Below are 266,917 nucleotides of genomic sequence, written 5' to 3'. Positions count from 1 at the left end.
CGTCTACACAGCAGGGGAACAGCTGGCATTACTGAACCCCACTAACACAGGAGCTAGTGTGTTTTTCTCTGTGAAGACGGCACTTCTGAACACCAACTGGCGTTGTTGGAGCCCAGGATAAGGCAGGGAGCAGGCTGAGGCCTGCTGTTTTTTGAATGTGGAGGCAGCAGGAGACATTGCCGTCCACACAGCAGGGGAACAGCTGACGTTACTGAACCCCACTAACACAGGAGCTAGTGTGTTTTTCTCTGTGAAGACGGCACTTCTGAACACCAACTGAGGTTGTTGGAGCCCAGGATGAGGCATGGAGCAGGCTGAGGCCTGATGGTGTTGGCATGTGGAGGCAGCAGGAGACTTTGCCGTCTACACAGCAGGGGAACAGCTGGCATTACTGAACCCCACTAACACAGGAGATAGTGTGTTTTTCTCTGTGAAGACGGCACTTCTGAACACCAACTGACGTTGTTGGAGCCCAGGATGAGGCATGGAGCTGGCTGAGGCCAACTTGCAGCACGTTTTATAGAGGTAGTAGACTACAACTGATTGTAACCGTGCTCCACTATGGCCTCCGGCTCCACTGTCTCTAGTATTTCCCCTGGCCTCCAACCCCGCCAGTGACAGCTCTGAAGTGGCGTCAGCACAATCCACACTTGTTCCTGTGTTACTTGGGCTCAGTCCCGTCAGTTGATCTCCTGATGTGTGTCCGGCAAGGTCTCCTGCTCTGTCCTCATTCACACTACTAGTAATGGGAATGTGGACAGAGCAGGAGACCTTGCCGGACACACATCAGGGGATCAACTGACGTGACTGAGGCCAAGTAACACTGGAACAAGTGTGGATTATGCAGACTCCACTTAAGAGCTGTCACTGGCAGGGTTGGAGGCCAGGGGAAATACTAGAGACAGTAGAGCCAGAGGCCTAAGTGGAGCAGGGTAAAAAATCAGTAGTAGTTTGAATGTGGATGGAGCAGGAGACTTTGCCGTCCACACAGCAGGGGAGCAGCTGGCGTTACTGAACCCCAGTAACACAGGAGCTAGTGTTTTTCTCTGTGCAGACGACACATTTGAGCAACAACTGGCTGTGTTGAAGCCCAGGGATTATAGTTCAGGTGGTAGAAACATGAACACAACAGGAGACCTGGATACAGTTGCCAACCAATTATTTAGTCGGGAAGAGGACTGGCAAATTCTGGGGAGATCCAGGCCTTGTTCATTTTCAGAAAAGTAAGCCGGTCGACGTTATCGGAAGAAAGTCGCGTGCGACGGTCTGTTAGTACACCACCTGCGGCACTAAAGACGCGTTCCGATAATACACTGGCAGCAGGGCAAGCCAGCACCTCCAATGCTTACTGGCTAAGCTCTGGCCATGTATCCAGCTTAGAGACCCAAAACTTGAAGGGGGAAGAGCCATATGGGAGTACACTCACAGGGCAAGACATGTAGTCTGTCACCATCTGACGGAAACGTTGCCTCCTGCTGACTGGAGCCGTCAGTGATGGTGTAGACAATTGTGGCGGACACACAAAACTTTGCCACATTTGGGCCATAGTGGTCTTGCCTTGTACTGAGGCGCTGCCTCTGCTCCCTCTTTGTGCCGAGTTTCCTCCACTGGGTCGACGCACAGAGGTGCTTTGTAAAGCACTAGCACCACTGCTGTCGGGTGGAATGGAAAACATGATGGACTGCACCACTGTGTCTTGGTACTCCCGCAGTTTACGCTCCCGGTTCAACGTTGGTATGAGGGTTTGCAAGTTGTCCCGGTAGCGAGGATCTAGGAGGGTGTACACCCAATAATCAGCCGTGTAGAGAATGTGGGCGATGCGGCGGTCGTTTCTCAGGCACTGCAGCATGAAGTCAACCATGTGCTGCAGACTCCCAACTGCCAAAGAACCGCTGTCCCTTGCTTGAGGCGTGATCTCTGCCTGCTCTGCATCACCCCACCCTCGCTGTACATACTGACTACAGCTTTGTGTACCTCCCTCCTGTGGAGAGATGTCTTCCTCCTCCATCGACTCCTCCTCATCCTCCTCACAAAGTGTCCCCTGCCTAGGCCTTTGTGAGGAAGCACGTAGCGCAGACTGTCCAGAAGCAGATGGCATTTGGGACTCCTCATCCTCCACCTCTTCCAAAACCTCATCCCTTAGTGCTTGCAGTGTTTTTTGAAGCATGCAGATAAGGGGGACAGTCATGCTGACTAGTGCATCATCTGCACTCGCATACCACGTGGAATCATCGAAGGCACGCAAAACGAAGCAGATGTCCTTCATAGAGGCCCACTCAGTGGTGCTGAAGTGTGACCGGCGCACATTGCGACTTGTTTGCGCCTGATGCAGCTGGTACTCCATGACTGCTGCCTGCTGCTCACACAACCGCTCCAACATATGTAGCGTTGAATTCCACCTGGTGGGTAGGTCACATATGATGCGATGTTCCGGAAGGCGTAATCGGCGCTGCAGAGCAGCAAGGCGCGATCTTGCCGTGCTGGAACGCCGCAAGTGAGCGCACTCTATGCGGACCTTGTGCAGCAGTGCATCAAGATCCGGATAGTCCCTCAGAAAGCTCTGCACGACCAAGTTGAGCACATGTGCCAGACATGGGATGTGAGTGAGGTTGCCAAGGCCAAGAGCTGCCACCAGATTTCGGCTATTGTCACACACTACCAAGCCCGGCTGGAGATTCGCTGGCAGAAACCACACGTCGCTCTCCTGCTTGATGGCATTCCAGAGCTCCTGCGCTGTGTGGCTTCGATTCCCCAATGAAATTAATTTCAGTACGGCCTGTTGACGTTTGGCCATGGCTGTGCTCATATCGTTCGTAACAGGCTCCTGCTGCGCTGTTTCAGAGGAACTGGAGTAGGAGGAGGAGTCAATGTGTACAGACTGGATTCCTGCAATCCGTGAAGTTGGCAGAACACGTAGAGCGCCACTCTCCAGATCTGTACCCGGCTCCACAACTTTGACCCAATGGGCAGTGAGGGAAAGGTATCGTCCCTGTCCATGGTTACTGGTCCACGCATCGGTGGTCAGGTGGACCTTGCTACTGACGGCGTTTAGTAGCGCATGTTTTATGTTTGCCTCCACATGTTTCTGCAGGGCAGGGACGGCTCGCCTGCTGAAATAAAAGCTGCTGGGCACAGTGTATTGTGGGACTGCCAATGCCATGAAGTCCCGGAAGGTGTTAGTCTCCACCAGCCTGAATGACAGCATTTCAAGGGCCAGTAGTTTGGCAATGCCAGCATTCAGAGCCTGTGCTCGGGGATGGTTTGCCGAGTATGGCCGCCTTTTCTCCCATGCCTGTGCTACCGATGGCTGCCGAGTGGCCTGGGAGTGTGAGGATGACTTGGAATGTGGTGCTGTGGGTGGAATGTCACAGGGTCTCCGGACAACAGTGCCAGAGGTTCTTCCTTGGCGATCCTGTGAGGAAGCCGAACCAGCTGTGTGTGAGCTGGAGGAAGAGGCCCCAACACGAGCTGAAGAGGTGGTAGGTGGTGCTGTACGTTGGCCTACGTCTTCAGTGTGTCTGTGTAACTCCAGCTCATGCTTGGTCCGCACATGTTTCCACATATGAGTGGTATTGAGGTTGCTGACATTTTTCCCTCTTTTGACTCTCTGATGACACAGCTTGCATTTGACAAAGCAAATGTCATCTGCAACTGTGTCAAAAAAGGACCACACACTGCAAGTCTTGGGAGCGCCCTTTTTGCCTTTTGAAAGTGGAATGCTCCTAACGTGTGCCGAAGTGGAGGCTACAGGCAACCAAGTCTGCCCCCTCCCTCTCCCTCCGGTTTTGGCCCTTCGGGGAATCTCTTCCTCAGAGCTGCTCCCACCACCTTCCTGTTCCTCACGCCATGATGGGTCAAGGACCTCATCATCTACACTCCCCTCTTCAAACACCTGCTTCTCCTGGGTTGTCTCGCCAGCACCGTACGCACCAGAAAGTGGTAACTGAGTCTCGCCATCATCTGATGCGTACTGAGGTGTGCTGACCATAGGCACTGGCCCACCCGCCTCTTCAGATTCAGAGGGACAAAGAAGTTGCGCATCACTGCATACTCCCTCTTCTTCACATTCTGGAATGCTGCTTGGCTGGCCCCCTCTTTCCAAACCAACAGATTCCGAGAACAGAAGTAGAGACTGTGATGGCTCCTGTCCAGGGGTCTCTGACTGCCTGGACGCTTTGGCAGGTGGTGAAGAGACAGATGGTTGCTCTTCGGTGCTCTGGCCCTGAGAGGATGTGGAAGCAATTGAAGTTGATGCGTTAGCTGCCATCAATCCGACAACGGCTTCAATTTGTTCCTCCCGCAGCAGTGGGGTACAGTGAGGTCCTACAAAGCTGCGCATAAAGGACTGTTGCCTGCTTAAACTGGGGGATGCTGACTCACTGGTGCCAACAGCTGGCACAGAATCCCCATGTCCTCTCCCTGCAGAATCCCCACGTCCTCTCCCTGCTGAAACTCCACGCCCACGGCCACGTGCCTTACTCCCTGCCTTTTTCATCTTGCTAGACTGAGAAAGATAGGCAGAAAAGTACAAAGGGGGGTCCTTAGTGTGCTTATTCCTGAACAGCTGGTTACAGGTATAAGAAACACTAATTTTATGAAGTGTGTGTGTCGACTACACTTTAATAGGAGATAATGTGGCCTACACAACTTTCAAATGTAGTGTTTGGTGAACTTCGTTGTTTTTTTGGGGGAAAAAAAACTAAAAGGATGTGACCAAAGAAAGTCAGAGTATCACCATCTTTCTGGAGCTATTACAATGCAGGCAGGTAACCTACAATGCAAAAGATGAGGCTCCAACAAAATTGGGTAATACTAATCTGGCTGCAGCTGAAGGGCACAAGCCAGAAAAAAGGCTCCTCTATCTACTCCTATATAGTGTTTGCAACCAACCAAGGTAGATGGATATGGATGGATGCACACTAATAGGAGAAGAAAAAATGAGCTGCAATAAAAGAAAAATGTGTGAGGCAGTGACACCCTGAGCGGCCTACAACCAGACGTAGCTGCAGGACACACTACTCAGCGAGAGCTGCACTCACACACAGTCAGAGACCTCTTAGACAGCCGTGAACAGTGCAGCTAATTGGGCACTAGCACTGACAGGCTGCAGAAAGGCTCCGCTGTCTACTACTAGTGTTTGCAACCAACGTATATGGATACGGATGGAAGCACAATAGATAGAATTTTTTTAAAATAAGCAGCTCAAAAAGAAAAATATGTATGAGGCAGCAGTGAGGCACGCTGGGCGGCCTACAACCAGACGTGGCTGCAGGACCCACTCCACAGCGTGAGCTGCACTCACACAGCCCTTGCAGACAGCTGTGAACACTGCTGCTAGGGAAAAGCAAGCTACAGTGGTGGTTTATGTAGCCTGGGTAGAGCAATAGATATGTTTGGTGGAATCGCTATTTCTAACTGTCCCTCACAGTCTTCTACAGCAGCCTGTCCCTAACTGAATTCACAGCAGAGTGACCAGAAATGGCGGCGGCAGCGGTTTTTATAGTGCATCATGACATCATTTCAGCAGCCAATCACAGCCATGCCAATAGTTAACATGCCTACATGCCTAACAGGATGTGCCCACACTTCTGAGGATCCCCATTGGCTGAATCAAAGCGAGCGGGCTGATAGCATTATGGGAACTTCCGATTCCGGTATCCGATATGAAAAAAGTATCGGAAGTCAGTATCGGAATTCCGATTCAGCTAATATCGGCCGATACCCGATACTTGCGGTATCGGAAAGCTCAACACTAGTTATAATTGAATAAGCCTTGGACCAGGAGCAGCTGCTCATTCTACATTTCTCCAACATTAAAGATCATGTTGTTTCCATGTTAATTTCTGTTCCCAGTGTGATTTGTAGACAGGCCTGTTCTTGCATTGTGCATTGATTGTCTGCAGAAGTCATAACCAAGGGCATGAGCAGCTAGAGGCATTTTCACATCCATCTATTCATGCTTAACATGATTATCTCACAGGAAATGAGCGTTAACATATACTGATGGAGAAAGAGTATTGTAGACTGACAGCAAATTAACTAATGATCTGCCAAAATATACACACGTGTCTGTTCCTCAGTTACGCTAGAATATTATCCACAGTTTGCTGCTGCCTTCTACATCTCAAAAGCTATACTGTACTATCTATTGTATCCGTTACATCAGGTCATGTTATATTTCTGAGGACATCTTTCTACAGTAAAAATATTTTACCTAATAATAATCCATCTCTCTATGTACCAGATGCTGGTGTCAAAATTGGAAACCCTAACTTATAGAAGTCTCAGGAAAAACAATTTCCCTAAAATATCCTAATTATGTATGTTAAATTCTGTTAAAATACTTACCAACAGCTGTCTTCCCCAATTTCCAGCGCCTCTACAGTAATCTTATGGGCTATGTGACAGGTCTTCAGCTCTGCCAGCTCACACTATGTGGGGCAGTCTTCTTTTCCAGAGTACATCTATGAAAAGCTAAATGTGGCTCCGTAGACTTACACTGAGAAAGTGACTTCTGATCCTCACATTAAGGATGCGCTCAAACTGGCGTCAATTCTCTCATGTGAGAGAATCGGGCCGAATATGCTAATGACACTTGGCTATAACTCTGCCATTGTTTGATCTGAGTATCATCTTAGTGTGATCCGATCATTTCGCATAATAGAATTGCAGCACAAGTGTGGAGAAGATGGATAACTTAATTTCTCCATATTCTCCATTGTCTCTGTCTGTGGTAATTGGACTGCACTCGGATGACATCCGAGTGCAGTCTGATGTTTCAAAAACGCACCCATAAACTTGTTTGGGTGTGCGTGATTTGAATATCGGAGCCACTCGAATGTTTTCTCATAAGAAATTGGCATGAGAAAATAGTTGCAGATGTGAACTACCCCATAGTAAATATTGGTCCAAGTGCTATTCAATAAAACCTTTGATATGAGCACTTGACCGTGTTATATGGCAGTGTGAGAGTACCCTGCTGTGTGATCCAGCTAGTCTCATCTCAGGTCATGTGGCCTATAAGAGGATCAGAGTATTGCTGAAAACTGGAGAAGATGGTGATCAGTGAGTATTTCATACATTTGCACTGCATCATATACATAATTATGAGGGTTTAAGGGAAAACAAATACTTCTTTTTTATAGAGGTTTCTCCAAAAATGTAATAAAATGGTCCCCATTAGAGTTGAGCGAAACGGGTCGAAAAAATTCAAAAGTCGCCGACTTTTGGCAAATTCGGGTTTCATGAAACGAAACCCGACCCTAGGATGAGGTCGGCCACGAGGTCGGCGACTTACGCGCCAAAGTCGTGTTTCAAAAGTTTGTTTTGCGCTCTTTTTCAGCCAATCAGGATCCACGGACACTGTGGCAACGTGATGACATAGGCACGGGTCACCACCATCTTTCAGAAGGGCATGCAAGTGATTGGCTTGCTTTGGTGGGCGTCACAGGGGGTATAAAAGGGCGTGCACGCCGACCGCCATCTTACTTCTGCCGATCTCAGTATAGGGAGAGGTTGCTGCTGATTCTGTAGGGAGAGCGTTAGGCAGGGAAGAAGACCAAAAAACTGCTTCTGCTGCTAGCGATTTGGCCTGCACAACACACCAGTCACTGTGTGTGCAGTGCAAGGGGAGGCTATATAGTGGTGTATCAGTGGTGTTGGTTGTTGGGCTGCCTTCTAAGGCTTCCTGACAGGCTGGCATTGCTGTTTACCCACTGCTCCGCAAACTGCTTTTTTAAAAGCAATCCAATCTCCCTTATCCTCTAGTCACTTTGGTCACAGCTGTGCCATCGAGCCTGTCACATAGCGATCAGATATTCATTGGGCCTCAAACTGCTTTTTTAAAAGCAATCCCAATTTTTTTTTTTTGTCCTGCTGAGAAGAAAAAAAAACTGCTTCTGCTGCTGATAGCAATTTGGCCTGCACAACACACCAGTCACTGTGTGTGCAGTGCAAGGGGAGGCTATATTGTGGTGTATCAGTGGTGTTGGTTGTTGGGCTGCCTTTTAAGGCTTCCTGACAGGCTGGCATTGCTGTTTACCCACTGCTCCGCAAACTGCTTTTTTAAAAGCAATCCAATCTCCCTTATCCTCTAGTCACTTAGGTCACAGCTGTGCCATCGAGCCTGTCACATAGCGCTCAGATATCAGTGGGCCTCACACAATCCAAAAGTGTCCAGTGTCCAAAAGTGTGTGCAGAGATTCAAAATCTCACTTATCCTCTAGTCACTTAGGTCACAGCTGTGCCATCGAGCCTGTCACATAGCTCTCAGATATTCATTGGGCCTCACACAATCCAAAAGTGTCCAGTGTCCAAAAGTGTGTGCAGAGATTCAAAATCTCACTTATCCTCTAGTCACTTAGGTCACAGTTGTGCCATCAAGCCTGTCACATAGCGCTCAGATATTCATTGGGCCTCAAACAATCCAAAAGTGTCCAGTGTCCAAAAGTGTGTGCAGAGATTCAAAATCTCACTTATCCTCTAGTCACTTAGGTCACAGCTGTGCCATCGAGCCTGTCACATAGCGCTCAGATATTCATTGGGCCTCACACAATCCAAAAGTGTCCATTGTCCAAAAGTGTGTGCAGAGATTCAAAATCTCAGTTATCCTCTAGTCACTTAGGTCACAGCAGTGCCATCGAGCCTGTCACATAGCGCTCAGATATCAGTGGGTCTCACACAATCCAAAAGTGTCCAGTGTCCAAAAGTGTGTGCAGAGATTCAAAATCTCACTTATCCTCTAGTCACTTAGGTCACAGCTGTGCCATCGAGCCTGTCACATAGCGCTCAGATATCAGTGGGCCTCACACAATCCAAAAGTGTCCAGTGTCCAAAAGTGTGTGCAGAGATTCAAAATCTCACTTATCCTCTAGTCACTTAGGTCACAGCTGTACCATCGAGCCTGTCACATAGCGCTCAGATATTCATTGGGCCTCACACAATCCAAAAGTGTCCAGTGTCCAAAAGTGTGTGCAGAAATTCAAAATCTCCCCTGTCCTATAGACACCTTGTACCTTGTTTTACATACTATATAGTTTGTTGGATTTTGTCTACATTTCTACCAAAAATGAGGAAGGCTGGTGGAAGAGGCCGTGGAATTGGGCGGGGGTTGGCAGCTGGTAATGATGGTGTTGGTGGTGGATCTGATGGTAGTGGCAAGAGCAAAATAGGACCGAATGCAGGAGGTGTTGAGCCTGCGTCATCGTCTGGCTACATAAGGCCTCGAACGTTTAGTTTTCTAGGAGTTGGCAAACCGCTTTTAAAGCCAGAGCATCAGGAAAAAGTTTTGTCTTACATTGCTTACTCAGCCTCCAGCTCTATCGCCTCCTCTTCTTCAGTTGTAAAAAGTAAAAGCACTGAGTCGTCATTGGAGGCTCATGTTCATGAACCACACCTTTCCTTGTGTCCTTCACCCGCTAACTCATGGCCTATGCAGTACCACGCTATGACCTACCCAGTTGCCACTTCTTCTCTCGCAAAGCCATCCCAGCCCTCCACCATCATGTGAAAGACCGCATTGTCCATGCACTCAAGCAGTCAGTGAGCGGAAAGGTGCACCTCACAACCGATGCATGGTCCAGTCGGCATGGCCAGGGCCGTTACGTGTCCATCACTGCGCACTGGGTTAATGTGGTGGATGCAGGGTCCACAGGGGACAGCGGTGGTGGGACAGTGCTGCCTAGCCCACGGTATAGGAAACAGTTGGCTGTAGGCGTTCCACCCTCCTCCTCCTCCTCCTCCTCCTCCTCCAGAAGCGAAAGCTCGTCCACAGAGCGCAGTCGTACGAGCACTCCATCTGCAGCTGCCACTGTTGCACACGATGTGTCCCCCTATCGAGCAGCTAGTGGAAAGCGTCAGCAGGCTGTGTTGCAGATGATGTGTTTGGGCGACAGACAAACCGCCGAGGTGCTGGCCGAGTACTTGAAGCGACAAACTGAGTCATGGCTGGGCAGTGTACATCTTGAGGCAGGCAAGGTAGTTAGTGATAACGGCCGTAATTTTGTGGCAGCCATAGCCCTTTCAAAACTCAGCCACATACCTTGCTTGGCTCACACCTTGAAACTGGTGGTGCAGTGCTTCCTCAAAAATTATCCGGAGTTAACAGCCCTGCTCCAGAAGGTGCGAAGACTGTGCGCGCACATCCGCCGGTCGCCTGTACACTCCGTTCGTATGCAGAAGCTGCAGCGATTGCTCCACCTTCCCAACCACCGCCTCATTATCGACATTGCAACAAGGTGGAACTCCACCCTGCACATGGTGGAGCGGCTGTGCGAGCAGAGGCAGGCCATAATGCATTTGTGGGAGGATACACGGCCAGGCACTTTGAGAGCAGACATGGAGTTGACAGGTGTGCAGTGGTCGAAGCTGAAAGACCTCTGTAAAGTCCTTCAGTGTTTTGAGGAATGCACACAGCTGGTAAGCGCAGACGACGCCATCCTAAGCATGAGCATCCCACTTATGCGTCTGCTCATGCAAACTTTGACGCACCTTAAGGAGCAGGCGTCTGCAGCCAATGTTGATGAGGAGGAAGAGGAGGAGGGAATCCTTGATGACATTCAGCCATTGTCTGCTCAGGGACCTCTCCTGGACGAGGTGGAGGAAGAAGAGGAGGAGGAGGATGATGATGGGGATGATTACTTAGGGGAGGAGGATGCATCTCGTGGGGCAAGTGAAAATGTTGGCGTGGCAAGGTCTGGTACAGGGTTTGTGCGTGACTGGAGGGATGTGGATTTGCCAGAAAGTGCTCCTCCAACGAGCACTCGCAGTGCATCATTGACACCGGGAACATTGGCCCACATGTCAGATTATGCCTTGCGGATCCTAAAAAGGGACCCCCGCATTGCCAAAATGATGAACGATGACGACTACTGGTTGGCCAGCATCCTGGATCCACGCTATAAAGGCAAATTACAAAACATCATGCCACAGGAGAACCTTGACCTAATATTGGCTAATAAACAAGCAACTCTGGTAAATCGGTTGCTTGAGGCATTCCCAGCACACAGCAGCGGTGATGGTTCTCACACGAGCCGTACGGGCCGGGGGCAGCTTGGCAGAGGTGTTCGTGGTGCACACAGCAGAAGTGGCGTTGGAGACAGGGGTTTCATGACAATGTTGTGGACTGATTTTTCAAATACCGCTCACACAACTGGTAATACTGCATCGATGGAAAGTGACAGGAGACAGCAGTTGTCAACCATGGTTACAAACTACTTTTCCTCCCATATCGATGTTCTCCCACACAGGTCATTCCCCTTTGACTATTGGGCCGCTAAACTGGACACCTGGCCTGAATTGGCACAATATGCCTTACAGGAGCTCGCTTGCCCAGCTGCAAGTGTGCTATCGGAAAGAGTCTTCAGTGCAGCTGGATCAATCCTGACAGAAAAAAGGACCCGTCTGTCAACCCAAAATGTGGATGATCTAACCTTCATTAAAATGAACCATGCATGGGTTTCCAAGGATTTTGTCCCACCTTCCCCTGATGACACATAGGGTGACAGAAAAATGGCTTGCTTTGGTCCACCTCTTCCTGGGACTTGACCTATTTCGCCTTTTGCATCAGCTGAATGTCCAACATCAACATATGCCACTTTCTAAAACTCCCTAACTGTGCTGCCTCCCCCCCCCATGGCCGGGGTCACCACCTAGCGCACGACACCGTGCGAGTGCCGTTGCTCTGGACAGGTGGGTAGGCCGACTCTTGGGCGCGGGCACTGGCACAGGGTCCCTCAGTGCAATCAAGTGTCTCTGACGGTGGTGGTGCACACCCGCCGTCAGACACACCGCTGTACTATGAGGGGCCCAGTGCCAGTACCGACGCCCACGAGTGGGCCCCCCTTGCTTGGGCAGGGCCCCAGCATTTGCAATCTTTACCTCTCCCTGCTCCTCCGCTGTGTAATCTGGGCCGTCAAATCCATACTGTGCCTGACACCGTCTGAGCCTGCCTCCTGAGACATATATTTTGAATGTGTACGCTATCCATACATGTTATCCGGGGATACGGTACCCTTTCTAACCTTTGTGCAATCACGTGCAATCCATACTGGGCCTAACACCGTCTGAGCCTGCCTCCTGAGACATATATTTTGAATGTGTACGCTATCCATACATGTTATCCGGGGATACGGTACCCTTTCTAACCTTTGTGCAATCACGTGCAATCCATACTGGGCCTAACACCGTCTGAGCCTGCCTCCTGAGACATATATTTTGAATGTGTACGCTATCCATACATGTTATCCGGGGATACGGTACCCTTTCTAACCTTTGTGCAATCACGTGCAATCCATACTGTGCCTGACACCGTCTGAGCCTGCCTCCTGAGACATATATTTTGAATGTGTACGCTATCCATACATGTTATCCGGGGATACGGTACCCTTTCTAACCTTTGTGCAATCACGTGCAATCCATACTGGGCCTAACACCGTCTGAGCCTGCCTCCTGAGACATATATTTTGAATGTGTACGCTATCCATACATGTTATCCGGGGATACGGTACCCTTTCTAACCTTTGTGCAATCACGTGCAATCCATACTGTGCCTGACACCGTCTGAGCCTGCCTCCTGAGACATATATTTTGAATGTGTACGCTATCCATACATGTTATCCGGGGATACGGTACCCTTTCTAACCTTTGTGCAATCACGTGCAATCCATACTGGGCCTAACACCGTCTGAGCCTGCCTCCTGAGACATATATTTTGAATGTGTACGCTATCCATACATGTTATCCGGGGATACGGTACCCTTTCTAACCTTTGTGCAATCACGTGCAATCCATACTGTGCCTGACACCGTCTGAGCCTGCCTCCTGAGACATATATTTTGAATGTGTACGCTATCCATACATGTTATCCGGGGATACGGTACCCTTTCTAACCTTTGTGCAATCACGTGCAATCCATACTGGGCCTAACACCGTCTGAGCCTGCCTCCTGAGACATATATTTTGAATGTGTACGCTATCCATACATGTTATCCGGGGATACGGTACCCTTTCTAACCTTTGTGCAATCACGTGCAATCCATACTGGGCCTAACACCGTCTGAGCCTGCCTCCTGAGACATATATTTTGAATGTGTACGCTATCCAAACATGTTATCCGGGGATACGGTACCCTTTCTAACCTTTGTGCAATCACGTGCAATCCATACTGGGCCTAACACCGTCTGAGTCTGCCTCCTGAGACATATATTTTGAATGTGTACGCGATCCATACATGTTATCTGGGGATACGGTACCCTTTCTAACCTTTGTGCAATCACGTGTAATCCATACTGAGCGTGAGAACTGCTGGCGAGCTGTTAAGCAAGCTACAGCACCTGTGGTTTGCACACGTAAGTTTTTCATTTTTTCAGGAATGACGGTTAGGCCTAATTCCGGAACTGCAGTTGACCTGCACTTACTGGGAAATCATTGTTCGCGGGTAATAATTGTAATCAGTGATCCCCATCACTAACGTTGTTCAGCGGGTTATCTGCACCTGTAAGCGACAAACGCTGGCCTTTTCAGTGTAGCGCACATGCAGCCACGGACATGTAAGGGCATGACACACCAGTTATTTGCCAATCTCATGTTCCAGAGCCTCACGTGTCCCTCTAGTAAGCCGGACTCGGACCGCGGGGCATGACGGAGTCTCGTTCGTTAACGGAATTAAGCTTGCAATGTGTGCATCTGTTCTGTAGCTGGCATGGTTGAGGTTTCCCAGGTGGAGTCGAATTTAACCGTAGGCTCCACTCCTGGTGGTGCCCTTCTGGACATTCCTTTTAAGGTTCAGCTTTGCAACCATACTGCCCACGTAAAACAAACACTTTGCCTTCATGAACGCTGTTTGGAGGGTCATGACTCGTGGGAATAACGCCGCCCAATCTGTTAACCTGCTAGAGAGATCCTTCGTTGCTCCCAAGCATGACATCACACTCCCTAGGAGGAAGGTAATGCCACTGTGGCGACCGTACTCCTGGGGGCGACACAAGTGCACTGATGCCCAGCCACTGCTCGATGAATCTGCTGGTACATTGACCCAGACCACTACATTCCCCTCGCACGCTACACGGCCTGAATCTGACCCTGATGAAACTCAGGTTACCCTTCCCATATACAGTTCCATCTTACACGGTGACAAAGAGGAAGCTGCAGATGAAAGTGCAGGTTCGGCCCACCCGCCATCAGACACACCACCGTACTATCAGGGGCCCTGTGCCAGTGCCGTCGCCAACGAGTGGGCCCCCCCTGCTTGCTCAGGATCACAGCACTTGCAAGGTTGAAATACTGTGCAGTGAGATGGAAGATGGGGACGACGAGGAGTCCAGACTAGTACAGGGATTCCCTAGCGAGGAGACTTATTTGATTGTTTTCAATGTTGGGACAGCAATTTTTGGGGAGCACGTTACTCTGGAGAATGATAGATGGGGCCCACCATACACTGGAACATTCCAAAGGTGGACATCAGACACTGGAGCAGCATTTACAGGGCCCATTATACACTAGAGCATTAGAAATGGGGCCCATTATGTTTGGAGCATTATTTGGACCCATAAGACAGTGGAGCTTCATCCATGGGGACCAACATATACTGTAGCATTATGTGGAGCTCATCATATACTGTTTCAAACATTATATGGGACCAATGATTCTGTATGGAGAAATAGATGGGCCTCGTCATGAGATGTAAAAAGTGAAGTATTTTTCATTGTACTATACCGCTATTTCTCTGCCGTATCGGAGCATGATGAGTTGTGGTATGTGTTAAAGGGGCGCTCTTTCGCCCAGGGCACATGAAAACCTGCAGCCAGCCCTCCCCCCCACAACTTTAGCCAAATAACCCCCATTTTTCAGTGCGTAACTTGTATTATGAAGTTAATTAAGGTTGACAAGCTTAAGTAAGAAGAACTGATGCTTTTGGCATTCAAATGGGCACTGTAGGTGTGTTTCCTGTCCTCCTCTCACTGCCGACTTTTATTCCCCATTGACTTACATTGGGTTTCGTGTTTCGGGACGACCCCGACTTTTCCCTATAATCGGACGATCTTGCTCGACCCGACTTTTGGAAAAGTCGGGTTTCACGAAACGAAACGCGACCCTAAAAAACCAAAAGTCGCTCAACTCTAGTCCCATTACATAATTCAAATGGCAACCCAGCCTAGTCACGTGTCAGAATGGACTGAAGTTTGAAGAAATACAGCTCCCGAGACCTACGTCTCAATTAACAGGAGTTGTATCATAGCACACATTCAGGAGTTGCTGAGGAAGAAGTGTGTGACAGTAATAAATATATCTGTCACACACTTCTCCGGGCAGCTACGCGTGACTATATTCCTGTCGTTTGAAACATAGGTCTTGGGAACTGGATTTCATCTGACTGCTGCCCCTTCTGATAGGTGACTAGAATGGGTTGGCTTTTGAATTATGTAATGGGGTTCATTTTATTACATACTTGTAGTACCACTTTAATTGTAAATATTAAAAGAACACTCCAGCCCTCCTTCCTAATTGACATATCAACCCAGGTGACAGTCTGCTACCCCATGCTGAGATCTCTTTCAAGCATTGTTTCTGCCTTGGGCAGAGCAGTTAGGTTGGTACTGGCCCACAGATGAATCATAGAATCATAGAATGTTAGAGTTGCAAGGGACCTCCAGCGTCATCCTATCCAACCACCTGCTCAATGCAGGATTCACTAAACCATCTCAGATAGATGTCTATACCATCTCTGTTTGAAGACTTCTATTGACATATCCCCCAAATCCTTTTTTATTGTTTTTGCTCTCCTTGCAAGCCTCACTTCATTACTGGCTTTAGCTCTTCTAACACTTGCTCTACATTCCCTGCAGACAGCCTTATAGTCTTCTTTAGATATGCCCCCCTCTTTCCGTTTGATGTATATTTCTTTTTTTCTTTTTAGCAAGTGTTTAAGATTTATGTTCTTCCATCCTGGTCTCTATAAATGCTTCCACTTCTTCCTTCTTTTCATAATTGCTACTGACTGTGCTGTGGGAATTTCATTAAGCAAAAGCTCCCATGCTTCTTGGTCATTTCTGTCCTTTACAACATCTAGCCATTGGACCTTACTTACCCTCTTTCTGAGTCCATTAAACTCTGCCTTTCCATAGTCCAACCTTAAAGTTTGAGTACTCACAGGTCTTCCTCCTCTTGTAAACCAAATATTGAGAATAGCATGATCGCTACCTCCTAAGTTCCCAACCACCTTTCCTTCCTCAACCATCTCCTCCATGTTGGTAAGAATTAGGTCCAAGATGGCAGAGGCTCTTGTTCTTGCTTCTACCTTATAAAACAATAGTTGTCAGTGAGAGAAGATAAGAATTTTTTGGAACCATTTCTTTTACCTGAGAGATTCCCAACAAATATCTAGATAGTTAAAATCTCCCATGATCACTATGTTGTACATTTTTGAGAACAAGGACATTTGATGTAAAAAGAGTTCATCCTTATCTTCAGTTTGTCCAGGTGGCCTTTAGTAAACACCTACAATAGTGTCCTTTCTGCTTTTCTATTCTAATCTTAACCAGTTTCTACAAAGCTACCATTTTCTGAAGCTTGGATCTCTGTGGACTTTTACGCTTTCCTGACATACAATGCGTCACCTCCTCCCCTCTTGTTAAGCCTGTTTTGTAGACTTCAAGGTTTGTATTCTAATCACGTGTATCATACCACCAAGTTTAAATGATACGTAGAAAGGCTCAAGGCAAATTGCACATACGACATCTGTGGTTATAAATAGAATCTAATAGAAATTACTGCCACAAACGTATGTGCATCCATGGATAGTCCAACGGACAAATCGGAAAATTAGAGTCATAAACGAAGAAGAAAAAGTGAAAAAATGTCCAGTAAATCAATATAAAAAACAAAATTTTATTAAAAATTATTCAAAAAATAAGGTGGGAGACAAGTCCAGAACTTTTTGGGGGGCATAACACAAGGGACCAGAATAATAACAAAATATATTAGAGCAGCAAGAAATAGGATACGAATATATCACAAATATAATGTACAATATGTTTGCCTGCTCTAAAATAGCAAATGGTATATGGTCAGCAAAAGTGACAAGTGCAAGGTAAAAGATGTAATGCCAATGGTAAAGTGCATATGCTTATAATTAAAGAGGAGGATAACAGGAACAATAGCTGAAAAAAACATTAATAAATAATGATAAGCTTAAGGCCTCCAAGGTGCAGAGTACAAGGTATAATACCAATAATAAAGTGCATGTGCTTCTAAATGCAGAGGAGTTTAGCCAGAGCAATAGCTGAAAAATCCAATGGTAATTGATTTATATATATATATACAGCAAGTTCAAAAGCCTCCAAATACCTTGATGCACTTTAGCAGCGTCCTTAATTTTCAATAACATTTTGGTTTTTATATTGATTTATATATATATATATATATCCCTAATCAAAGAAGCTGTTGTCGTGTTGCACTTTGTAGAATTACACTTTCTTCACCTTTCATCTGTCTATATTCAAGTAGCCCTCAATATTGTTCCAGACAGAATAAAAGGGTTGTCCAGTCAAAACAGATAAGTCTGCACACACTGTGAGCTGCGGGGATTCGCCACTTTCAGAACCGAAGGGTACGTATGAGTTATATATACCCCGGGCCAGTGGGCGCGGCCTCACTCCATACACTTGTATGGAGAACGGCCGCGCCCTCTAGTTGAACATGCCTACTGGTCGCCTGCGTCACTAGATGGGGTGCAGCCTCGGCTCTATACAAATGTTAGGAGTGAGGCCACGCCCATTGGCTGGGAGCATGTATAAGGCTAGTTTCACATTTGCGCTTTATAGCGCAGCGACGGCCTGCGCACGGCAGCCGCTAAGCCCCGCCCCTGCCGGCTCCCTGCCCGCCCCTTCCGGTCATCGCCGCCTTCTAGCGCACTTGGGCGCTTGCGATCTGCGCACCCTATCTTTAGTATAGGGTGCGCAGATCGTGCGCTGGCTGTGCGCTAGCAGGATTTTGCCGTGCGCTGCGCACTTTTGAAGGTGTGCCGTGCGCGCCGAAATGCAACATGCTGCGTTCGGCGCACACGGGTGCACCTTCAAAAGTGCGCAGCGCACGGCAAAATCCTGCTAGTGCACGCCCAGCGCACCATCTGCGCACCCTATGCTAAAGATAGGGTGCGCAGATCGCAAGCGCCCAAGTGCGCTAGAAGGCGGCGATGACCGGAAGGGGCGGGCAGGGAGCCAGCAGGGGGTGGGGCTTAGCGGTGGCCGTGCGCAGGCCGTCGCTGCACTATAAAGCGCAAATGTGAAACTAGCCTAAGACATATATACCCTTCGGTCCTGGGTGTGAAACCGACGAATTCCTGCAGCGCACAGTGCGTGCGCTGGGGGGGATTCATAAGTCTGCAGTGACATAGAGTGAATGCAGACTTATTAGTTTTGACCGGACAACCCCTTTTAGCATAGGCACAACAGTTGTGGAAGAATGGTCTCTGATTCCGAAGATCTTTCAATATATCTCCAATCTCTGTGGTGGGCCTAATGGTGACCATAGTCAACACCAAGTGTCCATTGTCCTGTTCCCTGTTTCAGGAGGACAAGAATCTTGCACTTGCACATACCACAGCTCCTCACAAAGGGAGGAAGCAAAAGAAAGCTGCTGCTTACAGTGACGTATATTTCCCTGCCTGATTAAAAACTTGATTTACCTCACAGAAAGAATCAGCTGTGATCCCGTGCTGTCTTGTCTGTATACTCTTTTCCTTCCTCCCCCGCCCAGGAGCTGTGGTATGATCAGACCATGTCCCTGTACGGTCAGACACAGCCATTACACAGTACATGGCAGGGACACATTTATAAGATTATCTCAGCACAGGAACATTTTATTTACACACATCCAATAGTGGAGATTATTTTTATCCCAAGATTTATGGATTAAAATATACTCTGTTTCTGAGAAAACCCTTTTAAGCCCTGTCTGTAGCATATCCCTATAGAAGAACCCCTGGCTGTAATGACAACCCATTGACATCCATCCATCATTGGAGATGATATGATAGCTCCCGCTAATGGCTTAAGGCCCCGTCACACATAGCGACTCACCAGCGATCCCGACAATGATATGACCTTGTCAGGATCGCTGGTGCATCGCTACATGATCGCTGGTGAGCTGCCAAACAGGCAGCTTCACCAGCGATCAGCACCAGCGAGGACTCTGGTCTCTAAGGTAAATATCGGCTTACTAAGCGGCGCGCGTCACTTAGTTACCCGATGTGTACCTTAGAAACCTGCGTGCTCGCGGCAGGAGCTTACCTTAGAAACCAGCTCCCAGCGCCTGCTTAGAGCGCTGGGAGCGTCGCTGATCGTTGGCTCCTGCTGCCACACGCAGCGGTGCGCGCTGGCCAGTGGGAGAGCAATGATGAAAAAATGGCCCAGGCCGATTGAGCACGATCAGCGATATCCGGTGGGGGGGGCCGGTCGCTGATCCCCGTCACACACAGCGTTCTCGCTGTGGCGTAACAAAATCAGCGATCTCGCTGTGTGTGACGGGGCCTTTAGAACCAGCACAGTCTCTAGTGTTCTCGGCAACTAAGAAGTTATACTAACACAAACAGAGCTTGGTTTGTTCATGGCAGTTACTGCCAACGGCTATGAATGGCATGGGCTCAGCTCCTGAGCCCGCTGCTTACATTATCGGCATATATTTGGTGTATATTTGGTCACATGTTGCTGATGGGTCACTCTCACTACTCCATCCCTTCAAGTTAACTGCCCATTTTCTGTTTTCCTGCCAAAAATGGGCACCTTTGTCCCTTATTACTGTCATTGGTATTGGATTTATATTATCTCCCTATTTTCGGATATTGTACAATAGACATATTTCATACTTTCAATGGTGCTTTTTGGGGTTCTTTGATTAAAAACAAGATATGACCTAGCCATCATATAGGGGGATAACTTATTGATCAATTCAACAGCCACAACACATGCATGGATAGCCTAAGGCTGCGTTCACATATCAGTTGTTTTACATCAGTCACAATATGGCAATTTTGGAAAAAAACGGATCTGGCAAAGGATGCCGCCGGATCCGTTTTTTTTTTCATAGACTTGTATTAGTGTCAGATGGCCTCACGTTTCATCCATCGTTTGCCGGATCCGTCGGAAATTTTGTGACAGGCGGCCAGAGACTACGGACAAATTAATGTTTCTTGTCTCCGTCGAAAAGTCAGACAGCGCCAGATTCTGTTTTTTTACTGAGCATGCTCCAATTATTACCAGGTAGGGCAGTCGGATCCAGTGAAAAAACGGATCCGTCGCATCAGTTTTTCACAATCTGCGACGGATCAGTTGAGCCGACGGATTGTGACTGACGCCAAAAAACTGATATGTGAAATGGGCCTAACAGACAATCCCTGCATGTGTTGTGGCTGTCGAATAGTCGCGGGGACTAGAACATAGTTCTCGAGCACGCCGAAGTCACATGGTTCGTACACGAGCATGCTCAGATAACACCTTACCCCAGCACATTCGCTCATCATTAATGACAAACTCTGACGCCTGTATTAGACCTAAGGATGTCATTTTTTGTTTGGTTTCTTCACTACATTCTTAGAGACACAACTTTATTCCCAAGGTATTTCGGATGATTTGTAGTTTTCTCCAAATTTTAGGGCATGCAGTATTTTATATCTGTTTCAGAAGAAGGGGAGAGTGTGAGCAACTCTTCTTTTAATGTTTTTTATATGGAATTCACCAAGTGGGATAAGTAATGCATTATTTATGTATTTATTATGGGTTGCTATAAACGTGGTGAATACATAGAATTTTGTTTTTACTTTTTTCCTAATAAAATATCTCAGTGCCATACTAATATGACATGATATGGGAATTTACCACTCCATATGCAATACTGTTATAGGACAATGCAGAAAGGAGTTAAAATAGTGATTAGACTTTAGTCTTTGGCTCATTGACTTGTATGATAAGCATAAGGACAAATGGGAGCACAGGTACAACTGGACCTGGGCATTTTTCAAGCTATAAAGTCAGCATTGCAGGCACAGATTATTGAACACCTGTATGTCTTGTCTGTATACTTATTATCTAAAAATATATGTATGTATTGGTGTTTAAATAATTTACAAAGACAGTGGCCAAACTCTACAGGTTAGACCTTCTTCTGCAAGTCTAGCTCTATATGAATTTGAACCTGCAGTGTCAGAGAGAATGGGCCTTATGTATAACATGCGATCTACTGCCACCTTGTGGACAAATCATAGCACTACAAGAACTAACAAAAAGGTTGTAGTGTCCTTAAGTTAATAGGACTTATGGCTTCTATGGGGCAGTGTAATCTCTGTTATTGTTCTAGGGGAGATGATCTCTGTAATACGGCATGTGTTTATTTTCTTAAGGAAACTAAAACTGTATATTAAATTGGAGTCACAACATAGGGACAGGTTACAGTATAGGCCCATAGTATTTTGAGGGTATTGAAGTACAGCTAAAAACGTAAGCTAAAAATCCATAATACTGAAATGTGCAGGAAATGGCTTATATGCTCAGGATTCTTGGAGAATTGTGGATGAACTAGCTGGTAGTGATTTATGCATAATTTTAATGCTTTAGATTCTGTATACACCAGCACATCTCTACACTCAGGTGGCACTGATTAGCGGTGAGCGAGCATGCTCGAGTGCTAATAGAGTATCGTCGGCGTGCTCGAATAGTATGTTCGAGCCCCCGTGGCCGCATGTCTCACAGCTGTTCAACAGCTGCAACACATGAAGGGATTCTCTGTTTTGTTAGGCTATCCCTGCATGTGTTCCGGCTAACAGCCATGAGACACGCAGCCGCGGCGACACAAAAATAATATTAGAGCAGGCCACTCTATTAGCACAGATTCTCATCAGTCTGGTCCAAGATTCATCAGTTTTTCTCTGATGGGGAAATAAAAGAAAGTTTCTCCGGCTTCTCCTTTCAAACAGTCAGTCAAAAGCAGCCAGCACATGGATGGAATTTGAATGCGGTTCGATTTTTTTTTTTTTATTGACCCACAGACGGGTGTTGCGATTTCGATCTGACGCTCGGATCTATATCAGATAATTCTCAGAGCTCTGGAGTAACTGAGGAAAAATTGGGACACGTGAACTACCCTATAGATTTTAATTATTACGAGTGTTATCGGTGAAAAGGAAGGAGAGAACTTGTATGTAAAAGCCAGACGTCTGAATGAGACGAATTCATACTGAATATCAATGATTTTTTTTTTCCATCATCGCAAAAAAAATGTAATGTTTTTCATCAGTGTGCTGGAACCTGTTTACAATGTTTTTGGTCCTTGAGTAAAGTTTTCTTTTTTTACTGTTTTCTCTTAGTAGCCAGTCAGTGAAAATCAGCCAGCACAATGATGGAACTTGGATGGCATCAGTGTACTGTTCTTTATTTTCACTAACTTGTTCACTTGGTTATGGTTAGGGGTAGACCAAAATAGGACTGACAGTCTATTTGTAGACCACTCAAAAAACCTTGCTGAAGCCTCAGCATCAAGAAGAGTTTTTTTGAATTGTTGGCTTGTTTGTAATGCCCACAATGGAATGGGACAAAGTATTAATATTGCTGCTCTAGCACTTTAGTCTGTCTGTATTGCATGGGATCTGCACCGTGTACTATTTATGAAGGTGTCTAGGATGGTACTATGTGACGCTGAAATTGAGGAAAACCTAAATATGAATGACAAAAGTAAAAAAACGGCATTAATCTAGTCCATATTCTTGTCTTGTTTCCCTAATAAGGCAGGGGATTTTTCTTAGGTCCCCAGGCAGATTCCCGGGGACAGTAGTTAAGATGTCCTTTGAGGGCTGAGTTAGCGTACTGGGCGCTACAGTCCTACCGACAAAGACAGCAGTGGCAACCCCAGCGTCTCCTGTGATGTGGATGCTGTAGTATCTCCTGTAATCCAAATGCTCCAGCCTCAGCATCTGCCATGTGATGTATTTGCTCCAGCCCCAGCATCTCCTGTGGGATGTATATGCTCCAGCATCTCCTATGTGAGGCATATGCTTCAGCCCCAGCGTTTCCTCATATATACAGCAGTCTCAGGATCCCTATGTGATGTATATGCTCCAGCCTCAGCGTCTGCCATGTGATGTATTTGCTCCAGCCCCAGCATCTCCTGTGATGCATCTCCCCCAGCATCTCCTGTGGGATGTATATGCTCCAGCATCTCTTATGTGAGGCAAATGCTTCAGCCCCAGCGTTTCCTCGTATATACAGCAGTCTCAGGATCCCTATGTGATGTATATGCTTCAGCCACCGTGTCTGCTATGTTATGTATATGCTCCAACCCGTGTCTCCTATGTAATCTATATATGACAAGCTGCGTCTTATGTGATGTATATAGAGCAGTCTCAATGTCTCCTATGTTATGTATACAGAGCAGTACTGGGGTTGCCTACGTGATGTATACAGCAGTCATCGCAAAGAGTCAACTGTGCTGCAGACCGACAAAATACACACAAACTGCTATTTGAGATTTATCATCACGATGACCTAACATGATACGTTACACCAAAGAGAAGCAGTTCCCACCATCACATTACAGGTGGATTATTTAATGTTTGACCAAATGTAGCAGAATAAATTCCAATTTGACAATTTTGTACAGTCCCTGAATGATGGTATAAATATCCGAATCGCCCCTGGCAGAAAAAAATGGCCCTTTCCCTGCTATAGGGGATACTTACAATTTTAAATGACTTTAAGGAAGCTACTCATCATCCATGCTCAAGAGCCTTGTGCAATCAGAGTCTGGTGGTGATTAAGCTCTAACTATAGAATCCAACAAAACATTACCTACATATAAAATCAGAGGCATATGGAGGTATAGAGAGGCCCTGCATTATAAGTTAAGTTGGAGGTTGCACAGAGCTGTAATATAGCCAAGCGCATAGCGTCTTAAAGGTATTCATTCACATTAGTTCTTGTATTTCTTTGGATAAGCCAGTTAGAGTCATACACAGCATTGTTGGTTAAAAAGTGGTTTTCCAAAAACATTTCTGTGAACTTGTCCTTACAATCGTGTGTTAATTGCTGCAAGAGGGATCAATCCCAGCCAAGAGAAAACCATGGAAGCTTCCTGGTCAGTTCTGAAGCTGTCCTCTAATCCTGCACAAAGTATGTGAAGGAAGTCTGGAGTCGGTGTTACGAACCTGGAATATGGCTTCCGCATGATGGACGTGATCTAAACATCATCACTTATAGGGAGTCTGTGGCCTCCAAAACGCTAACTAAACCATTTCTGCGGGTATGTAGGGTCTCGGTTCCTATAAAAGTCGTACCTGTAGTGTAGATTTTAGATGTTTACTTGGCATAAAAACATGACTTCTTTCTTAGGCAAATGAAGGATCCTCATTGCACCGCCACACCCCATTAAATTCCATACTAAGCGTATCCTGTGACCACCCTCACATAGCATCATTGATGGCTCCTGTTAGCAATACTGTACTCAGCGGTGGCCACAGAAAGGAGCCAGTAATGACTTTGTATGAAAGTGGCTGCAGTGTCCGTGTGGAGGTGCAGGGCTGCTGATTGTCCTTGCTAAACTCCAGACGGACACTTCAGCTGCGCTCACATGGTGTCATCGCCGGCTCCTGTCTGTGGCCACCTCACAATACCGTGCTATAGACAGGAGGCGGCGCTGACGCTACATGAGTGCGCTGTCAATCAATATATGGCAGTGCTTAGTGGGAAAAGTGAAGAGGCGTCACGGTGCCACGTGAAGAGCGCATCCTCATTGGCACATAGATTATGTTTTGATGCCAACTAAACCTACCTCTATACTACTCTGACTTTTATAGGGGCTGAGACACTGCATAAGTGGTTTAGGTAGTGGTTTAAGGGTGACAAATTCCCTTTCCATCTACTAGAGCCTTATTAACCCAATACAGGATTCTTGTAAGAATGAAATGTACAATATGTTAAAGAATAAGACACAGGTAATCAGGTGGGACCTCCATTTTATTGCAATTCTTGTATAAAAACAGAAAAGCTTGTTGACAGACAGAAGATCCAGAATTTTCCACAACTAATGAATTTACACAACATATGTCTGTGTTCAATGCCTCATAAAAAAAAAAAAACATCATAAAATAACCACAGAGAATGGAAACTTTCCAGACGCTCTCCGGACACTGCACCTCACTGGACTGCATGCACTGGTTGAAAATTAAGGCTATGCAATTATGGAGAAATAAAACGGCAACACTTTTAAAGCTAGGTAGCAAAAAGCAATTTTAAAACATAAGGCCTGAAGGTTATCAATTCTTCAGCTTGAACTTTGTTTCAATTTTAATTTATCTGTGAACTTCTCTCTTAAATACCAATTGTACCACTGGGTTGTTTCCCCACTCTCTTAATGGCTCTTGGTCGTTTAACTGAGAGATGTTATATTAGAGCGTCCACCAGGGGGAGCTACGATTCTCCTGCTGGCAGAGCGAACGCCGCTCTCATCTGCCTGGTTTCCTGCGGAGAGAAATAAAGTGAAATATTATATGTTTCATCAGATACAGATCAGTTTTTCTGCATCACGGATCAAACTTGCCCAAAAGAGTTTATGGATTTGTGCAAATCCCAGACAGCACATGAATGGCATCGGTGTACAGTCTGTGTGCGGCCGTGATTAACTCCATTGTCATTAATTCATTGCAATGTATAGGTGAAGCTATAATTTATTTCGCGATATGTGAAAAACACCGATGGCAGAAAACTGACGAAAAATCGGATGAAAAACAATGGTGACATTCAAACAGCTTTTTGCAAATGTAAAAATTCACTGACGTCTGAATGAGGCCGTAGAAGGGCCATCATGTTTATCTCATAGCTTCTAGCTTAGAAAGTCCTATTGACAGACATTTTTTCATACATACCTCCTAGACTAAATCCAGAGTGGTGCAAGTTTCGGACTGGTGCAGTCTGCCTGGTTGGGGACCCCTTAGCAGAGCCTGCAGGAGTACCAGCTTTAGGGGTTGATGATAAATCAAAGACTGGTCCGTCATACATACCCCGGGGCACAGCATGTAAATCTGCAATCTGCGGAGCAAACAATGAATGTATTTGGAATATCATGAATAAATAAGGTAGCATAGATGTAACATTAACGGCATTGCCCTTTCTACTCAGGTAGGTGCCAATATTAGCATCAATTACCGTATTTTTCAGACTATAAGACGCACATAGGTTTTAGAGGAGGAAATTAGGGGAAAAAAAATTGAAGCAAAAAATGTGGTCAATTCTGTACTTAATATCCCCTATCCTGGTATATATGGTCCCCCTCATCCCTATCCTTTTATGCATGGCCCCCCTCATCCCTATCCTGGTATGCATGGCCCCCCTCATCTCTATCCTGGTAGGAATGGTCGCCCTCATCCCTATCCAGGTATGCATGGCCCTCCTCATCCCTATCCTGGTAGGAATGGTCGCCCTCATCCCTATCCAGGTATGCATGGCCCTCCTCATCCCTATCCTGGTAGGAATGGTCGCCCTCATCCCTATCCTTCTATGCATGGCCCTCCTCATCCCTATCCTGGTAGGAATGGTCACCCTCATCCCTATCCAGGTATGCATGGCCCCCCTCATCCCTATCTTGGTAGGAATGGTCACCCTCATCCCTATCCAGGTATGCATGGCCCTCCTCATCCATATCCTGGTATATATGGCTCCCTCATCCCTATCCTTCTATGCATGGCCCCCCTCATCCCTATCCTGGTATGCATGGCCCCCCTCATCTCTATCCAGGTAGGAATGGTGCCCTTCATCCCTATCCAGGTATGCATGGCCCCCCTCATCCCTATCCTGGTAGGAATGGTCAAACTCATCCCTATCCAGGTATGCATGGCCCCCCTCATCCCTATCCTGGTATGCATGGCTCCTCATCCCATAAGGAAAAGTTGAGACCAATCATGCCAGGATGCCACTGAAGATAAATGAATATTCATTGCCCTCCACACCTATGGGTGTGGAATGCAGTGAATATTAATTTCTCTTTAGCAGTGGGCACAGGAGTTAGCCACCACAGCAGCCGGCTCCTGCCTCTGTAACCCGCTGCTCCATCAAAACCGCTCCCCCACCTCCCCACCATAGCCAGAGCCAGTACATCCGGACTATAAGACGCACCCCCCATTTTCCTCCACATTTTTGGAGGAAAAAAGTGCGTCTTATAGTCCGAAAAATACTGTACAACTGTAAACTAGTTCCACGTATGGGCATAGGTTCTTCCAACTAATCTCAGAACAGCACAATTTATGGGCAGAGACCCCGATTCCAGTGATGTGTCACTTACTTATCCGTTTGCAGTAGGTTTGATGAAATTATTGATTAAGCCGCAGGTAACCCCACCCCCACTGATGATTGACAGCTTTCTGTATACACTGTGTATAGTCAGAAAGTTGCCTATGAGTGGTGGGGGTGGGGTTACACAGAGCTCAGCATTCAGAGAACTGCTAGATCTGGAGCAGAGAAAACAGCGATTTGATCAAAACTACAGCAAGCAGCCCAGTAAGTGATACATCGCTGGAATCAGAGTCTCTGTCCCTAAATCATGCTGCTCGCTGATGGTGCAAGAAAAGCAGTTGATAGATTCTCTTTAAATCTCTCCAATAAAGGAAAATGTTTTTCATTTTCAATGTGCACCAAGTAGTGTTTATGAAACCGTTTTTCAGAAATAATAGGCTTTGCTTTGAGTTCCTTTTCTACATTATATTGTGCTACCTCTTTTATCTGCATTTAGTGCGACACACAGCATTTGGTATACTAATCTCACCTTAGTCCTGGCTTTGATTCGCTTGTATACAAAATCAGAGTAAGGACTGCAGGGGATGAAGTGCCCTGTTCCCTGGGTGACGTGTAAGGTGCCATCCTCCATCATGATCTTGCCTTGGCAGATAACCACCAGTGGTGCTCCTCGTAGCTCCATGCCTTCAAAGATATTATATTCTGCAGCCTAGAACACCAGAGAAAGCGGAAAGTTCATTATTAACCATCCTGTCCTCTCTTGGAAGACCCGATAATGTCCAGCACAAGGCTTAGCAAGCCATCACAATGCCATTTCACTATGCATTTTTTGCACCTAGATGCAGATGTGAATTGAGCCTGATATTTTCCTATACTGATCATCTTATTATGTATTTAATGGTCTTCAAGAACAGATCAGAAGACGCGTAAAAGTAGTTGTAGAATGATCTATAAGAACAACTGCAGGTGGAATTTATTTTAACCCATGCACAGGTTAACGGAAGAATTTTGTTACTGACGCAGCCCTGTGCGGGTTAATTCTTTTCTACCATTGGATAATGGGGAGCTGGCATATTCCTTTGTATTATCTGACTTAGTCATTGTTGGCCAACTCTCCCCGCCGCTGACACGTCACCATACAATTAGATCATTCTACGAAAAAGCTAATGTTTTAATGATGGAGTCAATCTCGGCTCATTAACCACTCTGTATTTTAGTAGATGACAATGCTGGAGTTTTACTGTCTCCGGCCTCCATGTTACTTACTGAGTGATGACTTTTGGCAGACACGATCTTCACTGCGTCTGGATCCCAGATGACCAAGTCACTGTCTGAGCCCACAGCTATTCTCCCTTTTCTGGGATACATGTTGAAGATCTTGGCAGCGTTGGTACTGGTTACAGCGACAAACTGGTTCTCATCCATTTTTCCTGTAGCCTATAAGTAGGAGGAAAGGTTATATAGATTAGTTCACTGTTGGCTCATTCATATTTATTCAGAAGGAATCTGCCACCAGCACAGACCTTTGCAGAAAGGTATCATGATGTAGCCTTTAAATCTGCTCAATCAGGCAATTAAAGGTATAGTATTCCCATCGCCATGATCCTATCCCATTATGTAGTAGGTGTAATAATAATATTAGCAAATACCTCCAATTAGAAATGTAGTATAGTTTTTCTGATTCACTATGTTACTTTCCTCATTTGCAGGACCTTAGGTATCCATGATTACGACCACTGACAACTAACTGTCACTATATCAGTGGCTGTAACCATGGATACCTAAGGTCCTGCAATGCCTGCACAGGAGGAAAGAGGCATAGCGAATCAGAAAAACTATACTACTTCTCTAATGGAAGGTATATGCTAATCTTTATGATTATTACACCGACTACATATTGGGATGGGATCTAGGAGATGGGAATATTTAAGCACAACCATTACTGGTGGCAAAAAAATGGGTACACCTGGTAAGATGGCAGAGATGGTTTATTGGCTGCCTTCCTGATCACTGTATACACAGCGCAGACCAAGAACTGTGTATCCAGCTTAGGAGGCAGTTCCTCCTGGAATCCGGGCGATCATGTGGTCACCAAGTAGGTGAGAAGCCGTTGCCTTCACGCAGCCAGATTAGCTCTGCAGTGTAGGCAGGAGACTGAATTTTCCCGGATAATGTGTTAGTTGCAACTAATTGAGAAATAAAAAAAAAAAGTATTTAAATGTTGAAATGTTCCCCCAAAGGTATTTTATAACCTTATGGGAGCACAATATGTGAAATAAATGAGACTATAAAGAATAAAAATCAAGAATTTTTAAATTTTTATTTTAAATGAGAACCACTGCCAGTCAAAACCGCTGTTTGTACTTTAGCCCTTGCCAAAATAAACCGTAATATGTCCAATATATGAAAATAATTGTAACACAAAGGGAAACACATTTTATAACGTATATTGTCAATCTCTTGTGGTCGTAAAAAAGAAAAAAAAAGTTCTGTCGCAAAAAAATATATATAAATATAAAAATAGCCTAAAAATTAGGCACCACTTATCACAACAAAAAGTGGCAAAAATCATTTGAATAACCGAACAAGAAAATCACAATTCTTAAAATCACATGTACAAATAAAGTAAGTGCCTGGTCTAGGACCGGGAAAAATGGTCTAGTCTTAAACTGCTTAAGAAATGAATGATGACTGAAATATGGAATTAGGTTTTACACAACAGAGATATCTATAAGCTTATTCAATCTATTAAGATGCACCTTCCCTACCAGACACGGGCATGGTGCCTTACCACTGCCTTGTCCCAGATGATAGACATTCTTTCTTCAATGCCATTTGTTCCCTCAGGAATAAGAGTAAAGTTGTCCTTCCCAATTGCCTTCTGTGCTGTGCCAAATGTAGTATGGGCACTGCCAGTCACCTGCAGATCACCGCTGAAGAAAGCACAGTTTGCTTGTTAGCCAAAATATTTCCACATAAGACCACTAGGAGGCAGTAAAGAGTCACTAATAAGACCATTAGATGAGCACAATCCTAAGAAATGATAAACCACACTCAATGTCTGAAAGAAAACACCACATCGTAGGGTGTTGTGCCTAGAGGAGTGGCTCGGATTAACTGTTTTTTCACAGCAAAATGCATTCAGTAAAAATGTCATTCATTTTGCTGCACACAGCTATGCAATTGTATGTACCCATACCCACTTGTCATTATATATGACAATGGTTACATGCGATACATATATACACACACACATATATAGAATATATTGCACTAAAATATATATATATATACACACACACACACACATACACACACATACATACATACACACACACACATTAGATAGTGTTCACTCAGCTTACATTTTGCCTGGTCACTCACCAGCAGCACACTCAGCTCTGCTCAATATCCAGCAAAATAACACACACAGTGAACACAGGCCATGGTTCTAGTAAAAAAAAAAAAAAAATAGGCAGGTGCATCTAATCAAATCATACAGAGCGAAGATTTAATATACAGTGGGGCAAAAAAGTATTTAGTCAGTCAGCAATAGTGCAAGTTCCACCACTTAAAAAGATGAGAGGCGTCAGTAATTTACATCATAGGTAGACCTCAACTATGGGAGACAAACTGAAAAAAAAAATCCAGAAAATCACATTGTCTGGTTTTTTTTCATTTTATTTGCATATTATGGTGGAAAATAAGTATTTGGTCAGAAACAAAATTTCATCTCAATACTTTGTGATATATCCTTTGTTGGCAATGACAGAGGTCAAACGTTTTCTGTAAGTCTTCACAAGGATGCCACACACTGTTGTTGGTATGTTGGCCCATTCCTCCATGCAGATCTCCTCTAGAGCAGTGATGTTTTTGGCATTTCGCTTGGCAACACGGACTTTCAACTCCCTCCAAAGGTTTTCTATAGGGTTGAGATCTGGAGACTGGCTAGGCCACTCCAGGACCTTGAAATGCTTCTTACGAAGCCACTCCTTCGTTGCCCTGGCGGTGTGCTTTGGATCATTGTCATGTTGAAAGACCCAGCCACGTTTCATCATCAATGCCCTTGCTGATGGAAGGAGGTTTGCACTCAAAATCTCACGATACATGGCCCCATTCATTCTTTCATGTACCCGGATCAGTCGTCCTGGCCCCTTTGCAGAGAAACAGCCCCAAAGCATGATGTTTCCACCACCATGCTTTACAGTAGGTATGGGGTTTGATGGATGCAACTCAGTATTCTTTTTCCTCCAAACACGACAAGTTGTGTTTCTACCAAACAGTTCCAGTTTGGTTTCATCAGACCATAGGACATTCTCCCAAAACTCCTCTGGATCATCCAAATGCTCTCTAGCAAACTTCAGACGAGCCCGGACATGTACAGGCTTAAGCAGTGGGACACGTCTGGCACTGCAGGATCTGAGTCCATGGTGGCGTAGTGTGTTACTTATGGTAGGCCTTGTTACATTGGTCCCAGCTCTCTGCAGTTCATTCACTAGGTCCCCCCGCGTGGTTCTGGGATTTTTGCTCACCGTTCTTGTGATCATTCTGACCCCACGGGGTGGGATTTTGCGTGGAGCACCAGATCGAGGGAGATTATCAGTGGTCTTGTATGTCTTCCATTTTCTAATTATTGCTCCCACAGTTGATTTCTTCACTCCAAGCTGGTTGGCTATTGCAGATTCAGTCTTCCCAGCCTGGTGCAGGGCTACAATTTTGTTTCTGGTGTCCTTTGACAGCTCTTTGGTCTTCACCATAGTGGAGTTTGGAGTCAGACTGTTTGAGGGTGTGCACAGGTGTCTTTTTATACTGATAACAAGTTTAAACAGGTGCCATTACTACAGGTAATGAGTGGAGGAAAGAGGAGACTCTTAAAGAAGAAGTTACAGGTCTGTGAGAGCCAGAAATCTTGATTGCTTGTTTCTGACCAAATACTTATTTTCCACCATAATCTGCAAATAAAATGAAAAAAAAACAGACAATGTGATTTTCTGGATTTTTTTTTCTCAGTTTGTCTCCCATAGTTGAGGTCTACCTATGATGTAAATTACAGACGCCTCTCATCTTTTTAAGTGGTGGAACTTGCACTATTGCTGACTGACTAAATACTTTTTTGCCCCACTGTATATGTGGATGCTGAGGACCAGTATATGGGCCCAGTTTTTTTAGGAATTAATAGTTCCTAGAGATGGGTGGAGCTAGTCATTCCCATCCTTCAATCCAGGAGGCGCAGCTGGTTTAAAAGGGCAGCCGAGTTGTTCATTCCTTGTCTGGGAGTGGAGGTCCGAACACCTCTGGTATTTGGTCTGTGGATGACCTGTGTATGTTGCTTAAACTCTGTAAGAGGATGATTATTGAACTTTGAATATTGAGCAGCTGAACCACTCTGTTTTCTCAGACCACTGTATGAACACTTTGTTCTTACTTTCTGCTAGAAGTTTATGTAGTTAGTAAACCTTGCTGTTTGAGATATTTTATACACAAATGACAACAGGGAAAATGTACAGAGCACATGAAGAAAGAGCCATAAAAAGTCATGACACAAACTGAAATCTCTCAGTAATTAGAAAGCAGAGTGGTCTCATTAGCAAGATGCCACATAAGAAACATCTCATGATGGGTAAAATGAGTGAGCTGTCTCAAGACCTTTTCAACCTTATTGTTGCAAGACACACTCATGTCATTGACAGAAAACGCCTAACCTACTGAAGGTTCCGGTGAGCACTATTGGGGCAATAATCCAGAAGTGGAAAGAACATCATATCACCATAAACTGTCCATAACCAAGTGCTCCCCGCAAGATTCCAGAAAGAGGAATGAAAATAATTATCAGAACAGTTGTCCAAGAGACAAGGACCACCTGTGGAGAGCTACAGAAAGACCTGGAATTAGCATGTACGATTGTTTCAAAGAAAACAATAAGTAATACACTCACCCTCCATGGTCTATATGCACACTCACCACGCAAGACTCCATTGCTGAATAAAAAGCATGTTGTAGCACATTTAAAGTTTGCTCAACATCATTTAGACAAGCCTGTGAAATACTGGGAGAATATAGTCAGATAAAGCTGTCCTCTCCAACAGAGGCTTTTGTACCAAGTACTAAATAAATTTCAGTAAGCATGTTTAATACTTTTTCCCTGTGTCATTTCTCGTTTTTACACAACTTAAATTTCTGGACATCTATGGTTGGATTTCTTTTCCTGTGTGGATGGTTGTTACTGACATCTGGTGAGAATTTCATGTAAATATCACCTTTAGAAACATACTTAGAAAATTGGTGAAGTGTTCAATACTCCTTTCACCCGCTGTACACACACACACACATTACTAATTCCTTGATGAATGGTTCACTTTAATACTGACAGGTCATTTCTCTCTTCTCTTGCCGTAGTAGACTCCTTATGATGCTGCTGGGGGAGCCGTCCTAACAATTTGTGCCTCCTAGTCCAATCATGCTCCCAGCCCAGATTAGCAGCTGTCACTACACAATGTACACAGAAAGCTGTGGTGTGGGCATATTATACACTGTTCAACAATTGAGCTCTGCTGCAGAGAAAACGGAATATCATAACTACTGCACCCAGTAAAGTAAGCGATACATTGCTGGAATCGGCATCTCTGGCAATACCTCATGCTGCTGTTGGATTACATAGCAAAAACCTGCTGACATATTCCCTTTAAGCACAGGAATGAGGGTCACTGACATGCCAGTGCATTTTAAAGCCTTCGATGACCGTACCAGAGTGTCAAGATCTTGGATTCAGAATTGTTAGGTAGCTGAGGGATCTCTCAGTATCTATGGTTCCCAGAATATACTTGCCTAACACTTTACCTGACTCTTATTGTGATTCTTATAGGCATGAGGTTTTTAATAAGGCTGTGGCCATTAAACAACAAAATATTGTGCATTTTATTTTATTTGGATCAAATAGTTACGGTAGATGGGTCATGTGCTAATGAATGTGGGTCCATCCCATACCGATGAATCCGGTTTCACTATCTGGTAATCTGATGGATGAGTTTCGGTGGATAACCAGAGAACGCGGCCTACAGAAGGCAAACTGGTTATTGTAAAATTTGATGGAGGAGGGATAATTGTTGCTTTCTACTATGTGACAGATGGGACAGTGTGGGAAAGGCCCTTACCTCTTCCTGCATGAGTGCCAGTGTACACAGAGCGAGGGTCATAAAGACATTGTATAACACCTGTGGAATGAACTAGATTATGGAGAACCAGCCAGACCTTGTCTTCTTGGATCTGCGCCTGACACCACCAAGACTTCAATTTTTGGCTAAACAGGCACAAATTTCCATGTTTCAGTATATCATGGAAAGCCTTCTCAGATGGGTGGAGGCTGTTATAACTGCAAAACGAAGCCCAACTTCCTCACCCATGGTTGTGAACTCGGATGTCTACAGAGCCAAGTAAGTGTGACGGTCAAGTGTCCACATACGGCACTTTTGGCTATGCAGTGCACCTGATTGCATTCTTCTCAATCATGGCATCATGTATAGATATAAGGAAGGGACAGCTAATAAACACGCTTCACAAGGTCTTTACTCACCTGGCCAAAAGAGAGTTGATGTAGTCAGGTGTGGTGGGGTCGGGACTCAAAGGTGGTGATGTAACAAAAGCTGCGGCTTTAGCCCAGTTCTTGCTCCAGTAGTGTGTACCATCAATACCCAGACTGGCTGAGATTGGTTCCCCAAATACAACGTTACCTGAAAATTGACAAATGGACATATTAACACTGCAGTAAAATCCAGAAGGATCAATATCTTTATCTGGGGTGTCTTAAAAAAAAAAAAAAAAAAAAAAGTTATAAATGTATCTGTATATATTCTTTGTGTAGAGCTCTGCTTTACACAAGTAATCACGACAATTGAGACATCACGGCTGGGGCAAGAATGCAACATATAGCAAACTACACAGAGGAGGTCCATGAGCAATTCTCTTCTGCCCCCCGCAGTCCCCTGGCACTAGTTCCTCGTTAGGAGGTCCGCTGACTGACACGATTGTTCACATTGGTCTTATGGGCATCAGGTCACTGTGCTGAAATTGTAACAGCGGGCTAAAAAGCAGATGACACAGCTACATAGAAACAGAACAAAGCAAAATCCAGCACAAAAAGTCACAACGAAAGACAAAAGCATTTACAATTTTCAATGCCTAATTTTATCAGCGTTATCAGAGTGAATGAAAGGGGAAAAAAAAAAATCACGGGATTACTGTAGACAAGTTAATATCAGGGCATGTGCTGCGGGGAACCCTTCTATCACCTGTCACTGTCAGACCAGACTTGTCTACAGCTTACAAGGATAAGAGGGACCAGAGTGGCTTGGTTGCCACATGTAGCTGGGGTCTACGTAGTGCAGTGAGGCAGTCCAAGCACAGGCTCATCCTGAGTAAATCTATATTGATGATAAAAGGAATCTGTCAGCAGGATTAACCCTCCAAAGTCTATATGGGCATGTAGGTCATAGGAAGATGAATATAGTGATACATGCGATCCGTTGTCTTATTCCAGAGAAATCCATGGTTTTTTTTATATGTAAATGAACTGTTAAGTTCTATGGGCCGGACACTGATCTGCTTGATCTGTCTCCAGAGCTTATTTTACCAAAAAAGGGGTGCTACCAGTGTGAGACATGTAGCAACTGACAGTCTATTTTCCTGATTTACACATCTCATGCTGGTAACGGCTGCTTTAGTTTAAAATAACATTTATATAGCAAATTTTCATAAAGATCTATGGGCAGAACACAGATCTGAACAGCTCATTCACATATAAGAAAAACGTGGAGTAAGACATCGGATCACAAATATCAAGGTATCATTTAATTCAACTTCCTGTGATCTACATGTCCATATAGACGGCTTAGGAGGGTTGACCCTACTGACCGATGCGCTTTAATACTATGCTAACACTATATTTTGCTATTCTTTTGTAGGCGATATGTGGCGCCAGAGGGGGCAGTCTGCAATGTTCTAGTATTTAGAATCACTTATAAGTATAATTTGGGTCTCTAAGTTGAGAACACTCGATTGTTTTAAAGCTACAAGAAGGGCAGAGCATTAGCTAGGTTCCTTGATGCCACTTGGCAATGGGGAAACATGCTCCAGTAGCCCCTTCCCAACTATGCCACCTGAACAGAGCCATTACCGCCAACTCTTCTATTTTCTAGAGCTATAAGGACAATATTTCTGCAGACTGCTTCTTGATGTAAGACGTCGGCCATATATGTGTTAGGGTGTCCATTAACATTAGATGAAGATTATCAGACCCTGACAATTTCAGCAATATCAGATGACCGGTTAAGGTGTAAGGTGGTCTCCCAACAGTTGTTGCTGGGGGAGATAAAGATCTGGCAGTTGGAACTCAATACGTTGATGCGCACTCCCTAAAGAAAACATGCGAATGCTTCTGAGTATTCATATGAATTTGGGAAAGATACCAGATAGCAGTTATCCAAGCTGTAAGGCCAGCTGTAGTTAAATGTTATCCATACAGTACATAGTATAGTATTACTCATCATAATTCTTGACTCATCAGGTTTCCAGCATTTATTCAGACACTAGATATCTCAAAGAGATTTTATTGGGCACACATTCCATTATTGACCATCCCTTTGTAGGCACTGGACTTAGTGGGATGTTCACAGCTCTCGTCATTCACCTTTTTTCCTGGCTTGGGAGATGAGGTCTACTGAGCTTTTGCTCATCACTTTGGTCACATATAGTGGACAGTTTGTTTGGCTTGCAATGGTTATGGCACGAAAAACAGCTTCTGCTTCCAGCTGAAAGAACAAAGAGACACGGGACGCTGAACACGAGAAGAGAGATCCACATCCACAAACATTATGGGATCCACAGATGCCACATGAGAACCTGCTAAACTCGAGACATATATCTTATAGTACCTAAAGTAGAAGAAATGGAAGCATTCACCTGAAGTCACAATTTATCATGTGGTTAGACACAATTAGGGTTGAACACATGTTTTGATATATTATAGATCTTGATTACAGATTTGTTTCCTAGACAGGACATAATAGTCTGATTGGTGGTGGCCCAAACACTGGGACTTAAACCATGCAAAGACTCGTAGTGCCCAGTCTCACAGAAAATATTGCAAAGTACTGCTGCGATATCAATAGGAGATACAGAAGCAACAATCTGGACATGCTGAGACCCAGTCAGAATACATAAAAAATATATTTAATATATAAAAATCAATTATGGGAAAACGAAATCTCTGGGATGAAGGTCAGCCCTTTTCCTACTCTTAGTCTGCCCCGCTTAAAACAATTACTTAATATCCCAATTCCATTATAAGGAACCCTAGGCAAAGAGCAAGAATACTGCCTAAGAAATAACAAGTCTCCCTTTAACCTCTTCCCAACTAGGCAATTTTAAGCTTTTGCACTTTCAGTTCCTTCCTAGACCTTAACTCTCTTATTCTTTGCCGATGTGGCCGCATGAGGACAAGTCTTTTGCGGGATGAGTTCTAGTATAACACCATTCGTGGTAAAATATAACATTGTTTTATGGGGGCTTTGCTTTTCTGGAGTTCAGTGTGAAATAAAAATGACCTGACAACTTGATTTTCCAAGTCAGAACGAATACAGAGATACCAAACTTGCGTTATTTTTACTTTACATGTGCCATTACGTCCTTCTTCAGGATAGTTAAAGCCAATAATTGATAGAATAAGAAAATCATAGAATTTCCACATGTCTGGTGTTTATCAATATCAATGTGCATGAATGGGTGCTCTCGGTTCTAGCTCCCATATTTTTATCTCATAAGACTAGTATTATAAATTATACAAGGTAGGTTAGGGTCCCGAGTGGGCTTTGCTCTGGGATCCAGATTTTTCACAAGTTACTCTTCTCTTTTGGTTTACAAAATGCTTTGGCTCGGTCGACGTATATTTGGAAACCTTTTTTGGGAATCTGCTCCCCATAAATATATAAAATGACAATACATTAGAAAGTTTATTAGAATATTAGGGTAACATAACAGGCTAATTCCACCATATAAGACAGGAGATAACAGACGTGAAGGAGTTCAGCAGGTGCCCTTCTCTAAGCCTGACCATGGGCTGTCTGCACAGAATCCGCCCCATTAAGTGCAGCCTTCTCTAAGTAGGATCATTTATGGACCGGTTTCCAATCCGTCCTCCACATTAGCTCTGCCGAACTGTGAGCATTTATGGCTGACGCCTGTGGACAGAGCGCATCTCTAATCCATGACATCACAGCTGGGATATGAGAATCCCAGGCGAGCGCTCCAGTAAGAGCTAGGCCCACTTCCTGCACTCGCAATACCCAGGGCGCTCGGCTGCGTGTGCACATCTTTTCCTCATTACATAGGACTTCCTCTCCCATTACTAAAATAATCATTACACTGTAGAATTGGCTCAGGCTCAAACATTGTCACAGGCAAGAAACATTCCCTAGTCTATCAGTGGAGTGCCGCTTTTATCTTGTTTGCCTGCATTGCTTGCTTTTGCTTACCTTTATGCCACTTGTATACATTATTTAACCTTTGTATACATTTCTTCTGCTTATTTACTCTGCCCTTTAGGGAAACGTGGCTGTTACTGTACAGTAAGGTTTAGGTTACGTAGTTTACGATGCCTTTGCAAAAGTAATCAATCCAAGGAAATGGCTCATCAGCACCAGATACAAACAGGATGAAGAGGCACAGAAATAGAACGTGTTTAGGCTTCACGACTATTAAACGCTGCCCGAAGTGACTATTTAGAGCCATTAATTCCATTAGAACTTGTAGGAGAATTACAGAATGTCTAACATATAAGTAAACAGCTCATAACTTCCTAGCCCTGGGAGGTAACCGGCAGTAATGTGCAGAAAAACATACATGGGTCATTGAGCAAAATTAGGAATTACTGGTACCACCGCAGATCCCACCATTCATTTTTCATGGGTCATTTTGAAAATTAAAGCCAACCAGTCCACATTAGATTTGCGCCAGTTTTGATAACTCTCAGTCTCCGATCTCTACATAGGTCAGCATTGTGATTTAGCAGAGTCACTTACCTCTTCTGGCCGACTCAAAACATGACCCTCCGGTCCAGTAATCCCCATTTCTAACATTCTCTGTTGTTCCTATAAAGAAATCAAGAATTATTAATATTCTATAGTTTTTAATTTACTATTCAGAATGTTATACAGTGGCAGGAAAATGAAACCTAATGCATATGGTGATGTACAATAGTACCGCAACACTGCTCTCTTTATGGCAATCCTTCACATTGAGACACAGACATAGATCAGTAGAAATATATATATATTTTTTAAGTATGTAACGTTAAGAAACAGGAGAGAATTACTGTACTTTTATTCTCTTTTAAAGCTAATTTATGACTTTTAAGTTATGTTAAAGAGAATTCGTCACCAAGTTTTTGCATAATGTAGGGGCATAGATGCCGATTCCAGTGATATCTCACTTAAGGGCCTGCTTGCTGTCATTTTGATAAAACCACTGTTTTAATCTGCTACAGATCTAGCACTTCTCTGAATGCTGAGCTCTGTATAACCCCGCCCACATCACCGATTGGCAGCTTTCTATATGCATGAGCAGAAAGCTGCCAATCAGTGGTGGGGACGAGGTTCTACAGCGCTCATGAATATGGAGGACTACCTAACATCAGATTTACTAGTCCTCTAATGATAATCTCATGCTGATAAAACAGTGAATTTATCAAAACTACAGCAAGCAGCCCAGTAAGTGATACATAGCTGGAATCAGGGTCTCTACATTATGCTGCTCTCAGGTTTAATTATATTTCTATTTGAGCAATAACTTTCTGGAAAACTATGATATCAATATGATTTATCTTCCAGCAATAATACATGATCAGAATCTAAAATGAGCGCACAGTTTACAATATAAAAATAACACCACAATCCATCGGCACCGTGCCGTAATAGGTATGCAGCCACATCCGTCTTCTTTGTGGGTCACGTATTATAGACCTATGTACAGTCTCCTCTTCTGCCCACTACGCTGGAGTCTGAAGCTCAGTTTCTAATCTCTGGAAATGTTCTTTCCTGTCTTCAGGGAGCAGATTTGGAGCTCAATGACTTCATCCTCTCCATTTTGCATTCCTGACCTCTTGCTAACATTTTGTATCAATTAAAAAGGGATCTGGGAATGAGAGCCAACAATTGCAGCTCAGAGTTTGGAAGGGATTCTGGTAACGCTTCTATTGACACAGCGGCCAAAACTGACTCCTTTCATCATAGCAATCCCATGTTCTGAAAGTGACAGTTATGAAATGGTCACCATCGATTCCCGAAATATATAGAGAGTCTGTTTATGGAAAAACTGAGCTTGGTAAACTTATGTCACTGATGTAAGGCAGCAGGATTAGTATGTTTTCCTTATTTAGGAGAGGAATTTAACATATTTTACTTCTTTTATAGCTTGAAATCCCCAAATATATGTTGATTGTATGGTTTTCTTTGATGTCTTTGATCTAGTTTTGCTGAGCATATATTTGTTTCTGCAGCTGCAAAATGTCAGTTGCCCTGATGGCACCGCTACCCCAGCCTATTAGCGGTATTGGACCAGTGCCAATATAGGATGATGGCTGTAAGGTAGAGATCTGCTTTTCAACATTAGTCCATTAGCAGCGCGAGTTGGGAAGATTCTCAGATGCTGGTGTAAGAGGGTGGCTACAGAGTCCTGTCCCCCTCAAAAAGACCTTGAGGAAAGTGTGCTGAAGGTTATTTTTGTGTGTGGTTATAATTCTGCTTATATATAAAGCAGAGTGTGTGTGTGTGTGTGTGTGTGTATCAAACCATGCCCACTCCACATAGCCACAGGGAAAGAGCCCCTGATCCAGGGACACGCGACAACAGTTGTGACACACAGCTTTGCCTCACATACACACATACATACATACATACATACATACACAGCTCTGCTGCAGGGACCCTCTGATCCCATGTATACGGCGTTGCTATACTTCCCCCAGTGATGTGATATAACACCCTGCTCTGTGACACGAGCTGACACTTCTACTCCAGCGCCAGCACAGCCCTGCGTCTGACTCCTCCTCCCCCAAGCACGTGACTGGTCACTTGGTCGTGACATCATCACAGGTCCTTTAGCTGCCCAGGATCTCGCATCTACCGAGAGTTCAGCCAGGGAAGAGAGAGGGACCCTCTCCGGAGATGCACTCTGTCTGCACTGCTTGCCGCCACCAACGTGCTGATTGGCACACAAAGCCCAGAAACTCTCTGGACCCAGGATTGGATCTGTGCACCAGCTGCTGGCCTGGCATTTAGGAGGAAAGCAGAAACCCACCACACACAAGCGGAGCCCACGCTGTCAGAATGCGCTAGAGAAGAGCAGCAACATGAACACCAACAGCAATCCGCACTCTGTACTGCCAACATGGCCACCGCCGCAAGGGTAGTCGGGAGTTGTAGTTTTTCCCTCGGAATTTGTTTCCCTGCGGTCACGTGTGCGCTGTGACATAATGATAGCAAAGTCCTGTGCAGCTGTGCAGGGGCTGCTGGGAGAATTCTGACAAGGCTGGGACCCCGGGAGTCACTCCTTACCATGCAAACAAACACCTCCAGAATACTGTACGCGCTGCAGCCGGGGTCCGGGAGGATAACTGGGAATATACCCAGGATCAGAGACAAGCCGGGAATATACGTGGGATCAGAGACAAGCCGGGAATATACGTGGGATCAGAGACAAGAGCCGGGAATATACCCGGGATCAGAGACGAGAGCGGGGAATATACCCGGGATCAGAGACGAGAGCCGAGAATATACCTAGGATCAGAGATGAGAGGGGGAACATACCCAGGATCAGAGACGAGAGTGGGGAATATATACCCGGGATACGAGACGAGAGCGGGGAATATACCCGGGATCAGAGACGAGAGTGGGGAATATACCCGGGATCAGAGACGAGAGTGGGGAATATACCCAGGATCAGAGACGAGAGCCGGGAATATACCTAGGATCAGAGATGAGAGGGGGAATATACCCGGGATACGAGACGAGAGCGGGGAATATACCCGGGATACGAGACGAGAGCGGGGAATATACCCGGGATCAGAGACGAGAGCCGGGAATATACCTAGGATCAGAGATGAGAGGGGGAACATACCCAGGATCAGAGACGAGAGTGGGGAACATACCCGGGATACGAGACGAGAGCGGGGAATATACCCGGGATCAGAGACGAGAGCCGGGAATATACCCGGGATCAGAGATCAGAGTGGGGAATATACCCGGGATCAGAGATCAGAGTGGGGAATATACCCGGGATCAGAGATCAGAGTGGGGAATATATACCCGGGATCAGAGATCAGAGTGGGGAATATATACCCGGGATCAGAGATCAGAGTGGGGAATATACCCGGGATCAGAGTGGGGAATATACCCGGGATCAGAGATCAGAGTGGGGAATATACCCGGGATACGAGACGAGAGCGGGGAATATACCCGGGATCAGAGACGAGAGTGGGGAATATACCCGGGATCAGAGATCAGAGTGGGGAATATACCCGGGATCAGAGATCAGAGTGGGGAATATACCCGGGATCAGAGATCAGAGTGGGGAATATACCCGGGATCAGAGACGAGAGCGGGGAATATACCCGAAATTATAATTTGTTATAACTAACCACAGTCAGTTACTATGCCCGGGCAACGCCAGTCACGCCACTAGCAAAGGAGAATACTCACAGTACAATGAGTGATTGCAGTCTTTAGTGAAAAGCATAGGCAACCCATTTAAACATCTATGCCAATTAGCTTTTCTTTTTTGAAGACAGGATGTGGATCAATGGATTTATTCAGATTTCCACAACTAGAGTTGGGGAGGATATTTCCCCCCCCCATTTATGAGACAAATGGTAACAGCCTCATAAGGGTTTTTGTCCTCTGGATCAATTCCGTGGAATTAAAGGGATTACTAGGTACACAATATTGATGACCTATCTTCAGGAAAGTTCATTAAAGGGAATCTGTCAGCAAGTTTTTGTATTGTAATCTAACAGCAGCATAATGTAAGAACAGAGACCCTGATTCCAGTGATGTATCACTTAGTTCACTGGGTGCAGCAGTGGTGATAGAATTACAGTTGTTGCAGATCTAGCAGTGCTCAGAATGCTAAGCCCTTTGTAGCTCCAATCACACCACTGATTAGCATCTTCTTGCATAGAATGTATATTAATAAAATGCTGCTTGTGTGGAGCTGGCCACTTACTATAGTCTATAGGAGGAATGGACAAAGAGAGCGGAGTCCACAGCTCTACGGGATGCAGACTTTTTCCAGCACAGAACACTGGTCATGTCGATATTCTTTTTAGTAGAGATTTACTTGCTGTGTTTTATTAGTGATCATCTTACTCGTTAGTTCAGCCTCAGCAATCAATGTTTCCATTCAGTGACAGCAAGCAGAGGAAGACTGCTAGATGGAACTTATGTATACATAAGGCTAGACAGGAGATTGCTAAAGGTAAATGTTAAAGCAATCATTCGATTAATCTCATCAGTATATCAGGGTCTCAAGCCATTGTGCTCCCAGCCTCTAGGCACATTGTGTGGATAGAGATAGTAGACCCAAGGGAGCCGTCACCACAGGGGGTTTCCCATGCAATCACAGGTGATGGGAAGCTGGAAAATTTTTCATTCTTTCAGCTAAAAGCAAAAGTTTAAAGAGGGAGGGTGTGTTGGCTGAGCCAATGGAGAGGGAAGAAGCCACATGTTTAGTTATTCAGTTGGGAGAGTGACTTCGAAGGGAGAGAATCGAGGATGACGTCCTGGAGCACATGGATTGATGGCCTATGGAGTTTGGCGATCGGTTGTTGACTGGAGGGGTATCCATGAGCTACGGTCATGATATACATTGTCTGGAGGAACATAGGCTGTGACTGCACTATACCGGCTGGCGATACCAAAAGCTGTGGGCCAACCAGAAGTTGGGAGACAGTGGATATTCACCTAGTATGGGGGGAGTGGAACTACTGATCCCAGCTTGGGAACTTGTGGACTGAGGACATTGTATTTTGGCTATCTACCTGGATTTGTTGCACAACCATGGATGTAAGGAATAAAAAAAATATTTGCATTGTTAACCTGCCTAGGTGATTATTACAACCCACAACCTCAGATCTTCACATTGCTAATCAGTACTGAGAGTGTGGTTGGACTAGGAGGCACAAGGTCAATAGTCCTGGAGTGATAATGTACTGCTGATAAAACACTAATTGTATTGAAAACAGCAAAACATAGCCTTGCAAATGTCACATCCCTGAAATCAAGGTATCTGTTCCTACGTAATGGCTAATGGCCACTAAGCAGTGAATGGAGCTGTGATGTTCTGCTCCATACACTGCTTACAGCTACTGATAACAGCAGATCATCAGGAGCGATGCTTATCGGACCCCCACCAATCTGATATTAATGACAAACCCTAAAGGGGGTTTTACACATAGCGATATCGCTATAACGTCACCGACCGGCTCCCCCGCTGCTCATCGCTGATCGCGCGAGAATGTCCGGCTCCATTTCTTGTCGGGCGCGTCCTGCTGGGCTTCCTGCTGGCGCCGACGAGCGACGCGTGGAGGCGGGCGGGAGGACGTCAGGATCGCTGTGTGTGAAAGGTGAGTATCGTGCGCTGCGTCGCTGCTGCATCGCTGTGAGATCTGCCTGTGTGGCAGCTCACTAGCAATTATTTAGCGATGCACCAGCGATCCTGACCAGGTCGGATCGCTGGTGCATCGCTAAATGTAAAGGGGCCTTAACCCCTTAGCGACAGAGCCAGTTTGCAGCTTAATGACCAGGCCAATTTTTACAATTCTGATCACTGTCCCTTTATGAGGTTATAACTCTGGAACACTTTAATGGATCCCGCTGATTCTAAGACTGTTTTTTCGTGACATATTGTACTTCATATTAGTGGTAAAATTTCTTCGATAAGTCTTGTGTTCATTTATGAAAAAAATGGAAATATGGCGAAAATTTTGAAAATTTTGCAATTTTAAAATGTTAAATTTTTATGCCCTCAAATCAGAGAGATGTGTCACACAAATTTCTTAATAAATAACATTTCCCACATGTCTACTTTACATCAGCACAATTTTGGAAGCAAAATTTTTTTTTGTTAGGAAGTTATAAGGGTTAAAAGTTGACCAGCGATTTCTCATTTTTACAACAAAATTTACAAAACCATTTTTTTAGGGACCACATCATATTTAAAGTCATTTTGAGGGGTGTACATGACAGAAAATACCCAAAAGTGGCACCATTCTAAACACTAGACCCCTCAAGGTGCTCAAAACCACATTCAAGAAGTTTATTAACCCTTTAAGTGCTTCACAGGAACTAAAGCAATGTGGAAGGAAAAAATTAATATTTAACTTTCTTTTGCAAAAAATTTACTTCAGAACCAATTTTTTTTATTTTCACAAGTGTTAAAAGAGAAAATCAACCACAAAATTTGTTGTACAATTTCTCCTGAATACGCCGATATCCTATATGTGGGGGTAAACCACTATTTCAGCACACGGCAGAGCTCGCAAGGGATGGAGCACCGTTTGACTTTTTCAACGCAGAATTGGCTGGAATTGAGATCGGATGCCATGTTGCGTTCGGAGAGCCCTTAATGTGCCTAAAACAGTGGAAACCTCCAACAAGTGACCCCATTTTGGAAACTAGACCCATTAAGGAACTTATCTAGATGTGTGGTGAGCACTTTGAACCCCCAAGCGCTTCACAAAAGTTTATAAACGCAGAGCCGTGAAAATAAAAAGTCTTTTTTTATTTCCACAAAAGTGATTTTTTAGACCCCAATTTTTAGACCCCCAAAGTTGGCAAATAGTGGAAACCCCTCAATTCTTGCTCCAACCCTAACCCCAACACACCCCTAACCCTAATCCCAACCCTAATCCCTAATCCTAATTCTAACCCTAATTCTAGTTCGCCCTAACCCTAATTCTAACCCTAGTCGTGACCCGAGCCCTAACCCTAGCCCTAGCACAACCCTAGCCCTAACCCTAGCCCAGCCCTAACCCTAGCCCAACCCTAACCCTAGCCCAACCCTAACCCTAGCCCAACCCTAACCCTAACCCTAGCCCAACCCTAACCCTAATGGAAAACTGAAAAAAAAAATATTTTCTTTATTTCATTATATTGGCCTATATAAGGGAGTGATAAACGGGGGGGTTATGTACTATTTTTTTTATTTTGATCACTATGATTGTTTATCATAGTGATCAAAATAATGAATGGAATCTGCCAGCCGGAGCCGGCAGATTCCCGGCGGGCGCCCGCCATTTTCAAGATGGCGGCGCCCATCGGAGGATGCCGGCGGGACGTGGGACCACCGGGAGGGGACGGAGGGCCACGGAGAGGTACCGGGGGGGGGATCGGGGACCCTATTTCTCTCTCCTCTGATGTGCGATCACATCAGAGGAGAGAGAAATTAAATGTAAAATCGCGGCTTTTTTTTTTTTTGCGGTCGCCGTTATAGGGTTAATAACGGCGATCGCAAAAGCGGGGGTCGGTAAAAACCGACCGATTCATGTTCTCTGGGGTCTCGGCTACCCCGGAGAAAATCCGACACTGGGGGGCGCTATTCACTTAAATCACAGCGCCGTGGATTAACGGCGCTGTGGTTTTAGTACCCTTAATTACCGCCGTTAAAAGGCGTATCGGCGGTCGTTAAGGGGTTAAGGATAAGTCTTTATTGTCCTATGTAACCAAGAACTGCTATTCCTATAAATCCATCTAATATCGTACACATTTTCTCCACTGCTGCTAATACATTGCATTTTGTCACTTACCTGGGCAATGATGTCTCCATTTTCAGCATGAACCTGAGCAATTGCCCCCATTCCTCCAAGGAAAGTGAAGATCTCATAAAGCTGGAATATACACAACCAGAATGTTAGCTTTGAAAACAGAAAAAAAAAGTTAATGTTTATCACAAAAGCAGAACTTTTGGCGATTGTATGAGAGCTGTGACGCCACTACATGAATAAACAATATGTAGGAGAGACAAGACAGGTCCCGTCATATTGGGTCAAACGTGTACACACATAGCAATTCTCCAGATCACAGCCTCGATCCCAACAGACAGAAACGAAGATAAGAAGAGCGCTCATATATCTGGAATACAGCCCGGAGAGGAAGGAAATCCAATAGAATTTACCTCGGTGTTGGACATCTGATACATATCTTTATAGGCCATGTAAACCATGAAAGAGTTAACACCTGGGAATAAAAAAAAAAGCAAAGATGGAAAGTCAGTGTCAGATTTTTCCTGTGTTACAGCTAGGGACATGTGATAATTATTACACTCCTGTGGAATGGAAGGAGCTGGCTGCAGAACTTCAACATGTAGAAAGGTCTTGTTTGGCATCGCTACCAAGTATCTAGGTAGGAGAGAGATCCCAGACGGAAGGGCCCTGCATCAAGACGCTAATAAAGCAAAAGTGCAACCTGAAAGTGTGCCTAAAATAACACATTTATGGCAGAACATATGTCACCATCGCCTCCTCCGATACAAGGCTTGGAAACAGGAAGCCTGGGCATGGCAACAAGGGAAAACACCGCTTCTTCCACTTGCGGCAGACTGGTACTGCAAGTGAGAATTTTATTTTGAAGGATTGGCACAAGCTTACATGAAGACAGACCCAACGACAGGGAATAAGTATCATAATATCAGTGGATTGATGTCTAGACCGCTAATCCAGAACCATTAGTCCCAGAACATAAATAGAAGTCACGCACGAAAAGACATATGAAAAGCCGAACACCGGTTGCTCTGACGCGCGTGATTGGCCAACTATTTAGACGCTCTACTAGTTGGAACAGGGGACAGACCCCATTAAAGTCAAGAGGGGCTATTTATGATGGAAATCAAAAGACAAAATGTGAAAAAAAGCCTTAGGCTATGTTCACAAGTTGCGTTTTTGCAGAGTTTGTTACAATGGGTAAGGAAAGTATTCAGACCCCTTTCAATTTTCATTTTTCACTCTTTTTCATTACAGCCATTTGTTAAAATCAGAAAAGTTCATTTTTTTCTCATTAATGTACACTCTGCACATCCTGACTGAAAAAAAAAACAAATGTAGAAATTTTTGCAAATTTATTAAAAAAGAAAAACTGAAATATCACATGGTCACAAGTATTCAGACCCTTTGCTCAGACACTCATATTTAAGTCACATGCTGTCCATTTCCTTGTGATCCTCCTTGAGATGGTTCTACTCCTTCATTGGTAACAGCTGGGTTTAATTAAACTGATAGGACTTGATTTGTAAAGGTGTAAGGAGGTGGCGGGGAACCTCATGTGCCTTCTCTCCCTTGGACGCTGTTCGCATGATTACTAGCAGCACCTCATTGTTCTTTAATGTGAAATGTAATGTTTATGTATTGTGTACATGTTTAGGATTAGGGATAGACGTTAGCATAGAATAATAGTGGGGTTAGAATAGAGTGGGGGCACATTAGAGAATAGGATAGAAAATAGTGTCAGTTTAGGCATAGGCAGCAAGGGCTTAAGCAAATGGGAGGGGGTCACAGAGCAGAGCAGCACAGAACAGGAAGATATAGGACAGGCACTTCCTGATTAGATTCAGAAGCCCGGACAGCCTGCCCAGGGCAGGTTATATGAGAAGTAGTGGAACAGACAGTGGCTGGCTGTGGGGATAAGTCTGCTACGGCAGTAAAAGGCCCCAAGCGGATAAGAGTGCAGTGGGCAGCAGCTCAACAGAACCATCCCCAAGAAGGATCCGGGGTCTAAGACGAGGGTGGGAGCAGCTGAGATGGCGTTCCCGGCACCTATTAGAACCGGATGAGGGGCTGACAGGGAGGTCGTGACATGGAAAGCACAGATGGGACAAGGACTGTCCAAAGAGATTGCCCGGATGGCAGGGAAAAGTAAGGTACGTACAGAAAAGAGTCTGACTAGAGGTACGGTTGTGAATGTTAGGAGAAAAGAAGGAGAGATTACAGAAGGAATAGAGTCTGCCGGGAAGGCAGGGAAAGTTCAGGATACGTGACTCTGTGTGAATTGTGCTGCCAAGTTGATGAGTGCTCTTTTGATAAGTAAAGTTGAACTGTTGAAAAAAGACTGTGACTCCAGAGTATTTTGTGGAACTGGGAAATCAGAAGCCGGAGTGACAGAACTGGAAGGAACCCTGACAGTAACCGTGAGTGTTCTGCTGCACATGCAGCGACAAGGACATTGTATTTCATCTGTGGGTGCGTCAGGGTGTGGGGACACTACAGCTCGTTGCCACGAATACTATCCTTGTTGCCTTACAAAGGCACACACCTGCCTATATAAGACCTCACAGCTCACAGTGCATGTCAGACCAAATGAGAATCATGAAGTCAAAGGAATTGGCCAAGGAGCTCAGACAGAACTGTGGCAAGGCACAGATCTGGCCAAGGTTATAAAAGAATTTCTGTAGTACTCTAGGTTCCTAGAAGCACAGTGGCCTTCATAATCCTTAAATGGAAGAAGTTTAGGACCACCAGAAGTCTTCCTAGACCGGGCCGTCCAGCCAACCTGAGCAATCATGGGAGAAGAGCCTTGGTGAGAAAGGTAAAGAAGAACCCCAGGATCACTGTGGATGAGCTCCACAGATGCAGTAGGGAGATGGGAGAGAGTTTCACAAAGTCAACTATCACTGAAGCCCTCCACCAGTTGGACCTTTATGGCAGAGTGGCCCGACGGAAACATCTCCTCAGTGAAAGACATATGAAAGCCCGCATAGAGTATGCTAAAAAAAACACATGAAGGACTCCCAGACTATGAGAAATAAGATTCTCTGGTCTGATGAGACGAAGATAGAACTTTTTGGTGATAATTCTATGCAGGATGTGTGGAGAAAACCAGGCAACCCCGGAAGAAGCTTTGGCGAAACGTCGTAGGGGTTGGGGAGTCATTACTGTCTTGGTTTTTGAAGATCCTGGCTCTGGTTTTCATACTGCTATAGTCCTAGGTTATGTATATTTCCTTCTTTGAATAGACTACACCTATTTTACTTTGGTCTGGGTAGCACTTTAGCTGTGTAGCATTGTGTTCACTTATATACATACAGGTCTATTAGTAAGCAAGGCTCATAGCATTAATATTGTGGGAACAATAATTATTGCATTGCAACAGGCTCTAAGCACTTTATTTATAGATGTAATAGCCTGGTACTAATAGCAGTATAGCCCCCATTTATGATTTAGGTCAATATAGGTTACATTGTAGTATATATGATCCAGTGATCCTCTGATCATCAATATGTGCCCCACCGGCTTTAGAGATTGTTGTGTCCCCACCCTGTTTTTTTAATGTTTTTTTATATTGTATGTACTATTCCAATAACTTGAATCACTTTTGTGTCTTCTGGCGACATTACCATTTCCATCAGTGACAGTGTCTTATTTAAATTGTATTTGAAGTGTTGACTATTCCCATTTTCTGGACATATGTGATTTAACATGTGAACATAGCCTAATATTTGCCCAGTATATACTACTGGTGTATCAATATATAATACTGGTGTGTTAGCATCAAGTATGCGCATTTTGCTGTGCATTTACTTGCAATTTTGATACGTTTTTTCCCCATGCATTGGAATTTGGAGAAAAACGTTGAAAAGAACATGTGAAATAATAAGCAATGTGCGCATGAGACTTTAGGAATCTCACTCACTTTGCTGGCCTTAGGAAATGCTTCTGTTTTTGTGGCAAAACTGCACAGAAAAATATGTGATAAAGAAAACGTGTGCACACACCCTTACACTGATCTTAACATTAATAACACAAGAGGTATATTACGTGGCATCACCTTTCTGCTTCACAAGTGACTCCACTTCTTGTCTCACACTGTCGTTCCAGTGGGTGATGTCTACGTGCAGGGAATAGTCGCAGCAGGCCTTCGCGTCAGCCCACTCTCTCCACTTCTCAAAGGCTTCAATGACACTGGATTCTGGCTCTGGGATGACATGATCCACTGAAAAAAACGAAAAGGCGTTAATGGCCGGCATACGTTCCTCTTTGCCACCAATTCTTAAAGCCATCCATAAAAGACATGGCTGTCAGCCAAGGGCTTGGCCATTCACTATTTCACCCAACTCCACCATTATCAAGCACAGTCACTTTGGCAGAGCGTACATGCTTATTTCATTGCCGAGAGGGGATGTCAGAAGCTTCTTTAAGATAACGATTCCTTTTTCTTCCAACAGGAGTATGATCCAGCCCACATCACAGATTGTGTGGACAGCTGAAAGAGAATTTGTCCGCCTGCCCTTTCTATCCTAACCATAGGGCATAACACAGTGACGGGTCCCCTGATTATACTAAACTTTAGGCCTCCACTAGTGATGAATGAACGTGCTGGGGTAAGTTGTTATCCGAACATCGCCATGCTCGAAAAACATGTTCGAGTCTCCGCGCCTTCATGTCTCGTGGCTGTTGGACAGCCGCAGCACAAGTATGGACAGCCTAATAAACAGGCAACCCCTGAATGTGTTGACGCTGTCGAACAGTCACGAGACATGCAGCTACGAGGACTCGAAGATATTTTTCGAGAATGGCGAAGTTACTCAGCACCCGAGCATGCTCGGATAACACCTTATCTGAGCACGGTCGCTCATCACTAGTCTCTACCTTACAGAAATAGGTAAAAACCTGTCAATGTGATGAGTGGGGAGGTGCTAAGTAGATGCATCTCCCTGAACTTGCCATTTACTAAAAACATGTTTTCAGTAAATTACTGCAGTGCTGTAAAGTAAAACACCTGTATGGCGCCTGTAGTTGGCGCAGTATGAACATGCTGACAGTTTTGCTTTCATGGTGGCAGTAGATAAAGTAAGTGTCCAGTGCAATTCCAATGGTGGAGATCTAGCATCTAGACTAAGAGTAAACTTAATTAACAGATATTTCAAAAATAAATAAAATCTCAAAAAATATGTTTTTAGTAATAGAAAAAAAACAAACAAACACTCACATATCATGGTGGTTCCCCCCGCAATAGCAGCTTTGGTCCCTTGGAAAAAATCATCTACTGTAGTCATCCCTCTGTAGGGCATCTGTAAGTGGGTGTGGACATCAATTCCGCCAGGTATCACCATCTTCCCATTTGCTTCAATGATTTTTACACCTCCTGGAACGATCAGGTTGTCTCCAATCTGCCTATGATGTAGAGAAGTAAAAAAGTGTTTTTTCCACAAAACCTGAATATACGGTATTTAGATACCTGCACTGCGGGAAAGCTTAGATACTTTCTCCTACATATGTCGGATGCAGGAGCCAACGTCTCCAGACCAAATGAGAGTTGACCAATTCCTCAGAGTATGGAGGCCGGATTCTGTTCGGTCAGTATACTGACCTAGCTGACTTACTATCCTCCAACTACGACTTCACCTTCTGGCGGCTTATTAGAATGGTCCCAATCATTTCCCCTACCCAATACTTTGTTTCTCTCTTCTTACCGCCCCTTACTTTTCGCAACTCTTAAGAAGGCTTTCCCTTGTTTTTAAAGTTATTGTCAATGTTCCCAGGGTGTGCAGATTTCCCCTCCAGATGTCCATGCCCGGAGATAGGCCGGAGACACACTTGTGAGTGTGCAGTAGCGCCACCGGTCTGGGAGGGGAGTATAGGATTATTTTTTACCACCACATCCTGAGCCTATTAACAATAATGTTTAAAGTCAGGAAAGCCCCTTTAAACTGTTTAGCGTCTCTTTTTTCTTACTGGTAGAGTTATGGTTTACACTGAGAGATGCAATGTGTTCATCATGTTCATTATATCACTCTCCCTGTATACCTACTCAATGACATTCACATTCTGGCCGTTTGTGACATTTTGCCATTGAAAATTAATGAACTGTATTCCTTCTAGAGGTCACCAAATATCAAATCAACAATGCGAGCAGAAGCAAAGTTGATGATTTTAAAAAAAATGTCAACTGCATACAAACATGCTCACTGAGGAAAAAGCTTTTTTTTTCCATTAAATGTAATAAAATTAAAAAAAACAGTGAAAATATTGCACTGTTTCGATATGTCAGGAATACATGACAAAGTTGCATTGGTAAAATCTGCTTTCAGACAACCAGTCTATATCCAGAAAAAATATATTGAGGTTTAAAGAGGGCCTGTCACTAGCTTAAAAAAATTGTGCTAAATACCCTGCAAAAAGTCCTTCTGATTCATCTCCTCTTTTCTACTTTGTGCTGCGTCAGTCGACTGCATAGATATTCACATTTATTGCCTAAGGTGGCCAATATGTGAAATCTCCGATTGCAGTCCAACTGGCCAATTTTTCAGAGTTTTCTCTGGTGGCATTGTGCTTTCATCCCTCCCTCCCAGATGCTGCCAAAGGCAACCTGAGACTGTTAGACCAGCTGCCGAGCTGTGAATGGCTGCATCTGGGAGGGAGGGGTTAAAGCACATGCCATCATAGAAGACTCTAAAGAAACACCCAGTTGGGCTCCAAAGCAGAGATTTCACATAGTGCCCTCCAAAAGCAACAAATGTAAATACCTCTGCAATGGAGTGACAGAGCACAAAACTGAAAAGAGTGGCAGAATCAGGGGAGCTCAGGGATTTTTACAAGGTATTTACCGCAATTAGTTTTTAGGAAGTGATAGATCCTCTTTAAACCCTTACTGACAAGCTGCTTCCATTAGTGTGGATTGTGATTCCGGTCATACACTTTAAACTAATCAATAAACTAACATTCAGCCAACAAAGGCTAAAAGAACGTTGTGCCTCCGGCAAGTGAGAATGTCGCTATACCACTTTTTTCTGCATAGAATAACATGTTTGAATCCAGTAAATAGATGTATAATTCAGTGTGAATACACTCTAGAAGAAACAGACAACATTCTAAGCAAAGTGCCATTGATCTAGACCAGGGGTGGGGAATCTTTTTTATGCCAAGGGCCATTTGGATATTTATACCATCCTTCGGGGGCCATATAAACTCCGCTCACAAAGTACATCCTGACACTGGTTTCATGACTTAATCTTTCACTTCATGCCCTTCAATGTTCAGTAGTGAAAACTGTGTGTGTGTGCTAACAGAGCAAGAAGAAATTAAGGAGCTTGTGGCAATCAAAATACTGCTCCCTGCCCAAGAATGCAGTCCCTGAGAATCTGCTCGGGGGCCGTAAATGGCCCTGGGGCCTGAGGTTCCCCACCCCTGATCTAGAAGAATGGGACTCATTAAACACAATGACAATAACCGCCCCTGACACTTGCCTAGACTGGATACATTGTAGTAAACTCAGCTGTGATAGATATGTCATTTGTACTGGGTATTTGTCTCAGCATCAGCACCATGTATTATTATATGTTCCTTGCTGTGGCAGCTGCACGAGAAGTCTACGGCTGACTGCAGCTTTCCTAAGCGGTGTGTGTGTGTCAACTATTTGTTTTTGGTTCACGCATGATACTGTAATTGTAAACATTAGGAAAATCAACCAGGATCTTGATCATTTAGTGAATAACCCTTTTATTTCCAGTCCACAGGATCCAACCACTGTCTCCCTAGAGATTCTGAGAACAGGGGTCTGCAGTCTTGTCCTGAATGGAGCAGAGTGTGCATGTTCAGCCTCTGCTCTCTATCTATAGAGCTGCTGAGCCCCCCTGAGATGCTGAGAACAGGGGTCTGCAGTCTTGTCCTGAATGGCGCAGAGTTGTGCATGTTCAGCCTCTGCTCTCTATCTATAGAGCTGCTGAGCCCCCCAGAGATTCTGCAAACAGGGGTCTACAGTCTTGTCCTGAATGGAGCAGAGTGTGCATGTTCAGCCTCTGCTCTCTATCTATAGAGCTGCTGAGCCCCCCTGAGATGCTGAGAACAGGGGTCTGCAGTCTTGTCCTGAATGGCGCAGAGTTGTGCATGTTCAGCCTCTGCTCTCTATCTATAGAGCTGCTGAGCCCCCCAGAGATTCTGCAAACAGGGGTCTACAGTCTTGTCCTGAATGGAGCAGAGTGTGCATGTTCAGCCTCTGCTCTCTATCTATAGAGCTGCTGAGCCCCCCTGAGATGCTGAGAACAGGGGTCTGCAGCCTTGTCCTGGATGGAGCAGAGTTGTGCACGCTCGGCCTCTGTTCTCTTCATTATCTATAGAGCTGCTGAGCTCTGTGTTCAGCCATTTCCATCCGTTCCATAGACAATAAATAGAGCAGAAGTAAAACATGCGCACCTCCAATCCATTCATACCTGAGCTGCAGAGTTCTGTTCTCAGGATTGCTGGGGGTCCCAGTGGTCAGTGCCCCAAAAGTCGGTAAGTTATCGCTTATCATCAGGATAACTTGATTTGGGGATTAACTCTTTTGCAGATACCAGATGGTATAGATAATAATCTTTATTTTTATATAGCGCTAACATACTCCACAGCGCTTTACTGTTTGCACACATTATCATCATTGTGAGCCCTTTAGATTGTGAGCCCTATCAGTATGTCTTTGGAGTGTGGGAGAGGAAACCGGAGTACCCGGAGGAAACCCACGCAAACACGGGGAGAACATACAAACTCCTTGCAGATGTTGTCCTTGGTGGGATTTGAACCCAGGACTCCAGCGCTGCAGTGCTATCCACTGAGCCACCGTGCTGCCCATAGATACCAGACATATAATTTAAAGGGAATCTGTCACCCCTTTTTTGAGATATCATATAATGATATCATTCAATTGTGTGTCACCTAAGGATTCTCTTAGTACTTTTGCTTCCCCCTGACCCTGCACCTTTCATGCATAAATACCTTTTTTTTATCGGTTCAGATGTATGTAAACTGCCGCTGTCCGGTCCAATGGGCGGGGCTTATTCACCTGCTCCCCCCTCCCTGTCTTGCTCTACACAAGAAGAAATGAATAGAGCAAGACAGGGAGGGGGTGACACACAACTGAATGATATCATTATATGATATCTCAAAAAAGGGGTGACAGATTCCCTTTAATCTATTATATAAAGCTCAATGTGTGTGTGTATGTCCGGGATTGGCATCCGCACCGTCGCAGCTACAGCCACAAAATTTGGCACAGTCACACGTCTGGACCCCGAGAGCGTCATAGGCCATGTTGTGAGGCAAAATTTTAACCCCGCGCGTTCCAATTCACCAAACAATTTTGCCCCTATCTACATAATGGGGAAAAGGTGAAAGAAAAAGTGTTGGGAGGCAAATTGACAGCTGCCAGATGTGAACAAGGGGGGACTTAAAGAATGAGAGCGATGGCGCCAAAGAGTATATACCGTACAGTTGCTAAGGTGGGGCCCTGACATGGGATACTCGCCACACACGGGGATATGAAAAAACACACAAAATGCGCCACACACTACCACGTGCTTCAACACATATACCACCCTCAGCACACATTTCACCACACATACACCAACCTCGCCACATAAAAGTCCAAACACAAAAGTCGCCACTCAAAACTCGCCACGCTGTCCCAGAGCTGTTTAAAAGATGAAAAATGAGCTGTGATTAGTTGCTATCAGCAACAGTTTTCTTTGTAGACAGTTGTGGTAACTGAGGCCTATTATTCTTATCATTTCTATGGTGTTATCGTCCTTCTGTAAAGCTGGAAATAACACAATTTATTACCGTGCCAACACAGACCACCCTCTGACACAGACTGCAGGGGGAGCCCAGTATCACACAGGATAGGATTAGATACACGGCTCAGCAGTCAGTATCACACAGGATAGGATTAGATACGCAGCTCAGGAGTCAGTATCACACAGGATAGGATTAGACACATGGCTCAGCAGATGGTATCACACAGGAGAGGATTAGACACAGTTCAGCAGTCAGTATCACACAGGATAGGATTAGATACGCAGCTCAGCACACAGTATCACACAGAATAGTATTAGATACACGGCTCAGCAGACACTATCACACAGAATAGGATTAGATACACGGCTCAGCAGTCAGTATCACACAGGATAGGATTAGATACGCAGCTCAGCAGTCAGTATCACACAGGATAGGATTAGATACACAGCTCAGCAGTCAGTATCACACAGGATAGGAATAGGTACACAGCTCAACAGACAGTATCACACAGGATAGGATTAGATACACAGCTCAACACATAGTATCACACAGGATAGGAATAGATACACGGCTCAGCGGACAGTATCACACAGGATAGGATTAGATACGCAGCTCAGCAGTCAGTATCACACAGGATAGGATTAGATACGCAGCTCAGCAGTCAGTATCACACAGGATAGGAATAGATACACGGCTCAGCAGACAGTATCACACAGAATAGGATTAGATACGCAGCTCAGCCCACAGTATCACACAGGATAGGATTAGATACACGACTGAGCAGTCAGTAACACACGATAGGATTAGGTACACGACTCAGCAGGCAGGGCGCTGATAATGAGGGCAATCTGGCCTGTTGCTCAGAGCCCGAGGCTCCGGGGGTCCCATGGCCAGATTGTCCTCATCATAAGCGGAATGAGGCATGCCGCTTCAGGGAGGGGGCCCCAGACATATTTCTTGCACAGGGGCCCCAAGCTGTCAGTGTCCGCATCCGATTCTATACATATCTATCTTGTGCTTCTCTGGTTTCTAGAAGGGTTCTAATATCTACTAAACACGTATTGTACATGTGGCTTGGCTTTGGCACTGTGGTTGAAGAACCTTGATGGGATTAAGGAAATTGACTTCTATTATACAGTTAGTATATAGATAATTTCTTCTTAATTGTTCTGGATGCATTTTAAAAGAAAAAAAAAAAGGAAGCAGAAACCTGAGACATTTCAGAAACAAAACAAAGCCCTGGGGCTTCTCTGCAGCGGATGTGAATTTCAGCTCCAGCTTCGGAAAGTAGAAAGATGTGCAGCTGTTGATCTGCTCTTGGCTGTAGGGACCTTTTGCTCCTACTCACATCCTACAGGTCTCATTACAAATGCAAGCTTTTTGTAATAGGGACTTGAAAGAGAAGCATTCCCCAAATTTTACTACAGACAGAACAATGGATGATCAGTTGTGAAGAAGCGATACATCAGATTATTCATTCCTGTTTAATCATCTTACTATCAAGCCAGCATGCCCATCCATGGGCAACCCTCCAATTTCCTTTGGCATTGTGATCAGTTCCCCATCCCATGCCCTTTCCAACAAAAAAAAGAAGTGTAGTCCATATCTTTTATTGGATACCACTCTGGTGAATCTTAATGCAGATCTGGCATCTACAGTGCAAAATGCATAAGTCAGGATGGTAGATTTACAAACTCATGTAATAACACGTGTATACGCTGGTAAAATTTCCCTGGTGACCATTTGATGACTCATTAAAATAAGCATTTTAGGAGTTCAGTATAATTTACGGACTATACAGGCATTCTTAAATAGATTTTCAAAGTAAGTACACCGGCTCCCAAGGTTTAAGAGATAAGGTATGTAGCATTGTATAAAAAGCTGCTCCAGCACCTCAATATGATAAAATTCCTTCTTTACCTAGATGAAAGAAAACATACTACAATGTCCTTGCTGGCTTTCTTACGTGTTTTGAGCATACACTGCTCTTAGCCACAGAATGTGAACAAACAATCATTAAGAGCAGTATATGCTCGAAACATGCAAGAAAGCCAGCAAGGACCAGTGTACTATGTTTTATTCCATCTCAGTTAGGAAGGAATTTTATCATATTGAGGTGCTGGAGCAGCTTTTTATACAATGCTACATTTACAAGCTCGAATTCAGCAAGTGTTCCTCTCAACACTCACTCACCAGCTCGAATTCAGCAAGTGTTCCTCTCAACACTCACTCACCAGCTCGAATTCAGCAAGCGTTCCTCTCAACACTCACTCACCAGCTCGAATTCAGCAAGTGTTCCTCTCAACACTCACTCACCAGCTCGAATTCAGCAAGTGTTCCTCTCAACACTCACTCACCAGCTCGAATTCAGCAAGTGTTCCTCTCAACACTCACTCACAAGCACGAGTTCAGCAAGTGTTCCTCTCAACACTCACTCACAAGCACGAGTTCAGCAAGTGTTCCTCTCAACACTCACTCACCAGCTCGAATTCAGCAAGCGTTCCTCTCAACACTCACTCACCAGCTCGAATTCAGCAAGTGTTCCTCTCAACACTCACTCACCAGCTGGACTTCAGCAAGTGTTCCTCTCAACACTCACTCACCAGCTCGAATTCAGCAAGTGTTCCTCTCAACACTCACTCACAAGCACGAGTTCAGCAAGTGTTCCTCTCAACACTCACTCACAAGCACGAGTTCAGCAAGTGTTCCTCTCAACACTCACCAGCTCGAATTCACCAAGTGTTCCTCTCAACACTCACTCACCAGCTCGAATTCACCAAGTGTTCCTCTCAACACTCACTCACCAGCTCGAATTCACCAAGTGTTCCTCTCAACACTCACTCACCAGCTCGAATTCACCAAGTGTTCCTCTCAACACTCTACTAATACAGAAGAAAGCAGCAGATTGAAACTACGATGAGAATTTGAAGAACCTGTAACTTCATCATGGGTGTGCACTCTGCCTACATTTGTGTGCCTTACAAGAATTGGTAACGCAAAATAAGGTTCATTAAAGGGATTGGGTGCAATGGTAATATATGCGGTAGTCGTGATGTCATCTCTGCAGCTTTTAAAAAACGACTGGGAGCTGCGACGGAGAGCTGACACTGGACCAGGGGGACGATAAGGAAAGTTCTATTTGTTATTAGAAACAAGAGCAAGTTAGAAGGTTTTAAAAAAAAAAAAAAAAAAAACCTTTAAAAAGGCATTGGTCATCAGGATTTTGCCACCTAATCAGACAGCATCATAATATATAGAGAGATTCCATGATTCCAGTGAGGTGCTGCTTGCTGCAACTTTGATAAAAATCACTGGTTTATCAGCTGGAGATCATTACCATCACTAGTTGGCCTCCTGCATTGTAATCCTTAATATTCATGGGCTTTATATAACCCCACCTCCAAAGTTGATGAGTATACTGCCTATGCACAGTGTACACAGAACGCTGCCAATACGTGGTGTGGGCGGGGTCACAAAGAGCTCAGCATTAAGAGAACTGCTAGATCTGCAGCAGATAAAATAGTGATTGTATCAAAACTGCAGCAAGAAGCCCAATAAGTTATACATAGCTGGAATCAGGGTCTCAGCCCCTACATCATACTGCTCTCAGAAGAAGGAGAAAAAAACTGGTAACAGATTGCCTTTAAACATTCCGACAGGTTACCTTTAAAATACATTCACATTTATGGCGTTGCATTAGGTATTCTGCTGGGAAGCAGCTGGAGTCCTCTCAAAGTACTGAATTCATTTTTCACTTTTAGATTTTCCAGAACACAGTCCAGGCACATAACGGTACAGCATACTGTCTATTTTACCATTATAAGCGAGGAATTAGTCAGCCTAGAACTGGTACAGAGTAGCAATAACTTACACATGGTAAAAGAAAAGTGATACTGTAGGAAATACAAGCAGAGGCCATCACATTTCCAAAAAGTACCCTTATACTGCAGACGGGGGAGACACAAAAAGAGCAAAGCATGGTTCCCGAACACTTACTTGATGAGGCCATCTTCCATGTAGATGTCTGCATAGAAAGACTGGTCATCATTCACTATCCGGCCTCCTTTGATCAGAAGACGATCACTCTGAAAAATAAAATGTATTTGGTTTTAGTTAGCTCTCATGTGAGACTAAAGTTGATATAATGAACAAGATATATATGGGATTCACTTTGAAAAAACATTAGCCATCAGACTGCACCTTAATGTCCACCCAGAGTAAGACGAATACAGTATCGGGTGCTCCAATAGTAAAGCTGCCCAATCCCTGGCAACAGTTAGCTCCCCAGACCTCAAAATGTCCATTTCAAAGGGTAGGACAAGTCAACGTCAGAAGTGTCAGGCCACACAACCAGTGTCGGACTGTGGTGCCAATGGCGCGCCAGTAACCAAACCAATTTTCACCTATATGCAGATGTGACATTATCCTCAATCACAAATTTATATAACAATGGACTGGGTAGATTGTCATATGAATAAGATGGTTAGTGATTCAAGTATATAGTGTCAAGTACTGGTCATATAAGAGGGTGGCGGCCCGCCGGAGGAGTCTCCTGTTCTCCTGTGGGCCAGTCCAAGCCTGCACACAACAAAGGGGCAACCATTCTGAAGCCTAAAAGCAATCCTTGTTCCCCTGGGATCTGCTTTTAGGATGGTAGAGTTGTAAGGCACCGATACACTTTATCTTGTCCTACAGAAATCCTCAACTAAAGTCAAAATCTCATGAGCAACAGAGGCAAAGATCCAGGACCTTCAGATTCACGTCTCGTTTTAATAAGCATTTTCTTGCAGGATCCTTTCCAAAATGTTAGAGCTGCTAACTGGCATGCTAACTCTTTATGGTACCAAACCGAGAACAGTAATAGATCTGTAAGCCCCGAGACCATTCAGTGCAATTCAATGAACGTTCAAGGAGAAGAATGCACTTGTGTTAGAAGACAACGAGCTCCGCATCCAGATTCAGTTCTTGTAAAAGGACTTATTCATTGGAGTGAGGGACATCAGTGCAGCTCCACTGCATGTATCTGGCCCTGTACTACACAAAGGAAGGCATGAGACCTATAAAGGATCTCATGGGACACATAAAGCAATCAGGGCCCGGGAATTACTTCTCAGCGCTGCCACCTAATCTAAAAGCAGTATAATGGAGAGGCAGAGATTCTGATTCTAGTGAAGTGTCACTTATTGAGCTGTTTGCTGGAATTTGTAGAAAATCACAGTTTTATCAGCAGGAGATTATCATTAGAGGACTAGTAAACCTGCTGCCGTGAATTCCTCCATAAGAGCTCTCTATAACAGTGCGTTCCAGACTGGGTGCCCTATTTCCATCTCAGCAACCACAAAGACAAATTCTATTTCTATAGAATATATTGCTAGATTAAAAGTAGTAACAGGAGTAGGAAGCTGCAGATTACTAACATACACAAAGGTTATCCAAATTCCAATCATTAAAAGGGTTTTATGCTAGATTTTCAAACTTAAAGAGAAGTTGTCACGTGAAAAAATGCCATTAACCTGCAGATATGGGGTTAATTTGCAATAAAAAAATCCTGTTTTTTTGGTTTTTGCATACAAACACTGATGCAAAAATACTGAGGTGTGACTAAGCCCACACTGACATATTTAGCACTGGGTTCTCTGGAGCGCTCACAAGTTGTGGTCACCATGGTTTAGTTCTCAACTAATGTATAGTTTTCTTATTTAAAAAAAAGGAAGAAATTTAAATCACAGCAACAAAAAAAAAAAAAACGCACCTCAGCTGCAACATGTGAACACAGCTTTAGGGAAGTCTATGAGACAGGCCTTTTTTTGGAGGCTGCCGACATTTTCCTGTGTAGATCTCTCCCACAGCGAGATCTCTGGGCACCGCTCTCCTGAGATCTGCCTTGAGGTCAGTGTGTAGAGCTGCTACATGTTGGATTTCTGGGTTGTACACGGACACACTCAATGTGCTAACACAAAGCGTACGCTCTCATTTTGTTGATGCCCGTTACATCACCATTTATACTGAGCACATCTGGTACACATCGTGTGCTTCTCAATTAATGCAGTATAGAGGGAGAACTACTCCGCAGTAAGGACCCATCTGCCTCATGACTCACAGCTTAGAGGAAAATAATCTGGATGTAGCCAGAGGATCACATCATTCCGGGAGGTCTGTGTTACACAAGCTGGTGTGTGTGCGTATATATTTTTTTATTTATGTGTATATGAGTATATATGTGTGTAAATGTGGGTGTGTCTATACATGCATGTGTGTATATATGTCTGTGTGTGTGTATGCATGCGTGTATATATTATATATGTATGTGTGTCTGTAAACATGCATGTGTGTGTATATGTATGTGTGTATGTATGTGTGTGTCTACAAATGTGTGTATGTATGTGTATAAATGTGTGTATGTATGTATGCGTGTATATATTATATGTGTGTGTGTGTGTGTGTGTGTGTGTGTGTGTGTGTGTGTGTGTGTGTGTGTGTGTGTGTGTGTGTGTGTGTGTGTGTGTGTGTGTGTACGTGTGAATTTTGTTGGATGAAAACGGAACTTTGGCTGAATGATGTGCACCAAAATGCCCCCTAATCTTAAGAGGCACCCCTATGGTTTTAATTTTAAATAAATACATGAGTAGTACACATGAAAATAAGCAACTTTGTAATATATTAGAGAAATACGCTTCTTTATTCTCCTGGACTGAAAATTTATGCTGATAATTCTAAATTCACAGTTCTTCAAGTGATAATAGATTTTTCCATTACTAAGATAGAAGATAGCAATTGGTGCTCTTAAAATTCTATGGAGAACAGTACCTATCATTTCAGGAGAATCTTTACCAGCCACCACCTTCCTTCTCCATAGAATTTTAGAAGCGCCAATTCTTTTTCCCTACCTCAGTAGTGCGAAAATCTGTCTTCACTAAATACCCAAGCCATCTACAAGGGCATGCAGGTCATAGGAAGCGATACCTTCATATGCAATATGGATGCCTTATCCCAGACAAATTCACGTTTTCTTAATATGTAAATGAGCTGTTAAGATCTCTGGGCGGGACACAGATCTCCCCGAAAATCTGCCTCCAGAGGTTATTTTATATGAAAGGGGGTGTTCCCCAGTGTGAGACATGTAATTCCGACAGTCTGCTCTACTGAGCAACATGTCTCACATTGGTAATGATAAAATCTGGAGGCAGATTTTCAGGGAGATCTGTGCCCTGTCCGTAGATCACAACAGTTCATTTACATCAAAGAGAAATGTGGAATACTCTGGAATAAAATATCAGATCACAGATAACAAGGTATCATTTTAATCTTCTTCCTATGACCTACCTGTCCATATATATGGCTGAGGAGGGTTGATCCTACTGGCAGATGCTCTTTAAATTAAAAATGTAAAGTCAAACAAAGAATGACTGTCCTGTTGAAAATTTAGGCAAAACTTGCACGTAACTATAGGGATGACTGATGTGCTTTCCATGTCAGCATGACAGTATGAATATATTATTTTACAACACTATGTGCCCTTAGCATGCATGGGAATACACTTAAAAAAGAAGTAAATGGAATAAAGAGTGTAGTACCAAGTACATATGTGAAAAATGTGCAGCGGAGGCCGAGCCTATATCAGAGATATGATGACATAGTCTGCAGTGGTATGTGCGACATGGAGACATTGCCCGTTATGTAAGTTACATTTTTCTTCGCTTGAATTTCTTCTTGATGACTTCCATTCCAAGCTATAGCATAAGAGCAAGAATTTGAGAGCTAGATACCCATGTGCAGACTACTCCACCTATTCATGGGAGAGGGCACAGAGACCTAAAGCAACACACATCCAGCCGCATTCCTTTCTTCTGGTCACACCATCCAAAGGCCTTCCGTAGACTTATAGGTTCTTTGATCACCTCATATCTTTAGCTTTACAACCACACCATGGCATGGAAAGGTCTAGTTCAGAACATGTGTGCTTTGACATCAGTCCGTGAGGATGGAGGCGAGAGATGGGTCTCTGATAAGTTTGTTAATAACACGCATTCCGTGTCCTTTATCTCCATAAACAAGGATGTCTTTGATTTCCCTCACATGTCCTGACACTATACAGAGCTGGTCATGCTGCAAAAAACTTGGAAAACATAGCTTGTTCCAAGCAACAGACCAATCCTTTGTGCTCCAAATCTACTGAATTTCTTATTTCAATTGGGCAGAGAGAAGCCATGGATTAGAAGAGATTAGAGGCAATGAAATATAGGACTTTCGGGAGATTAGTAATCCATATGAAAGACAGTTCTTTAGAGATTAGGTGCTTGACTTGGCTGACTTTACTAAGCGAAGAGACTCCTCCAGAACGTCTCCTGATGCAGAGTATTGGACCTGACCCATCATCAGAGACGCTTGGAATGAGAATATACTGCATTTTGCTATAAATAAGTGTCTTAGCGGGACAGCTCTACCATATCAGAATAGGTTTACAAAGAAAAATTGGACCACATTTATCACCGGACCACAAGAAATGTGTAACGTGCCAATGGAATCAAATACACCACTGGCTTCCATGCATGATACTTACTGAATAAAACAAGGGTATACAACCTTATTGCTTTGAGGTAGGGCACATTTTTTGGCAAGTGCAGGTTGATGTCCATGCTTGGTTGAACATGGTACCATATATGAACACAATACCCATTGTATTATATATCATGAAGCCAACCATGAAAACACAACAATCTTGGACTGCTGCTTGGTCTACCATGTGACCCTTCCTTCTGATGTCAGGACACAGATCATACAGCAATAGGGTCTACAAATATTAGTTTCATTTCTCTCCTGTAAATTTCACTTAATAAAAATAAACTACGGTACAAACACTTACGCTTTCGAGAGCACTCACTTTCCAGCATTTTGCTACAACTGCCTCAAACTTTAAGGCTGCACTGCACCCCAAATATGGTGAAATCCAGATAACCTACACTAACGGTCCATACACAATATACAGTACATGTGATAAATGAATCCCAGGACTGTCCCCAGAGGTGCACACACAATATACATGCGATAAATGAATCCCAGGACTGTCCCCAGAGGTGCACACACAATATACATGCGATAAATGAATCCCAGGACTGTCCCCAGAGGTCCATATTATAATTATATATATATATATATATATATATATATATCACATACTGTGAATAAAAACACATGGTAAATGAATTCAAAGTGACCTGCACTAGTGGTCCATATACACAGGACTCATCTCGTCTCTGGCAGTGGTCAAAGGCGTCTCTTAGAAGGGGGCATTTCGTAACCCTCCAAGAAAGGGATTAGACCTGTTCTCCGAAAGGATTGTGAAATAGTCAGCTGGCTCAGGTAACAGGTATAGCATTGTCTCCTCGCTTTCTTCATGCAACTGTATTTACATCTTTCAGACATGAATACAATTGAAAATTTTGATTGTCATTTGATGGTCGTGCCAGAAGTTCCAGGGTTGACACAACGTGCACCAATGTCGTGAGGTTACCTGATCACGCTGGTGACATCACTGCCGTGATGGAAAGTGTTCAGCAGTGGAGTCAAAGAAAAACAATTCTCATTGTAGCTGGGGGAGGAGGTGGTTGTGTGAGGGAAAAGTATGGTGGGCATATATAGCAGGGGAGAAGTATAGAAAGGGACATGTGGTATGGAGGTGACAGCTTGAAAATGCAGCAAAGTGTGGAAAGAGGCAGTGAACAGGGCGTTAGAGTGTGACGTGACAGTGTGAAAATCGGGCACAAAATGGAGAGGGGGCAACGTTGGGGAGATCATATGAAGAGGTGGCAACATTGGAGAGACAGGAACAATATAGAATGGGCGCTATATAGAGGAGACATTAAAGATGGATACATTGTGGGATGGTCAGCATGGGAGCCAAGAGTACAACTTAAACAGATAGTTTTATATAGGGGGCATTATAATGACACTAATTTTTAAGATCACTGTAGCGGGATGTGCTGCAGAAAGATAGAGAAGCGAGTAGTCTGCAAAGGCGAGCTGTGGGTGTGAAAATTTATCACAGCATCTGGACCAAATGAAGGGAAGAGAGATCAGAATGAGTAAGTTCAATCAGAGAAGATGTCACCTTTGATGTACCTGGGTGTAAATGTTTATTTGTGAAACTGGCTGCTTCAAATCAGTACTATGGCTTGTGCATGGTATACAGTCTGATCAATGGGAGAACAACTGCCAGCATTTTCTTACCATTTACTGCCACTGATCATTGTACCAAGCTTGGCGCTGTATTCATGTACTTATGATGGATCTGGTGCTGTATTCATACAGTGATGGTAGTTCTGGCAATGTATTCGTGTACTGCTAAAAAGTTATTATAATATATCCTTCGTAACACATAGATAAGGTGCTTAGCTGATGAACAGCTATAGACTAATGAACAAATTAAAAGCAAATTTACCTTGTATCTAGGTTTCTGGGGTAGGCAGCTTCTTTCCAGAAGCGATTATGGTATGCTTCGTTCAAGAGGTTCCCTTCTTATATAAGCTGCAGCCAAAGGCCACCGAAAGCAAAGCTCCCAGGAATCAAGTCCCAATTGATTTCACTCTCAGTTCTGTAATTCTTCATTTTCCTAGATTAAGCCATTGTGCTGTAGATCTCTCTATGACAGATGAAAGCTTAAGGGGTCTTCCAGCACAGGAAAAAAAAACTGCAAACAAAATCATCTATGAAACTGAATAATGGCTACCACTTTGCTGGTCATACAGTAGGTCACATAATATAAGGTCTTGTTTAAGTTACCCGCCTACCCTACAGAAATTAAGAACTTCTAAAGAGGATTTCCAAGTTCATTAAAAAGCTGCAGACGCAGCAATACAGTTAAAATAATTGACTTGTACTAATTTCTCTCTATTCCAGCACCACACCATTGATTCTTCCTCTGGTCATTTACCTTGAAAGCAACAATCACATTGCAGCCAATCACTGGCTTTGTTGTTGTACGGCAAAAGACCACTAAGGCTGGTTTCACATTTGCGTTTTTTAGCGCTGGAAAAAAACGCATATGTGCGCATGCGTTTTTTCCCCTATATTTAACATGGGTGCGCATACCTGCGCGCTTGTAAGCGCATGTATGCGATTTTCATGCGCTGCGTTTTTTTGGGGTGCGCGTTGGTATTTTCCAGACGCAGCATGTTGCATTTTTTGGCCCTGCAAAAAAGCGCATGCACACATATGCGCACGTTTTGCGCTAAAAATGGCCATTATAGCCTATGGATGCGCATATGTGCGCACTGGCATGCTCATGTATGCGTTTTTTTGCATATGCGTTTTTTTTTTTAACCATGGAATTTAGGGGTTTGGGTTAGAGTTAGGGTTAGTTAAGGGGGTTTAGGGTTAGGGTTAGGGTCAGGGTTAGAGTTAGGGTTAGTTAAGGGGGTTTAGGGTTAGGGTTAGGGTCAGGGTTAGGGTTGGGGTTTGGGTCAGGGTTAGGGTTAAGTATGGTTTGGTTAAGGGTTAGGGTCAGGGTTAGGGTCAGGATTAGGGTTAAGTATGGTTTGGTTAAGGGTTAGGGTCAGGGTTAGGGTTAGGGTCAGGGTTAGGGTTAAGTATGGTTTTGTTAAGGGTTAGGGTCAGGGTTAGGGTCAGGATTAGGGTTAAGTATGGTTTGGTTAAGGGTTAGGGTCAGGGTTAGGGTTAGGGTCAGGGTTAAGAATGGTTTTGATAAGGGTCAGGGTCAGGGTCAGGATTAGGGTTAAGTATGGTTTGGTTAAGGGTTAGGGTCAGGGTTAGGGTCAGGGTTATGGTCAGGGTTAGGGTTAAGTATGGTTTTGTTAAGGGTTAGGGTCAGGGTTAGGGTTAGGGTCAGGGTTAGGGTTAGGGTCAGGGTTAGGGTCAGGGTTAGTTAGGGTTTAGGGTTTGGGTTAAGTATGATTTGGTTAAGGGTTAGGGTCAGGGTTAGGGTTAGGGTCAGGGTCAGGGTTAGGGTTAGTAAAGTCATGGTTTGGGTTAGTGTGAGGGGCCACCTAATGTTGGAAAAAAACGCAAACGTGGTAAAAACGCACTAAAAACGCATACAAACGCATAAAAACGCTGCGTTTTTTTCATGCATGCTCATAAAAATGCTTGAAAAAAACGCAGCAGTTGTATGCTTTTGTATGCGTTTTTTCAATGCGTTTTTTTTGCGGGAAAAACGCGCTGCAAAAAAAAGCAAGTGTGAAACTAGCCTTAGACCAGTGACTGGCTGCAGGGGTCAAGAGCCAAGGGGAGGATCAGGAGCGTGTCCCCATAGGCTTCCTGATGTTATGATGCCTTTGGGTTTTATTTAAAATCAATCACTGAACAAAATTTTCTTTGTTTCGCACGTCCAACATTCTGCACTCTCTGATTGTCTGTACAGTGGCTTCTGATACCGAGATGTAAACCCATCACTAGTAGATGCTCATACGCCTATAAATTATACTCTTTTTTACCTGGCAGCCATATAGAGAAAGAAGGGAGCAGTTCGGATGTCCGGCAGTGCCACTTTGTAACGGGGATAATAATTACCCAATGTGCCGATCGCTCGGTGCAGGGCCAGCAGTGAGACAACAACCGATCAGTACGTTACCATCTAGCCCGTGGATAGGTGATAATCAGACAGCCCCTTTATATCGATGTCAATACAGTGGATTGGGAAAGCTGTACCAGAAAAGTAAGCTCTGACTGCTATAAAGACAATATTTTGTAATTTGGCACTTTTTTCAGAATATTTCCTAAGCATTCCTTCCTATACTATGTAGTTGCACAGCATTTTTTTGCTCTCTCCAAGCTATTGATATTGCTTTTACCTGATGAACTGGTTTTACGTTCCCATATAATATTGGATTACACTTGTTCTAGATGAAAATTGTCAGCAGTAATTCTCATTTTATCTTTCATCTTAATTCCCTTACAAAAGATACAGGAATTTAGGGCCCATTGTTTGTCTTTGCTCACATTTATTGTCTTCTTTTATCTCTTCCGGACAGCTTGAGGAAGGGGATTTGGTGACTGAAATGCTGTCCTCCATGACTATATGCAAACATTAATGTTTATGCACTGGGTTCACCTATTGATGGGCTATACTTCGGATGGGGCTCCAATCTTCTGGCTCCTGTCATTCAGCACAATTAGATGAAATCAGGTCAAATGTGGCCAGTTTTTTACTCTTATTTTATTCCCTCTGTTCCCCAGAGTATTCCATGGTTTTTCTTTTTTAAAAAAAAAAAAAATCCCACATGCAGTTCTAGTGATATTGGCCTTCTTATTTAGCGGTAATTTTAATAGTCTTTACAAAGAGGATCCTCTGGGGCGTGTCTTTAGGCTGCTCTGCATTATTACCATGTGAGCCACGCCCCCTGGATAAAGAGCAAAAAAAAAATCAGCATTAAATAAAACATGTTCATATCTCTGGAACCATATGGTGGATAATAAAAAAAAAAACACATGTTAACAGATGAATACTCATGGGAGCAGCGGGAATAAAATAAGAGCAAAAAATGACCACTTTTGACAGGTGCTCTTTAGGTGACTGCAGCATAGTTTACCGGGCATCGGTTGCATTACGTTGGATGACTGGGTCTGGTACTGCAGCTTGTCTCATTCAACATTCATTTGAAAACGATGAGGTGTTGGCCCCTACAATTTGTGTGTCTTTGAGGTCGGATTTCCACCAAACACTTATGGCTTATATTAGGGATAGGCCATCAGTTTTTAAGTCTCAGAGATCCTCTAACGGATTATCTTTCTTATTTTCTCATACAAGTATTTTCCCATAAACAGTTAGGCTAGTTATAAAAATTGGAAAGAAAAACAAATATTAGGATGTGAACTGAGAAATGAAGGCTTAAAGGGAACCTGTCACCAGGGTTGCCCGATATATGATACGGCCACCGCCTTTCAAGGCTTATCTACAGCATTCTATAATGCTGTAGATAAGCCCCCAGTCCGGCCTGAAAGATAAGAAAAAATAACTTATTATACTCAAGGGGGGCATCCGTTACGATAGGTGTCGCAGGTCCGGGTCCAGCGCATCCCATCTCCTTGCGATGCCGCCCTCCTGCTTGCTTCATGGCTCCCCGGCATCGCGCTCCTGCGCAGGCGTACTTTTCTGCCCTGTTGAGGGCAGAGCAAAGTACTGCAGTGCGCAGGTGCCGGGAAAGGTCAGAGAGGGCCAGCGCTTGCGCACTGCAGAAATTTACTCTGCCCTCAACATGACAGGTATGTATGCCTGCGCAGGAGCGTGATGCCGGGGAGCCATGAAGCAAGCAGGAGGGCGGAGATCATAAGAAGATGGGAGGTGCTGGACCCAGACCTGTGACACCCATCAGATCAGACTGCCCCCAGGGTGAGTATAATAAAAGTTATTTTTCTTATCTTTCTGGTCGGACAGGGGGCTTATCCACAGCATTGTAGAATGCTGTGTATCAGCCCTGAAAGGCGGTGGCCGTATCTTATATCGGCCAAACCTGGTGACAGGTTCCCTTTAATCATGTTTTCCATGAGATTATTATGTGTTGGAAACTTTTCTTTGGTTGATACGGTAAATGTTACATCGTTGGTTGTCAGTAGCACCTGCTGTGGGCATGAGTCGGGTATCAGAAGGGTGCAATTGGATGTCATTTACAAATGTCTGAACACGTGCTTGAGGAACAAGGGAACTATAAGCACCAGTAGTGCGTAATTATATCAGTTCTCATTTTTTCCTAATAAAGTCCACAGTGACAGGAGATTGATTCTTATGGACAAGATCTGTTAACCTTTTTTTTTATTATTATACTCAGAGCAAGATGATAAGAAATGACTGAACAAATAAAGTGGATATAAGGCAAACAGAAAGGACATTCTTGGCCTGTTTGACTTATGAAGTAGCTCACAGTTATGACGCTTGCAATCCCCTTAGTACATTGCTTCACGTCTAGGCAAAAATGGAATACTGTACATAGCTGAAAGGGTATTCTGACCATAGACATTTATAGGCAGCCCAACTTTTAGGAATACAGTATCCGATCACATGTATACGAGATTAATGCTATTTGTCAAATTACCCTTTTAATTGTAAAAAAGGACAAGCCAGAAAGTTCAATGAGGAGGGTGCAGCGGGAAAGAATGGCTAGAAGGTTGACGGAGTGTTTAAACTAGGAACTAGGAGGGCAGGGGGAAATTACTTTATAGAACAGGAAGAGATAGTGTAGCTAGTGACCTGGGGAGGGCAATAACTGTGCAATAGGGGAAGATAATGTCGCTAGTGACCTGGGGAGGGCAATAACTGTGCAATAGGGGAAGATAGTGTCGCTAGTGACCTGGGGAGGGCAATAACTGTGCAATAGGGGAAGATAGTGTCGCTAGTGACCTGGGGAGGGCAATAACTGTGCAATAGGGGAAGATAGTGTAAATAGTGACCTGAGGAGGGCAATAACTGTGCAATAGGGGAAAATAGTGTCGCTAGTGACCTGAGGAGGGCAATAACTGTGCAATAGGGGAAGATAGTGTCGCTAGTGACCTGGGGAGGGCAATAACTGTGCAATAGGGGAAGATAGTGTCGCTAGTGACCTGGGGAGGGCAATAACTGTGCAATAGGGGAAGATAGTGTCGCTAGTGACCTGGGGAGGGCAATAACTGTGCAATAGGGGAAGATAGTGTCGCTAGTGACCTGGGGAGGGCAATAACTGTGCAATAGGGGAAGATAGTGTCGCTAGTGACCTGGGGAGGGCAATAACTGTGCAATAGGGGAAGATAGTGTCGCTAGTGACCTGGGGAGGGCAATAACTGTGCAATAGGGGAAGATAGTGTAAATAGTGACCTAGAGGGGGCTATTACTGTACAGAAGGAGAGGATAGTGTAGACCGTGACCTGGAGAGGGCAAGTACAGGAGGGGAAGATAATGTTTATGGTGATCTGGGATTGCAGTAGGGAAATTACTGTTCAGGAGGGGAAGATCTTGTAGATAGTGATGGGAAACTTTTATAACTATCCTGAATAAGATATGTGCCCAATATATAAACTAATGGAGTATATAAGCTTGAAATAGGAGAAAACCATTATGGCTAAACAGAGCTGAAAGAGGCACAGTAAATGACAAAAAGAAAGATTAGAGAATAAAAGCAAGAGGTTAGTGATGAGGCATTTAATAATTATAAAAAAAAAATTCGTATAAAAAGCAAATCAAGGCAGCAAAGATTCAAACAGAGAAGCTCATTGCCAAAGAAAGTAATAAATAATCCAAAAATATTTTTCAAACACATAAACAGTAATAAGAAACTCAAAAATGATAGGATAGTGTTGGCCCCCTCAAAAATAATCTGGAAGAAATTATGGAGGAGGATGAGGGAAAGATCAATCTGCTAAACATCTTCTTCTCTACAGTATTTATCCCATGACAGATGACATGATCAGCGATGTCATAATTCCCTATTAAATATCACCTGCTTAACCCAGAAAGAAGTATGGCGTCACTTCAAAAACCAATAATAGACAAATCATCGGGCCAGGATCGCATACACCCCCGAGTACTGCAGGATTTAAGTACCATGATAAACAGAGCATTAGTCCTAATATTCAAGGATTCCATAATAACAAGGTCTGTACCACAGGACTGGCTCATAGCATATGTGGTGCTAATAATCAAAAATAATTCAAATTCTGTGCCTGGAAACTATAAACTTGTAAATGTAACCTCTAAAAAGGTGGGCAAAACCTTTGAGGGTTTTCTGAAAGATACAATCCTGGAGTACCTCAATAAAAATAACCTCATAACCAAGAATCAACAAGGGTGTATTATTATTTAATTACAATGAATTGTATATATAGTGCTAGCATATTCCATAGCGCTTTACATACATAATTATCGCTGTCTTCAATGGGACTCACACAATCTAAATTCCCTATCAGTATGTCTTTGGAATGTAGGAGGAATCTGGAGAACCCGGAGGAAATCCACGAAAACACAAGGAGAATATACAAATTCCTTGGTGGGATTTGAACCCAAGACCCCAGTGTTGCAAAGCAAAAGTCCGAACTACTGAGCCACCATGTTGTGCTTAATGAGGGATCAACTTCGATGAGGCAGTGAGTTCTAGACTGGACCAAGTCAAGACCGTGAATGTGGTAAAATGTAGACTTTTCAAATGCATTCAATACAGTGCCACAAAAAAATTGGTACATAAAATTAGAACAATTGGACAAGAGGAAAATATGTGTAACTGGCTTGACAACTGGCTCAGAGATAGGAAACAGAGGGTGGTTATTAATGGAACACACTTGGAGTGGGTCACAATCAACACTGGTGTACCATAGGGGTCAGTACTGGGACCTCCTCTTTTTAACATTTATAAATAATTGACCTTATAAAGGGCATACAGAGTAGAGTTTCAATATTTGCAGATAATACCAAATTATGTAAGGTAATCATAACAGAGAAGGACAATTTGAAATTACACAAGGATTTATGTAAGCAGGAGGCTTGGGCTGAGAAATCTCAATTGTGACAAATGCCAGGCAGCGGTTGACAAGGCAAATAAAATAATGGTATACATTAAAAGAGGCGTAGATGCTCATGACAAGATTCTCTCTCTCCTTTTCTGCCTTCATTGTCAGAGCCCCACAAACATGTGCCAATGAAAGCAGAGAAAGAGAGCGGAAAATCTTCTAAAGGGCGCGCTCGATACTGGCCTGTGAGGTGCAATGAAACAGCGCCCACAGCCGAGTCAATCAGGGGGAGTGAACATGGTCACACCTCGGTGATGCAACTTCAACTTCCAGAGTCAGGAAGTTGACGTGACATCATCGGTTAACAGTGGCGGTTGAAGCCGGGGGGGGGGATCATGAGATTGTCACTGAGCGAGCAGAGATAGCGCCGCTCACAGGCAAATATGAAAAAAGACTGTTTGAAAAATACCCATTTCAGCGGTTTAAATCAATGTGCACAATAAAGATTGTAGTTGTCCACCTCTTTAAAAAAAAAAGTGCAAATTAAAAGAATTTGGTGCAATTCAAGAACATTACAAGGTAAACAAAAAAGATGCAAATGCAATAATGATTTGGGCCCTGTATGTATATACAACGAGAAAAATTAATAACAGAAAAACAATTTTTCATAGCAAAATAAAGACCATTACAAAACCAAGAAATGTCTGACCGTGACGTAGGTGACAACATGGCACTGTCGTACTACATCTGTGACAATGTAAGGGCCCTGAGTAACTCACTAACCAGAAAGAATCAAGAAAACTCTAATGTCAAGTAATATAAACAGGGATAATGATTTCCATTTTCTCCAGATAAACCATGCTAAATGTTATAAGCATCTAGGAGTTGTCTTAAAGAAAATGTGCCAGCAGATTATGGCTACCCTATCTGAGTGCAGCATGATGTAGGAAAAGGAACCCTGACTCCAGCGATGTATCACTTAGTTTACTGGGTACCACGGTTATGACATAGAGTTCTTAGATGCATCATGAAGCAGGGCTGAGATAGAGAGCCTGGTATGGGGCAGAGTCAGCTATGTACAGTCTATTGACAGTGAGCTGATTATCACAGAATGGGGCAGCATCAGACACTTGGACAGAAGGCACATAGTCCAAGCAATAATGTCTTAGTGATAAAACCTTCACTGTAGGTAAACAGCACACAGCCTGATAAGTGACACGTCCCTAAAAACTGCATTTTAGCCCCTACATCATGCTGTCCTCAGATTACATAGCAAAAACATGCTAACAGATTCCCGGTAAAAAATTCTATATATTTGCTTAAATCTTTTTTTTAAGGTTTCCAGTAAAGTTAAAATATTGATAGAATTCCAAAATAGACCCGTTTCCAATGCCGTTATCTTATTACTACTAATGTTTGAAAACAAGGATGGTAACAGAATATCAGCTTAAATATAAATTATAATAAATCAGTTCCAGCATTAGTCACAAATAAAACATGATGTACCAACTGGAAATTTCATAATCCAGGTTTGAAAATGAGCTAGAAAAAGACTGGAGAATGGTGAATTTCACTAGTAACTTCTGAGCAGAATAGAGAACACATATTGGGGCATATTTATCAAGTAAAAACAAAAAAAAAAGTGAATATATATTACTGTCTAGTTGCCTTATATCCTCTACAGATCCATTATATATTATTTTAATAGATTATACTTCCAGCTCATTTTAAGCCGAATAAAATTCCCATTAATAAGACGTGAGTCACAAAAATCTTAATTACTAACTTATGAAACAAAAGCAGCGTGCCGAGCCCCACCCTACGGTATGCTCTCAAATACGTCTTTGTGCCACAAGACTTGGACTGTTGTCTTGAGATCAAGACACGTCATCATCTAGGGTACAACTGGCCATTAAATTGGTTAATTATATTTAGAAAGTACCCCCCCACAGATGTATATTCAGGAATTATTCTCCAAAAGACTCAGTTTCCATTGTTACCATAGACTTCATACGTGTAATACACAAAAGGGGACTTAAGAATTGTGTGGGGGATAAAAGACCTGCCTCGTCAGCCAACACGATAATGCCACACCACCCAACCCCCTATTGTAAGGAGCCAACGGCAAGCTGATCATCAGTCCTGCCCCCATGACCGTTCCCTTCCAGTCTCACACAGGTCTTTTCTTAAAGGCAATACACCTGCCTAGTAACAACTGCCGATGCTGAAGTTACAGACTGGACTGGAAAAACAAAGGGACAAAAGAAAATACATTTTCAGGACTAGGAGATGTCCATGTTGGTAATATTAAGGAAGCAAAATGGAAGATTAGGACTGTGTTCACACATGGCAGTCTAATTGTGCTTCTGTTGCAAGTTCTTCAAAATCACAACAAGAAATTAATCTTTAAAAAAAATCAAAACAACGCTATAAAACCATCATGTGTGAACACAGAAATAGAAAATATATGTGATGACCACTTTGTCACATCACTAGAGATACACCCTTCCTGAATGTAATCTTTTTCGCGACTCTAGTTGAATTCAGTCTCTAGAGATCTGGTGTCGGGTGTCTACTGTTGCGCTTCCACTGAACATTTCTGTGGCATTCAAACAACTACCAACTAGGAATGGGTGGACCAGAGGAAGTTCGGGTTCTGGTACCCAAACTTCAACCAGTACTCGAAATCCCATTGAAAATTGTGGATACCCAAACTGCTAAGAAAACAAAATATTCTCTCTCTCCTTCGCGCCACCATGGACTTACCCCGAACACTGCAGCAGAAAGTCCGTGTTTGGAGTTCAGGCCTGAACAGTGACCGTCCAGTATGAACTCCAAACATTTCTGGTCAACAGCGGTTGTTCTCGGCAGCAGCGCATGTCCTGATTACACAGGAGGGAGAACACTTATCATTTGGGCACGCCAAAAGATAATTCCACCCGTTGAAATAGCATTTTGCTCATTCGTCGAGTGATCAGCGGCCTCTTTAGACTACACAATATCACTGAACAAGTGTACCTAGGGACACAAGTTCACAGTGATCGGGCAGATGGACCTTTAGTGTATCTCATGCATGTGCCTTGTAATATGTGAGACATGGAACCCTAAAAAAATAAAAAGGAGCAAATATTAAGCCCTCGGCTCCACTATGACAATGTTGGCCCATCAGCATTCGTGTGCCATAGTCTACCTGTGGTAAGCAGGGAAAAACAACTGGTTTTGTGTCATTTCCCCCCCCCCCAGAAAAGGATACCTGATATTACTTGTACATGTGACCCAAGGAAACACATTATCTGTAATGCATGCCACACGCGACAATCATGGATAAGCACGCCTTGGCACATTATCCGAGCATGTTCGCTCATCACTACTTTAGGAGCACTCAGCAAATAATGGTAAGCTATTCAATTATTTTATTTTCATGCCTACTGTAAAATCTCACAAATGATCACAATGCACGTTAACCCTACTAAATGGTACAAAGGAGGAGACTTACTAGGAATTACATGAGATGACTGCAATTAGCTGGTCCTTCCCATAACCTGAGCCCACGTTTGGTAAAGAGGCAAGCTCCAAAGACAGTGCTCTCTACAGAAAGCAAGTGCCAGCGGTAAATCCCCCCAGAACGTCTCACCATAAGATCTGCAGAGCAGTTTTCCGTCGTACCGGGCATCTGGTGGACGATAGATATGTAATATTTGCTGGAGATACATTAGATAAACACTGATAGAGAAGAAATCCGCCTACACGCCCAGAAAAGTAACAGGTGGCCGAGCGCCGTCTCGCCGTGCAGAAGTGCATCTTCTAGGGTGTGGCCCATATTACCAGCCGGATTCCCTCAGCAGCCAGGCTTTTTTTAGTGAAATTAACGGAATAGTCAGCTCTCCCGGGAGTCCAGCCTAAGGGACCGGGCGCGGCATTGTTCGATGCCAACAAGTAATGCACTTTACATAGGGAAATGTGAATGAAAAGAGTGAGTGTGTGTCCATAGAAGCAACAAAGACCAGCAAGAGGCTGGATTCACACACAGCCATAGTACAAAACAGCACATTTTTCAGGGTGTTCCTTCCGGCCAATACTATTATAGGGAGATGTCAATTACATTGCACAGTGAAGCATAAAAGATGTTACACACTAACTAGGAATGCTTCTATATGGAAGGCTTATAAGGCTGTGACAGACACGGCTGGCGCAGATTTCAGCTACTGGGTACCAAGTTTACAGGTGTACAGTATGGTGAACTTATCAACAGCAGTATCACCCACGTTCCTAAAAGTGCTGGAACCTGCATCTTATTCCAGCGAGCCCTCCATTAAGGCTGGCATGCACAACGTCGGTGTTCATGAATCGGCCCCAGCGACTACAGACGGAGACTCTATCTGTTGCAATGGATTTTAGACTTTTAAATGCTGCTATCAATCAGTAGCTGGGAATGCAGGTCCATGGACTTTAACGCCTCTCTATTGGCTCACCTAAACATGGCGCTTGCTCTTTCCCCATAGCAATTCTGATTTTTTTTTTTTTTTAAATGACTTTGCTTTGTACCATTCCTCCTAGACATTTATGAATAAACTAGATGTGGGCCGATGCGCAATGTTTGTGTGCGTGGGGTGTGTCCCGCCGCTGCCTGCCCATCCACCTACCTCCGTGCAGTCACAGCCGGCAGGAAAGATGGTGGTGTGCGGCCTGTGCTGGAGATGGGGTGCGGCGCCACCAGAGGGCGCCCGCACCCCATCTCCAGCGCAGGCCGCAAGCCGGAGTCTTTCCTGCCAGTTATGACTGCACGGAGGTGGGTGGGCAGGCAGCGGCGGGTCCTGGCGGCAATCTGGCAGCCAATTTGCAGCCGGACTGCGCCTGTCGCTGATTGATCGCGCCCGGCCGGGCGCGATCAATCAGCGACGCGGGATTTCCGTTACAAACAGACAGACTGAATTAGACGGTTATATATGTAGATTGAGAGCTGGGTGTCACCTGCTGGGATTTGTCCCATCCCACACACACTGTCACTGACTGTTTAGTGCGGCCAGTACCAGACAGTGACAAGGAATGATACCACAGAGTAATGGGAAAAGATGCTCCGGGAGTGCTACCTCAAAAGGGACTATTTATTGTCAAGAGTGGTGATAGGTTATTGTTTAAAGGGGTTGTCCACTACTCGGAGAAACGCTTCTTAGGCTGCGATCACACGTTGCGGTTTTTAACGTGCGATTTTGCCGCGAAAGAAAAAAAAACCAAAAAAAAAAACCAGCATCCCATGCAATCCTATGGGATTCTGCAATGCTGTGCTAATGCTGCGGATTTTCCCGTGGCGGAATCGCATCGTGGAAAAATACGCAGCATGCTCATTAATTTTGCGGAATCGCGGCGATTCCGCCCACATAGGAATGCATTGTTCTGCATGTGGCTGTGCCCACCATGTGAAAAGGAAGCAGAACATTTGTGGATGGTACCCAGGGAGTGGAGGAGAGGAGACTGTCCTCCGGGCTCTGGGTACCATATCCCTGTAAAAAATAGAATAAAAAATAAATAAATTAAAAAAAAAAAAAAAAAAAAATCGGGTTATATTCACCTTCCGGCGTCCCGCGCAGCCTTACCGATGCTCTCGCCAACTCCCGATCCCAGTAATGCCTTGCAGCAAAGACCTGTGATGATGTAGCGGTCTTGCGAGACCGCTACATCATGAAAGGTCTCGCAGGGCATTACTGGGAACGGGAGCATCGTGATGATCGGGAACACTGCGCGGGACGCCGGAAGGTGAGAAAAACACGATTTTTTATTTTTAACACTAGATCTTTTTACTATTGATGCTGTGATGCTGCATAGGCAGCCTCAATAGTAAAAAGTTGGTCACACTCATCAAACACTATGTCAATCAGTTCTCCAAGCGATGCTATAGATCGCTTGGAGAACGCTAGCATTCTGTAAGCTAAATACGCTTGCAAATCGCTAGTTTTTCCACGGGAAAATCGCAGGAATTTAAAGTGCGGTTTACCCGTGGAATGGAGTTCTGGAATTCCCGTGGTAACTTACGCAGGAGTTCCGCAACGTGTGCACATAGCCTTAATCCTTATGTTTACCCCCCAGTAAAATAATAACAGTTATATTGACCTCCGGTGTTGGCACAGCTCTCCTAGGGCTCACGATACATTGTTACGCTTAGGTATCTATGGTTATGACCAATAACCGCTGTCACTATATGTGTGGTCATCTAAGCCACTGCAATGCCCCACACATGGGGTAAGTGACATCATGAGTCAGAAGAACTATACTACATTTATAATTGGAGGCATTTGCTAATATTACTATTACTCCTACTACATATTGGGATAGGATCTTGGAGATGGGAATACCCCTTAAAGCTACAAGTACACTTAGAACACCAGCATTATTACACAGACCCTGCTGATGAATATGGCAATTGCTGCATGTGGGGGAGAGGTTCAGGAGCACTATTCAGATGAGGTGGCCGCATTAATCACCCCCATGTTTTACAAATGGGGTACATTTCATTAAACAATTATTGGTCAGGATCCCAGTTTCATCAGTGTTTGGTCAGTGTGTGAGATTTCACCACCAGTGTTTCAATCACATGATGAGATCGGTGCTGTCAGTGACTTATAGGCGTCAATGGGTCATTTTTATCTGTGATTTGGATCAAAATAAAACATGTCTCCGTGTTTTGTGGTTTTTTTTTGCAGTCACACAGAGAACACGGACATGTGAACAGCTCCACAGATAATGGGTACGTGGTTGTGAACAAGGTACATCTGAATGAGGCCTTAATACTGTGTTCTTTTTCCATTGTGTTTTTTTGTGCCGAAAACCTGTTGTGTGTTCATGAAAACCGTGCATTTGTCAGTGCGTCTTTGTCTCCACTGACTTCCATTTCTTGAGATCCCATCCACTCTGCTGTAACATCCGGACACTGTACAAGTACACAGCGTCCAACCCGCAGCGATTACCAATCATGGGCACACACCCTCTGTGTGAATGCTGCCTAGGACAATCTGGATTCCCTGTATATGTATGCTATTACCAAAATTAAAACCCAGACACGTGCTCCATGGTTGCCGCGCCTCCCAATTCCCCTCCCTTTCCACGCAGCAAATGGACGGCAAAGGCTCCATAACCCAAATCTGGCTCATCCAGACAGCACATAGTTGTTGCCTAGCAACACTGACATTTGCAGGGATGGCACGTTCATACATTAAACCCCTCTAAATAAGCAGACGTCGTTTCCCCCCACATCTGCCTCAAAGGTTGTGCCAGAAATGCCACCTGTGTGCCAAGCATTTCAGGAATGATGCAAAATCCGCAAGGTATTCCCAAAGCTGCAGGGTATGAATGCCACCCTGATTTTCTAAGGGGGATTTTGTACACAAAGATCCTATATTGCCGTGAGCCCCCAACCCTCGAACTGCTATTGTTGTAGGAGGGAGCGTCCATTTCTAGGACAAGATGGACGCTGCTGAGGATCTCTGAAGCACCCCCACCCCCCGCACTCTTTGTAGGGATTCTGCACTCTACAAGAATGCAATGGCTTGTCAAATGACTGCAGAGACAGAGACGTCTTCCGGATGACTGCACCTGCCTGCTCGGTGGACCTCCACATGCCCAGCGGGCCACCCCAGGCGGAGAGCCAGCCGTCACATCTCTTCACAGAAATCATTGCTGCACCTTCGGCGTCAGATCATTGATTCACATTCTGCGTGGCCAACAGAGGGTTAATACAAATACTGCATCCTTGTCACAAAACATAACCAAGAATGTCACCCGGGCACAGTGACAATCAGTGCCAGCCCATCGCCCTTTTGTCTGGTTGGTGGTAAAGATGGAGTAGCTGCTACCTATTCTTCCACTCCCAGTGCATCCCCCACCCATCACCCCACCAAAGGTCTAATTAAATTCAGCACAGACAAAGCCCAGCTGCACATCGCCCATCTGACAATGAAGGCTGATCAGGAGGAGGCCAGTGACTGTCTGCAGAGCATCGCACCTGCCACAAATGGCCAAAGATCTGGAGAAGATGAGAGCAAAGGAACCTGGACACGCGACCCTATGTCGCCCATATACGTTCCCAACCCTCCTGCATAGAGATATTATAGGATGGGAATCAGGCGTAACTCAGCTGTATATGGGAGCTGCTGATCACACACACCATAGCCCATCCCCAGGTACATATGGGTGGTCCACCCCTCTCCAGGACCCCTCTCCAGGGTGTCATCTAATGCTCAGAAAGCATATACCCTGATGGATCCACCTGCCAGATTAGAGGCTGATCCTAATACCTGGCCTGAGGTCACCTTCTCCGGCTAATCCTGGGCCCACACCCCATGTGTATGGGGGCAGCAGCAGCCCCCCACAGCGCCCTGACAGCAGCAGAGATGCAGGCACTCACTGTTATCCTAGGGATGTTCTTCTTGCCCTGGTAAGACATGATGCTCTCCTCCGCAGCCTGCTCCCTTCGGCTCTGTCGTGCAGCAGATCAGGTGAGGGGAGCTTGTCTGATTTTCCCTGCCTTAGACAATAGTAAATCCCTTTTTGCAGCGCCAGCTGGGACTCCGAGAAGAGAGAGCGAGCAGATCCCGACTCCGCCCTCGCTAGTGCTCGCTACTAGGCTCTGGCCTCACCCACTGCTGGCCTCTGCATCTGCGCCGCGCCTGGACGCCCAGCAGGGGGCGCTACATGCACTGCAGATCTCAGCACCGAATCAGAAAACTAGAAAGCAGAGAATAGACAGGCTCCTTTCAGGAACCGATCCCTGTCTACAAGCCGTAGTAATGCCAGGTGTGATCACCTGGCCGGATCTATGCGCACAGTCAGTAGGGCCACATGATCTCCATACATCTGACATGTCACTAGCACACTGCTAGCTATATACTCACATGCTGTATAATGGGAGTCAATGGGAAAGCCGAGCAAGTGAGGTATTCTGCTACATGCAGGGCAGGCGATCTGATCGGGTTATGGCAGCTTCTAACCTCCCATGGAGACTATTGAGGCATGTCAAACGCGGGAAAAAAAAAAAGCTTTTAAAAATATTAAAAACATATAAAAGTTCAAATCACCCCCCCCTTTCGCCCCATTCAAAATAAAACAATGAAAAAAAAATCAAACCTACACATAATTGGTATCGTCGGGTTCAGAATCACCCCATCTATCAACGCAAAAAAGAATTAACCTGATCGGTAAATGGCGTAATGATTAAAAAAAATCAAACAGCCAAAATTACGTTTTATTTGGTCGCTGCTACATTGCAATAAAAGGTGATCGTATCTACACCAACATGGTATTAATAAAAATGAAGCCATCTCCCATCCCCAAATCACCAAAAATTAAGGCACTACAGGACTCGGAATATGGTGCCATTTTTTTCACCACTTAGATAAAGAACCTAGACATGTTTGGTGTCTATGAACTCGTAATGACCTGGAGAATCATAATGGCAGGTCAGGGTTAGCATTTAGTGAACATGGTAAAAAAAAACAAAACACTGGAATTGCACATTTTTTTTCAATTTCACCGCACTTGGAATTTTTTTCCTGTTTTCCAGTAGACGATATGTTAAAACCAATGGTGTTGTTCAAAAGTACAACTTTTCCAGCAAAAAACAGGCCCTCAGTTATGGCTCTGGGAAGAAGGAGAGCAAAACACGAAAATACCTCCGGTCATGAAGGGGTTAATGAAAACACTCTGGTGTTAAGATCCCTATATGAACTAAGACTAACATAGGACAAATCCACCTGTCACAACTCTGTTGTCGGAATATTGGGGACCAGGGGCTCCTTCCCTGTTCCTAATGCTAGGGACGCCCTAGCTATCCCTGCTCCTGGGTTGCTTCTGATGGTGAAAATGCCGGGGCCAAGTACTTTGCTGAACTCCTTAATTAGTCCTATATCTGTTCCACTCCCCCGCCCAGGGAAGTGGGGAGTAATAGTGTATGTGCATACACAAACCAGAGAAATAAGTGAGGACATACAGGGATAAATGAAGATCCCATACATGCAAATCTGCACTCACAGACAACAGAAAGGAACACACAGGAGAAAAGGAAGGAAACCCAAATAGGAGAGGATGAGGATTTTGCACACAGCCAAAACACCAAGAGTGTCACATCACTCCAAACGCAGGCAGTTTAAGACTAAGGGCTTATACTCATTTACGAGAAAAACGGACGAGTGCAATCCGATAAAAAATTGGATTGCACTCTGACCAATGTTATTCAATGGGTTACATCTCAACTGCGATTTTTTTTTTTCTCAGCTGAAGTTGTACTGAGAAAAAAATTGCAGCATGCTGCAATTTGCTGCGTATCTCGGACGAGACTCGCCAATGCAAGTCAATGGATGCGAGGAAAAAAAATCGCACAGCACTCACACCATGTGAGTGCTTTCCAATTTTTACGCACCGATGTGTACAGTAAAATCACACTGACAGGTTACAATAGATATATACACGTAGAATACATACTGTATATATATATTATATATATATATATAAGTAGAAAAAATGGAACAGCACAACACCATATGGCGGGTGCCCAGGCCTCCTCAGCAATATCCCATACTTGCCAAATCCATACCAAAACATATAGGAAGGCAGCACTCCAAGTTGCAATGGTTAAAAAAGTGGAGTTTATTTAGATCCACATAGCATGGCGACGTTTCGGCTCACAATGAGACTTTATCCTATAATCTGTCGCCTCTGTTTCTGCCCAAGCCCCGGCCTCACACCCGCTGCCCCGTTTATGCAAACCACCCCGATATAGTGGTGACCCCAAGTTGTGCCTGGGGTTTTTGAACCAATGCTGACTACATTTAGCGCTCCTGCCACAGCAATATCCCACCGATCGCGCTAAAGTGCCCTGATTATACTGTGACGACTCCTGGAGTGGACCCTCTGGGTCGCGATACCAACCCACCCCGGGCAAGCTGACCTAGTGAGGACCACCCCCTATACAGGGAGCGTCAGGGGCAGATCCAGGGGGGTAAATTACCACGACTGCTGGAACCAGGTGGCCGGCTCACAGAAGACGGGAACACGCAGGATACAGAAGTTTGTAAAGCGTGGACACAGGAGCACGCAGGGTACAGGATGGTGCAGAACGTGTACACAGGGGCACGCAGGGTACAGGATAGTGCAGAGTGTGTACACGGGGGCACGCAGGGTACAGGATAGTGCAGAGTGTGTACATGGGGGCACGCAGGGTACAGGATAATGCAGGGGTTGTACACGGGGGCACGCTGGGTACTAGAGTGCGTATAGCATGCGCTGAGAAGCACGCCCGGGTATGAGGCAAAACAGGGCGCATGCGGGGAAGCATGCTTGGGTACAAGACAAGCAGAGCGCGTGCGGGGAATCACGCCCCTGGGTACAAGGTAAAGCAGAGCACGTGCTGGGAAGCACGCCTGGGTACAAGGTAAAGCAGAGCGTGCGCTGGGAAGCACGCCTGGGTACAAGGCAAAGCAGAGCGCGTGCAGGGAAGCATGCCCGGGCACAAGGCAAAGCAGAGCTCGTGCTGGGAAGCACGCCTGGGTACAAGGCAGGGGACCTGAGTACAGAGAGCAGCCAAGCAGGTCTAGCAAGGAAGCACAACGATAATCAGGCGCCACCTATAGGAAGAGGCGGCCTGATAAAGGGCAAGTGCGCCGGGACTTCCGGGTCAGGTCCTCCTGGACCATAGAGATGTCAGAAATGGTGCGGCCACAGTCAGGGCAGTGGAGTGAGCGCATGCACGCTGGACAAAATCCCTGGAGCCGTACGCACAGCCATGAAAACGAGAGAGAGGTATGCGTGCACATCCGACGGGACCACCGGAGCGGCTGCAACACCGGAAGTGATGACGTCGGGCGGAGTGCTCCGGCTCCGGGTGAGAGCAGCATGACAGTAGGTGAGGCTTTTGAAAAACCTTGATAATTTTTTTTTTTATACAAAAAAGCAGGATGACACCTGCATTGTAAAAGCTGACACACTATCCAAAAATGGACACCGCACATTGGAAAAAAATGAGAAAAAAAATAGCACGTCTGAATGAGGCCTTATTATCTTTTATCACTTCTATAGGATGCATTCAGACATTTTTCTCCTTTTTCTGTTCATCAGTGTTTGGTCAGTGACCATTTTTACCATCAGAAGTTTTTCACATAAAATAAAACATGACTAAATGTTACTCATGGTCAGCACAAGGATTGCACAGATACCATCCACATGCTGTCTGTCCATTTTCGTGGACCTTTGACATGTATGGGCAATTTTGATCCGAGTCAGATCTAGAACGGACATGTGTATGTGATTGTTTTTTTTTTTTGCAGAAACACGGCCGACAAAAACAGATATGTGAACAGCTCTGTATACTTTATACATGTTCTACCCTTGAAAATCCCGAATAGAACAAGTATGTGATTCACAGACGTCTAAATGAGGTGTAACCCAAACCTGCTAATTCACACAACTGTATTTACTCACCATTCTAGTACACGAGAGCACGATATTGTCTACTGTCCATACCCTCACCCTATAATTGTCAACTGTTCAGTTCACATGAACGCTTTAATAAACGTAAAAGACTGGAAAAAAACAAAACGCAATAAGGTCTTATCTGGGAAGAAAGCAGATAACACTGCACAATTATGCTCACCTGGTAGGGTTGTGTGCACACAACCACTAATTAGGCTTAGGCTGCTACAGACCCACGAGGAGAAATCAGAAATGGAAAAGCAATGGGTTATGATTAGAGTTGAGCGAATATCTTCAGTTCCCCGCTTATTCGGCAAGCTATATAAAGCGCTAGCTGAATAAGCTACAGCGGGAACCCAGCTTTCCTGGATTTCGCCAGCTGAAAAGCTGATCACCGCCGCAACTGCATGAGTCGCGGCTGTGTCACTGTCGCAGCACATGCATGGAGAGCCTGTGTGTTGGGCCAGTGACACAGCCGCCACACATGCAGCTGCGGCGGCGATCAGCTGTTCAGTTGGCACGATCCAGGAAGCCGGGTTCCCGCTGTAGCTTATTCGGCAAACGCTATACCTTGCCAAATAAGCGGGGGAACCGAAGATAGTCGCTCAACTCTAGTTATGAGCAGCCGTCAATAATGAAGAGAAGGCCGGATTCCAAACATATGTTGTTTAATAGTGAACGAGTCCTAATGAAGAAGTTATATTCTTCAAAGCGCGTTGACTATTAAACTGCATATCTTTGGAATCCGGTCTTCTCATCATTATTGACGGCAGTGGAGGTTAACCCATTCCTTCCCAGCTTCTCCTTAATACACAGACCAAAGCTTAGTAAAAAAAGCCATGAAATATAAAACTAGCATCCAATATAAGATGTCGATTTCTGACTCGAAATAATTACACCCGTGAAGAAAATCATTCCGTTTGGATCCACTTGAGATCTGTATTATGGATATGTGCAAACCATAAATGTGCCTCTGTCGTGTACTATGTAATGGCTGTGTCTGACCATGCTGGGATGTGGTATCCCAATACCCACTCTACAGATGCTGAATGAGGCAGTTGTCGTGTGGCAGTAGATTTGTTCCAGTGTGTCAGAATTAGTTTGGGCACTGTGAGTTAAAAAATGTAATACATTGCATTGTATACAGATGAATCATAAAAGTGCTTTGCTGCCATCTACTGGCCAATGTGTATATGAAAGTTAAGTGATTATTCTCACAAGCTGCCATAGAAATGGCTGAGAGAAGCCTCCCAGCTCAGGGCTCACACAGACTTCCTAAGGTAATGCCCAGCTCAGGGCTCTCACACTTCCTGAGGCATAGCTCCCAAGTGTCCCGGATTTGGCGGGACAGTCCCGTTTTTGATTGCATGTCCCGCTGTCCCGGGCGGTAGCTTATTTTTCCTGCATTTCACTGAGCCGCCACGCCCCCCCAGACAGACCCACCGGCCACCGCTGCCCCACAGTGATGAATCCCAGCGCTGATCGCTGGGTTCTTCAGTGCACACAGGACCTGTGATGAGGTCTCAGGAGGGGAAGAGTCAGGGGTCACATGATCAGGGGCTTCCGATGCCCCTGATCATGTGACCCCTGACTCCTCCCCTCCTGTGACCTCATCACAGGTCCTGTGCGCACAGCCCCGACCCCTGAGTGCCTGCAGGACTCTGTTGTGCTGGTTGTCATGGTGCTGGATGAGATGAAGTTTATGTGTGCGGTCAGGAGGGGTTTTCAGTGAAGATGTAGTAGAGCTGCGCGTGTACAAGGTGTACGGAGCAGAGTCGCACGTGTACGAGGTGTACAGAGCAGAGTCGCACGTGTTCGAGGTATACGAAGCAGAGTCGCACGTGTACGAGGTGTACGGAGCGGAGCCGTGAGTACGGAGCATAGTCGCACGTGTACGAGGTGTACGGAGTGGAGCCGTGTGTACGGAGCATAGTCGCACGTGTACGAGGTGTATGGAGCAGAGTCGCACGTGTACGAGGTGTACGGAGCAGAGTCGCACGTGTGCGAGGTGTACGGAGCGGAGCCGTGTATGGAGCATAGTCGCACGTGTACGAGGTGTGCGGAGCAGAGCCACATGTGTACGGGGTGTACGGAGCAGAGTCGCATGTGTACGGGGTGTACGGAGCAGAGTCGAACGAGTACGGGATATACGGAGCAGAGCCATGTCTGTACGAGGTGTACGGAGCAGAGCCGTTTGTGTACGAAGTGTACGGAGCAGAGTCACATATGTACGAGGTGTGCGGAGCGGAGCCATGTGTGTACGAGGTGTACGGAGCAGAGCCGCACGTGCACGAGGAGTGGAGCCGCGTGTATTCGAGGTATACGGAGGGGAGCCGCGTGTGTAGGAGGTGTATGGAGCAGAACCGCGTGTGTAAGAAGTGTATGGAGCAAAGCCGCATGTGTACAAGGTTTACGGAGTGAAGCCATGTGTGTACAAGGTTTACAGTGCGTGGCTGCGTGTGTACAAGGTGTATGGAGCAAAGCCGCATGTGTACGAGGTTTACCGAGTGGAGCCGTCTGTGTACGAGGTGTATGCAGCGGAACCGTGTGTGTACGAGGCATACAAAGCGGAACCGTATGTGTATGAGGTGTCCCGCATCCAGCGGGACAGTCCTGATTTTGATAGTCTGCCCCGGCCGGGAGCTTACTTTTCCCGTGGACACAGGAGTACACGGCGGAGCCCCAAAGAGAACTTTAAAATTCACACGTGACATTCCACCGGAAGCGATGTGCTAGAAGCTGACCGGAAATGAGGTAATTTCGGGAGGAGATTGTGACGGAACCATGGAGGCACTTCAGGGAATGCTTCAGATCCATCACCATGTCCTCCTCTGATAGCGTGGACAGCAGGATCACCTTGGACTCAGGGATGCCGGCCATGTGAGTGGATCATGATATGTCCTGCACCGGGAGGCTCAGGGGGGCATTACAATGGGAGCCGGGCTGCTATAGTATCTTTATAGAATCTTTCTTTCTCACTCTGTTTCTTTCTTTCTCTCTAATCTTTATTTCTTTCATCTGTATCTTTCTTTCTCTCTGTTCTTTCTTTCCCCTCTTCCTTTCTCTCTCTGTTCTTTCTTTCTTTCCCCTCTTTCTTTTTCTCTCTAATCTTTCTCTATGTTCTTTCTTTCTTTCCTCTCTTTCTTTCTCTCTGTTCTTTCTTTCTTTCCCCTCTTCCTTTATCTCTCTCTGTTCTTTCTTTTGCTATGTTCTTTCTTTCTCTGTTCTTTCTTTCCCCTCTTTCTTTCTCTCTCTAATCTTTCTTTCACTCTCTGTTCTTTCCTATCTTTCTCTTTCTGTTCTTTCTTTCTCTCTGTTCTTTCTCTCTCTCTGTTCTTTTTCTTTCTCTCTCTCTGTTCTTTCTGTACCATCTTTCTTTCCCATCTTTCTCTCTGTTCTTTCTTTCATTCCCCTCTTTCTCTCTGTTCTTTATTTCTTTCCTCTCTCTCTCCGTTTTCTTTTTCTCTTTCTGTTCTTTCTTTTCCTCAGTACCAGTCAGTGTGCCCACAGTACCAGCCACTGTGCCCTCAGTACCAGTCAGTGTGATCAGCAGTGCTAAATGGGTGTGTTTGGGGCATGGACATGGGTGTGGCTAGTTGTGAAATGGGTGTGGTTGGGGCGTGCCTAAAATTTGAGCAGCCTTTGTCCCTCTTTCCCTTCTTCAAAAGTTGGGAGGTATGCCTGAGGTAATTTCCAGTTCTGGGTCCTCACACTTCCTGAGGTAACGCCCAGCTCAGGGCTCTCACACTTCCTGAGGTAACTTCCAGTTTTGGGTGGTTCAAGCTGCCTGAGGGAGCAAACACTATTGCTCCCAGTATAGTTTTCCATGCGAGTCCATGCTGAAGGGACATCTTTCTCCATACAATCTCCTCCCCAAAGGAGTGAAGCCTCATCTATTCAGAAGAGATAACACTGTACATGTGCTCTCCTGCAGGCTGGTTATCCTGTTTGCTTCTAGCCAGGACCAGATCCACGTGGCTGACGCGCCACTGACTTTGCTTAACCTACCCCCTTGCGATAGGGAACGGCAGGCGCAAAACCATGAGTACTTGCACACTTTAGTGTGTTTCCACAGAGAGACAATCTGTGAAGGTCCCTCCATCAGTGTAATATTTCTTGACTGCACATAGCATTTCCTCTATCAGCAAGTGAAGAGAACTCTGCTCCAGCTGCCCTGAGAGACCATAACCTTGCTTTTCTCATGATGAGAGAACCATTACTTTCATATGCACAATATACTGTGAACTTTGCCTTTAAGAGAGACTGTACCCCATTACCTCTTTCACTAAAATTGTTGTTTACAAGTTCACCTGTGTGTCTGGCTGCTTGAGATTGCACAAGCACCACGGGCGCTCCAAAACCTGCACCCAGACACCACCGCCACAGGAGTGCCCCTGGGGGTCCTATACCATCCACAAGTGCCACCTCCCGCTACTGACAATTGAGGACACGAAGGAAGCGTTGAGGGGTCCAGTGACCCTCTTCAGCTACCGTGATATCATTATCTGCTGCCAGTGGGACTACATGCCCCAGCTGGGCCTTCTGCAACACGTGGCGCCTCCCCAGTGGCCCACCACAATTTCTGCCATGTACTGTGTAATGGCTGTGTCTGACTGTGCAGGGACATGGCCTGATCATACCACAGCTCCTGGGCAGGGGAGGGATGGACACAAAAGAGAGTACAGAACAGCATGGGATTGCAGCCGCTGCTTTTTTGTGAGGTAAAATATTTCCCTGTTTGTTTAAAAACATATTTTACCTCACAGAAAGAATCATCTGTAATGTCTGTATACTCTTTTACTTCCTCCCCCACCCAGGAGCTGTGGTATGATCAGACCATGTTTCTGCACGGTCAGACACGGCCATTACACAGCACACAGCAGGGGCACATTTATAAGATTATCTCAGCACAGGAACTTTTTATTTACACACATCCGATTGTGGAACTTATTATTATTCCAAGATCAGTGAATTAAAATATAAAAATGTACCTTGTTCCTGGGACCCCTTAAGGTTTGTTCACATATAGGCGTACAGGGGTGACACAAAGCACTACCACCATTGTACTGACACCAAAACAGCTGCACAATGCACCAAAGTGTGAAAGAAATAAACATTCATAGACCCTTGTGTCGGCTTTTAGACACAAAAGTTGTAAGAAATGATGATGGTGCGCACCACAATTGCGAATTAATATGCACATTTCAACTGATTTGTGCTTACCTCGTTATTTTTTAACAGTGCAAGAAAAAACGGTGGGATTATGCCGGGGGGCTCCTACAGAATTTTAATTTTCAGCAGACATTTATGTAAATTGCACTGAGATTCAATCACGTGTCAAAGGGATTTAGCTTGTTTTATTTATTTACATTATTTTCACTGGAATCAGTGTCTCTGCCCCTATATTATCCTGCTCGCAGATTAGGTAGCAAAAAAAATGGCAACCAATTCCCTCTAAACAATTTTTGGAGTTTACATCCTCATACAATGACTTCTACAACATCCAATCTTTCCAAGTAAGGAGATCCGACCTGAAAGACTTACTACTAGATGAGATCCGTACTGTTTATTTGTATATATGGTTCTTATTCTACTTTAATGAGACATTTTCCATCTTTTCCCACAGTTTGTACTTTATGCCTTATACTTTACATGCCTTATGGCTCCAATTATTACTTTTTAAAAAAAATAAAATAAGCAAACACGGATAAATGTTTCCGAATGTGGTTCTAGACAGAAAACAAGCCATGTTTTGGCTCATCTAGGCAACTAATCTGCCAACTGGCCTTTTGGATGGGAACTTTATATCTTGGGGTAATGAAGTCTCAAGCATTTTAGTGTACACAAGAGCATAAAATTAATTATTCTTGCTATGTTTGAGTAAGGTACAAGAAGATGGATAGAAGCGGGGCCACAAATATGTGAATGTTAACAATGACCTCCTGCGAGCATAACAATGCCCACAAGCCCTTCAGATGCCACACACGTAAGCCAAGCTTGAAGACTACTAGCTTGACGTTCAGCTTTCTCAGATATGTGGAACTAGCACAATAAATGGTGCTGATCTTTCATCACAATGTTTAGATAAATTAGGGCTAATCCTGGTGGCTATCACAAGCATCTGTTGCAGAGTAGCTGCCTTGGCACTCATCCAGCATCAACCATTCAGCTTTCTTCTGTATGTATCACCGAAAAAAACTCCAAGATCTGACTCCTATATGTGGTTCCCCATGTCTAGACGTTGTCAGACTAGTCACTGGAACCACGGATAACCATCTGCCAAAGGAAGAACAAGATGTGCTACTCTTAAGCCATTGAATGTTTCAACATTGAATTGTCATGAAGTTTCCCATATCTCCCATCCATCTACAAATAATTCCAGCGCATGCTCTCAAACAGGAATGTGCAATCTTTTCTAGTCCGAGACCTATATAGTCAGACCAAACTACATTCACAGGCCAAAAAAAAGCATAAAGGGATATTGCCATCTGACAAATGTATGGGATATTGAAAGTATAAGCCATAAATGTGTGATATGTGTCGGTCACACTTCAAGAACTCCAACCTACAGTGAGAACTACACAGAGAGCCACATTCATAGAGGGCAACCTCTATCTCATATACGTTTTTTACAGTCTCAAACAGGGGTTAAGGTGTCCTATTCTTTTGATAAATGTGGAAGCCTTTTTTTCTGAGCAAAACATTTCTACTTTTAGCGTTTCTGTGCCAGTTCTGGACAATTCCGTCAAGTTTTTATAGATCGGGCAGAGCTCAGGAGAGCATATGAATCGGGTCCTGAATGTTTTTCCTGCCATTTTTTTTTACTAAGATTCTCTATATACTATTATAAAATGCCATAAGGATGTATGTTCCACAACTATGTTGTGTTATCTGAGCATAAAACCCTCTGGGGCTGCAGTCTAGCCTAGAATAGGGGTATTTGTAACGGCTTGCCCAATTTAGGAAGGAAGTGTCAAGTTCAGTTACAGAAAGTATGGTGAAGTGACAGCACTGGTCATAGGCAATAGGCTGATAGGGACAATGCGAGCCTGTTACTCGGGGAAGTGGATTGCCATAGAATCCAGCAAATCAGTCTGTTGGCCAGGGAACCTCGAGATGGACTTTGGGGTCCTTGGGCACACTAACCCCGCAGAGCTGCAGAGAAATATGGACTCAAATTTTCAGAGGTGACAGGTGATGAAATCCGGGTGCACTGCTAGTGGTGGAGAAGAATTCCTAGTGCTAGAGAAATTAGCAAGAGGGATGCTCTACTTAAACCAAGAACCAGGGCTGATGTTATGTCCTGTACCTGTGGGAAAGACTGTAGTCTGTTGGGCCATATCCTATATGCTTGTCAAGAATGCAAGTTGTCAAGTAAGAGTTTGATTGTTTTTACAAATTTCGTGTCCCCTGGATTGTTTGCTGCAGAGGCTCTGGAAGCTGAAAGCCTGGATCCAGTGGAGCCCTATGGGCCACAAGTGTGATGCACACCACACACAGCAGCATACTGGGATTGGGACACGTTTTGTCTGTAGGGTGTCAGAGCGTGCAGAAACAGCAGCTCGCCCACGACTAGCTCACTCAGGCACCTTACATGGATAACCCCTTCAATGTTATTTTTTACACGAAAAAAAATAATAAAAAGAATGTAAATGATGGCTAGAACATTTTTGACCCCCCCCAAAAAGGCAAAAATAAAATCTTTAAAAAAAATGAATATACTTCAAAAGTTAAGGGAAAGTTTTTATCATTCAAAACTATGCACACTGTCTGCAAAACCAACAAAGCAATTTCTACCTTTTTTTGACTAACCAACTGTTTCTATTTCCCTTAAAGGGAATGATGTAAGGGGGCAACATCTAGCTATTTCTAATCCTTAGAAGAGTCCTCCAGATTAAACATGGGCTGTAACATACCAGTAACATCATCAAATTAGTTAGGCCAATTTGTGTTGCCCACAACAAAAAAATTCTAGAAAGATTGATTGTATTTTTATCATATGAACATAGCCTTCCTACCTCAGTGCACACAGAACATCTCATTTTCAGCTACGATATGATTTGTTTGATAATGTAGACATCAACTAAAATTGTCTTAATCTGAATGACAACCAATTCTAGGGTTCAGCTACTCTCACATGTGGTGTAACCATAAGCGCTGCATTTGCAACTGGGCCACAGAACACAGGGCCCACAGGCCTTCTTCCACATCAGGTCCATCAGGGTCTAGCTCAACAGCTTGTGTGGTGGAGTCCTGAAGATGAGAAAGCCAAGAGAGGTAACTGCCTAATTTAGGCATCTGGCCTGAGGTCTCATGTGATCTAGGAGGTTTATTCTTGAGGGAGGAAATTAGGCATGAGGTTCTCTTTAGTTACGGCCTTACTTGTCAGTATCATGCTGTAGTCATGAAATATTTTCATTGGATGTTAATATGTTCATCTTTCTAAATTACCATATGTCGCAAGGCCAAATCATCTGGACTCTTGTGAGTAGATACGAGATACTTCAGAAACTTGGGCAATTTGATATATGTTATTTAAGGCTTGATGCTACAGCAGTTCCATTCATCCCAAAATTATGCAGCAAGGAAGATCCCAGCCAAACTCCAGACAACTGCTTGGATTATAACGACAGCTTTTGCTTCATTTAAACTGACTACATCAATTACCCAGAGGCAGCATATAAACTAAAATATGGGATCTAGGTGGAAAGTATGAACCCACGCAGTAAATTTGACTACTAAAGAGAAGTTTCTATGTATATATATATATATATATATATATATATATAATGTGTAGTGTCCCAGTACGTCTTATCTGTTGCAAAATATAGTTGTCAGGTGGTTACCGAAAACCTATGTCCTGTTATGTGGTTTATTCAATAAGTTGTCCTATACTGCCATCTACTGTGTCCTAAGTGTAAGGCTGTGTGCCCGCCCACGTTGCGTTTTTGTAAGCGTTTTTTATGCGTTTTTCGGGGTCAAACTGCATCAAAAACGCTTAAAAGAAGCATCCCATTCATTTTAATGCATTTTGGCCTTTTTGTGCCAATGGATGCGTTTTTACTGCTAAGGAAACGCTTAGCAGTAAAAAAAAGCAGCATGTTCATTAATTTCCGCCTAGGTCCGCGTTTTTGGCTATGTCCTATAGTCCAAAAGACGCGCGGAAAAAAACGCATCAGAAACTCACAGTTTTTGCGCAAAAACGTGCAAAAAACATGCGTTTTCTGGGAAGGAGACCTGTTTCCTGAGCGTTTAAAAACACTAACGTGGGCACATAGCCTAAAGGTGCAAGAGTTTTGATCACATGACACTCTAAGCCTGGTCTTGTGCAGAAGCCTCTAGAAGCTGCTGAGGGAGGAGTCAGGGAGGAGTTCCTCTCCTTCCTGTGAGGTCGACTTCCTAGCCTGCTCTGCCTTCAGCCTAGGTCATGCTTCCCTTAATCTTCAATCGGCCAGGAACCTGCCACAGCCTACGCCAGGATGGCATCTTAAATTTCAATCTTCATAGAGACAGAAGAGACAGAGCTGTACAAGGGCTCTTCTGCTACACTCCTCGCCTTTAATGGTTCTGCCAGCATGAGTGTCTCATGCTCTACTGCATCTTCTACTGTACACCCTAGGACAGGGAACCGTATGAGGACTGAATCGTAAGCAGTGAACACTATTTCCACAGTGAACCTAACTGTGCAGGCCCATCCTTGGTAGTAATATAACTGAAGAACTGTGTGAATTAAGATAGTAACCCGGCATATAACCGGCAACCAGCCGATCACTTTATTTAAGCCATTAACTGGGAAGATTCTGTCAGGAACACCGCACTGTACTTGCTCACTGAGCCAGTGTGCATGTCCTGAGAAAGACAAACTGTGCTCAGAAATACCTGTGGAGCGGGGCAGCAGCAGTGAAGATGCGTGCTTCAGACCAACAGGACCTGAAGCACGTGACTGCTGGGGGCGTGGTCTAAGCTCCAGAGAGCTAGGAGTTGAAGAAAAACTCCTAGAAGGGTAACTACGGGACGAAGTTACCAAGGGGCATAGACAGAGACATAAACCAGATCAGGCCGGGGTCAAAGCATGAGATAGCACGACAGTACCAAAGGATTAGACAGAATGGATAGGACGTAGCCAAGGAGTCGGAAACCAGAGAAACAGAAACACAGTACAGAATCAACAGGCAAACTCACAACGGGGGACAGAACCAGGTCAGAACCATATAAGCAAGCTAGAAGACAATCAACAGGCACAGACACACGGGTCACCACACTCGGCCAAGGGCAAAAGTATAACTGACGGGATTGGAGCTTCCCAGGGCTATAAGAAGCTCTCCCCGAACCAAAGAGAGGCCACAATAATTAACCCCAGGTGTGCAGGTCATAGCCTGCACTGGGATCAAGACATTAACCCCTGGCATGCAGGTCATAACCTGCACTGGGATCGGTACAAATTCCATCTTAAACGTCACGGTGACCATCTCTCTTGCTACCTAAATATTTCAAGCTTGTATGAGATACTGCGATACCATCGCTATGGACTATGCATTTTGAAGAGAATACAGTAAAGACTCCCTTTTTATTACATTAGTACTCTTGTCAGCATTTACCATTGAAACTGCGAGCGCACACACTAAGAGGTTGTAAGGGCTCAGTGTTAGGGACCCAGCGGTAGCACGCCACAACGCCGCCTGTGACATTCCTAATTTCTTTATTATTGTCTGGTCCTAGCACCTATAACATCTAGTTCCCCCCTGGGCACTGCATATGTATGGCATTTCAACAAAAATGGACACCTGAAGACCATAACATACCATAATAGCAATATATAGATGTATATGGTAGCACTATAAGCAGATTGGGTAGGAATGAGCTCTTAACCTACATAAAGGGTTATTCTCAGAAATTAAGGTTATCCCCTATCCTTTGGATAATTGATAATTTCCTGATTGCTGAAACCCCAACAAAAACAAGTTATGGATTCGGAGATGACTTGAATGGAGCAGAAGTGCGCAAGCTCAACCTGCACTCTATTCATTGTACAGTTAGGTCCATATATATTTGGACAGAGACAACATTTTTCTGGTTTTGGTTCTAGACATTACCACAATGAATTTTAACCCCTTCACCCCCAAGGGTGGTTTGCACGTTCATGACCGGGCCAATTTTTACAATTCTGACCACTGTACCTTTATGAGGTCATAACTCTGGAACGCTTCCATGGATCCTGGTGATTCTGACATTGTTTTCTCGTGACATATTGTACTTCATGTTAGTGGTAAAATTTCATTCAAATAACTTGCGTTTATTTGTGAGAAAAACGGAAATTTGGCAAAAATTTTGAAAATTTCGCAATTTTCCAAATTTGAATTTTTATGCCCTTAAATCACAGAGATACGGCACACAAAAAACTTGATATTTAACATTTCCCACATGTTTACTTTACATCAGCACAATTTTGGAACCAAAATTTTTTTTTGTTAGGAAGTTATAAGGGTTAAAAGTTGACCAGCGATTTCTCATTTTTACAACACCATTTTATTTTTACGGACCACATCACATATGAAGCCACTTTGAGGGGTCTATATGATAGAAAATACCCAAAAGTGACACCATTCTAAAAACTGCACCCCTCAAAGTGCTCAAAACCACATTCAAGAAGTTTATTAACCCTTTAGGTGCGTCACAGGAATTTTTTTGAATATTTAAAAAAAAATGAACATCTAACTTTTTTTCATAAAAAAAATACTTCAGGTTCAATTTTTTTTATTTTACCAAGGGTAACAGGAGAAATTGGACTGCAAAAGTTATTGTGCAATTTGTCCTGAGTACGCAGATACCTGATATGTGGGGGGGAACCACTGTTTCGGTGCATGGCAGAGCTCAGAATGGAAGGAGCGCCGTTTGACTTTTTCAATGCAAAATTGGCTGGAATTCAGATTGGACGCCATGTCACGTTTGGAGAGTCCCTGATGTACCTAAACAGTGGAAACCCCCTACAAGTGACCCCATTTTGGAAACTAGACCCCCCAAGGAACTTATCTAGATATGTGGTGAGAACTTTGAACCCACAAGGGCTTTACAGAAGTTTATAACGTACAGCGGTACAATTAAAAAATCATATTTTTTTCCACAAAAATGATCTTTTCACCCCAATTTTTATTTTCCCAAGGGTAACAGGACCCTAAAAGTTATTGTGCAATTTGTCCTGAGTACGCTGATACCCCACATGTGGGGGTAAACCACTATTTGGGCGCATGGCAGAGCTCGGAAGGGAAGCAGTGCCATTTGACGTTTTTGGCTGGAATTGAGATCGGACACCATGTCGCGTTTGGAAAACCCCTGCTGTACCAAAACAGTGGAAACCCCCCACAAATGACACCATTTTGGAAACTAGACCCCCTAAGGAACTTATCTAGATGTGTGGTGAGAACTTTGAACCCCCATGGGCTTCACAGAAGTTTATAACATAAAGCCATACAATTAAAAAATTATATTTTTTCCACAAAAATGATCTTTTCACCCTCAATTCTTATTTTTCCAAGGGTAACAGGACCCTAAAAGTTATTGTGCAATTTGTCCTGAGTACGCTGATACCCCACATGTGGGGGTAAACCACTATTTGGGCGCATGGCAGAGCTCGGAAGGGAAGCAGTGCCATTTGACGTTTTTGGCTGGAATTGAGATCGGACACCATGTCGCGTTTGGAAAACCCCTGATGTACCAAAACAGTGGAAATCCCCCACAAATGACACCATTTTGGAAACTAGACCCCCTAAGGAACTTATCTAGATGTGTGGTGAGCACTTTGACCCCCCCAGTGCTTCACAGAAGTTTATAATGCCCGGGCGTGAAAATAAATAATTCGTATTTTTTCCACAAACATGATCTTTTAGTCACCATTTTTTTATTTTCCCAAGGGTACCAGGAGAAATTGGACCCCAAAAGTTGTTGTCAATTTGTCCTGAGTATGCTGATACCCCATATGTGGGAGAAAACTACTGTATGGGCACACGTCGGGGCTCGGAAGGGAAGTAGTGACGTTTTGGAATGCAGACTTTGATGGAATGGTCTGCGGGTGTCATGTTGCCTTTGGAGAGCCCCTAATGTACCTAAACAGTGGAAACCCCCCACAAATGACACCATTTTGTAAACTAGACCCCCAAGGAACTTATCTAGATGTGAGGTGAGCACTTTGAACCCCCAAGGGCTTCACTGAAGTTTATAATGCCAGGGCATGAAAATAAAAAAATCGTATTTTTTCCAGAAACATGATCAATTAGTCCCCAATTTTTTCATTTTCCCAAGGGTAACAGGAGAAATTGGACCCCCAAAAGTTGTTGTCCAATTTGGCCTGAGTACGCTGACACCCCATATGTGGGAGAAAACTACTGTATGGACACACGTCGGGGCTCGGAAGGGAAGCAGTGACGTTTTGGAATGCAGACTTTGATGGAATGGTCTGCGGGTGTCATGTGCGTTTGAAGAGCCCCTGATGTACCTAAACTATTGAAACTCCCCACAAGTGACCCCATTTTGGACACTAGACCCCCCACGGAACTTATCTAGATGTGTGGTGAGCACTTTGAACCCCCAAGTGCTTCACAGAAGTTTATAACACTCGGACGTGAAAATAAAAAAATCATTTTTTTCCACAAAAATGATATTTTTGCCCCCAATTTTTTATTTTCCTAAGGGTAACAGGAGAAATTGGACCCCAAAAATTGTTTTGCAATTTGTCCTGAGTAGGCTGATACCCTACATGTGGGGGTAAAACACTGTTTGGCAGAGCTTGGAAGGGAAGGAGCACCATTTGACTTTTTCAACTCAGAATTGGCTGGAATTGAGATCAGACGCCATGTTGCATTTGGAGAGCCCCTGATGTGCCCAAACAGTGGAAACCACCAATTATAACCCAAACCCTAACCCCAACACACCCCTAGCCCTAACCTGAGCCCTAACCCTAGCCCTAACCCTAACCCTGGCCCTAACCCTAACCCTAGCCCTAACCCTAGCCCTAACCCTAGCCCTAACCCTAAGGCTGTGTGCACACGCTGCGGATTTTGCTGCGGTTCCGCAGCGGTTTTGGCTGCTGCGGACCCGCAGCAGTTTCTGCTGCGGTGTACAGTACCATGATTCCCTATGGGAATCAAAAACCGCAGTGCAGACGGTGCGGAATTTTCCGCGCGGATTATCTGCGGTTTTCAATCCGCAGAAAGAATTGACATGTCAATTCTTTCTGCGGATTTTCCTGCGGTTTGCCATCTCCTCTATTGAGGAGATGAAAAACCGCAGGACAAAACCGCAGAGCAATCCGCAGGTAAAACCGCAGGTCTTTTGACCTGCGGTTTCACCTGCGGATTTTACAAAATCCGCGCGGATGAATCCGCACCTAATCCGCAGCGTGTGCACACAGCCTTACCCTAACGGGAAAATGGAGATAAATACTTTTTTTTTAATTTTATTATTTTTCCCTACCTAAGGGGGTGATATCGGGGGGTTTGATTTACTATTTATGGCGGTTTTTATGTTTGGCGGCTGTCGCACGCTAAAAGACGCTTTTTATTGTAAAATAGTTTTTGCATCACCACATTTTGAGAGCTATAATTTTTCCGTATTTTGACCCATCGAGTCATGTGAGGTCTTATTTTTTGCGGGACGAGTTGACTGTTTATTGGTACCATTTTCGGGCACGTGACATTTTTTGATCGCTTTTTATTCCTATTTTTGGGACGCAGAATGAACAAAAACCAGCGTTTCATGAATTTCTTTTGGGGGGGTGCGTTTACACCGTTCCGCGTGCGGTAAAATTGATAAAGCGGTTTTATTCTTCGGGTCAGTACGGTTACAGCGATACCTCATTTAGGTAGTTTTTTATGTTTTTGTCGGTTTTATGCAATGAAAACTATTTTATATAAAAAATAATTATTTTTGCATCGCTTTATTCTGCGAGCTATAACTTTTTTATTTTTTCGCTGATGATGCTGTGTGGCAGCTCGTTTTTTGCGGGACAAGATGACGTTTTCAGCGGTACCATGGATATTTATATGCGTCTTTTTGATCGCGCGTTATTACACTTTTTGTTTGGCGGTATGATAATAAATCATTATTTTTTGCTTCGTTTTTTATTTTTATTTTTTAAGGGGTTCGCTAAAAGGGTTAACTAATGGGACAGTTTTATAGGGCGGGTCGTTACGGACGCGGCAATACCTAATATGTGTACTTTTATTGTTTTTTATTATTATTATTTCCAAAAAATGGATTTATTGGGGGAATATTTTTTTTTTTTTTCTAATTTATTTGGCGATTTTTTTTAAATTATTTTTACACTTTTTTTTATTTTTTTTTTTACTTTATTAAATAGTCCCAGGTGGGACATCACTGTCCTGTGACAGATCGCTGATCTGTCACATCACAGATCACTGTGACAGATCAGCGATCTGACACAGGCACTGCAGAAGGCTTCCTCATGCCTGCGCTTTGCAGGCACTGAGGAAGCCAGCTTCCTCAGGCCCCCGAAGGCCCCCGTCGCCATCTTGGATTTGGGGGCCTGGAGGAAAGGAGCCCCCCGCAGCAGCGCTGCACATTGCGCTGCCGTGGGGGGCTCAGGGAAGCACGGAGGGAGCCCCCTCCCTGCCGATGCTTCCCTTTAACTCCCGGTACACCGCGATCATGTTTGATCGCGGTGTACAAGGGGTTAACGTGTCGGGGCGGTCCGTGGTGACCGCCCCTGACACATAGTGCCGGGTGTGAGCTGTGATAATCAGCTGACACCCAGCCGCGATCAGCGGCGCTCACCACGTGGGCGCCGCTGATCGCGCCCGACGTACTATCCCGTCCATGGGCATAGGGGCCCAGGTCCCATGAACGGGATATACCGTCGGATGTCGGGAAGGGGTTAAACAAAACAATTCAGATGCAGTTGAAGTTCAGACTTTCATTTGAGGGTATCCACATTAAAATTGGATGAAGGGTTTAGGAGTTTCAGCTCCTTAACATGTGCCACCCTTTTTTTAAAGGGACCAAAAGTAATTGGACAATTGACTCCAAGGCTAATTCATGGACAGGTGTGGGCAATCCCTTCGTTATGTCATTCTCAATTAAGCAGATAAAAGGCCTGGAGTTGATCTGAGGTGTGGTGCTTGCATTTGGAAGGTTTTGCTGTGAAGGAAACATGCGCTCAAAGGAGCTCTCCTTGCAGGTAATATCTAGAGCCAAAATTAGAAAAATGTTGTCTCTGTCCAAATATATATGGACCTAACTGTATATAGGATTACCAAGTGCTTTGAATAGAGGATAATTTTAAATTCTATCCATTTAGAGACAAAGTTGATTTAAGGTTTTTTTCCAGAGTTAAAAAACTCTAGCTGTACAATAAGTGAGATAATAACAAAACACTTGGGGGCCAATTCATCAAGACTTACATTTTGCACTACAGGTCTTGATCTAGAGTGTTGCGAATAAAGATGTTTCAGGACGCTTCCTTCAGAGGATCCTTTGAGGGTGTAGGAGTCGATGCACCAAATCAGGGGCGGACACTGACAGCTTGGGGCACCTGTGCAAGAAATGTCTGAGCCCCCCTTCTTTTTATGGCAACAAACACACCACCACCATCAATGCCTTTTCCACCACCCCCATCAATGTCCTTTCCACCACCCCCATCATTGCTTTCTTCCCCACACCCATCATTGTCCTTTCCACTACCATCATTGCCCTTTCCATCACCTCTATCATTGCTTTCTCCTCCACCACCCCATCATTGACTTCACCACCTCCATCATTGCCCTTCCCACCATCTCCATGATTGCCTCCTCCCCCACCACCCCCATCATTGCCCTTTCCACTACCTTTATCATTGCCCTTTCCACCACCTCCATCATTGACTCCTCCCCCACCATCCTCATCATTGCCCTTTCCACAACCACCATCATTGCCTTCTCCCCACCACCCTCATCATTGCCCTTTCAACCACCTCTATCATTGCTTTCTCCCCCACCACCCCCATCATTGCCCTCTCCATCACCCCCCATTATTGCTCTCTTCACAACCTACACACACACACATTCTCCACCGTCTACACACACACACACCACTCACCTCTCCACGCGCACACACACCACCACTCACCTCTCCGCACATTCCCCACAGCAGCAACATCTTCATCGCCGGCAGCTTTCTCTCTTTCAGATGCATGCTGAATGCTGAAGTCATCCAGACGCGCTGCTGTGTCACAGGTAGCACAGGACAGATCCCTGCAACTCCGCTCTGCTGCCATTTTCTCAATCTAGCCAGGTGCTCCCCTCACCATTGAGGCTGGATAAACAGGCCAGATTGCTCTGTGTTAGCCACCCTACAGGGACCCCCACCACCTCCGGGCCCCGCTACAGCCGAACTGGGTGCACATGCGATATGTCCGCCCCTGCACCAAATTCATTAAGAGGCGTGCGCCTCTTAAATGAATTTTGTGCATCTTTTCCATGCAGTGCACCAGACTAGGAAATGTACTCCAGTCTGTGACTGTCATAATTTACAACACTCTAGTGGAGTAAATTTTGATGAATTTCTCAGGCTATGCTCAAATACATCGCCTACTGTTAAGCTTTGGCCACTTTCCAAAAAGCTGGAGGAGATCATGTAAAAATGTCAAAAGTTGCATAAGTTGTGCTCAAGTCTGAGGTGCATAAAAATCTTGCGATACTTTAGCAAATCAACTCCTTCAACATTTGTCTTTATTTAACCTTATGAGATCTTCTCATTTCTTTGGTTACCTACTCCTGCCCTAGAGTAAACCGAGACCTTCCAATTGACTAGTGTGAGAGGCAGAGAGATTGGATGGTGAATCTCATTAGTGGCATGGACCTGTGTATAATGATAATGTCTGTACAGCACTGATGTATACTGTATATTTGGTCAAATTACAATTCTTTGTTTTTGCTACACAGCTCACACATTATAGTCAAACCAGCTGGTGCAAAAAAAATGATACTTCAATTGTGTGTTGCCTTTTTGCACTTGGAATGTATCAGGGGTTTCGATGCATAGTATGACTCCACATACTATAGGTCATATGTCTACTTCCCTCTGACCTGATGGATACATTGTAATAATATAAGGCTGATAACATTATGCTCATCCTCTAACGGGACGGACGCTGATGTACAGACACACATGACGGATCGGCCAGAAACACTGATTGCCCTTAAAAGCTTTGCATTCTTTTCCCCTGAAATGTGAAATGCACTCCATGGTTTTGCTTGTGAACACAATAGGAAGGGCTGACAGATGTATCGCCTGGAGCCAAGAAAACACTTGCATTATTTCCATGGGCTGCTTAAAATTCAACCTACAGATCTGCTGCCCGTCACAGAAAATACATTAACAGATACGCATTCTAATCGGCTACTGACAAGGAGACAACGGTGTTCGAGTGATTACATTACATATACATGATGCTGTTTAAATATTAATCCCATAACTACTGCTCTGAAACCATATCCAGTGACAGCCTCTTTGCTACTGAATGTGCAAATTCTTTATATCCCTAGAAAAGGGAGAACAAGGGATATTTCTACAGCAGCAGGATCTGAGGTACACCTATCTCTATGGATCTAGCACCTCGCACACTACATCATAACCAAACATCAGGTTACTTACAAATGACACTTATTGGACACAATATATTGTATTGGCATTGATATATTGAGATTTTTTCCACTAAAAAGGTGGTCTGAGCAAGAGTGTTACTTCTAAATCAAGGTCCTGCCTAATAAGCAAGAGTTTTAGAATGTGCTGTCAGCTTAAAGGGAAACTGTCAGCAGGATTGTGCACAGTCACCTACAGACACTGTCAGGTCGGCGCCGTTATACTGATTACAATGATACCTTGGTTGATGAAATCCATCTTGTGGTTGTTGTTTAATCTTTCGTTTCAGTTTTAAGTTAATGATATACTCGTGCTCCGGGGCGGCCTGTCGTGGAGTCTTCATGTGGTGCTCTGATTACGTATTCATGTGTATGGCTTCTGACAGGTCACTGATCCCTCAGTGATCTGCCCCCTGCGCTGTAGCATGATACGGGGGATATTATGCATATTTTTGTTTTATTTACACATATAGTTTTATTTATGAATTTTTTTTCAAACAAAATGGCACCACCGGCCACACCTGCACAGTAGCTACTGTGCAGGTGCCACTGTCGGTGCCATTTTGGCAGAAAAAAAGAAATTAGGCTTTGTCAAGATGGTGCCGGCAGCACCTGCACAGTTGCATCTCTAGGAACGCGATAGACGCTACTGCGCAAGTGCCACCGCCAACGTCATTAAGGGAAAAAAAAGTAGGCTTCATCAAGATGACATCAGTGGTGCCAGCGCAGTAGCATCTATCAGATCACGATAGATGCTACTGCGCATGCGCAGCCAGCAGTAGAGAAAAAATTAGCCGCCTGCATCATTCCGATAGATGCTACTGCGCAGGCGCCACCATCTTGATGGAGCCACATTTTTTTCTCTAGCAAAATGGCGCCAACGCCGGCTCCTGCGCAGTAGCATCTATCGCATTCTGATGCTACTGCGCAGGGCCATCTTGATGGAGCCTAATTTTTTTTATCTAGAAAAATGGAGCCGGCAGTGGTGCCTGCACAGTTGCATCTATCGCGTTCCTATAGATGCTATTGCGCAGTCGCTGCTGACGCCATTTTGATGAAGGCTCTTTTTTTTTCTCTGACAAAATAGTGGCAGCACCTGCGCAGTAGCATCTATGGGAATGCAATAGATGCTACTGCACAGGCACGGAAGCCGGCACTATTTTGTTTCAGAAAAGAAAAAATATTTCATAAACAAAACTATATGGGTAAATAAAACAGAAATATGCATAGTAGCCTCCGTATCATGTTACAACGCAGGTTCAGCCGGCGCCTGCCTACTGAATGTGAATTTTTTTTTCCAAACCATATTCAGTATGTAAAATAGGGGGCAGGTCACTGAGTGATTAGTGACCTGTCAGAATCCATACACATGAATCCCTAAGCAGAGCGCCACATGAATATCCCCCCACAGGCCGCCCCACAGCACGAGCATATCATTAACTCAAAACTGGAAATAAAGATTAAACAACCACAAGATGAATTTCATCACCCAGGTATCATTTTAATCAGTGTAACGGCGCCAATCTGACAGTGTCTGTAGGTTACTGTGCACAATCCTGCTGACAGGTTCCCTTTAAGCTGTGAACACAGTCACACAAGAGCACATTTACATGCTATGACAAATGGTTAAAGATGGTTCCATATTGCAAAAAATTCTACTATGTAAAGCTTACCTTTATAATAAACTGTCATGCTATTCTTAGAATCATAGAATGGTAGCGTTGGAAGGGACCTCCTGGATCATCTGGTCCAACCTCCTGCTCAAAGCAGGATTCGCTAAATCATCCCAGTCAGATGTCTGTCCAGCCTCTGAAGACTTCTATTGAAGGAGAACTCACCACTTCTCGTGGCAGCCTGTTCCACTCATTGATCACTCTGTCAAAAAGTTTTTTCTAATATCTAATCTGTGTCTCCTCCCATTCAGTTTCTTCCCATTGCTTCTAGTCTTTCCTTGTGCAAATGAGAATAAAGATGATCCTTCTACAATGTGACAGCCCTAGAGACATTTGTAGACAGCTATTCACTGAATACAGAGTTTACCTCAGAAGTGAGAATCTTGCTAATGACTGATCAATTCTGGCAGAGAAAGCAGAAGATTTCTCTGCTAAGATATATTACAAAGTTGCTTATTTTCATGTGTAATATTGAATTATGAAATAAAAATTAAACCGACGGTTACGTTTTAAGTCTAAGTTCCCACAATGAGCTTTTGGTGTGCTTTTGAAGCTTCGTATTTGCGCTGCATAAAAAATGTAGCGTCTTACACTTCCAGTAAAGTGGATGGGATTTATAGAAATCTCAAGGAGTTTGTATGTTTTCCACCTGTTTGCGTGGGTTTCCTCTGGGTTCTCCAGTTTCCTCCCACACTCCAAAGACATACTGATAGGGATTTTAGATTGTGAGCCCCAATGGGGACAGTGATGATAATGTATGTAAAGCGCTGTGGAATTAATGGCGCTATATAAAATGAGTAAAATAAATTAATAAAAATAAATCTCATGCTCACTGGGTATTTTTTCCTCTCAACATACACTGACCCGCAGAGCACATATCAAATCCACAACATGTCAATTTCTCTTGGGGGGTACGCTGAGGTTTATGTGCAGATTTTCCCCAAAGACTTGCATTAGATGTGGAAAATCCACACATGCATTTTTAGTGAGTCTCCACGGCGGAAACTGTAAAAAACGCATGTAATCCACACTTTTAGGGGTATTCCCATCTCCAAGATCCTATATGTAGTAAGCGTAACAATAATAATATTTTTATATACCTCCAATTAGAAATGTAGTATAGTTCTTCTGATTCGCCAAGTCACATTGCAGTAGCTTGCAAAGTATCGTGTCCATTATTAAGCAACTCAGATGTTGATGGGTCTGTAGCCCTAATTGGGGTAGACTGTGACATGCTGATTTAGGAGATAAATTATACCATATGTAAGAAGGGAATTTTACTTTCAGAGTTTATTCCTTTACATGTTCTTGGCAGGTATATAAAATCTCCAAATGGGGAGCCAGACAACACTCATGAATATAGGAAAATAGAAAATAGAAAGGTCAGCTCACCCATTAGATGTCCGGAGCACAGAAAGACTGCAGTGCAGCAGGAATAGCAATCGATCAAGGAAAAGGTATATCCGGCTCCACTTGTAAAACTAGTAGTTTATTGGAAATACTTTAAAATAGTATACAGCATGTATGTCTCCAGTCCCCAAGGGGGGGTTAAATTGTAGGGGCAGACGCGTTTCGAACCTTACGGTTCTTAGTCATTGCATACCATATGTATTTCAAGTTAACCTTATATACAACATCCTGTTGGGGTCAGGTGCTCTAAAGCAATTAAGCGAATAAATCATTCATCACCTGACAGGCTAAATTTCTAGTAATATTACATGTGAAATACAAACAAAATATCACGTACATGTAAAACAATGGACTCAATATAATATATAGGAAATAGGGAAAAATAGGAGAGAAATAGTTAGTTACAGACATTTCTATACATACTAGATGGTGGCCCGATTCTAATGCATCGGGTATTTTAGAATATGTATGTAGTTTATTTCTGAAGTTTTAATAATAATGCAATAATGCACCCCCCAATCCAGATATGCATGGTCCACTCACCCCCAATCCTGATATGCATGGTCCCCTCACCCCCCAATCCTGATATGCATGGTCCCCTCACCCCCCAAACCTGGAATGCATGGTCCTCTCACCCCTCTTTCCTGGTAAGCATGATCCCCTCACCCCCCTTTCCTGGTATGCATGGTCCCCCTCACGCCCCTTTCCTTGTATGCATGGTCCCGTCACCCCCCTTTCGTGGTATGCATGGTCCCCTCATGCCCCAATCCTGATATGCATGGTCCCCTCACCCCCAATCCTGATATGCATGGTCCTCTCACCCCCCAATCCTGATATGCATGGTACCCCTCACCACCCAATCCTGGTAAGCATGGTCCCCTCACCCTCCATTCCTGGAATGCATGGTCCTCTCAACCCCCAATCCTGGTATGCATAGTCCCTCTCACCCCCCTTTCCTGGTATGCATGGTCCCGTCACCCCCCTTTCCTAGTATACATGGTCCCCTCACCCCCCCTTTCTTGGTATGCATGGTCCCGTCACCCCTCTTTCCTGGTATGCATGGTCCCCTCACCTCCCTTTCCTGGTATGCATGGTCCCGTCACCCCCCTTTCCTGGTATGCATGGTCTCCTCACCCCCCATTGGTGGTATGCATGGTCACCCTCACCCCCCTTTCCTGGTATGTATGGTCCCCCTCCCCCCCATTGCTGGTATGCATGGTCCCCCTCCCCCCCATTGCTGGTATGCATGGTCCCCCTCACCCCCCCATTGCTGGTATGCATGGTCCCCCTCACCCCCCCATTGCTGGTATGCATGGTCCCCCTCACCCCCCATTGGTGGTATGCATGGTCACCCTCACTCCCCTTTCCTGGTATGTATGGTCCCCCTCCCTCCCCCCCATTTCTGGTATGCATGGTCCCCCTCACCCCCCTTTGCTGGTATGTATGGTCACCCTCACCCCCCTTTCCTGGTATGCATGGTCCCCCTCACCCCACTTTGCTGGTATGCATAGTCACCCTCACCCCCCTTTCCTGGTATGCATGGTCCCCCTCACCCCCCTTTGCTGGTATGTATGGTCACCCTCACCCCCCTTTCCTGGTATGCATGGTCCCCCTCACCCCCCTTTCCTGGTATGCATGGTCCCCCTCACCCCCCTTTGCTGGTATGTATGGTCACCCTCACCCCCCTTTCCTGGTATGCATGGTCCCCCTCACCCCTCTTTCCTGGTATGCATGGTCCCCCTCACCCCCCTTTGCTGGTATGTATGGTCCCCCTCACCCCCCTTTCCTGGTATGCGTGGTCTCTGTTAAAAAAAAATAGTTATATACTCACCTTCCGACAGCCTCCGATCTTCTTTCCACGCGCCCAGCCTCGTGGTCCCAGTAATGCATTGCACGAAACACCGCTGATGACGTCGCACTCTCGCGAGAGTGATGTTATCTGCGGTCTAAGGCGCAAGGCATTATTGGGACCGTGAGGCCGGGCGCGTGGAAAGAAGATCAGAGGCCGTCGGAAGGTGAGAATAACATTTTTTTATTTTAATTCTCTTTTTTACAGATTAAGGCCTGCCGCCCCATTGAGCGCTGCGCCCGACTGAGACCGCTGCTGTTGGTCGTGGCCTAGCGGCCGTGACCAATCAGCGACCCGCGATTTCGGTTACAGACAGACATGATAAGGCGTTTATATATATAGATAGTGATACGTCAGATCCTGTTTTATATTCATTCCCATAGGGGCTCTTGTTCTCAAGTTGTAAATCCACCAAGATTCTCTAATATTCTCTGTGGTGGTCCCCACACCACCATAGACCGGTCACAGCATTCAGCGGAGTTACATACTGTATGCTCCTCAACTATGGGGCAAGATTGCTATTGACATATTGATACAATAGTGTTATAAGGAAGATACATATACAGATTTTTCTAGGACCGCAGTAACACCGCTGTATGCTGTGACTGGTCTATGGTTGTTGCAATAACTCTATACTCGGACACCATACCCATTTTATTCATTAACATTAGGTGGACAACAGTTATCCACTTTATGAGAATAAAAAGGGTCTTACCAGCTCACTTGAAAACAGCCTGTGGTGTGTGGGAGCAAGGAATCACGTCGTCCAGCGTGTAGTTACTCCAGAAAAAAGAAAACAATTCCAGCTACTATAAGATCCATTTATTGAGTGAAAAGTAAGACAGAGTTCACATGATTGTCTCTATTACGCGTTTCGAACACCCACACTGTGTTCTTTATCAAAAAAGCTGATAAAGATCCACTTTGAGACAGGAGGTTATGAGAGTTACCATAACTGGGAATAAGTGCAATATACAGTATATGGTGTAACAAATTTCCATCTGTATACCTTTTTTCTTTTCTCCCTTCTTTTGGGCTTTCCCAGTTAAGCCATATTTTTATCAATCTGCATGACTGTGACAACTTTACATCTTCCTTCTCTATTTTATTGTAGATAGCACTTAACTCTGCTGTTTTGAGTATATACTAATTGTCCTTTCCCTTATCCCAGAGCCTAATAGGGTGCATTAGGGAGAGTTGATGGTGAGTGAGGGCGTCATCAGTGCAAGTTATATGGTGCCAACCTCCGCAATAATGTAGTGGAAATAATAGTAATATATCAGGGCTATTACACATATCCTACCATATACCACATAGTAGTTATTCCTTGGCATTTGGTTGTTTCACTTTTTTGACTTCTTAATATTATATACAATTAAAAAACTGAAGTCTTACTTTGTACATATTTCTAAATAGTGTTTTGGTCAGTGAACTATTTTTTCTAGCACTTATTGAGTTTTTCGGTGAAAATACATGTTTACTAAATGCTAAAACTGACCAAGTGTTGAAGAAAAAATCCACAATTTCTACAAAAAAGTCACCATTTTTCAAGACCCGTAGAATCTCCATCTTTCAGGATCTAGGGCTGGGTGAGGGCTTTTATTTTGTGAGCTGAGCTGATGTTATTATAGATACCATTTTGGTGCAGATATGATGTTTTGATTGCCCATTATTGCATTTTATTGCATTGTTGAGGAGACCAAAAAAACGTAATCCTGGTGTTTTGACTATTTTCTCATTATGCTCTTTACCGATTGGATTAATTCTTTTTATATTCTGATAGGGAGATTCTGAACACTGCAATACCAAATACGTGTATTTTTTTAATTATTGTTTTATTTTGGACAAGGCTAAAGGGGGGTAATTTGATCTTTTATATTTTTGATTTTTTAAAACATTTTTTTTTATTTTTCACTTGCCTCAATAGTCTCCTTAACAGACTTGAAGCTGCGATCTTCTGATCACTTGTGCTACACATAACAGGGCATAAAGGGTTTAAAAATAAATAAGACTGTGTACACTTAAAGAATATATATATATATATATATATATATATATATATATATCACCATGAATAAATAAGCCCTCATACAGTATTGTTGATGTAAAATATAAAAAATACATAGTTGTCAGAAAATGGCGCTATAAGAACAAAGGCCTTCATTTACAAAAACTAATTTTCTACTCCAAAAGTAGTAAAACACAAACAAGTATACAAGTTTGGCATTACCATATATATGCTTCTATGTGAATGCTGCAATTTACAATGCAACATGTAATGCCAGAATTGCTGTTTTTTGCCCATTGTTCCCTAGAAAGTTAGAAACATTTGTGTATAATTTTATATATACACCAAAAAGTGCCTAAAAAGTGTGGCTTTTGGAATGGGATGACGAGAAAGCAAAGAAATAAAAATCATTTGGTTCATATGTTTAAAAAACAGAAAAAAATGCAACGTGTAAACATACTCGTCGTGTCGTAAGAACTATTGCTTTCAGTGCAGCATGCTCAGTCCTAAGCATTACAAATACTATGAACAGAAAGCCCCCTCAATGGTTTACTTTTTCAGATCTGTTAAACGGTATCTGAAAACCACAGACTGCGGACATAGCTTGGTCTCTCCAGTGATCACTATTTGCATTCATTCATCCCTGGAATATGAGTCCGGATATGAAGTCCTTGCCTCATCAGCTTGGAGCAGGATTTCACATTGCATTTTGGATGTTTTTCTGTCTCCAGGAAAGCTGCTTGTGATGTGTTTCTTTTCCCTGACTGTTTTTTGCTATGCACCCATAGTGACAGCCACAGAACATACTTTTTCATGGCTAGGGGTTACCTCCCCTCTGATAAAGACAATGATATATCTGGTCATCATGTGGCCTGAGTGTCAAACTAGTGCTTGTCCTGTCCTGACAAATCATCAACTTCTTTATGTTTTGCTCAAAGCCCATTCTTCAGGCTATGTGATACATTATTTTTAGCCAAAGAGGAATGGGTCCATACAAGAAGATAGGTATAAGTCCCATACTGTAAGGCAGGGGTCCCCAACCTGTAGCTCGGGAGCCACATGTGGCTCGCGGTCCCATAAAATGTGGCTCACGGCTGTCTTCCAGCTTGGTGCACTAGCTCCAGGTCTAGCTAAGAGGTATGAGGAGCACATCTCAAAATGGTGAATTTTGTGACTAGCCCTGCACAGAAGAGCAGATTCTGGATGCCCATATACTGGTCTTAGAGGTTTAGATGTTTTTTAAGTAGGGTATGCTGGAGACAGGATGGTACTACCTGTCGGAGGAGGTGCCTGAAGCTTGATGTGACAGTGTGTTGGGAGTGCTGGATGGGAGAATACTGAATGGGAGAATTGTGGGGACCACTGGATCTTGTTACACAGCTTTGGGGGGATTTCTGTGGAAAAGCTTTGGTTATCATTATACCCGTAATGGGGACTTTGGTTGCCACTACTGTGAGGGGGGAGGAAGCTGGATGTGGCTCGCAACCCTCTCTCAGGGCTGGAGGTGGCTCTCTAGGTGAGAAAGGTTGGGGACCACTGCTGTAAGGCATAATTGCTGCAGACAAAGACTAAGCAAAATAGAAATTGTGAATTGAGTCATCTAGTTGTGGTATAAGAAATACTGACGGGATATGGTGTCTTCGTGGATCTTTCCTTTGTGCAGGAACGGTTCCATGACAGCTTCCAGGCAACTTTCCCTTCAGATCTTGTAAACATAGGACCTAATGTAGGGACTGAGAGGACTGGCCAGCATTATGGAGGAAAAAATGATCTGGGGTGTTTCTTTAATGGATATTGGAGTTAGTGGTTTCAGTAAGTCAGTGATTTCCTAACATAAACTGAAAGGCAACATAACGACAGGGGCAATAGAAACATAACAGGAAACTTTCGAACAAAAGTTTGCTGAGAAATCCTGAGCAAATGCAAAGCAGATGAAAATGAAAGGTGAAACACTCTCCATGTATAAGCACTGCACTGACAAGTATAATACTGTAAATGTACAGATGATTTGATTTTTAGATGGATCTATAAACAATGTTTACAGTTTGCAGCAGTTTGCTAGTTTTGTTTTTTATTTCTTAATTTTTTTGCTACTTATCTTAACATACCATCTTGGCAGGGCCAGCGTCAGCACCAGGGCAAGTGCCGGGGCCCTGAGCAGGCGGGGGGGGGGGGGGGGTCACTTGCCTCATTTTTTTTGTTTTATTATTTGGAGCAATAGATGGGGCCCAGCAAATACTGATGCATCATATGGGGCCCATTATATACTGGAGTGTTATATGAGGCCCAGCATATACTGGATGGAACATTATATGGGGCCCATTCTGTATGAAGCATTATATGGGGCCCAGCATATGTGAGATGATGAACCGGACTGGGGGTAGCTCTCTTGCGCCGGTTCCGGAACTGTCGGGGCTGTCACCATTGTTGTCCAGGGGAAAGCTTTCCAACCCGGACCGACCTTTGTACTCGACAGCAGGGGGAGTGACGATGATAAAAGGGCTTGTGCTTTGGAAAGGGATAGGAGACTTCGCGGGAAAAAAGAGCACGCAGCAGGGGAAGTTTGGTGCTCCTTCCTCTGAGCATCGTGATAGCGCAGGCCCACGCTATAGATTCCTTGCGTCCAGGTACACTGACTGTGGACAGAGATCTGCCGTGTACCCGTTGGCTCCCGTAACCGAAAGTGTCAGATGCTCCGAGCCGGTTGTTACCGCACACGTGCTGACTATGACAGATCAGGTGACCCATCTAGAACTTTGCCATTCCTCACCCGCATACTACTGTCGAGCTGATATAGAATTAATCTTCAGCTCACCTGGTCCAGCCTGCCCAGTCTTCCTTTCCATGATCTCGGTGCACGGAATGAATCCATCCCCATCTGGGAGAAAATTCTTGGTGAAAAAAAAAACTTTTGTAGTTCCAGCACACGATATAGGAAAATTAAAAAAAAGCCTTTATTTAGTCCATCATTAAAAATTGCAATACCATGTAATAAAAGCATGTGTAGGCTAACCGAGCCGGTTGTTACCGCACACGTGCTGACTATGACAGACCAGGTGACCCATCTAGAACTTTGCCATTCCTCACCCGCATACTACTGTCGAGCTGAGTCACGCTCTGGCGGTGTTAGACTGCGCTGCACTCTACTCTACTCTATTTTCTTAACTTAAACCACATTTTGGAGGGTTTCAGCCTTCAAAAGAATAATTTATACAACCAATGGATGAATTTAACGTCAGGTTATAAGCTTTTAGTTACATAACATGGATAAGCGACATAACTTCTGTCAGGGAGTATATGTGGTGCCTATAATATTGTATGGAACAATATATGGGCTCATTATTCTGTATGGAGCACTATGTGGTGCCCATAATATTGTACTATACTGTCCGGTTTCTCAGCTACTGTAGACTACAATAGATATCACTCGTGTAATGTAAGAAGCAAGTGAAATCTTGGGCATTGTACCATACCTATATCTCTTTGCCTTATCTGTGCATCATGAATTGTGTTAAAGTGTTAAAGTGGCCCACTGAGACTCTTTTGCCCAAGGCCCACAAAACCTGGAGCAAGCCCTGTGTGTTGGCCAAAAGTTTTAAAACTGACACAAATTTTGTTTTTTATCACCATTGCTACTTAAGTTTTTATAGGGGCAGTTTTAATAAACTGTAGATTAGATTAAGAGTAATCAGATGAATTGCAATTGTAAGTCAATTGTAAGTCAACATATTTATCAGATCATCAAGAATTTCAAAGGGACAGGTTAAATTGCAGTGAAGTAGGCTTCAGGGTGCCCAAGAAATTCCAGCAAGTGCAAAAATTCAGCTACAGGATTGATTCAACATCAGTGCAGAGCTTGCACAGCGATGGCAGCACGCAGGTATAAATGCATTGTGGAGGTTCCTGCTCTCTTGTAGCCACGTGGCACAGGCACAGGGTTTTTATATCAAAACAAAATTAAGTTTATTGTCCTTCATAAATTTTTCAGCTCCAAAATGGAAAAGCTTTCTTCAGCACATTTGAATAAATAAAACCAGTCCTTTTATTAAACATATATGAATAAGCAAAAACAGTCCTTTTCTCTGGGTAGGGCACAATAAAACATAACAGTCTCATCAACTTGATGTAACAGGAACATCTCAGGCTATAAGCATTCACCAGCTCCATCCTTCCTCAGCCTCAGCACATTACACGCTGCCTAACTAATCCAGCTGTCTGTCAAGCGCTTTTGGTTGTTCCTAACTTCCGGCCCCAAAATCCAGTGAAATAAACACCCTCTCAGTAACCTAAAATTACTGGTGCAGACTTCCTGGGACTTAAGGGGGTTTTACACATAGCGATATCGCTAGCAATATCGCTAAAGCGTCACTGAATTTGTGATGCAGCAGCGATATTGCTAGCGATATCGCTATGTGTGATGCTTACCTCCGGCCAGCTCCCCCGCTGTCTGTCGCTGATCGCGCGATTTCGGCCGGGTCCATTTCTCGTCGGGCGCTTCCTGCTGGCGCCGAGCGACTTGTGGATGCGGGCGGGAGGACGTCAGCATCGCTGCATGTGAAAGGTAAGTAATGACTGCTGCTGCGTTGCTACATCGCTAGTGAGATCTGCCTGTTTGGCAGCTCACTAGCGACCATTTAGCGATGCACCAGCGATCTTGACCGGGTCGTATTGTGGTCGGATTGCTGGTGCATCGCTAAATGTAAAGCGGCCTTTACGCTACTAAGGCCAGACACCTCAGTGATACGTACCTGGCATTCAGGACCTTAACTCCCTTTCCCCTCTGCCCAAAGCCGGGGGCTGGGCACCATCTGTCAATAACCAGTGTACCCTTGACAGAGGATTCACATTTCCATGTAGCTTACTGGGTCTATACTCTACTAAGTAATTTTCTCACATGAGGAAAGTTTTCTACTCATATAGACTATAAATCTCTCTTATATAGATCTCTCTGCAGCATTCCACACTGTGGATCATCAGCTCCTCCTCACTATGCTCCGTTCCATTTGCCTCAAGGACACCGTTCTCTCCTGGTTCTCCTCCTATCTCTCTGACTGCTCATTTATTGTATTTTTGCCGGTTCCTCCTCCTCTCACCTTCCACTTACTGTTGGGGTTCCTCAAGGATCGGTTCTAGGCCCCCTCCTCTTCTCCTTGTACACTGCCCCTATTGGTCAAACAATCAGTAGATTTGGTTTCCAGTACCATCTGTATGCTGATGACACCCAATTATACGCTTCTTCTCCTGACATCACGCCAGCCTTTCTAGAAAACACCGGCGATTGTCTAAACGCTGTGTCTAACATCATGTCCTCACTATATCTGAAACTGAACCTGTCAAAGACTGAACTCCTTGTGTTTCCTCCCTCTACTAATGTACCTATACCCGACATTGCCATTTCTGTGTGTGGTTCCACTATTACTCCCCAGCAACATGCCCACTGTCTTGGGGTCATACTTGACTCCGAGCTTTCCTTTGCCCCTCACATTCGATCACTGGCTCGCTCTTGTCATCTGCACCTCAAAAACATTTCTAGAATTCAACCTTTTCTTACTTTTGACTCTGCAAAAACTCTTACTGCTTCTCTTATTCATTCTCGTCTCGACTATTGTAACTCTCTTCTAATCGGTCTCCCTCTTACCAAACTCTCCCCTCTCCAATCTGTCTTGAATGCTGCAGCCAGGAACATATTCCTCACCAATCGTTACACCGATGCCTCTACCTTGTGCCAGTCATTACACTGGCTACCCATCCACTCCAGAATTCAGTATAAACTTATTACCCTCACCCACAAAGCCCTCCATGGCTCAGCACCACCCTACATCACCTCCCTTGTTTCAGTATACCACCCTACCCGCGCCCTCCGTTCTGCTGATGACCTGAGGTTAGCATCCTCAATAATCAGAACCTCCCACTCCCGTCTCCAAGACTTTACACGTGCCGCGCCAATTCTTTGGAATGCACTTCCTAGGTCAATACGATTAGTCCCCAATCTCCACAATTTTAAGCGTGCCCTGAAAATGCATTTATTCAGACTGGCCTATTGCCTCAACACATTAACCTAATCTATCCCTGTGTGGCACAGCCAAAAGTTTTACCATAACCAGGTTCCCCGCATAATTTTCCCACAAGCTTTATGCATCCATTAGCCCTCTGTGTCTGTACTGTTACACACTTAATTATGGCTGGTCCATACAATCAGGGCAACTGTTACCACCCACCTTTCGTGTCTACCTCTTTCCTCATAGACTGTAAGCTTGCGAGCAGGGCCCTCATTCCTCTTGGTATTTGTTATAATCTATGTGATTATTGTTATGCTGTAATGTCTATTGTCTGTACAAATCCCCTTTGAAATGTAAAGTGCTGCGGAATATGTCGGCGCTATAGAAATAAAATTTATTATTATTATAGAGTGTTTGTCATGATCCCAGTGCAGGTTTTGACCAGCACGTCAGGGGTTAATGTCTTTGGCTCATTGCAGGCTTGCACGCTGGGGTTAATTATTGTAGCCTCTCTTTGGCTCAAGGAGGGCTTCTTATAGCCCTGGGAGACTCCAATCCCTGTCAGTTATGCTTTTGCCTTTGGCCGAGAGTGGTGACCCCTGTGTGCCTGTGCCTTCTGATTGTCCTCTAGCTTGCTTATATGGTTCTGACCCGGTTCTGTCCCCTGTTGTGAGTTTGTCTCTTGATTCTGTACTGTTATTCTGCTTCTCTGGTTTCTGACTCACTGCCTATGTCCTGACTAGTCTCGATTGCCCCTCTTGTACTGTGCTGCTAACTCCGTGTATGACTCATTGCTTACGTTCTGACTACTCTCTGCTTGTCCCTCTGGTACCGAGCTGCCCTCTCTGTGTATGACCCCCGTTTGTCTGATTTGAGGATCCCTGTAGTAGAATCCTGCACTTATCTCCAGCAGCAGGACGCTAAGCCCCGCCCCCAGCAGTCACATGATCATAGGTCCTTCACTGCTTTCTACCTTCAGTGACACAGGTCCTGTGAGCCTGGAGCACGCATCGTCACCACTGCTGCCCTGCTCCACAGGTATCTTTGGGCACAGGTTTGTACTCAGGACATGCGCACTGGCTCAGTGAGCAAGTGCAGTGCGGTGTTCCTGACAGTGTTCCTCCTCATTGATCTCGTGGGATATGATAGATTCTAGTCCGACATCCGACGCCTCTGTCTAGACTATGAACACTTTGGAGAAATTCGATGTTACTAACAAAGGTTGCCTACTCGGGGCAAGTGTAAACTCCTGAAATTCCCTGTTAGCCTCTGGAGAAAACTTAATCATAACTTATATAGTGCCCTTTAGGAGATTCGTTAAAGGCTAATATAGCAAAATTAGCAAAAGCTGAGGTCCCTCACTAGGGTTAGATATTTCACTGAACAGGAAGTGTGCACAAAATGAGAAGTGCCTGCCTACAGAGCAATTCATTGTTGACAATGGACTGCTAAATGACCCTGGGATTGACACCGCCAACAGACAATGGCATGAAATGTACTCCTTGAATCCAGCTCTGACCCCTCCTGGTCAGGAGCGGAGCGTGCGGCTGCATGTATTGCTATGCACACGCTCCAATCCGAGTGCCAGCAGCAGTGTCGGGTATTAACATGCGAGACTCGTCCGAGTTACTCGCATGTGTAATCCCGGCCATAGAGGCAGACCAGGATTTGGACATTAATACAAGATGAAGAGCAGGATGGGGATACTACTACAAAATGGGGACGAGGATGAGGAACTTTACTACAAGATGGGGACCAGTATGGGAACATTACTACAAGATGGGGGCCATTATTATAGGATGGAAAACATTATTACAGAATGGGAAACATTATTACAGGATTGGGGCCAGAATTACTATGTGAAGATAATTGTTAAACAATATTAATATATGCCGCTGAATGGGGGACATAAAAAGGAAAACATTTCTTATGAATTAAAAAGAAATTCAGAAAAAAAATATTTTGCCACTAAAAATGTTTTATGTAAAAACGAAAACTTGTAACAGATGTGATAAACACCATTAAATAAACAAGCCCTAAATGGTGCAAAATGATCAAAAAGTCATATACTGTAGAACAAAAATGGTTGCACTGAAATCATCTTTCTTGCAAAGAACGCTGCCCGTCATATTCAAATTTTTATAAATACGGTACATCAAATTTTTACTATTTGTGGTTCATTTACCTGGCTGTGTTTGAGACCTCTCGTCTAGATTACACAGCCATACAGTTGCATATGGCTTCCATGTAAATCATGTATACTGCATGGTATATGTATCTTCTTGTGGAATTCCCTAGTATTGGAAAGGATGATTAATTATGTTTTTACAATACAGAAAATCAAGTAATCTGATGTATCATACGCAATCTGTGTGTTCTTTTCACCTTGAGAATTTACATGGCGCAAACTGTATATTGGCCATATAATCCAAACATGATGAGAAAGTGTAATGTATACTTTAGGATCGACAGGAGGATTGCATTGTTATACCAGGAGGAAGGGAAATATCCCATATCATATTCTTAGGAAATGTTTCTTTTTTGCAGGTTCCACGGTTTGTCTTGATTAAAAAAGTGAAAGGAGAAATGGAAGAGAACCCCCTGAACATGGATACTGACTGAACCCCTTACAAAAGCCAAAGGCCTGATCTTTTATCTAGTTGGAGAAAAACTATGTTGCCATTGGTCCTTTAAGAAAAAAAGCAACTTGAATGAAGCATGTAACGTCTTTTATTAGACATAATTGAGAGTGATACACTCATTGTGCATTAATGTAATGTGGGCGGTGGGTACAAGGACACCTCACAAGCTCCATTTGTGGGTAAGTCTGGAGTATAAGAAGGCCATGCCTAGAGGTCAGCACAGCGTACCTATCAATGCTAGTTAGAGCAGCGAGAAGTTCTCCTGAGACCAAAGACAGGCCTGTAAAAGAAGTGGAGCGCCTGAGATACCCAGGAGGTGGATATGGACAATGGTAGATGATCAGACCGAGTTTAAGAACGCAGCAGTCATTCGAAACGCGTCTAGTTTTGCCGCCTTGCAACCCATATCCCTAATCATGCTTATGCCTAGGCATATTTTAGTTTTGCCATATCTATTTTAATCATCATGAAATAAAGGATTTGATTTTATGGATTGAAGCTTGACTCACTTCCTTCACAAGTAGATGCCAAATGTCGACACTGCGCAAGCGCGGAGAGCCGCTCGACACTAAGCTAGCGGGAGATTTCAGTGCAGGTTCCCATGACGTTGGCGTACCCCGGAACATCAGTCAAAGTGTGCGGGCATTGACAATATAGTAAACCCGTGACTGAAAGAAAATGAAGTGCCACCCCTATTACTGAAAGGGAAGATACTATATAATTTTACAAAGTGCAAGATTACGGCGCCGTTTTGCTTGAAAACAATGCGCTAGTCATGCACATTGCATCAGTAGCAATACACAGGGGACAGTTTAGTTGCTTAGAATGATGTGACCGGTTCCTTTTAACCCCTTAAAGACCAGGGATATTTCCGGTTTTGCGTCTCCGTTTTTTGCACCCCTTCTTCCCAGAGCCATAACATTTTTTTTTTCTGTCAATATGGTCATGTGAGGGCTTGTTTTTTGTGGGGCGAGTTGTACTTTAGAATAACATGATTACTTTCACCAAATAGTGTACTGGAAAGTGGCAAAAAAATTCAAAGTGTGGTGAAATTGCAAAACAAGGGCAATTCTACAATTTTTTTTTTTTTACCATGTTCACTAAATGCTAAAACTGACCTGCCATTATGATTCTCCAGGTCATTACAAGTCTGTAGATACCAAACATGTATAGGTTCTTTTTTATTTAAGTGGTAAAAAAATCCAAAATTTGTAAAAAAAAAAAGTCGCCATTTTCCGAGACCCGTGGCATCACTATTTTTCATGATCTCGGGTCGGGTGAGGGTTTATTTTTTTCGTGCCAAGCTGACGTTTTTATTGATACCATTTTGGTATGGATACGATCTTTTGATCACCTATTATTGCATTTTAAAGCAATGTTGCGATGAACAAAAAACTTAATTCTGGCATTTAGCTTGTTTTCGCATTACTGATCGGATTAATTTTTAAATGTGGACAGATCGGGTGATTCTGAATGTAGCTATACCAAATATGTGTATTTATTATTTTATTGTTTCATTTTGAATGGGGCAAATGGGTGGTGATTTAAACATTTATATTTTTTAAAAAACATTTTTTCCACTTTTTACTTGCTTCAATAGTCTTCATGGGATACTAGAAGCTGTGATCATCCGATTGCCTGTGCTACACACAGCAGTGCTGCAGCCCTGCTCTATGTAGCAGAAATGCTCACTTGCTATGAGCGCCAAAAGCTGGCTCGCTCATAGCAATCTGGCTATGACAACCACAGGGGTCTGCTACAGACCCTGGGTTCTCGTGCCAACTCATTGGCGACACTTGGTCATATGACATGGGCGTAGTTTGTGACTCTCTTCTGGAGCGGGCTTTTTAAATGCCACTGTCAGAGATTGTCAACAGCCGCGGGTGGATCGCGATTCCACCCGAGGCTGTTAGGAGGAACATGACAGCTGATCAGATCAGCTGTCAAATGCCGGAAAAGGTGTGGGTTCATTGCCCGCATCAAACAGTTGGAGGCATCAAATTACGGACACTGCACGTCATTGAGTGTTAAGGGATACATGTTTACACACCATAATTATGATATAAAGACATCAGTTGCATTCACTGTAAAATGATAATTACATTTAAAATAATTCATACAAGTTTCTGAAGTTTCATAAAAATCATCGATGCAATTTTTTTACGGATAGGGCCAAAAAGTGTCCTATTTTAAAGGACTTTCCTGGAATTTCTGGATGGTTGGCAACCCTGACTTGTTCTTTACTACCAGAATAGTTAACCCTGCTGGGGGACTTCTACAGAGAAGTGGTACTTTATACAATGAGTGGTAGTGGTGCTGGCGGCCTGCTCATTGATGACTATCAGACTGTAGTGACTACCTTAAAGTGTCAACCACAGTTCGAGAAACACCATCATTGACCCACTACCCAACTACACTAACTACTAAAGATGTGCTTTAAATGCACCAGCCTTCCTGCTTTACAAATGCCTGATGAGAATTTAGTGTGGCCTGTGATAGTTAAGGAAGGGGATTGTGCTCAGTAACCTACAGACAGTGTCGGGTCGGCGCTGTTATACTGATTATAATGATACCTTGGTTGATGAAATTGGTCTTGTGGTTGTTTAATCTTTTTTTTCAGATTTGAGTTAATGATATGCTCGCACTCCAGGGCGGCCTGTGGGGGGGTCTTCATGTGGTGCTCTGATTGGGTATTCATCTGTATGGCTTCTGACAGGTCACTGATCCCTCACTGACCTGCCCCTGACCTGCGGTGCGGGTCCCTGTAATCTGCGTATTATTTCTCAGCCGTATGCGGCATGAGAAAAAAATAGCAGCATGCTGCATTGTCACTCCAAAATTGGTACAGTGCGAGAAAAAAAATGGCATGCCATACCGACCATCAGTAGGGTGTCCGATTTTTACAGATACATTACAATTTTGTAGCATAGGAAAATGTAAATGGCCCTGTAGACGATTAATAGCTGCTGAGTAAAAAACAGATTGCATATGGATAGTGAGAAAAAAATCGTCCCACTCTCCTGGATGAGAATGGGACTGATGTTTTTTTTACGCTAGTGTAAATGTACCCTAAAATGATGAGACCGTATCAGTATGCTATCTGAAGTTAAACAGGTTGTCCAATTTCAGTGGAGAGATGTTTCGTTAGAGATTGTGCTGAGAAAATGCCGCATCTAGAATGAAGTCTGAAGAAGCAAATATTTGCTATAAAGGAGGGCTACTGTAGGAGGAAAAAAAGCTGCAACCTGATATTTGTCTCAGGTGGTGGTGATTAAGCTACCTGAGCAAATGAGAGCTGACAATAAAAGGTTGAGGATTGGCTACCCCCTGTTTGTGAAGAGTTCACTTGCGAAAAAGAGTGAGAAAATAGCCAGATGAGAGGAGTGAGGAGCTATGCGTCTGTACAAGTTGACTAGGTACAAACCATCAAGCTCATTGCCTTATGTAAGAGTGTGATATCAGCACTGCATGGGCAAAAGGGCATGGGTTCATGAGATGGACTTAGCGGCTCTTCAGTCACTCCACAGTCAGAGCTTGTTCAGATTAGTATCTATAGAAGAAGTCCAGGATTTAGATAAGTGTGAGCATATATATGTGCCACTAAGACAGGACTTTTAGAACTCGTCTGCATATAATTTAATTAAATATATATATATACATGTAAAGTGGGGATGAGGGAGATTAAATGACTATTCTCTGGACCACATGTACCTTGTGATATCCAAATGCTTAAACTCATTCTTCAGTTGGTGCCGCAATGAAGAGGATGGACAAATTAACGGGAGGGCCATTTTAGGCAGACAGCATATTAGACACTGTTATCTCAATAGTGATGTCCAGGAGAACATCTTATTGATGCCGTGCTGAGAATCTTGTCCATTTGATTTCTGAGAAAGTGTCTAATTATGAAGCCATGAACTCCACATTAATCTCCATAAATCTCCATGGTAGCAGCCGGAGTTAGGTTTTCCATTAAATTTTGAAACGGTGACTCAAGTTTTCCATGAAAAGTGTTTCTTCCAGAGATAGAGAAAATACCATGGATGTCAACAAACACATACGGTATGTTATTTAGTAGAATTAGCAGATTAAAAGATTAATACTTAGGATTTTTTTCCAGTTTTGGAAAAGCAGGACCTATTTTCACTTGCTAGTGACAGACAACATCTTGTGTCCTTAAGCAAGCGATATTATCTCCTTATGATGACAACAAGAAGGGCATTGTAAGCTCTGATGGACCATAGAAGATGAATTATTTACTGCACAATACAACGGCTCTCCTACACTTGGGTCTCATCTTCACTTTTTGCCTTGGTGACTGTATACTTAATTTATACATGCAGCCATGGGCATTTCCTTTGGAGAAACCTGCTGGAAAGCAGTCACTTAAGAACATTTACATAGAACACAAAAGCATTAAACCGATCCCCTACAGAGTGGACAGATGTCATTTTCATTAATCTTCTGCAAACAGAAGGGATGTGAGGGGACAGTTCTCAAGCCTTGTTTTTAGGGCATGTGATGGTTATCTAGATATTGCTAAATGTATTATAAGACTTAAGGGGGTTTTACACTAAGCGATATTGCTAGCAATATCGCTAAAACGTCACTGGTTTTGTGACGTTATAGCGATATTGCTAGCGATATCGCTATGTCTGATACTTACCTCCGACCGGCTCCCCCGCTGTCCATCGTTGATCGCGCAAGAACGTCCGGCTCCATTTCTCGTCGTCAGCTTCCTGCTGGCGCCGACGAGTGACGCGTGGACGCAGGCGGGAGGACGTCAGGATCGCTGTGTGTGAAAGGTGAGTATCGTGCGCTGCGTCGCTGCTGCATCGCTGTGAGATCTTTCTGTATGAAAGCTCACTAGCGATCATTTAGCGATGCACCAGCGATCCTGACCGGGTCGGATCGCTGGTCGGATCGCTGGTGCATCGCTAAATGTAAAAGGGCTCTTAGGCAGGGAAATCCTAACATGCTGTATACTACAATGCTCTACTGCTTTTATCTGGAAAAGTTCTTTTAAAGGGAAATTGGAGATTCAAGCTGACTAAACCACAGGCAGCATGAATCAGATACTGGCTGTACGTCTCGAAAGATTATTCCAAAGCAGTTTCTTGGTGGCTTCTTTCTGCTCCACTCTCCTAGACTGCCAGGTCTGTCCCTATGTATGTGTATAGGGAGAGAGCTTTCAGTCGAGGGAAGCGGAGAGGGGAGGAGCTGCTGATGACCGGCCTTTGGACTATTCTTCTAAGACACTTATACCCTCAAGTCATCGAAGTATTTTTGCCAGAAGTCTGGCATAAAACACTTTGACAAGTGGCCAACTCAAGGTTGTACAAAAATATTGCGACTTTTTCGGCTGAGCTGGTACAGCTGGTAGAGCTGTGCCGCACTTTACGCTAGAAATCTTACCCCAGTTATTGAGTAATATTTTTGGCGAGACGCTTGGAGGCACATGGCAACTTTCAAACACGCCTGATTCATTAGTAGTCTCTTAATGAATCTGACGTGTCTGACTCACTCTCACTCATCAAGACCACCCTGAACAATGCTAGACTTGATGAACTGGGGGCATAGCATGTTTTCTCTGAAACGCTGCTGCATTTCAAAGTAAAGAATACATGGCTGAGATAATACAGCCGGTGTCTGAATCTCCAGTTAAGTTCCCTTTTGACAGCTTTCTGTACAGTATACATAAAACAAGGAAAACATATTGATGTACTGTACATTGCGGTGCCTGTGCCATATGTTCTTCATGTATTCTTATAGCCAACAGCTATACCGCTATAATTTTAGCATTCAATCAGTATGGCCAACACTACAGGGGCACTTAGTGCATACTAATATATAATTAAAGGAGCTTTCCAGTGATCAACCAAACCTTGCCTAACCGTTGTAAACGCCGCATCACTGTGCTGACTCCAGCAGGAGAAAAAGGGGGAGAGGCTGGAGAGAGTTACGTCCAGGCCAAGCCCCTGCACTCCAGAGATCATTGGCATACAAATTTGCAGAAGAATTACGAGAGAGCGGAGAAAGTGACTTATAATGTAAAGGTATGGAAGTAATCATCATGACAACTAAAATTTTGCAAAATTTCTACACCAAATTCAAGTGTACAAAAAAAACCACTGTGGAGGGTACAGAAGTACATTTGCATCAAAATTCGGCGACTTTTTAAAAAGTCGCAATTAATGAATCGGTCGCGATTATCTGGAAAATAAATATCACGCCCACAACAACAAATATGGAAAAAAAAATTAAAAAAACAAGTGAACACAAATAAAATAGGCATTAAAAAAAGATATTCAAAGGAAGAACCTGGAGCAAATTAACAACAGATCAAAAAATAGGCGCAAATGCAGTAAAAAAAAATCAAGCTCCAAAATTCTACTGTTCTGTTCCCGTTAATTGGTACAAAGATGTCTTTAGAGAGCAAGAGAATGGTGCCACATAGTGGCAAATAAAAGAAAACCTGCTGGAACGTGGAACATCATTTTAAGAGAGCAGCCACATAGCATAACTATCAGGGTAAAGTAACTTTTGAGCCTTGATGTACTGCGATATCCAGCATCCGACTCCATCATATAGTTTTACATGACATGTGGTGGTTATGAATACGATGCATAATCATAAAACAAAGCATTGTAGCAAGGAGACCACAGTGACCTTTCAATATGGAGCATAGTTTTGGAGTGAGATCTTTAGCCAACACATAAATGTGAAGTTCAGTTCGAGGGTTCATGTATCGTTCACAATGTAGTACAGGTTGCAGAATTGTTAGCTACATTGGGTACCCGAAGTCTGGCACTACTCTATATGCAGTACTGTATAGGTGTGCTGACGCTGGCTAAGGTTGGAAGGAGAGCAATCAATTCCTATCACAATGCTAAGAGGGTGAGAAAAAGTGTAACAAACATTAGAATTATGCAAATTGTCTCTTCAGAGAGGAAGAGGACTAGAACTCTAGTGCCACCTATTGGAGGTAGCAATCCTAAAAGTCAATGTTGACCCTTTAACGAGCCTAGTTACATGACTTAGGATAAAAGCCAAGCCAGAATCTCCTTTTGCAGACACTGTGTTTCGGGGTACTGCCCCTCATCAGTGCAAAGTGGGAGATCTGGTTTGGCTGTGAGAGAGGCGTCTGACCGATATCCAAGAAGTATAATTTCTCCTTGCGGAGAATGACAAGCTAAGCATGTCGAGGTGAGGAGACTTAAAGCCGCAATGCTCCTCTGGGAAATATGCTAATTATGCAAATTGTCTCTTCAGAGAGGAAGAGGACTAGAACTCTAGTGCCACCTATTGGAGATAGCAATCCTAAAAGTCAATGTTGACCCTTTAACGAGCCTAGTTACACGACTTAGGGTACTGTCACACTTAGCGATGTACCAGCGATCCCGACCAGTGATATGACGCGGTCAGGATCGCTGGTACATCGCTAAGTGGTCGCTAGTGAGCTGCCACACAGGCAGATCTCACTAGCGACATCGCTGGGGACGGGGATCGCTACTTACCTGTCACACCAGGCGATCCTGCGTCCTCCCGCCCGGCTCCACGCGTCGCTCGTCCTCACAGCAGGAAGCGCCGCAGGAAGCTGACGACGAGAAACAGTCCTGAACGTTCTCGCGCGATCAGCGATAACCAGCGGGGGAGCCGGTCGTAGGTAAGTATCAGACACAGCGATATCGCTAGCAATATCTCTATAACGTCACTAGTTATAGCGATATTGCTAGCGATATCTCTTAGTGTGACATGCCCTTAAGTCTAATGTTCTGGCTTGGCTTTTATCCTATCACCTGGGTAAGTCCACCCTACCACAAGGAATCTTCTTTGCCCCGGAGAAGAACTTCCGTCCCTTTATAAATAGTATGTAGGACTCAGGCACTGAATCTTTACTAACATTAGACTATCATCTGGGCAAGTCTTACCTACCACAAGGAATCTTCTTTGCCCCAGAGAAGAACTTCAGTCCCTTTTATAAATATACTAGCTGAAGAGCCCGGCGCTGCCCGGGCATAGTAACTAACTGTGGTTAGTTATAACAAATTATAATTATCCTCCATCCCATAGTCCCGTGCCCATATACCCATCATACATATCCACGATCCCATAGGCCTGTGCCCATATACCCATCATACATATCCTCCATCCCATAGTCAAGTGCACATATACCCATCACACAGCCTCCATCCCATAGTCCCATGCCCATATACCCATAATACATATTCTCCATCCCATAGTCCCATGCCCATATACCCATCATACATATTCGCCATCCCATAGTCGAGTGCCCATATACCCATCACACATCCTCCATCTCATAGTCCAATGCCCATATACTCATCATACATATTCTCCATCCCATAGTCCCCTGCCCATATACTCATCATACATATCCTCCATCCCATAGTCCTGTGCCCATATACCCGTCATACATATCCTCCATCCCATAGTCCCGTGCCCATATACCCATCATACATATCTGCCATCCCATAGTCCTGTGCCCATATACCCATCACACATCCTCCATCCCATAGTCCCATGCCCATATACCCATCACACATCATCCATCCCATAGTCCCGTGCCCATATACCCATCATACATATCCTCCATCCCACAGTCCAGTGCCCATGTACCCATCACACATCCTCCATCCCATAGTCAACCATTATGACATCATAATGAGTGGCGGGGCTTGATGACATCAGCGTCGCCGTGGCAACCATTGTGACATCATAATGAGGGGCGGGGCTTGATACGCACACACTGTTTCCCCATTATGTAGATAGGGGCATTATGACATCATAATGAGGGGCGGGGCTTGACGCGCACACACTTTTTCCCCAGCATGTAGATAGGGGCAAAATTGTTTGGTGAATTGGAATGCGCGGGGTTAAAATTTCACCTCACAACATAGCTTAGGACGCTCTCGGGGTCCAGATGTGTGACTGTGCCAAATTTTGTGGCTGTAGCTGCGACGGTGCGGATGTCTATCCCGGACATACACACATACACACACACATACACACACACATACACACACACACATACATACATACATACATACACACTTTGAGCTTTATATATTAGATGTAGGACTCAGGCACTGAAACTTTACTAACATTAGACTATCATCTGGGTAAGTCCTACTTACCACAAGGAATCTTCTTTGCCCCGGAGAAGAACTTCCGTCCCTTTTATAAAGAGTATGTAGGACTCAGGCACTGAAACTTTTCCAAGACTCAGATAGTTGCATCCAGTATATTTTCATAAATACCAGTGGAGATTGAATAAATAATATTCATTCAACTTTTCAACCATTTCGAGGTTATTTGAGGAACGTCAGCATCTGGTGCTTGTGTGCGGAACTAGTCACACTATGCGGAACTTGAGTGTGATTACTTCCAAATACAAGCATCAGATGCCGACCTTCCTCAAATAGATAGTCTTGACCAAGTCAAAGCGTTGAATGAATATTATCCCTTAAAAATATACCGGAAACATCTATCAGAGTCTTACAAATGTTTCAGAGCCTTAGTTCGACATACTAACATTAGACTAAAGCGCTGGGAGGAATTCCCAACGCCCTTCTCCGTGGTTCTTAGTGTGAATGAATCAGTAGAGCAGCTGTGTTGTTTCGTTTTCCATACACGACAGACTGTCTTACAAATAGCTAGTAATTCCCATCTAGGATCAGTATACAGTATATATCCCACCAAGAAGGAAGAATTATTAATGACAAAGCACACTACTGTCTGATCGGGTGTGATTCACCAAAAGCCCGACCTAGATGCCAGTTAACCAGATCACTCGTTCTTATACATATTGAATGATTCATTCCCATTATGCAGATTTTTGCAGCCACTACATTTCTAGAATGCGGTTTCAATCCCAAAGTCTTTGTAAAATTTGGTGGTTATCTGTGTAAAAAAAATCTATCAATGTACACTAAATCTTCCTATTTATTCATTACTGTGTATATATTTGTTGCTCTGCTGCTGAGCTCACATATTGATGACAACCACACCATATTTGACACTGGCACTTTTTTAGAATCTTAGATTGATAACTTACACAGTAATTACACTTTTTGTATTATATCATTATCCTCAAGGCTTTGCAAAAGTTATTAATTTTTGTAATATATTTCATTAATTTCTGTTGCTTTCTTCTTTACAAATGACTATGCAAAAATGCAGTTTCAACGCCAATTCATGCTCCTTTAGAAGCTCCTATCAACTGCTGCTCAGCAACTTATTCAAATACTCAAAGTATGTAAATTCCTTGCCTCAGTAAAAAATGGAGATCAGAGAGACTCGGATAAGGAAAGTCCCATAAACTGTGTATGTATGTATAGTGTAGGGATCTTCGCTGAGCAGTAGTTGAAAGCAGCTTCTAAAGGAGCATGAACTGTGAATTGAAATAGCACATCAGGATAGTGTTTGTGAAAGGATGAAGCAAAATACGATAAGTGTAATCTGTTCAATGCCTGGAGGATGACTACGGTACATAAAATAATTGTTACATTTCTGGAAGTTTGAAAAATCATCTTCACTGGTTTTATTCTTTTACAGTTTTTGCTTGATCTAGACCTATTATAGATTTGCACTATTTTTAGAGCTATTAGAGCCTACATATAACATTGGATACATTTGACACTGAGTGTAACAAGGAATCTCTCTTTATTATATTGCTTTATATTTTTCTACTTACGCAAAGGTTACAAACCTAGACTATTTGGCTTGGAAAATCTCTAAGATCTATAACTTTTGCAAAGAAACACTCCATGTTTGAAAATAATGTTAATTAAAGGGAAAAAAAAAACCTAGAAATAATACAGATAATAGGTCCTCGGCGGTAGTTAGTATATCACTTACTGAAAAGACACATCTGGAAGAGGAACAATCTGTTCACTATTCGGGGGATCTTCTATGTCCATCTCAATATCACAACCATTGACCAATGTATCATGTAAGAAGTCAAAGATGAATAAAGGAAACCAAATGACTACAGGTCATGAGAATTTGCCCAGATAAAGCCCCACTTTCTATACGCTTCTCTTCTGCAAAGCTCATGATTCAGATGATTTGTTTCCCAATGCACAATGAATGGAAATAATTTAGGGCTATCCCTTGACCGGACATTTATTTTCTACTGTTTTCTACCCCAAGGGGACTCCGTGTAGTCCAGCTCTGTCAAATAGCCAATGGATATGCTAATATCCATTTAGTTGTCCAGGAGGATCATTTGCATTTGAATGGTGTAGACTTGTGATACAAGCTTGGAGCAAGTCCTTCTTATATACTTTTATAGATTGATGTAAGCCAGACATGGAAACCTGCTTTGTTATTATATACTACAATTTTTCTTTCATGTCTAAATGATGACAACGGCCTCAAATGGAGGACTGGAATTAATAATGCATGAAATGTAAAACAGATGGAAGGAAACTTTAAGAAAGAGAGTGTGAGAAGCGACCTGACATATTCCATACAATCCACTATGCTGCCAAATAATGGCTGAAATCTTTTTTTTTCCAACCTATTGTTCTTTTTTTTTACCATCTATTCTCCAGGATTCTCCCTGTCTTTCTACTACACCTCAGTTCTCCTTCATTTCCACTCTCTTTGGTGCAGTGACATCACGTACACGGCGTCTGGCCTGATCGTACCTTCTCTAGCTATGCCCACAGATAGGAACAAGCATGAGACAGACTGGCACAATTGTTCCTGTGTTTGACTAATCTGCCAGCTGAGCAGAGAATATAGTTTATTGGGGATGTCCAACTCTGGAGAGAACTTAAATGGAACCTGTCTTTTTGGATAACACTATTAAAGAAGCCCTTCCACTATGTTCATTAAAAGAGTGTATATGTGTATGTAGTGAAAGTGTGAGTATATTAATATACTCACCTCCTGCTGCCCTCTCCGGTGTCCAGCGCCGTTCTGCTCCACTTCACAGTGACATCACCGCAATTGCGACTAGATGGATGACTCTATGCGTGAGCCAGAAGTCTCTCTTACAATGAAAGTCTATGGAGCCTTCTTCTGATACTACATAGGCTAACATTGTAAAATCCACTTCCGGGTCACGCAGAGCGCAGTATGACCCGGAGAATCCCTGCAAAGCGGTGACATCACTGAGAAGAGAAGAAAGGCGCTGGACACCGGAGAAAGAGGCGGTATTATTATTATTTGTTTTTAGAGCACCATTGATTCCATGGTGCAATACATAAGGTGGAGTTACATACAAGATACAAATATAAAATACTGTGAACAAAATAACAATGATAGACTGGTACAGAAAGGAGAGGGCCTTGCCCTTGTGGGTTCACAGGTTACAGGATAATGGGGAAGGACACAGTAGGTTAAGAGATTGCAGCTGCTCCAGTGGTGTTGAGGTGGCAGCGAGGTTTTTGCAGGCTGTAAGCTTTCTTGAACAGATGGGTTTTCAAGTTCCGTCTGAAAGTTCTGAGTTTGGATCATCGGATGTGTTGAGGCACAGAATTCCAGAGGATGGTGGATAATCGGGAGAAGTCTTGGAAGCAATCATAAGTGTGGGAAAAAGAAGAAGGTCTTTAGAGGAACAGAGGGTGAGCGTTGGAACTTATCGGGGAATAAGTTCAGAGGAGACAGATTATGGATGGCTTTGTACGTCAGCATTACTGTTTGAACTGGATACTTTGGGAAATTGTGAGCCAATGAAGGGTTTTGCAGATGGTAGAAGCAGAGGAGTAGCAAGGAGAGAGGTGGATTAGTCAGGCATCACAGTTAATGATGGACTGGAGAGGGAACACACTGACCCTGACGAAGCTGCACTTGCAGCGATACGCATGGGGTTTATCCTCACACCCCATGGCACTGGGGACTATTGACCATGGTATACTCTTTGCTATGTTCACGGGAGCTCTTTTAGACCATTATTAGTCTGAGACTCCATCACAACTAGTGACTTTGCACATGCCTTTATATTAAGCTCTGTGGCTTGAGATTTATCCTGTTTACACAACTCTTTTGCCCAGACATCATGTGTTGCTCTTTTTCTTACTCTTTCCTACAGAGATGCATGCATAAACTGAGGCTTTTATATTTTCACCATTCTCATGCACGTGCCTGGCCAGGTCATCTGACACCTTGATTAGATTATATGTAGATTTATTATGGGGACACCCAAATACTACTATTGATAAATCTAGCACTGACATCTATGGATTGATCAGACAGATTACTTTTGCTACCCTCTGGCTGTGTCCATTATTTGTACACATGCTGCTCTCATAACAGTGAGTGTCTTGGTCGTTGTACACTGCTCAAAAAAATAAAGGGAACACTTAAACAACAGAATATAACTCCAAGTAAATCAAACTTCTGTGAAATCAAACTGTCCACTTAGGGTTCAACATTGATTGACAATCAATTTCACATGCTGTTGTGCAAATGGAATAGACAACAGATGGAAATTATTGGCAATTATCAAGACACACTCAATAAAGGAGTGGTTCTACAGGTGGGGACCACAGACCACATCTCAGTACCAATGCTTTCTGGCTGATGTTTTGGTCACTTTTGAATGTTGGATGTGCTTTCACACTCGTGGTAGCATGAGATGCACTCTACAACCCACACAAGAGGCTCAGGTAGTGCAGCTCATCCAGGATTGCCCATCAATGCGAGCTGTGGCAAGAAGGCTTGCTGTGTCTGTCAGCGTAGTGCCCAGAGGCTGGAGGCGCTACCAGGAGACAGGTCAGTACCCCAGGAGATGTGGAGAAACCGACTCCATGAGGATGGTCTGAGTGCCTGACGTCCAAAGATGGGGGTTGTGCTCACAGCCCAACACCGTGCAGGACGCTTGGCATTTGCCACAGAACACCAAGATTGGCAAATTCGCCACTGGCGACCTGTGCTCTTCACAGATGAAAGCAGGCTCACAATGAACACATGTGACAAACGTGACCGAGTCTGGAGACGCTGCAGAGAGCGATCTGCTGCCTGCAACATCCTTCAACATGACAGGTTTGGCAGTAGGTTATTAATAGTGTGGGGTGGCATTTCTTTGGAGCACAACCCCCATCTGTGGACGTCGGGCCCTCAGATCATCCTCATGGAGTCAGTTTCTAACCGTTTGTGCAGACACATGCACATTTATGGCCTGCTGGAGGTCATTTTGCTGGGTTCTGGCAGTGCTCCTCCTGTTCCTCCTTGTACAAAGGCTGAGGTAGCGGTCCTGCTGCTACTTTGTTGCCCTCCTACGTCCCCCTCCACGTCTCCTGGTGTATTGGCCTGTCTCACTGACGAGTGTCAAAGCACAACCAACATTCAAAAGTGACCAAAACATCAGCCAAAAAGCATTGGTACTGAGATGTGGTCTGTGGTCTCCACCTGCAGAACTACTCCTTTATTGAGGGTGTCTTGATAATTGCCAATAATTTCCATCTGTTGTCTATTCCATTTGCACAGCAGCATGTGAAATTGATTGTCAATCAGTGTTGCTTCCTAAGTGGACAGTTTGATTTCACAGAAGTTTGATTTACTTGGAGTTATATTCTGTTGTTTAAGTGTTCCCTTTATTTTTTTGAGCAGTGTATTATAAATTCTGCTCCCAGCTTATTATGGGTCCAAGGGTGTTGTTATTTGGCATAATTTCATGTGGTTTTTAAGTGTTTTTTTTTAATTGGTTTTGTTTGTTTATTGGTGTTAATAAAATCGTGTTTTTTTTCATTAAATTATACACTAGGTGTGCGTATATTATATGCATTGATCTTTTTTCTCCCACTCTCTTGGTCTGGAGAGGTGCGAGAGTGTTAGCAGCGAGGCCACAGAGGAGGATATCGCAGCAGTTGAGGTGGTAGGTGAGTATATCAATACACTCACACTACATTTCATGCGCATATACACACACAATTAAAAAAATATAGATAATAGGGCTTCTTTAACCTACAAATATAGTGCAGGGTAATAGCATTTTGATGGTGTGTAAGGGGTGCGGGGGGTCAGTTTAATGCCCTGCACTCCTTGCATATGTGCCTGGTAGAAACAATATATTTCTTATGTCGTGTAAATATGTTCCTGATAGAAACAGTATATTTCATATTTCGTGTGACGTCTATATATTGTATATTGCACTGTACTTATGTTCGTGTTGTAAAGATGTAGGGATAGTATAGGACTTAGACCAGTAGGGGGAGCACAGTAGAATAGGATTAGGTTAATTAGGAGGGGCTAAGGAAGACTAGTTAGGGGGAGCTTCCTGAAGTTAGTCTTTAGAGTATGTGCTGTGAGCAAGGACAGGACAGTCGTCTCCTGGGGGAACGTTTAAAGGGAATCTGTCACCCCTTTTTTGACTATCTGATGCCGGCATTGACATCATGGGCTTATCTACAGCATTCTGTAATGCGGTAGATAAGTCCCTGATGTAACCTGAAAGATAAGAAAAACACTTTAGATTATATTATTATTACTGCTTTGCCCTGTTGAGGGTAGAGCAGAGTCCTGCAGTGCGCACGCGTCGGGAGAGGTTGGGCGCCTGCGCACTGCAGTATTCTGCTCTGCCCTCAACAGGGCCCTCAACAGGGCAGAGCAGTACACCTGCACCGGAGCCACTACAGGAAGGGAAGAAGAGGACGGCATCGTATGAAGATGGGAGGCGTCAGACCGCAACACCCATTCGACCGGACCGCCCCCTCCGGTGAGTATAATCTAACGTGTTTTTCTTATCTTTCAGGTTACATCGGGGGGGGCTTATCTACAGCATTACAGAATGCTGTAGATAAGCCCCTGATGTCAATGCCAGCAGCTGATAGTCCAAAAAAAGGGTGACAGATTCCCTTTAAGCTGAGGAGCTCCGCAGTCCAGGGCCTAAAGGCCCCGTCACACTAAGCGACTTACCAGCGATCCCGACACCGATATCAAGGTGTCAAGATCGCTGGTAAGTTGCTATGTGATCGCTGGTGAGCTGTCACACAGACAGCTTCACCAGCGATCAGCACAGCGATGCCGATCGCCCGGCATCGCTGGCCATCGTTGTAAAAAATAGAATAAAAATAAAAAATATAGTTATTCTCACCTTCCGACGTCCCGTTCAGCCATCCCGCCTCTCTCCACGCTCCGGTCCCAGTGATCCTTTGCACGAATGACCGCGAGATGTCACGGTCTCGCGGGAGCGCGAAGTCTCGCGGTCATTCGTGCAAAGGATCACTGGGACCGGAGCGTGGAGAGAGGCAGGATGGCTGAACAGGACGTCGGAAGGTGAGAATAACTATATTTTTAATTTTTTTTATTATTTTTTACACCTGATCGCTGGTCTCCCGCCTGTCACACACAGCGATGCGTGCTGGCCAGCGGGAGACCAGCGACCAAAGAAATGTCCAGAGGTTTCTTCCAGCGATCAGCGATACCGGCAGGGGGGCCGCTCGCTGATCGCTGTCACACACAGCGATCTCGCTGGTGAGATCGCTGTTACATCACAAAAGTTGTGACTCAGCAGCGATCTCGCTACCGAGATCGCTAAGTGAGACGGGGCCTTTAGAGCTGACAGTCACACGGTGGTGGAGGAATATCTTGGCAGCATCAGAATGGCATCAGCTAACTTCGTGGGAACAACACTAAGCGTCCGAGGCCTACGGCCTGGTAGGGAATGGAAGAGCCATTTCTCGACTTCACCTTCAGAGAGAGAAGTGGGCAGGGAACTCCTGAGGCGGGTTAGTCTGCAAAGTGAGGAAGCTGTGGGTCCGGCGGGTCCGGTGGATATTACTGGAGAAGTGAGGGACAGTGCAGTAAACGGAATGGTGATATTCTGCGAAGAATCTTGTGCTGTTTCTGTGGCTAAACTGGGCAAGCTGAGTAAAATTGTTTTGTTGAAGATGCACTCTAACTGTCATTGTGTGGTGTTAAAATAAAAAGAGCTCTAGCAGGGTAGAATGGACCCTGACTTACAAGTAAGTGGACTGCAATGTGTTAATGAGGCGGAGGGCCAGGGTGTGCCAGTACTGCTGCCCTCAGCCATGACTACCCCACTGGCCTCCATTTCACTTGGCGTAGTCGGCAGGATGCAGTTCACAGGCTCAGAAGAGACAGACCAGGCGGCCATGGGTGCCCCAAGGGCCAATATACTGCTGGGAGCCATGCTAAGCAACCTCCCAAAGTTCACAGGGAGCAACACTTTACTATGGGACTGGACTGAGCAAGTCAAGGACATGTTGAGGATGCATCACATGACCCCGCGATGCAGGCACAGATTGCCATGATGGTCCTGGACGGAGAAGCGAGGTGCTCTGTCATGTTCTGGCCTGCGCATGAACGAAACACCTTTACCAAGGTGATACAAATTTTACAGGAAATACACGGGGAACCCTACGGATGTCGGGGAATTGCGCATGCGCTTGTTTAGTCGTGTACAAAGGGAGGGGGAGTTGGTGACTATTGCAATACATGAATGCTCTGCAAGAGATCCACGCTGCGATCGCTTTGCGGGACGATGTAGGTGTAGGGTCTCCTGACATAGTTCTGAGAAACCAGCCAGTGGCAGGCTTTAGAGAAGCGCAGCTTAAACGGGCTCTGTGGGAGTGCTTGCGGGTTAATCTGCGTATGTCTTTTCTGTAGGTTGAGTAGGAGGCATGCGCGCGTGCAGAGGAGTATCTGGGGGGGCAGCCGGCAGGGTGGCGCAGTCGGGCCACCTAATGCGGTGGTCCGCAGTGTCTCCCCTGGTGGCTGCATTCCGCGGCCCCCCGGCCTGGGAGTCGGCCGTTCTCTGTGTCGGCTGTCAAGCTGACAGCCGACGCAGAGAAGCTGCGCGCGCCGGCTCCCAGTGATCAATTGTACTGGCATCTATACAGACTCCAGTACAATTGAAGCTCTGACTGCAGGGTCAGAGCGACGTCAGCAGCATGATCAGGTCATGTGATCGCGCTGCTGACGTCCCTCCCCGGCGCCCAGGACGCTGGTGGTAAGTGTGCTCCACTGTGGAGCTGAAGAACCAGCGAAGATTAAGGGAAGGGGGGGCACTTTATGTGTGGGGGGTTATTTAATGGATGGGGGCACTTCATGTGTGTGGGGGATTTAGAGTGGGGATGGGGGGTTATTTAATGGATGGGGCACTTTATGTGAGGGGGGATTTAGAGTGGGGATGGGGGGTTATTTAATGGATGGGGCCACTTTATGTGGGGGAGGATTTAGTGTGGGGTTGGGGGGGTTATTTAATGTGTGAGGAGAATTGGCGTGGCAATAGGGGGTTAGTTAATGGATGGGGGCACTTTATGTGTTTGGGGGATTTAGAGTGAGTATGGGGGGTTATTTAATGTGTGAGGACATTTGGAGTGGGGATGGGAGGTTATTTAATGTATGGGGAGATTTAGAGTGGGGATGTGGGGCACTTTATGTGTGGGGGATTTGGAGTGGGGATGGGGGTTATTTAATGTGTGGGGGCATTTGGAGTGGGAATGGGGAGTTATTTAATGTGTGGGGGCATTTGGAGGGGGATGGGGGTTATTTAATGTGTGGGGGCATTTGGAGTGGGGATGGGGGGTTATTTAATGTGTGGGGGGATTTGGCTACTTAATGTGTGGGGAGTTTGGGAGTGGGGATGGTGGGAATTTAATGTGTGTGGGGGATTTGAAGTGGGGATGGGGGCATTTAATGTGTGTGTGGGGATTTGGAGTGGGGATTGGGGATTTAATGTGTGTGGGGTGATTTTAGGACACAAAATGAAGAGTATGTATGTGGAAACAGTATGGGGGGTGAGTGAGGGGGAATGGGTGCAGACAGTATGGGAAGCGAACGGGAAAATGTATGTGGACACAGTATGAGTAGCGATGGGGAAAAATGTATGTGGACACAGTATGGAGAGTAAGGGTGATGGGATGTGTGCAGACAGTATGGGGAGTCAAGAGTATGTGTGAGCAGACAGTATAGAGAGTGAGGGAGTAAATATATGAGGAGACAGTATGGTGAACAGGTGGGATGTTAGAGGAGACGGTATGAGGAGGGAGGGGCATAGTGTGAGGCGACAGTATATTGCAGATATTTTTATTCATGGGCATTATAAATTACTCCAGAGACGACGTCATCTATAAGGTACCTGGATGTAAATGTTATTTGTGATACTGACTAATTCTCATGTTTTCATTTATTTTAGAAACATTAAAGGTTTTGTCCAGGTTTGTGATGAGTCTGCAGTCATTCTATGTGACTGCAGACTTCTGAATTCTCACAGTGCTCACTGAACACTGTTAGGATTCTCTTGTGCTGGTAATTTACATACATGCGGTCACGTGCTGACTAGACATGTGTGGCCTCATTCAATAAAAATGAACGAAGCGAGGCCGGGCACGTCTAGTCGGAAAGTGGCCAGAAGTATATAAATTACATGCTTGTGTTGACATGACTGACATGACCGTGTACTCTTGCCACCGGAACGGGAGAATCCTAAAAGTGTACAGTGCATTAGCTGTGAGAATTCAGAAGCCTGCAATGTCAGGATTCAGCTCTGCAGGTTCCAATAGTCATCACATGGACACTTCATTTGCGATTTTCACACTTATGGTCCTGTGACAACGAGCTTCTTTTCCTGCTTCTCTCAGTTTTTCACTGCATTGAGAGCATTAGGAAAAGCAGCTCGTCGGTACATGACTAAGTGCAAATCACATGTGTGCTTGGGGGGGCGCCGAACCGAATTCCTTCCCCGAGTGCCAGAAAGCCTAGACACACCTCTGCGCGCGTCACGAAGGAGAACAGGAAGTAGCACAGTTTTAGTTTCTCTTTTGTATGGGCTGAAATGGATACCTGGGCTGTCCGCTGTTTAGTTGATACCGGCTGTCAAGTAACTACTATGCCCGAGACTTATTTCAGACCTCATTTTCCCGAGGCGATGCGGCCTGAATGGGGCCCAGTAATCAAATTGACGGTGGCCAATCAGTTACCCATCCCGGTCGCAGGGGTGGTCTGGATGCAAATCACTGTGTGCGGGAAAGATGTGGGCCGGAAAGGAGTCGTGTTAACCGCCGGGGACCCTAGCAATTGTCCCACTGTGACTTTAGGAATGAACGTGTTGAAAGAACTCGGGAGCATCCTGGTCAATGGGTTGGCAGATGTGTTCCTGAATCGATGGAGCCTTCACACCCCCCAAAGAAAGGTGTTTCAACAGTTGATATGGGTGGCCCAGGCCCAAGAGACATCGAGTGAAGGAAAAACATTGGGGAAGGTGGTCATTCCGGCCACTGACAAACTCGTTTTACCACTAGGTCAGACTGTGCTCACTCTGTCGATCTGAGCCTGTACCCCTCTTGAAGGAGTAGAAGTCCAGATAGAGCTTGCTTTAATGGAACTACCTCCAGGGCTCCTCATTGCACGGACGTTAGCCCCGTTCACGACGGTAATGTGTCGGTGCGATGTGTCAACCTAAACAGAGGACAGTCTTGCGCTCCTGTCCAAAAGTGAAATAGCACAGATAATGGGTATGCCGGAAGAGTTGATACCACCAGAGGTCGTTCACTGACGGTGGATCAAGGGGATCCCTGGACAAAGGCTGTAGCGGTGTCCTCTAAACCACCCCTTAATCCCCTTAAGGAAGGACACCAAATCCTGGAGTAGATGCGGGCTGAACTAATGGAACTCTCACCACAACAGGTACATGAAGTGGAAGCAGTGCTAGAGCGATACCAGGACGTTTTTGCCCATCATGACAAAGATAGTGGAAAATGGTGCGGAGACTGAGGACAACTCCAACTCTGCCACTCATGGGCGTCCTAGCCTGAAAATGACGCAAATCTTTGTCGGCCATAGACAGTGGCCTAAGCCTGAGATGCATCACTTGGCGAGTGGTGCCCGCCCATGGTGGGCGCGACGAAAGAAAAGGAAGCCTCGCCCGTTTGTGTATTGTGCTCTGTCATGTGTGAACTGGCATCTTGCACGTGCGCAGTATGCTTTGCCCAACTGTCAGTATTGTGCATGCGCCAGCATATGTAATTGCTTTCTCTGTCTGTCCCGGAAGTATTTCCCTGCCATCTTTCTGTGTTCCCTGCCGCGTCAGTTTTCCGGCGTCAGGGAGCACAAAAATGGAAGGGAAATACTTCTGGGATATATAAAGCAATCGCGCATGCCGACGCATGCGCAGTACTGATTTTCGGCCTTGCCCACAGTTGGGCAAAGCATACTGCGCTCGCGCAAGATGCCTTTCAAATGGGCACATGCGAAAAATGTATGCCAAGGAATGTGTTGAGCAAGCGAGGAGGGGTGGAGAGACGGAAATGAATACACGCCAATCGGACACCGGACCAAACAATTAACATACAGCGCGGGAGGAATAAAAAAGGTATTTCGGGATGATACATGGGGAGTCAGGGGGTTTCAAAACTAGTTCTGCAATCCATAGGTGACACTAAATTAAAGGATATTTTAAGCTGGTAGACCACAAATATGATTACAGGCTCCCTTTAGCATATCCATACCTCCCAACTTTTGAAGAAGGGAGAGAGGGACAAAGGTAGCCGCAAATTTTAGGCCACGCCCTGACCACACCCGTTTTGTGACTAGTCACACCCATGTCCACGCCAAACCGCACCCATTTAGTACTGCTGATCACACTGACTGGTACTGGGGGCTTAGTGGCTGGCATTATGGGCGCAGTGGCTGGTACTGTGGGCACACTGACTGGTACTAAGGAAAAGAAAGAGAAAACAGAGAGAGAAAAAATCAAATAGAGAGCGAGAGAGAAAGAAAGGAGGGCGAGAAAGAAAGGAGGGCGAGAGAGAAAGAGAGAACAGAGAGAGAAAAGACAGAGAGAAGAAAGAACAGAGAGAGAAAGAAGAAAGAACAGAGAGAAAGAAAGAGGGGAAAGAAAGAACAGAGAGAGACAAAGAAAGAGAGGAAAGAACAGAGAGCAAAATAAAGAACAGAGAGAGAGAAAGAAAGGGGAAAGAAAGAAAGAACAGAGAAAAAGAAAGAAAGAGAAAGAAAGATCACAGAGAGAAAGAAACAGGGGACAGAAAAAAGAACAGAGAGAGAGAAAGAGAGAACAGAAAGAGAAAGAAAGAAAGAAAGAAAGAAAGAAAGAAAGAAAGAGAGGGAATGAAAGAACAGAGCGAGAACAGATAGAAAGAACAGAAAGAGAGAGAAAAAAGGAAAGAAAGAACAGAGAGAAAGAAAGAGGGGAAAGAACAGAGAGATAAAAAAAAGAACAGAGAGAAAGAAAGAGGGGAAAGAAAGAACAGAGAGAGAAAGAAAGAGGGGACAGAAAAAAAGAACAGAGGGAGAGCGAAAGAAAGAGGGGAAAGAAAGAAAAAATAGAGAGAGAGAGAAAGGAAAAGAAAGAGAAAAAAAAGAAAGAAAGGAAGAACAGAGAGACAGAGAGAAAGAAAGAGGGGAAAGAAAGAACAGAGAGACAGAGAATGAACAGAGAGAAAGAAAAAAAGAAGTAAAGAAATAAAGTAAGAAAGAACAGAGAGAAAGAAAGAAAGGGGAAAGAAAGAACAGAGAGAGAAAGAAAAAAAAAAGAGAGATTAGAGAGAGAAAGAAAAGAGAGGGAAAGACAGAACAGAGAGAAAGAAAGAAACAGAGAAAGAGAAAGAACGAAATAAAGAAAGATTCCATAAAGATACTATAGCAGCCCGGCTCCCATTGTAATGCCCACCTGAGCCTCCCGATGCAGGACATATCATGATCCACTCACATGGCCAGCATCCCTGATTCCAAGGTGATCCTGCTGTCCACGCTGTTGGAGGAGGACATTGTGATGGATCTGAAGCATTCCTGGTTCCGTCACAATCTCCTCACGAAATTACCTAATTTCCGGTCAGCTTCCAGTACATCACTTCCGGTGGAACATCATGTGCAAGTTTTAAAGTGCTCCTCAGGACTCCGCCGTGTACTCCTGTGTCCGTGGGAAAAGCCCACTTTTTATGCCTCGTACACACTTGGCTCCACTCCGTACATCCAGTACACATATGGCTCCACTCCGTACACATGCGGCTCTGCTCCGTACACCAAGTACACACACGACTCTGCTCCGTACACCTCGCACACGCGCAGCTCCGCACACCTGCGGCTCCACTCCGTACGCCCCGTACACACGCGGCTCCGCTCCGTACACACACGGCTTCGCACACCTCATACACACGTGGCTCCGTACACCTCGTACACGCGCAGCTCCGCTCCATACACCTCGTACACATGCGGCTCAGCTCCCCACACCTCGTACACATGCGGCTCCGCTCCGCTCCGTACACCTCGTACACATGCGGCTCCGCTCCGTACACCTCGTACACATGCAGCTCCGATCCATACACCTCGTACACACACGGCTCCGCTCCATACACCTCATACACACACGGCTCCGCTCCATACACCTCGTACACACGTGGCTCCGTACACCTCGTACACACGCGGCTCCTCTCCGTACACCTCGTACACACGCGTATGCCTCGTACACACTTGGCTCCACTCCGTACATCCAGGACACATATGGCTCCACTCCGTACACACGCAGCTCCGCTCCGTACACCAAGTACACACATGACCCTGCTCTGTACACCTCGCACACGCGCAGTTCCGCAAACCTGCGGCTTCGCTCCGTACACAGACGGCTCCGCACACCTCATACACACGTGGCTCCGTACACCTCGTACACACGCGGCTCCGCTCCCCGCACCTCATACACACGCGGCTCCGCTCCGTACACCTTGTACACACGCGGCTCCGCTCCATACACCTCGTACACACGGCTCCGCTCCATACACCTTGTACACACACGGTTCCGCACCATACACCTCATACACACGTGCCCCCTTACACCTCGTACACACGCGCCTCCTCTCCGTACACCTTGTACACACGTGGCTCCGTATACCTCGTACACACGCAGCTCCTCTCCGTACACCTCTAACAAACGTGGCTCCGCTTCCCACACCTCGTATACACACGGCTCCAATCCGTACACACGCGGCTCCGCTCTGTACACCTCATACACGCGTGGCTGTTCAGTACACCTCATACACACGTGGCTCTGTACACCTCATACACGTGTGGCTCAGTTCTGTACACCTCATACACACATGGCTCTGTACACCTCATACACGCATGGCCCCGCTCTGTACACCTCATACACACGTGGCTCTGTTCCGTACACCTTGTATACACGCAACTCCGCTCCGTACACCTCGTACACACGTGGCTCCGCTCCATACACCTCGTACACACGCGGCTCCGCTCCGTACACCTCGTACACACGCGGCTCCGCTCCGTACACCTCGTACACACGCGGCTCCTCTCCGTACACCTCGTACACACGCGGCTCCGCTCCGTACACCTCGTACACACACGGCTCTGCTCCGTACACTTCGTACACACGCGACTCCGCTCCGTACACCTCGTACACCCCACGGCACCGCTCTGTACATCTCGTACACACACAGCTCTGCTACATCCACACTGTAAACCCCTCCTGACCCCACACAGAAACTTTACCTCATCCAGCACCATAACAAGCAGCACAGCAGAGTCCTGCAGAGTGCAGACATACACGGACAGAGGCCCCTGATCATGTGACCCCTGACTCCTCCCCACTCACAGGTCCTGTGCGCACAGAACACACAGCCCAGCCACATCATTGGAGGCTGCGGTGGGTCAATCTGGGAGGGCAAGGATCATGGGGTCGGTGCATGGGGGGGCGTGGCGGCTCAGTGCAATGCGGGAAAAATAGCGTCCCGGGCGGGACGCGGGAGGGGGGTGTCAAAAACAGGACTGTCTCGCGAGAATCGGGACGCTTGGGAGCTATGCATATCATTTTTAAAAAGGAGCTTCTATATACTTCAAATTAAAGTCTATTTTACACATTTGAATTATTAAGCCCTATCCTGGTGTTCCAAAAACCCCATGACAACACTTCCTGTCTTGTGTTGTTATGGGGTCACTAGAGTGGTCACTAGTGGAAATGTTGAACTTAATGCCTTGTAAATTCTGCCTGATAACTGTACACATTTAGGAAATAAGGAATTACCCTAACCCTACTTACATATTATAGATATGATTATTTTTCAGTTTGTTAGTAAACCACCATAACACCCAAAGAATGAAGCCTGCAGGGTGCGCTCCTGCTGCCATTATATTGTTTTTTGCGGGACAAGTTGTACTTTTGAATGACATCATTCATTCTACCATAAAGTGCACTGGAAAACAAAAAAAAAATTCCAAGCGTGTTGAAATTGCAAAAAAGTGCAATTCCACAATGCTTTTTGTTAGTTTTTTTATTTACCATGTTCACTGGTAAAACTGTGATTCTTCAGCTCAGTATGAGTCCACAGATACTAAACGTACAGTTTTTCTGGAAAACATTTTTTGCTTTTGTCGCCAATCTTCTGAGACCCAAAATGTTTTCATTTTTTGGCATATGGGCTGTATGAGGCCTTACTTTTTGTGCCCCGAGCTGATGTTTCTCCTGTTGTTCCCCTCATGTTTCACATCTTATCGCATTTCATTGCAATGTTGCGGCACTGAAAAAAACCAAAAATCTGGCGTTTCGATGTAACTTGTTACTCCGTTTACCGATCTGAATAATTTACTTTATGTTTTCATAGATCGGACTTTTACGAATCCAATGATACCAAATATGTGTATTTTTTATATTTTTTATTGTTTTAATTCTATCAGTGTAGCTCCTGCTTTAGATGCTGGGGACCCTGGGCAATTGCAGTTTCCATTTAAGCCGACCCTGCCTCCCACTTTCTGCTTGCCCAGCCCTCCTGCAATCTAGAATCTTCCCGTCGTTCAGGCTCTTTAGCATGGGCTAAGGCCCTGAATTCTTGGCTCAAGGTAACCGAGAATTTCCTGCTGTCTGCCATGTGCTGCTCACCACTATGCATCCCTAATGCCATGATTGGAAAAGCATGAGTGATGTCTATTCTAAAAGATAAATGGATTTTATGACAGTTTGATGTCCCCAAAAAGTTTTTTTTTCACTCTTACGTACCAGATATATAAATGCCAATTGCTGTGATTGTTCAACAATTGTTGACTATTCTAAATTAGTTGTTGCATTTGTGAAGGGAACAAGAGACACACATGAAATACAGTATAAGAAAGAAATTATATGATTTCTCACTGGTTTATAGTAACACTGCACACTGACAATGAAAATTGCCTACATTTCTCAAGCATAGTTACCTGGTGCCCTTTGTTTGCCTTCTATCTCCTTGTCTGCTCATATCTGCATTCTTTTCCTCCTGCTTCCAAGATGGCCGTTGCATTGGGATTGAGGGTGCAGTCCTGATGCCTCTGTACTACCCATGCCATTGCGGTGGCCATTTTAGAAGCAGGAGGAAAGGAACCTGAATGGAGGAATTAGAGAGAGGCAAATGGGTGTACCAGGTAACTATACTTGAGTCCTAAGGTGGAGTGTCACTTTAAAGGTGTAACATCCCTTTAAAGCAAACCTGTCAGCAGGATTTTGCTAAGTAAACGACAGGCATTGTGATAAACTGATTAAAATGACACCTGGGGTGAAGAAATATGTCTTGTGGTTCTTGTGTAATCAGTTTTAGAAATTTGCAGGTAATGATATACTTGTGCTCTGGAGCAGGACTGTAGGCTGTGTCTTATACTTCCTTTTCTAAGCCAGAGAAACCTGCCCACAGGCCGGTCCGAAGCACAAACAGTCTGTCTCTAATAATAATAATCTTTATACAGCGCTAACATATTCCACAGCGCTTTACAGTTTGCACACATTATCATCACATATCTAAATTCCCTATCAGTATATCTTTGGAATGTGGGAGGAAACCCACGCAAACACAGGGAGAACATACAAACTCCTTACAGATGTTGTCCTTGGTGGGATTCAAACCCAGGACTCCAGCACTGCAGTGCTAACCACTGAGCCACCGTGCTGTCTCTCTGTTTCTATCATGAGGAACATGTTTGTTCTCCGGGTAGGTCTGTGTTGCAGGTCTTTCCTTGGTTTCTCTGGCTTAGAGCAGGAAGATAAGACTTTGCCTAAAGTCCTGCCCCAGAGCACGAGCATATCATTAACTGACAACTTCTAACACTGATTACATAAGAACCACAAGACGGATTTCTTCACCCCAAGGAATCATTTTACTCAGTATAACAGTGTCTGTAATTTACTTAGCAAAATCCTGCTGTCAGGTTTGCATTAAATATTCTCGTATGTCATTTCATACTAGATATGGAAACAATGCTTAGAACAATGCTCATAGCAGAGAACAAACTTTACTGATGCCATTCTTCAGACTTACATTGGGATAAAGGAAAAAAGCAGAGCCCCTAATAAGGAAATATTTGACACGACTTCTAATTTTATTGTTCCACTGGCCAAATGCCATTGGATTCTCACTCTTAGAAACTCTTCATTGTATTAGTGTGGAAATGGCGAACAGAACAAATGAAATTTGATGAAAAGCTGGAACTGGGGGGCATGGAAAACACACCGGCGTCTACAGCAATACCACTGAGCATCATGGCTCTGGTGCTTTACACACGATCTGTTGTACAACCTGCTCCTGTATCCTAAGCCACTGAACTAGGTAATATGATTTGAAGAGGAACTCCCAGCCAAAACTGCCTTAACCCCTTATCTATACATGCAGTGTAGTAAGGATGGGTTTAAATACCTATGGATCAAAGTCTTTGTCCACTCCCAGCAACGATCCAATCATCTTCTGAATCATGGGACAGCTATTCTGACTTGCCAGCTCATACAGGGTCTTCTATGTGGACCAGAAAAGTCTTTCTCAATGTAAGCCTACGAGAAGTCTGTAAGGCTTATCTTAGGAAAGTGCACACAAAAAGGCTGTGAGAGCCATCAGAAATGAATAGCAGTCATGTGGTTCAGAAGTGGATAGCACGTCACTGGGAACTGGAGAAGATGGTAAGTATCTAAGCACATCCACACTAAACTAAATACATATTGATAAGGGGTTAGGGAACAAACTTTCAGCTCCATACACTTTTTACTTCCACAGTCAAGGGATCTGCTGTCAGTGTCAGACCCCTATAGAATTGATATTGTTGATGTATCCTGAGGTTAGGCCATCAATGTCGAAGTCCTACACAATCCATTAAAGGTTTTTCGCGCTGATACCAATGAGTCCTCCAATATCCACATTTGTTTGCCCAATGAAGTGACACTTCCGATGCTACTCCATTCTCTTCCTAACCACACATGTCTATGCTTATAGGGCATAAATATGACCCTCACTATAAAGCCCCAATTTAGCACCTACAAAGGCCATTGACAAAAAAAGTAAAGAAGCGCAATATGCAGTCCTATGTAAGTTTCTACTAATAGTAGCCAAACCAAGAGAACGGAATGAATACACTGGACACATGAGTATGGTGTATTAATGAGCAGAGAACTTCCTAAGTCTCTACCGATCTTCCACCACCCCCGGGGGGAGTGCATTCCTCATTTATACAGTTTTATCCAGTATCGAGGCCCATGAGGTGACTGATTGTGCTGCAGAGTCAATTTATCTTATGTAAGAGATACATCTTCAGAACTATTTGCCTCTATAATTTAGGTTTGCGGCTAGAGAAGCCATGTCCTGAGGAATCCCATTCTCCTACCACAGAATAATACAACTATGAATATAGACAACATTTTATGGCTGAAGTCCAGAGCTGTTATCAGAGTAAATTCAACTTTGATAGGAATTCACTGAATTTAAAGGGGCTGTCCAGGATTTAACAACCGATGACCTATCCCTGGGTCATCAATAGGAGATTGGAGGGGGTCTGTCACCGATCTACTGAAATCTGCTCCATCTGGATGTAAACAATGTGTGGGGCAGAACTCAGAAGTCCCCTACATTGCTTAGTGTCTGCTACTAAGTACATAAAGTCCACCAAGTCCCGAGCTGCTCTCAGTTCCAGTACATAGAGGGGAGACCTGAACTTGGGACTATCCCCCATTGCATCCATAGGGGAAAGGGGTATATATACAGGTACTGTCTTCATGAGACAACACCTTTAAGTGTACCGGAAGAATGTCAGAATTTAGGAAACTTACTCCAAAATACTATAGAATAAAGCGCACCATAATTAGCTATAATAATTCAGATCTACTGATTTTATATGGAATAAATGATTGTTTCAGTAGCAAGGGGACATTTCTTCTCATACTAATTCAAACACAGCATGCTGGAGGTTGTAATTCTTCTACGACTAGGGAGCCAAAGGATGAAGAACACTGGATTATGGGACTGACGTTGGAGAAAACATATGATCATCTGCTGTTAGATACACTTCTTCATGAGCTCACCAGACCAATAATGGACCGTTCATCCAACTGAGAAAGGGTAACAAGAAAGGATAAAGAATAGGCTGAAAATATTAGTGTCCATTGTCAATGGATCTTATGGTGTCCAATAAGTCATAAGGGCAAACAGTTTCTCTGCTTTTTTTGTACTTTTCAGAACTTCATTTGTATTTTTAAAAGGACAAAAAAATCGTATATGGGATAACTGACAAATCCTACATGGCTGCACATGGAGGCTATGTGACTCAATACCAGAAAGCCTCCTGGACTATATGAACTCCTTAGGACATCAGGTACACACAGGAATGATACAGCAGTGCATGGAGGTGTATGACATGTCATAGTGCTACAGTAGATGTTGTGATCCGGGGGAATCTGGGTGAGGAGACCCCATCAGTCACTGAAGCAGGAGGCAAAACCAATTTTCACGGAGCTGTGCCTGTTCAGAGCTCAGAGATACAGAATTAGCGTTTTAGGAACCCGTAGACTTCTATAAGCTGATACACCACTAACCCGTCTATCTAAGGAGAGATTAGCAGATATGAACACAGCTAAAGGGACACATACCCACGCTGAGAGAATATGTCCCTTTGTTGAAAGAGAATCAGTTATTAAAAAAAACTATTTTGCTACAGCCAGATAAATAATGTAGATAGATGTAGATAAATACTGCAGTCTAATTGGAAGTGTGGCTGCAGGGAGAAAGTGGAAGTTACATTTTCCCTGCAGCTGCTCGCTTACAGTCATCTGGGTGGTGCCGGGCTGCGAACAGTCAGCGCGCATTACACAGTGACTGCGCTGTAGTCTCTTGCCGTCACTGTGTAATGAGTGCTGACTGATCACCGCACGGTGCCGCCCCCGATGACTGGAAGCAAGCATGTTATGTTATATGTTTAAAGGGACTCTGTCAGCATGGAATGACTGTCCAAACCAGGTACAGGCGCTCGGTGCATAATAGCGGGGCCAATCAATTCTATGCCCCTTTCCAACTACTTGGTTTCCATCTATTCCCACCATTGTCTGGCCCTCTGAAGCCAGAGCTGTCAATCAAAGAAGTGGGGGGTGGAAAAAGAGGGTTAACAAGCAGGTGGGGATGTGTATGTAAATAACTGGCCCAGCCACGAAGGATCGAGCTGTGGAACTTATAGTGAACACTCATTCTGTTTTGACAGAGTCCCTTTAACACTGGCATAAAAAATGCTAGCATTGATGAATCGGCCCATTCCCTTTAACGTTCATCTGTGTTTCCTTCATTTTTTGACATGTCAAACAAGTTGTCATTGGTGAGGTTTGAGCTATGAGTATGATAATGTAGAGGGCAGGGGTTGGGAATCTATTGAGCAACGCTTCTTTCCATCAGAGGCTCTGGTTTTCATTTCAGAGGTCACAGGGGGCCACAAACCAGAATTACAGTCAATGAATGGAGCTGAAGAGAATAAGGGGACGAGCTGAGTGACATGTCAGAAGATGCAGTAAATGACAGTGGCACCGCAGCCATACACTAACAGATGGCTTTCATGCATACATGGGTAGGACACGTGACACCCCGCTATCCCTGTCATGGGCTCTTTAAAAGGGTCACATGAAAACATAAGAACATGTGGTCAGGGACCATTGGGATCAAAGTGACTTCTGTGCCGGCTAAATGGCAGCACCTCTTTGTGTCTCATGATTGGCATGCATTGGAGGAACAGAACTGAAAGCCTTGATCTGTCATCCATGGGATCCCCAGCAAATGGGCACACGGTATTAGTGGTATGTGGCGTCATTTGGGCATCCACGTGTTTCCCAGCTAGAGGGCATACTACAGTATAATAGTGGTATGTGGCATGATGTTGGCTTCAATGGGGTCCCCAGCTAGTGGCATACGATAATAGAGATATAACAATGGTATGTGGCATGATCTGGGCATCAATGGGGTCGACAGCTAATAGGCATAAAATAATAGTGATATAATAGTAGTAGGTGTCATGTTCTGGGCATCAACGGTGTCCCCAGCAAGTGTGCATACAGAAATTGAGGTATAAAAGTAGCATGCGGCATGATCTGGGCATCAATGGGGTCACCATCCAGAGGGCACAGTAATAGCGGACTATGACATGATCTGGGCATTAATGGGGTCCCCAACTAATGTGCATAGGGTGATAGTGGTATAATAGTAGTATGTGGCAAGATCTGGGCATCAATGGGGTCCCCAGCTAGTGGCCATACAATAATACTGGTATAATAGTGGTATGTTGCATAATCTAGGCATGAATGGGATCTCCAGCTAGCCCAGTGGGCACAGTAATAGTGGTATGTGGCATGATTTGGGCATGGGGTCCCCAGCCAGGGAGCACAGTAATAGCGAACTATGGCATGATCTGGACATGAGTGGGGTGTCCAGCCAGTGGGCACAGTAATACCAGACTATGGCATGATCTGGGCATGAATGGGGTCTCCAGCTACCCCAGTGGGCACAGTAATAGCGGACTATGGCATGATCTGGACATGAGTGGGGTCCCCAACCAGTGGGCACAGTAATAGTGGACTATGGCATGATCTGGGCATGATTGGGGTCTCCAGCCAGTGGGCACAGTAATAGCGGACTATGGCATGATCTGGGCATGAATGGGGTCCCCAGCCAGTGGGCACAGTAATAGCGGACTATGGCATAATCTGGGCATGAGTGGGGTCTCCAGGTAGCCCAGTGGGCACAGTAATAGCGGACTATAGCATAATCTGGGCATGAATGGGGTCCCCAGCCAGTGGGCACAGTAATAGCGGACTATGGCATGATCTGGGCATGAATGGGGTCCCCAGCCAGTGGGCACAGTAATAGCGGACTATGGCATGATCTGGACATGAGTGGGGTCCCCAGCCAGTGGGCACAGTAATAGTGGACTATGGCATGATCTGGGCATGAGTGGGGTCTCCAGCCAGTGGGCACAGTAATAGCAGACTATGGCATAATCTGGGCATGAGTGGGGTCTCCAGGTAGCCCAGTGGGCACAGTAATAGCGGACTATAGCATAATCTGGGCATGAATGGGGTCCCCAGCCAGTGGGCACAGTATTAGCGGACTATGGCATGATCTGAACATGAGTGGGGTCCCCAGCCAGTGGGCACAGTAATAGCGGACTATGGCATGATCTGAACATGAGTGGGGTCCCCAGCCAGTGGGCACAGTAATAGCGGACTATGGCATGATCTGGGCATGAGTGGGGTCTCCAGCTAGCCCAGTGGGCACAGTAATAGCGGACTATGGCATGATCTGGGCATGAGTGGGGTCTCCAGGTAGCCCAGTGGGCACAGTAATAGCAGACTATGGCATGATCTGGGCATGAGTGGGGTCTCCAGCCAGTGGGCACAGTAATAGTGGACTATGGCATGATCTGGGCATGAGTGGGGTCTCCAGCTAGCCCAGTGGGCACAGTAATAGCGGACTATGGCATGCTCTGGGCATAAGTGGGGTCTCCAGCTAGCCCAGTGGGCACAGTAATAGTGGACTATGACATGATCTGGGCATGAGTGGGGTCCCCAGCCAGTGGGCACAGTAATAGCGGACTATGGCATGATCTGGGCATGAGTGGGGTCTCCAGCTAGCCCAGTGGGCACTGTAATAGCGGACTATGGCATGGCACGCAGAGCAGCAGACACCGTAGCTGCAGCACAGAGGAATACTCAGCCCTAGAAAGTTTCTCTCCATCCCCGGCCCATCAGCCGGTGCTGGCGGCTCTTGCACACCGGGCTGGCACGGACCCTGTGCACGGGATAGCGGATCTCCCGGCAGATCACCCCCTGGCACTGCCTGACACAGCGAGTCTGCACCTACCTTGTTCTCGGGGAGGTTCTGCAGCAGCTCCTTCCCTGCACAAGTCGTGATCTGCACCCCCTGGTTCTCTACCTCCTTGTTGAAGGGGGTCTTCTCCGCAGTCGGGCTGTTTGCCCCTTGGGGGGCAGAGTTGCTCTTTCTCCCCCCTCTCTGCCCGACAGTGAGAGAGTCAAAGTCTATGGTCTTACTCTCATAGGCGCCCTCCACATTCCAGAACATGCCGCTGTACTTCACCCGGGGCACCTGGTCTGCCGTGCCCGGGCGGGCGAGGTACACTGGCAGGTCGTCTTCCTTGTCCCATCCCCTGCTGCCTGATGCCATGGCTGAGAGCGCGGAGCTGGAGGCGAGCACAGTCCTGGGAGCGGGGACGGCAGGAGGACGGCGCAGCCAGAGGTGGCGCTAATGAGCCTGCCGTGCGCCTAGTGACACGAATACATATAGACGGCGGCGAGGTCACAGCCACTGGCAACAATGAATCGCGAGTGGCCGTGACAGGAATAGCCCGTGCCTCTTCTAGCTACAAAGACTCCACTACAGTTCCACTGGTGATTGCAAACTGCATTAACCCCTTGTGGACACAGACCATTTCCATTTTTGCACTTTTTTTATTTTCCTCCCCTCCTTTCCAGAGCCATAACGTTGTCGTCTGTATGAGGGGCGCAGAGTTCTGGATGGAGACCAACCATAAAATCTCCTGAGAGTCAAACATGATGGTGGAAATAAAGCAATTCCGCCATTGTTTTAGGGGTTTTGCTCTTACCACATTCACCGTGTGGTAAAAATGACCCGGGAACATGATTTTTCGGGTCACTCTGATTTTGGCAAAACCAAATGTCTGTGGTTTTCTACTACAGGTGCTTCTCACAAAATTAGAGAATATCATCAAAAAGTTAAATCATTTCAGTTCTTCAATACAAAAAGTGAAACTCATATATTCATTACAGAGTGATCTATTTCACGTGTTTATTTCTGTTAATGTTGGTGATTATGGCTTACAGCCAATGAAAACCCAAAACTCATTGCCTCAGTAAATTAGAATACTTTATAACACCGGCTTGAAAAATAATTTTAAAATCGGAAATGTTGGCCTACTGAAATGTATGTTCAGTAAATGCACTCAATACTTGGTCGGGGCTCCTTTTGCATCAGTTACCGAAAACCCATATGTTGGTAATAGCCACTGTTTGGACGGCAGGACTCAAAAGGGAAGGAGCGTCATTTCATTTTTTGAATGTAAAATTTCCAGGACACCGTGTCAGGTTTGAAAAACCCCTGATGTGCCTAAAAACAGTGGAAACCGCCCACAAGTGACACCATTTTGGAAACTAGACCCCTCGGGAACTTATTTAAATGTGTGGTGAGCAAATATTGCATTTTCACAAGGGTAGCAGGAAAACTTGCAATGTACAATTTGTTGTACAATTTCTCCTGAGTATGCTGATATCCAATATGTGGAGGAAAACTACTGTTTGGGCGCACAGCAGGGCTTGGAAGGGAAGGAGGAGCTCCATTTCACTTTTTAAATGCAAAATATGCTGGAATAACTAGCGGATGCTATGTCTTGTTTGGAGTGCTACTTGTGCCTCAGCAGTGGAAATCCCAAACAAGTGACACCATTTACAAAACTAGACCCCTCAGGGAACTTATCTAGATGTGTGGTTAGCAGCATGAAACCCCAGGTGCTTTACAGAAGTTTAAAAATTGAGCCGTGAAAATAAAAAAAAAAATCACATTTTTCTCATAAAATTGTATTTTAGCCACAAATTTTGCATTTTAATAAGGGTAATAAGGCGAGACTCGGCAGGGACGGATCGCTATTTGCCTTCTGGAGTGTTTATTTTGCTAGAATAGTTTGAAGACTCCATATACAGAGCTCCTAAGTGGTAGAACCGCAGAATTCCCCCCTCGAGTGACCCCATTTTGGAAATGATACCCCTTTGGCATTTTATTTGCAGGTGCAGTAACAATTTTCACTCCATTTATGTTTCTCAGAAACAAGAAGCATTGGATACTGCTGAGTGAAAATTTCACAGTGGAGTTGTAGTGACCAGTATGTTGCAGTGACAGTACGTTGTAGTGACCAGTATGATATTCCCAGCTCATGCTTTTGGAGACACGCACATGTACTGAAATCCCAAAGATGTGGTTCAGGCACACAGGGGCTCAAAAAGGAGGGGGCATTTGGATTTGGGAGTGCAGAATTTGCTGAATTTCTATTGGGGGGCCAGGAGCCATTTCGCTGTTTCAGAGCCTTTGTGCTACCAGCAAAGTGGAAGCCGCCTATATTTCCAAAGATGATGGAGCTGAGTGGGGACTTTTTTTGTGGATTGAGTTGAAGCTTTTATTGGTAATATTTTGCATAATGTTTGGGATCACATTTATTCTGTGCTCTGTGTCGAGCACTTAATTTGGGGTTTTCATCTAAATCGCCAAGTGACGTGAACCAGATGAAACCTCCGAAGGATCCATTCACTATAATGAGACAGCAGAGTTACCTCTGTTCAACAATGCCCTTTTTTGTCAAACGTGCACAAAACTGTGGTGGACCACGCTTTTATGCACGCCTAAAAAGATGGACATTGCTGGATTACAGGCCAGACTGCATCCACATTGTCTCCATCTGTCTCATTATATGGAATCTTCTGCCGGTGGTTCCGTCTGAATTACATATTTCAGAGATTTACACGGAAACCCCAGTGTAAGCGCTTGAAGCAGAGCGCAGGATCCTTACTGCGATCTTTCGGAGGCAGAATGAACAAATCAGCAGCTGGTGAAAAATTGGTTTTATTTTATTATTTTTTGCGCCATTCCTTGTGCGGTATAAGTGATTACACAACTTTATTCTTCGAGTCGGCGTGATTACAGTGATACCATTATTTATATCGGGTTTTTCATGTTTGGCTGTTGTCGCACACTAAAAGACACTTGCAAGAATGCATCGCCATATTTTGAGAGCTAAAATTTTTCCATATTTCGGCCAATAGAATCATGTTAGGGCTTGTTTTTTGCGGGACGAGTTGACGTTTTTATTGGTAACATTTTTGGACACATGACATATCTATTCCGATTTTTGGGAGGCAGAATAAACAAATACCAGCAATTCAGGAGATCTGTTACAGGAGTCTCTCACATGGATCCTTGACTTCCCGATTCATAGATTTACCTTGATAAAGGCCCGAATGGTCGAAATGTTGGCTTGTTTGTTTTTCTGTGAACACAAGAATGTTTTTTTGAATAAATCTCATACTTATTTGACTTGCTGTTTTTGGGTGGCAAAGTAGTTGAGACGGATGGCTTTCTTCAGCGCACCTATAGTTAACAGTTGAGCACAAGCAAATAGCTATGTTGACTAAAAAAGTAAAAAACTTATGGCTTCTAGAAGAAGGGGAGGTAAAAAAACAAAAGCACAAACATGGAAGATCGCCATGTCGGCCATTACTCTAATAAATCACAGGATTGTAATAATTAAATGGATAAGAATAAGGACAGTTTCAAATGTCTGACATTCATGGTCTGAGAACGGACCATAATGTTTGAACCATCTACGGATCTCTTGACTCTAACTCAGCAATGCTCATAGGCATATATGAGGCTTCTGGGTTCAGATCAGGAGGCCGGCAATTGGTCCTGACTTATTGGTCGGTACTTGGACTGTCAGTCATGTAAAATTAGCCATATATCTGTGTCCCACTTGTATAAACTTCCATTTGCTTAAATTGATTAACCCACAGAGTTCAGATAAGAGATACTTTCATGTAATCTTAGCTAACCCCTTTATTCCACTTCTGGTTCTGTTTAAGGTGGAAATGTCCACGTTGATATCAATCTGCATGCAGATAAGTCCTTTTAAACATTGTTTTTAATTTAATTATGTCATTTACTGTTAAATAGTCAAAACCTAAGGTAGAAACAAAATGAGCATATACTCTGTTGTAAGTAAAGGCCCTTTTACATTTAGCGATGCACCAGCGATCCAACCAGCGATCCGACCCGGTCAGGATCGCTGGTGCATCGCTAAATGATCGCTAGTGAGCATTCATACAGAAAGATCTCACAGCGATGCAGCAGCGACGCAGCGCACGATACTTACCATTCACACACAGCGATCCTGCGTCCTCCCGCCCGCCTCCACGCGTCGCTGGACGTCACAGCAGGAAGCCCAGCAGGAAGCGCCCGACGAGAAATGGAGCCGGACATTCTCGCGCGATCAGCGATGGACAGCGGGGGAGCCGGTCGTTGGTAAGTATCACACATAGCGATATCACTAGCAATATCGCTATAACGTCACAAAACCAGTGACGTTTTAGCGATATTGCTAGCGATATCGCTTAGTGTAAAACCCCCTTAAGTAAAAAGGAAGAGTGCATATACAGTGGGGCAAAAAAAGTATTTAGTCAGTCAGCAATAGTGCAAGTTCCACCACTTAAAAAGATGAGAGGCGTCTGTAATTTACATCATAGGTAGACCTCAACTATGGGAGACAAACTGAGAAAAAAAAATCCAGAAAATCACATTGTCTGTTTTGTTTTCATTTTATTTGCATATTATGGTGGAAAATAAGTATTTGGTCAGAAACAAAATTTCATCTCAATACTCTGTGATATATCCTTTGTTGGCAATGACAGAGGTCAAATGTTTTCTGTAAGTCTTCACAAGGTTGCCACACACTGTTGTTGGTATGTTGGCCCATTCCTCCATGCAGATCTCCTCTAGAGCAGTGATGTTTTTGGCTTTTCGCTTGGCAACACGGACTTTCAACTCCCTCCAAAGGTTTTCTATAGGGTTGAGATCTGGAGACTGGCTAGGCCACTCCAGGACCTTGAAATGCTTCTTACGAAGCCACTCCTTCGTTGCCCTGGCGGTGTGCTTTGGATCATTGTCATGTTGAAAGACCCAGCCACGTTTCATCTTCAATGCCCTTGCTGATGGAATCATAGAATCATAGAATCGTAGAGTTGGAAGGGACCTCCTGGGCCATCTGGTCCAACCCCCTGCTCAAAGCAGGATTCGCTAAATCATCCCAGTCAGATGTCTGTCCAGCCTCTGTTTGAAGACTTCCATTGAAGGAGAACTCACCACTTCTCGTGGCAGCCTGTTCCACTCATTGATCACTCTAACTGTCAAAAAGTTTTTTCTAATATCTAATCTGTGTCTCTTCCCATTCAGTTTCATCCCATTGCTTCTAGTCTTTCCTTGTGCAAATGAGAATAAAGTTGATCCTTCTACAATGTGACAGCCCTTTAGATATTTGTAGACAGCTATTAAGTCTCCTCTCAGTCTTCTCTTTTGCAAACTAAACATTCCCAAATCCTGCAACCTTTCCTCATAAGACAGGGTTTGCAGACCGGTCACCATTCTGGTCGCTCTTTTCTGAACTTGCTCCAGTTTGTTGATGTCTTTTTTAAAATGTGGTGCCCAAAACTGGACACAATATTCCAGATGAGGTCTGACCAAAGAGGAGTAGAGGGAAATAATGACTTCACGTGATCTAGACTGTATGCTTCTGTTAATACATCCTAGAATTGCATTTGCCTTTTTTGCTGCTGCATCACACTGTTGACTCATATTCAGTCTGTGATCTATTAGTATACCCAAGTCTTTTTCACATGTGCTGTCACTTAGCCCTATTCCTCCCATTCTATATATGCTTTTTTCATTTTTATTGCCCAGATGTAGTACTTTGCATTTCTCCCTGTTAAAAACCATTCTGTTAGTTGCTGCCCACTTCTCCAGTTTATTTAAATCTTTTTGAATCCTCTCTCTCTCTTCTCTAGTATTAGCTATCCCTCCTAGCTTTGTGTCATCAGCAAATTTAATCAGTTTACCCTCAATTCCTTCATCTAAATCGTTGATAAAGATGTTGAACAATACAGGGCCCAGGACAGAGCCCTGTGGTACCCCACTTGAGACATTCTTCCAACTGGATGTGCAGCCATTTACGACCACTCTTTGGGTCCGATCACTAAGCCAGTTATGAATCCACCTAACAGTTGCCTTGTCCATTCCATACTTAGTCATTTTTTCAATAAGGATTGTATGAGAGACTTTGTCAAATGCTTTGCTGAAGTCAAGATATACTATATCTACAGCATTTCCTTGATCCACCCAATCAGTGATACCGTCATAGAAGGAAATTAAGTTAGTCTGACATGACTTATTAGTTAGAAACCCATGCTGACTCTGTTTAATCACTTCATTCTTATCCAGGTATTGACATACATGTTGTTTAATAATTTGTTCAAAGATCTTTCCTGGTATAGAAGTCAGACTCACCGGCCTATAGTTGCCTGGGTCCACCTTCTTCCCCTTTTTGAAGATAGGAACAACATTTGCTCTTCTCCAGTCTTCTGGCACTTCTCCTGTTCTCCAAGAATTTTCAAAGATTATGGAGAGGGGTTCAAAAATTTCTTCTGCTATCTCCTTCAGTACTCTGGGGTGTAATTCATCTGGACCTGGAGACTTGAATTCATTTAGGTTAGCTAAGTGTTTCCTCACTATCTTTCTGTTTATAGATATCCTGGATTCTTCTATTCCCTTAATAGGACAGTGAATAACAGTTGATGTTGCATTTCCTTTCTGAGAGAAAACAGATGCAAAATAGGAATTTAAAAGTTCAGCCTTCTCAACATCCTGTCTTACCATTTCATCATTTTCATCCTGTAAAAATCCTATAGCATCTTTGACTTTTCTTTTACTTTTGACATATCCCCAAAATCCTTTATTATTGCTTTTGACATCTCTTGCAAGCCTCAGTTCATTTTCAGCTTTAGATAATCTGATTTGTGCCCTGCAGGTTCTGCAGACAGCACAAGGAGGTTTGCACTCAAAATCTCACGATACATGGCCCCATTCATTCTTTCATGTACCCGGATCAGTCGTCCTGGCCCCTTTGCAGAGAAACAGCCCCAAAGCATGATGTTTCCACCACCATGCTTTACAGTAGGTATGGTGTTTGATGGATGCAACTCAGTATTCTTTTTCCTCCAAACACGACAAGTTGTGTTTCTACCAAACAGTTCCAGTTTGGTTTCATCAGACCATAGGACATTCTCCCAAAACTCCTCTGGATCATCCAAATGCTCTCTAGCAAACTTCAGACGGGCCCATGTAGTGGCGGTGGTGGGGTGCCGAGCTGGGGGGGTGGTCCTACTTTTGTACCGCGCAGAGATGATGACAGAGACACGATGAGGCAGATTCTGGGTGCAACAGGTCCAAGTTTATTTCATTACTTGCCGTCCGCCTGACGGCCTCCGCAGCACACCGCACGTTTCTTCACTTATCGGCCCTCCGTTTCCAGAGCCGTTTACACACCGTACTTTTACAATAAGGACGTACATATGCGTACTGTCCCTCCTTCACTTGTTCGACGCTCCTGCCAGGTCCGCCACTGTGGCCGCCCTAGGCCCAATAACCAACAGCGCTTTCACTGGTCAGTCGTCGTGTCAAATACGGTATATGGCACTCACTGCCTCGTCTCTTCTGCGGTATCTTTCTGTCAGGACCACCCCCTGACGTTTCCCTCTCCTCAGTCCCCTTGGTCGGATTCTCCTCAGGACACACAGACTGGCGAAGTCCTCCTGTCACCTGGGCTCCCCCTGGGGACTGGAATCTTCTGGAACCCTCCCTCAGAATTTATAACTTCCCCGGTTCCTTGAAACTGTCACTAACTGTCACCACGCCCCCCATGACCAACGGTTTCTAAAGCCCTAAGCTGCTGTAAAGTCCCTTGCTCACACTCCACCCTGCCATCTAATGGTCATCCCAAGGTACTGCACGTCCACTACACTTTCCTAGTTGATTCCCCACTGTAATCACTGTCTCCTACCTACACTGTGCAAACCTATCTTTCTTCACTCTGACTAGTCCGTCCGTCCGTCAGGTCACCTTCCCCACACTCCCCCTTCCTTTGTCCATTGTCGTCCTCGACAATCGTCATCCCTGCCTTCGTCGTTCTGAATCTACACCTACATTCTGTTGTCGGACCAGAAGTTGAGCCAAACCCACTATCTGCGGGGGCCGAACCATACTGGGAGCACTATGCTCTGAGCAGCCTACTGCTACTCACCAGCGCGCACGCCACATGACAACGTCTTTCAAATTGGGCAAGGTACACCCGTATTCTCTCTACGGCGTGTATCTTTCCCCTACTCTCCCCTACTGTTACCTTTCACTATCCGGTACGCCATGATCGAGGCCACTCACCTACCAGATCATTGCCGGCGCCCGCCTTTCCTCCTTCAGGGGTGTCCGTGGCGTCGGGGGCCTGACCTAGGACGGCTGTCTTTCCCACATCTTCCCATTCATTTTCCTTCTTTCAATTACATGTCATGGTCGGCGTCCCGGTCTCCCAGACCTCAACTCTTAGATCCCTACCGGATCTCACACTTTCCTTTGGTCCCGCAGACCTTCCCTTACCCGGACCTGTTTCATTTTACTTTGCATATTATACATTATACAACTTTATAATAGCACAAGTACCCATTTTTATATTATTTTTTTTTTCCATTTTCTCTTACTTTTAAAACCAAAATATAACATAACATTGCATTTCCTCTTTCTTCCTCGCCCCCTTCCTTGGACCTGGACACTCCTCCACTTTTCCGTATCCCCGTTCTGTCAGGTAAACATATTTTTGTATATAAAGAACATAGAAAGAAGAAAGAAAGAGAGAGAAAATAGTTGCATCAGTTAAACAACAACAAAACTTTTTTCTAAATGCAACTGTCCTTATAATCTGCACAACGGTGCATCGAACTCCTGACAGTCTATACCACTCTCAATGGACAGAGGTGAGGGCTCCACGGGGATACTGAGGGTGTCCATTCAAGTCCTCTTCTTTTCCATGACGGCCTCTCCTTGAGTGTGGAGCAGGTTCCACACTTCCTGCTCCCGGGCCTTTTTCTTCCTGATCACCTCCACTTCCCACACGGAGGGAACAGCACGGGCCCTGGAGTCCGGTGGGCGGGACTCCGCTGAAAAAGACCGCAAGACAGAAACGGCCGAAGATTTCTGCGGCCCAGCAGCCGCTGGGGTCAGGTGGCAAATGGGGAGAACCGGGTCCTCGGGGGCTGGAATCACAGGGCCCGCTAAATCGGTCGCAGCCGACTCCAGCAGCGGCATAACCGCGGCCTCAGGACAGGCCGCATCCACTACTTCCAACGGAGTCGGAGTAACGGCCGATTTCAACAATGCAGCTGCTATTAGCAGGGAAAGCGCAGCAGCATCTTCTTTAGGTGAGCTCTGCACTGGTGACTCCGGGCGGGGTAGTTCGGGGACATGAGCGGGAACCTCGCTCAGCTCTGCATACACCACGGGGCCCGTGGTAACTAGGCCTTCCGGTGCGCAGGGGGCCGCGTGCTGCAGCAGAATGGTGGGGGCCGCTTGCGGAGGCACTGGTAGGGCCGGGGGTACTCTCACCTTCCCCGGCGCTGCGGCCTCCGTTTCATCATCACGCAGTTTCCCCCGCAGCCTCCGTTCCTTGCTCCACTGTCCTGCGGGCCTTCCCTCTGGACTCGGGGGCTCCGCTGAGAAGTCCTCTGCTGGTATTGGTGGCAGCCGTTCTCGCTGACTCCCCTCAGGCTCCGCTCCCCGGCTCAGCATCCCGCTGCCTGCCCGTAAATCTGAAGATGACTTCTGGTGCAGCTCCATCTCTCGCCGCCATTGCCACTCTAGGCGGCCGATGCCCCGACACCCGCAGCATCTCATACCGTCCGTTGGGCAGCACTCGAATGGCGTCAGACAGCCGCAGCCAAGTTTTTCTTCTGTGCCACTCCTCCTGCTGGGTGGGGCGTTGGCAGACCTTTCCATCCATCTGCCAGGGTCCAATATATGGAAACGTCGGTCTCCGGGCATATATTGCTTCCTTTTGGGGTACGTTGGAGGGGGTCCCAGTCCATTCTGAACAACTGCAAACACCCGGACCTCTCCTCTGCGCTGAAGTAATACCGCCATCTTGGGCAGAATCAGCTACTGCCTTGGATCCTCTGCAAGCAACACAGATCCGACACAGCGTCCCAATTTGTAATCCACAGGTCAGTAATTTTTAGTCCACAGGTGTTTATAATCCGAAATAGAGCAGTCCAAGTTTTCCTCAGTCCTTCAGTTGCAGGCCTGCCGCAGAAGATAGCGTATTAGCGGCGGCGATCCTGCCGACTACGCCAAATGTATTGGCGGTGGTGGGGTGCCGAGCTGGGGGGGGTGGTCCTACTTTTGTACCGCGCAGAGATGATGACAGAGACACGATGAGGCAGATTCTGGGTGCAACAGGTCCAAGTTTATTTCATTACTTGCCGTCCGCCTGACGGCCTCCGCAGCACACCGCACGTTTCTTCACTTATCGGCCCTCCGTTTCCAGAGCCGTTTACACACTGTACTTTTACAATAAGGACGTACATATGCGTACTGTCCCTCCTTCACTTGTTCGACGCTCCTGCCAGGTCCGCCACTGTGGCCGCCCTAGGCCCAATAACCAACAGCGCTTTCACTGGTCAGTCGTCGTGTCAAATACGGTATATGGCACTCACTGCCTCGTCTCTTCTGCGGTATCTTTCTGTCAGGACCACCCCCTGACGTTTCCCTCTCCTCAGTCCCCTTGGTCGGATTCTCCTCAGGACACACAGACTGGCGAAGTCCTCCTGTCACCTGGGCTCCCCCTGGGGACTGGAATCTTCTGGAACCCTCCCTCAGAATTTATAACTTCCCCGGTTCCTTGAAACTGTCACTAACTGTCACCACGCCCCCCATGACCAACGGTTTCTAAAGCCCTAAGCTGCTGTAAAGTCCCTTGCTCACACTCCACCCTGCCATCTAATGGTCATCCCAAGGTACTGCACGTCCACTACACTTTCCTAGTTGTTTCCCCACTGTAATCACTGTCTCCTACCTACACTGTGCAAACCTATCTTTCTTCACTCTGACTAGTCCGTCCGTCCGGTCACCTTCCCCACACTCCCCCTTCCTTTGTCCATTGTCGTCCTCGACAATCGTCATCCCTGCCTTCGTCGTTCTGAATCTACACCTACATTCTGTTGTCGGACCAGAAGTTGAGCCAAACCCACTATCTGCGGGGGCCGAACCATACTGGGAGCACTATGCTCTGAGCAGCCTACTGCTACTCACCAGCGCGCACGCCACATGACAACGTCTTTCAAATTGGGCAAGGTACACCCGTATTCTCTCTACGGCGTGTATCTTTCCCCTACTCTCCCCTACTGTTACCTTTCACTATCCGGTACGCCATGATCGAGGCCACTCACCTACCAGATCATTGCCGGCGCCCGCCTTTCCTCCTTCAGGGGTGTCCGTGGCGTCGGGGGCCTGACCTAGGACGGCTGTCTTTCCCACATCTTCTCATTCATTTTCCTTCTTTCAATTACTTGTCATGGTCGGCGTCCCGGTCTCCCAGACCTCAACTCTTAGATCCCTACCGGATCTCACACTTTCCTTTGGTCCCGCAGACCTTCCCTTACCCGGACCTGTTTCATTTTACTTTGCATATTATACACTATACAACTTTATAATAGCACAAGTACCCATTTTTATATTATTTTTTTTTTCCATTTTCTCTTACTTTTAAAACCAAAATATAACATAACATTGCATTTCCTCTTTCTTCCTCGCCCCCTTCCTTGGACCTGGACACTCCTCCACTTTTCCGTATCCCCGTTCTGTCAGGTAAACATATTTTCGTATATAAAGAACATAGAAAGAAGAAAGAAAGAGAGAGAAAATAGTTGCATCAGTTAAACAACAACAAAACTTTTTTCTAAATGCAACTGTCCTTATAATCTGCACAACGGTGCATCGAACTCCTGACAGTCTATACCACTCTCAATGGACAGAGGTGAGGGCTCCACGGGGATACTGAGGGTGTCCATTCAAGTCCTCTTCTTTTCCATGACGGCCTCTCCTTGAGTGTGGAGCAGGTTCCACACTTCCTGCTCCCGGGCCTTTTTCTTCCTGATCACCTCCGCTTCCCACACGGAGGGAACAGCACGGGCCCTGGAGTCCGGTGGGCGGGACTCCGCTGAAAAAGACCGCAAGACAGAAACGGCCGAAGATTTCTGCGGCCCAGCAGCCGCTGGGGTCAGGTGGCAAATGGGGAGAACCGGGTCCTCGGGGGCTGGAATCACAGGGCCCGCTAAATCGGTCGCAGCCGACTCCAGCAGCGGCATAACCGCGGCCTCAGGACAGGCCGCATCCACTACTTCCAACGGAGTCGGAGTAACGGCCGATTTCAACAATGCAGCTGCTATTAGCAGGGAAAGCGCAGCAGCATCTTCTTTAGGTGAGCTCTGCACTGGTGACTCCGGGCGGGGTAGTTCGGGGACATGAGCGGGGACCTCGCTCAGCTCTGCATACACCACGGGGCCCGTGGTAACTAGGCCTTCCGGTGCGCAGGGGGCCGCGTGCTGCAGCAGAATGGTGGGGGCCGCTTGCGGAGGCACTGGTAGGGCCGGGGGTACTCTCACCTTCCCCGGCGCTGCAGCCTCCGTTTCATCATCACGCAGTTTCCCCCGCAGCCTCCGTTCCTTGCTCCACTGTCCTGCGGGCCTTCCCTCCGGACTCGGGGGCTCCGCTGAGAAGTCCTCTGCTGGTATTGGTGGCAGCCGTTCTCGCTGACTCCCCTCAGGCTCCGCTCCCCGGCTCAGCATCCCGCTGCCTGCCCGTAAATCTGAAGATGACTTCTGGTGCAGCTCCATCTCTCGCCGCCATTGCCACTCTAGGCGGCCGATGCCCCGACACCCGCAGCATCTCATACCGTCCGTTGGGCAGCACTCGAATGGCGTCAGACAGCCGCAGCCAAGTTTTTCTTCTGTGCCACTCCTCCTGCTGGGTGGGGCGTTGGCAGACCTTTCCATCCATCTGCCAGGGTCCAATATATGGAAACGTCGGTCTCCGGGCATATATTGCTTCCTTTTGGGGTACGTTGGAGGGGGTCCCAGTCCATTCTGAACAACTGCAAACACCCGGACCTCTCCTCTGCGCTGAAGTAATACCGCCATCTTGGGCAGAATCAGCTACTGCCTTGGATCCTCTGCAAGCAACACAGATCCGACACAGCGTCCCAATTTGTAATCCACAGGTCAGTAATTTTTAGTCCACAGGTGTTTATAATCCGAAATAGAGCAGTCCAAGTTTTCCTCAGTCCTTCAGTTGCAGGCCTGCCGCAGAAGATAGCGTATTAGCGGCGGCGATCCTGCCGACTACGCCAAATGTAGTGGCGGTGGTGGGGTGCCGAGCTGGGGGGGGTGGTCCTACTTTTGTACCGCGCAGAGATGATGACAGAGACACGATGAGGCAGATTATGGGTGCAACAGGTCCAAGTTTATTTCATTACTTGCCGTCCGCCTGACGGCCTCCGTAGCACACCGCACGTTTCTTCACTTATCGGCCCTCCGTTTCCAGAGCCGTTTACACACCGTACTTTTACAATAAGGACGTACATATGCGTACTGTCCCTCCTTCACTTGTTCGACGCTCCTGCCAGGTCCGCCACTGTGGCCGCCCTAGGCCCAATAACCAACAGCGCTTTCACTGGTCAGTCGTCGTGTCAAATACGGTATATGGCACTCACTGCCTCGTCTCTTCTGCGGTATCTTTCTGTCAGGACCACCCCCTGACGTTTCCCTCTCCTCAGTCCCCTTGGTCGGATTCTCCTCAGGACACACAGACTGGCGAAGTCCTCCTGTCACCTGGGCTCCCCCTGGGGACTGGAATCTTCTGGAACCCTCCCTCAGAATTTATAACTCCCCCGGTTCCTTGAAACTGTCACTCTAACTGTCACCACGCCCCCCATGACCAACGGTTTCTAAAGCCCTAAGCTGCTGTAAAGTCCCTTGCTCACACTCCACCCTGCCATCTAATGGTCATCCCAAGGTACTGCACGTCCACTACACTTTCCTAGTTGTTTCCCCACTGTAATCACTGTCTCCTACCTACACTGTGCAAACCTATCTTTCTTGACTCTGACTAGTCCGTCCGTCCGTCAGGTCACCTTCCCCACACCCGGACATGTACAGGCTTAAGCAGTGGGACACGTCTTGCACTGCAGGATCTGAGTCCATGGTGGCGTAGTGTGTTACTTATGGTAGGCCTTGTTACATTGGTCCCAGCTCTCTGCAGTTCATTCACTAGGTCCCCCCGCGTGGTTCTGGGATTTTTGCTCACTGTTCTTGTGATCATTCTGACCCTACGGGGTGGGATTTTGCGTGGAGCACCAGATCGAGGGAGATTATCAGTGGTCTTGTATGTCTTCCATTTTCTAATTATTGCTCCCACAGTTGATTTCTTCACTCCAAGCTGGTTGGCTATTGCAGATTCAGTCTTCCCAGCCTGGTGCAGGGCTACAATTTTGTTTCTGGTGTCCTTTGACAGCTCTTTGGTCTTCACCATAGTGGAGTTTGGAGTCAGACTGTTTGAGGGTGTGCACAGGTGTCTTTTTATACTGATAACAAGTTTAAACAGGTGCCATTACTACAGGTAATGAGTGGAGGAAAGAGGAGACTCTTAAAGAAGAAGTTACAGGTCTGTGAGAGCCAGAAATCTTGATTGCTTGTTTCTGACCAAATACTTATTTTCCACCATAATATGCAAATAAAATGAAAACAAAACAGACAATGTGATTTTCTGGATTTTTTTTTCTCAGTTTGTCTCCCATAGTTGAGGTCTACCTATGATGTAAATTACAGACGCCTCTCATCTTTTTAAGTGGTGGAACTTGCACTATTGCTGACTGACTAAATACTTTTTTGCCCCACTGTAAATAACATAAGGTACTCAGCAAACACTGTTTTTTATCAAAAAAAGACATTCCACTAGCGACCAAGTTTTCCCAATCGGCACAGTCCTAACCTCTAGTATTAACACCTTATCATGTTTCAAAACTGACATGAATGTGAAAAAGGGCTGAGCAGGGCCAGGGCCCAACTTTGGACAGCTGCCATGGGAAGTTATATGAACGTAAGGGTCCCGTTACATTTAGCGATGCCGACAATGATACGACCCGGTCAGGATCGCTGGTGCATCGCTAAAGGGTCGCTAGTGAGCTGCCAAACAGGCAGATCTCACCAGCAACGCAGTAACGATCCAACGATGCTCGGCGGTCGCTTCTCCCTGTCACACGGCAGCGATTATGATGACTTCCGCCTGCGTCCATGCGTCGCTAGTCGGCGCCAGCGGGACGCCAATGAGGAGAAAATGGCCCAGGACGGTCCAGCGCGATCAGCGATATACAGCGGGGGGGCCGGTCGGAGGTACGTGTCACATGTAGCGATTTCGCTGTTGCGTCACAAAATCGGTGAGGCTTTAGTGATATCGCTAGCAATCTCGCTATGTGTAAAAGGCCCTTAATGCCCAGCTCATAGAAAGGTAGGCCACACCTTTACCCGCACTAAGTGCAGAAACCTGAAACTCAACCGAAAAAAAAGAACTGGAATATAAGTTGATACAGTTGGTGCGCAACGTATAAGAGCATGTTCACACTGGGCCATTAAACCGACAAAACCTAAGATAGACCCAAAATGAACATATACCCTGTTGTAAATAAGTAATTAAGTCAAAGCAATTGTGTCAACATGCTCCTCCTGCATGTTGCATGTGTTCCAATTATACTCCAGTTCATTTTTTTCAGTTTCGTTTTCATTATTAAGCAATAATATTATTAAATAATAACATTTATATTATAAAATGAGCAATGTTTTGTCTTTTTTTTAATTTTGTGGTCACAACAACTGGTAAGCGATTTAGAGGGCCAGTCAGCATTTGACTATGACAGACTACCAGAATAAATCATTGCTGAATATAGATTATGTGTGGCCATCAGCACAACTGCAGCGTGATCCCTCGTCCTGGTTACAGTGCCCACTTTACACCTGCTCTACCACTGTGCCCAAACCATAAGAGCCCTCTCAAGCTTATATGAAAGGAATGGCCAATCACAAAAATAAACTTCCAGAAATATTTCACAGACCTGATGAACTGCAGACATAAACATGTATCTTGGATCATCATTTTTCCTTTATTCTTGGCAACAGAAGAAAACAATATGTTTGGCCAAAATGGTGATATAGTCTTGAGCAAATAGGGGCTGTGTATCTGATGGGGATGATGGATGTAAAGCAGCATAACAAATTATAGGCACAGTCTCCACTTTTAGTTGTCATATGCTTGTGAGCCTTTACTTTTGTAAAAAAAAAATAAATAAAAAAGGATAAAAACAGTGGCATCATGTCATATGTTTTTAGCCTCATAGCAGATAATTTCTGATTACAACTGAAGCTCTATACTGTATGTGCCATACAAAACCTTAAAGGGGATATCCGGGACTATAAAAAAAAAAGGCATGTAGTTGCTAAGAAGGGCAACTAACTGCCTGTTGTACCCGCCGCCTTTCACTGATCGCTCCTGCCAGAAATTCAGCTACTCCCAATCAACAGAGCATCAGTTATTCTTCCTGTTGACAGCTTAGGACTTCTGGGGTCATGGAGATTGACAGCCAGCTTTCCAAAATTAGGCAATGGAGAACTGGCTGTAAATCAGCATGACACCAGTAGTCCCACCCTGTCAACAGGAAGAATAACTAATGCTCTGTTGACGGGTAGTAGCTGAATCTCTGGCAGGAGCGGTCAATGACCGATGTCAGGTACAACAGGCAGGTAGTTGCCTCTGTTAGCAACTACATGCCTTTTGTTTTAATGTACAGATATCCCCTTTAAAAGGAACCTGTCATGTCAAAAAATGCTATTGGTCTGTCGATATGGGATAAATCTACAGATTAATAGTGTCCACTGTACTGAAATGCCTCTTACCTTTGACACCCTCAGGATCAAGCCATCGAGGCACACCTGGTAGGGATTCAGTCAGTGCTCAGTACATAGCAATTAATGGCTGTAACCATGCTCCAACACTGACTAACAGCCAGCTCAGCAGTGCACCAGTACAAAGCAGGCTGTCAGCCATAGTATAATGCATGGTTACAGCTACTGCTTCAAGACAGCTTCAAGACACCTTCGTTATGGAGAAACTAGTCGCATTGGCTCCTTCATTGAACACTGAGCTTTAGTTCCTTCCATAAATTTTCTATTGGATTCAAGTCAGGTGATTGGCTGGGTCATTCTAGCAGCTTTATTTTCTTTCTTTGAAATAAAATTGAGAGTTTACTTGGCTGTGTGTTTGGAATCATTGCCTTGCTGAAATGTGCACCTTCATTTCCACAATTGTTTTTTGGATTTTTTATTTTATCATATTCACTAAAGGCTAAAACCAATATGATTCTCCAGGTCAGTACGAGTACTCACAAACTAAACATGTATAGGCTATTTTTTACTGAAGTTGAGAAAAAAAATAAGAACTTTGTAAGATAAATAATGTTTCCATTTTCCATGTCCTGTAGCTTCTCCATTTTTTTAGAATCTGGGGCTGGGCGAGGGCTTATTTTTGGCGCGCCGAGCTGACATTTTCAGTGATACTATTTTTGGGTAGATACAATGTTTTAATCACCTGCAGAAGACCCCCACTGTCATGCCAACCCATCAGTGCCCCGCAATCATGTGACCGGAGTGACAATGGGCATCTTGTAAAGTGCTTCTGACAGGCACGTGTTGAATGTCGCTGTCAGAGTTTGATATCAGCATTTAACTGGTTAACAGACGCGGGTGGATCTCAGATCTACCTGCGGCAGTTAGAGGCACATGGCAGGTGATCAGATCAACTGTACATTAATGTGCAGGGAATGATGCCGGGTTCAGTGTCGGATCCCACATCAAAGGCAGGGGACACAACCTTGAACGTACATACACATCCAAGGTCGTGAAGGGATTAAACCCTTAGTGACAGAGCCAATTTGGTACTTAACGACCAAGCCATTTTTACAATTCTTACCAGTGTCACTTTATGAGGTTATAGCTCTAGAACGCTTCAATGAATCCCACTGATTCTGAGAAAGTTTTTTCATGGCATATTGCACTTCATGTTAGTGGCAAAATGTTATCGATATAACTTGTGTTTATTTATGAAAAAATGGAAATTTGGCAAACATTTTAAAAAGTTTGCAATTTTCAAACTTTTAATTTTTGTACACTTAAATCAGAGAGTGGTGTCACACAAAATAGTTAATAAATAACATTTCCAACACGTCTACTTTACATCAGCACAATTTTGGAAACAATTTCTTTTTGTTAGGACGTTATAAGGGTTAAAAGTTGACCAACGATTTCTCATTTTTCCAACAAAATTTACAAAACCATTTTTTAAGGGACCACATCACATTTGAAGCGAGTTTGGGGGGGTAAATAAAACAGAAAATACCCAAAAGTGACACCATTCTAAAAACTGCGCCCCTCAAGGTGCGCAAAACCACATTCAAGAAGTTTATTAACCCTTCAGGTGCTTCACAAGAACTAAAGCAAGGTGGAAGGAAAAAATGAACATTTTACTTTTTTCACAAAAAATTTACTTTGGGACCAATTTTTTTTATTTTCACTAGGGTATCAGGAGAAAATGGACCACAAAATTTGTTGTGCAATTTCTTCTGAGTACGCCAATACCCTGTATGTGGGGGATAGCCACTGTTTGGGCGCATGGCAGGGTTCAGAAGGGAGGGAGCACCGTTTGACTTTTTGAACGCAAAATAGGCTGGAATCAATGGTGGCACCATGTCGCGTTTGGAGACCCCCTGATGTACCTAAACAGTGGAACCCACCAAATTCTAACTCCAACCCTAATCCCAACACACCCCTAACCCTAATCCCAACCCTAACCATAACCCTAACCACAAACCTTACCCTAAGACACCCCTAACCCAAATCTCAAACCTAACTGTAATCCCAACCATAACCACAACCCTAACTTTAGACCAACCCTAACTTTAGCCCCAACCCTAACCCTAGCCCAACCCTAATGCTAACTTTAGCCCAACCCTAAGCCTAACTTTAACCTAACCCTAACTTTAGCCCAACTCACATTAGCCCAACTCACTTTAGCCCAACTCTAACCCTAATGGAAAAATGGAAATAAATACATTTTTTAATTTTATTATTTTTACCTAGCTAAGGGGGTGATAAGGGGGTTTTTATTTACTATTTTTTTTATTTTGATCACTGTGATAGGGTCTATGAACCAATAGAAAAAATTCCTATAGTTGCCTGGTGCCGGCCAGCAGATCTTGGCGAGCGCACTGCGCATGTGGGTCGCCCTCCCAGAGCGGTGGGGTACTCGGTACCGGGCCCGATGAGCTTCAATGGGAGATGTCACGGCAGCTGGGACCCGGCCCGTGGCCCTAGGCGCCCATTGTAAAAAGGGGGAAATGTTCAGTGTGCGCACACAGCTGAAATAGCATTGTGAGGAGCGCCCTGCCTGTCAGCCTGTAAATGAAGACACTGCATCAATATTGATTTTGCCTTAAAGCTGAACCAAAACTTATATCTAAGAGATTACGGTATATTGTTTTCATGCTAAAACACTGTTTTGGATGGTATGAATTTTACAAACGGAATCCTCTGGTCACTACCCCAATTTGTAGGCATTGTCTGCTAACACCTTGCAGACTAATATCAGCAGAGCCAGAGCTAGAAGATTGGAAGGCAGAATGGTCCTTGTACAAATCCACATTTAGGACTGTCAAATCCACATTTAGGACTGTCAGAGTTTATGCAATATTTGATTACTATCATGCTTGCAACTTGCTGGTTATGAGCAGGGCCCACCCCAGATTTATGTGGGCCCCAGGCAAAAGAGTCTCAGTGGACTCCTTTAACACATACCACAATTCATGGTGCACAAAGATGAAATATAGGTATAGTACAATGTCAAAAAGTTCATTTACTTCTTAGGCCGCTTTCACACTTCAGGCTTTCAGTATCCGGCATGGGGCGGCGAAAAACCGGACTGCCAGATCCGACCGCATACGCAGACACCGGATCCTTCTTTCTGCCGGATATATTCCTGGCAGAGAAGGTTTCCGGGCATGCACAGTGCGAAAAACCGGTCCGGCGTTGGGAAAAAACGTTGCATGCAACGTTTTTTCCAGACGCCGGACCGGCTATTTTCTCCGGATCCGGAAAAAAACGGACACGCCGCATTGCCTCCCGGCGCAATGCGGCAGCAATGATACAGCACGGGGAAAAAGCCAGATCTGGTCGTAACAGGTGCCGGATCCGACAGTCCGGTTTTTCGCCGCCCCTTGTCGGATACCGAAAGCCTGAAGTGTGAAAGTGGCCTTACATGACATGAGTGATATCTACTGTAAATTTTTCAATAGCTCAGAAACCGACGAATCCTCATGCGAACGCTGGGGGGAAGAAAAAGTCTGCAGTCACACAGATTGACTAGAGACTTTTCATTTTAGATAGAATCATAGAATCGTAGAGTTGGAAGGGACCTCCTGGGCCATCTGGTCCAACCCCCTGCTCAAAGCAGGATTCGCTAAATCATCCCAGAAGATGTCTGTCCAGCCTCTGTTTGAAGACTTCCTTTGAAGGAGAACTCTCCACTTCTCGTGGCAGCCTGTTCCACTCATTGATCACTCTAACTCTCAAAAAGCTTTTTCTAATGTCTAATCTGTGTCTCCTCCCATTCAGTTTCATCCCATTGCTTATAGTCTTTCCTTGTGCAAATGAGAATAAAGATGATCATTCTAAAATGTGACAGCCCTTGAGATATTTGTAGACAGCTATTAAGTCTCCTCTCAGTCTTCTTTTTGCAAGCTAAACATTCCCAAATCATTCAACCTTTCCTCATAAGACAGGGTTTGCAGACCGGTCACCACTCTAGTCGCTCTTTTCTGAACTTGCTCCAGTTTGTTGATGTCTTTTTTAAAATGTGGGGCCCAAAACTGGACACAGTATTCCAGATGAGGTCTGACCAAAGAGGAGTAGAGGGCAATAATGACTTCACGTGATCTAGACTGTATGTTTCTGTTAATACATTCTAGAATTGCATTTGCCTTTTTTGCTGCTGCATCACACTGTTGACTCATATTCAGTCTGTGATCTATTAGTATACCCAAGTCTTTTTTACATGTGCTGTTGCTTAGCCCTATTCCTCCCATTCTGTATGTGCTTTTTTTCATTTTTATTGCCCAGATGTAGTACTTTGCATTTTTCCCTGTTAAAAACCATTCTGTTAGTTGCTGCCCACTGCTCCAGTTTATTTATATCTTTTTGAATCCTCTCTCTTCTCTAGTATTAGCTATCCCTCCAAGCTTTGTGTCATCAGCAAATTTAATCAGTTTACCCTCAATTCCTTCATCTAAATCGTTGATAAAGATGTTGAACAATACAGGGCCCTGGACAGAGCCCTGAGAGGGGTTCAAAAATTTCTTCTGCTATCTCCTTCAGTACTCTGGGGATCCGACAGTAAAGTCCTCCATACAGTATTATGGGCACCACATAGTCCTCTATACGGTATTATTGACACCACATAGTCCTCCATGCAGTATTATGGGTATCACATAGTCCTCCATATGGTAGTATGGGCAATACATAGTCCTCCTTACAGTATTATGGGCATCACATAGTCCTCTATACAGTATAATGGTCCGCATACTGTATATAGCTCCAAACAGTATTTTGGGCCCCATATGTTGCCTCTTACAGTATTATGGGCCTCATATATTGCTTCATACAGTATTATGGGGCACATATATTGCTCTACATGATATAATAGGCTTCATATATTGCTCCATACACTATAATGGCTGCCATGAGTAAGACCACCTAGGTCGAAACGCGTTGGTTGGTTTCTGACCACTAGAGATCCCATCTGCCTGATCTTTTTTCATTATGTCCATTTTTCCATTGTATTTTTAACTATGCATAATAAAATTTTTGGTTTTTAAAGGGAATCTGTCACCTCATTTTTGGCATATAAGATGCGGCCACCGCCATCAGGGGCTTATCTACAGTATTCTGTAATGCTGTAGATAAGCCCCCGATGTAACCTGAAAGATAAGAAAAATGAGTTAGATTTTACTCACCCGGGGGGGCGGTCCGGTCCAATGGGTGTCGCGGTCCGGTCCGGCACCTCCCATCTTCTAGCGATAACGTCCTCCTCCTTACTTCTGCCTTGGATCCTGCTCAGGCGTACTTACTCTGCTCTGTTGAGGGCAGAGCAGAGTACTGCAGTGCGCAGGCGCCCGGAAAAGTCAGAGAGGTGCAGCACCTGCGCACTGCAGTACTTTACTCTGCCCTCAACAGGGCAGATAAAGTACACCTGCGCAGGAGCCGCGGCAGAAGTAAGGAGGAGGACGTCATCGCTAGAAGATGGGAGGCGTATTAAAACTTCATCGCTAGAAGATGAAGTTTTAATACGAAATGTGTGATGGGGTGGTGGGGACCTGTCTCATCATTTTTATATATGTAAGCGTTGCCATCCTGCTTGTTTTTACTATTTATGCCTATTATATGTGGAAAAGTGATATTTAGATTTTTATGATATGTAGTTGTTGGCTATAACTTTCTAGATTAGGCACTACTGAATACTGAATACTATGTATGATGTTGGTCCCCTCACTTTGTATAGTGCCCAGTAGTATTAAAGCACTGTAAAAAAATATTTTAAATGTTTAAATTTTAATAAAATATTTTTATGGATTATACTTTTTAGTGGTTATCGTATTTATAACCAATCGTTGTCTTTTAGGTGAGAGATATTGTAGTTTGTATTTATTTTTCTTTACATGAGACCAGGGCTTCAAAGGAATGGGTACAAGATGAGTATTTTTGTTGTTTATTTCTTTTTTTTTTTTTAAAGGGGACCAGGGTTTCAATGAAATGGACGTAAGGTGAGTATAACTGTGTATCTTATTTTTAAATTCATTTGCAAAAAGGTTTGTATTTTTACTTCAAATAAAGGGCTTTATTCTGGGTGTTTTAACTGACATTATGACTATGGGGATAGTAATGGTTAGGTGTCTTATAGACGCCTGTCCATTACAACTGGTGAGCTTAATGTCACATGAAAATACAAAGGTGACATGAACCTCACTTGCCACTGCCACTGGGCAAAGTGCCCAGTGCTGTTTTGAAAAGCTGACGTGCCCAGAACAGCCGTGGGTGGAATTGTGATCTACCCACAGCTATTAACCCGTTAAATGCCGCTGTCAAACTCTGACAGTGGCATTTAACATGTGCTTCCAGCAATTGTGCCCGGAATTCGCCCATCGGTGACCCCATCATGTGATCATAGGTCACCGATGGGTTGGCATGACAACCAGAGGTTTCCTGCAGACCTCTATGGTTGTCACTGCCAGATTGCTATGAGCGCCGCCTGGAGGTCGGCACTTATAGCAAGTGAGGCATTCTGCTACATACAGGTGATCTGATCATCGCCTCTATGAAGCAGAGCCGATCAGGTTATGGCAGCTTCTAGCCTCCCATGGAGACTATTGAAGCATGCCAAAAATGAAAAAAAATGCTTTTAAAAATATAAAAAAATTGAAAAACTAAAAGTTCAAATCACCCCCTTTCGCCCCATTCAAAATAAAACAATAAAAAAATCAAACATACACATATTTGGTATTGCCGCATTCAGAATCGCGCAATCTATCAATATAAAAAAGGATTAACCTGATCGCTAAACTGCGTAGCAAGAAAAAAAAGTAAAAACGCCAAAATTACGTTTTTTTGGTCACCACAACATAACATTGCATTAAAATGCAATAACGTGTAAACAAAAGATTGTATCTGCACCAAAATGGTATCATTAAAAACGTCAGCTTGGTGCATAAAAGATAAGCCCTCACCCAACCCGAGATCACAAAAAATGGTAGGTATCAGAAAACTTTAAAAAGTTTGGCATTTTTTTCACCACTTAGATATAAGAGAACCTAGACATGTTTGGTTTCTATGAACTCGTAATGACCTGGAGAATCATAATGGCAGGTCAGTTTTAGCATTTAGTGAACCTAGTAAAAAAGCAAAGCAAAAAGCTAGAGTGGGATTGCACTTTTTTTGCATTTTCATTGAACTTGGAATTTTTTTCCGGCTTTCGACACGACATGGTAAAACCAATGGTGTCGTTCAAAAGTAAAACTTGTCCTGCAAAAAACAAGCCCTCAAATGGCCATTTTGACCAAAAAATAAAAAAGTTGTGGCTCTAGGAAGAAGGGGAGCAAAAAAATTAAAATGCAAAACCAAAAATACCTCTGGTCGTTAAGGGGTTAAAAAGTAATATAAAGAAAGCCCATATAATATAGCCTTTGCAGAATACTGTTAATGTGTTACATTATGTCCATTTATGAAAAAAATGCTATGTGAAGGTTGAAAGTGATACATATATGCCAAGCAATGCACCTTGAGAATGTAACAGTAGAGATGCTGAGCTGACAGGCAAAGAACAACAAACATAACTATCCTCAGATTTTCAGCTTCTAAATAACTCTAGAATTAAGTTGTAGAAATCTGAAAACCAACAGAAGTGAATTTGCAATGTCTATATATTAGGTAGGAATCAAATGAATTGGGTTTCCCATAAAATATTCTGTACTAGCTTCTGACAACACAGAATGCCGACTCTGAGGGTGCATCGTAGACAAAAACTGCAGCAGCACTGAATCGCTGATGTCTTTTAGGCTGCGTCCAAAAGAGGTCTTTTCACTGGCTCCCCTGAACGGTCACTCAATGTTTCAGGGAAACATTTTTCACCTGCAGGACAGTGCACTGTAATAACTGCTTAGTTTTGGGTTTAAACAGCTGCCTCCCTGCAAAATTAAGGGATTGTTTAAGACATACTTATAAAACCACTATGGTTCATCACTAGCTGGTACAGTGCCCACTGTTAACTTGATTGACATTCTGCCCAGCACAAAAAAAGGCAGCTGCAGTAAGTTGCTCTCCATATTTGGTGGTCATTTTTCCTTTTTCATTGGCTTAATTTGCAGCTTGGTCAATATTAGATACTAGCTGAAGATCCCGGCGCTGCCCGGACATAGTAACTAACTACGGTTAGTTATAACAAATGATAATGATTATATCTATATATCTATTATATAAAGCTCAAGTGTGTGTATGTATGTATGTGTGTATGTCCGGGATTGGCATCCGCACCGTCGCAGCTACAGCCACAAAATTTGGCACAGTCACACGTCTGGACCCCGAGAGTGTCCTAGGCTATGTTGTGAGGCGAAATTTTAACCCTGCACGTTCCAATTCACCAAACAATTTTGCCCCTATCTACATAATGGGGAAAAGTGTGTGTGCATCAAGCCCGGCCCCTCATTATGATGTCACAAAGGTTGCCATGGCAACGTTGATTCATCATAGGTTGCACGTTATGTCATAATGGTTGCCATGGTGATGATGATGTCATAATGGGTATATGGGCACGGGACTATGGGATGGAGGATATGTATGACGGGTATATGGGCATGGGAATATGGGATGGAGAATATGTATGATGGGTATATGGGCACGGGACTATGGGATGGAGGATATGTATGACGGGTATATGGGCATGGGACTATGGGATGAAGGATATGTATGACGGGTATATGGGCACGGGACTATGGGATGGAAGATATGTATGATGGGTATATGGGCATGGGACTGTGAGATGAAGCATGTGCGATGGGTATATGGGCACTCGACTATGGGATGGCGAATATGTATGATGGGTATATGGGCATGGGACTATGGGATGGCAAATATGTATGATGGGTATATGGGCATGGGACTATGGGATGGAGGATGTGTGATGGGTATATGGGCATGGGACTATGGGATGGAGGAAGTGTGATAGGTATATGGGCACTCGACTATGGGATGGAGGATATGTATGATGGGTATATGGGCACGGGCCTATGGGATCGTGGATATGTATGATGGGTATATGGGCACGGGACTATGGGATGGAGGATAATTATAATTTGCTATAGCTAACCACAGTTAGTTACTATGCCCGGGCAGCGCCGGGCTCTTCAGCTAGTATATATATAAAGCTGAGTGTATAGCCCCACCCACTCCGCATAGCCACATTCACTATAATATCACAATGATCCCTTTAAGAGACCCTGGGGTCAGAACCACAGAGCTGAGTGGAACAGTCCTAACTTCCATACCGGAGATCCCTTTAAGAAGGAAGATGTGCCTATGGGATGGAGGATGTGTGATGGGTATATGGGCACGGGAGGGGGTGATTCATTTCTGTCATGTGCTCTCTGCTCCTTTCTGGGGGGGCAGGCAATAGCTGGGAGCTTATGTTTCCGGGGATGCTAGATTTCTCCCACCCAGTCACTGTCTGCTAAGGGGTTGTCGTGGAGTGAGAAAACTGTTGCTCATAGCAACCAATCACAGCTCAGCTTCTTTTAAACAGCTCTGGTAAAATGAAAGATGCTTAGTGATTGGTTGCAAGGAAAACTGTTGCTCATAGCAACCAATCACAGCTCAGCATCTTTTAAACAGCTATGGTGAAATGAAAGATGCTTTGTGATTGGTTGGTGATACACACACACATTCAATTTTATATATAGAGATTACTGAAAGTGTTTGAACCCACCAATTGAAATAAATGAAATAAATTTATTAAGTATCAAAAAGTTACACAATACAATACAAAAATATTAAAATCACTAGCCAAATGTGATACAGGAAAGATGTATATCTTTGTACCATGTAAGGGTGGTTTCACATTAGCGTTTTTGTGCGCTGCGTTTGCGGCGCATCCATGCGCATGCATCATGCGCCCCTATCTTTAACATGTGGGGCGCATGGACTTGCGTTTGCACGCGTTAGTATGCGTTTTGCAGCGCATGCGTTGTCTGGGCGAGTGCGTCGTGTGGCGCCAAACGCAACATGTTGCATTTTTCTGGCGCCAATTTTCAGTCGAAAAATGCTTGCGCACTCTTGCGCAAGGAGTGCGCCAAAAAACACATAAATGTCTATGGGAGCGCTTATGTGTGCATTGACATGCGCACGACTGCGTTAGCGTGCGCTTTCGTTGTCTGAGCAGGGACTATCTAGACCAACCCCCCAAAAAAATACATAAATTTTGTGGGTGGGCATTGTTTTTCCTTCACTATTCTTCTGACTCTGGAGATGACAGCACAGCTTTGGGACATGTAAGTATACCAGCTAATGTTTTTTTTTTTTTTTTAGCTGTGCAGTATCTTTATTTTTTTTCTGGTTTAATTTTATTCTTGCAGAATTCAGGAGGATCATGGCATCAAACAGTGATAATTCCCACAGTGGACAACCAAGGGAAGTGAGTACATTATCAACTGTTCCAACGTATTCACTGTCACTACTACACATGTGTAAAATTTTTATTTTTCCTTCACAGAGCTCTTCAAGTGGTGAGGAAGGACAGGAGCAGCCAACTCGGGGTCGAGCATCGGTGGCAACACGGCGTGTAAGTATTTTTTTCCCTTTTTTAACCCCATGAGGAAGCCTGCAGCAGTGCCTGTGACAGATCGCTGCTCTGTCACATTGATGTGTGATGTGACAGATCAGCGATATGTCACATGACCCCCTGTGACATGTGACAATGTCAGCGAAATTGTTTAGAAAAAGGGTCGAAATAATTTAAAATAAATTTCTAAATAAGTTTACCAAAAAAAAAAAAATTATTCCACAATAGATTTTTTTTTAAAATTTAAATAACATAAAATACTAAAATTACTTTTTCCTCACAGAGGTCTTCAAGTGGTGAGGAAGGACAGGAGCAGCCAACTCGGGGCCGAGCATCGGTGGCAACACGGCGTGTAAGTATTTTTTTTCCCTTTTTAAACCCCATGAGGAAGCCTGCGCAGTGCCTGTGACAGATCACCATTATCGTCCCTTCCGTAACGACACACCCTATAAAACTGTCACGTTAGTTAACCCCTTTAGTGAACCACGTTAAAAAAAATAAAAAAATTACAAACAAAAAGATAATGCTTTATTATCATAAAAAAGTGCTATATTGCGCAATCATAAAGAGGAATATAAATAACCATGGTACCGCAGAAAACGTCATCTTGTCCTGAAAAAAAAGAGCCATCACACAGCGTAATCAGCAAAAACAAGAAAAAGTTATAGCTCACAGAATCAAGTGATGCCAAAAAAATGAGACCACACATGACTCGATGGTTCAAAATATGTGAAAATTCTAGCTGTCAAAATATGGTGCTGCAGAAACTATTTTTACAATAAAAACTGTCTTTTATTGTGCGATAGCTGTCAAAAATAAAAACCCGCTCTAAATCCAACCCCCCATTATCAACAGTTCTGGAAAAACTAAATGAATGCAATTTTACCACTCGTGAAGTACAATATGTCACGAGAAAAAAATGTCAGAATCACCAGTATCCATGGAAGCATTCCAGAGTTATTAGCTCATAAAGGGACATTGGTCATAATTTTAAAAATTGGCCCAGGAATTTGCATGCAAACCCCCCTTTGCGAGTAATAGGTTAAACTATAATATCATTCAAACACTCATGTCTTTTTTTCAGTTATAGGTTCCACAGCGGGACGAGGAGGAGGAGATGAATAACGACCTCCTCATCACATCTGTCCATGAATGAGTTCTGTTGTGGGACAACCGTGATCCTCTGCATTCCGACGCAGTGGTGACACGGCGGCTGTGGAACAAGGTGGCCAAATCGCTGTGGGATGGATGGGACAATACCTCAGCTAGGGGTCAAAAGGACTTTTGTAAGTATTATGACTATGCTGCAGTGATAGCGTTGGCCTTGATCACACAACCACGTGTGATGTGATGAACTTCTGTGAGTTTATTGCATCACATACGGTTGTTTTATCATATCCAAAATTGCTATTAAATTTTTTTTTTGTTCCTTTCACAGTGAAGAAAGTCAAAACTAGATGGCGTTCCATGAAGGACCACTTCAATAGGGACCTGAGGCAGGAGGGCCAGGTTCGAAGCGGTGCTGGGGCAAGGACCAGGAAGTATAAGTACCATCGTCTCCTCAGCTTCCTGAGACCGGTCCTTGCTCGCAGAGTGTAAGTATTTTTTTTGTTTGATTCCATTGTGTTGTGTTACCTAATCATGATTTGTTGTATTCCACAGGAGTTGGCGAATTTCAAATTGAAATTTTTTGTGTAGTAATGTTTCATTTTCTTTTGTTTTCACAGAACCCATAGCAGCACCTTAGAACCTGGATCGGCATCAGGATCTGTCCTTCATGAAACGCCATCGGACCCGTCCCAGACATACCACAGCGAAGGGGTAAGTAGGCCTGTAGAACAGTCTGGAGAACCGGCAGCCGGTCCATCCGGTCTTCCCCTGTCCGAGTCCTCTGCCCCTCCTTTTTATGGCTTTTCCCGCCAGCGTCAGCGTGGCTCGGACAGGCCAATCATGCCCGAGTTTGTACATTTGGGCACGGTCTTCCAGAATTGCTTCAAGGCGCTGGGTGACACAGTGCAAACTGGTTTTGCAAATGTCACCCGATGCCTTGAAGTCGAGCGCCAGAGACCGGCAAGACATTTCTTTAGTGCCATAGAGAAGGGCATGTCGGAAAACCTAACGCCGGAACTCCAGCTTACTGTGATGCAGGCCTGCCATGCAGCATATGTGAATGCTATGCAGCAGACTCGGTTCATGCAGCCACCACCAGCGGCAGCCTTTCCACCAGTACCACAGCTGTCAAGTCTAATACCGAGTTCTGCTGCATATCATTGAGCATCCACCACCATGCCCACAGCCGCCCAACACCACTACACAATGCCGGGTGCTGGGGACGCCACTACACCGCTCCGCCGAGTCCTGTTCATGCAAGGACGTCCACCACCACCAGGCCAGCCCACCACACAGACCTAACGCTGGGTCATGGTCATACAAGGAGGTCCACCACCACCAGGCCAACCCACCAAACTGAGCAGACGCTGGTTCCTGGTCATGTGCGTAGGTCCACCACCACCAGGCCAGCCCACCACACCGAGCAGACGCTGGGTCCCGGTCTTGCGCGTAGGTCCACCACCACCAGGCCAGCCCACCACACTGAGCACACGCAGATGCAGGGTACATTGACCACACCCACCACCAGGCCGTGTATCCAAACACAGCAGAGCCACTGTTCCAAAAAAAGAAGGAGAACTGTCCATGTATCTCCACCATCACCTCCTACACCATCAACCCCTCCAGCATCACCAACCCCTTTGTCTTTCCCTTCCCATGTTTCACCTCCCAATGTTTCAACGTCCAGTATCCCAGAAGTTCCGGCTAGTATACGTGGCAACTCCCCTTCGTCCAACTCAAACTATTAATGTTTACAAATTTAAATTTTTTTTTTTTTTTTACACAACAAATGACTGTTCTTTGACTCTCCCGTCGCCGGCAACACACCTTGCGCCGTATACACAAAAGTTTTTTGACACCTCAGATTTCAATGTCAGTTCCAATGTACAATATAATCCTTAACTTTTCTTTGTTTTTAGCTCGCCAGCTTTAGGTATCTTTCATTGAGCTATGAGGTGTCCAAAACAACACAAAGAGGAGGGGGTCAGGTCAACTTGCCAGTTGTAGGAACTATTGCACTCATGATAGTACATTTTTAGTTTTTTTTTTTAAAATATGTTTTCAAAATTTCACAAGTGGTGGAAAATTTCACTAGGATTAATGAAACATAAAATGGAAATTTTTGTTTAAAAAAAGGTGTATTTTATTGGTAGCAACATTACCAAAAATGGTAGTAGGTTTTTTTTATGAACAGCACAGAAAAGTTACTATAATAAGGCCACAAACACTATACCATTTGATCTTGCCATGACAAACTCCCAACATCGGAAAAAAAATAGGCCGTAAATCTATCCCTCATTTGTCCTATTTCAATTGTTGACCTCAGAGGGTGTTGCTGGTAATCTGGCAATGGATTAGAAAGAGATTCATCAAGTTGAACGTTGGGTCGCTCTTTAGCCATTATGTAGTTGTGGAGAACCACACACGCCTTGACCACCTCATCCACTGTTTCAATTTTTAGATTAATTGCTGTTTGCAAAATGCGCCATTTTGAGACTAGGATACCAAAGGCGCACTCCACTGTTCTTCTTGCCCTGGACAGTCTGTAGTTAAAAATCCTTTTAGTATGGTCCAAGTCACGACTAGAATATGGTTTAAGGAGATTAGCGCACATCTGAAAGGCCTCATCCCCAACCACAACAAACGGCATTGCAGGTCCTTCAGTGTTGGGAAGTGGTTGTGGCTGAGGAAAATTGAAATTATTCAGATATAATCGCTGGCCCATGTCTGAGTCTTTAAATGTTCTCGAATCATTAGCACGTCCAAATTATCCAATGTCCATGGCCACAAAGCTGCAGTCTGCACCAGCAATGGCCATGAGCACTATAGAAAAATATTTTTTATAATTGAAGTACTGAGATCCAGTTCTTGCCGGTTTGGTAATCCGGATATGTTTGCCATCTACTGCTCCAATACAGTTGGGAAAATCACAAAATTCTTGGAATTTGGCAGCTTTGTCCTTCCATATTTCCAGGGTGGGTGTTGGTAAAAATTCACCACGAAGAACGTCCCACAAAGCCCGGCAGGTGTTTGCAACAATCCCAGAAAGTGTTGAAATTCCTATCCGGTACTGAAAATGGAGCGATGTTAATGTCTCTCCAGTAGCCAGAAATCTAATAAAAAGCAAAATAAGTACATTGCCAAACAATAATAATTATCAGAGGCATTTAGTTTGAAATATTAGGAACCGTAGTGTCACCAACAGACGCTCCTCAGCAGGAATCGCTCTCCGGAGCTGAGTATCCTGCCTGGTGATGGCTCCTTCAACGCGTCGAAGCAAATAATAAAAACTGTCTTGACACATCCTCGTGTAGTCATAATATTTGTCTGGATTGTTATTTAGCTCGGTGAATAAAGAGTGGTAAGCTCTAAAGCTCTCCCTGACTTCCACAATAGGGTGTCGCCAAAATCGCCTACACCGGCTTCTCCGTCTTTTTCTCTTCTGTTCTTCGTCACAAGCTACTACTAAAGCAAAAAACAAGCCAAGATCAAAATCAAGATTGCGGTACAAACTGTCCATTTGAAGATCCATCTTGACGCAGGAGACAGGAGCAAAATGGGAGGATTTCTTCTCTGCAGTGGTATATTTACAGTAATCTCATGAGACCCGCCCACTTGTGTCCCGTTGGTTGTGTTTTCATTGAACTTCACATCTGTCCTTTTTTTTTTCTTTGATCACATGCGCATAAAAACGCAAACGCATGCAAAAAACGCATACGAACGCGTGTAAACGCTGCGCTTTTAAGCGCATGCGTCGGAAAAAAGATGCGTTGTCATGCGTTTTTCACGCGTTTTTGGATGCGCATGAAACGCAGCACACAAAAATGCTAATGTGAAACCAGCCTTAGTCAGTAGATAGAAAAATATTCAGAATTGAGAGTCCTCAGTGGTTGATACCTTTTAATGGCTAACTGAAAAGATGGTAACACATTGCAAGCTTTCGAGACTACTCAGGTCTCTTCTTCAGGCTACACTAATACAAAATCTGAAGAGTCACATATTTATGCACAATACAACACAGAAAAAATGCAATAGATAAGACAAGTGACGTGAAGCAGAACTATCAATATGGGAGAGGGAGAAACATAAATATTGGACCAGTTCATAGAAAAGTAGTCCGGATGTTTTATAGTCCTCTGATTGGGGTCTCCTAATGTGTTGTGATGCCTCCACAAGGTCTTGAAAGCAAATTCCTTAATTGATGTAAAAAGACATAAATCCATGCGACACATTCATTCCAGCATTGAGAGTGTCAAAGGTCGTCATAAATTTTTACTCCCAAACATGTCTCTCTCTCTGAGATGTGAAGTTACCTTTCAATACCAGTAATTTCATACCCATGTTGCTGTGATCAGGGATACAAAAATGTTTTGCCACAGGTAGATCCATTCTTTTTTCTCTTATTGTGTGACGATGAGCATTCATACTTGTTCTAAGCTTTTGCCCTGTCTCCCCCACATACAGACCCCCAGTTGGACATTTAGTACAAATAATTAAGTACACCACATTAGATGTAATGCAGCTGAAAGTACCTGGGATCTTGTAGTCCTGATGTGAGTTGGGGATCTTTATCTTGTCCGTGGTCATTATAAATGGACAGGTGTTACATTTTTTCTGGTTGCAAGGAAAGGTTCCTGCAGCTGTTGCAGAGGACATGGAGCTTCTGACAATGATGCTTCTTAAATTTGGGGGCTGCATAAAACACAGCAGTGGGGGGTCTGGAAAAATGGACTGTAATCTGGCATCTTTTTGTAGTAAAGGTTGTAATTTCCGTGCAGCTCCCCTTAGCACTTCCAGATTTGGGTTGTAGGTGACTACTAGATGCACCCGGTTATTTTCTTCTTTAGCTTTGTAATGTAGCAGGTGATTCCTTGACATTCTGGTGGCTCTTGTAATTTGGTTTTCAATTGTTCTTGGATGGTAGCCCTGATTCAAAAAGGTCTTTTTGAGGCGACCAAGGTGTTTGTCTCTATCCATGCGGTTGGAACATATACGAGCCATCAGATACATACAAGCCATCAGATACAATCGTATGTGTTCCAACCCCATGGATAGAGACAAACACCTTTTTCAGTAAGTGGCAGGATTGCTTTTTAATTGCTGATAGATTTCGTCAGGTGTTAAAACTCTCTATGACTGTTTGCACTTCTTTTTCTTCATGTGTTCAATACTTTTCCCCTTTGTCATTTCTCATTATTACACATAACTTAATTTATGGATATCTATGGTTTGATTTCTTTGTCTGTGTGGACTGGTTGGGTTGTTACCGACATCGGGTGAGAATTTAATGTCAAGAGCATCTTTAGAAATATATTTACTTAGAAAATTAGTGATGTTTTAAATACTTATTGCACCCACTGTTCACGTGGCCTTGTATGTTCGGATTATTTTGATAATAAAATCATACTGAATATTTATACAGTGGCTCAAAACCAAAGTTTCACTTTATCTTCCATATTAAGAAGCTATGTCTAAAGGCCCCTTTACATTTAGCGATGCACCAGCGATCCCGACCACGATATTACCCGATCGCTAGTGAGCTGCCAAACAGGCAGATCTCACTAGCGACGCAGCGATGCTCGGTGGTCGTTACCTTTCAGACGCGGCGAGGGTGCACGTCTTCCGCCTGCGTCCGTGGCTCACTCGTCGGCGCCAGCAGGAAGCCGACGACGAGAAATGGACCAGGCCGATCTCGTGCGATCAGCGATTAGCAGCGGGGGAGCCGGTTGGAGGTAAGTATCACATGTAGCGATATCGCTAGCAATATCGCTGCTGCGTCACAAAATCGGTGACGCTTTAGAGATATTGCTAGTAATATCTCTATGTGTAAAGCCTCCTTAAGGCTTCATTCAGATGTCTGTGATCTTTCATGTACAGTTGTGCCCAAAAGTATTAACACCCCTGCAATTCTGTCAGATGATACTCAGTTTCTTCCTGAAAATGATTGCAAACACAAATTCTTTGGTATTATTATCTTCATTTAATTTGTCTTAAATGAAAAAGCACAAAAAGAATTGTCCTAAAGCCAAATTGGATATAATTCCTCACCAAACATAAAAAAGAGGGTGGACAAAAGTATTGGCACTGTTCGAAAAATCATGTGATGCTTCTCTAATTTGTGTAATTAACAGCACCTGTAACTTACCTGTGGCACCTAACAGGTGATGGCAATAACTAAATCACACTTGCAGCCAGTTGACATGGATTAAAGTTGACTCAACCTCTGTCCTGTGTCCTTGTGTGTACCACATTGAGCATGGAGAAAAGAAAGAAGACCAAAGAACTGTCTGAGGACTTGAGAAACCAAATTGTGAGGAAGCATGAGCAATCTCAAGGCTACAAGTCAATCTCCAAAGACCTGAATGTTCCTGTGTCTACCGTGCGCAGTGTCATCAAGAAGTTTAAAGCCCATGGCACTGTCGCTAACCTCCCTAGATGTGGACGGAAAAGAAAAATTGACAAGAGATTTCAGCGCAAGATTGTGCGGATGTTGGATAAAGAACCTCGACTAACATCCAAACAAGTTCAAGATGCCCTGTAGTCCGAGGGTACAACAGTGTCAACCCGAACTATCCATCGGCGTCTGAATGAATAGGGACTGTATGGTAGGAGACCCAGGAAGACCCCACTTCTTACCCCGAGACATAAAAAAGCCAGGCTGGAGTTTGCCAAAACTTACCTGAAAAAGCCTAAAACGTTTTGGAAGAATGTTCTCTGGTCAGATGAGACAAAAGTAGAGCTTTTTGGGCAAAGGCATCAACATAGAGTTTACAGGAGAAAAAAGAGGCATTCAAAGAAAAGAACACGGTCCCTACAGTCAAACATGGCGGAGGTTCCCTGTTGTTTTGGGGTTGCTTTGCTGCCTCTGGCACTGGTCTGCTTGACCGTGTGCATGGCATTATGAAGTCAGAAGACTACCAATAAATTTTGCAGCATAATGTAGGGCCCAGTGTGAGAAAGCTGGGTCTCCCTCAGAGGTCATGGGTCTTCCAGCAGGACAATGACCCAAAACACACTTCAAAAAGCACTAGAAAATGGTTTGAGAGAAAGCACTGGAGACTTCTAAGGTGGCCAGCAATGAGTCCAGACCTGAATCCCATAGAACACCTGTGGAGAGATCAAAAAATGGCAGTTTGGAGAAGGCACCCTTCAAATATCAGGGACCTGAAGCAGTTTGCCAAAGAAGAATGGTCTAAAATTGCAGCAGAGCATTGTAAGAAACTCATTGATGGTTACCGGAAGCGGTTGGTCGCAGTTATTTTGGCTAAAGGTTGTGCAACCAAGTATTAGGCTGAGGGTGCCAATACCTTTGACTGGCCCATTTTTGGAGTTTTGTGTGAAATGATCAATGTTTTGCTTTTTGCTTCATTCTCTTTTGTGTTTTTCCATTTAAGACAAATTAAATGAAGATAATAATACCAAAGAATTTGTGTTTCCAATCATTTTCAGGAAGAAACTGAGTATTATCTGACAGAATTGCAGGGGTGTCAATACTTTTGGCCACAACTGTATATAAAGACGCGTATCATTGTTTATCAGATTTTGGCATCTAAGTTTCATTTTCACTAATGAAAAAATAGATTGTAAAACTTCTCCTACATGCTGAAATGTTAGTAATGGACAGTATACAAAATGTACACTGTTGCCATCCAAGTGCTGTCTGTGTTTTCATGGACCTATAGACTTGTGTGAGTCATTTTGAATTGTGACTAAGATAAAAAACAGGCTTGTCGCAGTGATTCTTTGTGGACCACTCAGTCTGCAAAAAAAGGACATGTGAACAATAGAATATAATGGGTACAAGCTACATCCTAAAAAAAGAAAATAACACGCACATGAAAAACGGACTTCTAAATGATGCCTTAGTGTCTTGCAGCAATAATGTGAATATCTTGCCAGAGATGAATTGTTTCAGTTATAGAGCAAGATGAGGTCACTAGGAAGAGAAGCAAAATAATGATCTCACTGCTAGACAAAGAAGTTCAGAGAAGAGTGATTGGCCTAACGGAGGGCATGGACACCAGCAACAACTGTATGAAAAAGATGGCAAACGTGTTTTTATAGCTTATAAAATATTCTGGTTCCTATTATCTAATAAAAAACACAGATAATATAGGAGATCAGGGTAAATTAAAGCAGATGTTGAAACTTGACTTTACATGTGGGGAAAGCACCAGACAAATAATTGGACTTTATGTTTAAGTAAAAATGATACAAAATTGAATAACATTGAAATATGGTGTTGTGATCAAATCCTATAACTACAAAGTCATCTTTATTAACAGGTCCAACTTGGCATTGCTTAAACCCCTACACCATATTCATCAGCAGGGTGTGACTACACCTGGAGTGGATCCTCTGGGTCATGGCACCAACCTTCCTGGGGAGAGCTAGCCTAGTGAGGACCACCCCATATACAGGGAGTGTCAGGGGTAAACCCAAGGGGTTATGGTACCACGACTGCTGGCACCAGGTGGTCGGCTCGCAGGAGACACGAGTGAGTGTGTCTAGGAACCGAGGTTGTGCAGAGTGCCAGAGTGTGCAAAGCGTGGGCACAGGGACATGCAGAGTAAACAGGATGAGTGTACGGGAGCACAGAGAGTATAGGACAATACTACGAGTGTACACTGGAGTGTGCTGGATGCTAGGTAGTGCAAGGCGAGTACACGAGAGCACGTAGGGCATGTACAGGCAAACACGCCTGGGTGTGAGCAACGCAGGGCACGTGCAAAGGTGCACGCCACAGTACAGAGACAGAGTGTGCGCGTGTAGGTAGGGGTGCCGACTGGGGGGTGGTCCTTCTTCCGCCGCAAACAGACTCAAGACAGACACCAATGTGCGTTCAACATGTCCTCTTTATTGGCCATCCTCTCGACGACCTGCAGCACCACACAGCAGCTGCTCGACTCCGCAGCACTACACAGCAGCTGCTCGACTCTGCACACAGGACCGGGTACCTTCACTTCCTTCCTTTTCCTAATTGACATCCCTCGCGGCTCTTTCACTGTGGCTGCCCTAGGCCTACCATCACAGCGCTTCACCTGTCCGAGTCCGTCCGTTTGTGGTACCCCAGGCTGTCTCTGTTCTGCGGCTCCTCCTGTCATGGCCACCCCCCCTGACTGTCTTCCTCCTCAGTCCCTACTGGAGCTTGTTCTCTGTATGTCTCCTCCTTCTGTCTCTTCTTCTTTAAGCTCCTCTCCCTGGACTGACTCTTATGGAACTCTCTACAACTATTTTTTCCCCTCCCTGGGAATTCTGCTCTAGAGCTTCTGTATCCCCGCCCCCATAACTGTGCGGTTTCGTAGCCTTAAGCTGATGTAAAGCCCTTTTCTCGCTGCTTTCTGCTCCCATCTTGTGGCCAAACTGCAGTACTACACCTTTTTCTGTTTCTGCTGTCCTTGGTCTCCCCCTAGTGGCAAAACCCAGTACTTCACCATCCTTCTCCTATTTCTAGCTGTCTCCCACCTTCATATCCAGCAATCCACGTCAAGCACACTGTACAAAACCCTCCTGCTGCAGACAGGTCCATAGGTCAATCCACTTCCTCTACACGTGGAGAGCACGCCGGAGTGCAAAGTTAGGCAGAACACAGAGCAGAGTGTATGCACGGAGCATGTGCTGGGAAGCACGGCTAGGCAGAGTATAAGAACAAAGCACAAGGCAGAGTTCAGGAATAGAGCAAAAGGCAGAGGACCCAAATACAGAGCATAGCCATGCAAGGACTAACAAGACCGAGCCAGGAAGCACAACAATAATCAGGCACCTCCCATAGGAAGAGATAGCCTGATATAGCACATGAGAGCAAGAACTTCCGGGTCAAGTCCTCCAGTATCATAGAGAGGGCAAGACCGAAGACAGAGCTGGACAGAGTGTGCGTGCGCACTGGAACATAGCGCAGCCATGGAGCTAGGAGCGAGAGGTGCGTGTGCGCACCCGACGGGACCCTCAGAGCGGCCGCGGCACCGGAAGTGGTGAGGACGAACCCAGGGTCCAGCCCCCAGGCGGCGTGAGACAGGGAATGTGCTCTGTTGATGAACATGGCACATGCAACATTAGAGTATGTGCACACGTTAAGTATTTGATGCAGAAATTACTGCATCTCTTGGCAGGAAAAATGCAATGTAAAATAGGTGCATTTCTGCTGTATTTTTTATGCGTTTTTGCCACTTTTTTAACATGCAATTTTGAAGCAGATTTTTCCCCACGCATTAGTATGAGTGAAATCTGCAGCAAAAACGCTGAAAGAATTGGCATATTGCAGATTTATATCTACACCAATTCTGCAAGTCACGAATAAGAAATGTTTGCATTAGACTTCAGGATTCTCATTCCCTTTGCTGGCACTAGGAAATCCTTCAGGTTTTGTGACAAATCTGCGCAGAATAAAAAGTACAAATCTGCAACGTGTACCCATTAGGGTAGAGACTGGTGATTGGTAATAAATTGGTAATAAATTTCCCTTAAAGGTGTTATCCAGCATTTTATTTTTTACAATCAAGATTAATGTGGTGGTCAAATAACAATAACTATATACTCATCTACTGATTCCTCATCACTCATCCGCACCAATGCCTGGGTCTCCCATGGCGAGCTTTCATTACGATAGGGATGGTGTATGATGCAGTGGTCATCACTGTGGCCACTGATTGTCTAAAGTTGTCACATGCTGTCACTAGTGTTGAGCGATACCATCCGATAGCGTGAAATATCGGATCGGATTGGATCGGACCGATACCCAAAAAGTATCGGATATCGCCGATTCCGATACCGGAAACCAATGCAAGTCAATGGGACAGAAATATCGGAATTAAAATAAACCCTTTCTTTCCTTGTAGGTTAATTCTACATGAAGAAAAACAACTAATAATAATGTAGAATGTATTGGGGGAGGTGGAGGAGACATTAAAGGCATAGAGGTTTAGCCCAATCAAATGGAATAGCAGGAATAATTTTTTTTTTAAAGACGTTCGGAGTTACAAAGATATTGACTATGTTAACCTTTTTTATATTTTGTCAGATATGTATGTTTCACTACTTCCATTCTCTTCACCTTTTTTTACTTCTCCCACACTTTCTCCTTCATGATCCTCAGCAGCAGCAGCAGCAGCATCTTTTTCATCAACTTCTTCTTCACCTTATTCATCTTCTTCTTCTTCACCTTCTTCCTATTATTCTTTTTTTTACATTCTTCATATTCTTCTTATTCAACTATTATTTTTCTTCATATTCTACTTCTTCATCTTCTTCTTCTTCATCATATTCTTATTTGTGACAGGCATTCCTGTAGTTGTTATTTATAAAAGTTTGAAGATTACACCTTCCGTTCTGCATGTCACAAAAGATTTACAACAGGATTTGTCCGCGTTCAGTTTGGCCTGCAGCAGCAGGCATTTTCCAGGGGCACCACGAGGAGGAACGGACTCACCCCCATACACTGCGTAGTCTTCTTCTGCTTATAATTTAGATAATATCTTTTGCTCTGATTTTTAGTCTTATGCTTAATGTTCTTCTGCTTTTTGTTCTTCTGCTTCTTGGTCTTCTGCTTCTTGGTCTTCTGTCTCTTTTTGTTCTGTATCTTGGTGGTTGTCTTCTTGTTCTTTGTCCCTTGGTCATCTTCTTCAGGGTCATCTTTTTGGTCTTCTTCGGGGTGGTCTTCCGGATCGTCGTCTTCAGGGTCATCGTTTTCGTGGTCATCGTCTTCTTCGGGGTGGTCTTCAGGGTCGTCGTCTTCAGGGTCATCGTCAGGGAGATCCAGAGTGATAACCAAAAACCATTTCCAAAAGCTTGAACTTGGAAATGTAGCAGAAGGTACAAGAAGGCTGAGGAACTGCCGAGAACCAGCTGACGGTACTGGAACCCAGATGGGTAGCAGAAGGAAAAAGAGCCAATGGCTGGCACTACCGAGGACCAGCTGATGGTACTGGAACCCGGTTACTAAGCAGGAGGTACCTGTGCTAGAAAGCACTACCAAGGACCAGCAGACGTTGCTGGAACTCGGATCCCGAGAAGGAGGCACCTAAGCCAAAGGCACTGCCGAGAACCAGCTGACGGTGCTGGAACCCGGATGGGTAGCAGAAGCTGCAAGAGCCAAGGGAACTAGCGAGGACCAGCTGACGGTGCTGGAACCCGGAGGGGCAGCAGAAGGAACAAGAGCCAATGGCAGTACCGAGGACCAGCTGACGGTGCTGGAACCCGGTTACTAAGCAGGAGGCACCTGTGCTAGAAAGCACTACCAAGGACCAGCAGACGTTGCTGGAACTCGGATACCGAGAAGAAGGCACCTAAGTCAAAGGCACTGCCGAGAACCAGCTGACGGTACTGGAACCCGAATGGGTAGCAGAACGTACCCATGAAAAACAAAGTTGCAAGGCCGCGAGCCGGCCGCAGTTACCGAAACCCACAGTCCTACAGGGGGTGCTTGTCCTATTGGCACTATGGAACCAGCCTTTGCTGCCAGATCCCGCAGGCCCAATAGGAAGCCCATAAACTGCAGGCACCATAGACTCGGCAAACCCGACCGCAACACGACAGGACAACGTATTGGTGGCAAAGTGACGTTGACACTACCCGGAAACAGCAGGCGTGCTGGAACCAGGCCGGGCAGGAGGGAGTACCCGTGCCAAAGGCACTGCCGAGAACCAGCTGACGGTGCTGGAACCCGGATGGGTAGCAGAAGCTACAAGAGTCAATGGAACTAGCGAGGACCAGCTGACGGTGCTGGAACCCGGAGGGGCAGCAGAAGGAACAAGAGCCAATGGCCCTACCGAGGACCAGCTGATGGTGCTGGAACCCGGTTACTAAGCAGGAGGTACCTGTGCTAGAAATCACTACCAAGGACCAGCAGACGTTGCTGGAACTTGGATACCGAGAAGGAGGCACCTCAGCCAAAGGCACTGCCGAGAACCAGCTGACGGTGCTGGAACCCGGATGGGTAGCAGAAGCTGCAAGAGCCAATGGAACTAGCGAGGACCAGCTGACGGTGCTGGAACCCGGAGGGGCAGCAGAAGGAACAAGAGCCAGTGGCACTACCGAGGACCAGCTGACGGTGCTGGAACCCGGTTACTAAGCAGGAGGTACCTGTGCTAGAAAGCACTACCAAGGACCAGCAGACGTTGCTGGAACTCGGATACCGAGAAAGAGGCACCTCAGTCAAAGGCACTGCCGAGAACCAGCTGACGGTGCTGGAACCCGGATGGGTAGCAGAAGGTACCCATGAAAAGCAAAGTTGCAAGGCCGCGAGCCGGCCGCAGTTACCGAACGAAACCCACAGTCCTACAGGGGGTGCTTGTCCTATTGGCTCTATGGAACCAGCCTTTGTTGCCAGATCCCACAGCCCCAATAGGAAGCCCATAAACTGCAGGCACCATAGACTCGGCTAACCCGACCGCAACACGACAGGACAACGTATTGGTGGCAAAGTGACGTTGACACTACCCGGAAACAGCAGGCGTGCTGGAACCAGGCCGGGCAGGAGGGAGTACCCGTGCCAAAGACACTGCCGAGAACCAGCTGACGGTGCTGGAACCCGGATGGGTAGCAGAAGCTACAAGAGTCAATGGAACTACCGAGGACCAGCTGATGGTGCTGGAACATGGTTACTAAGCAGGAGGTACCTGTGCTAGAAAGCACTACCAAGGACCAGCAGACATTGCTGGAACTTGGATACCGAGAAGGAGGCACCTAAGTCAAAGGCACTGCCGAGAACCAGCTGATGGTGCTGGAACCCGGATGGGTAGCAGAAGGTACCCATGAAAAACAAAGTTGCAAGGCCGCGAGCCGGCCGCAGTTACCGAAACCCACAGTCCTACAGGGGGTGCTTGTCCTATTGACACTACGGAACCAGCCTTTGTTGCCAGATCCTGCAGCCCACATAGGAAGCCCATAAACTGCAGGCACCATAGACTCGGCTAACCCGACCTCAACACGACAGGACAATGTATTGGTGGCAAAGTGACGTTGACACTACCCGGAAACAGCAGGTATGCTGGAACCAGGCTAGGCAGGAGAGAGTACCTGTGCCAAAGACATTGCCGGGAAACAGCTGGCGGTGCTGGAACCCAGGGAAAATACTACAAACAGAGTGGAGACAGAGGCCTAATTGGAGCAAGTTTAAAATTTGTAGTTGTGTGAGTGTGGACAGAGCAGGAGAAATTGCCGGACACACAGCTAGGGATCAGATGACATTTCTGAACCCCAATAACACTGTAGTATATGTTGACTGTGCAGACGGCACTTCTGAGCAGCAACTGGCGATGTTGGAGCCCAGGGTCAATCAGGGTGTAGGCTGAGGCCTAATTTCATCAAGTTTAATATCTGTTGTAGACTACTACTGATTTTAAACGTGCTCCAATTAGGCCTCTGGCTCCACTCTGTCTCTAGTATTTACCCTTGCCTCCAACACCGCCAGTTGCTGCTCAGAAGTGCCGTCTGCACAATCAACACTTGTTCCTGTGTTACTGGGGTTCAGTAATGTCAGCTGATCCCCTGATGTGTGTCCGGCAATGTCTCCTGCTCTGTCCACATTCCCACTACTACTACTTGGCTCATATCGGGTAAGCGCTCACGGGTCCATGTGGAGGTAGACCATGACGGCTCATGCAGTGCTGATTCAGAGGAACTGGAGTATGAGGAGGAGTCATTGTGTACAGACTGGATTCCTGCAATCCTTGGAGTTGGCAGAACACGTACAGCGCCACTCTCAAGATCTGTACCCGGCTCCACAACATTGACCCAATGGGCAGTGAGGGAAAGGTATCGTCCCTGTCCATGGTTACTGGTCCACACATCGGTGGTCAGGTGGACCTTGCTACTGACGGCGTTTAGTAGCGCATGTTTAATTTTTCCCTCCACATGCTTTAGCAGGGCAGGGACGGCTTGCCTGCTGAAATAAAAGCGGCTGGGCACGGTGTATTGTGGCACTCCCAATGCCATGAAGTTACGGAAGGTGTCAGTGGGTTGCCCTCGCTGGCTTCACCCAGGGCTGTGGGGTTCTTGGTGCCAGGCCGGTGTCAGGGGGATGATGTGTCACAGCAGCGGTGACCCGGTCCGTGGCCCTGGGCGCCGAATATCAATGGCGGTGATTTGCGATATCGGAATGCTCAACACTAGCTGTCACAAATTGGAGGTAGAACAAGGAGACACTTGGGGGACCCAGGCAGGGGGGATTGAGGAGGATATTGCTGGCCAAATTATATAAAAAAGAACAGAATAACCTCTTTAATTTTCTTATAAATACACAAAGGAATCCAGTCGTGCAGAAGGTAGTGCCAACTTTCAACCATAGCTTTTATGAGCTCAGGTAGTCTCATCCTTTGGAACTGTTCTGTCAGCACCTTTGTCACCATTGTATACTGTGTATTATGTACTCCCCTTCATTGCTTTCACAGCTCTGTTGCTCTGTACCGTAATGTATCTGCTTCTACAGTCACCGGCAGTTTAATTATTTAATTTGCAGAATATCAAGTGACCGGACTACGGAACAAAAGAATCTTACCTCTCACATATATTGTTAGCATTTATTCTGTCCACAGTCTACAGTATACAAGCAATTCCAGGGAACCTAATACCGAGATATATTTTGTAGAAAACGGCAGGGCAACATTCTAAACGTAAGAAGTACGTAGAAAGTGCTGCCAAAAAAATGAGTTATCTGGACGCCAAGACTTAATGAATGCTGGAAGGTAATTCTTACAATGTAATTTTTATATAATAACATTATAATAAATCAGTCCATTTCTTGAAAGTCTTAAGTGCCTAATTTGGCCAGAAAAGATATATCATAATTGATTACCAGGATATTTTTTTTACCCTAGAGCTTTTCATGTAGGAGAAGGAGGTTAAGGGTTAAGATGTTTGATTTCTACAATATAGAAACAATACTTCTTTTTAACCCCTTAATGCCATCAGACAGTATAGTACGTCTGATGACAGTACCCCCGCTTTGATGTGGGCTCTGGTGGTGAGGGCGCATCAAAGCCGGGACATATAAGCTATTTTGAACAGCTGACATTTACCCGCAATAGCGATCCACCCAACTAGTTAAATGCCGCTGTCAAACTCTGACAGCGGCATTTAACGGGCGCTTCGGCCATCAGGTCGGAAATACGCGCACCGCTGACCCCCATCACGTGATCGGGGTCAGCGGTTCATTGGCATAACAACCAGAGGTCTCCTTGAGACCTCTATGGTTGTTGATGCTGGATTGCTATGGGTGCCACCCTGTGGTTGGCGCTCATAGCAATGCAGTAATTCTGCTACATACAGGCGATCTGAGCATCACCTCTATGTAGCAGAGTCGATAGAGCTATGGCAGCTTTTAGCCTACCATGGAGACTATTGAAGCATGCCAGAAGTTAAAGAAAAATGCTTTTAAAAATATAAAAAATAAAAAAACAAAAGTTCAAATCACCCCCTTTTGCCCCATTCAAAATAAGACAATAAAAAAATCAAACCTACACATATTTGATATCGCCACGTTCAGAATCGCCCAATCTATCAATAAAAAAAGGATTAACCTGATCGCTAAACTGTGTAGCAAGAAAAAAAATTGAAACACCAGAATTACATTTTTTTGGTCGCCGCAACATTGCATTAAAATGCAATAACGGGCGATCATAAGAACATATCTGCATAAATGTGGTATCATTAAAAACATCAGCTTGTCGCGCAAAAAATAAGCCCTCACTCGACCCAAGATCACAAAACATGGAGATGCTACGGGTCTCGGAAAATTGCACAATTTTTGTTTTTATAGCAAACTTTGGAATTTTTTTTCACCACTTAGACAAAACGAACCTAGACATATTTGATGTCTATGAGCTCGTAGTGACCTGGAGAATCATAATGGCAGGTCCGTTTTAGCATTTAGTGAACCTAGCAAAAAAAGCCAAACAATAAACAAGTGTGGGATTGCACTTTTTTGCAATTTCACCGCACTTGGAATTTTTTTTCCCGTTTTCGAGTACACGACATGCTAAAACCAATGATGTTGTTAAAAAGTACAACTCGTCCCGCAAAAAATAAGCCCTCATATGGCCATATTGAAGGAAAAATAAAAAAAGTTATCATTCTGGAAAGAAAGAGTGAAAAACAAAAATGCAAAATCGAAAAAAGCTCCAGTCGTGAAGGGGTTAATAAACCGACAGAGAAGATCTCAGGGCGAGTTGAAATGGTTGCCCATATTGGACACAGTTGGTTATGTAGAAAAGACTAAATATTTCAGAAAAATAGATTGTATGGGATTTTTTCCATCATAGCAACCCGACAATGTGAGCATTTACGATAATTTGTAATTTATGGTGTTCGGTTAACAATGCAAATTGGCAAGTTTCCTGATGGTATGAAATTGGACTGTCTTCAACCTAGGACAAAATAGTATGTCCTATGCCAGGTGTACTGTAGATGTGTGGATCCCTCTGTAGCAGCCATGCCTCCTGCACACATAGTGGGTGTCAGCTGTGTTATACAGCAAGCATCCAACCACAACAGCTACTAAAGATAGCTCACATTGCTGCTGTTTAACCCCCTTAAATCCCATTATCAATCACTGATGATGACATTTAAAGAGGTATTCCCACCTTCAAAATCCTATCCCAATATGTAGTAGGTGTAATAATAATAATAGTAACAATAATATCGTATATACTCGTGTATAAGCCGAGTTTTTCATCACAAATTTGTTCTGAAAATGCCCCCCTCGGCTTATACACAAGTCAATTGTCCCAGAAAGTGGGGGAGGGGGAGTGGTGGCGCAGCAGGTGACAGAGGCAGGAGCCGGCGGCTGTGGCGATAATTGTGCCCGCTGCTAAAGATAAATGAATATTAATTTATCTTATAGCGCACACAGTGACACCCGCAGCCACCGGCTTCCAGAAAACATCACACTCACCTCCCTGGGTGCCCTGCATCTCATTGGTTCCAGCTTCCAGCAGCTTTTCCTGTGCAGAGCAATCAAGTGACCCCGCTCATTAAGGTAATGAATATGCACGCGTCTCCACTCCCATAGGCATGGAGACATGTGCATATTCATTAACTCAATGAGCGGGTCATATGATTGCTTGGCACAGGAAGAGCTGTTGGAAGCCAGAAAAATAGAATTAGACTTACCGGTAATTCGGTTTCTAGGAACCTTCTACGACAGCCACCTTGGAGGTTGTCTCCCCGCCCTAATGGGGGACAGGAAACACAAAGAGGTTAAATAACCCTCCCCTTCCTGCTACCTCCAGTGTTTTTTCTGGACATACTAGCATGAATAGTTACTGCCAGTAGAGCAGGAATCGTCCGGTAAAGATATTAGATAGGGAGGGAAATTAGTGCTGTCGTGGAAGGTTCCTAGTAACCGAATTACCGGTAAGTCTAAATCTATTTTCTCTAGTCACCTTCCACGACAGCCTCCTTGGAGTTATACCAACACTAATTTTTAGGGAGGGACCACGGCTTGCACAACGCATCTGCCGAATTTTAAAATTCAGTCTGTAGTGTCTGGTAAAGGTGTGTACAGAGGACCAGGTGGCAGCTCTGCATATCTGCTCCGAAGACGCGTTCCCTCTTGCGGCCCATGATGTAGCGACTTATCGAGTAGAGTGGGCCTTTAGCGTCTCAGGAGGAGAGAGATCTCTTGATGAATATGCCAGGGAGATGGACTGCTTGATCCAGCTTGCTATCGTGTTTTTTGCTGCCTTCTTTCCCTTGTTCCGTCCTGAATATTGAATAAACAGGTTCTGGTCGATTCTCCAATCCCTGGTTAGTTCAAGGTAATGGAGAACCACCCTGCGGACATCCAGGGTGTGGAACTTCTCTTCCTTCGTATTAGAAGGATTCGGGCAGAATGAGGGCAACACAATATCCTGACCTCTATGGAAGTCTGACACCACCTTGGGCATAAAGGAGGGGTCTAAGCGCAGTACTATACTATCTGAGTTGAGCAGGAGGTATGGTTCCTGTATCGATAGGGCCTGAAGCTTCCCTACCCGTCTAGCCATGGTGATTGCTACGAGAAAGACTGTTTTGAGTGTGAGGATCTTCAATGACATTTCTGACAAGGGCTCAAACGGGGCCTTTGTTAGGCTATTCAGCACTATATTAAGATCCCAGGGGGGAACCCGACTAGGGAGTGAAGGCCGTATTCTACCTGCAGCGCTCATGAATCGCTTGACCCAGCGGTGTCTGGCTAGGTCCTGGTCAAAAAAGGAGCTAAGGGCAGATACCTGTACCCTTAGCGTGCTTGGAGTAAGTCCTAGCTCTAACCCTTTTTGCAGGAAATCTAGGACCTGGGCAATATTGGGATGGAAGGGATCAGGAACCCTAGGAAGACACCAGGATGAAAATTTTTTCCATATTTTGCCGTAAATGGCATTTCTTACCGTCTTTCTACTTTTTTGAAGGGTCCGGATTACTTCATCCGATAGTCCTTTGGCCCTCAGAATATTGGCCTCAATAGCCAAGCCGCTAGTCTTAATTTGCTGGGGTTTGGGGCAGTAAGGGACCCTGGAACAGGAGGTCGGTTTTTCGGGGTAGGAGCAAGGGACACTCCAGGGCCATGTCCAACAGGGCGCTGTACCATCTCTGTCCTGGCCACATAGGAGCCACCAGGATTGTTGTGACATTGTCTTCTCTGATCTTCTGCAGCGTTTTTGCCAGCACAGGGATTGGAGGAAAGGCATAGGCCAGTCTGAAGACCCATGGATGAGCAAACGCATCCGTACCCCGGGCTCCGTACGTGGGACTGAGGGAGAAATAGGTTGTCGTTTTTGCGTTTTGCGCGTTTTCAAATAGATCGACTTCTGGGTCTCCCCATCTCGAGGTCAGAGACTGAAAGATCTCCTGATTCAGACACCACTCTCCCGGATCGACATCCTTCCTCCTTAGGAAGTCCGCCTGGATGTTTTCTGACCCCTTCAGGTGCACCGCAGAAATGGATAGAAGGTGTTTCTCTGCCCAGAGGAAGATTCTTGTTGCTACTGTCTTCAGACTGGCGTACTTTGTGCCCCCCTGGTGTCTGAGATATGCTGCCGTGGTTACGTTGTCGGAGTATACCCGAACATGATGGTTCCGTACAAGGGATGACGCGGCTTTCAGTGCTTCTTCCACTGCCTTCAATTCCTTTAGATTTGAGGTTCTGGATCTTATGTTCTGGGACCATTGTCCCTGGAAGTAAGATTCCTCCACCACGGCTCCCCAACCTCTCAGACTGGCATCGGGACATAGTATTTTCAGAGGAAGCTGGTCCCAGCTTATTCCTCGCCTCAAGTTCTGGTAATTCTGCCACCACACGAGGGCTGATCTTACGTGTCCTGGAAGTGGAAACCTTTTTGACAGGTTGTTCAGATACTTCCTTGTGTTTGCCAGGACATATGACTGAAGGACTCGCATGTGTGCCTGTGCCCAGGATACCGCCTGAATACACGACATCAGGGAACCCAGGATAGACATGGTGTCCCTCAGAGTAGGTGTCCTTTGTTCTCTGAACCGCATTATTCTCTGACGAAGGTCTGATTGACGATCCTCGGGGAGAAAGGACGTCCTCTTTTCTGAATCTAAGAGGATCCCCAGGAATTTCTTCCTTGGGGAAGGATAAAGGTCCGACTTCTGGAGATTCGGGATCCAACCTAGGAATTCGAGCATCTGCAGGGTCTTTGATATGTCGTGGTTCAGCAGGGGTATCGATGGAGCGACAATAAGCAGATCGTCTAAATATGGCACAATGCATATTCCCTGAAGACGGATAAAAATGACTGCTTCCCTCATAATTTTCGTAAATACCCTTGGCGCTGGGGATACGCCAAATGGGAGGGCGTTGAACTGGAGATGACTGATCCCCTGGTCGTGTGAGACCGCGAACCTCAGGAACTTCCGGTGATCCGGATGAATTGGGACGTGGTAATAAGCGTCCCTTAGGTCTATCATAGCCATCTGCCATCCTTGTCCGATGAGAGGGATTGCCGATTTTACTGACTCCATCTTGAAATTCCGGTATTTGATGAAGCGATTCAGGGGTTTCAGGTTTATGATAAGCCTGTGTTTCCCGGAGGGCTTCTTTACTAGGAATAAATGGGAGTAATGTCCTCTGCCTACTTCTTGTGGAGGTACATACGAGATTAGATCTTCTCTCTGAAGAAGTAGGACCTTTTGGAGACTTGGGGACTGTGCAGGGGTGACTCTTAACGCATGTGGGGGGGGATGCTCGAACTCCAGTTTCAGCCCTGACTGTATAGTATGCAGGATCCACTGGTTCGAGGTTGTGGCCTGCCATTGGGCGAAAAACTGAGTGAGCCGACCCCCCACCGGGGAATCACTGTTTGTCCGGGGGTTGTTGTTGCTGAGGGACAAGAATGTTTCTCCCCCTACCCCCCTTCGGGTAGCTCTATCGTCCCGTCTTGACTTTCCCTCTGAACTCCTTCTGGGAGGATTGTTCTCGTGGGGGGCGAAAAAATCGTCTTTTGGCGACTCTCTGCTCAGGTAGGGATTTCTTTTTGTCGGAAGCCTTTTCGAGGATGTCATCCAAGACTGGCCCAAACACGTGGTGCCCCTGGAAGGGGATGGCACAGAGTTTTGTCTTAGAGGTGATGTCGCCCGCCCATGACTTCAGCCACAGGGCTCTTCTAGCCGAATTTGAAAGGACTAGGGACCTTGCTGCTACCCGCACCGTTTCTCCTGAAGCATCGGCTAAAAAACCTGTTGCTTTTTGGAGGATGGAAAGGGAATCTAAGATTTCCTCTCTGGGAGTACCCCCTGAGAGGTGCTCCTCTAATGTACGAAGCCAGAAAAACAATGATCTGGTGACGCAAGTAGATGCAATATTTGCTTTGAGTAAGTCCGTCGAAGCTTCCCAGGATTTTTTAAGATGGCTCTCTGTCTTGCGATCCATAGGATCCTTCAATTGGGAAGCGTCCTCGAAGGGAAGGGACGTCTTTCTAGTCACTTTAGAGACCTGAACATCTATTTTAGGGACCTCCCACATAGAGTTGTCACCCTCGAGGGGAAAGCAGTTTTTCAGTTCGGAGGGTACACTGAGTGCCTTCTCGGGAGAAGACCACTCCTGAGCTATCAGATTTTGTATGATTTCATGAACTGGGAACCCCTTTCTACCTCTGGGTCTCAGCCCCCCAAACATCTCATCTTGGACTGAGAGCTTGACCACCTCCTCCTCCACCCCCATGGTATTTCTCACCATGGAGACTAACTCCTCCATATCCTCAGAGGAGAAATAGTATTTCTTTGCGTCATGTTTGGAGGTGGATGTGGAGCCCTCATTCTCCCAAATATCCTCTGACCCTGAGGAACAGACTTCCTCCGAATCTGAATCGGCTTCCGTAGGTGCACTTTTCCTCTTTTTTGGGGGAGGGCCCTGGGTCACTGGGGACTGGGCTGCCATGGAGGTCTGAACCTCCTGTTTAATGAGAGTTTTTATGCTGTCCAACAGGGAGGGTTGTTCAGTGCGCAAAATGTTTTGCGTACAGGGTTGGCATAACTTCTTCTTATAATCAGAAAGGAACCTGGCACCAGAGATACCACATTTGCGGGGGTTTCTTGGGGCAGAGGCCTTGTCTACCTGTAAGAAGAGAGAGAAGGCTTACTCAGACCAGTGCCACCAAAGTTTGACAGGTAAGGGACCGGCCCTGCTACTCAATGTAGGAGGGGGAATACTGGGCTCCGCAGATGCAGCAGTCGAGGGCTTTTCACCATCCATGTCTGCACTCACACCACAGACACACTGCGCTTACCTGGAGCCTGTGGCACCCTTATATGGGTGTTGCAGCGTTGCTTGTTTCGTGCCCCTCCTTCGTCCTGGTCCGTGGGGAGGAACGATCGCCCGACCCCATGATGCTACAGGATTTTCCGGGTTGCTGGGTGCCGGCGCACGTCCTCCATCACAGGGAGCACAAGGCAGCACAAAAATATTGAATAGCAGGAATTATATTTTCATATATTCATATGTACCCCAAAATGGTGCCAATCAAAAACTATAGCTCGCCACACAAAACTTCTGAAACCAGCTACATTGACAGAAAATTAATTAACTTCCTGATCTCACATAATGACGAGACAAATTTTTTGGGGGGGAGTTTTGCAAATTTCTGAATGCTTGTAGATGTATTTGAATTGCCATACACCAGCCGGGCAATTTTGTGAAAAATGCAAGCGCCTCTGTTCTAGCAAAATAATATACAAGGACAAAAAAACAAATAGGGTTTTGGAGGAAAGCTCTTTCCATTATTCGACAATTTTCTCTTTTGATCATTTGTGATGTTTAGTCTAAGTAAACAATGGAGAGATCCATTGAATGCTTCCATTTGGAAAACCCAGACTAGTGATGTAAAAGCTACTGTAGGGCTCCTAATATGGAACAACACAGCTTTTGTGGAAGTTTCCTTTGGTTTTTGATTATTCCACTGCATTTATTTCCTGTTTCCTAAGCTAGTGATCTATTAAAAGATTGGGCTGCTAACATAGTTTACTGGATGTGTTTACGTGTATTCCACTTCTATAGTGCCTTGAAAACATATTCATACCCCATGAACTATTCCACATTTTTCCACGTTACACCCACAAACTTAAATGAATTTTATTACGATTTTACGGGGTATCGGTATACCGACACAGAATAGAAAGTATTTGTGAAGTCTAAAGGAAATGATCCATGGTTTTCCAATTATTTTAAAAATATAATTCTGAAAATTGTACCGTGCATTTGTATTCAGCGCCCTGTAGTCTGATACCCCCAAATAAAATCCTGAGTGACCGAGTGCTTCCAGAAGTCACATAATTAATAGAGTCCACCTGTGTGTAATTTAGTCTTAATATAACTACAGTTGTTCTGTGAAGGCCTCAGAGGTTTGTTTGAGAACATTATGGATCAAACAGCATCATGAAAACCAAGGAACACACCAGACAGGTCAGGTATAGGTTTGGGCAGACTGGTGGATGTTTGAGTTTGTCGGGTTCCATCGAACTTTCTAAAAAAGTTCAAAACTTGATCCCACACCCGGAGCCCATTCAAATTAATGGGGGACCCAAACATCCGGTGGGTACCATGCTGTCACACCGGATTTGATCGGCAATAACCTTACTGCTAGTCATGTGTCAGCTGATGAGCACTATTCTCATTAGCATACGGTCTCACTGATAGCTGGCACCTGTGCATAGTAAAAAGTAAAGCTGTCAATGTGATATAGAATTAGTGCAACGTGTGTATAGTTTTCTGTACTTGTGTTTCTTGAATAAATAAATTAAAAACAAAAAGGTGTGAGGTCCCCCTTCTTTTTACTATCCAGCTAGTGGAAAGGAGACAGCTGGGGGCTGGTGTTATTATTCTGGGAAGGGGCTTTAAACTTCCTAGGCTATTAATATCAACTCACAGCTGTCTGCACAGCCTTTGCTGTTTATTAAAATGGGGAACGTCCCAAAAAAATGAGATGCATCAGTTAATCATAACCATGTCAATACTTGGCATGGCAATGATGGGGCCTAGAGTTTCCCTTGTGTATACCTGTATTAGTTGATGTGCCATTTTAGGTTATTTGCTATTTTGATTACTTCCTCTGTACTGAAATATTCCTCATAATGCTGACTAAATTTACATAAAAACCTTTAACTTTGCAGAGGGGTCAGAGTCCAATCACATTGCTCTTCCTAGTGATATATCAGTGACATAGGAATACTGTTGCATACTGCAGTCTTTTTGTATAATATATGATGCAGTTTTAGCCTGTATATTCTGTCTCCTGCTGCTGATAGGTTTCCACTTGTCAGCTCTTAGTTGCATCGCCTAGAAATACACTGGAAATTTTTCAGTCAGCACTTATAGGTCTATACAGACAGATAATCATTGTATGGACTTATAAACTAGCTTACTTATATAAAGAAGCATGGCCAGATTTACACATTTCTACACCCTAGGCCAAAGCACATAATTTTGTGGCCCTTCCCCACTCTCAAGAAGTTGATTAGAAAAGTATTAATTTGAAAGTTGTCATGCCCGCTTAAATGAACTTCACCATTATGTGTCTCATCAGATTGAAGTTTCCTGAGAATCGAATGCACACTCATATACCTTTTCAGAAATGTTGAGCGCTTTTTTCTCATATAAATCAAACTGTTCTTTCAGATCTATCTAGAACTTTACTAGTAAATCAAGATCTTTGGCAACTTCCAAAACATCAGTTTCCATGTTTTGTGCATACTTGTTCACTTGGTGTAATTTGAGCACTGTTCCACAAAGCTGTGGTATGAATGCTGTTTTAAGTCTTTGCAGCTTGTTGAGTATACCTTTTGCTCAAGTACTTGATTTGGGGGTTTCGTCACTTTTTAGAGCATCTATGAGTAGAGATGGGCAGACACCAGGATGTTTGGGTCCGGTGGGTTCGACCGAACAGTTACAAAAAGTTCAGGTTCGGGTACCAGAACAGTAACTGGACTCGAACCTGAACCCGAATCCCATTCACTTGAATGGGGGGCCTGAACATCCAGTGTTTGCCACGCTGTTATGTGCATGACAGCGCGGCAAACACCTCTTCTGATCAGCGGTGAAATCATCAAAAGACAGCGTGAGCGCTCAGTTGTGATCTTTATTAAATGGATTACGGTGGAAAGATAATATTTGTTGGCTTATTATTTTATTTTTGTTGCAGGAGATCAAGGGTGTCGGGGATTAGATGTTTGGTGAGTATGAATGTTTGAGTTTTTTTTTTGTTTTAGAATTGAACACAGTCGTCGGATGATGGGACCAGGGCCGGCGTTAGGGGCAGGCACACCAGGCAGCTGCCCAGGGCCCCCGCTCCCCCAGGGGCCCCCAGCTAGCGGCACATCACTTCGCCGCTATGGGGCCCCTGTGAGGCAGGGTGGCCCGTTTGGTCCCAGCACCGACTCCCCCCGCCGCCGCAAGCCCCCAGCGCCGACTCCCCCTGCCGCCACAATGATGGAGGAGAGAGCGTCAGCTGACACTCCCACTCCCATCATTCCCTGCTCTGCCTCTGACACAGCGGGTGCGCGATGACAACAGAGCAGGAGACAGGAGACGGGAGCAGCCAGAAGCCAGAAGCCAGCAGCGCGGGCACGAGGAGAAGGTGAGGAGTGTGGTTTTTTTTAATATATCAGTGTGAGTACTGGACTGTGAGGCCATTCTCGGGGGGCGCTATATATCATGGTGGGCTGTGCTGCTATATACCATGGTGGGCTGTGCTGCTATTTACCATGGAGGGCTGTGTTGCTATATACCATGGTGGGCTGTGCTGTTATATACCGGGCTGTGCTGCTATATACCATGGTGGGCTGTGCCGCTATATACCATGGTGGGCTGTGTTGCTATATACCATGGTGGGCTGTGCTGCTATATACCATTTTACATTATATTCTATGAGATGGGCTGTGTTATATAATATGGGGGGCTACATTATATTCTATGGGGAGGTGGGTTGTATTATATTCTATTTGGGGCTACATTATATTCTATGGGGGGCTGTAGTATATTTATTATAGTCTATGGGGGTGATTGCATCATACACTATGAGGAGGCTACATTATACTATATGAGGAGCCTACATTGTATTTTATGTGGAGCTGCATTATATTGTATGGGGGCTTCATTATATTCTATGGGGGCTGCATTTTACTATATGAGGAGGGCTACATTGTATTCTATGGAGGGGCTACATTACTCTATATGAGGGGGGCTGCATTATATTCTATGGGGGGTTAGATTATATTCTGTGGAGTGGCTGCATTATTCTCTGTTGGGTAGCTGCATTATTCTCTAAGGGGTGGCTGCATTATACTATAATAGGGGGGCTGCATTATAGTCTATGGGGGTTACATTATACTCTGTGGGGTGGATGCATTATACTCTATGGGGTGGCTCCATTATACTATATGTGGGCTGCATTATACTGTATTGAGGACAATGGGGAATACATTGTATGAAGAACTATGGGGTGCATTATACTATGGGAAGTGAATTGTACTACATGGATGACTATGGCGGTGCATTATACTATATGGAGCGCTACGAGGAGTGTATTATACTATATGGAGGACTGAGCAGTGTATTTTAATATATGAAGGACTAGGAGGAGTGTCTTATACAATATGGAGGACTATGGGCCACATTATATAGAAGACTATTGGGTTCAAACTGTAGATGTGCTGATGATAATATGATACTGTATGGTGATCCATTAGTGATTGTTGTAACAACCCTGCTGGCATCACTGCATGGTCTCCCATCCCCCGCACACCAACTTACTTTCTGCTTCAAGCCATGCTGTGAATTCTGTCTGTTGCCAGCTCTGTGCCTCTGCTCTCCATGTTTCCAGACTGTGTGTATAGGGGGGCGGCGCCTGAACTCTCTGGTTCTTATGCAGTCTGGGTGCACCTGTGTAATCTGTCCCTGACCAATCACCTGGAGCCCTTGACTATTTAGTTTCGCCACTCCCACTGAAACATTGCCTGTGCAATGTCTAAACTCAGTTAGCTCCTTGCTGCTGAGCCAGCCAGGCCCTGTTCTGTATCTTGCCTTCTCTGAAGGCTCTTACTGCGTACTCTTGTGTCTTGGTACCTTGCCTAGCATTTCTCTGTCCGCCTGCCAGGAGGCAGAATATCCTGGCCCTTGAGTCTTGGTCCTTGTGTCTTTGTCTGTGTCTCTGTCTGAACTCAGTCTTACCTTTGTCTATCAGTCTCCCTTTCTCCTTGTCCGTGGCTCCCTTCCTTGCTGTGTTTTTCCTTGTGTCCTCCCTGTCTGTGCATCTGCACTCTCGCAGCTTTATCTGTGCATCTGCACTCTAGCCGCTCTGTCTGCACGGCTCCTGCTGCCGCTGCAGAACCTCTTGCTGCAGCTTCTCTCCACAGACCTTGTGGTTCAGCTTTGCTCCATTCCTGCTGCCACTGCAGAACCTCTTGCTGCAGCTTCTCTCCACAGACCTTGTGGTTCAGCTTTGCTCCATTCCTGCTGCTGCTGCTGCAGAACCCCTTGCTGCAGCTTCTCTCCACAGACCTTGTGGTTCTGCTTTGCTTCAGTCCTGCTGCCGCTGCAGAACCTCTTGCTGCAGTTTCTCTCCACAGACCTTGTGGTTCTGCTTTGCTCCATTCCTGCTGCTGCTGCAGAACCTCTTTCTGCAGCTTCTCTCTCCACTCCTGCCTTCACCTGCACCTCCTGTGTGAACAGGTCCAAACCTGTTCCTTCATATTCCACTCCTGCCTGCCTGCATCCATACCTGCACCTCCTGTGTGAACAGGTCCAAACCTGTCCCTTCTTATTTCACTCTTGCCTGCCTGCATCCATACCTGCACCTCCTGTGTGAACAGGTCCAAACCTGTTCCTTCATATTCCACTCCTGCCTGCCTGCATCCATACCTGCACCTCCTGTGTGAACAGGTCCAAACCTGTCCCTTCTTATTTCACTCTTGCCTGCCTGCATCCATACCTGCACCTCCTGTGTGAACAGGTCCAAACCCGTTCCTTCATATTCCACTCCTGCCTGCCTGCATCCATACCTGCACCTGCTGTATGAACAGGTCCCTACCTGTTCCTTCTCAAGCCGTGCCCGCCTGTCCTGTGTCTCAAGCCGTGCCCGCCTGTCCTGTGTCTCAAGCCGTGCCCGCCTGTCCTGTGTCTCAAGCTGTACCCACCTGTCCTGTGTCTCAAGCTGTGCCCGCCTGTCCTGTGTCTCAAGCCGTGCCCGCCTGTCCTGTTCTCAAGCCGTGCCTGTTTGCCCTGTGTCTCCAAGCCACGCCTGCTTGCCCTGTATCTGTCGTACCTTCTTGCCCTGTGTCTCAGTCTGCCTGTCAGTCACATCTGTCCAAGTGACTTGTCTCCAAGTGGGATCAGCAGCCACAGCCAGACACCACCCTGGAGTGGCACCCGACAGCTATCTGCCGCACAAGCCTGACCTCAAAATCAGAGGCTCCAGTGAAGACCAAGGTAGCTGTCGCAGTCACGCCCCTTCCAGGGTAGTCTGGTCTGTGGCACAGTGGGGCCACAACCCCCGGCTCGCGCCATTCAGCCAAGGCGCGAGCGTGACAGTTTGCACAGGCCATGGTCCCCGCTGAGTCCCATGTCCTTCCGCTCGCAGAGCGTCATGAACCTGTGTTCCACCAGAATGAGCAACCAGAGGAATTTGTTCCGTCCTGCGTGGTTCCGATTGTGGAGACCTCTGAACCAATCATCGTCTCCAATGCCCTCTACAATCAGCTCCTGGCCTATGAAGAGCACGACCCAGCAGACCCGCCTAGGTTCTATGGGGACCCTAAAGAGTGCCAAGGGTTCCTGAAGAAATGCCTGCACTACATCCTGCAGAATGCAGCTTGTTTCCCCTCTGACCGGGTCAAGGTGGGATACATCATGTCCTACCTAGCTGGTGATGCCTTGATATGGATTTGTCCCCTTTGGGAAGCAGGGGACCCTGTCGTCATGAGCCTGGGGGCCTTCCTGGTGGCCTTCCGTAAAGTGTTCGACGTGCCTCGTCCAGCTGCTCTTGAAAAGTCTTCCTCTTCAAGCTTCCAGATACAGACCAGACAAGAGGAACCTATGGGTGAATCCTCTCATCTGTCTGTGACCATCCCTGACACTCCTGTTCCTCAGCCTGCTAAGGCGGCCTCCCGTGTAAGGTCCAAGAGGTCTAAGAAAAAGCGGCTGGCAAGGTTACAGCCGCAATCTGGTCTCGTGAAGGAACATCCCGACGGTCTCTGTCCTGTGAAGCCAATGACTGTTTCTCTGCCTTCTGGGAGCTTTGGTATGTATAAACCGCCAGCCATACGGAGTCAGTGTGTCGTCTCTGTCATACAGCTCCCGAAGCCGACGTGGGCGTTGTCTCGAGGTGGCCGAGCCCTGTTTGAAAACAGTCTAGTCCTGCAAGGACAACTACAGCTCCAGGTCGGAGCTTTATACATGAAGAAGTTCATCTTCCATCTGCTGACTGGTATGCCCATGGGTCATTCTGATCCAGAGATTCTAGTACCCGTCTATGTCTGGAAACCTAGTAGGGCACCGCACTTGAAACAATCAAGTGACAAGAAGTGTCTGGTTCCCTTGCGTCAGAGTCGGTCAACAATGTCACCTTCTTCATCTGGTCTGCTAGTCGTCGAGTCAAGGGGTGATGACGTCTCCGAAGAAGGGGAAGCGGTGTCAGTCTCCTCACACGTCTCCAGTGACTATACCAGTGATCTGCTCCCAGGAGCATCCCTGACTCTTGATTGTCCTCCCCTGGATTACGGGCTGAAGATGGGTCCTAAATATATGCCTTCAACCCCTGTGTGGCCAGTGAGTGAAGATACTGAGACAGAGATTTTCTCACCCTCTAACCTGGTAGAGGAGGCCCAGTTTTTTCAGGGTAACAGGCGGAAGTGGCTCCCTGTATGTATGCCTCCAGCTTCCATTTGGCAGGTGGGTGAAGAGGTTGGAACAGTGACCCACATATCTCCGTTTCTCACCAACCGGGAGGAGGAGGTCCAATTTTTCTGGCATGTCGGGCTGAAGTCGGACTTGGTGAAGGTGTCTGCTGTTTCTAGCTGGCCAGCTGCTGTAGGGGTCAAGTCTGAAGCTTCCAGGTCCCTGCTCTCTGCCAATCAGGAGGAAAAAGTCTTTGTACCCTCTGTGTTGGAAACTGACTCCCTTAGGCACCAAGAAACCGGGCAATCTGTGATTCCTGATGGCACACATACTCCACCCTACCTGAAGGATGTTGTGTCAACCTGGACTGTGTGTGGTCCCGTACTCCTTCTTCTGGTCATTCTGGCAGGCTTGAGGAAGAGGGGCCATAAAGGGGGGGTACTGTAACAACCCTGCTGGCATCACTGCATGGTCTCCCGTCCCCCGCACACCAACTTACTTTCTGCTTCAAGCCATGCTGTGAATTCTGTCTGTTGTCAGCTCTGTGCCTCTGCTCTCCATGTTTCCAGACTGTGTGTATAGGGTGGCAGCGCCTGAACTCTCTGGTTCTTATGCAGTCTGGGTGCACCTGTGTAATCTGTCCCTGACCAATCACCTGGAGCCCTTGACTATTTAGTTTCGCCACTCCCACTGAAACATTGCCTGTGCAATGTCTAAACTCAGTTAGCTCCTTGCTGCTGAGCCAGCCAGGCCCTGTTCTGTATCTTGCCTTCTCTGAAGGCTCTTACTGCGTACTCTTGTGTCTTGGTACCTTGCCTAGCATTTCTCTGTCCGCCTGCCAGGAGGCAGAATATCCTGGCCCTTGAGTCTTGGTCCTTGTGTCTTTGTCTGTGTCTCTGTCTGAACTCAGTCTTACCTTTGTCTATCAGTCTCCCTTTCTCCTTGTCCGTGGCTCCCTTCCTTGCTGTGTTTTTCCTTGTGTCCTCCCTGTCTGTGCATCTGCACTCTCGCAGCTTTATCTGTGCATCTGCACTCTAGCCGCTCTGTCTGCACGGCTCCTGCTGCCGCTGCAGAACCTCTTGCTGCAGCTTCTCTCCACAGACCTTGTGGTTCAGCTTTGCTCCATTCCTGCTGCCACTGCAGAACCTCTTGCTGCAGCTTCTCTCCACAGACCTTGTGGTTCAGCTTTGCTCCATTCCTGCTGCTGCTGCTGCAGAACCCCTTGCTGCAGCTTCTCTCCACAGACCTTGTGGTTCTGCTTTGCTTCAGTCCTGCTGCCGCTGCAGAACCTCTTGCTGCAGTTTCTCTCCACAGACCTTGTGGTTCTGCTTTGCTCCATTCCTGCTGCCGCTGCAGAACCTCTTTCTGCAGCTTCTCTCTCCACTCCTGCCTTCACCTGCACCTCCTGTGTGAACAGGTCCAAACCTGTTCCTTCTTATTTCACTCTTGCCTGCCTGCATCCATACCTGCACCTCCTGTGTGAACAGGTCCAAACCTGTTCCTTCATATTCCACTCCTGCCTGCCTGCATCCATACCTGCACCTCCTGTGTGAACAGGTCCAAACCTGTCCCTTCTTATTTCACTCTTGCCTGCCTGCATCCATACCTGCACCTCCTGTGTGAACAGGTCCAAACCTGTTCCTTCATATTCCACGCCTGCCTGCATCCATACCTGCACCTCCTGTGTGAACAGGTCCAAACCCGTTCCTTCATATTCCACTCCTGCCTGCCTGCATCCATACCTGCACCTGCTGTGTGAACAGGTCCCTACCTGTTCCTTCTCAAGCCATGCCCGCCTGTCCTGTGTCTCAAGCCATGCCCGCCTGTCCTGTGTCTCAAGCCATGCCCGCCTGTCCTGTGTCTCAAGCTGTGCCCACCTGTCCTGTGTCTCAAGCTGTGCCCGCCTGTCCTGTGTCTCAAGCTGTGCCCGCCTGTCCTGTGTCTCAAGCCGTGCCCGCCTATCCTGTGTCTCAAGCCGTGCCTGTTTGCCCTGTGTCTCCAAGCCACGCCTGCTTGCCCTGTATCTGTCGTACCTTCTTGCCCTGTATCTCAGTCTGCCTGTCAGTCACATCTGTCCAAGTGACTTGTCTCCAAGTGGAATCAGCAGCCACAGCCAGACACCACCCTGGAGTGGCACCCGACAGCTATCTGCCGCACAAGCCTGACCTCACCATCAGAGGCTCCAGTGAAGACCAAGGTAGCTGTCGCAGTCACGCCCCTTCCAGGGTAGTCTGGTTTGTGGCACAGTGGGGCCACAACCCCCGGCTTGCGCCATTCAGCCAAGGCGCGAGCGTGACAATTGTTCTGTCCCCATTATTCTTTCTTAGATGGTGGAAAGAGGCCAGGAAACAAGTGTTGAACGATTTCAATATTGTCGATCACACTCATTTAGCGACATGAACTCAGCGCATGTAAATACAACCGAAATGCTTCTGTGTTGTGAATTCGCTTTCTGGCCTCCCTCTGGTTATTGCTGAAGGTAGTGGAGCTGGTCAAATTGACAGAGGGGTTGTGAGTTCTCTTTCTGGGCTCCCTCTGATGGTTACTGGAGGTAATGGAGCTGATCTGGTTAACAGAGGCTTGCCACCTGATAATGAGGATGACGATTGGGGGGTTTCAGACTGGGATTTAAGACAGCCGACTCCCTGTATCCCTGCTGGTGATTTTCTACCTGCCTCCTGAGGTCTTAGTTTCCAGCTCAGTCCCTGCATGTTCAGCTAAGTGTTTATTTGCTATTCTGTTTACATTTGATCTGGTTTTGTCTATCTCAGTTTTGTGTTTTACAGCCAGCTCCGGCTGGGGCTGTGCTGAATCACCATCCATATGTTACTGCTTGTGCCAGTTTGTTTTTGTCCCTTATTAGATTGGCCTCTTTTTATTCTGCTTTCAGGATATACCAGAGTGCTGATTTAGTGGGCGAAGTCGTGCGACTTCAGTATTTTTTGCATCAGATGTGTTGGACATTTTTGCAGGGTTTTTGCGTGATTGCAGACAGTGTCTTTCAAAAATGGAGATAGGGAGGGCACCACCAACAACAATAGATAGGGGATACACCAATGGTCAATATAGGAAGCCAAATAGTCATAAGAGAGAAAGCTACTGACCAAAAACTGGGATCACCACAATGAATCACAAGAAATGTCAAATTTTTATTAAGTGTCAGACAGACCGAAACATAATTAAAAACATCTAAAAGTCATGAAATGACAATACACCCAAGAGGAGGTTAATAATATAACCTATACAGGTACCCCTATAACTAATGGTACAGGTATAATGAAGACAAATAGTTGGTCCATAAGAACAATGATTTGAACCAGATAAATATAATACAAAAACATGCATGGAAAAAATTGAATATTATGGACACAATAAGAACCCAATAGCAGACTGCTATATACAATGTATCAGGGCCTGACAAAGCTACCTTTGGGGTAGCGACACGCGTCGGGCATTTTCCACAGGCTCCCCCTAACTTTGGTATGGTACGGCTGCTACATATTCAAATGCACATTTCATGTGCTACTTTTGAGCATGGCTTTGTGGCTCTGTGTACCATTCTTTCCAGGGCCTAGATGTATCTCAAGATATTTCTCTCGTTTCTAGACTATTTCCTTCTTTTACAATTTAGGGCAGTTAGATCTATGATACATTGTATATAGCAGTCTGCTATTGGGTTCTTATTGTGTCCATAATATTCAATTTTTTCCATGCATGTTTTTGTATTATATTTATCTGGTTCAAATCATTGTTCTTATGGACCAACTATTTGTCTTCATTATACCTGTACCATTAGTTATAGGGGTACCTGTATAGGTTATATTATTAACCTCCTCTTGGGTGTATTGTCATTTCATGACTTTTAGATGTTTTTTATTATGTTTCGGTCTGTCTGACACTTAATAAAAATTTGACATTTCTTGTGATTCATTGTGGTGATCCCAGTTTTTGGTCAGTAGCTTTCTCTCTTATGACTATTAGACAGTGTCTTTCCTTTCCTATCCTGTCAAGTCAGTGTGGGCCCCATCATTTGCTCAGTCTATTTTCCTGCCTGCGTTTGTGTTTTCATCTTGTCTCACCGACAATATATGTTTGGGGGCTATCTATTCCTTTGGGGTCTGCTCTGGGGCAGTTTAGATTTCCCCTTTCTTGCTTTAGGCTTAGTTAGTTCTATGGCTGTGCCAAGGCGTCTAGGATCATCGAAGGCACGCTCCACAGCTACTGCTAGTTGTGTGGATAGGATTAGGGGTCTGTGTTATGAGTTCATTTTCCCCTTCACCATTGAGGTCTGATGAACTCCCTCTTCTGGTGAAGGAAGGTAGTGAGGCTGATTACCAAGCACCTGAGCTGGGAGAGGATGACTGGGCGACGGGGATCTCTGACTGGATATAAGGCAGCCGACGCCCTTCCTCCTCGCTGGTGATTTCTCTGTGGAATTCTAGGAGACAAGTCTGATTCCTGCTCCTCAAAAGCTAAGTTTTCTGCTTTGCCTTTTTGCATTTGTGTTTTGGTTTTAGTCTGCCTTGCTTTTCTGGATTCTGCCATTCCCTGCTGGGGTGGGCTGAATTCCTTTTTTGTCGGTTGCTCTGTCTTCAGAAAATACCTGAGTACTGACATAGTCTTTTTGAAGTCTAGCGTCTTGAGGGCCTTTCTCCCAGTCAGTCTGTTGGCTCTTATTTTCATAGGGTTTTTCGCAGATTGCAGACAGCAGCTTTCCTATCCTGTCCTGTCTAGTTAGCTTGGGCCCCATCATTTGCTCAGTCTATCTTTCTATCTGTGTTAGTGTTTCTTCTTCTTGCTTCACCGTCATTATATGTTGGGGGCTGCCTATTGCTTTGGGGTCTGCTCTGGGGCAGTTTAGATTTCCCTTTCTGTTTTTAGGCTAGGCAGTTCTCCGGCTGTGATCGAGGGGTCTAGGGCATCGTAGGAACCCCCCACGGCTACTGCTAGTTGTTGTTGATAGTTTCAGGGGTCTGCAATCCGATAGCTGCCAACTTCTCTGGTTTTCTGGACTTAGCTAGCATTTCTGTTTTTGCCTCCTACGGTGACTCATTCATAACTGGTCTGCAATCCACTTAGTTACCAACCTCTCTGGTTTTCTGTGGCTTAGCTTGGGCTTGCTCTCCTCCTCGGTGACCCAATCATAACACTTCTGTATGATGTGCAATATGTTAGCATTTGGGGCCCCATTTTAAACTTTGCCTAAAACAGGCCCTGGATGGGACTGCTGTCCCATCATCGGCTCATGCTGTCACTGTAGCAGACATAGCCGGATGGGAGTAGTAGTCCCATCAGATGATGCCTGGCTACACACAGGCACCCACAGACAGACACAGACACCCGCAGACAGACACAGACAGACACGCACATATTCTCCGCTCGTACACATATTCTCCACCCACACATATATTTTCCGCCCACACACATAGTCTCTGCCCACACACTCTTCCTCCTTCCTTTCCGCTCGCAAATCCGCAGCTAATCTGCAAACCTTTTTACACCTGCGGTTTAGCTGCGGATTTGACTGACTCAATGTAAGTTAATGGGTGCAGAAACGCTGCAGATCCACAAAAAGAATTGACATGCTACAGAGAAAAAAAACGTTGCAAATCAGTGCAGAATTTTCCTCAGCATGTGCACACTAATTCTGGATTCCCATTGATTAACATTGCTTGAGCTACCCTTTGCGGATTTGGTGCAATTCCGCTCAGAAAAAACACTGCTGATCCGCAAAAATCCATAATGTGTGCACATAGCCTAACATGTGGTTTATGCTGATTGTGTGAGAAAGAAAAAGTCAATTCTTTTTGCCTGTGACTGAGTGAAACAGCGCAAGCTGTAAAGATGGGCAACATAAATGGACCGTTCAAATTATGTAATGAATATGGAGGCAAATTTAAAAAACAGCATTTCATATGGCCTTTTCAAAATAATACTGAAATATATATTAATATTTAGTTGTTATTTCTTAAGTATATACACCCCTCACTGTCGTGCCCCAGGCCATGGCCTAGGTTGGCCTAATGGGAAATCTGATCCTGTAAATAATAAAATCTTTTACTGCATGAGAGATTTATAGAGAATGAATGACGGTGAAACTGAATGGGTAGGGGAATTGTCTGAGAGCTGCCAGAAGGGGTTTGATAGGTGATAATGTAATTCTTAATTCATAGCAAGTCAACTACTGGCTATCTAGCAACAAGAAAGCGTACACTGATACTGTATTTAAATTGGTGATCACATAACACAGTTACCCTTAACCCTTTTACCTCTTGAGCCTGTTTTCACCTGCATGACCAGGCCAAATTTTACAATTCTGACCAGTATTACTATATGTGATAATATCTCTGGAACACTTCAACGGATCCCGCTGATTCTGAGATATTTTTTTGAGACATTGTACTTTATGATAGCAGTGAAATTTGTTTGATAATGCTTGCAACTATGTGTGAAAAAATTGGAAGTTGGGTGAAAATTGAGTGAAAATTTTGAAAATTTTGCCATTTTCAAACGTAATTTTTCTGCCCTTAAACCAGAGAATTAGGTCACACAAAATAATTAATAAATAACATTTCCCACATATCTACTTTACAATTGGACAATTTTTTTAGTTACATTTTTTTATGTTAGGATGTAAGGCCGGTTTCACATTAGCGCTTTTTAAGCGCACGCACGGCCGGGGGTAGCTCCGCCCCCGAGCCGGCTCTCTGCCCGGCGTGCCCGCCCCTTGCTTGTAGCGCCGCCTACTAGCGGACAGTGGCGCCTGCGATCGGCGCACCCTATCTTTAGCATAGGGTGCGCAGATTGTGCGCAGGCCGTGCGCTAGTTGCGCTTTGACCTGCGCTGCGCACTTTTGACGGTGCGCCGTGCGCGCCAAAATCAAACTTTTCGGATTTTGGCGCGCACGGCGCACCGTCAAAAGTGCGCAGCGCAGGTCAAAGCGCAACTAGCGCACGGCCTGCGCACGATCTGCGCACCCTATGCTAAAGATAGGGTGCGCCGATCGCAGGCGCCGCTGTCCGCTAGTAGGCGGCGCTACAAGCAAGGGGCGGGCACGCCGGGCAGAGAGCCGGCTCGGGGGCGGAGCTACCCCCGGCCGTGCGTGCGCTTAAAAAGCGCTAATGTGAAACCGGCCTTAGAAAGGTTAAAAGTTGACCAGCATTTTCAAATTTTTCCAACAGAATTTACAAAACCATTTTTTTAGGAACCACATCTCATTTTAGTGACTTTGAGATGCCTATATGTCAGAAAATACTCCAAAAGTGACATCATGCTAAAAACTGCACCCCTCAAAGTACTCAAAACCACATTCAATAACTTTATTAATCCTTCAGGTGCTTCACAGGAATTAAAGGAATGTGAAAGGAAAAATTGAACATATAACTTTTTTTTCACAAATTTTGTTTTAGATCCGAATTTTTTTTATTTTCACAAGGCTAGCCCATATGTGGGAGGAAACTGCTGTTTGGGTGCACGTCAGGGCTCAAATGGGAAGGAGCTCATTGAACCTTTGGAGTGTAAAATTGAATGGAATCATTAGCGGACACCTTGTCACATTTGGAGAGCCCTTGTGTGCCTAAACTGTAGAAACGCCCCACAAGTGACCACATTTTTGAAACTAGACCCCTCAAGAAATATATCTAGAAGTGTGGTGAGAACCTTGAAACGCCAGGTATAACGCCAGTAGAGCCATAAAAAAATCACATTTTTTCCACAGAAATGTTCTTTTAGCCCCATTTTTTTATTTTCACAAGGGTAACAGGAGAAATTTGAACCCACAATTTGTTGTTCAATTTCTCATGAGTAAACATATATTCCATATATGGTGGAAAACTACTGTTTGGGCAATTCGGCAGGGCTCAGAAAGGACTGAGTGACGTTTTAGAACGCAGACTTTGATGGAATGGTCCGAGGATGTCATGTTGCATTTGGAGGTCCTCTGATGTGCCCAAAAAGTAGAAACGCCCACAGGTAACCCCATTTTGGAAACTAGACCCCCTCAAGGAATTTATCTACATGAGTGGTGAGCTCCTTGAACCCACAGGTGCTTCACCGAAATTTACAATGTTGATCTGTGAAAATTAAAAAATATTTTTTTCCCACAAAAATATTTAGCCCCCAAATTTTTCATTTTCACAACAATAGCTGAAGAAAACAGATCTCAAAATTTATTGTGCAATTTCTCCTTAGCATATCGATACCCCATATGTGGTTGAAAATTACTTTTGAGGCACGGTACAAAGCACAGAAGGGAAGAAGTGCCATATTGGAGTTCAGATTTTGCTGGTATGGTTTGACTGTGCCATGTCAGATTGGCAGAGACCAGAATTGTGAGGTGTCAGAACAGCAGAAATCCCCATAAGTGACCTAATTTTACAAACTACACCTCCTAATGAATTTATTTTGGGTGCAGTGATGATATTGACACCACATGTGCCTCACAAAATTTTATACCATTGGGCAGTGAAGAAATAATAATTATATTTTTACCACTATAATGTTGTTTTTGCTGCAAGTTTTTAATTTTTCCAAGGGCTAATAAAAAATAATTTGGACCTCAGTTTGCTGTAAAAATTCCTCCTGAGTGCGTCAATACACTAAATGTAATTGGGAAATACTTTTCAGGCAAAGTGCAAAGTTCAGAAGGGAAGTAGCGCCATATTATAGTACAGATTTTACTGTTAAGGTTTGCAGGTGCCATGACCCACTGGGAGAGCCCCTGAGGCGCCATAACAACAGAACACCCTCATAAGTGACCTTATTTTACAAACTACACCTCTCAATTAATTCATCTAGGGATGCAGTGATCATACTGACACCAAAGATGTGTCACAGAATTTTATACTATTGGGCAGCAAAAAAAAAAATTACATTTTTACCACCAAAATTTAGCTTTATACCCATATTTTACATTTTCACAAGGGGAAATGAGTAAAACTGGCACCAAAATTTGTCCCAAAATTTCTGTTGAATGAGGAAATACCCCATGTGTGGCTGTACAGTACTGCTTATCCATATGGCGAGACTCGGGAGGGATGGAGCGCTATTTGCCTCCCGAAGCACAAATTTTCCTAGATTAGTTTGCAGACTACATATACAGAGCCCCTAATTCTAGAAGAGCAGTATCACCCATCAAGTGACCCCATTTTGGAAATTATACCTCTTTAGGAATTTATCTACAGTTGTTGTGAAGATTTTGACTCCATAGGTGTTTTCCAAAAACAAGCAGCAGGGGATATTGCTGAGTGAAAATTGCAAAATGCCATTGTAGTGCCCAATACATTATGTCCAGCTTGTGCTTCTGGACACACGTACTCATATATTAGGTGGACTCTCATTGCTACAGAAATGCCAAACATGTGGACACTAAATCTGGTTTAGGCGCACTGGGGCTCAGAAGGGAGGCATTTGGATTTGGGAGCATAGAATTTTCTGAATTTCTATTAGAGGGTGAGGAGCCATTTCACTTTTCCAGAGCCTTTGTACTACCAGTAACGTGGAAGCCCCCTATATTTCCATTAACAGATCATGGACCTGAGTGGGGCTTTTTTTGTGGATTGATTTGAAGCTTTTGTTGGGAACATTTTACAAACTTTTGGGATTATTTATCTGGCGCTGTACACTGAGCACTTATTTTGGGGTTTCCATCTAAATTTCTGAGTGAAATGATTCATTTGAAACCCCCCGAGGGGTATTCACTATAATGAGGTAGCAAATTAACTCTGGACTCTGTCTGGCCTCTGTTCAGTGGTGTCTTTCTTTTCAGAAGTGCACAAAACTGTGGAGGGCCGCTCTTTTATGCGTGCTTAAAAAGTCAGACACCGCCAGATCATAGACCATTCGGCATCCACTGTGTCTCCATCTGCTTCAATATAGGGAATCTTCTGCCGGGGTTTCGTCTGAATCATGTATTTCAGAGATTTATGCGGAAACCCTGGTATAAGTGCTCAGCGCAGAGTGCAGGGTAAATAAGGACCGAGCCTTACTGCAATCTTTGGGAGGCAGAATGAACAAATTAACAGCAGGTGAAGAATTGGTTTTATTTATTTTTTACAACATTCCTTGTGTATTATAAGTGATTAGTCAACTTTATTCTTTGGGTTTTTTTCTGTTTTGCTGCTGTCACACACTAAAAAACGTGTTTTATTGCATAAACAAGTTTTTGCACCGCCATAATTTGAGAGCTATAATATTTCCATATTTTGGCCAAAAGAGTCATTTTTGGCCACATGACATTTTTCGATCACTTTCTATTCCAATTTTTGAGAGACAGAATGGACAAAAAACAGCAATTAAGGAATTGTTTTAATTTATGTCTTTCCGTGTGTGGTAAAATTGATAAGGCAGCTTTATTCTTCTGTTCAGTGCGATTACAGCAACATCCCACTTATATAGTTTTTTTATGCTTTGATGCTTTTACACAATAAAAACTATTTTATTGAAAAATTATTTTTGCATCGCTATATTCTGAGATCTGTAACTTTTTTATTCTTTCATTGACGGAGATGCATGGTGGCTTATTTTGTTTGTGGGACAATATATCATTTTCCGCTATTGCATTTTTATTTCCATTCGTCTTTTTTATCGCGTCTGATTTTGTTTGATGGGATCATTAAAAAGTATCATTTTTTGCACTTTTTTTTTACAAGGTTCATTGAAGAGGTTAACTAGTGTGACAGTTTTATGAGGCAGGTCTTTCCGAAAGTGGCGAAGCCAAACATATACTTTTTTCTTTTCTACATAAAAATATGGCACAATATATGTTTAGTTTATTATTTTCTGAAAAAATATATTTTCAATTTTGTATTTACTTTTTTACTTACTCCCACTATGAGACTTTCACTTTCAGCAGCCTTATCGTTATTTACCATTGCAATGCAGGAGCATTGGAATGGTTTATAACTAGCAGTACTCCACTGACAGAAGTCCCTTAGACTATGCTCTGTGCATGGTTTAAGGGGCGTGCCGTAACCTGGTGACCCGGTATGTCGTCATGGGTGCCGATTGGAGGGCAGAGGGAGCTCCCTCCCTATGCCTGCCTTCTAAATGCAGCATTTAGGAGGTTAAACTCAGGGAGTGGTGTAGGCACCTGTTGTGAATTCACTTTCTGGCCTACCTCTGGTTGCTGGTGAAGGTAGTGGAAATGGTTGTATTGACAGAGGGGTCGCGAGATCTCTTTCCGGGCTCCCTCTGGTGGCTACAGGAGGTAATGGAGCTGATCTAATTAACAGAGGCCTGCCACCTGATAATGAGGAGGACGATTGGACATTGGGAGTTTCTGACTGGATTTAAGACAGTCAACTCCCTCTATCCCTGCTGATGATTTTTTCCTGCCTCCTGAGGTCTTAGTTTCCAGCTCAGTCCCTGCATGCTCAAGCTAAGTGTTCTTTTGCTATTGTTCACATTTGATTTGGTTTTGTCTATTTCAGTTTTGTGTGGTCATCCAGCCCCGGCTGGGGCTGTGCTGAATTTCCATCCTTATGTTATTGTTTGTGCCAGTTTGCTTTTGTCCCTTATTAGATTGGCCTCTCTTTGCTCTGTTTTCAGAATATACCAGAGTGCTGATATAGTGGGCGAAGTCTATTGACTTCAGTATTTTTTCTATCAGACGTGTTGGGCATTTTTTGCAGGGTTTTTTGCGTGATTGCAGACAGTGTCTTTCCTTTCCTGTCCTGTCTAGTTTGGGCCCCATCGTTTGCTCAGCCTATTTTCCTACCTGCGTTTGTGTTTTCATCTTGTCTCACCGATAATATATGTTTGGGGGCTATCTATTCCTTTGGGGTCTGCTCTGGGGCAGTTTAGATTTCCCCTTTCTTGCTTTAGGCTTATGTTATGAATGGGTCACCGAGGAGAATAAAGCTAAACAAGCTAAGCCACAGAAAACCAGAGTGGTTGGTAACTATGCAGATTGCAGATCCCTGATCCTGCCACACAACTAGCAGTAGCCGTGGAGCATGCCTACGATGAACCTAGACGCCTCGTCACGGCCAGAGGACTGCATAAGCCTAAAGCAAGAAAAGGGAAAACTAACTGCCCCAGAGCAGACCCCAAAGGAATAGATAACCCCCACACATGTATTGACAGTGAAACAAGATGAAGGCACAAACACAGGCAGGAAAATAGGCTGGGCAAATGATGGGGCCCAAACTAACTAGACAGGAAAGGAAAGGGAAGACACTGTCTGCAACCTCCAAAAAACCCTACAAAAATAATGTCCAACACTTCTGATAGCAAAATTAACCCTGAAGTCACTAGACTTCTCTCACTTTATCAGCACTCTGAAATATTCTGAGACAGAGCAAAAAGAGACCAAACTAGTAAGGGACAAAAAGCCAATTGGCAAAATACTGATAAATAAGAGTGGAAATTCAGCTCAGCCCCCAGCCGGGGCTGGCAGACCACACAAAAAACTGAATAGACCAACAAAATCAAGAGTGAACATTAGCAGAAAAACTTATCTTTAGATGACTGGAACAGAGCTGAAAACCAAGAGCTGACAAGCCAGAAGGAATCACCAGCAACTGAATAGGGCGTCGGCTGTCTTAAATCCAATCTGAAAATCCTTTGATCCAATCGTCATCCTCATTCTCAGGTGGCAGATCTCCACCGATCAAACCAGCCGCACTACCTCCCGTCACCACCAGAGGGAGTCCAGAAGGGGAACTCACAACTGGTGAACCAGAGAATGAACTCACAACAGTACCCCCCCTTAAGGAGGGGTCACCGAACCCTCATCCACGCCACCAGGCCGATCAGGATGGGCCCGGTGAAAAGCACGAACCAATGTATTGGCATGAATATCGGAGGCAGAGACCCAAGAATTATTCTCCTGACCATAACCCTTCCATTTGACCAAATACTGGAGTCTCCGTCTAACCAAACGAGAATCCAATATTTTCTCTACCTCATATTCCACATTGCCTTCGACCAACACAGGGTCAGGAGGTGCTGCCATAGGCACCACTGGCTCAACAAACCTGTTCAACAGAGATTTGTGAAATACGTTATGGATCTTGAACGTAACTGGAAGAGCCAATCAAAACGAAACAGGATTAAGATTTCCAAAATCTTATAAGGACCAATAAATCTTGGCTTAAATTTAGGAGATGCAACCTTCATAGGAATATTCTTACACGATAACCAAACCATATCACCCACTTTAAACCGGGGACCAATGGTCCTATGCCGGTTGGAAATTCGCTGGGCCTTTTCCTGAGAGAGTGACAACTTATCCACAACTTGGTCCCATATCTGCTGCATTCTCTTAACCACAGTGTCCACACCTGGGCAGGACGAAGATTCCACTTGCCCTGAAGAGAATCGAGGATAAAACCCAAAATTACAGAAAAAGGGTGACATCAAAGTGGCAGAACTAGCTCTATTGTTCAGTGCGAATTCAGCCAAGGGCAAAAATGAGACCCAATCATCCTGATCAGCAGATATAAAACATCTCAAATAAGACTCCAAGGTCTGGTTTGTTCTCTCAGTCTGTCCATTGGTCTGGGGATGAAATGCGGAGGAGAAGGATAACTGAATTCCCAGATTGGAACAAAAGGCTTTCCAGAATCTGGAAACAAACTGGACTCCTCTGTCTGACACAATGTTCTCAGGAATCCCATGTAACTGAACCACCTGTTGTAAAAACAATGGCACCAACTCAGCAGAAGATGGCAACTTTGGGAGTGGTACAAGATGGACCATCTTCGAAAATCTATCACAAATCACCCAGATAACAGTCATTCTCTGAAAGACAGGAAGATCAGAAATAAAATCCATTGAGATATGGGTCCATGGCCTCTTGGGCACCGGCAGGGGCATCAACAACCCACTAGAACGAGAACAGGGTTTAGACCGAGAACAAGTCCCACAGGACTGCACAAAATTCCTGACATCACGAGATAAGGCAGGCCACCAAAAAGACTGACTCACCAAATCTCTGGTACCAAAAATACCTGGATGACCAGCCAACACGGAGCAATGAATTTCAGACATTACTCTCTTCCTCCACTGGTCAGGAACATACAGGTTTCCCATATGGCAACGCTCAGGTTTGTCCTCCTGAAATTCCTCCAGGGCATGTCTCAAATCGGGCGAGATGGTGGCGAGAACTACCCCCTCACCTAGAATGGCAGTAGGCTCGGTCACAATAAGAGAATCCACAAAGAAACTCCTAGAAAGGGCGTCTGCCTTAACATTCTTAGAGCCCAGAAGAAAAGAGACCACAAAATTAAAACGCGTGAAAAACAAGGCCCACCTAGCCTGTCTAGGATTCAAGCGTTTGGCTGATTCAAGATAAATCAAATTCTTGTGGTCGGTGACAACCACAACTTGATGTCTAGCTCCCTCCAACCAATGTCTCCACTCCTCAAATGCCCACTTCATGGCCAACAATTCCCGATTCCCCACGTCATAATTACGATCAGAAGGCAAAAATTTTCGAGAAAAGAAGGCACAGGGATTCATTTTATGATTGGGTCACCGAGGAGCAAAGCAAGACCAAGCTAAGCCACAGAAAACCAGAGAGGTTGGTAACTAAGCGGATTGCAGACCCCTGATCCTATCCACACAACTAGCAGTAGCCGTGGAGCGTACCTACGATGATTCTAGATGCCTCAACACAGCCAGAGAACTAAGTAAGCCTGTTGTGAGTTTATTCTCTGGTTCACCAGTTGTGAATTCCCCTTCTGGACTCCCTCTGGTGGTGACGGGAGGTGGTGCGGCTGGTTTGATAGGTGGAGATCTGCCACCTGAGAATGAGGATGACGATTGGATCTCAGGATTCTCAGATTGGATTTAAGACAGCCGACGCCCTACTCAGTTGCTGGGGATTCCTTCTGGCTTGTCAGCTCTTGGTTTTCAGCTCTGTTACAGTCATCTAAAGCTAAGTTTTACTGCTAATGTTCACACTTGATTTTGTTGGTCTAGTCAGTTTTTTGTGTGGTCTGCCAGCCCCGGCTGAGCTGAATTTCCACTCTTATTTATCAGTATTTTGCCAATTGACTTTTTGTCCCTTACTAGTTCGGTCTCTTTTTGCTCTGTCTCAGAATATTTCAGAGTGCTGATATAGTGGGAGAAGTCTAGTGACTTCAGGGTTAATTTTGCTATCAGAAGTGTCCTGTCTCTCAGAGAATGACTGTTATCTGGGTGATTTGTGATAGATTTTCTAAGATGATCCATCTTGTACCACTCCCAAAGTTGCCATCTTCTTCAGAGTTGGTGCCCTTGTTTTAACAACAGGTGGTTCGGTTGCATGGGATTCCTGAGAACATTGTGTCAGACAGAGGAGTCCAGTTTGTTTCCATATTTTGGAGAACTTTTTGTTCCTATCTGGGAATTCAGTTATCTTTCTCCTCTGTGTTTCATCCTCAGACCAATGGGCAGACTGAGAGAAAAAAACAGACTTTGGAGTCCTATTTGAGATGTTTTATATCTGCTGATCAGGATGACTGGATCTCATTTTTGCCCTTGGCCGAATTCACGCTAAACAATAAAGCTAGTTCTGCCACTTTGATGTCGCCCTTTTTCTGTAACTTTGGGTTTCATCCTCGATTTTCTTCAGGGCAAGTGGAATCTTCGACCTGCCCAAGTGTGGACACTGTGGTAGAGAGAATGCAGCAGATTTGGGACCAAGTGGTGGATAAGTTGACCCTCTGTCAGGAAAAAGCCCAACGGTTTTCCAACCTGCATAGGACCATTGGTCCCCAGTTCAAAGTGGGTGATATGGTTTGGTTGTCGTCAAAGAATATTCCCATGAAGGTTGCATCTCCAAAGTTCAAGCCAAGATTCATTAGACCTTATAAACTATTGGAGATTCTTAATCCTGTTTCTTTTCGATTGGCTCTTCTAGTTAAGTTTAAGATCCATAACATGTTTAATAAATCTCTGTTGAAGAGGTTTGTGGAGCCAGTAGTTCCTATGGCAGCACCTCCTGACCCTGTATTTGTTAAAGGCAATGTGGAATATGAGGTAGAGAAAATATTGGATTCTCGTTTGGCTAGACGGAGACTCCAGTGCTTGGTCAAATGGAAGGGTTATGGCTAGGAGGATAATTCTTGGGTCTCTGCTTCTGACATTCATGCGGTAGATTGGTTCGTGCTTTTCACCGGGCCCATCCTGATCGGCCTGGTGGCGTGGATGAGGATTCAGTGACCCCTCCTCAAGGGGGGTACAGTTGTGAATTCACTTTCTGGCCTACCTCTTGTTGCTGGTGAAGGTAGTGGAGATGGTTGTATTGACAGAGGGGTCGCAAGTTCTCTTTCCGGGCTCCCTCTGGTGGTTACAGAAGGTAATGGAGCTGATCTAATTAACAGAGGCCTGCCACCTGATAATGAGGAGGACGATTGGACATTGGGAGTTTCAGACTGGATTTAAGACAGCCGACTCTCTCTATCCCTGATGGTGATTTTTTCCTGCCTCCTGAGGTCTTAGTTTCCAGCTCAGTCCTTGCATGCTCAAGCTAAGTGTTATTTTGCTATTGTTCACATTTGATTTGGCTTTGTCTATTTCAGTTTTGTGTGGTCAGCCAGCCCCGGCTGGCATTGTGCTGAATTTCAATCCTTATGCTATTGTTTGTGCCAGTTTGTTTTTGTCCCGTATTAGATTTACCTCTCTTTGCTCTGTTTTCAGAATATACCAGAGTGCTGATATAGTGGGTGAAGTCTATTGACTTCAGTATTTTTTCTATCAGATCTGTTGGCCATTTTTTGCAGGGTTATTTGCGTGATTGCAGACAGTGTCTTTCCTTTCCTGTCCTGTCTAGTCAGTGTGGGCCCCATCGTTTGCTCAGCCTATTCTCCTACCTGCGTTTGTGTTTTCATCTTGTCTCACTGACAATATATGTTTGGGGGCTATCTATTCCTTTGGGGTCTGCTCTGGGGCAGTTTAGATTTCCCCTTTCTTGCTTTAGGCTTATTTAGTTCTCTGGCTGTGTTGAGGCATCTAGAATCATCGTAGGTACACTCCACAGCTACTGCTAGTTGTGTGGATAGGATCAGGGGTCTGCAATCCACTTATTTTTCAACCTCTCTGGTTTTCTGTGGCTTAGCTTGGTATTGCTTTCCTCCTCGGTGACCCAATCATAACAGGCACCATTCCTGCAGACTTATCATTTTAGTTTCTTTAATACTAAATATCTGAGAAATGTCTGAGAATGAGTTAAATGAGTATATTACATTTATATAATATTTACTAGGACCATGTGTCAGATTGTATAATTATACCACCATAAAGACCACTAACCCTGTGAGAAATAAACTTGTAAATGAAGGAGAACTTTATTTCCAGCCCTTCAGGCCTTTGGTTGCGAGGAAGCATGACTAGTAGATCTTTAGTGGTCACTGGTGAAATGCTGGGTTCAGACATCCATTAGTAACACTTCCTGCTGTTGCCATGGAGATTTCTGATTTTGTAAACACAGCCAGACAATCGCTCTAGGCGCCAGATTGTTTTATAGGATGTGGCCCGTTGCCAGAAAACCTCCCTTGGTGACATCACTCTTATGGATGGAAGATGCTGAATATTACACTTCAGCTACACACTTTTTCTCCTGTAATAATTATGATATGTAGATAATAGCCATCATCTGTTAGTGGAAGTGAAAGTCCCAAAGACATCATCTGGATACACCCTTCTGATGGAAATTCTGTATGCAGTGTTTAATTTCCGTTTCAGGACAACACAAAATTAATCCACGACATACAGAATAATGAAAACCAGCAACCTAAAAAGGCTGAAACCCAGTAACATTACTGAGGCATAATGTAATTTGTGTGTCATGCCTCAGTGATGTCTGATTTTTGCTAAGTTACTGGCCGACTAAAAAATGTCTAAACTTTTTTTTAAACTTTTTAATGTAATACTCAACCATAAAGCAACATATATTCCTCTAAAAAAGTAAAAATAGAGTCAACCAGCATGTTATAGTTTAGTTGTATAGGAAATATGGATAAATGAGTCATAAAATGAAAAATAGCGCATAACTTGTAGCAATGGCACGTTTTGATGTGAGAGGTTTATTATGCAGCAAGTGAAAAGTGAGTTCTTGAAGGTCATGTGTTGGAAGTGGAAAAGTGAGACAACCAGGCTTGGACTGGCCCATAAGGTAACGGTAGAATCCCCTGGTGGGCCCCTGTGCAGATCTGGACCCCCAACCCCACTGTATGAGAAGTACTTGGCATAATTCCATTGATTCTGTATAGGAAAAGGCAATATCTATATATTACATAGAGATATAGGTAAATTTATGGAAAAGGGTTGTGTGATATTTGTATGCAAGTGGGCCCCCAAAGTCAGTGTCACTGGTGGGCCCTTGGCACCCCAGTCCGACACTGGAGACAACTGTGAGCATCTGAATGAGTGACTAGTTTCTATAACTATACGACTGGGTAAGACCATCTGTAAAATGGCAGACTTGTGAGTTGCTTCCAATTTGCAGTGTATAGTACTTACTAAAAATGGCTCAAGGAAAAACAACCAAAGAAACGGTGAAAGGAACGTAGGCGGTTATGGATTGATGCATGCGTGTAGTGAAGATTAGTCCATACGGTCCGACCCTACAAAAAAGCTTCTGTAACTCAAATTAGATAGAAAAGTTAATTCTGACCATGATAGAAAGCACCCAGTAAATGTCAGCTTCCTGTGTATGGGGAAGTAAACCTGCTGACTAGACAGAGTGTTCATATTGACCTTTGAAGAAGTGCCAACTGTGGTGACTCTGGACAGGATGGTTCCGCCTCCATCCTGGTCAGGTCAGGGTTAATTCAGTCCGCTTCTTTTTGGTTTTGGGGCGGCTATTTAATGTTGGCAGTACCTGCATTTAGTGTCGGTGATACTTCCTTATACTCAGTTAGTGGTTGCTGACCCAGGTTACTTGTCCTTAAACGTGTGCCTCTGTGCATGTGTGCCTTGCTGTGTATGATTCGGTTTGTCCCTGACTTCTGCTTCTGTATCTTGCTTTGGTACTGTTCTGTCTCTCCTGGTTATCTGACCCCCTTGGCTTGTCCCCGTTCACTCTTCGCCTCGTCCTTAGGTACTGCGCGTTCGTCTGGCTTCTGACTCTCAGCTCTCCTTGACCACGTTTACTGTCTTTGCCCTGTGCTCTGCTTGCTCAGTGTCCTTCCCTGCATGTGATCGCTTAGTGGCAGGTCCTGTGCTCACTACACTAGTCTCAGGTCCTTGTGCACTGTGTGCCTTCAGCCTGCACTCCCTGTGCTCATTCATGCGCCCCCTGATAGCACCACCTAGGCAGCATCAGTGACACCTTACATCACTAGGATAGCCAGTAGTGCCTTATTTGCCAAAGAAAGAGATGACACCAGAAGCCACTTTCTGAGAGCGGCAAATGTAGTGTAATGCTCTGAACAAAGTTCTGCTTGGAAAATATGAGCAAGGCATTCACATGAATGACACATGGCATCCTCCTAAACAATGTTGCAAACCAAGTACACCCACTGATAGAAGCAGTGTTCCTTCATGACTGACTTTCAGGATGCAATTTTAAAGGTGTTAAAGAATAGTTTGCGGCTTTAAGTCTCCTCTCCTCGACATGCTTAGCATGTCATTCTCCGCAAGGAGAAATGATACTTCTTGGATATCAGTCAGACGCCTTTCTCACAGCCAAAGCAGATCTCACACTTTGCACTGACGAGGGCCAGTACCCCGAAACACAGTGTCTGCAAACTGAGATTCTGGCTTGGCTTTTATCCTAAGTCATGTAACAAGGCTCGTTAAAGGGTCGACATTTACTTTTAGGATTGCTACTTTCAATAGGTGGCACTAGAGTTCTAGTCCTCTTCCTCTCTGAAGAGACAATTTGCATAATTAGCATATTTCCCAGAGGAGCATTGCAGCTTTATGTCTCCTCACCTCGACATGCTTAGCATGTCATTCTCCGCAAGGAGAAATGATACTTCTTGGATATCGGTCAGACGACTCTCTCACAGCCAAACCAGATCTCACACTCTGCACTGATGAGGGGCAGTACCCCGAAACACAGTGTCTGCAAATTGAGATTCTGGCTTGGCTTTTATCCTAAGTCATGTAGCAAGGCTCGTTAAAGGGTTGACATTGACTTTTAGGATTGCTTCTTCCAATAGGTGGCACTAGAGTTCTAGTCCTCTTCTTCTCTGAAGAGACAATTTGCATAATTAGCAAGAATAGTTTAAGAAACGTTTCAGTAAAAGTCATGTTTCAATGTTGACTCCTGAACTGGATTCAATCAAGCATATATGTCATTTCCTGCAAAAACTATCTACCATATATAAGCTCCACCTCGTGACTTGTAAGAATCTGCTACTTCGATAAGAATCTGCCACTAATATCTTGTCCAATACCACAGGACATGTTTAGATGTCTTGTGTTCTTGACTTGACAGGTCAAATAGGTTTTGCCAGTATGAGGATATTACAAAACTAGAAGAACTGACATATGCAGAAGGTTTTTTGGGAAAAAATGCTATTAAATAGCTTTTTTTCTGAACTTATTTATTTATTTGAATATTAGGTCCAAACCAGGAGGTTGAACTAAGCCCAAGCTCTCAGGGCAGCAATTAATGATTGCATACCTTTCTCTTTTAGCAATTTTTCTGACAAAATGGTGGAGAAGTATTTAAAATGGTGCAAAAGGAAAAAGGAAAAGTGGGGGAGCTACCTGTTTTAACCAATGAAGACACCACTTTCATGTTCCAATGGGGCGCCGAAAATGAGCTGTCATTTCTAATCATAGGTAACTACTCCAGAGTCTCCAACAGTCTCAATTTCCTGAAACAATCCTGGAAAATTTAGTCATTTCCAGGTAAAAGAAATCATTGGGATTTATGTAGATACCATTTCAAGTGGACGTGCTTGTCCCATCATGTGAGTTCCCAAGGTAGTCCTTGGTGTAGGACTTCAAAAGTGTCTATTTTACTGACAGAAATGTGGGTAAGTAAGCTACTCATTGGAAAATCACAGTTCACATCAAAGCCCACATTATAAGTTGAATTAGTATGGACGTGTGTATCTGTATAGACATTGATGTAGATGGTGATCTGGATACAGGCAATGTATTTGTTAAGGAGCTAACGAAAGCAGAAAAAACAATGTTCTACTGTACACTAAAAGACTCTTATGCCCCATATGCAGTGAGTGAAATAAGTATTGAACAAGTCACCAATTTTCTAAGTAAATACATTTCTAAAAGTGCTATTGACTTGAAATTCTCACCAGATGCCAGTACCAACCCATCCAATCCGCACAAGCAAAGAAATCAAACCATCCATAAATTAAGCTGTGTGTAAAAATGAAAAATGACACAGGGAAAAAGTATTCAACACGCTTACTGAAATTTATTTAATACGTACAAAAGCCTTTGTTGGTGATAACAGCTTCAAGAAGTCTCCTGTATGTGGAAACTAGTCAAATGCATTGCTCAGGTGTGATTTTGGCCCATTCTTCCACACAAGCACTCTCTGGGCTTCTTCTATGAACTCTGATCTTTTGTAAATTCCATAAATTTACTAATGGATGCAGGTCAGGTGATTGACTGGGCTATTCTAGCAGCTTTATTTTCTTTCTCTGAAACCAAATGAGAGCTTCTTTGACTGTGTGTTTGTGATCACTGTCTTTCTGAAATGTCCACCCTCATTTCATCTTCATCATGCTGGTATTTGACAGCAGATGTTTTTCAAAAATGTCTTTGTACATTTGCCCATTCATCCTTCCTTCAATTATGTGCCAGTGCTGTGTGCTGAACAACAGCCCCACACGATGATGTTCCCATCTCCAAGCTTCACTGTTAGTATGGAGTTTTTGGGGTAAAATACAGTGCATTTTGGCCTCCAAACATAGTGTGTATTATGGCATCCAAAGAGTTCAATTTTGGTCTCATCTGACCAGACTGTAATTTCCCAGTATTTCACAGGCTTGTCTAAATGTTGTTGAGCAAGCTTTAAATGCTCTTTAACATGCTTGTTGCTCAGCAGTGGAGTCTTGCGTGATGAGTGTGCATACAGGCTATGGAGGTTCAGTGCATTAATTATTGTTTTCCTTAAAACAAATGTACTTGCTGATTCCTGCTCTTTCTGTTGCTCTCCACAGGTGGTCCTTGACTCCTGGACAATTGTTCTGAAAATTCTTTTCACTACTCTGAAATCTTATGGGGAGCACCTGGTTGTGACTCGTTTATGGTGATAAGATGTTCTTTCCTCTTCTGGATTATTACCTCAACAGTGCTCAATGGAACCTTCATTATTTTAGAAATTCTTCTGTAAACCAATGCCATCAGTATGCTTTGCAACAACAAAGTTGGGAAGGTCTTGAGACAGTTCACTTATTTTACCCACTATGAGATGTTTCTTGTTTGGCCCCTTGCTAATGAAACACCATTTTATAGGCCATCATTTGAACAATCTGATATTATTTTTCACTAAATGGCAGGATTGCTTTCTAATTACTGATAGATTTCAGCTGGTGACATGACTTCCCATGGCATTTTGCACCTATCTTTCTTCATGTGTTCAATACTTCTTTTTTCCTGTGTCATTTCTCAATCTTACACATAACTTAATTTATGGACATCTATGGTTTGATTTCTTTCCCTGAGTGGATTGGATGAGATGTTACCAACATCTGGTGAGAATTTTAAGTCAATAGCATCTTTAGAAATATATTTACTTTAAAAATTGATGACGTTTTCAATTCTTTACTCACACGCTGTACATTAGGTGGAAGTCAGGCACACCTGCCGATTTTGGCAGGACCAATAGACCAATCCGATTTGTTTGAGACTCTTCTGACACTCCACCGATAAATAATGTCTGGGAGAGAAGGATCTTTCAGTTAGGATATCATTGCTTTTCCTTTTGTTTTCAGGGGGATGAGTTGTGTCTGACAACATCTTTCTTCTCTCTCCAGGAAAACACATGTATGGGGGAGTCGTTAGAGGTAGCTATCTGTCCAAAGCAGTTGGCAGAACGTTATACAGTGGGGAAAAAAAGTATTTAGTCAGTCAGCAATAGTGCAAGTTCCACCACTTAAAAAGATGAGAGGCGTCTGTAATTTACATCATAGGTAGACCTCAACTATGGGAGACAAACTGAGAAAAAAAAATCCAGAAAATCACATTGTCTGTTTTTTTTTCATTTTATTTGCATATTATGGTGGAAAATAAGTATTTGGTCAGAAACAAGCAATCAAGATTTCTGGCTCTCACAGACCTGTAACTTCTTCTTTAAGAGTCTCCTCTTTCCTCCACTCATTACCTGTAGTAATGGCACCTGTTTAAACTTGTTATCAGTATAAAAAGACACCTGTGCACACCCTCAAACAGTCTGACTCCAAACTCCACTATGGTGAAGACCAAAGAGCTGTCAAAGGACACCAGAAACAAAATTGTAGCCCTGCACCAGGCTGGTAAGACTGAATCTGCAATAGCCAACCAGCTTGGAGTGAAGAAATCAACTGTGGGAGCAATAATTAGAAAATGGAAGACATACAAGACCACTGATAATCTACCTCGTGGGGTCAGAATGATCACAAGAACGGTGAGCAAAAATCCCAGAACCACACGGGGGGACCTAGTAAATGAACTGCAGAGAGCTGGGACCAATGTAACAAGGCCTACCATAAGTAACACACTACGCCACCATGGACTCAGATCCTGCAGTACCAGACGTGTCCCACTGCTTAAGCCTGTACATGTCCGGGCCCGTCTGAAGTTTGCTAGAGAGCATTTGGATGATCCAGAGGAGTTTTGGGAGAATGTCCTATGGTCTGATGAAACCAAACTGGAACTGTTTGGTAGAAACACAACTTGTCGTGTTTGGAGGAAAAAGAATACTGAGTTGCATCCATCAAACACCATACCTACTGTAAAGCATGGTGGTGGAAACATCATGCTTTGGGGCTGTTTCTCTGCAAAGGGGCCAGGACGACTGATCCGGGTACATGAAAGAATGAATGGGGCCATGTATCGTGAGATTTTGAGTGCAAACCTCCTTCCATCAGCAAGGGCATTGAAGATGAAACGTGGCTGGGTCTTTCAACATGACAATGATCCAAAGCACACCGCCAGGGCAACGAAGGAGTGGCTTCGTAAGAAGCATTTCAAGGTCCTGGAGTGGCCTAGCCAGTCTCCAGATCTCAACCCTATAGAAAACCTTTGGAGGGAGTTGAAAGTCCGTGTTGCCAAGCGAAAAGCCAAAAACATCACTGCTCTAGAGGAGATCTGCATGGAGGAATGGGCCAACATACCAACAACAGTGTGTGGCAACCTTGTGAAGACTTACAGAAAACGTTTGACCTCTGTCATTGCCAACAAAGGATATATCACAAAGTATTGAGATGAAATTTTGTTTCTGACCAAATACTTATTTTCCACCATAATATGCAAATAAAATGAAAAAAAAACAGACAATGTGATTTTCTGGATTTTTTTTTCTCAGTTTGTCTCCCATAGTTGAGATCTACCTATGATGTAAATTACAGACGCCTCTCATCTTTTTAAGTGGTGGAACTTGCACTATTGCTGACTGACTAAATACTTTTTTTCCCCACTGTATCTTACTTTAATAAGTTCTAGTAGATCTTCATTAAATGGACGTTTTTTGGAGAAAATAGGATTCTGAACAGCTGAATACGAGATCTGTAAAAGACCCATGTGCAGCTTTAATTTTACCTGTAGATTACCTGTAGATTACAGTACTCATAGCACGGACAATTTATATAAGGTGGAAAGCTTTCTAAACATTAATGGATTACTGCTAGTGATGAGCGAGCATACTCGGTGATGCTCGGTACTCGTCGGGCCTCTCTCAGGGTGCAGTTGAAATGGGACAAGAGGAGATCGCATTTAGCGATGGCCAATGATTTGAGCAGCCAAAATTCACACGAAGGCAATGATGGGAAAGTGTCACAAGAGGTGGACGATGATGAGACACAATTGCCCGAAATTTAGGAGGAGGACCAGGGTGCAGAAGTGGAATCCGACGTGGTGGATGATATAGTAACTCACCCAACCTGGCAGTAGAACATGCAAAGTGAGGACAGCAGCACACAGGGGGAGGGAGGCGTAGCACCCCAACAAGCAGGAAGAAGCATTGTGTTGACCGCAGACAGAAGACAGGCAACCATTCCCCGTAACACCAAGATGACGAAAGTTGCCAGTACAAGTGTTAAGTTTTCCCGAGTCTGGGGTTATCGTCAGAGTCTTTAAAAAACAGCCAAACAGGTCATTTGCACCACCTGCCAGGCTTGCATCAGCAGGGGAGGCAAAAAGCAAAACTACCAGCCTGACCACCACCAGCATGATTAGGCACATGGCAGCAAAGCACCCGACTTTGTGGGCCGAATCCCAGGGTCCAGGAACGGTGTCTGCAGGTGACACCAGTGCTTCTTCCACTGTTGTACGTGCAAGCCAATCCCCTGTCCATGGTGCCTGCGAAGATGCCTCCTGCCCTGCACCTGTCATTGCACACACTCAACTACAGGAGCACCATCATCAAGCACGTCCACATCCTTGTCCCAGCACAGCATTCATTTGTCCATATCCCAGTCCTTGGAATGCAAGCAAAATGCCCAAGAGGCCACACTACTAAATTCACAAATTTTTCATCTGCTTGAGCTCGAAATGTTGCCTCTTAGGAGACGGAAGCTTTCTGCAACCTGATGGCGGCGGCCATCCCAAGGTACTCGGTCCCCAGCTGCCACTATTTCTCCTGCTGTGCCATCCCCGCATTACACAAGCACGTGTCAACATTAGCCGTGCCCTCAACAATGCTGTTACTGGGAAAGTCCACATAATCGCAGACATGTTGACAAGTGCTTCTGGGCAGGGACGGTACATCTCGCTGATGGCACACTGGGTTAACATAGTGGAAGCCTGGACCTAGTCAGACCTTGGTATGGAACACGTCCTCCAGACGCCGAGGATAGCAGGCCCTACATCAGTCAGGGTTGCCCCCACAGTCTATAGCTCCTGCACCTCCTACTCTTCAGCCTCTATCTTTGAAATGACCACATCATTCACAAGCTGGAAGCACTTCAGCACTGCCTCAGCCAAGCGTCAAAAGGCTGTACTGAAGCTAATATGCTTAGGTGACAAACTGCACAATGCTGAAGCGTTGTGGACAGCTCTGAAAAAGCAGGCAGATCTTTGGCTGACACCGCTGAACCTACAGCCATTCATGGTTGTGTAAAGAAAAGGGGGAGACAGGGCGCTTCCAATGCGTAGGTCTGTATGGAAAGTAGATGAGTGCACAGCAAGTGTTAGGCTCACCTGATAGGGTTGTGAGAGTCACAACACCTATAATCGCATAAAACAGCTGCAGCAGTCTGCACGAGGTCCAAGGACTTGGTACAAAGAGAAGGCTGGTAGTGCAATAAGAGACTGCGCTGCTGTGGTAGAATTCAAGATATCTTTATTGCCAACGCGTTTCCTGAGCCAGTCCCAGCTCACTTCATCAGGGCACTGGCTCAGGAAACGCGCTGGCAATAAAGATATCTTGAATTCTACCACAGCAGCGCAGTCTCTTATTGCACTACCATTCATGGTTGTGTGTGACAATGGCCGGAACCTGGTGATGGCTTTGAAGTGAGGCGAGTTCATACACAGACAATGTCTGGTCCATGTGCTTAAACTTGTTGTTCAATGGTTTCTCAAAAGCTACACTGAGCTGCCGGATCTGCTTGTGAAAGTTTGCTGCCTGTGTGCCCATTTTAGAAAATCAGCTACAGCTTCCACCACCCTTGCCGTGCTTCAGCAGCGTTTGCACTTTCCACAAACCTTCCATTTGCACCGACTGGTGTGTAATGTCCCCATGCGTTGGAATGATACACTGCAAATGTTGGAAAGGAAAGAGGGCAGTTGTTGACTACCAGCATCAACAAGGCCGTCGGTATTCAGTTCAGACTCCACACATAAGATCTCAGGAGTGGCCATGGATGTCATACATATGTACCATCCTACAAAACTCTGAGAAGTCCACTAAGGTGGAGAGTGGCGATGATGCCACAATTAGCATCACCATCCCGCTTCTCTGTGTTTTGAAACTCTCTCTGCTCACAATCAAAGAGGATGCATTGCAGGCACAGCACAATGAGCTGGAGCAAGGAATGATACAGGGTGATTTCACACAGCCCAGCCTCATTTCATCCCAACGTGGATTGGGTGACAATGAGGAAGAGGAGAAGGAGGAAGAACAGGAGCTACTTTCACACGCTATAGATGGTACTACAAGCACAGCTGTCATACCGTCTGTTCAGCGTGGATGGCCTGAGGACAGGGAGGAGAAGGAGGAGGAGAGCATGGTCAGTCATCCTCTTGGTGAGGACATGGAAGTCTTGCCTGTTAGAAGTCTGGAACGCATGACTTTATGCTGCGCTGCCTTTCCCGTGACCCTCGTATTCTCAAAATTTTGGGTGACAGTCATTACTGGTTGGTGACACTTCTAGACCCATGCCACAAGGAGAACTTTCAATCTCTTCTTCCAGAGGCAGACAGGTGTGCCAAAATGACGTGGTACCAGAAGGCCTTTGTTGCGGAATTAAAAAATTTCCCTTCTGAAAACGCTGGTGGCAGAGGTCACAGTTCTTTGTACAACCAAGAAGTACAGGCGAGGGGAACACTGTCAAAGTTCTGGGAGAGTTTTCTCAGACTGTCCAATCGCAGTGGCCCTGAGGCGCGGGGTACTGTCACAAAAAGTGCAAAGTTTTGGAAGATGCTGAGAGAGTACCTTGCTGACCGTACCAACGTCCTCCGTGATTCCTCTCTGGATTTTTGGGTATCCAAGCTGGATACGTGGCATGAACTGGCTCTCTACGCCTTAGAGGTCCTGGCCTGCCCCGCCGCTAGCATTTTGTCAGAGCGGGATTTTAGTGCCGCTGGTGGTATTATAACTGATAAGCGCATCCGCCTTTCAACTGAAAATGCTGACAGGCTGACTCTTATAAAAATGATCAGGGGCTGGATTGGGCCAGACTTCTCTACACCACCACATGTTAACAGCGAAACATAACCTCAAAAATAGTATCATTTTTTTGGGAGGTATATTCCCATGCACCTTTTCACACCCACACATGGGTATACACATCCTGATTTTGGCTATTTACTGCTATCCTCATCCTCCTCATCCTCATCATCCACCACTAGATAATCAGGGTGAATGTGTTCCGTGAAGCTACAGCCAAGTTATTTTTTTCAAGGGTGTTTATGATGCTTGTACAAAAAAAGGTTTACACAGTATGCTGAAGTGTACCCCCAGGGGGAAATGTTTGTCAGCCCTACAAGTATAAGAGACCTTCTCCTTTAAATTGGGAAAACATTTTTAGGAGGCCATCCTCCACTTCTTTTCCGACACCACCGCTAGCTCACTAGGGTGTACGTGTTCCGTGATGCAACAGCCACGTTATTGTTCTCAAGCGTGTTTATGATACCCGTACAAAAAATGTTTACACAGTATGTTGAAGTGTACCTCCCAGGGGGAAATGTTTGTCAGACCATACACTTAGTGTATAGGCATTACAAGTATAGGAGACCCGCTCCTTTAAACTGGGAAAACATTTTTCGGAGGCCATCCTCCACGTCTCTTCACACACCACCACTAGATCACCAGGGTGAACGTGTTTCGTGATTCCTCAGGCAAGTTATTTTTTTTGAGGGGGTTTATGATGCTCGTACACAGTATGTTTACACAGTATGTTGAGGTGTACCTCCCAGGGGGAAATGTTTGGCAGCCCATTCACTTAGTGTATGGGCATTACAAGTATAGGAGACTCACCCCTTTAAATTTGAAAAACATTTTTTGGAGGCAATCCTCCACATTTATTCCAAAGGGGATTGGGGTGCATGCAAATTTGGGGCAGGGCTTGCATTCAATGCATAGGCAAACAGTATGGGAGTACCAAATGAATAATGGGAACTTTGTTTTCATGTGGCCGTCCAGTGTATTGGTTCAAAGGGTTATTGGGGTGTGTGTAACTTTGGGGCAGGGCATGCCTTGGATTCAATGCATAAGCAAACAGTATGGGAGTGCCAAATGAATAATAGGAACTTTGGTTTCATGTGGACTTCCAGGACATTGTTTCAAAGTGTTATTGGGGTGCATGTAACTTTTGGATAGGGCAGAGCTTGCATTCAATGCACAGGCAAACATTATGGGAGTACCAAATGAATAACAATGGGAACTTTTATTTCATGCGGCCATCCAGGAAATCTGTTCAATGGGTTATTGTGGTGCATCCAAATTTTGGGCATCCCTGCCTCTCACTGCATACGCAATATCAGTAAAAGAGACCCACTGTTTAATATTGGGACCAAAGCATAGCCAGCTGATGGCTCGCTAAGATTACTGAAGGCCGACTACTGAGCCTATAAAAATAGGCTTTGTGAGTTTCAGAGACCCTCTTTCATAAATGAAAAAGGATTTGTTTGATGTGTCACACACCACATGGCCAACTAAGGTTGTAAAATGTTAAAATGACATTTCCCAGTGAATGCATTTGTCTTGGTTGAAAGCTATGCTAAAGTTGAAAAACGCATCAAAAGCGCTATGTGTGAACATAGCCCAAGTGATAGAGGAACATTTTTGTTTTGGGTTATTTATTTTTCCTTACATACAAATCATTACCGTGGAAAGGATGCTCCTTAACATGTTTTCTAGGAAAATCCATTTTGGTTTTGTTTTTCTATGTTTTATTGTGTGCCTGTAAAAGTGGTGTAAGACTCTGACAAAATTGTTCACAGCTGTGACCTGGGAGTCAGAAATGCTTCCTGGGGTCTTCCCCATGATGTTCCCATGTCATTTGACCACTGTTCCCATTGATTTCCAACGTTTTTAGACCCTAAAAGTCGTTGCAAAAATCCTCCGGTTTCCCATAGACTTAGATTGGGCTCGTTGCTCGGCTCGAGTACCCGAGTATTCCAGTTTGCTCGACCTGAGCATTTTAGTGCTCGCTCATCACTAATTACTGCATTTCTGTACTGTGTTTAAATTATATATAGTTTATATAGTTTTAACCCATTCAGAATTTTATAGAAAAGTGATGTTAGGTACAAATTGAATTCTCTTCTCCCGTCAGACATATTGTCCTTGAGATGAACCTTTCTTGTTGGCTGGAGATTCTCTTTCACACAGAGGATAAAGTATTTTCTAAATGACCTTGCAGGAATGCACACAGCCTATGAAACAAGATGAAAATACGCAAATTAAGATACTATGCTGATTAGAACAAGGAAGGTCGTCTTTTAAAAAACCTTCATAAACATTTACATTGTGTCAAATTATTAGAATGGAAAAATGATTCATTAGGGAATGTAAGTTGTAAGTTTAGACCATTCATTAGTTTTAATAACTCATGGTTGGTTTGGTTAAAAGAAGAGATAATAAACAGTAGGAAAATGTAAATTATTATCATTATTCAGGGGTATGATAAACTCACATTTTCCCATAACTGAAACTTTCGTCAAATGTTTGGGAGCATGGGCTGTTAATGACTATGGGCAGTAGATTGTCGTGCACCAGTTAGGCTCATTTTATACTTTGTTTTTTGCGTATAAGGAAAATAGATATTTTTAATATGATTTTCAATTAATTTTGGTCCGCGTGACCGCATATACCATCAGAGTGGCATCCGCTTTTCTCATATGTAAAAATGAAACTTCTAAAGGTTTTCGAAAATCCTGCTAGCTTTCAAACAGTGAAAAATGGACAGCAGTATGGTGCTATATGGATGGCATTATTTATCACAGACCCATTGACTTTAATAGGTAGGTGATTTTTATTTGCAAATCAATAAAATAAAAATTAACTAATGTATAAATAAAATGAAATGTGTGAATATGCCCTTAGACTATAATGCAGGGGTGCACAACCTGTGACTGGGGGCCACATATCACCCACAATACACTTCTTTTCCATATCATTGAGAAGACCAGTGGTGTGTAGTGTTGAGCATTTCGATACCGCAAGTATCGGGTATCGGCCTATATTAGCTGTATCGGAATTCCGATACTTAGTTCCGATACTTTTTTCATATCGAAGTTCCCATAATGCTAGGAGGCCGCTCGATTTGATTCAGCCAGTGGGGATCCTCAGAAGTGTGGGCACATCCTGTTAGGCATGTAGGCATGTTAACTACTGGCATGGCTGTGATTGGCTGCTGAAATGATGTCATGATGCACTATAAAAACCACAGCAGCCGCCATTTCGGGTTCACTCTGCTGTGAATTCAGTTAGGGACAGGCTGCTGTTGAAGACTGTGAGGGACAGTTAGAAATAGCGATCATCAAACATATCTATTGCTCTACCCAGGCGACATAATCCACCACTGTAGCATTTTTTTAACCCAGCAGCGCTGTTTTAATAGCTGTCTGCAAGGGTTGTGTGAGTGCAGACCCACGCTGTGTAGTGTGTCCTGCAGGCACATCTGCTTGTAGGCCGCCCAGCGAGTGTCTCTGCCTCATACACATTTTTCTTTTATTGCTGCTTTTTTTTTCTCCTGTATAGTGTGCTTCCATACGTATCCATATACGTTAGTTGCAAACACTAAAGGAGTGGACAGTGGAGCCTTTCAGCAGCCTTTCAGTGCTATAGCCCATTTCTCTGCACTGTTTTTGGCTGTCTGATAGGTCTCTCTGTGTGTGAGTGCAGCTAACGTTGCAGTGTGTTCTACAGCCACCGCTGGTTGTAGTCCGCTCAGCGTGCGTCACTGCCTCATACATAGTCCTTTTTTTGCAGCTAATTTGTCCAGATTTTTGCTCCTATATTTGTGTGCTTCCATCCGCATCCATTGTCATTGGTTGGTTGCAAACACTATATAGGATTAGATAGAGGAGCCTTTTTGCTGGCTTGTGCCCTTCAGGGCCAGCCAGACTAGTATCACCCTATTTTTTGGAGCCTCATCAATTGCATTGTAGGTTAGCTTTCTGCATTGTAATCGCTCCAAAAATTTTGTGATACTATAGCTTTCAAACTTTGGTCACATCCTTTTATTCCCCCCCCCAAAAAAAAAAAAGGAGATAAAGTTCACCAAACACTCCACTTTAGAGTTGTGTAGGCCACATTAGATCATATTAAAGTGTAGTACACACACTCTTAGCAAAATTAGTGTTTCTTATACTGGTTAGCAGGTGTTCAGGAATAAGAACACTAAGCCACCCCTTTTTTACTTTTCTGCCTATCTTTATCAGTCTACCAAGATGAAGAAGGCAGGGAGTAAGGCACCTGGTCGTGGCCGTGGAGTTTCAGCAGGGAGAGGACGGGGGGATTCAGCAGGAAGAGGACGTGGGGATTCGGTGTCTGCTGCAGCCACCAGTGACCCGGCATCCCCCACTTTTACCAGGCAACAGTCCTTCATGCGCAGCTTTGTAGGACCTCGCCGTACCCCACTGCTGCGTGACGAACAAATTGAAGCCGTTGTCGGATGGATGGCAGCTAACGCATCCACTTCAATGACTTCCGCATCCTCTCAGGGCCAGAGCACTGAAGAGCAACCATCTGTCTCTTCACCACCTGCCAAATTGCCCAGGCAGTCTGAGAGCCCTGGACAGGAGCCATCTATAATAATAATAAATTTTATTTTTATAGCGCCGACATATTCCGCAGCACTTTACATTTCAGAGGGGATTTGTACAGACAATAGACATTACAGCATAACAATAATCACATACAGTAGATTATAACAAATACCAAGAGGAAAGAGGGCCCTGCTCGCAAGCTTACAGTCTATGAGGAAAGAGGTAGACACGAAAGGTGGGTGGTAACAGTTGCCCTGATTGTATGGACCAGCCATAATGTTAAGTGTGTGACAGTACAGACACGGAGGGCTAATGGATGCATAAAGCATGTGGGAACATGATGCGGGAAATCTGGTTATGGTAAAACTTTAGGCTGTGCCACACAGGGATAGATTAGGTTAATGTGTTGAGGCGATAGGCCAGTCTGAATAAATGTGTTTTCAGGGCATGCTTAAAATTGTGGGGATTGGGGACTAATCGTTTTGACCTGGGAAGTGCATTCCAAAGAATTGGCGCGGCACGTGTAAAGTCTTGGAGACGGGAGTGGGAGGTTCTGACTATTGAGGATACTAACCTCAGGTCATCAACAGAACGGAGGGCGCGGGTAGGGTGGTATACTGAAACAAGGGAGGAGATGTAGGGTGGTGCTGAGCCATGGAGGGCTTTGTGGGTGAGGGTAATAAGTTTTTACTGAATTCTGGAGTGGATGGGTAGCCAGTGTAATGACTGGCACAAGGTAGAGGCATCGGTGTAACGATTGGTGAGGAATATGATCCTGGCTGCAGCATTCAAGACAGATTGGAGAGGGGAGAGTTTGGTAAGAGGGAGACCGATTAGAAGAGAGTTACAATAGTCGAGACGAGAATGAATAAGAGAAACAGTAAGAGTTTTTGCAGAGTCAAAAGTAAGAAAAGGTCGAATTCTAGAAATGTTTTTAAGGTGCAGATGACAAGAGCGAGCCAGTGATCGAATGTGGGGGGCAAAGGAAAGCTCGGAATCAAGTATGACCCCAAGACAGCGGGTCTGTTGCTGGGGGGTAATAGTGGAGTCACACACAGAAATAGCAATGTCGGGTATAGGTACATTAGTAGAGGGAGGAAACACCAGGAATTCAGTCTTTGACAGGTTCAGTTTCAGATATAGTGAGGACATGATATTAGACACAGCGTTTAGACAATCGCCGGTGTTTTCTAGAAAGGCTGGCGTGATGCAGGAGAAGAAGCGTATAATTGGGTGTCATCAGCATAGAGATGGTACTGGAAACCAAATCTACTGATTGTTTGACCAATAGGGGCAGTGTACAAGGAGAAGAGGAGGGGGCCTAGAACCGATCCTTGGGGGACCCCAACAGTAAGGGGAAGGTGAGAGGAGGAGGAACCGGCAAAAGATACAGTAAAGGAGCGGTCGGAGAAATAGGAGGAGAACTATGAGAGAACGGTGTCCTTGAGGCCAATGGAACGGAGCATAGTGAGGAGGAGCTGATGATCCACAGTGTCGAATGCTGCAGAGAGATCCAAGAGAATTAGCATGGAGTAATGACCATTTGATTTAGCTGTTAGCAGATCATTAGAGACTTTAGTGAGGGCAGTTTCAGTGGAGTGTAAAGAGCGGAAACCGGATTGGAGAGGGTCGAGAACAGAGTTTTCTGAGAGATAGCAGATAAGACGGGAGTGGACCAGGCGTTCCAGGAGTTTAGAGATGAAGGGAAGATTAGAGACAGGTCTATAGTTAGCGGCACAGTTTTGGTTGAGGGATGGTTTTTTTAAGTAGTGGATGTATGATGGCATGCTTAAATGAGGAGGGAAAGATACCAGAAGAGAGAGAGAGGTTAAATATTTTAGTTAGGTGAGAGGTGACAGCAGGGGAAAGGGACTGGAGGAGATGTGATGGAAATGGGTCACTGTTGCAAGTAGTTGGGCGAGAAGATGCAAGGAGCCTGCTTACTTCTTCTTCTGTGACTGGTTCAAAATCAGAGAGTGAGCTAGATGCAGTGGGGGAGGGAGGACAGTGCATGGTATGAGGTGATTGGGAGATAATTTCCTGTCGAATCTGGTCAATTTTTTCTTTGAAGTAATTGGCCAGATCGTCAGCTCGGAGCTCCGTGGTTGGGGCCTGTACTCTTGGATTGAGTAGAGAATGAAAAGTGTCAAAGAGACGTTTCGGGTTATTGGACAGTGAGGTGATGAGGGTGTTGAAATAGGTTTGTTTGGAGAGGTGAAGGGCAGTGTTGTATGTTCTAAGTATAAACTTAAAATGGATGAAATCTTCGTGTAGATTGGATTTTCTCCACAGACGTTCGGCGCACCTGGAGCACCGCTGCAGGAAACGTGTTTGCACCGTGTGCCAGGGTTGTCACCGTCTGCGTTGTGGTGTTCTATTTATAGGGGGTGCAAATTCATCCAGGGCACTTTGAAGTGTTTCATTGTAATGCTTCAATGCAGAATCAGGACATGAGAGGGAGGAGATAGGGGCCAATGAAGACTGCAAGTTCTTTATAAGTTTCTGGGTGTTAATGGTCTGTATGTTTCTATAAGTCTGGACAGTGGGGGTGACCTGAGCAGCCTGGCAGTTCTTTATAGAGAATGAAAGAAGATTGTGGTCAGAGAGCGGGAGAGGGGAGTTTGCAAAATCATCCACTGCACAAAGCCGAGAGAAGACCAAGTCGAGGGAGTTTCCGTCTTCATGCGTCGGAGAATTAGTAAGCTGCGAAAGGCCAAATGAGGAGGTTAGAGATATAAGGTGAATAGCAGATGGTGAGAGGGGAAGAGCAATGGGGATGTTGAAATCTCCCATGATGAGGGTAGGGATGTCACAGGAGAGAAAATGTGGAAGCCAAGTGGCAAAATGATCCAGGAACTGATGGGAGGGGCAGGGAGGACGATACACCACCGCCACTCGCATGGAGAAGGGGGTGTAGAGTCTGACGGCATGGACCTCAAAAGAAGGGAAGACAAGTGAGGGTACTTGAGGGATAACCTGAAAGGTACATTTTGGTGATAGGAGCAGACCAACGCCTCCACCATATCTACTGTCTGATCTTGGGGTATGAGAGAAGTGTAGCCTCCCGTATGAAAGAGCAGCAGCAGCGGTAGTGTCTGACTGCTGAATCTAGGTTTCAGTAAGAGCCAGGAGGTTAAGAGAATTAGAAAGGAAGAAGTCATGGATGAAGGAGAGTTTGTTACACACTGAGCGAGAATTCCAAAGTGCACAATTAAGAGAGACAGATGGCAGGCAGGGAATATTAATCAGATTAGAGGGGTTTCTAAGTGTAGCAGTCGGGGGGTTTGACTTTCTATAACATGGGGGACCAGGGTTGGGAGCAATGTCTCCTGCAACTAGGAGAAGGAGGATAGAAAGAGTGAGCAGATGGTTAAGTGATTTGTGAAAGCGTCTCTTATGTTGAATGGTGGGACTGACTGGATCTGTGCAATTTAACAACGTGAAAAGAGCGTGAGTGCTATACATAGGAGAGGAAAGAAGCGAGGGGCCAATATGGATGGAGTGTAGAGAGTTAATGCCAGGGCGGTGGATGTGTGTGAATGCAGCGGCCAGGATTAAAATTACACAAATGCATATGGTATATATTTGTTGTACTCCTAATGTACAGGGAGTAGATGTATATAAATGTCTTACCTGTCTCCTGCCCTGTCTAACTGCCATGTTATAACTGCCAGTAGTACTTTGATACATGCTTAGATTACATGTGCATAAATGCCACCCCTGCATAAATGCTCCCCCTAGCTAGGTCTGAATATATAGGAGGTTAAGGCTAAGATTTTTTTTTTTTTTTGTTGGCTCTCTCTCTTCTTGTTAATCAATCACACTAAATTGAGACACAAGGACCCAATAAAATGTTGTGGTCAAATAAACACATGTCCAGCACTACATGGATCATAAAGCACTTTGAAAAGTTTCTTGACCTCACAACAAAAGGGGACAAGCAGAGTAAGTTGAAAAAAACTATATACCAGATATAAGCTTGCAGAGTTGAAAACACAGAGATAGCATTCAGGATTAACTGCTTGCTGACACTGAATGGAGACACAGGAGTGGATTCAGAGCAGAGATTGGAAAAGCTGGTTACCAGATATAAGCTTGCAGAGTTGAAAACACAGAGATAGCATTCAGGATTAACTGCTTGCTGACATTGAATGGAGACACAGGAGTGGATTCAGAGCAGAGATTGGAAAAGCTGGTTACCTGTATGAAGAGAATAGAGATGCGTGTCACATTCATCCATGTTATAACTGCCAGTAGTACTTTGATACATGTACTTCGATTACATGTGCATAAATGCCACCCCTGCATCTCAATCTTTAGTTCTGTTCTCAGAATCTGTTGGCTTGGAAAGAGGTGGCCAGCGAAGCAGCATTCTAGAGCGTGAAGAAGAGGGAGTATGCAGTGATGCGCAACTGCTTTGTCCCTCTGAATCTGAAGAGGCAGGTGGGCCAGTGCCTATTGTCAGCACACCTCAGTACTCATCTGATGATGATGAGACTCAGTTGCCAATTTCTGGTGCGTACGGTGCTGGCGAGATAACCCAGGACCAGCCGGTGCTTGAAGAGGGGAGTGGAGATGATAAGGTCCTTGACCCATCATGGCGTCAGCCACAGGAAGGTGGTGGGAGCAGCTCTGAGGAAGAGATTCCCTGAACGACCAAAAGAGGAGGGAGAGGGCGGGGCAGACTTGGTTGCCTGTAGCCTCCACTTTGGCACCCGTGAGGAGCAATCCTCTTCCAAAACACAAAACGGGCGCTCCCAGGACTTGCAGTGCGTGGTCTTTTTTTGACACAGTTGCAGATGACATTTGCTTTGTCAAATGCAAGCTGTGTCATCAGAAAGTTAAATGAGGGAAAAATGTGAGCAACCTCAATACCACAAATATGTGGAAACATGTGCGTACCAAGCACGAGGTGGAGTTACACAGACACACTGAAGATGTAGGCCAACCTTCAGCAGCACCTACCACCTCTTCAGCTCGTGTTGGGGCCTCTTCCTCCAGCTCACACACAGCTGGTACGGCTTCCTCACTGGAACGCCATGGAAGAATCTCTGCCACTGTTGTCCAGAGACCCAGTGAAATTCCACCCACTGAACCACGTTCTCAGTCATCAGCACACTCCCAGGCCACTCACCAGCAATCGGTAGCACAGGCATGGGAGAAAAAGCAGCCATACTCGGCAAACCATCCCCGAGCACTGGCTCTGAATGCCGGCATTGCCAAACTACTGGCCCTTGAGATGCTGTCATTCAGGCTGGTGGAGACTGACACCTTCCGGAACTTGATGTCATTGGCAGTTCCACAATACAATGTGCCCAGCCGCTTTTATTTCAGCAGGCAAGCCGTCCCTGCCCTGCAAAAGCATGTGGAGGGAAAAATTAAAAATGCGCTACTAAACGCCGTCAGTAGCAAGGTCCACCTGACCACCGATGCGTGGACCAGTAGCCATGGACAGGGACGATACCTTTCCCTCACTGCCCATTGGGTCAATGTTGTGGAGCCGGGTACAGATCTGGAGAGTGGCTCTGTACGTATTCTGCCAACTCCAAGGATTGCAGGAATGCAGTCTGTACATATTGAGTCCTCCTCCTACTCTAGTTCCTCGGAATCAGCACTGCATGAGCCTGTTAGGCCAGATATGAGCACAGGTGTGGCCAAACGTCAACAGGCCGTCCTTAAATTAATTTGTTTGGGGAATCGGAGCCACACAGCACAGGAGCTCTGGAATGCCATCAAGCAGGAGAGCGATGTGTGGTTTGTGCCAGCGAATCTCCAGCCAGGTTTGGTAGTGAGTGACAATGGCCGAAATCTAGTTGCAGCTCTGGGCCTAGGCAACCTCACTCACATACCATGTCTGGCACACGTGCTCAATTTGGTCGTGCAGAGCTTTCTGAGGGACTATCCGGATCTTGATGCACTGCTGAACAAGGTTCGCCTAGAGTGTGCACACTTGCGGCGTTCCAGCATGGCAAGATCGCGCATTACATCTCTGCAACTCCGATTCTGCCTGCCAGAACATCGCATCATATGTGACCTCCCCACCAGGTGGAATTCAACGTTACATATGTTGGAGCAGTTGTGTGAGCAGCAGGCAGCAGTAATGGAGTACCAGCTGCATCAGGCGCAAACAAGTCGCACTGTGCGCCGGACACACTTCACCACCACTGAGTGGGCCACTATGAGGGACATCTGCCAAGTTTTGCGTGCCTTCGATGACTCCAGGCGGATGGCCAGTGCAGATGATGCACTAGTCAGCATGACTGTCCCCCTTATCTGTCTGCTTCAAAAACCTTACAAGCACTAAGTGAGGAGGTTTTTGAAGAGGTCGAGGATGAGGAGTCAGAAATGCCATCTGCTTCTGGCAAGTCTTCGCAACATGCTTCCACACAAAGGCCCAGGCAGGGGACACTTAGTGAGGAGGATGACGAGGAGTCAATGGAGGAGGAGGAACACATCTCTCCAGAGGAGGGAGGTACACAAGGCTCTAGTAGTCAGTGTGTACAGCGAGGGTGGGGTGATGCTGAGCAGGCTGAGATGCTGCCTCAAGCTGGGGACAGCATTTCCGGTCCAGTTAGCAGTCTGCAGCACATGGTTGATTTCATGCTGCAGTGCTTGTTAAATAACCGCCGCATCGCCAACATTCTCCACACGGCTGATTATTGGGTGTACACTAGGGTGATCGCAAAAAATCGATGTCAGAATTTTGTCCGTCTGGACCCCAAAAACGATTCCCCTTTCCAGATATTGAGATAGCCAAAATTTGAGCTCGATCAAACGACGTTAACCCGTGCCGCTCGTCGCTCAAAGTTTGAAAAAATCCAAATTGAGGTATTTTAAGATTTAGGTATTTTGCATAGTCTGTTAGACTATAAAGAATGTGACAACAACATTGCAGAAATAGCCCTGACCAAATTTTCGAACCATTTGTGGTATTTGAATGCAGAGTTGGTGGGATTATCGTTTTTTGATCCCACCATTACAGACAATGAAAAGTTGTTAATGGCTAATAAATTGCTCAGTAGCACAGATGAACCATCAGAGCACGCTAGGGTTGTAAATCCAAAAGTTAGGAAAGAAAAATTAAAAGAGGTAGGAAGTAACCGACTTTAACGACCTTCTGACAAAAGATGAAGAACAAAAGCAATATGTCCTGCAAGTTGTAAGCAAATGCCGAGCATTATATTCTGACGTTTCAAAAACTACTTTAACAAAAGCTCTAGAATAGATTAGATAACTATGTAAAATTATCAACTCATGTAGGTTAGCGTGCTCTGATGGTTCATCTGTGCTACTGAGCAATTTATTAGCCATTAACAACTTTTCATTGTCTGTAATGGTGGGATCAAAAAACGATAATCCCACCAACTCTGCATTCAAATACCACAAATGGTTCGAAAATTTGGTCAGGGCTATTTCTGCAATGTTGTTGTCACATTCTTTATAGTCTAACAGACTATGCAAAATACCTAAATCTTAAAATACCTCAATTTGGATTTTTTCAAACTTTGAGCGACGAGCGGCACGGGTTAACGTCGTTTGATCGAGCTCAAATTTTGGCTCTCTCAATATCTGGAAAGGGGAATCGTTTTGTGGGGTCCAGACGAACAAGATTCTGACATTTTTTCCCCCCCATATGAGATCCGGTCACCCTAGTGTACACCCTTCTAGATCCTCGCTACCGGGACAACTTACAAAGCCTCATACCACAGTTAAACCGGGAGCGTAAAATGCGGGAGTACCAAGAAACACTTGTGCAGGCCATCATGTTCTCCATTCCCCCCGCAAGTGTTGCTGGTAGTGCTTTTCAAAGCAGCCATGTGGGTAGAGGCAGTGGAGGAAGCACAAAGAGGTAGCAGAGGCAGTGCCGCAGGACAAGGCAAGGCCAGTATGGCCCAAATGTGGAAAAGTTTTGTGGGACCGCCACAAACGGCTACACCATCACAGACGGCTCCAGTCAGCAGGAGGCAACGTTTCCGTCAGATGGTGACAGACTACTTGTCTTGCCCTGTTAGTGTACTCCTAGACGACTCTTCTCCGTTCAAGTTTTGGGTCTCTAAGCTGGATACATGGCCAGAGCTTAGCCAGTATGCATTGGAGGTGCTGGCTTGCCCTGCTGCCAGTGTATTATCAGAACGTGTCTTTAGTGCTGCAGGTTGTGTGGTAACAGACCGTCACACGCGACTATCCGCTGATAATGTTGACCGGCTTACTTTTGTGAAAATGAACAAGGCCTGGATCTCACCTGAATTTGCCAGTCCTCTTCCAGAATAAATAATTGGCTGGCAACAGGATCCAGGTCTCCTGTTGTGTTCATGTTTCTATGACCTGAACTTTATTTCCTGGGCTACAGCAACACCCGTTGTTGCTCAGAAGTGCTGTCCACACAGACAAAACACTCGCTCATGTGTAAGTGGGGTTTGGTAACGTCAACTGATCCCCTGCTGTGTGTATGGCAAAGTGTCCTGCTCCCTCCAAACTCAAAGTACCTCAGATTTACACCTGGCTACAAGTAGGCCTCGGCCTGCTACCTGATTTTCCCTGGGCTCCGACACCGCCAGTTGGTGCTCAGAAGTGCTGTACGCACAGACAAAACACTCGCTCATGTGTAAGTGGGGTTTGGTAACGTCAGCTGATCCCCTGCTGTGTGTACGGCAAACTCTCCTGCTACCTACAACTTCTGACTACCTCTGATTTAATATCTTCTCTCATTTGCCCTCTGTCTCCACTCTGTTTTGAGTATTTCCTCCGGCCTACAACACCGCCTGTTTCTGCTCTCAAGTGCCGTCTGCACAATCAACACTTGTTCCTGTGTTACCTGGGTCCTGTAACATCTGCTCATCTCCAGAGGTGAGTCTGGCAATGTCTCCTGCTTTGTCTACATTCCCACTACTTGTAGTGGAAAAGTGGACAGAGCAGGAGACATTGCCTGACTCACCTCTAGGGAGAAGCTGCTGTTACAGAACCCCAGTAACACAGGAACAAGTGTTGGTTGTGCAGACGGCATTTCAGAGCAGCAACTGGCGTGGTTGGAAGCCAGAGGAAATACTGGAAACAGAGTGAAGACAGAGGCCTAATTGGAGTACGTTGACAGTTAGTAGTATTGTAGAAACAATCTAAAACTGCCACCAAGTAGGCCTCAGCCTACTACCTGATTTTCCCTGGGCTCCGACACCGCCAGTTGGTGCTCAGAAGTGCTGTACGCACAGACAAAACACTCGCTCATGTGTAAGTGGGGTTCGGTAATGTCTGCTGATCCCCTGCTGTGTGTATGGCAAAGTGTCCTGCTCCCTCCAAACTCAAAGTACCTCAGATTTACACCTGGCTACAAGTAGGCCTCGGCCTACTACCTGATTTTCCCTGGGCTCCGACACCGCCAGTTGGTGCTCAGAAGTGCTGTACGCACAGACAAAACACTCGCTCATGCGTAAAGCCCCCGTTACACACTGCGATATCGCTAGCAATATCGCTGTAAAGTTACCGATTTTGTGACGTTACAGCGATATTGCTAGCGATATCGCTGCATGTGATACTTACCTCCGACCGGATCCCCCGCTGGTTATCGCTCATCGCACGAGAAGCTGCTGGACCATTCCTCGTCGTCCACTTCCTGCGGCGCTTCCTGCTGTGACGACGAGCAACGCGTGGAGCCGGGCGGGAGGACGCAGGATCGCCGCGTCTGACAGGTAAGTAGCGATCCCCGTCCCCAGCGATGTCGCTGGTGAGATCTGCCTGAGTGGCAGCTCACTAGCGACCACCCAGCGATTCACCAGCGATCCTGACCGCGTCATATCGCTGGTCGGGATCGCTGGTGAGTCGCTAGATGTAACGGTACCCTAAGTGGGGTTTGGTAACATCAGCTGATCCCCTGCTGTGTGTACGGCAAACTCTCCTGCTGCGTACAACTTCTGACTACCTCTGATTTAATATGTTCTCTGATTTGCCCTCTGTCTCCACTCTGTTTTGAGTATTTCCTCCGGCCTACATCACCGCCTGTTTCTGCTCTCAAGTGCCGTCTGCACAATCAACACTTGTTCCTGTGTTACATGGGTCCTGTAACATCTGCTCATCTCCAGAGGTGAGTCCGGCAATGTCTCCTGCTTTGTCTACATTCCCACTACTTGTAGTGGAAAAGTGGACAGAGCAGGAGACATTGCCTGACTCACCTCTAGGGAGAAGCTGCTGTTACAGAACCCCAGTAACACAGGAACAAGTGTTGGTTGTGCAGACGGCATTTCAGAGCAGCAACTGGCGTGGTTGGAAGCCAGAAGAAATACTGGAAACAGAGTGAAGACAGAGGCCTAATTGGAGTACGTTGACAGTTAGTAGTATTGTAGAAACAATCTAAAACTGCCACCAAGTAGGCCTCAACCTACTACCTGATTTTCCCTGGGCTCCGACACCGCCAGTTGGTGCTCAGAAGTGCTGTATGCACAGACAAAACACTCGCTCCTGTTTAAGTGGGGTTCGGTAACGTCAGCTGATCCCCTGCTGTGTGTATGGCAAAGTGTCCTGCTCCCTTCAAACTCAAAGTACCTCAGATGTACACCTGGCTACAAGTAGGCCTCGGCCTACTACCTGATTTTCCCTGGGCTCCGACACCGCCAGTTGGTGCTCAGAAGTGCTGTACGCACAGACAAAACACTCGCTCATGTGTAAGTGGGGTTTGGTAATGTCAGCTGATCCCCTGCTGTGTGTATGGCAAAGTGTGCTGCTCCCTCCACAGTCAAACAACCTCAGATTTACACCTGGCTCCAAGTTGGCCTCGGCCTACTACCTGATTTTCCCTGGGCTCCAACATCGTCAGTTGTTGCTCGGACGTGCTGTCCACACAGAAAAAAACACTCGTTCATGTGAAAGTGGGGGTCAGTAACGTCAGCTGATCCCCTGCTGTGTGGAGGGCAAATTGCTGCTGCCTCCAAATTGTAACTACTTCTGATTTAAACATTCTCTGATTTGGCCTCTGTCTCCACTCTGTCTCTAGTATTTCCCCTGACCTCCAACACCGCCAGTTCCTGCTCACAGTTGCCGTCCACGCATTCCACACTTGTTCCTGTGTTCCTGGTGTTCTGTTACGTGAGCTGATCCCCCAATGTGTGTCCGGCACTGTCTCCTGCGCTGTCCACCTTCCCACTACAAGTGGTGGGAATGTGGACAGAGCAGGAGACATTGCCAGACACACATCAGGGGATCTGCTGACATTACAGAACCCCAGTAACAGGAACACGTGTGAATTGGGCAGACGGCTACTGTACGCATAAACTGGCGGTGTTGGTGGTCAGGTGAAATCCTGGAAACAGAGTGGAGACAGATGCCTAATTGGAGCACGTTGACAGTCTGTTGTAGCCTACAAACGATATAAAAATGCCACCAAGTAGGCCTCGGCCTACGCCATGATTGTCCCTGGGCTCCAACACCGCCAGTTGGTGCTCGGAAGTGCTGTCCACACAGAAAAAAACACTCGTTCATGTGTAAGTGGGGTTCGGTAATGTCAGCTGGTCCCCTGCTGTGTGTATGGCAAAGTGTCCTGCTCCCTCCAAAGTCAAAATACCTCCGATTTACACCTGGCTCCTAGTAGGCCTCAGCCTACACCATGATTGTCCCTGAGCTCCAACAACGCCAGTTGGTGCTTGGAAGTGCTGTCCACACAGAAAAAAACACTCGTTCATGTGAAAGTGGGGTTCGGTAACGTCAGCTGATCCCCTGCTGTGTGTATGGCAAAGTGTCCTGCTCCCTCCAAAGTCAAAATACCTCCGATTTACACCTGGCTCCTAGTAGGCCTCAGCCTACACCATGATTGTCCCTGGGCTCCAACAACGCCAGTTGGTGCTAGGAAGTGCTGTCCACACAGAAAAAAACACTCGTTCATGTGAAAGTGGGGGTCAGTAACGTCAGCTGATCCCCTGCTGTGTGGAGGGCAAACTGCTGCTGCCTCCAAATTGTAACTACTTCTGATTTAAACATTCTCTGATTTGGCCTCTGTCTCCACTCTGTCTCTAGTATTTCCCCTGACCTCCATCACTGCCAGTTCCTGCTCACAGTTGCCGTCCACGCATTCCACACTTGTTCCTGTGTTTCTGGTGTTCTGTTACGTGAGCTGATCCCCCAATGTGTGTCCGGCACTGTCTCCTGCGCTGTCCACCTTCCCACTACAAGTGGTGGGAATGTGGATACAGCAGGAGACATTGCCAGACACACATCAGGGGATCTGCTGACATTACAGAACCCCAGTAACACAGGAACACGTGTGGATTGGGCAGACGGCTACTGTACGCATAAACTGGCGGTGTTGGTGGTCAGGTGAAATCCTGGAAACAGAGTGGAGACAGATGCCTAATTGGAGCATGTTGACAGTCTCTTGTAGTCTACAACCTATATAATACTGCCACCAAGTAGGCCTCGGCCTACACCATGATTGTCCCTTGGCTCCAACATCACCAGTTGCTGCTCAGAAGTTTTGTTGGCACGGGTACTCCCTCCTGCCCAGCCTGGTTCCAGCACGTCAGCTGTTTCCGGGTAGTGTCAAGGTCACTTTGCCACCAATCCGTTGTCCTGTCGTCTTGCGGCCGGGTTAGCCGACTCTACGGTGCCTGCAGTTTAGGTGACTCCTATGTGGACTGCGGGATCTGGCACTGAAGGCTGGATCCGTAGTGCCAATGGGACATGGACCCCCTGTAGGACTGTGGGTTTCGGTAACTGCGGCTGGCTTGCGGCCTGGCTACTTTGCTTTGGATGGGTACCTTCTGCTACCCATCCGGGTGCCAGCACTGTCAGCTGGTTCTCGCCAGAGTCTTTGGCTTAGGTGCCAAAAAAGAAAGCAGAAGAACATTAAGCATAAGACTAAAAATCAGCATAGAAGATATCGAAATTATAAGCAGTAGAAGACTAAGCAGTAAATGGGGGTGAGTCCGTTGCTCCCCGTGGTGCCCCTGGAAAATGCCTGCTGCTGCAGGCCAAACTGAACGCAGACAAATCCTGTTGTAAATCTTTTGTGACAGGCAGAACGTAAGGTGTAATGTTATAACTTTTATAGATAAGTACTACAGGAATGCCTGTCACCATAAGAAAATGAAGAAAAAGAAGAATAGGAAGAAGATGAAGAAATAGCAAATGAAAATTAATAATAGCTGAATAAGAAGAATATGAAGAATGGAAAAAAAAAATGGGAAGAAGGTGAAGAAGAAGAAGATGAATAAGGTGAAGAAAAAGTTGATGAAAAAAATGCTACTGCTGCGGATCATGAAGGAGAAAGAGTGGGAGAAGTACAAAAGAAGGTGAAGAGCATGGAAGTTGCGAAACATACATATCTGACAAAATATAAAAAAGTTAACATAGTCAATATCTTTTTAACTCCGAACTTCTTGAAAAAAAAAAATTGGAATTAATGCTATGCCATGTGATTTGAATAAACCACTATGCCTTTAATGTCTCCTCCACATCCCACAATACATTCTACATGATTCTTATTTGTTTTCAATTATGTAGAATTAGCCAACAAGGAAATAAAGGGCTTTTTTAATTCCGATACCGGAAGTCCCATTGACTTGAATGGGACTTCCGGTATCGGAATCGGCGATACCCGATATTTTTTTTGTATCGGGCGATACCATCCGATACGATATTTTTGGGTATCGAACGGTATCGCTCAACACTAGTGGTGTGTAGCACGATAGTTATTGGTAATTATGAAGATTACACATTTCCTTTGTAGTTTAGGAAAAAATATATATATTATAATTTTTTAAAAATTGCAAAAAGGAAAATAGGTTGATGCAAAAGTTTGGGCATCCTTGGAGATTTGTGTGCTCAGATAACTTTAGAATCTAGTAGCACCATCTTTTTGCAAGTATCACAGCTTATAAATGCTTTTTGTAGCCAGCCTAGAGTCTTTCAATTCCTGTTTGAGGGATTATCATCCATTTTTCCTTGGAAAATTCTTCCAGTACTATGAGATTCTTTGGTTGTCTTGCATGCACTGCTATTTTGAGTTCTAGCCACAGATTTTCAATGATGTTCACATCAGGGGACTGTGAGGGCCATTGTAAAACCTTCAGCTTGTACCTTTTGAGGTAGCCTATTGTGGATTTTGAAGTGCGTTTAGCATCATTATCCATTTGTAGAAGCTATCCTCTTTTCAACTTCATCTTTTTTACAGATGGGGTTATGTTTGCATCAAGAATGTGTTGAAATTTTATTAAATCTATTCTTCTCTCTACCTGTGAAATGTTCTTGTACCATTGGCTGCAATATAACCCCAATGCATGATTAATTCACCCTCATGCTTAAAGGTTGACGAGATGGCAAGATGTTCTTTTCCTTAAATTCTGTGCCCCTTTTTCTCCACACATACTGTTTTATTATTATGGTCAAAGAGTTCTATTTTAACGTCATCGATCCACATTGCTTGTTTCCAATATGCATCCGGCTTGTTTAGATGTTCTTTTGCATATTTCTGATGCTGAATTTTATGGTGAGGACGCAGGAGAGATTTTCTTCTGATGACTCTTCCATGAAGGCCAAATTTGTGCAGGTGTCTCTGAACAGTAGAGCTATGTACCACAACTCCAGAGTCTACTAAATCTTTCAAACTATTTTGCAGTCATACAGGGGTTCCAATTTGCCTCTTTAGCAATTCTATGAGCAGACCTCACAGCATTTTGCATAGTCTTCTAGACCTTATCTTGACCTCCACTATTCCTATTAACTGCAATTTCATAATAACATTTTGAACTGAGGAAAGGGAAACTTGAAAATGCTTTGCTATCTTCTTATAGCCTTCTTCTGCTTTGTTGACCTCCACCATTTTCATTTTCAAAGTGCTAGACAGCTACTTGGAAGAACCCATGGCTGTTGATTTTATAAAGTTGGGAATTTTGCATCACCTGGCCTTTCCTAACAATGACAGTGAACAAGCCATAATCATCACAGGCTAATTAAGGTCTGAAACCTTGGTCAAAGTTATCTGAGCACTCAAATCTCCAAGGGCGCCCAAACTTTTGCTTCTGCCCATTTTCCTTTTTGTAATTTTAAAATGTACAAAATTGCAATATAAAATACAAAGGAACTGAGACATATTTTTTAGAGATCATTTTATCTTCAATTTGCTTAACTATTCATAATAACAAACTTACATTCCACTGTATTCCCTACATAGTTCCCGTTCAGTAGAAAGTTTAGTTTCAAATGGTGGTATCCCTCATTTAACTGTCCAACACATGGTCCTGGCAAATCAGCAACGTAGGTTACATGTGGTCTGCATGGGCGTTGCGCCCTCACACTACAAGTCTACATACCCAGCCAGGAACCTCACTTCCATGTAATGTGGCAAGACACAACAGTTGAGTACCTCGCCAATGGCTGCGGCCCCGCGTCATATTACACTTGACGTAGTCAGCAGGATTGAGTCTTGCAGTAAGAAGGGCAAAGTGATGCTGGGAAGACTCGAGTCGTAAGGAGGATGACAACCGTTACGCGGTCTATGATGGTGCCGCGTATGAACATTAAAATAGCTGTTATTGGCATGGAACAACAAGAAGGTCCCACCCATCGTTGGTGTAGAAGGAATGAAAGGGCACAAAGAGTTGTCCAGCTCTTCAGTGTCATGGTCCAGTCTGGATTTTATCTTCTGCTGTCTTCACTCCGGACTGGTCATGCGGAGGTTAATCTCCTCAGCCTCGTTCTGGAGCTAGCTGGGCTATTTCAGTCTCTCACAGCCTGCTGACCAGTGTTAGTGATAGCTCAAGCTTCCAGTTTAGAGCCTCTGACCCTTGTACCTTGGTGATCCTCCTGCCTTTGACTGATATTCACGTGTATGACCCGGACTGATCTCTGACACCGTCTCTTGGTATTTGTCTCTGCTGTTACGTTCCCTCTCTGGCCTCTGACCCCCCGGCTTGTACCCTGACCACATATTTCGTCTCACGTTTTGGACCCTGTGCTCATGTTCTGGCTTTCTGACTCTCGGCTTGGTATTTTGACTACGTGTATTGCTGCTCCTTCTAGTACGTCTGCTCCTGCTAGTTTCTGACTCGGTTCGTCTGACTATTCTCTCTCGTTACCTGTGGCACCTGTGCTGTTGCTCAGGGTTGCTGCTCTTAGTGTGTAACCTCTCTTCCCTCACCAGCTCCCCCTGGTGGAGGCTTCACTAGATTATCACTAACCTATACATTTAAATGGGATTTTGCACTTTTTTTTTCTTTGGTCATGGATCTGCTGCATAACTTGGCAGATCAAGTGTCCAGTTTGATGCAGATGGCGCAGGACTTTCCTGTGAATCATCAGTCCCTTGTCATGTCTCATACCCACTTACAGAAAGAACTGACTGAGACTATTAAGACCATGCAGGGAAACACCTCTCATATTGTTTGTCCACCAGGTGACTCTGTAGATGTTATTTTGCACTTTCCTGAACCCTCAGTTAAACTTCCTGACACATTTTCTGGCGAAAAGGATAAATTTCACATATTCAAGGAGAGTTGTAAATTATGGTTTTCTCTTAGACCCCGATCATTTGGGGATGAGACTCAGTGGGTGGGGATTGTTATCTCCTTACTTAGGGAGGGTCCCCAATCCTGGGCTTTCTTGTTGCCCCCTACTTGCCCCTGAACGGATGTCGGTAGATAGGCTCTTTGAGGCCCTAGGACTTATCTATGATGAACCGGACCGTGTTAGGGTGGCAGACGACACTATTATGGTTCTGGGGCAAGAGAAGCACTCAGCCGAATGGTACAGCTCCGAATTCCGTCGATGGTCCACTGAGGTGTCCTGGGACGACTTCGCACTGAGATGTCTGTTCAGGAACGGACTGTCGGATTGCTTGAAGGACACTCTGGCTCTCCATCCACCTCCCAGCTCATTGAAGGAGGCTATGACTCAGGCTATCCGTATGGATCAGAGACTGCGGGAGAGAGGTGTTACTCAACGAGGGTTTCCGTTTTTCCCTGCTAACCCTGATGTTTTGCATCCATCTGAACCTATGGAGGTGGGAGCCACCAACCCCCAGGAGAAGGAGAGGAAACGGCGACATGATGGAAAGTTGTGTTTTTACTGCGGAGATCCCGGACATTGGAAAAAGACTGCCCTCCTGTCCTCCGACTAACAAGCGGCTGAGTCTGGGTGATTATCGTGGAGGTCACCCAGACTCTCAGGTACCTTTTTCTTCATTTTCAAAGAAACTGCTAAAGGTGGAACTTGGTGTTGAGAATGGCTTTTTCCATACGTCGGCTTTTGTAGACTGTGGGTCATCCCTGAACCTGATTGACTCTAAGCTGGTGGCTCGCTGTAGATTAAGGACAGTTAGGTTGGGGACTCCCTTAAAAATTGTGGCTTTTGACTCTACACCTCTCACTAAGGATGGTCTCCATTTCATTTCTAAAGAATTCACCCTCAGGGTGGGGGCCCTACACCAGGAGCGCATGTCATGCTTTGTTTTGGATAACCTCCCTGCTGGCCTGGTGTTAGGGTTTCCCTGGTTGCAACGGCATAACCCGGTTATTGACTGGGGGTCCCGGGATATTGTTAAATGGGGACCTGGTTGTTCTGAAAATTGTCTTGCTACTGTGTCTATGTCATCCGTCAGTCTGAAGGGTTTTCCGGAGTACCTGAAGGATTTTGAGGATGTGTTCTCCGAAAAGGAGGCTGAAGTTCTACCACCACACCGCCCATTCGATTGTGCCGTGGATCTTGGTCCCGGTGCCAAATTGCCCCAAGCCCGGCTGTACAATCTCTCCGGCCCTGAGCGGTCTTCTATGAAGGAGTATATCTCTGAGAGCCTCCATAAAGGGCATATACGGCCATCTGTCTCTCCCGTGGCAGCGGGGTTCTTTTTTTGTAAAAAAAAAAAAAGGATGATGGTTTACGCCCATGCCTCGCTTTTCAAGAACTGAATAAAATAACCATAAGAAACACTTATCCTCTCCCACTGATACCTGATTTGTACAATCAATTGTCGGGGGCCAGGTGGTTCTCTAAGTTGGACCTCAGGGGAGTGTACAATCTCATCCGTGTGCGGGAGGGGGATGAATGGAAAACTGCATTTCTCACCTCTGAGGGTCTGTTTGAAAATTTGGTTATGCCCTTCGGTTTGACGAACGCACCAGCGGTATTCCAGAATTTCATTAACCATGTTTTTTCTGATTTTATTGGACACTTTGTAGTTGTTTATCTTGATGACATACTCATATATTCTTCTGATAGACAAAGTCATATGGGTCATCTTCATGCGATTCTCCAGAGGCTCAGGGAGAACTCACTCTTTGCCAAATTGGAGAAATGTTCATTTTTTACTCAAGAATTGTCCTTTCTCGGGTCATCCTGTCCGCTGAGGGGTTTCGTATGGACCCTAGGAAGGTACAGGCCATTGTGGATTGGGTGCAACCCAGAGATCTCAAGGGTCTTCAGCGATTTCTGGGTTTCGCTAATTATTATAGAAAATTCATCAAGGGGTTCTCTCAAGTGGTCAAACCCCTCATTGGTCTCACCCAAAAGGGGGCGGATCTCAAAAACTGGTCAGCTCCAGCTGTGGCGGCGTTTTCTTTGTTAATAGAACGTTTCATGACTGCTCCGGTACTGGTTCAACCTGACTTGTCTAAACCATTCATCTTAGATGTGGATGCTTCTGAGGTGGGAGTGGGGGCTGTGTTGTCCCAGGGGCCCACCACATTAACTAACTTAAGACCCTGTGCCTTCTATTCTAAAAAATTTTCCTGTGCTGAAAGAAATTATGATGTGGTTAACCGAGAGTTGTTGGCCATTAGATTGGCTTTTGAAGAATGGAGGCATTTTTTGGAGGGGGCTGTCCATCGTATCACTGTCATTACAGATCACAAGAACCTGTCTTACATCGAATCCGCCAAACGTCTGACTCCGAGACAGGCAAGGTGGTCACTTTTTTCTTCCCAATTTCAGTTTTCCATCACTTTCAGACCAGGTTCCAAGAATGTGAAGGCGGATGCCTTGTCTCGCAGCCTAGATCCGGTATTGCCTCCTGAGCCTCCTTCCTCCATTCTTCAGCGTGGGGTGGTGGTGGCTGTGGTGTCCCTGAGATTGGAGCAGGAGATTCGTGAGGCCCAATCACTTGCTCCTCCATCCATACCTGAAAATAAGCTCTTTGTGCCTGTCCAGTATTGGTTAAGGGTGCTTCGGGAGTTCCACGACTCAGCTCTGAGTGGGCATCCTGGAATCTCGGCAACTCGTAAAGCCATCACTAGGCTGTTCTGGTGGCCCTCGTTGACTTCTTTCGTCACTGGTTTTGTGTCCTCCTGTGAAATTTGTGCCTGCGCTAAAGCCTCCCACAACCGGCCGGCCGGGGAATTGGTGCCACTGCCAATTGCGAATAGACCGTGGACTCACCTGTCCATGGATTTCATCACCGATCTCCCACCCTCTAATAGCAAAACCGTGATCTGGGTAGTTGTGGATAGGTTCAGTAAACAAGCACATTTTGTACCCTTAATGAGCCTTCCTAATGCTGAGACTCTATCTAAGCTATTCATTGAGCATGTGATTCGGTTGCATGGTGTGCCTGTCAGTGTGGTGTCTGATAGAGGGGTGCAATTCGTGGCAAAATTCTGGAGAGCTTTTTGTAAAAGGCTGGGCATCAGTCTGACCTTTTCATCGGCCTACCATCCCGAGACCAATGGTCAGACTGAAAGGACCAATCAGTCTTTGGAGCAGATCCTGCGGTGTCTTGTCACATCCATACAGGATGATTGGTGCTCTGTGATACCTATAGCGGAATTCGCCTTCAATAATCGTGTCAATCAGTCTACTGGTACTTCTCCTTTCTTCTGCAACTATGGGTTTCACCCTCATTTTGGTGAATTCTCCAGACTAGATTCGGAGTGTCCAGGGGCTGATTCGGCCTTTTTGTGGTTGGAGGAGGTTTGGAGGGCGGTTCAGAGAAGCATTGGGGAGTCTCAAGGCAAATATAAATTTTTTGCGGATAAACGACGCTCGGTGGGGCCAACTTATCAGGTGGGGGATAAGGTATGGTTATCCACCAAAAACATAAGGCTGAGAATTCCCTCTGCTAAGTTGGGTCCCAAGTTTATTGGTCCGTATGAGATTTTAGAGGTGCTTAATCCTGTGGCCTTTTGCCTGCGTTTGCCTCCGTCATTACGGATTCCTAATGTGTCCATAAGGCGCTTCTGAAGCCGTCGGTGCCTTCCTCTGATGAGTCTCCCTCGCACCCGCCACCTGTTATGGTAGATGGTCAGATAGAGTACGAGGTGGAACAGGTGGTGGATTCTTGCATGCTCCGTCGTTCACTTCAGTACTTGGTCCATTGGAAAGGATACGGTCCTGAGGATCGGTCATGGGTGCCGGCGCGTTTGGTCCATGCGGATCGGGTGGTCCGGGCCTTTCACGCTCATCATCCAGGGAAGCCTGGGGGTCCACTGGCCCCCCCATTGAGAGGGGGGTACTGTCATGGTCCAATCCGGAGTTTATCTTCTGCTGTCTTCACTCCGGACTGGTCATGCGGGGGTTAATCTCCTCAGCCTTGTTCTGGAGTTAGCTGGGCTATTTCAGTCTCTCACAGCCTGCTGACCAGTGTTAGTGATAGCTCAAGCTTCCAGTTTAGAGCCTCTGACCCTTGTACCTTGGTGATCCTCCTGTCTTTGACTGATATTCACGTGTATGACCCGGACTGATCTCTGACCCCGTCTCTTGGTATTCGTCTCTGCTGTTATGTTCCCTCTCTGGCATCTGACCCCCCGGCTTGTACCCCGACCACGTATTTCATCTCACGTTTTGGACCCCATGCTCATGTTCTGGCTTTCTGACTCTTGGCTTGGTATTTTGACTATGTGTATTGCTGCTCCTTCTGGTACGTCTGCTCCTGCTAGCTTCTGACTCGGTTCGTCTGACTATTCTCTCTCGTTACCTGTGGCACCTGTGCTGTTGCTCAGGGTTGCTGCTCTTAGTGTGTAACCTCTCTTCCTTCACCAGCTCCCCCTGGTGGAGGTTTCACTACATTCAGAGGTTATGCCTATAGAATGGAGTGTTGGAACTGGGAGTGCCCGTCTATAATGAGGAGTGGCCATTGAAGGGGGATTAAAGTGGAATAAAAAGGTCCACCCAGTAAAGTGTGACTCCAGAGAACGGGAGGAGTCAGAAAAACAGGATTGTGAGCCAGAGGAGATCCCACCCAGCGAAAGGAGGAGCCATGATGAGCCTTAAATAGTGGGGAAAACAGTGCAATTTGTGGGTTGTGAAAAAGAGAGGAAGCAGTGTTGTAAAGAGAGAAAAACAAGATTCCAATGGTGGAATCAAACCGTTCACCCCAATGGGCGGAAGTAGGTGCTGAGAACTCGGAGCTGTCTAATTCTCTTAGGGAGGAAGCAGGAGCTTCTGACAGGGGTCTGGAACAAGTTGGTTTCACTAGTCATATGGGGCTTGAAAGAAAAACGTGGCCTACACCTCTAGCGATCCTAAAGACCGAGGCGGAAAGCACCAGAGTCACACAGCTTGTCAGGGACCTGAGGGGTTTGGGCTGGTTGACAGAGCAGAAAAGACTTGCCAGCACTCAAGCTTGGAGAATGCTGCTGGGGCCACTGGCTGGGTGTTAGCGAGACCTGGCATACAAAGGAGAAGTAGGCCCCTATGACCTGCAGCAAGGGCAGTTCTAGCCACTGAGCCACCGTGCCGCCC

The 266,917-nt window shown here is 45.0% G+C and overlaps 1 protein-coding gene across 2 annotated transcripts; it reads right to left on the bottom strand.

Annotated features, from left to right (window-relative positions):
* Positions 1 to 24,977: 24,977 nt before the first annotated feature.
* DPYSL3 (dihydropyrimidinase like 3) lies at positions 24,978 to 154,347 on the bottom strand. 2 transcript variants are annotated; one of them, XM_073575247.1, is made up of 14 exons: positions 154,012 to 154,347; positions 60,841 to 60,929; positions 52,286 to 52,470; positions 51,125 to 51,289; positions 47,484 to 47,545; positions 47,116 to 47,196; positions 39,338 to 39,406; positions 36,949 to 37,069; positions 34,837 to 34,993; positions 30,058 to 30,199; positions 28,533 to 28,703; positions 27,796 to 27,975; positions 25,904 to 26,066; positions 24,978 to 25,499 (listed from the first exon to the last, which is right to left on the bottom strand). In XM_073575247.1, the coding sequence occupies exons 1-14, from the start codon at positions 154,330 to 154,332 to the stop codon at positions 25,408 to 25,410; spliced, it is 1,998 nt and encodes a 665-aa protein (XP_073431348.1). In that variant the 5' UTR covers positions 154,333 to 154,347; the 3' UTR covers positions 24,978 to 25,407. The 2 variants fall into 2 exon arrangements, with proteins under 2 accessions (XP_073431348.1, XP_073431349.1); XM_073575248.1 differs by lacking the exon at positions 154,012 to 154,347 and adding an exon at positions 82,667 to 83,005.
* Positions 154,348 to 266,917: the final 112,570 nt, after the last annotated feature.

This window comes from Dendrobates tinctorius, unplaced genomic scaffold (genome assembly GCF_039654945.1).
Source record: "Dendrobates tinctorius isolate UK_male_01 unplaced genomic scaffold, ASM3965494v1 ptg000043l, whole genome shotgun sequence".
Lineage (NCBI taxonomy): Eukaryota > Metazoa > Chordata > Amphibia > Anura > Dendrobatidae > Dendrobates > Dendrobates tinctorius.
This window is presented reverse-complemented; position numbering and strand designations above follow the sequence as displayed.

Excerpts from the sequence above, each read along its gene's own strand:
- DPYSL3 (XM_073575247.1), bottom strand. The coding sequence starts at position 154,332 with ATGGCATCAGGCAGCAGGGGATGGGACAAGGAAGACGACCTGCCAGTG. Across the intron at positions 30,200-34,836 it reads ATCAACTCTCTTTTGGCCAG|CGGTGATCTGCAGGTGACTG; the intron begins GTGAGTAAAGAC and ends TGCTTTCTTCAG. Across the intron at positions 28,704-30,057 it reads TCATCTGGGACAAGGCAGTG|GCTACAGGAAAAATGGATGA; the intron begins GTAAGGCACCAT and ends TCCTACTTATAG.